We start from the raw sequence: 275,280 nt of genomic DNA, 5'->3' as shown, positions 1-275,280 counted from the left end.
CCAACCACAACAGCTTTCGTCAAAGAAATCGTTTAATTAAAAAATCCAATCAACCCGCCAGTCAATGATCGGTGGCTAGTTGAAGCTGGCTGATGGGTCATCAACCCAGGCTAATCGCGCTGAGTGGGCATGACCCAGGATCCCCCAGGCCTGCAAACCCGACACACTCCTGCATCCCTGGGGCGGGGTGGCCGTCCCCATCGCTTCACCGCTTCACCGGGGAAGGAGACCCAGTTCTGTCCTGAGCTTGCTGGCGAGCGCTCGGCTCTGAAGGTCTAATTGTGCATGAAATCCGATCGAATTACCAGGCCCTGATGATTCCTGAGATTACTTAGCTCAGTGAAGTAAATAATGCCGTCAGCTCTCACGTTCTCCGAAAGCTCATTTTGTCAACAGCCTAGTAGTAGAGTGCCCCCCTCGCCCCGCCCTCAGTCCTGTTTGTGGCCCCTCCTCCGTTCCCCGCTATCCGTCTTCGTTGCCTGGTGCTGCAGAAACAGAAACTGCCATGAGGACATGGTGCTGAAGAACAGAAGGGTGCTTTTTTCCTCCCAGTTTGGGAGGCCGCAAGTCTTGAATTCAGGGCAGAGCTCTTCTAAGACAGTGGTTCTCAGCCTTCCTGATGCCGGACCCTTTCATACAGTTCCCCATGTTATGGTGACCCCCTCCCCCCGAACCATAAAATTATTGTCGTTGCTACTTCATCACTGTCATTTTGCTACTGTGATGAATCGGGCGACCCCGGTGAAAGGGTCGTTCAACCCCCACAGGGGTCACAACCCACAAGTTGAGAACCGCCGCTCTAGGGGAAGGCCCTTCTTTTTTCCAAATCATTTTATTGGGGCTCTTACAACATCCCATACGTCACTTGTATCTAGCATGTTTTTACCTATGTTGCCCTCATCATTTCTAAAACATTTTCTACTTGAGCTGTTGGAATCAGCTCCTCTTTATCCCCCATCCTCCCATCCTCGTGTATCCTTGATCAATTCTATATTGTTGTTTCAGATCTTACACTTCTGTTGTCTCCCTCCACTCACATTTCCGCTATTTGCCCCCTAAGGGGGCTATATATCCAACCTCGTGATGGGTTCCCCCTTTTTCACCTTTCCTCCTCCCTGACCATCCCCTCCTACCCTCATGATGTTACTACTCCCACCACTGTTCCTCAGGGGCTTGTCTATTCTGAATTCCATGTGTCGAGAGCTCTTATCTGTACCAATATGTGTTCTCCGGTTTAGCCGGATTTGTGAGTTAGAATTGGGTCATGGTAGTGTGTGTGGGGGGGAAAGCATTCAGGAGCTGGATCAGTGGTTCTCAACCTTCATGAGGCCACAACCTTTAATACGGTTCCACGTGTGGTGGTGACCCCCCCAACCATAAAATTATTTTCGTTGCTACTTCATCACTGTAATTTTGCTCCTGTGAAAGGGTTGTTCAATCCCCAAAGGGGTCGTGACCCACAGGTTGAGAACCGCTGGGCTAGAGGGATGAGGTGGAAGGTCTTTTCTTGGCTGTTTCAGCTTCTAGAAGCACCCACCATGGGTGTCTGTCTACACATAACATCTCACCCAGCTGTGTGTGTGTTGTGTGTGTGTGTTGTGTGTGTGTGTTGTGTGTGTTATGTGTGTGTTGTGTGTGTTGTGTGTGTTATGTGTGTGTGTTGTGTGTCTGTGTGTTGTGTGTGTGTTGTGTGTGTTGTGTGTGTTGTGTGTTGTGTGTGTTGTGTGTGCTGTGTGTGTGTTGTGTGTGTTGTGTGTGTTGTGTGTGTGTGTTGTGTGTGTTGTGTTGTGTGTGTGTGTGTGTGTGTGTCTATTGGTTCCAGCTGTAACTCAAAAGTGCTTAGGCACAAGGCCAACCCTACTCTGGTCCAACCTCAAAAGCAAAATCTTTTGCTAGGGAAGATCCCATCCACAGGTACAGCGGCCAGGCCTTGGATATATCGATTTGTGGGGGACACAATTTAGTCCACAACCCCCTCTTCTGTCAGTCCTGCAGGGGCAAGGAGGATGATGTCATCTGACACTTTGATCCTGAGTGGCCGGATCAAAGGAGAAGAGCTGGGGGAGGGGCTCACAATCCTTTAGCAGGTTGGGGTGGGCCTTCTGGTGCTATTTCACAGATGGGGAAACTGAGGCCTACAGAAGGGTCTGCCTGAGGTCAGAGAGAGTCTTGGCAATTCTAGAGCCCTTCCCCAGTCCTTCGGGCTTTCCTCCACACCATTCAAGCGGGGACCCACGTGAGCACCCCTGTGTTCTCATCTTCATCCTGGAGGGTGCTGAGACCGGAGTCCAGCCAGGCCGGAGTGATGTGCAGGGGGGAGGGGAACCTGTCCTGGCCATGTAGCGCCTTGTCCCGGTGGGAGGAGGGAAGCACAGGCAGAGAGGATTAATTTTCTAACACGACCAGCGAAGTGTGCATGTTAAAAATGTCGGGACAAAAATAGCAGGAATAATTTCCAAACCAGTAGAGGGAATAAAGAAAATCTGACCAATCCAGCAGAAGGTGAGGGAGAAGGGGGGGAAAAATAGATCTCTGAGACGATGACTCCGTAAAAGAAGGTGATGGAGATGCGTCCAAATAGGTCGGCAAACAAGGAACAAACAGATTAGATTCACCACGAAAAGTATGTAGACACCGTGAGGCTTCCTCACCCCCCACTACCATGACCCCAGTCCTGCCTTTCACTGCGGGCGAGACTGGAGCATGTGCCCAGGTGCAGATAAGAGATAAGAGCTCAGGACACACGGAATCTGGGAACAGGAATGGGAGTATTAATACCAGGAGGACAGGGAGAAGGCGGGGAGAAGAGGGGAGGAAGGGGGAACCGATCACAATGATCGACACATAACCCCACCCCCCACCCCACCCCCAGGGGACGAACAACAGAAACCATGGGGGAAGGGAGACAGCTGGTCAGTGTCCGATATGAAAATAATAATAATTTATCAAGGGGGCCACAAGGGGGGAGGGGAAAAAGAGGAGCTGATACCAAGGGCTCAGATTGAAAGTAAATGTCTAGAAAATGATGATGGCAACCTATGTACATGTATGCTTGATACAATGGATGTATGGATTGTTATAAGAGCTGTAAGAGCCCCAAATAAAATGCTCTCTTAACAAAAATAAAAGGCTTTGATCTAGGAAAAAACATGACATGGACTCTCCAACTGGATGCGCAGAACCAATAACGAACAAACAAAATCCATTTATAGGTTCTCTTGAAGACACATGCCTCAGAATGGATGATGTGTCCAACAAGGTGAGCTGATTGGCACAGTGGCTGCCCCAGGGGCTCGGGCACGGGGGTGATGGTGAGGGTGGCACAGGGTAGGCATGGAGTCATGATGGGCCAGGGCCCGTGCCAGCGCCACGGCCCCCAACAGCAACCCATCTTCAACAAATAAACTGCAAAGAAAACAGAAAAGAGAGAGGGCGGATGGAAGCCCAGAGATGGAAAGTGATTTCAAAAACCCACGAACTCTGTGTGCATGGCAGTGGCATCATCTCCTGTCAACTTGGGCGAAGGGGTGGAGTCTAGTCTGTCAATCAGGCCAAAGCCAATGATGCCTCTGTGCGGACATGGCCTTCTCCTGAGGATTCTGGGAACTCCGGTCTTCCTCCCTGGAGGCGGAACACACACTCCCTCAGCTGTAAAACGTCTCCCTGGGAGACATTTCTGTGGACAATCCACAGGGAGCCACGCTGATGGAGTCAGAGCCCTGGAGCTAGAGGAGCCACGTGGAGACCCACGCCAGCGTGGAGATGCTTCCATCCAAACCTGCACAGTGTGTGTTGTTGTAATGAAGTCCCGTCAAGTCACTTAGGACTCACAGCCGCTCTATGCACGACACAACACAACACAACACAACACAACACAACACAACACAGCCTGGTCCTGCGCCATCCTCACCGTCATGCGTGCCCCCGAGCCCATTGCAGCAGCCACGGTGTCCGGCGTCCACCCTTCTCCTTGACGGCATTCCTCGTTGTCCCTGACCTTCTACGTGACCAAGCATGATGCCCTTCTCCGGGGACTGGCTCCTCCTGGCGACACGTCCCAAGTGCACGGGTCATTGTCCTCCTCTGGTCTAAGGAGCCTTCTGTCCATGCTTCTTCCAAGACAGCATGGCTTGTTCCTCCGGCAGCCCGCGGTGCTTCCCGTATCTCACCAGCACCAGCGATTGGGTTTTCCTGATCCCACCCGTGAGGGGCCCTTATTTGGCTCCTAATGGAGACGAACGGGGGGGGGGGGGGAGGGCACGACTTGTTTACTTAATTGGAAATTTTCAGATCAATGGGCTAGTTGGCAAGATTCAAGAATTACTGCTAAAATCTGAAGCCGGCTCCTCATCTTTTCTAGATCCAAACTGACATATTCATGGATAAATTATAAGACGGCTGGGATTTTCTTCCAAGTCATCTGGAAAGACGGCCAGGGAGGGGGACAGAGGCAAAGCAAAATGGGTGGTGACTTGATACAGACAGATTGACGATGGATTGGGGGGGCGGTTCGTGGCATTATTTCCCTCTACTTTTGCACCAACCACATTGATGAACACGGGGACTGCCGGTGATGCGTTTGAGCTGAGGTAGCAGGAGAACCTTGAACGTGCCACGGACGGCTAACAGGACGACCCGGTCTGTCTCGGAGCAGGACAGCCGGCGTGCTTCTTAGAGACAAGCGCAGAAAGCCTTCGCCTCACGTACTTTGGACGCGTTGTCAGGAGAGGCCAGGCCCTGGAAGGACCTAGTGCTCGGGAAGGCAGAGGGGCAGCGGGAACGAGGATGGACGGACACTTGCGACTGCAGCCATGGGCTCAATGCCACCCCTGTGAGGACGGCGCAGGGCCGGGCGGTGTTTCGGAACTGGCTGCACGGCACCTGACCACATCAGCAGCAATGACATCGACACCTTTTGTGTAGCTGGGATTTCCCAGGGGGACAAAACTGCGGGGGTGCTTTTAGAACGAAGCGGGGAGGTCTGAAAGTCTCAGGACATGAAAAGTGCCACCAGACACAGTCGGAGCTCCCCAAAGAACCCGCTGAGTAAGATGTAAAGAGGGGGGGGGGAGGGGGGGGTCTTCCCTGACGGCTGAAGGAAGCCTGAGCTTAGTGCTTCCCCTGTTAACCAAAGAGGGCTTCTTGATTCAAAGACCAACTTCCACACGCACACACACAGAGTGACACAGCCTCCAAAGGGGTCCCGTCTTGGAAACACCCAGGCCCGTTCTGTGTTCTACGCCGTCCTGGCGGGAGGCTATCAGTGCATGAGGAGCCTACCCATGGGGGGTGGAGGGCGGGGGAGGTGCTGGTGGCCCCAGGACCTGCAGGCCGGCCCCTTGCTGGTTCTCTCAGCATCCAACCCCGGATCTCCAGCAGCAGCAGCTCACCAGCTTGCTCAGGCCCCCTGCCCCCTCTCCCATTAAAGCACGCCTCTTACTTAGGCGAGCGGGCGCTGCCAGCTCTAATTGATTGCCTGGGTCCCAGGAGGGCTCAAGTTCCCGAGGTCGGCAGCTGGACGGTGGCCAGCCCGCAGCAGGTGAGAGGGCTGCCTGGTGCGGAGGAAGGAACAGGGCCCGGAGACGAGGAGGTGCCTGCTGTCCAGCTGCGGCTGCCTGTCCATCTGTGGGCTGGGGGTGCATGCTGACCTGCAGGTTCGGCATCCTGGGCCCCAGCCCCGCCTGAGGGCTCGACGCACAGACCTCAGGCCACTCCAAGACCCCACACAACGCCCACCCTCCCTGGAGGAGCCGTGGTGGTGCAGGGTGACCACGCTCGGCAAACCGGCCCACCCACAGAGCTCCAGACGGACAGGCAGTGCAGGCTAGTGGCTAGACTCGTGGACTTTTATTTTTAAATCATTTTATTGGGGGCTCTTACAGCCCTTATCACAATCCATCCACTCATTGTGTCAGGCACATTGGTACACAGGTTGCCATCATCCTTCTCAAAACATTTGCTTTCTACTTGAGTCCTTGGTATCAGCTCTGAATTTCCCCTCTCCCTCTCCCCACCCTCCCACCTTATGAACCCTTGATAAGTTATAAATTATTATCACTTCTATATCTTACACTGTGCCCTGTCTCCCTCCACCCATGTTTCTGTTGTTTGTCACCCTGGGGATGGGGGGCGGGTTATATGTCGATATGATTGTTTGTTTTGGGTCTTCTGATGCCTGCTACCTGATCCTGTCGACATCCCATGATCACACAGACTGGTGTGCCTCTTCCCATGTAGGCCTTGTTACTTCCCAGCTGGATGGCTGCTTGTTTACCTTCAAACCTTTAAGGCCCCAGATGCTATATCTTTTGATAGCCGGGCACCATCAGCTTTCTTCACCACATTTGCTTATGCACCCGCTTTGACTTCAGCGGTCATGTCGGGAAGGTGCGCATCACAGTTAATAGAACAAAGTGTTCTTGCATTGAGGGAGGACTTGAGTAGAGGCCCAATGTCCATCCGCTACTGTAATACTTAATATATAAATATATGTACACAGATCTCTGTCCCATCCTTGTATATAAATATATTTACATATGCACACGACTGCATTTAGACCTCTATCAATGTCCTTTGCCCCCTAGTTCTTTCCTCTATTTCCTTTTACTTTCCTCCTGTCCCACTGTCGTGTTCGACCTTCATTTGGCTCTCAGCAATTCCTGTCGGCTACCTGGCACTTGATCAAACCCCACCGGGCATTCTAGACATGGGAACTGCTACCCCAGCACCAGGGCAAGATAACCTCTGGGTGCCTCAGTTTCCTCGTCAGTACCACGGAGATACAATAACACCCCGGGCTGCGTGTGCATGTGTGTGTGTGTGCGTGCACGCATGCAAATGGTGGACACACTGGGCTGCTGACCAGAGTACGGAGGCTCACTTCCACCTGGAGGTACCTCAGAAGCAAGGCCTGGAGATCCACGTCCAGACCCTCAGTCATCAAAAGCCTCAGGGAGCTCTGCTCTGCTCGGAGGAAGCGTGAGGGCACCGTGAGGTGGGGTTTTGTTTTTCCTGAGAACACGTCCCTCTTGGAACTTCTGGAGAAGAAAGGAAGCCAACTGGAAACCAAGCAAGCAAGGGTGACCTTGTCCAGCCTTGTCCAGGAAGTCCTGCAAGTTGTGGTTGTGGTTGCTGTCAGGCACCGACCCACAGCGACCTGAAGCACGAAAGAAGGAAACACCGCTGCGTCCTGCATCGTCCTCGCTGTGGTCCCCGGGTCTGAGCCCATGGATGCAGCCACGGTGCCCGTCCATCTCACCCAGGACTTTCTTCTTGTTCACCGCCCTCCACTGGACCAAACACGATGTCCTTCTCCAGGGACTGGTCTCTCCCGACAACATGTCCAATGTAGGGAAGACGGAGTCTGCCCCTCCTTGCCTCTCAGGAGACCTCTGCCCGTCGGTCTTCCAAGGATACAGATTGCGACCACAGGCGGCAGACTGGCAGACCAGGGGTGGGTACTAGTTGTGAAAGAAGAAGAGAAAGTAGCCCTAGTTGAAGGTGGCAAGATCCTACCCAAAGGGAATGCCAGAGATTTTCTTTGGATCCCACTGGAACTCGTGGAGGGATTCGGCGGAGTAGGGGCACCAGGTCCATATACAAAAGCCAGTTGGATCCCTGGGCACCAGGGGTGGGGACCTTCTTTTGCTCCCAAGGAGCATTTGGGTAGTTGTGACATCTTCCTCGGGCCCTGCTAGTCAAACGTGTAATTAACTCATTCCCGATGTGATCCTCCCACCCACCAACCACTGACTCATTCATCATTCATCCATCCTTCACCCACCCACCCATCTATCCTTTCATCTGCCCATCCAACATCCATCTGCCCATCCAACATCCATCCGCCCATCCATCTATCCATCCATCCACTCATTCACATGACGTCCGATTATCCTCCCACCCACTACCCCTCACCCATCCCCCATCCCCCCACAGAACCATCCATTCGTCTATCAATCCACCCACCTCCCTACCCACTCATCCATCCATCCTTCAGGCCAATCGTGCATTTACATCTATCCTCCCTCCCACCATTCACTTACTCTTTCTCCTTCATTCACCCATCCATTCATCATCCATCCACGCATGCACCCTATCTCCATTTATCCTCCCACCTCCTCACCCACCCATTGTTCCATCCATTGGTGCGTTGATCCATCCATCCCTCCACTAATGCACATCGACATCCATTTATCCTCCCACCCACTCACTGATCTAGTCACCCTCCACCCACTCATTGAATGCACACGTACCTTCATTAAGCCACCCACCCACACATCCATCCATCCATCATCCACTCGTGTATCTCCATCTGTCTTCCCTCCCTCACATCCACTCCTCTATCATCCTTCCGTCCACCCACGCATCATCCCTCCATCCTTCCATTCACTTATATACACGGCCATTCACTTATACACCCTGTTGTCATCCATCATCCCGCTTGCCCATTCATCCTTTTGCCCCCCCTAATCACCCATCATCATTCACCCTCCTCGCTCCCTCCTCTCACCGTGAGCCAGTCTCCACCTGCTGTGTAACGGACAATCCAGGCATTGCCTCGAGCCTCCCTTCCATCCTCTCTCCTCGGAGACCAGCCCCGAGCAGGCTCCACGCAGGCCCGCAGACACGCTCATTCCTTGTGACGGGCGATGAGCAGTTCTCGGCTCAGTGCACAGCCCGCAGCTGCCATCTCAACGCTGCCCCTCCCCCACCATGTGACCTGGATGGTGGGAGCCTTCTCTGAGTCTCGGTTTCCCCATCTGCAAATAGGGCTCCCAAGAGTGCTTCTTTGCCCTGCGTGCTGAGCGAATCGGCAGAGAAGCTGGGAGCGGCACCAGGGTGGGAGGAAGGCTTATGACCAACCCACGGGACACGGATGAAACAGCCTCGCCCGCTGAGCGTGGGGAGGACTTGAAACACCAGCCGATGAAGATCAAGGATGGCAGCCTGCAGGGTGGATGACGACTCAAGGTCAGGAAGGCCAGAATCCCCACGACTGGGCCAATGGGTGGCGTCAGGATAAATGCAGAGAAGACTGAAGTTATGCAAGATTCCGTCTTCGCTGGAGCGACAATCGGTGCTCATGGAAGCAGCAGTCAGGAGATGGAACGGCTCACTGCTTGGGTTTATCTTTTGCACAAGACCTCTGTCCGGTGTTGAAAAGCAAGGTGCTCCTTTGAGGGCGAAGGTGAGCCTGACCCAGGCCATGGCACGTTCAGTCTGCTCCCCTGCTTGTGAAAGTTGGACACCAATCAAGGAAAACGGGAGAAAGGATGGACGGATGCATCAGAACGACGCTGCCGGAGGAGAATCTAAGAGTACCACGGACGACCCAAAGAACAGGCGGGTCTGTCCTGGAGGCGGTGCAGCCGGAACGCGCCTGAGAAGCCAGGATGGCGAGACGTCGTCTCACCGGCACTGTGGATCTGTCGTCAGGAGAGACCCGTCCCTGGAGAGAGGTGTCAGGCTGGGGAAAGTGGAGGGAAAGGGGTAAAGAGGGAGGCCGTCCACAAGATGGACAGATGGACAGATGTGTGGCTGCACCAATGGGCTCAAACGTAAGAACCAGGTGAGGAAGGCGCCTGGCCGGGCGGGTTCTGTTACCCTGTGCGTGGTGTTGCCAGGAGTTGCACCCGATGGGACAAATAGACCCTCCCTCCTCAGGGCCTTTGGGGGGGGGGGAAGCTAATGCCATCATACACCTTGGGTTGAGCCACCAGCCGGCCGTCGGGAGAAAGACAAGGCTATTTGCTTCTGGAAAGAGTTACAGCCTCAGAGACCTTATGGGACAGTTCTGTGCTGTCCTATCAGGTCGCTATGAGTCGGCACCGCCCTGCTGGCAGGGAGTGACCAGCCTACAGCCCTGAATATCATATCCGGTAAGCATTCAGGAGGCACTTGCTGTTCTTGGTTTATTGGGACCCAGGAAGCAGGGGGTGGCGGTGGGCTGCCTGCAGGCTGTGCCCCCTTGTCCACCCTGCACCCATCGAAGGCCGCAGCTAGCAGCAGCACCCACCCTGTTATCTGGCGGCAGGTGGAGGGGCAGGGACCCCTGCTGCATGCTGGGGAAGAAGTGTGGGGGGCAGGGGGCTGGCAGCTTTGCTGGGACGGAACTGCAACCTGTAGCCTCCATGACCTGGGGGACAAAGCCGTGCTCAGGGGTGTGTGTGAGTGGGGGGCTTCAGGCAGAGGAGTGTCACCCCCTTCAGGGTCCTGGGATGCTGTAAAATCTGAGCCGAGCGGAGAGTGGGTGAGGAAACCTGTAGGCCATTCCCGGGCCAGACTGACCTCAGAATCCTGCTCACCCTCAAGGCTGGTGTTCAAACTCGCCCTGAGGTGCCACGGGAGAAAGGCCTGGCGATCCCCTCCAACTCTGAAGCAGCCCTCGGCTGCCACGGGGAAACGCCAGAGCCCACCCTGCCCTGGACAAAGGCTGATCCCAAGGACCAGCATTTACAGAGTGCCGGCTGGATGCCAGGCACCGGCGCACACTGGCGAACCCCTAACGTGAGGAAAACCCCCAGTCTGCTGATGGAGAAGCAGAGGCACAGAAAGACAGCACGGGGCCCGCGTGTGCATGGGGAGACCCAGCCTGTGGGACCCCCAGCAGGGGCGCAGGTGGGCATTGCTATTGGCCCCTGGTACCAAGGAAGCACTGAGGCTCCGGGAAACTGGAGTTCCTGCCTCCAGAGTCATGCAGGGAGGAAACAGCAGGGCGTCTGAGAGCCCCGGACTCTGGACAACAACATTCTCACCCAGTGCTGGGGTGGGCTCCGTATCCTCATCTGTAAGGTGGGTTTCAGTGAAGGCTGGTATGCATCCCGCCATCCCCAGGGGCGCATACTTCCGGGGAGCACAGGGGCCTCTTAGCTGCTGTACAGCGACCCCTCTCCAGCCTCAGAAGTTGGAGCCGAGACCACCCCAGCCTCTGGCCTTCGCCCTGTGCCCTCCCGGGAACAGCGCTGCCTCTGTGTCTCCTCTCCGGACACATCGCTGGGGGGCTGCCAGCGTTGCCCAGAGACGGTGGGCAGCAAGCGGCTCCCACACCCCCATGCAGACCCCTGCCCGCCCAGCTAACGGACCCCAGATCCGGGACAATGGGCAGGACAAGGGACAAGGGGAGCAGGCGGGGCTGGGGTCTTGGGGGGCCTGGGAACGAGGTTGGTGTGCCGGAGGGGGCCTGAAACAGAGAAAACTGAAAGAGGGGAGGGGATAGAGAGGGAGGGGCTCAGGGAGGGAGGGGGTCTAGAGAGGGAGGGGCTCAGAGAGGGAGGAAGAGGGTGCTCAGAGAGGAGGGGCTTGGAGGGGGACTCAGGGAGGGAGGGGGTCTAGAGAGGGAGGGGCGCAGAGAAATAGAGGGCTTCAAAGGGAGGCTCAGAGAGGGAGGAGACCAGAGTGGGAGGGGCCTAGGGGCGGCGCGGCTCAGAGTAAGGGGCGGGGCGAGACCTTAGCCCCGCCCCCAGAGCACCCCTGAGCGACACATGCTCCTCCGCGGCCCCTCCCTGCCCTCCTGTCCTGAGGCTGCACGGGAACAGGTGTGGGGGTTCTGGGGACAGGAAAAAGGACACAATCCCTTTCGGAAGTGAAGGACCTAGGCCGCACGCTATAAATACGGACACAGCTGACTTGGGGCGGGTGGGGTGGGGGGGGTGCACGAGGACCGGGGGCCGAGGGACCAGCCTAGGAAGGACCCTGAGGCCAGGGATGCGCTCAGGTTTCTGACAGACACGAAACCGGTGACGTGATACACTCCCCACCCTGACGTTGGGGGCCCAGGGCAGGGGCGACAGAGGCCAGGTGCCCCCAGGGCCCACGGTGCCCGCTGCCTGAGGCCCTCCCCGCCCCTTCCTCTCACCCCTAGGGGAGGGGCCCGTATGGCATCCGGCTGACAGCCCTTCTCAGCCGTCAGGGCGGTTGGACCCTGAAGGACCCTTCCTCTTGGTAGAGGACCTTTGGAGGCCCGGTGGCTGTAACTTCTGGGGAGCCCTGTCTCTAAGTATCTCTAGGAAACCAGGCGTGAAGAGGCCCCACTCACCCCGCCCCTCCCACCCCAGTGTGGACCACGGTGGCTTCCTTTCATGAGAACCTCAGAAACCAAACCCCCTTGCTTCCCAGTGGGTGTGAACAGCCTCATCGTACTCCCTCCAGTGGGCTGGTGGTTTCGAACCGCTGACCTCGTGGTTCCTTGCTTGAAACAAAGAGGGGAGGACATTTGGACTCTTCCCTCACTCGTTTGATCTGGCCAATGTTTCATGAGCGCCAATTGTCTGCAGGTCCTGCTGGGGGGCCCGGGGCAACAGCGGGGACCCAGAGAGAAGCCCAGCTTGCCTTTCAAGGGCTCACAATGCAGTAGGGGAGCCGGTGGAAGAATGAGCTCTGGGATGGGGAGACACCGGCCGCTGGGGGGCCAGAGGGCTGACAGCATCCACGGCATGGGTAGACGCTGGAGAGAGGGACCAGCATAGACAGAGATAATGAGGTTGGAGCCAGAGGCCTTGGCTATTGGCTGGCCATGTGAGCTGGACGAGTGACCTTCCCTTCTAGGGCCTGTTTCCACATCTGTAAAGGGGTCCCCTAACCTATGTCTGGCCTCCCTGTGAGGTGCAGACCGTTAAAAGCTGGTTGGTGGTCCGAGCCCACCCCGGAGTGGCTTGGAAGAAAGTCCTGACAATCCCCTTCGGAAAAGCCAGCCATGAAGAAGCCCCTGGTGCCCTTTCTACTCTGGTGTGCACGGGGCCGCCATCTTGAGTCGTGGTCCACTGCGTGGACGTGAGGCTCGAAACCACGGAAGCAAAACCCCTGCCATCAAGCGGCTGCTGACTCGGGTGACTTCCCGGGCCGAGCAAAACTTCCCCTAGGGCTTCTGCCTCTTCTTTCTCTCGCAGAGCGGGCTCCTGGACAGACGGGCCTTGCTGTGGTGAGAGTCATCAAACTAGTTCCGGACGACAGAACCAAACACCACCCGGGCAGTGCCGTCCTCCTCTCATGTCAGAGCCGCTGGCTGCAGCCACCGGGTCCCTCCACCTCCTGGAGGGCCTTCCCGTCTTCGCTGCCCTCCCCTTGACCAAGCACGATGGCCTTCTCCAGGGACAGGCATCTCCTGACAACATGGCCAAAGGTTGTAAGAAGACGAAGTCTTGCCATCATTGCCGCTAGGGAGCATTCTGGCTGCCCTGACAAGACGTCCCCACGTCTGTGAGACGACCTCTCACCCTCCTCGCCTATAAGGGGCAGGCTGGCTGTGCCTCTTCCAGGACAGGTGTGGCACGTTCCGAAATCTTCCCCCGCACCGTCCCGCAAAAGCATCGGTTCTTCTTCAGGCCAAGTCATTCAGCGTCCTGATTTCAGAGGCATACGATGCGATTGAAAACACCACGGCTGGGGTCGGCGCGCCGGAGTCCTCAACACCTGGAAGAGGTCTTGCTCAGCAGAGGTATCCAATGCCCCGCGTCGTTTGACCTCTACCTGGCTCTTTCTCTGACCGGTGACGATAGAGCCAAGCAGGACGGGCTTTGTGAGGCTGCAGATCTTGGCGGCAGCAGACAGCTTCGTCTTTCTCCCTGGGAGCAGCTGGTGGCTTTGAACTGCCGACCTTGCTGGCTAGTTAGTAGCCCAGGACCTCTGCTGCTCGGCCACGAGGGTGTCACAGAAGACGCGCTCAATAAATGCCTGTCCCATGTGGCTGCAGGGAGTGGTTCTGGAAGATGGTCATGGACTCTGTCCCTCTCCCGCCCCCCCCTGCCCCGGGGTCCCTCCTCCCTGGCCCACCAGTCCCGGCCAGCTGTCCCTGCATGTGTGCACCTCCTGTCAGAAGCAGCCGCCTGTTCCGGTGCAGCTGGTGCCCTGCTTCCCAGGGATTCCGGAGGGATAGATCCGAGGAAGCTCAGCTGCCACCCGGGCTTAACCCAGGAGCCTGGACGCCGGCTCCTCAGAGGCCTGACACCGAGTCTGCTGACCCCAGGGGGTGGGGGGTGGTGAGGAGCTTTGGCTGGGCTCCCAACCTTCCTCGGCAAGCCCTCACCTCCACTCCTGACTTGGGCATGGCCTGACTGCTGTGTGGCCCGGGGGGGAGGCAGTCACCCTCTCTGATCCCCTCCGGCACCGGGAATCACCCAGGACACAGATCTTGTGTTGGAAGCTGGGCCACCGACCCCTCTAAGAACAGACTTCTGATGAACGGGGCAAGCAGATCGGTGTTCTCCAAGACTGCGCTTTACCGGAGCGCACAGTCAATGCCCGGGATGAGCATCCGGGGAATCAAAGGGCGTGTTGCATCGGGCAAATCAGCCAAGCCTCTTTAAAGTTTTGTTAAAGAGCCAAGGGGTGGTTTAGAGGTCTAAGGCTCACCTGCCCCGAGGCTCGAGGCTCGAGGCTCGAGGCACGGTCAATGCAGGGACCTCACAGGCATGTGAAATCCGGACCGAGACAGGCTGAAGGAGAATGGATGAGCTTGGGACACTGCAAGTACCGAGGCGGCCAGAAGAACAGGTCACTCTGTCCTGGAAGAAGTACAACCCTGATGCTCCTTAGCAGCAAGGATGGTGAGACTTGGTCTCGCGGACTTTGGACGTGTTGTCAGGAGACAGCAGTCCCTGGACAAGGACATTGGTCCAGTGGCGGGGCAGCGAAAACAGAGGAAGGCTCTCAAGGAGACAGATGGACGCAGTGGCTGCAACCGTGGGCTCAGACAGAACCGTGGTGAGGACGGTGTGCTGTCTCGGTCTCTTGTGCACGGGTCGCTGTGGGTCGGAACTGACCTGGCGGCACTGAACATCAACCGCATGAACGAATGCTGTCTATTCTCCAAGCAGCTCTGTGGGTTTCCAACCCCCACAAGGCCCCCTTCACAGAGGCGGAAACTGCTGGGCTTCCAGGACTTGGGGAACGGAACAACTGGATCAGCACCAACCATGGTGATGGTGCTCTCGGCCTAAGATGGACTCATGTAAATCTTTCCCAGACAAGAGGGGCCCAGGAGAGCTGAGGAAGGCAGAAAGGACCAGAGAGGGCAGGCGATTTTAACAGACACACAGGACCAGGGTGCAGTGGTTTGTCTGGTGTGGATTTCTGCTCCCAGGCCTGTTAGTGCGGGTAGCAGAAGGCTAGGCGTGGTGGTGGTTTATTACTGTAATTACCAACTGGGCTACAGCTGCTTCACCTATTAGGGGAAATGCTACCTTGTGGACATAGGCCCTCCATGTTCACGACACCACAGCTCACTGGAAACAGCCCAGTTGTCCATCAGTGAAAGAATGGGGGGTGAGTCCAGGTGGACTAGAGAAACAAATTCATAGACACTCGTGTGTGTACAGGAAAAAAAGCACGTTATACAAAAAGAGCAGTTGAATATCGAGAAAACTTCCCAGCCCGGTCCAGATCAAGCCCATAAGTCCCATATTAGCCCACATGTCCGATACTAGTCCCTCAATTTCTCTTCAGACTCACGCAGCACATGCAATGATGCCGACTGCAGGAAGATTGCAGGCTAATGGGTAGACGGTCTTGTGGATCCAGTGGCAGTGGAAGCATCTCAGCACTGGTGTGGGTCTCCACGGGTCTCCTCCAGCTCTGAGTGTCTCACAGCAGGAAAGGGAAGGCCGAGAGAGTGGGTCTGGCCTCCAGCGAGCTATTTATCTCCTTCTAGCCTCCAACTGAGGTCATCTAGCTGCGAGCTGATTGACAGGCTACACTCCACCCCTTCGCTCCAGTTGACAGACGATGTAGTTGCCACAAATGGATACGGAAACTCTGATAGATGCACACGGCAGGATACCACGCACCCACGAAAAACAGCGCTGAACCCATGAAACACTTTGAGCCTGGATGGATCCAGAGAACATGATGTTGAGTCACTCACTCACTCACTCACTCACTCACTCACTCACTCACTCACTCACTCACTCCCTCCCTCACTGCCCTGGAGTCCACCCTGGCCCACAGAGACCCTCTGAGACAAGGGAGAACTGCCCCAGTAGATTTCCGAACCTTTAGATCTTTAAGAGTAAAAAGTCTAGTCTTTCTCACCCAACCAGCTGGTGGCTTCAAACTGCCGACCTTGCAGTGAGCAGCCCCACACGTAACCACGAGGGCCCCAGGGTCCCTTGAGTGAAGTCAATCGATCACAAAGGGGTAAACATTGTGTGAGACCACTGCTATGAGGTACACACCAAGACGAAGACCTGCATCCGGAAGGGGAGGGGGGTTGGAGGGCCCCAAGGGAGGGGTGGGCAAGGGAGGGAAGATGTAGCAGCGGACCAGAAGGTGGACAGGTGTCGATGTGGGTGAGAGGGAGGGTGGAGGTCCCTAAGGGGGAGCACAGCATTCAGGGGAGGGGAGTGGGTTAGAATGGGGGGGGGGACTTGGTGAAGGGCTGACCTGTTGAATCCAGAGTGGATGGTCTGCAATGGCCACCTAACTCATGGTTTAAAAACTCATTCGAAGGAAAGAGAGAGAGGAAAGGACCCCGTTGAAACCCAGGACAGACAGGTGATTCAATGGGACGGCGGTGGGTTCAGTGGCTTGTTGGGGGGTGGGGGTGGCAGTTGAGGTCGGGAAATGGGGAGAAAAGGTTGTAGAACTGCTCGTGGCGCGGATCGTGCAACTCTTCTTGACCAAACTGATTGATGGGCCGGGCAGTGTTTCCTTCTGTTTGGCCCAAGGTCGCTATGGGTCAGAACGGACTCTGGCTCCTGACCACAGGGTGGACGTGGGTGCTCTGTGAATTGTCCATTTATGAAACCAGGTTAAAATAACACTACCGGGGGTTAGAGGGAATGCAGGGGTGGGGTGGGATCAGGGAAGGGAAGGGGCTTTCCACAGTAAATAATGAAGGCAAGAGGAGGGAGACAGTGCTAGAACGGATGATGACTGAGTAACTCATTTAACAAAAAAAATCATTTTATTGGGGGCTCGTACAACTCTTATCACAATCCATCCATCCATTGTGTCGAGCACATTTGTACATCTGTTGCCATCATCATTCTCAAAACATTTGCTTTTTACTTGAGCCCTTGCTATCAGCTCCTCATTTTTCCCCTCCCTCCCTCATGAAGCCTTGATAATTTATAAATTATTATTTTGTCATATCTTACACTGTCCGACTTCTCCCTTTTACCACTCCCTTTCTGTTATCCGTCCCCCCAGGGAGGAGATTATATGTAGATCCTTGTAACCGGTTCCCCATTTCCACCCCACCCTCCCTCTACTCTTCCAGTATTCCCACTCTCACCATTGGTCCTAAGGGATCATCTGTTCTGGGATTCACTGTGTTTCCACTTCCTATCTGTATCCGTGTACATGGTCTGGTCTAGCCAGATTTGTAAAGTAGAATTGGGGTCATGATAGTGGGGGTGGGGGAGGAAGCATTTAGGAACTAGAGGAAAGTTTTATGTTTCATCTTTGTTACACTGCACCCTGACTGGCTCTTCTCCTCGCAACCCTTCCCTAAGGGGATGTGCAGTTGCCTACAGATGGGCTTTGGGTCCCCAATCTGCACTCACCCTCATTTACAATGAAATGATTTTTTGTTCTTTGATGCCCAATACCTGATCCCTTCAACACCTTGTGCTTCTTCCATGTGGGCTTTGTTGCTTCTGAGCTAGATGGCTGCTTGTTTACCTTCAAGCTTTTAAGACCCCAGATGTTATATCTTTTGATAGCCGGGCACCATCAGCTCTCTTCACCAGCATAACTCATCTTAAAGGAAATTTACACATGCAGTGGGGGGAGTGCGCTCAGATAGAGATGGTGGTGATTGTACAACTCCCCTGGATATGAACACACGATCAAACTATTGAATTGTGTGATATGTGAATTAATTGCTGTATTAGTCTGGGTACTTTAGAGAAACAAATCCATGGAAACTTATGTATAAGAGAGAGTTTTATATAAAGGGTAAGTGTGTATCAAGAAAACATCCCAACCCAGTGCTGCCCAAGCCCACAGGTTCAACATTAGCCCATATGTCCAACACCAATCCACAAAGTCCTCCTCCATCTCACAAAACAGATGCAATGATGCCGACTGCAGGAGGAAAGCCAAGTCAGTGAATATGTAAGCATCTCAGCACTGGCAGGGGTCTCCACATGGGTGCTCCAGCACCCAGGGCTGCATGGGGGTAGGTCCATGTGGCTTCTCCTTGGGGATGTCTTGCAGGAAGTCAGCCTTGCCAGCTGAAGCAGGGAACTGCTGAGGCAGCTGCACTCTGGTGCGACCATCACAAAGCAGGAGACCTGAGAACTAGAAAGGCGAGACTCACTGAGCCATTTATCCCTCCGCCCTTCAATTAACTCCACATGTGTTTATTGGCCAGGTTGGCACAATAAACTAACTCAATCCACCCCTTGCGCATGTGTACATAATTCTTTAGACTCACAATTACAATTAAGTAACACCTACACTTTAATCCTATAATCCTGTGAAGATGTTCCCCCACCTATGAAAGTTTGTAAGCCAACCACTTCATGCCTTTATCTCCCCCAATTTTGGGTATCCAATTTATATACTGCCCACTTACATCAACCCAGTTCTCTGAGGAGACAATCATGGTTTTTGACATGAAGAGCTTGATTCCAGTTGCAACCTTGTGATGTCTGTATCCATAAGCAAAGTCAATCCGGACAGGCCATCCATGAAGTCAGCAACAATATGCACCAGGTCACAGGATCAAAAATCTCCAGCTGGTCGGGTTCTGGTCAACTCAATGTGGGCTGCCTCACTCAGCCTCCCCAGGGTGCCCATTGGTCACCTTGCCTTTAAACCATGGGCTCTCACCAATACTCAACAAGCCTAGCCCTCACATGCTAGGTCATGAACCTTAGACCAGTCAACCCGCTCTCATCGTCTCTTTTTCCTGTAGACCAAGTCCACAGGTGTCAGTGGCCAAACTCCACCCGTCTCTTTATTGCTGCATTTCTCCCACTTCCACTCAACAAGTAGATCCAGGTGGGCACCTAGCAAGCATTTCAGCCTGCTCTCAGGCTCCCTTTAACATTCAGTCCCAGAGGGGAGTGTTCTTCACGGTTCCAGGTTTTCTCCAGCTTCTGAAAAAAAAAAAAAGACTACTGGTTCCTGCGTACTCCAAAGCACTGGGTGGGGCATATCTTTTCAAAGCTTTTTACAGACATGGCCCAAACCCATCTAAAGATCAAATGTTAATGGCTGAAGCAAGTGGACTTACAAACTTTCTATTTTCCTACTTCCCATATTTTCCCCAGAAAAGCAACCAAGTAAATAGTGTGGCTTTATCTGACCTCTGGGAGACAGAGAAGAAAAACGTCCACGATGGAGAGGTCAAACAAACATCTGCTCTCCATCTTATGATTTGTTTCTCCAGTACCCCACTCCTGGTACCATCATGTAGTAGTCTGGGTACTTTATAGAAACAAATCCACAGCAACTCATATGTATAAGAGAGTTTTATATAAAAGTTAAGTGCACATCAAGAAAACATCCCAGCCCAGTGCTGCCCAAGCCCACAAGTCCAACATTAACCCATATGTCCAACACCAATCCACAAAGTCCTCCTCCATCTCACAAAGCAAGAGACCCTAGAACTCGAAAAGCGAGGCTCACGGAGCCATTTATCCCTCTGCCCTTCAATTATCCTCACATGTGTTTACTGGCCAGGTTGGCACAATAAACTAACTCATGTGCCAATAAAATTGTTGGGGAATAAGAGAGAGAGAGAAATAAAATGAAATTAAATTAAATCTAACCATCAAATAAAACATACCTCTAACTCGGTCATAAGACCCAAGGTATGTCCTTCTCCTGGGCTTCCTGACCACCCACAGGTGATTTCCTTCTTCACTGGGCTGGGTGAAATGATGTCCATGTCAGTCTTTTCGGGTGAAGCACAGCGGCAAATCTACTCTTTTCCAGGGCTGTGGTCACGTGTTTGGGGCTCGAGGGCCTGCCCTGGGCCGCATGGCTACTCCCAAGACAGTGCAGCTCAGAACAGCGCCTCCATTGTCCCTTGTTCTTCTGGGAAAATAACCAGCAAAGCTGCTGGGGAGAAGGGCGGTGTGTTTGACTTTGGTGTTGCGCTGACTCTTTGCTACTTGTTGGTTTCTCTCCAGTAGCTGTCCTCCTTCACAGCCGAATGGCCTCACAGGCTGGCACGAGACCGGGCTGTGTTGCTCTCTGCTGTGCACAGAGCTGGCTCCGCAGCACTGAACAAGAACAGCAGGATATTGAGAATTGAGGGAGTGGTGGGCCCGTCTTTGGGACCCTTAGGTTTTGTGTCAACTTGGCTGGGCCGGGATTCTCAGCAGGTTGGGAATAATTCCCCACTACAGAATCTAGTATAACAGAATCGACTCCATGATGGGGTCTGTGTTCGTCCGGGTAGACTAGAGAAACAAATCCATAGACACTCATATGTCTAAGAAAGAGCTTTATATCCAAGAGCAATTGTAGATTGAGAAAACACCCAGCCCAGTCCAGATCAAGCCCATAAGTCTGATATCAGCCCATATGTCTGATACCGGTCTATAAAGTCTTCTTCAGACTCACGCAACACATGCAATGATGCAGAATGAAGATCACAGGCCAGTGGTTAGAAAGTCTTGTGGATCCAGTGGCGGTGGAAGCATCTCAGCACTGGCGTGGGTCTCCACGTGGCTCCTCCAGCTCCAGGACTCTGGTTCCATCAGCGTAGCTCCATGTGGTTTGTCCGCAGAAAGACAAGCAGGTATTCCTCCTGGAGGCAGGAGACACACACTCGCTCTCTGTTTAGTCCCTGCAAGACATTCTTGTTGACAAGCCACATGGAGACAGACTGATGGCAGCCAGATTGCAGTAGGATCACAGGCCAGTCAGTGGAAAGTCTTTTGGATCCAATGGTGGTGGAAGCATCTCAGCACTGGCAGGGGTCTCCATTCGGCGTCATTGCATGTGTTTCGTGAGTCTGAAGAGGACTTTATAGTCTGGTATCGAATAGATGGGCTAATATCAGGCTTATGGACTTGATCTGGACTGGGCTGGGACGTTTTCTCAACATTCAACTGCTCTTGTGTATAAAGCTCTTTCTTAGACACAGATGAGTGTCTCTGGATTTGTTTCTCTCGTCAGCCCAGACTCACACACAGACGGGACATGTTGTCAGGAGAGACCAATCCCTGCAGAAGGACATCCTGTTTGGTAACGTGGAAGGGTGGGGAAAAGAGGAAAGCCCTCAGGGAGTTGGATGGACACATGGCTGCGTCAATGGGCTCAGGCAGAGGAACAATAGTGAGGACAGTGCAGGGCTGGACAGCCTTTGGTTCTGTTGTGCCTACGGTCACTATGGGCCAGAACCGACTCAATGACACTTAACCACGACATTCCAGACCGACGTGTGATTCTGACTTGGTTATCTCCTGCGACACTAACAGAGATGCCACAAGAGGATGGCTTTCACAGACAGAGATTTGTTCTTTCACAGTTTAGGAGGTTATAAGACTGAATCCAGTTCGGGCGCTGGGTCCAGGGGAAGGCTTTCTTTCTCTGTTGCCTCTGGAGGGTCCCTGTCTTCTTTGGGCATCTGTGGGCTCGGCATCCCTTGGAGATCTCTGTGTGTCCTGGTGTTACTCTCTTCCCCTGCGTCTAGGACAGTGGTTCTCAACCTTCCTGACGCCGTGACCCTTTCATACAGTTCCTCATGTGGTGGTGACCCCAGCCATGAAATTATTTCCGTTGCTACTTCATCACTGTCATTTTGCTACTGTCATGCATCGGGCGACCCCTGCAAAAGGGTCGTTTGAGCCCCAAAGAGGTCACGACCCACAGGTTGAGAACCACTGGTCTAGGAGGTTCTCAGCACAGGGACCCTGGGTCCAAAAGATGTGCTCCACTCTGGCTCTTCTTTCTTGGTGGTACTTCTCGGATTCTCTGTCCTCCTGTGTCCTTGAAGCTGAAAGGTGATTCAAGCCACACTCCAAGGAAACACCCCTCACATCTGATCAGGGCTGTGACCGAAGTTTGGGTGTTACGTCCCACCCTAGTCCCGCCTCCGTGACACGTTGGGTGGGTGCTGTGGTAGTTAGCGGTTATGTCACCTGGACACTCCTGGGTAGGAATGGAGTCAAACCTGTCAATCAAGCCGCAGCCCGATGACGCCCCCTGATATCATCAGCCTCTTATCTGAGAGCAAGATGAACAGAGCCGACACCCACCCTGTGCCTGCCCCCTAACCCTCCCCCTTCCTCCTGGCTGGGACTCCACTGGGACTTTGTCTGCCTGCGTCAGGGGTGGCCCCATGTGCACCACACAACCCTGACAGCTGTGGGCACCTGCTGGGTTTCCCCTGACGTTGGGTCCACACAACTCTGCACCCACTGGCTTGCGATCTTCGTGCCTCCCAGTGCACCCTCTGTGTCCCCAGCATGTGTCTGCGTGAGTCTGGAAAGGGACTTCTGGACCAGAGTCAGGCGGGGCTGGATGCCTTCTTGCTAATGAGGCAGATGAGCAAAAGAAAGCCCATTTTTGTTAGCAGCTGAGTGACCTGCCTCCTTCCCCCTCCCGTCTGGCAAGTCCCACTCATGCTTGACTGCAGGATGCGCTCTCAGGTTCCCAGGTTCAGGACACCCTCCTTCAATATAGCGTTGGTTTTAGGATTGTTCCTCTTGGTGTTGTCATCTGAATGGCGTGGTTAATCTTGTTCTGGTGACCAGGATGCTACAGTCAGCTTTGGTAGTGTGTCTTTTCTGATAAGGAACACACTTGGTAAGGCATGCTTGTTGTTCTTGGAGTTGCCAGATGTTATCATCAATGCGGTGCCCTGTAACGTTCCCTGACCCTAAAGAATAGCAGCGTTAATTTTGCTTTCTGCTTCTGTCCGCACCCACTTAAGTCTTAAACAAAGGATACGTAAAGTTTTTGCCTTTAAAGGTGAACTTAAATGTGGACTCAGGACTGCAATCAAAGAATCGCTTTCAGATGCTAGCAGTCCGGTGGGAACCGAATAAAGCCTCTTCTAAATCGTCAAGACATGGCAGTGGCTGGCATTTATTGGAACCCACAACACTCCGATGACGTCTCAGTATAAAGTTCTTTCTATACAAAGATGAGTGCCACTGGGCTTGTTTGTCTAGAGCAGAGGCCTCAGACTTTTAAAACAGGGGGCCAGTTCACGGTCCCTCAGACCGTTGGAGGGCCAGACTCTAGTTTTAAAAAAGACTATGAACAAGTTCCTAGGCACACTGGACGAGTCGGCTGCTAAGCAGGACAGGCAGTGGCGGCAAAAATGCCTGGTGGGCTGCATAAATGTCCTCAGAGGGCCTCATGTGGCCCGTGGGCCGTAGTTTGAGAACCCCTGGTCTAGATGACCTAGACTCACACGGGTGCCGCCAAGGTGCCTCCCACCCATAGGGACCCACCCCAACTACCCACCTACCTATGTACCTACCCACCCACCTACCTATGAACCTACCCACCCACCTAGCCACTTACCTACTTACCTACCCACCTACCTATGTACTTACCCACCCACCTACCCACCTACCTACTTACCTACCTATCTCCGCCCTCATCCACCTACCCATCTACCCACCTATCCACCACCCACCCACCTAATTACCCACCCACCTTACTACCTACCTATTTACCTACCTACCTACTTACTGATCAACAGATATGAAACACTGCTTTGTCTTGTGCCATCCCCACCTGTATTGCTATGTTTGAGACCCTGGTTGAAGCCAGCATGTCCGTCCATCATTTGGAGCGCAATTCAACCCGTGACTGTGAGAAGAACAAGGAGGTCACATCTGGTAGGACGAAGGAGACTCCTTGTCCACTCCAGCCCAAGGCTGGCTGCCACAAGTCAGAGGGTGGACGTGCCTCTCCGTGCCGTCCTTCTCTTGCCCTGTTCCAACACTAACTGCTTCTCCCACGATACTCTCCTTTGCTACTGGCTTCGATCCTTCGTGTCCATGGCCACACAAGACTCACAGCCAAGATTCACTAAGACGGGGCTTTACGAGGGGAGTTACATGTTCCGACATTCAGGATCAGGAAACAGTGAGGATATAGTTATTGGTCCCCAGCAGCCCCTCTTTGCAGCCAGCAGCCATCTTTGTCTCTGGTCCTCAGGCTCTCAGGCACGTGCCCCGTGGCTTCTGCCCCTGTGGGCCAGGGAGGACCCTGCCCCCTACCTCCCAGCCCCTGTCTCAGTCTCACTGCTCCGTCTCATGGTCACCACCGTGCAGTGGCCTCTGGTCTTGGACTCCACCACTGCAGGCAGGAGTTTCAAACATGTTCTGTGGTGGCGGCTTGTCTCAGAAGACCCCAGGGAGTCTCTCTGTCCTGCTTCTGAGGTTCTCTCTGACACTCAGGGGAATGGCAATTCCCCAGACCCACCGCCCCATGGGTGCTTGGCCCACCCTATTTGCATAGTCCCTCCCAACCCTTCAATCTGAGGACAGCAGTGTAAAGGGAACCCCAATCCTTCCCACTGGACCAACGGGTGACGTGGTGATCAACAGAGAAGAGACCGCGTTCGACAAGCTCGTCCTCTTGCGTGGCTCCACAGCCAACGCTCATGGAAGCAGCAGTCAAGAGAGCCGATGGTGAATCTGCTGCACAAGAATCCGCTGGCTCAGACCGCCGTCACTTCCGTCACCTCGCAGGCATGTGGAAGTTGGACGTTGAATGAGACACCAGTGAAGACCGATGCCTTTGAATCATGGTGCTGGTAAAGAATACTGAATGTGCCGCAGACGCCCAGAAGGACAAACCAGTCTGTCTTGGAGGAAGTAGGGTGTCTAGAAAGTTCCTTCGAGGCAAGGGAGGCAAGGCTTAGTCTCATGTCCTCTGGCCACGTCATCGAGGGGAAATCGGCCCTTGGAGAAGGACATGATGCTTGGTCAAGTACAGCGGGGGCGACAGAAAGAGAACGGCCCCAGACAAGAAGTGTGGTGGCTACATAATCTGCTCTTCGTTTGAGAGGATTCCGAGGGAAGCGGTGGAATCTGGCCTATCAGGATATAATCAATGAGACCTCTGGGTGGGCATGGCCTTCTCCTGAGGACTCTGGGAACTCCTGGTTTTTCCTCTTTGGAGGCGCAAGACACTTTCCCTCTCTCGGCTCGCTGCCTTCGAGACACTCTACTGACAAGACACATGGCGCTACCACGCTCTGGGAGCTGGAGAAGCCCACATGGACCGTCTCTGGTGCAACCAGATCCCTGGAGCCAGAGAAGCCACGTGGAGACCCCTGCCAGCGCTGAGATGCTTACAACGCCACCGGATCCACAAGACTTCCCACCCACTGGCCATGATCTTCCTGCATTCGGTGTCATTGCATGTGTTGCATGAGTCTGAAGAGGAATTTATAGACTGGTGCTGGACTTCTGGGCTAATATCAGACTTGTGGACTTGGACTGGACTGGGATGGGATGCTTTCGTAATGTACAATTGCTCTTTGAGATAAAGCTCTCTCTTACACGTATGTGAGCGCCTATGGATCTGTTGCTCTAGTCTACCCGCACTCACACAGGTGGGGAATGCTAACCTAACTGCATCTGCACCGATCCACTTTCCAAGGCGCTCTGCATGTCAGCTAGGCTAGTCCCAGCCCTGGGCCATGGTCAGGGGCTTAGTCTGTGTGGATTTCCCCTTCACGTTTTTATTTTCTTTTTTAAACTGAAGCAGTTTTAAAATGGGTCAAAGGGGAGATAAATGATATCATGTTTTGACCTAACGTTGTACAGAGACCCCCTGTGGGTCTCTGAGACTGTAACTGTTTACAGGAGTAGAAAGGCCACTGTCTCCCTCAGAGCCACTAGTGGTTTTGAACTGCCAACCCTGCCATCCACAGCCCAATGCATAACCATTCCACCACCGGGGCTCACCCAGGTACCTCAAAGCCAGACTCACCGCCAGGCCATCAGTTCTGACCCACTGCAACCCCATAGCACAGGGTAGCACCGCCCCGGTGGGTTTCTGAGACTGTAACTGTGGATGGGAGTAGACAGCCTCGTCTGTCTCCCGAGGAGCGGCTGGTGGTTTCGAACTGCTGACCTTGCAGTTAGCAGCCCAACGCATAACCATACACCACCAGCGCCCTTAACCACCACAGTAGTCTTACTGATGCATTCTTTGAAAAAGAAAGAAAGAAAGAGAGAAAGAAAGAAAGCAAGTCCCAATAAATACCAAATGCTTCCCACACGCCTGGGACCCATTTGGCTGACTTTCTGACACGGAAGTGACCGGTCCTCTCCTGGGTCCTCGCTCTCTGGATGCTGGTCAACTCTTTGTCTGTCGGAGGCCTCCATCCTCCCACAGCGCCCCGGCAACACAATGGTAAAGCGCTCAACTGTCAACCTAATGGTTGGCGGTTCGAATCCACCAGCCGCTTCCTGGGAGACTGCCCCGTGACCAGGCCCCATTAGCAATGCCAGCCTAGCAACCCCCATGGGGCAGTTCCTTGCTCGTCCTGTGGGCACTCGACGGCGACATCTATCACTGTTGTTCGGTGGAGTTGGTTCCGACCCAGAGCGCCCCGTGCACAACAGCATGGAGCACCACCCAGTCCCGACCGGCCCTCACGGTGGTTGTCATGGCTGAGCCCGTGGTTGCAGCCACATGATCGTCCACCTGGTCGAGGGTCCTCCTCTTGCTCACTGGCCCCTTCCTTGACCTTCTCCAGCATACACTGTTGCCGTTGGGTGCCTTCGCATCAGTTCCGTCTCCTTGTGGCCGCCAGGTCCTGCCCTGCTCAACCATGGCTGTTACGTGTGTGATACCATGCTGCAGCTGCTGTGTCCAGCTGTGGCAGTTCATCATCTGGTGTCCCCTGGAGACTATTAAGAGCGAAGGGGTGGGGTCTAGCCTCTCAATCAGGTTGCAGCTTGATGACCTCATTTGGAAGCCCAACGGCGATCAGTACCTCCCTGGAGGCCAGATACACACACTTTCTGTGAGACATTTCTGCAGACAAGCTGCATGGGGCTACGCTGATGGAGCCAGAGCTCCGGAGCTGGAGGGGCCACGTGGAGACCCACGCCAGCCCTGAGACGCTTCCACCGCCACTGGATCCACAAGACTTCCCAGCCACTGGCCGTGATCATCCTGCATTCAGCGTCATTGCATGAGTTGCATGAGTCTAAAGAGGAATTTTTAGGTCGATATCAGACTATGTGGGCTAATATCAGACTCATGGACTTGATCTGACTGGGCTGGCATGTTTTCCTCAAGTACAATTGCTCTTTGATATGAAACTCTCTCACACACATAGGCGTCTCCCTGAATTCGTTTCTCTAGCCCACTAGACGAGCTCACCACCCATCTCGTCCATCTTCCTCTTTCTCGCTGCCCTCCACTTGACCAAGCATGATCCTCTTTTCCAGCATATATGTAGCAATGAGGGGAGGGGGGACTGGGGTCAGCTCCCTGACTCCCCAGTCCCAAGCCTCTCTATGTGGAGCCAGGGGACCCCTCCTTGCAGCCCGGGAGCTGCGTGTGCAGCCCCGCCACCCCCCTCACAGCCCTGAGAAGCTGCTCCCAGAAACTGCCTTCCTCAAGCAGAGCAGAACCAGGTCAGCTCCGAGCACTGGGACATCAAAAGGAATCTATAAATGCAGCTACAGGAGGAAGCAGAGAAGCAGAGAAGCTTCCCCGTTCCCTCCCGGCCCTGCTGCCCTCCCACTCCAGATTGGCCTGGCTGGCCTCCCACCCCGGGGCCCCTTGCTGGAGAGCGGCAGGAGGACGCAGCCGGTGCTGCCTCAGTTTCCTCCCTGATCACACCCCAACCAACCAGGCGTCCGAGGACAGGGCACCATTGCTGGCCCGTCCCTGCGAGGGGCAGATAAATTTCGAATCCAGGGGTGAGGGTGAGGAGTTGGTCAACGTCTTTGGATCTTAGAATTCTGGAATCTTCTTTCCTTCTCTAGGCAGACGTGTGGGGCCGAGCACTGCTTGGCGCATGGGAAGGGCTAAGGCAGGCGGCCTATGTTTGGCTAGAGCAGCGGTTCTCAACCTGTGGGTCACCACCCCTTTGGGGGTCAAACGACCCTTTCACAGGGGTCGCCCGATTCATCACAGTAGCAAAATGACAGCGATGAAGCAGCAATGGAAATCATTTTATGGTTGGGGGGGTCACCACCACATGAGGAGCTGTATGAAAGAGTCACGGCATGAGGAAGGTTGAGAACCCCTTGGCTAGAGGGTCAGAGCAGGCTTCCAGGAGGAGGTGGTGAGCACTGGGAAACACAGGGGGCCTTGGAAGAACGCAGCCACAGAGCTTGGGACACAGCCACTGATGGGAGGGTACCTGTGAGCCCCCAGGTTAGGGCTCATCCCTCCTCTGCCTGTAGCAACTCCATGACCCGCCTCCCTCTGGTCAAAGCCACAGCCCTGCACACCCTGCCCAGCAGTCCTCGTCCTCACTGTCCCTCTAATGCTTAAGGCTCAGGCCTGCCCCAGGGCCTTTGCATAGGCTGTGCCCTCTGCAGGGTGCACTCTTCCCTGAAGGTCTGCACCCTCACCTGTGAGGAGATGCCGCCTCCTCAGTGAGGCCTCCCCAGGGGCCCCCTTCCTGCCCCACTCCCTTTGCATCCCTCAAGTCCGATCCTCCCTTTAATTCTCCTCCTTGGCACATCGGGGGCAGAGTGTGTCCAGCCCCTCACATTGTCTCTTAACTACCGGCCCTGCTGCAACGTCAGCTCACAAGGCCAGCCATTGCTGTCGATGTCACCCGCCATTGTGTGCCCAGAACAAGGCAGGCAGACAGTAGGTGCCCAATAAACAGTTTGCCCTGAGCTTTGTGCTGTCCCAGGCCTGGGCCTGGCTCTGTCTGGTTCCACCACACCCCACCCTTGGTGGGGTCCCTGGTTTCACCCAGCAGAGCTGGGCACATGGTTGCTGCCTGGATTTAATCTGTGTCCCACAAAACTATGTGTCAGCGTGGCTGGGTTCTCAGTGGCTTGGCAGTTATGTAAGTATGTGATTTGGCAGTTATGTAAGGATGGAATCATCTCTCACCGTGAGGGCTGATGTAATCAGGCTGTTGTGTAGGGGGGTTAGCCTGGGACCCAGCACCCTTGCTCAGGCCACAGCCCTGACCTGACACCCGGGGAGTTTCCCTGTGTGGCGGCCTGACTCACCAACAGACAAAGAGAGAGAGAGAAGCAGGAAACTTAGTTACAAATAGAAAGAAGAGACGGGGTGGAGCCTGTCTTTGGGACCTGGGGTCCCTATGCTGAGACCCTCCTAGACCCTCCTGGACACATAGAGATCACCCAGGAATGCCAGACGCCCGGATGCTGAAAGGAGACAAGGTTCTTTGTCTCTCGGAGCCGACAGAAAGAGGCATCTAGCCCCCTAAACATCAGGAGCCCTGGCGGCACAGTAACTTATACATTGGTCTGCTGCCACAAGGCCAGCTGTTCAAAACCACCAACCGCGCTACAGGAGAAAGAGGAGGCTCTCTACTGCCATCAAGAGTTAACAGCTTCAGAAATCCACAGGGGCAGTTCTACCCTGCCCTGTCGGGTCGCTGTGAGTCAGAGTCCACTCGATGATTCCGTTTGGCGAGTGAGTTTTGAGCTAAGAGCCTGCTAAGTTGCAAGAGAACAAACTTACGTGTGTTCCAAACACCCCCTGTGGTATTTCTGTTGCAGAAGCTGTAGAGAACTACAAGGCTGCCGGGACGATCCTAACTCATAGTGACCCCATGTGAGAGAGTAGAATTGACCCATGGGGTGTCTGTCCTAGACTGTAAACATAGATGAGACAGTCAGGCCTTTCTTCCACAGCACCAGTGGGTTGGTTCATGCCGCCAGTCTTTCCGTTAACTGCCGAGCCCCTCACCGCCACACCACCAGGGCTCGTTGGACACACAGTCATCCTCAGGAGTCATCGGGCTGGTTCTGACTCATAGTGATCTGATGTCCAATAACCTCGCTCGGTCCTGCACTGTCCCCACAACTGTTGGCGTGACTGAACCCATTGTGCGGTCACTGTGCCCATCTATGGACTCACAGTGGATTCTCAGTGAGGTTAGTTGGATACAGAGACCTCCAGGGCTCGTCCCCGCCACTAGGTGAATCATGAGGTTTTGTGGGGTTTTTTTTCCAGGTGGGGAGCAGAGCGAGCTGGGAAGGGGTGAGCCCAGAGGCGCCAGCCACCACGCTGATGTCAGCGTCACCTGTGCCGCTGGCCCTGGAGGCGATGACGGAGCCGTCTCTGGCTGAGGTCATTCACACACAAGCACAGACACACACGCCCCTCCACCTTCGCAGCCCGGTTTCCATTTCCAGTTGACGCCCTCCCCTCCCCCCACCCCACCAACAGCGAGGCTCTGTCTCACTTTTCTGAGGGAGGGCAGAGGTGGGCGAGGTGCACCTGGAGGACTGCAGGTCTGGGGTTCCAGAACTTAACCAGAGAGGGAGAAGGCAATGCACCCTGTGGAAGCACCTACTCTGTGCCCATGCCATGGCCTGCTTGCTTGCCTCCAAGAACCGGGCAGCTCACCACTTGCTCTGGGAATCAGAAGTGAACACAGAAGATGGCTTTGGAAGAGACAAAACGAGGACTGGATCAGGGCTGTCCCCTGCTCTTTGACCCCCAGGGAACGCTCCCCGGAGAAAGGGTGTTCCCTCAGCCCAGGAGGGTCAGGGGGGGAACTTCCCAAGCAGGACAGTGGGGCCAGTGCAAAGGGCCGAGGTAGGGCTGAGCCGGCCCTGGGAACTAGGAGAATGAGATACCCCAGTGATGCTGCCCTCTGCCTTTTCTGTGCCTGTTTCCCTGTCCATACTCCAAGACAGACCCTCACAAACCTCACAACCAAACTCCTTGCCATCCATTCTTTACCACTCACAGTGACCCTACAGGACAGGGTAGGGCTGCCCCTGTGGGTTTCTAAGACTCGCAAGAGCAGAAAGCCCTGTCTTTCGAAAAAGGCAGGGCCCCCGCCCCAGGGGAGCTCACTGTCCCTAGAGCCCTCTCTTTGCTCCCCTTAGGGTGATCAGGATGCCACCATTTTGCATATGCAGATGATGCCTGGGGTGGTGGTGTCCTGGGAGTGGGGGGCGTGGAGCTGGGGAGCTTCCCTGTTGGGGGTGGGAAGAAGTGGCTGTGCTCTCTTGTTTCCACAAGTGAATCCGGCCCAGGAGCCCACTGCTCAGAGCTGGAATGTAATGGTTGCTGGCTGGAGGGGTGTGTGTGTGAGTGCTGGCGACAGATGACTGCCAGCCTGATCCAGGTTCCGCTACAAGGGCCTGAGAGGGGGCAGCCCCAGGCTACTGCCTCTGCCAAGGACCCACTGTGTACCCAGTTCTCATGCCAACTCTCTCCACAAGGGACGATGTCATAAAAGGAAGGGACAGCTGGCTCGGGATCCACAGGCTCTGGGTTCAAATGCCCTTCCTGCATGTAGGTGCCAGGTCCCTAGCCTCCTCCGGTCTCTTACGACAAACTTGTATGAGGGTTAGCCAGTCTCTCGGGATGATACAGGGAGCCCTGGTGGCATAGTGGTGATGCATTGGGCTGTCATCCGCAAGGTCCACAGTTCAAGACCACCGGCGACTCTGCTGGAGAAAGGGCTTTCTACTTCCCAAAACCAGCTAACGAACGTCTCAGAAACCCACAGGGGTAGCTCTACCCTGTCCTGGAGGGTCTCTACGAGGAGTCAGAATTGACTTGATGGCAGTGCGTTTGGTTTTGGGGTGATGTGTTGGGTTGCTAATGATGGCAGGGTCAGCAGTGTGGAATACCAGCCTCCCCCCAGGAAGAGGACAGGGGTGCTTCCAACTACTGCCATAAGAGTCACAGTCTTGGAAACCCACAGGGGCAGTCCTGCCCTGTCCTATGGGCTTGCTGGGAGCCGGCATGGACTCGATGGCACTGAGTGTGGTTTTCTGATTTGGGGTTGGTGGCGTAGCGTAAAGCGCTTGGCTGCTTACTAAAAGGTTGGGGGTTCGAACCCAGGCAGGAACTCCCGTGTCTCCTGTAAAGAAGAAAACTCTTCCAGTGGACACGTCAGTCCAGACCCCTATAGAGCCGAGTAGAACTGACCCAGGGGGCTTCCAGCACTGTGATCTGTATGCAAGCAGACAGCCGCCCCCTTTCTCCGGGAGAGCAACTGGTGGGGTTTAAACCACCAACCTCTCGGTTCACCGGGCAGGGCTTCATCACTGTGCCAGCAGAGCGCCTCCCAGGAACGGTGGTTGCTGGTGACGTCCCTGCTGTCGTTGGGTGTCAATGGGTCGGTTTCAACTCACAGTGACCCGTGCACCCCAGAAGGAAACGCTGCCCGGTGCTGTGCTGCCCTTCCAACCCTGCTGGACTGAGGCTGAAGCTTAGGAAACCCACCCCGGGGCAGTGCTGCTCAGGCCCCCAACAATAAAGATGCAATGCCTGGGGGCGCCCTGCCACACACACAGGCCACAGAAGTGCTTTACTGGTGTCCCCTCCCCCAGGCTGGAGGGCTGACCTCTGCCATTCTCCGGTACACTGATGAAGCCATCCTGACCTCAGCCCACTGTCCAACAGGGCCTCGGTTTCCCCATCCAAACAATGTGGACAGCACCCTTTCTCTCCCCCACCCCCACCTCCCAGACACTCATTCAACCATTGGTTTGTCCTTTGTGTCATGCCCACTTGCTGAGCACCTAGTGTGTGCCAGGTCCCAGACTCGGCCCTGGGTGACAGTGGAGAGACCAAGATGCAGCGTGGAGGGTGGGGAGGGGCCAACCTGACCGTCTAAGGGAGGGTCCTGAAGAGATTCTAGGAAATGGAGTGGGGAGAGTCGGGCAGAGAGAGAGGGGAGGGGTGGTTAGGGCAGCAATTCTCAACCTGTGGGTAGAGACCCATTTGGGGGTCGAATGACCCTTTCACAGGGGTCACCTGAATCATAACAGTAGCAAAATAACAGTGATGAAGTAGCAATGAAAATAATTACATGGTTGGGGGTCACCACCACAAGAGGAACTGTGTTAAAGGGTAATGGCATTAGGAAGGTTGAGAAACACTGGTTTAGGGGGTTGGGGGGGCTTTGAGCTGAGACTAGAATGTCATGAACTTTCCAGAGACCTGGGAGAGGAGCCGGCCAGGCAGAGAAAGCGGTCGTGCAAAGCCCCTCAGGCAACAGTAAGCCAAGTGCAGCCAGAAAAAGGAGGATACTCGGGGCTGCGGGGATGGAGCCAGGGAGCCAGGAGCTCAAAAACACGGTTTCTCGGTTTCTAATGGTGGTCAGTATTCAGATCTGCACAGTTGGGGTCACTCTCCGGACAGGAAAAATGTCTCTCAGTTCCAGTCTTCCCCAATGTTCACAGCCCCCTACCGCACACCCCCCCACCCAGGGATATTTGTGCTTTGAAGGGGACCACAGCGGGGGCCTGCTTTGAGGGCAGAGTTAAAGGGCAAGGGTGGGAAGGGTCAGGGCTATAGCCCTGGTCCCCTCCCTGCGAACGAGAGGAGAGAGCAAGCGCTAAGCGGCTAGTTGACAGAGGGACCAGCTGGGCGGATTTAGGCGGCGCATCTGCCAGCGAAGCAGCTGCCGCTTTGGGGGGGAGGCTGGAGGGGAACTAGGGGGGGGGATGGTGGTGGAATCTGCCTGAGGAGAATCGCGTCTGCACGGCCCAGCTGCTGGCTCCGGCTGGGGGACACCCCAAATCCACCCGGACCCCGGGCCCCTCCCTCGCCACGGCCGCCCCCACGTGCCTCTGGGGGAGGGGGCGTCAGGGCGTCCCTGACGTCACTCGGGGCTCCGGCCAATCGGAGCTGCCCTTTCGGAGCCCCCAGGGGATTCCCAGGCTAGAGCCAGGGACCTGGGGCATGACAGAGTAGCGAAGACCCTTAGGTGGGCTTAAGGAGGCGCTGCAGCTGGCGGGGGACACTGGGTCTAGGGTGTGTCGGCGGAAGGCGGGAGCGGGGTTCAGGAGGTCGGTCCCCCACCAACCTAGCTTCAGCTCGGCTCAGAGAGGGCAGGGATCGGCGGGTGTCACACAGCCCGCGGCTAGGAGAGCAGTGACAGTGGAGGACAGGGCAGCGGGGCGGGGTCTCCCTTCCCCACCTGTGCCAGGCACCCAGGAGCCAGGCCCAGGCTTCTCCCGCCCCGCCCCACCCCAGGGTCCCCAAATCCCGCGTGGCCTCCCGTGAGCCTAGCCAGTCCCCCTAAAACCCAGGGCCGCAACCCGGGCAGCGCTGGGAAGGTGTCGCTGGCCGCGGGCGCCCGCGAAATCCGCCCTGGATTCTGCCCGCGCCGGAGCTGGACGGAGCGCGGCGCTTCCCAACGCGCCAGCTCGGGGCGGGGAAACTGAGGCCCCGAGGGTGGAACTATTCTCTGAGTCACACGCTAGGAGCCCGGCGCTGGGGCCGCGGGAGCCGGTGACCTTGGGCGATGCCTGACACTCCCCCACCCATCCCTCCCCAGGGAGCCTCGCTAGCTCCCCAGCAACCCCCCACCCCCACCCCAGGGGCCGGCCATGAACTTCCTGCCACCCCTGCTCCAGGTCGAGGCTCAGACAGGCAGGAGCCCCTGGCGGGAGGGAGCGGCCCAGGCTGACCTTGCCCTGGTCCGGGGCCATGAAAGAACCATTCATGGCCACCGAGCTGGGTGGCTGCTGAACTGCCAGCGGGAGTTGGGCCTCCCTCGCAGCCTTTGTCCCTCTGCCCAAGATGCCCTGCTCACCCTCCATACAGCCCACTGCTCTCTCGAATCCAGCTCAGGTGCCTGTATGACCAAAACCTCTCTTCTCTTCATGGAGTGCACCCCCACCCAAGGGCCTTGTTGGTTGGCATGGAGTTGATTGGGACTCCAGGGGACCCCACCTGTGCAGGGCAGAACTGTTTCTTCTTGTTAGGAGTCGGCCCTGACCCAGGGCTACCCCTGTGCACAAAGGAAACACTGCCGGGCCTTGGCCATCCTCACAATGGTCCCCGTTCCCCGGGCCCATTGCTGCAGCCACTGGGTCCGTCCATCTCCTGGAGGTCTTCCTCTTTGTCCCTGCCCCTCTACTTCACCAAGCACAACGCCCTTCTCCGGGGGCTGGTCTTTCCTGACAACACGTCCAAAGTATGTGAGGCGGCAAAGCCTCGCCCACCTGGCCTAGTCTAAGGAGCACCCTGGCCGTACTTCCTCCAGCACAGATCTGTCCATCCTTGAAGCAAGTCCTCAGTGCGGTGCTTTCACCTCCAGCACCACAGGCCCAATGCCGCCGTCTTTCAGAAGCTAATGGCCTGGCCTTTCTTCAGAAGTGCTCTGTCTGGAAGGGTTCAGACCACCAACTTCCAGGTGGGTTGTGGAATGTCTCAAGATCTGTGTTCCCCAGGCAGCTCCTGGGTTTCTTTACACCCGCCCCCTCCCTCCCAACCCACACACCTGAGGCTGAAGACAGATGGCAATACCACCTTGTTCACCTCTCAATGAATGGCCAAAGAGTAGGTGGCTGCAAAGCCCAGCTCGGGCAAGACTCAGGTTCAGGAGGGCATGTAGGGGTGTGTGTATGTGTGTGTGGGGGGGGGGCAACTATAATGGTGTAAAGGTGGGAAAACGGCTGAGGGGTTGGGGCTTGCCCCCCCCTCCTTTGTCAGGCCTGTCTCCCTCCGTGAGCAGGATGCAGGACATGGAGTCCAGCCCCTGAGATCCTGACTGGTTTCCACCATACTGCCTGATTTGCCTGGGATGCTGGGCTCCAGAAAGCCAAGGAGAGGCAGAACCACATGGGCGGGCAGGAAGCCCAGCTGCCCACAGAGGTGTGTGGTCATGGGGCAGCCCTGGGAAGATGTCTGGGTCCTGGAAGACCTGGACTGTCCCCACAGGGGCCAGTGGGGCTGCTGATTGTCCAGGGCCTAACGTGCCCTGCCTAAGGGGTATGGTTCAAGTCCTGAGCCCCCCATATCCCCATTTAAAAGCTGGGGGGAAGTCACACTGCCTGTTGGAAGGCAGGATGGGACAAGGTGGGTTTCTCTCTCTCTCTCTCTCTCTCTCTCTCTCTCTCTCTCTCTCTCTCCCTCTCTCTCTCTCCCTCCCTATTGGTTAGTGACCTCAGCAAGCTTTGGTTCCTTGTACTTCAGTTTCCATGAAAGGGAAGCAGATATCGGCTCTGGGGAGTGACTTAACATGCAACTCTCAGAAATGGGCCCAGTGCACTGTGGGTGTGCCACACTGTTGCTAGGTAAAGATGGGAGCATAAGATGTTTCATTGAGCATCTGTTATGTACAGGAAAGGCCTAGGACATCACCCAGGCCCACATGGGGGGATGTGGGGGAGCAGGACATGGGGTCACACCCTTAGGGAGTGGGTAGGGTCTGCCTGTATTGGACTGGGGCATGAGAACGGTCCACACTATTTTAAAGTGAGTCAAGCAGAGAGGGACAGGGAGGTGACCCCAGAGTCCACCAAGCCACAAGCCTCCATCTTGAGGTCCCCAAAGCAGGGGGCAGGAGTGGAGTTACAGGGTAGTTTAAGAGCATCATCCCTAGAACCAATTTGCTTGAGTTCGAATCCCAAGCCTTCCACTTTCTAATTCGGTGACCTTGCCTAACTAAGATGCCTCCACTGTTGGTTGAGTTTCCCCCAAAGGTCGAGCAAAGGCTTGGTGGCTTGAACGGCCCTTTGTAAAGGGGGAGAGGCAATGGAGTCCTAGTGGCACAGGGCTAAGCGCTCCTTCAACGGCCACCTGAAAGTTTGGTAGGTTGAATCCACTCAGCTCCTTCACCGAGGAGAGAGCAGGTGATGTACTACCTTTCACGGGCAGCCTGGGAAACCTCCAGGGGCGGTCCACTCTGTCTTACAAGTTGAAATCAGCCTTAGGCACCAACGGAGACCCCCACCCACCCCTCTCCATTCTCATGGCTTGGGGGGGGGGCTCTAATTGGTGATGTATGCTGGAGAAGGGGGCATGTGGGGCCAAGGGCAAGAGATGGAGGGGGGCGGTTTCTGTGAGGCTTAACACGTGCAAATCAGGATAGGCCCTTACCCAAGCGCCTGGGGCTGCCCACCAGCTCCGCCTTCCGCTCCGCGCCGCCGGTGTTCCGGCCCGGGTTTTGCGCGACTCCGGCCCGGCTTTTGGGGGGGCTGACTGAGAGAGGGGGGGGGCGGAGGTGGCAGAGCAGCGAGTCGCAGCGGCGGCCGCGGCGGGCGGAGGAGATGCGGCCGCGGCGCGCCCCCGGTCGGGCCGCCGCGCAGCGCCCCCCTCGGAGCGGCCGCCTGCGCGCTGGGGGCCCGGGCTGAGCCCCCACCCAGCGGCGCCCATCGGGCCCCGGGCGGGAGAGCGCGCGCCCCAGCGCTGGGCGCCGGGATGCCCGGCTGAGTGCCCGGCGGGACAGGTGCGCGCACGGCCCCCGCCCGCGCCCTCGCCCTCGCCTCCTCCCGCGCACTCGCGGCGCCCGCGCCTCCGAGGTAAGCGCCCGAGGCGGCTACGGAACTGGGGGCCCCGGCGCAGTCTTGGGGGCGTCCGGCGGCACGTCATCGTCGGGGGGGGGGGTTGTCAATTGTTGGCTGGGGAGGCCAGGTCTGGCGTTCCGCTGGGGTAGGGGGTCGGGAGGGGGCTGTGGGCCCCACCACGGGGAGGAGGTGGCTTTGGGGCTGGGGGTGGTGGGAGCTGGCTCATGGGGCGCTAAAATGGAAAGGTTGGGCAGCCGGGCAAATCTCATCCAGGGGCCTGGATTTTAGGAGGTCGCTATATGGAGAGGTATAATGGGGGTCCGGTGACATCGCGTTAGAGGGGCTGGCTTTTGGCCTGGGGCGCTGGAGGCTCCCTCCTCAGGGCATCTGTGGGCTCCGCACCAGGGTTTGGGGCCTGGGGTCTGAATGAGGAGCTATAATGGGGGTTCTGTGAACACCGCAGCGGGTGGAGATTTTGTCTGGGGGGGGGGCGGAGGAGGCACAATGATAGGGGCGCACGCGGCTGCGCCGCTGGGAGCTGGATTGGGGCCCAGGTGGGGGTTCTGGGCAGGCCTAGGCGGAGGGGGCTTGGGGGCGGGGCCCTGAGAGCTTAGTCGAGGAGGACCCGTGGCTGGAGAGGTGGTCCTGGAAGCGCAGGGAGGCCCCCTTGCCCTTCTCTGGGGTCTGGCTGCTACACCTTGAGCGCCCCTGAACCCTCTCTCCAGCCGCCCGCCTGTCCCCAACCAGTCCGGGCCTCGGGGACAGGGCCGCTGCGGGGGGAGGGGACAGCCAGTCCAGCTTCTGCGCTGGAGGGGGAGCTTGGGGGTTTGGGGCCCCCCAAGAGCTGACAAAGGGACAAAGAAATCATCTCTCCTCTAGAGTGCGCTGGGCGAAGGGGGTGTGCAGAGCGTTCCCCCCCCCCCGTGGGCGCTGATTGGTCCCTGGGGCGGGGGTCACGTGCCCCCCACCCTGTCCCGCTCTCTGCCTCTGAGCGTCCTGCGGGTTTGGGGCACCTCTCAGAGAGGGCATCGTTGAAGGGGCAGGTAGGTGCTGGAACTGGGGTGCTTGCCAAGTCCTAGGCCTGGGGGAGACCCACAGACCCCCACCTCTGATTGCCTATCACTTTGAGTCTCAGGCTGGAGGGGTTCTGGGGCTTGGGATTAGGGGAGGGGTCCTTAATTTGGGGCATCTGGGTTTGAATTTAAAGAGGAAGGCATATGGGCATTGGAGCTCTAAATGGGAACACCCCAAAGCTACTGGCAAAATTGTACTGTGCCTAGTTTACTGGGTACCATCAGCTTCTCGGGGTGCACCATTTCTCCCCAAAAACAAAGTTGAGTCCTCAGAGGGAACCTCACTTCTACACGTCTCCCCACCTCCCCACCCCCACCCCTTCCCACAGTCTGAAAATACTTCTCTTAGGGATGGAATTTCTGTGTGCATTTGGACAATTAACTTAAACTCTACTTGGGAGAAGAGAGGGTATGGAGGGAGACAGACAGGGCTTTCTACTCCTGTAAAGAGTTACAGTCTCTGAAACTCACAGGGGCAGTTCTTCCCTGTCCTAGAGGGTCATCATGAGTCACGATGGCAGTGAGTGTGTGTGAGTGTACGGGAGAGGCCCTCCGTGACTCAAGCAATTAAGCAGTGGAACCTAAAGGTCATCTGTTTGAACACCCAGAGGTGCCTCCGAAGAGAGGCCTGGAGAATCCCTTCTGAAAGGTCGAAGCTTTGAAAACTCTGGAGCATCCACAGGGTCCCCATGTGTCAGAATCGACTGGACATTGATTAACAACCACATATGGTGTGGGGGAGAGGCTGGGCGCTGCAAGGGGGTGGGGGGAGGAGAGGGTGATCTAGGACCTAGTCTGGAGGGGGTTCTAAGCCCTCTGGCAGCCTTGTGACCCACGGTCACAGGAGAGGTGGAGGTGTGGAAGAGGCCTCAAAGAGCTACTGTGTGGCCACCCTCGACCAGCTAGTTCCTTTCTGAGAACTGAGAGGGAAACTGAGTCATGGGGCAGTGTCAGGGAGGCTGAGGAGGGAGGCCAGGTGTCTCCACTCTTGGGGCTGGAGGACAAAGGGAAACACCCCACGCCCCTAATCCACTGAAACCCTGCTGCCTTCCTGGATTCCCACCCCCCAGCCAAAGACTTGTCCTGAGACATCCTCTGGCCTTCTTCAATAGACTAGATGCTTGGGGGGAAAATAGGTGGAGAAGAGGCAAGCACAGCTGTGTGGCCCAGGCCGGTGGCTGGGCCTCCCTGGGTGGTTGATATGTTCGTTGGTTGTTGGACTTGAATAGGAAAGAGCCTTCTTTGGGATGAGCACCCCCAAAGATCCTCAAGGGCTCCTGTGGTCTGCTCTGCTTGGGGAGAGAAGGTGTCTCCAAACCCAAGTCCTGGGTGACCTGGGAAGGACCCTTCCCTCTCTGGGTCTCTATCTCTCTTCCATGGGCCCAAAGGTGCTGCAGACGTGGGCCGTGGCCAGAGTCTCTGGGGTTACCTGGGCTGGGGCCTGGAAGATAGCAATCAAGCTGCCCTTGAAAAGGTGACCCTGACGTCAGCCGGCAGGACAGGTGAGCTAGGTCCCTAGGGGCTGCAGGACATGCCCATCACTGCCATCTCCTGGGAAGGAGGCTGTCCCCAATTGACCCTGGGGTGCAGCCCTGCCCTGTGTGCGGCTGAGCACTGCTGGAGGCCAAGAGAGACGTCAGCCACCGGCTCAGGGGGCCAGCCGTGGGCTAGTGGGTCAGGGCTGGGGCAGTCAGGAAGGCTTCCTGGAGGAGGAGGGATTCTTGGGACTGTGAGCTGCATGGAGGATGAGATTATACCGGGAGAGGGGAGGGAACAGCTAGAATGACCAAAGGGGAGTGTTTTGTGTGTGTGTGTGTGTGTGTGTGTCCTGGGAGGGGGTGGAGGTGGGTGGGAGGCTGTTTAAAGGATGGGAAGCTGTGAGCCCTGGGGCCTAAAACCCAGCAGGAACACTCCTGCCAAGCTTAGGATCTGAGCTTTTCCCCAGGAGGCGGTGGGGGGTGGGGGGGTGCATGGAGGATTTTTGTAGCAGAGGAGGGGCCTGGGCTCTGCCTCAGGCTTCGAGCAGCTGTTTTTAAAGGACTCCACCGGGAGTCCGGCACCTCGAAACCCAAGGGAGTTGCCCAGCGCGGTGGTGGGCTGCCGGTGCCCAGGAGGCAAGCAAGTAGGCTTTTACAGCCATCTTTCCAGAAACCTGGAAAAATAATTCTGCCATGGATTGGCAGGTGAGGTGCAGGTGGCAGCCCTCCAGGCTTCTTCCCCACCTCTAGGTGCTGTGGGGTTCCGTTGCTCCTGGCGTGTGTGAGGGCCTGTGATTCTGAAATCCGAAATCCAGAGCGAGTTAAGGGTTTGCGGATTCTCACCTTCCCATTCCTCCCAGACCTGGAGGCTTCCGCTGCCCTGGGAGTCAGCTTTGGCTTCTCCTTGGCTATTCCGAATGCCCCCTCCCCCTCTCACTTAGCAACTGTCAGGGACACTGAAGCAGCCCAAGACATAGGCCCCAGTTGCCCATTCACATTCCATGTCTGAATCACCGGTACCTCTGTGGACGGTGCCAGACTGGCATATAATTCATTTACTATCTGAAACAGCCACCGTCTCTTTTCTGCGGAATCCAAGGCAAAGAGCCTGTTCAGGAAGTGACTTGGGAGGCCAGGACTTATGTCCCTTGGGACAGGGGCACCGGGGGTCCCCCGCCAGCTGCCCTCCATGCCCCTTCAGCAGACCCCAAGCACTGCTGGGAGGGAGGCCCAATCCAATCAGACTACATTTCCCAGGATGCACCTTGGACCGGGCTGAGCCTTTCTTCCAAGGGCAGACCTAGGAGCGAACTTCCCAACTGCAAAAGTCCAGAGGATTGTGGGATCTAGAGGGGCCCTAAGGGAAACCCTGTCCAGACAGGGGTTAGTGAGTCAGCCATCTTACACTTCCCCTCCCCCAACTACCCCTGTGTGCTGGGCCCCGTGTTGCGTGACACCAGGATCTCAGACAGGAAGTCTTTCCAGCTGGTGCCTGTTCTGCCCTCCAGAAGTGCCCAGGAAGAAAGGGACACAGAGAGAGACACTGGTCTTCTCAGCTACCAGCGGTCAGGACTGGGCCAGAAGGAGCCACTGAGTCTGGGAAAAGTTGATCTCTGCCCAGTAGATCAGCAGAGGTAAATTGAGGAGGGGCATGGCAGTTAGGGCCCTGAGGGATGTATAGGTGTTCACCAGCTCATGGACACATAGTTCCTGGTGTAGCCATGTGTCTGAGCTTTCTTATTATCGTTTGAGTGAAAGTTGACAGGGCAAATCTGCTTTCCTTTCAGCAGTTTACAATGGCTACGTCATCTTTTCTGACAGATTCCAAAGAACAACCCTGTGTCCTGGCCCCACCCCTTCCTTACGGATAAGGGATCAGAGCCTTCCCTCACCCCCCATGAGCAGTTGATACCAAAGGGGAAAAGGCTAAACAAAACCTACTACTATCGAGTCGATTCCAACTCTGTGTAGGAAGCCCAAGACTGCAGATCTTTATGGGAGCAGTCAGCCTTGTCAGTCTCCCAAAGAGCAGCTGGTGGATTCGAACTGCCAACCCTGTGGTTAGCAGTCCGATGCCTAACCCACTGTGCCACCAGGCTCCTGAATGGTCGCCCTGATAGGTCTCTGGGTGGCACCAGCCACCCGTGCTCAATGGCTAGTCTAAAGGTTGGTGCTTGGCACCCCTCCATCTGCTGCCATAGAGACAATGACCAAGGAAACCCCAGGGAGCACACAGCACCCCTGGGTCCCCAGAAGGGAACCCAGCGGACGGCAGCAGCTTACTCAGCTGGCCTTCCACTCGTGTCTCTCCTGTCCCCTCCGAGACTCGGTGTTCCCGTCCGTGGAATGGGAATGCTAACCCAGAGCTGTCATTGTCCGATGATGGATGATGGATGTTGGAAGATGATGAGGCAGGCAACTGCGGTCAAGATAGACAGCCTGAAACCCGGGGCAGTGGGGCGGTGGGGGGAGCTCTAAGGCAGAATGGACTTGATGGCTGGGGGTTGGGTTTGGGGTTCTGATGTCTCTTTCGGGGTTGATCCGGTATGGCCAGAGTGGTCCTTAGAGGCGAGGACGGCGAGACTTTGTCTCACAGACTTTGGGCATGTTTTCCAGAGAGACCCGTGTCTGGAGAGTGGAGGGGGTGGCGAAAAAGAGCAAGGCCCTCAAGGGGATGGATGGATGCCCAATGGGCCTGTAACCATGGGTTGGGCACAGGACCCATGGTGAGGATGGCGCCGGACCGGGCAGGGATTCATTCTGTTGTACAGGGTCGCTATGGGTCAGCACTGACTGGATGGCATTGAATAGCAAGGGCTGATCACTTTATCTGGAAGACACGGGCACTCCTGTGGTTACTAGCTGTCATTAAGTCGAGTCCAACACATGGCCACCCATGGGTGCGGGGTCTAGCAATGCTCCTGGGGTTTTCCTTACTGGAAGCTGATGGCCAAGCCTTCTTCCGAGGTGCCTCGGGGTGGGTTAGAACCACCAACCCTTTCAACAAGAGCAGTCAAGCGCTTAGCTGTTTGTGCCACTAGGCGTCCCCCCACCACACACACTCTTCCCCCCTCCCCCACTCCATGCCAGGCAGGGCCAGACAGGGTTTAACGTGGCAAAGGAACCGGGAACCTCTGGAAGCCAGTGGGCGCCCCTCTCATTTGTTGAGCTGATGGCAAGATATTAAGCTCCCACTGTGTGCCTGAGAAGTGTTGGACTGTTAACCTCAAGGTCGGCGGTTCAGATCCACAAGCGGCTGCCAGGGAGAAAGATGAGGCTGTCTGTTCCTATAAAGACTGACAGCCTCGGGAGCCCGCTACGGAGTCAGTATGACTCAGAATCGACTCGATGGCAGTGAGTCCTGTGTGCCAGGGGCTGGGGACCCAGCACTGGCCATGGCTGACCATTCCATGCCCTTCATGAGGTCAGCGCAGAACACTACCCACGGAGATGGCGCAAGTAAACCTGATAGCCCATTTGGAGGGTGGCGGGGGCAGTAAAACTGGTTGATACCATTGAAAAGAGTGTGGATTTTTTTTTAAAAACCTGTGGTTGTCAGGGAGGGTGCATTGAGGAGGTGACCCGGAAGATGAGGGGAAGCAGGTCCTACAAAGATCTTCAAGGACAGAGCTCCAGGTAGAGGGCACATCTGCAGAGACCCTGGGACAGGAGGGGTGGGGGTGTCTGGTGAACTGGAAGAACAGTGGAGACACTCCTATGGCTGGAAGGGAGTGAAGAGAGGAGGAGGGGAGGGCAAGGAGGGGGCAGACTCAGCATGTGAAGGGCCTTGTGGGGCTCAGAAAACCTCAGACTTGTATCCCCAGGGAAGCAGGAGCCCTGGAGAGCTGTGAGCCCAGAATTGACAGGCCCTGCCTTGGGGGGTTCACAGGTGCCCTCTGGCAGCTGTGCAGGGACTAGACTTCGGGTCTCTGGCTCATCCTGGAGTAGGCAGAGGTGAGGGCACTAGTCTGGGCAAGGTGAGGTATGATGGGGCTCACTTAGGGACAACAGGAAAGCCATTCCGGCAGCAGGCATAGCCTGTGCAAAGACCCTGGGGCAAGACGGGGCTAGGCAGGCGGGGTGGAGAAACTAAGGATGCTGGAGCAGAGTGAGTCAGGGGAACAGAGAAGGACTGGGTTCTGGGGGTTGTGGGGGGACCCCAGAATTTACTGTGAGGCTATATGGGGCATTACTCCCAGTGGGTGAGCCCACAAAGGGAGGACACCTCCACATTGCTGAGCAGCTAGCCCCCCTCCCAACAGAGCCCATCCTCCCGGCCCCTCTCCCCAGCCTGGGCTAAAGCCGAGGCTCCTCACTATCCCTCGGTGGGTTTTCCTGCCCGCCCACCTGAATAAGGTACTACACTGGGTGACCATGATGCTCGTGACACCACCGGCATGTCCCCTGCAGCGCCAGCCCATCCTGGGGTCGTGTGCGTGTTACATCCCCCTCTGACACTATTGGGGTGCTGTCTTTTAGAGAACACAGACTATGACCGAGGGGAAGGTTAAGGACCGTCGGGGCCTCGCTGGGTCGGCCAGCCGGCAGAGGCCAGGGGCCCCCAACTCAAGAAAGATGCCCGTGAGGAGGGGCTAAGGGGACCGGCAGGGGCCCGAACTCACCCGGTTTGGGTTCGAATCCCAGCGTGGCCCTTTGGGGGGCTCTGCAATCTGGGGGAAGGGGGGACACAGGATTTGCTCCCTCTGAGCCTCCGTTTGCTCCCCTGCAACATGGTGAGAACCCCCTCCTGACGACCCCTCTTCCCATCAGACTCTTGCTAAGAGCAGTACCGTACATCTTACCCACCCACCTGACTCCTCGTGACCCCAGGTAGCGTTTCCGAGGTGTCAGTCTTCACTGGGGCGGCGGACCCACCACCAGGGCCACCAGTGCTCCTTACACTGTAGCCACTGCCTGAAGTATTCCCTCTGGTTCCCCTTTGGGACTCTGAGCCCCCAGCCCCGGCCCGTCTGATTTTTCTCCCGGCTTCCCATTCTCACGCCCTCTGTGCTCTGTTCCCCACGTCACTCTTGACTCTGCCCGTCCCTCCGCCATTCCTCAGCCCTGACTCACCCGGAGCCATCTGCTCTGACCCCAGGGCCATCCTCCCCAGGCCCTATTTCCCCCGCCTTTGTCTTCTCAGTATGTCTGTCTTCTGCTCCCAGAAGCACTTAGTGAGGCCCACTCTGCCTCCTGCCCAGCCTCAGCACACCCCCACCCCCAGGTCCCCTGTCCGGCTTGGAGGTCTTGAGGTCCCCGCAGACAGGGGGGGACGGTGACTGAGGAATTCTGCTTAGGAACACAGTCAGCGAGAGGGAGAGAAACTACAAAAGGGTGGGACCCCATCTTCTGCCCCCCGACTGAGGACCCCAAGGGCAGGATGTCTTCCTCTTTGTGCCCCCCCAAGAAAACTGGGCTCTAAGAACAACAGGGGCCAACTTCCCACCCCCAGGATTGCGACCTAACGGAGTGGAGGGCAAGACTTGCCTAGACACCCCCAGTGGAGAAGTGTGGGTGCCAGGCCCCCTTCCAACCAAACTCGGACTCCCTGCAAGCCCCCAGCCTCCTTGGGGGGAACCCCTCCAGCCCGGTAATTACCCACTGGGTATAAATGACACTTTAATTTCCTCTGAATGGGCCCCCACGCGCAGGCAGCAGTGCGCTGAAAGCCAACACCCCTCCCCCACCCCTAATTACAAGTTGCTGCTTCCGATTCGCCTCCTGGCAGCTCAATTTCCAAACAGTGATTAAAATTAATTACCCGGGGAGCCCCCCTCCCCTCCTGGCCCGGAGCCCCGGGGACCTGTCCAGGTCTCCCATTCTAGGTCTCCCCAGGGCATGCCGGCCCAAGTGGCCCACTCCACCACCCACCTGCTTCTCATCCCCAGAGTGTCCCCGACAGCTGGCTGGCTGCAGCGCTGTGTAAGCAAGCGACACCTTGCCTGTCCAGTCAGTGTTCCAGAGAGGCTGTGGCCACTCGGTGTGAATCCCAGCTGCCCTCTGGTGGGCTTTGTGGCCCTGGCCAAGTGGCTGAGCCTCTGAGCGTCAGTGCCGGGGCTGAATAAGCATGCTGATCCTGGTCTCTGCCTGTGGACGAGGCAGGTGACCAACCTGCAAATGCCCGACACCTGTGAGTGAATCCACCCCCAGCCCCTGTGGCTGTAGAAGGCAGCTCAGGGTCTCAGCCACTTTCTCCTTCTCTTCTAAAGGAATTGCCTGGTGAGGATCGGCACGAACGGTGCCCCCGTGTCTGCGCCAAGCTCAAACGCCAAAAGACTCGCTGCCACCGAGTCGGTTCCGACTCAGAGTCACCTGACAGGACAGCGTAGAACTGCCCCCCCCACCGGTGGGTTTCCGAGGTATAAATCATTATGGGAGCCTCGTCTTTGTTCTGCTGATCCAATTGGTGGGCTTGAACCGCCGACCTTGCCATTAAGCAACAAGTAATCCTGTACACCACCAGGACTCCTGTGCCAAGCCCGCTCAGCCTTGACTGAGAGTTTCCTGTGTGCCCAGCCTGTAGCAAGCCCTGTCGAGGCAGAGTCCCCAGATCTCTGCCTCACCCACCGAAAACCAACCAACCAACCGAGCTCACTGCCATCGAGTCAATTCAGACTCACAGCGACCCCACACGACAGGGTAGAACCGCCGCTGCGTGTTTCCGAGTATGTAACTGTTTACAGGACTAGAAGGCCTCGTCTTTCTCCCGAGGGGTGGCTGGTGGGTTTGAACCAACTGCTCACCTCATGCAGGTGCTAAAAAGGCATGGGCCCAGTTCTTGCCGCTAGCTAGCATTTGATTGGGGTGGTGTTTGGGGAGCACCTGGTGTGCCCTGTGGAGCCCAGGTTTGCAGTGAGAGCTACAGGCCCAGAGAAAAAAAGGGACTGACCCACCCAGAGGCAGGACAGGAGACACTAGTTTGTGAGGCACCGAGACACTGCTCATGGGACTTCCTGGGAACCCACTGAGCATGCTTTGTTCATAGGTGGGGAAACAGGCTCAGGGAGGGATATTGAGAATGGGGGAGGGGAGCTCACTGGCCACCTCCCAGGCTGGAGAAGAAGGAGTTAACTGGCATGCAGCAGGCGGTGGGGGCGTGGGGGGCAAAGGGCCCCAGAGCTCAGGGACTCCAGCCTGGCAGCCAAGTTCCTAGACAGCCCTGGAGACCGGCTGGGCGTGATGGGGGACCAGCAGCTGGAGGAGGGCAGCTGTTAGTGGAGCGGTAACTGGACCTGGCGGACACAGGGGCCCGGCTGCCAGGCTGGGTCACTCGATCCCCCTGGGGACTCTGAGCCCCCGGAATCGTGGGGCGCCCGCATGGGCTAGCCTACAGGAGCGCCTTCTATGGAATTGGAGACGGAGCATCACGCCCCTTCGTGCCCTGGCAGATGGAGAAACAGGCTCTGCCACGGGCAGGCCACACTCACTGAGCCCCCGGCCTTGCCAGGATGCCGAGAGGCCCAACTACAGGCCCAAGGTCACCCAGCAAGGTCATTTAGCACCCAGGCACTCTGTTCTAGTGCCTTGATTTATAGATGTGAAGGCCAAATCTCAGGGTCTTGTCTGAAAGGGGCTGGGATGGAGTGGGGGAGGACCCCCGCAGGTCCTCTCTGGGATATAGCAACCCCCCGCTCCCCTCCTTGCAGTTTCCTTGACTGATCCCCCAGCTTTTTAAGGGCTGCTTCCTTCTCAGCCTTCAGCAACCAGGTCCTCTCCTCCGGGCAATCCTCCCTGCTCACACCTGGAAGAAGTGGCCCCTCTGCCATCTTTCCCCCTGCAGCCATGCATTTTCGTCGTCCTCAGAAGCGATCGCATGCGGTCGCTGGGCTTGTGCACACTCTGGTCTCCCCGCTGGCCTGGGAGCCCCAGTAGGGCAGGGCAGGGTGGGGAGTAGCACTCAGCAGGTACTCAGTCAGTGCTCCCGGAGGAAAGGGAGGGGGCACCCAAAGAACATCCAGGGTGCCAGAGATTGACATGATAGCTGTAAGCTTGGGGCCCTGGCTGGCAGAGCCCAGGGACCTGTAAGCTCAGCTTCCCGGGGGAGGGGGCAGAAGTGCATCGCCATGACTGCTGAGCAGGCAGGCGTTGGCTGAACGGGGGATGCCAGAGAAGAGAGGGAGGCGACTGTGTTATGAGGGAAGTCCTACTTTCAATCTACCTTAAATCCCTCCTATTTTTCAGAGGTTAGCAGAGCAAAAGACTGGGAGGCAGGGTAGGGTGCTGCCAGCCTTGTGCCAAGAAGGCAAAGCCACCCTGGCAGCAGGAATCGCCCGAGGAAAGGTCTGGCAGTGGGTAGACAGAGCAGAAGGAAGATTAAAGTCGGTGTCTGGGGTGGAAGCTATCCTTAAGCACTGAGTTATGCAATGTGGTTATTTTTCTCCCTGCAGAGTATTAGGGAGCCGTGGTAGGCACTTGATGAGCCAGGGAGTGGCAGGTCCTGCGCTTGGGACTCTGGGTAAAGGAGTTTGCTTGAGAGGCTTGGACCAGAGAGGAGGAGATGGAGGGGAGGCATTGCCTTACCAGGGCACCTCAATGCCCAAACTGGGAACACCAGCCTCCAGGCCTGAAGCTGCTGGTGGCCCCTGGAAGCAAGAGAGATTTGAGGTCGATTGGAAGTGGGACTTCCCGACGAAGGCAGTGAGTACCGGAATCTTCCCTGATTCCAATGTTATACATGGAAATCCCAAATGTTCACCCTGCAGAGAAGAGCTGTCTTGTTATTTATTTTGACCCAGGTTACCTGCGGGAATAAGATTTTGGACCCTATGGGGTTAAAGGCCACCATTGTCCCTGGGAGGGGGGACAGCACTGGCCTAGGTGAGGTGCTCTGGTCCTCAGAGCAATGCTTCAGGGTTGGCGTTAAAATTCCCAACCAGGCCACCGGACTGACCAGAGGGACCTGGACGTGTTGTTTGTCTATGAATGTGGGCAGGGGGAGGTAGCCAGGCCTTTCTTCCAAGGCACAGACCTTTTGGCGAGTCATCACACACTGAATTGATTGAGCCTCACAGGGATTCCCCATTTGAACCTTGGTCATGTGATTTTCAAACCCAGACCCCTCAGCCAAGGCTTTTCTGCTGGTCTCGGTCTCGGTCCAGCCTGGATTCAGGGCCTCAGTTTCCCCAACCAGCCCCGTGATGACAGGCTTGGTGTTGGCCTACCTGCTGCTTAGGCTTCGCTGGAGTCGTTGTGGGAGGTGGGGGCTGCAGACAGCAGCTTCCTGGGGTGCAGGGTGGGTGGGTGTACACTGGGGTATGCCCTGTGCTGTGGGTGCGTGGGTGTAGACTTGTGAACATGCCAGGTGCAGCCACGCGCCCACGGACACGCGTGGGGGAGGCCCGCGGGTGTGGACCTGCTTGTCTCACAGAGGTGGTGGAGAAAGGTCCGGGTTCCAATCCTGCCGCCGACCCTTAAGGCCACACAGCAAGCAATGACTGAGCACTGGCTGGGTGCCGGGCCCTGAGGGGACACGTCGGGCGGGGGCCGGGACACTGTGAGTCCTGGTGGCCCGGTGGAATCCCCACAGGTCAGCCGTTCAAAGCCTGAGATCCTGTCCCCATGGGTCGGCGTGGACTGCACAGTGGGTGGGTTCTGATGAGAACATTCCGGAAGTGCCAGGATGACCCCCTTGTTTGTGTCGCATTAAACTCACAGCAACCCTGCAGGACAGGGCAGAACTTTTCTCCCAAGAGGGCTTAGAGCTGCCAACCTTGTGTCTGTTTACAACCCAAGGGGTAATCTAGTGTGCCAGCAGGGCTCCCAGGGAGTCCCGGTTGACTAGACAGCAGTGAGTTTGGTTTACTGACCTAAGTAAAGGTTGGGGTTTGCACCCACCTGGCAGAACCGCGAAAGAAAAGCCTGGCAGGCCTCCCTCAGTACTCCTGGAGAACGCGATGGCGCAGTTCTGCTGATGAACACACGGGGCGCCCTGGGTCGGGAGAGACTGGACCCAAGGTGGATTACGTGGTCCTGATGGTCTGCCAGATCCCTCCGCCAGAAACTCGGGTCTCGGGGCAGGGTCTGCATTTCTGTCGACCCGGGAGGGGTGTGGAGGCGAATCCAGGTGGCTGGGGTGAGTCAAGGAGGGCCTATCTGAAGAGGTAGCATCTCACCGGAAACCAGGAGGGAGGAACTGAGTTTCTACGCCCATCAATAGTTAAAGTCTCAAATATATATATATATATTTTAAATAAATAAAAATTTTAATTAAAAATAGAAGAGTTACAGTCTCATAATACGTGGATGCTGCAGCAATAAAACTGTTTATAAATAAGTAAGTAAATAAGATATAACACAAAACCAAGAGTTAGCATTTCAGAAGCTCACAGAGGTGGGATTATACACTACCCTATTGGGTCACTATGAGTCAGCACCAACTCGATCGATAGCGGTGATTGATGGATGGAGGGATTGACTGGAGGGAAAAAGAAGGGGTTTTCTACCGTGTAAAGAGTTGCTGTCTCAGAAACCCCCAGGGTCAGGGCAGGGCAGGTCCGCCTTGCCCTGTTGGTTCGAGAGTAGTTGGAATTGGCTGGATGGCCGTGGGTGTGAGCAGGAGGCTGGAGCGGAGTGAGTGAGGGGCACAGAGATGGGGATGGGACAGGGAATGGACAGGGGGGGGGGGGACAGGGCGTGCAGGACCCTGTGGGCAGCTTGGGGGCACTCTGGCTTCGTCTTGGGAGGTTGTGGGTAGAGGAGGGATGAACCTGACTTGGGTACTCACAGGGGCCCCCTGTGCCCTGTATGAACAGACTGTGGGGAGGCTGGGACCAGGCACACAGGGAAGAAACAGCATGTGGGATGCCGGGAGGTGGGGAGGGGCGCTGCAGAAGGAGCTGGGATTTCATTTTGAGGTCACTGGGGAGACATAGGAGAGCTCTTGAGCAGGGATGACTTGTCCCCAGAGGACACTAGGGATCAGGGAGGATGTGAAGGGGTGGTTCTGCACGGGACAGCCCCCCCCCCCACCTCCATCCAGAGAAGAATCAGGGTCTGCTGTCAGCAATGCCGAGGGGCCGGGAGTCCTGGCTTAGAGCAAGGGAGAGTGAAATTGGGAAGGACCCCTTTGCTGTCGGGGAAGGATGCTGGACAGTGCACTGCCGGGCGGGGGTGGGGGTGGGCAGGTGTGGGATTCTCATAATGCAAAAGAATTGATCCTTCCTCGGTCTTCCTCATTCCGTGTCCAGCTTACCGAGGGAGCACTTACTGAGCACCCCCCCTTCTGTGTGCGGGGCGCAGTGCTAGCCCTGCCTGCTGAAAGCCAACAGGGCACTTCAGTGACCACCCCCATTTTACAGATGAGGGAACGTCCTGTCCACAGCCACACCGCCTGTAAGTGGCAGAGCCGGAATTCGAACCCGGCTCTGGTGTGTCACTCCCCACCCCGATGCCCAGTGTTGTTCTCTCCTTCCCTGAAATTGCCCTTCTGGTCAATCATGGCTTAAAAGGCACAAGGCAGAGAGGCTGGGGGTCAGGCGCAGGCAGAGGAGACAGGCTTGGAGGCTGGGGCCTGGACTCAGGGGTCGCTGGGAGGCAGGGGGGGGGACGTCGGAAACTCTGGAGGAAGCATCTTGCTGCCTGAACACACGTAGGTTCCGGGCAGCCTCCCTGAGTCACAAATCCTGGAAGCTCGGGTCACAAAGAGGAAGCCCGAGAAATTCACACACAAAGCTTTCCTGTTTTCTGGGCCTGAGCACACACGGAGGCGGGCACTTGCAGGGCCAACGGCCGCACACCACCTTCCCCTTCCCCTTCCCCTTCACCTTCGGGACCTGGGAATCCTAGGCCACAAGGCCAGGGCAGGATTCAGCGGCATCCCTGCTACTCAGGCGGGGAAACTAAGGCACGGGGCTTGACACCACCCCCAGGCTGCCCAGAAGGACATGGCTGCGGGGTTTCATATCCGGGGTCTTCAGGACCTGGACGGCACCCTTTCTGGTAGGGGATGCTCTGTGTGTGGGGGGGTGCGGGGGGGTGCGTGGTGGAATTCCATGCCCCTCAGAAGTTCTCCAAAGGTGCCTGGAGCAGATTTCCTGAAGTGCTAGTGAGGGGCCTGTCCCAGAGGGATGGGGAAGGAGGACAGGCAGGCTGGACTTAGAAAGTCGGATTTATAGGGGCCTTAGGAGCTCTGGGCGGTATAGTGCTTACACATTGGACTGTGATCTGCAAGGTCAGCAGTTCGAAACTGCTAGCCGCTCGGAGGGAGAGAGCTAAGACTCCCTTAAAGAGTCACAGTCTTGGACACCCACAGGGGCAGCTCTATACTGTCCTATAGGGTCAGCCAGAGTCAGACCTGACTGTGGGGCAGGGAGTGGCTGAGCTCCAGCCAGCTTGAGGATTGCCTTTCGAAATTTCCAGATTGTAGTTTACAAAGTCTCCAGAGCTTGGGATGTTTTGTGTGTGCCTTTGATTTATAGTTTTCCCTTTCCTTTTGACGTTCATGCTAAGAATTTCAAAATACATGTTTTGAGTTTTGTGTGTCTTTTGCTCTTAATGCCTAAGTTACAAACTCACTGCATTTGTTCCCGAAGCCAATTCCTAGTCATAAAGTTGTTTTGATAATTAACAAAGTGCTGGGTAGCAGAATTGCTGCTTTGTTTTGTTTTTCATTTTAATGTTTTATTTAATCCCAGGTATCCAAAATATTATCATTTAAAGCACGTCATCAACATAAACAGATTAATGAAGTATTTTACATTGTTTTGTGCTTTTTGAAGTCTCTTGTGTAATTTTACATTTATAGCACATCTCGTTTCAGACGATTCACATGTAGTGTTCGGTAGCCACATGGCTCACACACTGGATGGTGTAGCCTTCTTGTAATATTTGATTTTTAATACTGACACACATCATCATAGGCTGCTTATCACAGAAGAAACAACCAGACATTCCATGCTCTCTCACGAAAGACTACGCCACCATTTCGTACAGTCATCTGTCCCCCAAATTTTAAAAAGAATCTAATCTGATCAAGCCTCTAGATTCAACTGCCAATTTACAGAAAACACAGGAAAGGCACAGGTTAAAGGCCACCTCAAGAAGGCAATCAGCAAAATCCTGATTATGGGGAACTCTTCATTGATAAGTAGATCAAGTTCTTAAAAAAAAAAAAGTACAAGGGTATGTAAAAAAATGATAATGAGGGAAAAATCCATGAATTAAAACTATTTCAATGACATAGCAATGAACTGTATTGTGTGACTGAGTGAAATTAACAATGTTTTATTCTATTTATGAAATAATGGAACATTCGCTATTAAGAAATTATTTTCTTTTTAATAATTCTTATAGATGCAATAAAGCTTTTAGAGTTTGTTTGTTTGGGGTAGCACACTGAAAGACTTAAGGATGGAATGATGTCTAGGATTTGCTTTAAAATGATCTGCAAGCAGGGAAAGCTGGCAGCAGGTTAGTTGGAGAGACTGACAGTGAGTTGCTGATGCGGACTGACAGGAACACACGGCGACTCTGCGCCGTTGTAGCGATTCTCTTACAAATTAAAATTTTCCACAATTAGAAGTTGGAGGGGTGGGGGTGGGATCTACCAGGCATTTGTCCTCATTTTAAAAGCATCAAAAATTTTACAAGAATATAGATAAGCTGAAAGGCAAAATTAGCACCAAGTCAATGCGTGTTAACCTGGCCCTTCCGATTAAGCCCAACCTAGTTCCTTCAGACCTGGAGAGAGTTTCTTTTCCCCTTATTTTCCATCCCGCTTCACTTCCCTCACTGCCAGGAATCAGTTCTGACTCACGGCCACTGGCCACCGTGGAGGCTGGAGCAAACTGCCACCCCAATGCTGTCTTCTTTAGAGAAGCACACTGCATCAGCCCCCTGCCGAGTTGCGGGTGGGCTTGAACTGCTGAACGTGTGGTTAATAAGGCGTGTGTCACCACTGCATCACCTGGACTCCTTGACAGGCGACTGAAGGCTCTGATTTAGTATTGCCCAAAGGAAGGGCTCTCAGAAAAAACTTAGGAAGGCCACGAAGGGTAATTCAAGATGCTAGTCAACAGAGCTGGAGAACTTAACTTTGAGTCTTGCCGTTTGATACTAGGAATTCAACATTTAATCATCCATTTTTCACGGCTAATCCTCAGACTGTGCATCAACATCCTGTAACTTATCTCATTTACCACTCACCTTCAAGTCTGAAGAAAATCATTAACTCCTTAAGCTCCACAGACAGCACAGTCCCACCGACATGACACTTAGCCTCAACTCCTACCTCATGTCAGAATGAAGAATAGCCAATTTCAAACTGGCTTGAAACCTGATGGTGTTCTTGGCTCAGGGTATCTATCTATAGCAAACTTGGGAAGTCACACTAAAACAAAAAAAATCAAGTAAGGGGTGTAGGTATTATAAAACATCGTTTTCACAGTACAGTAAAATGTAAAATAAATAGCTTACCAAAGTCCAACCATATGATGGTGTTTTAGCCGATTAAAAATTTTTCAATGCCTGGTTAACTGTGACTCAGTAGCAAATAACTTCATGTAAGATCTGTTTTTGTTTCTTTTAAAGTTTGCCTAGCATCTCAAAATGTTTACAGTATATAACTTTTTTTTTCAGAATACAACTTTTAAAATGTCAAAATATGCTTGTTATACATATTGCACTTTCCTGCTAGACTTGGCTAGAGTCATCCCTGACAGGACACCAAAACTATTGAATAAAATATACTTTTAAATCGATAGGTACTTGATTATTTTCCCTGAAATCATCAACATCAATCAACATCATTACCAAAATCTGCCAGGATTTTGTAAGATTTTATTCCTTAAATACAGCTTTAAAGTTAGCTTAAGGACGGAAAGAAGCCCTCAGATGTTTGACTTTTATGGTCCTTGTTCTGGTCCTTCAATGACCAAACAGAATTTAAAGGCGGTTATTGCCCTTGCTACTATTGTAATCTTGAACTGTTACTTCAAGTCCAAGGGCTTCAGGTCCCGGCCACCGCGGACCGCGCGCCGTCTACCGGCGGCAGGCGGGACTGCAGGGTGCGCCTCTCACCTCCGCCCGCCCGCTCGCTGCAGGAGTCTCCTCTCGCCCTGCCGCCCTCGCCATGCGGACCCCGCGAGCGCCCCCTCCCCGCCCGGCCCTGCTGCTCCTGCTGCTGCTCCTGGAGGGTTTCCATTGCCTCTTCCCAGAGGAGCCGCCGCCGCTGCACGTGGCTCCCCGTGACTGTGAGTGGGGCAGGTGGGGAGGGAGTCTCATGGGAGGGTCTTGGCCCCACTTGGGTCCGCGCTATCCCCCTGGGCAGTCCCCAGTCGAGGCATGATCGAGGGTCACCCACGTGAGGACACTGCTCTTCACCTTGTCCTGGCTCACCCCGTCTCGCAGACCTGAGCCACTACCCCGTGTTCGTGGGCCGCGGGCCCGGGCGCTCAAACCCCGCCGAGAGCCTGGAGGACCTGAACATCCAGCGCATCCTGCGAGTCAACAGGACACTCTTTATTGGGGACAGGTATGGGTGCATCAAGCAGCATGGGCGGGGGCGGTCTTAAGGAATAGCCCCAGACTGCGGGGAAGGGCTGTGTGTGGGGGGGGAGGGGATGCTTTTCACCTTGGGGTGAGGTTGTGTCCCTGGGGTTGGACTTTGTGGGGTGCTCAAAGTCAGGTGTGGTTGGGGGCTGGAGTCTCTCTAAGGTGTCCCGGTGGGTCAAAAGTCTCAGGGTGCTTGTCTACACCCCAGGACCTGCAGAAGGGCAGAGTGTGGTCAGCAATCAACTCTGAACAAACCTGGGGGGAATGCCGAGGATGGTCAGGGAGGGCTTCTCGGAGGAGGTGACAGCTGACACCTGAAAAAGGAGCTAGCAGGCATGAGGGAGGACACTGCAGGCAGCGGGCACAGCCTATGCAAAGGTCCTGGGGCAGGGGCAGGGGCAGGCCACGCAAGGTGGAGGAACAGTGTGGAGGGCCGGGGGCTGAAGCTGCAGTAATCCAGGGGGAGAGAGGAAGGGAGCTGCAGAGAAGGGAGGGCGCAGTTGTGCAGGACTCTGGGGACCGCGGGGAGGACTCTGGCTTTGACCTGAGGGCCATGGGCGGAGGAGGGCTGGGCCCTTCCTCGAGTGCTCGCTGGCGCCCTGCGGTTGCTGCCGGGGAGAACAGACTGAGAGGGAGGGTGGAACCCGGGAGTGGGCGGAGCCTCGTGCGCTGGCCCAGGTGGGCAAGGATGAGACTGATGGAGGCAGAGGTGGGCGGAGGGGATGATAGCTGATTCTGGACAGACTTAGAAGGGGGAAACTTGCCAGCCGGATTAGAGCTGCCCCCACCCCCACCCCCGTGGAGTGCGTCTGCAAAGGTGGCAGACGTCCTGCCTCCCAGTCTCACGAACCACGCTCCTCCCACAGGGACAACCTGTACCGGGTGGAGCTGGAGCCCCCCACGTCCACGGAGCTGCGCTACCAGCGGGTGAGGAGGAGGCACAAGTGGGTGGGGAGGACGGCCGACACTGCGGCCCTGCCCGCGGGGGTCCTAGGGCAATCGGTGACCCTGCACCCCTTACCGGCCCCTCTGCCCTCAGAAGCTGACCTGGCCCTCCAACCCCAGTGACATCAACGTGTGCCGAATGAAGGGCAAGGCGGAGGTGAGTGGCCAGCCAGTCCCAGGCCTTCTCTTCGCAGTGGCTACGCGTGTGACCTGGCCACGCCCCCAAATGGTGGCCTTGCTGTAACTGTCCAGCTGAAAGAAAACGTTTCCAGTCTTGTCTCTGCCCTGATCCAGCCAAGTCTTATTAGTAGCTAGGGGCATAACCACGCCCCCATCGTGCCCACCCTCACCCACACCATGCCCACACCCCTGATCACTTCCCAGAACAGCCCAGTTCTGCTCTGGCACCGCCCTCGGCTCTAGCCACACCGAATCACAGTCCGGGCCACACCCACACGTGTCCCCTCCCTGCCCCTCCCACCCCAGGGCGAGTGTCGAAACTTCGTCAAGGTGCTGCTGCTGCGAGACGAATCCACGCTCTTCATGTGCGGGTCCAACGCCTTCAACCCCGTGTGCGCCAACTACAGCGTGAGTGTCAGCCCTTAGATGCCCAGCCCGCTCCAGGTCCAGCCCCCAGCCCCTGTCACCTCCTACGGAGGCCTTCCGGAATTCACCTGCCTACGACCCTCACCCAGAGCCATAGCCGGGTTAGCAGGGCAGGGGGCAGTAATTGAACTGACCCAAGGTTTCCCCACAGTACCTCGGGTAGCCTCAGCTGTACGGGCCCTGATGGCGCAGCTGTTAAAGTGTTCAACGACGACTCAAATTCTCCAGAAGAGGCAGCATAGGAAGCCCTCCAGGGCCATTCTACTCTCATAGGAGGGGGATTCATGGGCTCAGGCCCATTTTACATATGAGGAAACTGAGGCCCTGGGAGGTTGAGACTAAGCTTCCACAGCAGCCACTGGCAGGGCCAGGACTTCCCCTGGAGTCGGGGGAGTTATGGCTGGTGGGCCTGGTCAAGAGATTGTCACTCAGACCTGGCCCCCTCTGCAGATCGACACGCTACAGCCCCTTGGGGACAACATCAGCGGCATGGCCCGCTGCCCGTATGACCCCAAACATGCCAACATTGCCCTCTTCTCTGGTGAGTGTCCCCCCAGCCCTGACCGACCATCCAGTGGGGCCCCAGGGCCTGGCAGTTTCCACTCCTGGAGGGGGTCATCTAGAGGGTGGCTGGGTGCCCGTCTTGCCAGCTGTGAAATGGGCAGAATTTGAGCCTAGGATGAAAGTCCAGTCAAGGTAGGGCTCAGCCAGGGATGAGGGTCAGGGGTCAGGGCTCAGCCCCCGGTCAGGCTTCTACCTAGAGTTAAGGCTCAGTCCAGGGTCAGGACTCTACCTGGAGCCAGAGGCTCCACCTGGGGTCAAAGCTTAGCCTGGGTACAAAGGGCCGGTCCAGGGTCAGAGATCACCCTAGGGTCAGGTCTCAACCTGGGATTCGGGCTCAGCCCAAGGTCAGGCTTCAACCTAGAGTTAATGCTCAATCCAGGGTTAGAGCCCAACCTGGAGTTAGGGGTCAGCCCAGAATCAGGGCTCAGGGCTCAGCTTGGGGCCAAGAATCTCAGCTCATGCCAGCGCTCAGCCTGGGTAGCTTCCTCTCAAGCCTCCAGCCCTGGACCTCTCTCATTCTCTCCAGATGGGATGCTCTTTACAGCCACCGTCACTGACTTCCTCGCCATCGATGCCGTCATCTACCGCAGCCTAGGGGACCGGCCCACCCTGCGCACCGTGAAACACGACTCCAAGTGGTTCAGAGGTGGGCAGTGAGGGCCAACCTGGCAAGGCTGACACTTGTCAACACCTCCACCCCCCACCAGAATAAGAGTCATACAAGGGAACTCAAGATAAAGCTAGAGGAATGATCTATCTTAGTCCTAAAGGAGTAGCCAAAATGAAGCTTGACGAGGAGTCTGTGGTGCTCAAAGCCTCAACACATGGCAGGGGGGAGGGGGGGTGTAAGGGGACAGATTGTCACTGTCCTCACCCACCTCCTTAGACAAACAACACACGGGGAGTCCATTGTATCTCTCCTCAATACTCAGCCTAGGGAAAAAAATAATAATCAGCCTAGGTCCCCCCTTCACGGTAAGAGTGGCTGTCCAGGCAGATCTATTCTCAGCCTATAATGTTGAGGACTGGACTTTGACCCCTTCCCCTCCTGCAGAGCCCTACTTTGTCCATGCGGTGGAGTGGGGCAACCATGTCTACTTCTTCTTCCGGGAGATCGCCATGGAGTTTAACTACCTAGAGAAGGTAAGAACATCCCTCCCCCCACCCACCCCCACTTACATACCCCCCGGAGGCCCATGACGTGGGGCCCAGGTTCTAATTGGAGGAATGGCATGGCTGTGGGAGGCAGAGGAGGATACCTGGAGATCCACCGGGAGTCAGGGGTGCTGCACTTCATCTCAGGACCCTGCCCTCTGTCCAGAACCTGGCCTCCAAGGTTGGAAGACATTTAGGGAGCCACTTTGGCGTATACAACCCTGGGCGAGGGACATAGATCTGAAGTCAGATGGGCTCCCAGGGCCCATCTGTGACTGTTTACATGTTCACTCACCCATCTGCCTCCAAGCCTTCATGTGCCCGTCCATCCACCATTGAGCCTTGTATGTTTGCTTCAGCCCGCTCTGGTGCCATTGATACATCTACCCACCTTCCCACCCACCAACTTGGCATCCTCCCTCCCTCCGCCCACCCATCCTTTTACCCATTTTCCCATCTCTCACTCCTTCACCCACCTGCCCAGTCTACCTTCTATCCATCAGTCCAATAACCCACCCATCCATCTACCCAACAATCCATCCTCTGTCCAACCACTCATCCATGCACCCCCATAACCAACCATCTGCCTACCTGCTCTCCCACCTAACTATCCATCTATCCTGCTCCTCTGTTCTGCCATACACCCATGCCCTCCACCCATTCACCTACCCGCCCAGTAAACCAACCAACCATTCATCCATCCATCATCCATCCAACCATTAATCCACCATCCACTCGCCCAATCAATGTCTACATACTCTCCCATATCCATCCATCCATCCATCCATCCATCTACCTACTCATCCATCCATCCTCCCATCTGCCCACCACTTAGCCATCTACTATTAATCAATCCCTCCCTCCCTCTATGTATCTGCCTCTCGATCTAGCCCTCCCTCTCCCTCTTTATCTAACCCAAGCAGCTAGACAGGAGACTCTGAGCCCAGACTCTGCCATTTGCACCAGTGTGACCTCAATCCAGCCACTTCCCTTTCTCTGTGCCTCAGTTTACCATCTGTACAAGGGGGCTGTCCCAGGCCCTCCCCAAGAGATTTCAGGCGGGGACTGTAAGAGATGGTGACAGAGACAACCCTGTGGCATAGTTTAGTAGGATCCGTAATGATGGTCCCTGTAGCTGCTGTCACGGTGGCCACCCCCAGTGTTTCAGACAGGAGCAGTGTCAGGCAGGGCGCCTCAGTGAGCTGGGGTCAGACTCCTCCCCACCTCCCTCACTCCCCGTGGGTCTGGTTGTCGGCAGCGAGCCCTGCCTAACTGGCCCTGCCTGTCCACTCTCATGCCAGGTGGTGGTGTCACGTGTGGCCCGGGTGTGCAAGAATGATGTGGGGGGCTCCCCTCGGGTGCTGGAGAAGCAGTGGACATCCTTCCTGAAGGCGCGCCTCAATTGCTCGGTGCCAGGGGACTCCCACTTCTACTTCAACATGCTCCAGGCCGTCACAGGCGTGGTCAGTCTAGGGGGCCGGCCCATGGTCCTCGCCGTCTTCTCCACCCCCAGCAACAGGTGAGCGGGTGTGCTGGGAGCAGCGGGGGGCTGGGCGGGGGGGGGGGAGGATCATGGGGTCGTAAGAGTCCACATTCTCCTCGTCCCTTTTTAAATGTGTGGTTATTGAGAATGTAGACAGCCGAGCGAGCGGGCGCCTCTTCAGCAGCATCTCTGCATGAGATTCTGGGACTCTGATTTCTTTCGGGTCAGGCCCTGCCCTCCCCTGCATGATGCGCCTCCCTGGTGAGCTCACGCCCACTGCCCCGCCTCTCAAGCTTCCGGGCTAACCCTCTGAGGTGCTGTTGTTCATCTGACCTTGTGCACACATGTTCGTTCCTTAGTAGTTAACCATCCCCGGTTCTCACTGTCAAGTCGATTCAGACACAGCCCTTTGAGTTTCCCAGACGGATCACCGCCCAGCGTAACCACGAGGCCACCTTAGACTCATGTTTGGCTGTAAGAATGTAGGGGATCATCCTAGGCTCAGATTCTGGCCCCTTTGTCAGCGCTTCCTCCAGCCTTCTCGACCTCTGCGCTGCAGGGGAGTTTGAGATGTTGTTCCGCAGACATACCACCATCACCACCACCCTCCCCCCATTTTGATTGGGGCTCTTCTGCAGAACCACCGATCAAGGCGTCCGGCCTGGTGGCTGGGCACCATCCAGTTCCTCTGGTCTCGTGGAAAGAAGGCGTCTAAAGCCGTGGTCCTCATCCTCAAACTCGGCCACGACCCTGTAATAGAGTTCCTCATGTGGTGGCGACCCCCCCCCACCATAAAACTATTTTCATGGCCACTTCTTAACTGTAATTTTGCTACTGTTACAAATTGGGTGACCCCTGCAAAAGGGTCATTTAACCCCCAAAGGGGTCGTGACCCACAGGTTGAGAACCGCTGGTCTCTTCTGATTCCCTACTCTCCTCCCGTCTTGACCTATCCTTAGGTCCGAGGCTGGGCAAGGTGGGGCCCTGAGAGGAGGCCCCAGCCCTGGGCAGGGGTGGGATGAAGGCAGACCTTGCTAAGCCTCCAAGGCCCTTTGAGCAGACTGGAGGGGAGGGGGGGATGGAGGACTTCCTGGAGGTGGGGACACCGGGACTAGGCTTCAATGGGTGTGAGATGGAGAGAAGGGGAAAGTGTCCCAAGGTCGGGGGAACCCCATTTGGAGAGGAGCCGTGGCCTGGAGTGAGCTGAGTCACAGAACAGAGTCGGGGTGACTGTGGAGAGGAGTGATGTGGGCAGGGAGTTGATGAACCAGATCAAGCAAGACCTGGGAGGGTCAGGGGGGTGCAGGGGGGCACCTGGACTTTATCCAGAGAGCCCTGGGGAGTCACGGAAGAGCACAGAGCAGGGGCAGACCAAGGGCAGAGGTGTGTTTTGAGCAGGCCTCCTGAGAAACTGGTTGAAATGGGCGAGGTGCTAGCCAGAGGGGTCAGGGGTGGCTGTGGAGGGCCCAAATTTGGCTCCGTGTAGGAAATGTGCTAGGGGGCACGGCTGGATTTGGGAGCGGCTCGACAGGGAGCGAGAACATGGCCGGCCTTCAGGCCAGGGGTCCTGCCTACAACGGCCCTGAGCAGTAACCCCACCCCGTGGCTCACCACAGCCTCTCCTCTGACCCCCCCCTCCCCCCAGCATCCCAGGCTCGGCTGTCTGTGCCTTTGATATGGCTCAGATGGCTGCCGTGTTCGAAGGCCGCTTCCGGGAACAGAAGTCACCTGAGTCCATCTGGACAGCTGTGCCTGAAGATCAAGTGCCGAGGCCCCGGTGAGGACCCCTCAGCCCTCCATAGCACCTAGGCCAGGTCCCCAGAACCCAGGTCTCTGTTCCCAAGCCGGGACGTGCCCATTACATAGACAGGGCAAATGGAACCCTTAGCTAGGATTGCAGCCACCACCCCCTCCTGAAGTGAACTTGAGGAGCGCTGGGCGTGGCTGTGTACTAAGATCCTGAGGCCGCCCTGACGCCCCCTCGTCCCCCAGGCCCGGGTGCTGTGCCACTCCTGGCACCCCGTACAATGCTTCCAGCGCCTTTCCCGACGAGATCCTCAACTTCGTCAAGACGCACCCCCTCATGGATGAGGCCGTGCCCTCACTGGGCCAGGCTCCCTGGATCGTGCGCACGCTGACGCGGTCAGTGCCCGGGCTCGCCTGCTCGGGGCGGGGCCTAGAGGGGTGGGCGGGGCGCCGAGGGATGTGGCACAGGGCGTGGCTGAAGTGCCCCACCAGGCAAGCAAGCAGGCGGGCTTGCGGAGTGGGGCGCACCCAGAGAGATGAAGACAGAGACACGGGGGCGGGGGGGGGGGGCAAATAGCCTCAAGACACAAACATGTCATTGAGCTGAGAAAAGACAGTCATACCAGGAGAAAAAAATAAGGGGGCGGGACACACACACACACACACACACACGGACAGCAAGCAGCGACAGCAATGTTGAAGACCAAGTAGCAATAGCAGCGGAGAGACAGACCCAGGCAGTGAGACATGTGGGAGAGGCCATGAGAGTCAGAGAGACACCCAGAGAAATCAGAGACCCCTATTGGGTCTGGTCTGCTCTAGGCTGTGCGCGAAGGCAGGCCTTGGAGAATCCCCTGCACCTGGTGTGTGATCACATGCATATCTGTTGCTATTGTACATGTCGGCCCACACTGCTGCCTATACAGCCTGGCCTGGGGACCACTGGGGACTCTGAGGCTAGCCTGACCTTGCCCTCACCCTGCGGCCCCCAGGCACCAGCTGACTCGGGTGGCTGTGGATGTGAGTGCCGGCCCCTGGGGCAACCAGACTGTGGTCTTCCTGGGATCGGAGGCAGGCACTGTGTTCAAGTTCCTGGTCCAGCCCAACACCAGCAGCCCGGAGACAACCGGCCCGAGTGTATTCCTGGAAGAGTTTGAGACCTACCGGCCTGACAGGTGGGGCTGGGCAGCAGGAGGCAGCTTGGAAGATGGGGACCCTCCCATCCCCAGACTCACCACCCTGTTACCCCCAGGTGTGAACAGTCGGGCGGAGGCAAGATGGGGAGGCGGCTACTGAGCTTGGAGCTGGACGCAGCCTCGGGCGGCCTGCTGGCTGCCTTCCCACGTTGTGTGGTGAGGGTGCCGGTGGCCCGTTGCCAACAGCACTCAGGCTGCATGAAGTAAGTGTCCCCAGCTCCAGCTGTGGGGTGGGCAGGATGAGTGGTGGGGGCGACAGCACTGTGTCCTGTCAGGCAGCAGTCGGGCGAGCTGGAGGAACAGCAAAGTGGCCCCTGTGGTTGGGAAGTGAATGAGGGTGGTGGGGAGGGAGGAGGGGGGACAGGGAGTACAGGACCTTGTAGACTGCGGGAACACTGCTTTTTTACCCACAGGAGGTGGGCACCCTGGAGGGCTGTGAGCTGAGGGTCAGCCCTGACTTAGGGGCTCACGGTCGCCCTCTGGCTGCTGCTCAGAGAATGGACTCGGGATGCTGCCCGCAATTCTGGGCAGCTGGCCGTGTTTCCTATCTCCAAAACCAGAGGGAAGGGCAGATGCATAAACAGCCTGGGGCCCTCCTGCGTGTAGTCAGTGTGGGCCTGGGCACTGGAACGCTTGTCCCCACTCCCCACCTGTTCTAACTGCAACGATGACCTGCCCCGGGGTCTGCTGGAGGTGTGTGGAATTGCCACACCCGTGTCCTCCCAGCTGCTCCAGTAAACCTTCCTGAGCCTCCGTGTTCTTGTCTGGTAAATGGGCCCGAGGAGCCTGCACCCGGGAGATTTGTCATGAGGACTGAGACCACTGGTATTGAGGAAGGGGCGAGGGACAGGGCCCAGTGCTCCTGGGCGCTCTTAGGGACCCCTATTACCTAACCACGACCCCCTCTCCAGGAACTGCATTGGCAGCCAGGACCCCTACTGCGGGTGGGCCCCGGATGGCTCCTGCTTCTTCCTCAGCCCTGGCACCAGGTACTTGGGAAGCAAGGGATGTGTCTACCCCTAACTTGGACCCCTGCTTTCTCCCAGGACCCCAAAACCTGTGGGGTGGGGTGGAGGGCCTCTCTGCTGACTATGGCCTCACAGGACCCCTAGGTCTGTGAAGGGGTGAAGGGAATCTCTGCTAAGTACGGCCCCTTCCCTTCAATAGAGCCACCTTTGAGCAGGATGTCACAGGGGCCAGCACCTCAGGCTTAGGAGACTGTACAGGTAAGGACCCCACCCCTGCTCTGGTGGGGGGGGAGGCTTGGGGACCCTTGGTGGGATTGGCCTCCATCTGGACTCTATAGTGGGCGGAGTGGTCCTACTTCAGGGTAAGGACATAGGAAGACAGACTGACTGACCTTAGGCCAGCAGACAGACAAGCTTGGTCAGGGGCAGATGACAGACAGACCCCAGGGGTAGGGCGATGCCACAGACAGCCTATGAAGGGGAGACAGGCAAGTGTCAGCGCCTGACTGCCCGCTCCCACCAGGGCTGCTGCGGGCCAGCCTCTCGGAGGAGCGCGCTGGGCTGGTATCAGTGAACCTGCTGGTGACCTCGTCGGTGGCGGCCTTTGTGGTGGGCGCCGTGGTGTCTGGTTTCAGCGTGGGCTGGTTCGTGGGCCTCCGGGAGCGGCGGGAGCTGGCCCGGCGCAAGGACAAGGAGGCCATCCTGGCGCATGGCGGCGGCGAGGCCGTGCTGAGCGTCAGTCGGCTGGGCGAGCGCCGGGGTCCTGGCACGGGAGGCCGCGGCTCGGGAGGCACCGGGGGACCCCCGGAGGCCCTGCTGGCCCCGCTGATGCAGAACGGCTGGGCCAAGGCCACACTGCTGCAGGGCGGGCCCCACGACCTCGACTCGGGGCTGCTGCCCACGCCCGAGCAGACGCCGCTACCGCAGAAGCGCCTGCCCACGCCGCACCCGCACCCGCACGCCCTGGCGCCCCGCGCCTGGGACCACGGCCACGCCCTGCTGTCCGCCTCCACCTCCACCTCCTCCTCGCTGCTGCTGCTGGCGCCGGCACGGGGCGCCCCGGAGCAGCCCCCCGGCGGCGAGCCCGGCCCGGAGCCCCGCCTGTACGCCGTCCGGCCCGGCCGCAGCTCCCACGGCGACTTCCCGCCCACGCCCCACGCCAGCCCGGACCGCCGGCGCGTGGTGTCGGCACCCACGGGCCCCTTGGACCCAGGCTCAGTCGCCGACGGCCTTCCTCGGCCCTGGAGCCCCCCGCCGACGGGCAGCCTCCGGAGGCCGGGCCCCCACGGGCCCCCCGCCGCCGCCCTGCGCCGCACGCACACTTTCAACAGCGGCGAAGGCCGGCCCGGCGACCGTCCCCGCGGCCGCCACCCGCGGCCGAGCACGGACCTGGGGCACCTCCTCCCCTATGGGGGCACAGACAGGACTGCGCCCCCCGTGCCCTAGGGCGCAACCCGGGACGCCTCGGTGGTACCAGCCACAGGACCTAGGCGCCAGACAGCGGAAGGCCAGGCGCGGCCAGCTCCACGTGGGTGCTCGAGACCCCGCCCAGGGCGTGCCCTCTGCCACCCGAAGCACAACGAGCCCCGCCCCTCTCCCGCTCACCCCTGGCCGGAGACGGGGGCGGAGGGGTGGGGGCAGGCGGGGCTGGAGGCATTTGCTCGGACTGAGGTTGACCTGACGCGTAGGTTTTCTTTTCTTTTTACAAGTTTGGTTTCTTTGGCGTTTTCTAACCAATTGCACAACTCCGTTCTCTGGGGCGCGGCTGCGGTGAGAGGTGGGTTCCTGGGGGGAGGGGTCAGAACCGCCCACCCAAGCGGCCTCCCCCACTAAGGTCCCTCCCATGCCCAGGCGACCCCCCTCCCCCCGTGTGTGTGGGTGTGTTTGCGTGTGAGCATGCTGTGCCCGTGTGCAAGGGGCCAGGGAAGGAGGGGAGGCGTGTGTGGACGCGTGCCCAGGAGGCGGCTGCTGGCGTGTGCAAGGGGGCGGGCCCACGTGTGTAGTGCGTGTGTGCGTGTGTGTGTCCGCGTGTGAGCATGGCGGCAGCCCCAGTGGCCTGGGCGTTGGCTGAGCCAACGCAGGGCCTTCCAGAAGGCCAGGGGCCTTCGGGGGACCTCCAGGGTGCCGGTCGGGAGTTTGTACCCCAGCGCTGTGGAAGAAATGGGGGCATATAAAGGGTTCCGGTTGGGGGATGGGCCGGGCCTGCCCAGAATTTAACGTTGGCCCAGTTGTCTAAAGGGCTTGGAGGTCTGGGGGAGGGCATGGAGGCGGGCAGGTGCCCCTGTAAATATGGCCCAAGGGTGGTCAGAGGTCCCGAGCCACCCATCCCTTTGTGACCTCCCCCTCTTGACCTCCAGCTGACCATGCATGCCACGTGGCCAGCAAAGTTCTGGACCCGCTCTGGAGTTTGCGTCCCCCACGCCCCTCCCCATCAATAAAACTCTGTTTACAACCACCGGCCCCCATGCCTCTGGCTGTGCTCTCTGTGCCCTGGGATGAGGACCTGCACATTGGTGTGACCTGGCCATTAGGAAACTCATGGGTAGGTCACAAAAGAATACACTTATCGTCATGGCCAAACACAAGTCTTGGGTGTGGTGGGGGTCAAAGTAGCACATCACACATGAATGTTTTAAATCCAAGAAAGAAAGCACTATAGAGCGAAACTTGTCAGGCATAGCCAACGCAGCTTTCAGAGGAAAATTCATAGCCCCCCAAGTGCATTTTTAGGAATTGAGAAAAATTGAAAATCAGTATCACCCCAACCTCAGATGAAAATGCAGAAGTAGCCCTCAGAGATTGAACTCAACTTCACACACAGGGAAATGAACCAAGAAATTCAGTCCCTTGTGCCAAAAGTCACAGCAAAACGAGTGCATGGTATGGCTGGCATGTGGAACCAGCTTTATTTCCTCCCTAACCCATTTCAGAAACCTTGGAGGCATGACTCATTTTTTAACTCTTCTCTTTTTTTCCCCCATTTAAAATAGCCACACACACCTATAACAACAGACTGTGGACACAGACAAGTTGTTCTTTTTAGTGAGCTTCCCGGTATTTCAAGTTTATTGCAAAGTGTGCCTCTTGCTCACAGGGATGCCCCATCCCCCAGGGATGGCCCCAAGCAAGCCTGACCATTGAATTCTGAGCTGGGAAAAGGGGGACCTCATCTCCAGAGACTCTTGGGTGCCCCCCAACAGCAGGGAAGAAGAGAAAGGGAAGGACTGGATATAAATGGTAGAGACAGAGTGTACAGTCCCCCTTCCTCGTTCTCACCATGCCAGGAAGCAATTTCACAACCGGGGCCCTCCCCTTCCTGTGCCTGGCTCAAGGTCAATGCTGAGCAGGAACTGGATGGGGGTAGGGATTGCCCCATAGCTGCAACCAGGCAGGTAGGTATAAAGCCAACGGAAGCCAGAAGGACAAGAGAAGGGTCACCATGTCCCGGAGCCGAGATCAAGACCAGAGGTAGGTCCCCACCCCACCCAGGTGGCCAGGCCTGGAGATACAGGGGCACTCTGTTGAATCAACGGAAGTCACAGAGGCAGGGGCAGCCCTGCAGGTGCTGCTGGCCCAGGGAAACCATGCCTGGAGAGACCAGGCAGCTCAGGAAAAACAGTAGCTCCTCCAGAGATGGATCCAGACTCAGGCATCCTAACTCTAAGAGGTTAAGGCTAGAGAGAAAGAATATCTCAGAGCCGGGAACTAAGAGCTCTGCTTAGGGAAGGCAGAGAAGCCTCTGTGATGAAGGTTGGGCATGGGAGCTGGGGTTTTGCCAGATGAGTAGGAGTTTGCAGACTCGGCCTTCCAAATAAGGACACAGGAAACCAGTGGGTGCAGAAGAAACTAGCAAGATGGGCTGCAAGTAATGAAGAGTGGGCTGAGTTGGCTAGAGGAAAGGATAGTATGTTGGAATGAGGCTCAGAAACTTGGGTTTTGTAGATGGAGGAGGCACTAAGATGAGGGAAAAGATAAAAGCTGAGAAGAGGGCTGCTCTACTGGTCTCAGAGCTGGTGGTGGAGATGGGAAAGGTAGTGGCAAGAGTCTGGGTATGTCTTCAGTCTGCTCTGCTTGTTGCAAGGAGCCCTGGTAGCATAGTGGGTTAGGTGTTCGGCTTGCTCACCCCAAGGTCAGCAGTTTGAAAGCACTAACTGCCTTTCAAGAAGAGAAAGATGAGGCTTTCTACTCCCATGGAGAGTGACAATCTCAGGAAGCCACAGGAGCAGCTCTGCTCTGTCATGCAGGGTTGCTATGAGTTGGAATCGACACCGTGGCTTGAGTTTGATTTCTTTGGAGTGCTGGTAGTGCCGTGAGTTAAGTGTTGGATGGTGAATGGCCAGGTCGGCTGTTCAAACCCACCTGTCCCTTCAAGGGAGAAAGATGAGGCTGTCTGCTTCCGTAAAAATGTACAGCCTCAGAGGCCCCACGTAGGGTTGCTAATGACTTTGAACCGCCCCAAAGGCAGTGGGTCTTGTGTTCACTGTGGCTTATTAATAATCACTGCCCGCAGCCCAGGGGGCCTTGTCCCCCATCTTTCCAGTGCCCTGTGTCTGCTGTTGCTGCTAGCAGCTGTGACCCCGACTCTCAAGGCCTGCGTGGTGAGACATTCTGTAAACGGCAGCTCTGTCGCCTGCCACCCTCCCGCCCAACCTCCCAGCCACTTCCCTGCAGACACCCTCTTCCTGGCCGTGGAGTTCTTCAACCTGACCCAGCTGCCGGCCGACACCCTCCAGAACATCTCCCGCCTGCAGGAATTGCATCTGTCCAGCAATCGGCTGGAGATGCTGGCGGCCGACTTTCTGCTGCCGGTGCCCCAGCTGCAAGTGCTGGATTTAACTGGGAACGCCCTGGCCGGGCTGCCCCCTGGCCTCTTCCGGGCTTCCTGCGTCCTCCACACCCTGGTGCTCAAGGAGAACCAGCTGAGGGACCTGAAAGCCGAGTGGCTGAGTGGCCTGAAGGCCCTGGCGTATCTGGACTTGTCTGGAAATCGCCTCAGGACGCTGCCCCCGAGGCTGCTGGCCAACTTCACGGCCCTGCTAATCCTGGACCTCAGTCACAACCAGCTGGAGTCCCTGCCTGATGACCTGCTGCAGGGCCCGCTCCGCCTGGAACGGCTGCATTTAGAGGGCAACCGGCTGAAGGCGCTGCACAAGGAGCTGCTTGCGCCCCAGCCAGGCCTGCACTACTTGTTCATGCAAAACAACAGCCTGGCCATGGTGGCCGCCGGCGCCTTTGAGGGCCTGCGGGAGCTGGACATGTTGGATTTGTCTGACAACTTGCTGAGCAGCGTGCCGGCCGGGCTCTGGGCATCCCTGGGGCGGCCGGGCCGGGCCATGAAAGAAGGCTTCGACATCTCCCAGAACCCCTGGGTCTGCGACCAGAACCTGGACGACCTCTACTACTGGCTGGTGGCCAATAATGACACAATGTTTTCCAGGAAGGACACACTCTGTGCTGGGCCAGAAGCCCTAAAGGGGCGCCTGCTTCTGGAAGTGGCTCGGGGACAAGATGGGTAGGACACCCCACTTAGCCAGGAGCCCCATCTTCTAGGTGTTAGATGCATTATTCCTTCCGTTGCCTCAGCCCCTGGGGATGGGCATTTCTCGAAAGACATCTTGAGTTTTCTGGTCCCCTCAGCTCCAGCTGGTTTTATACCCTCTCATATTCTCCCTCTCTGCTTCCTCCAGCTCCTGGTCTTGGCCTCCACCCCCCTCCCCAGCCACCTCCTGGCCCTGCTGTGGGGGTGTCTGTCTTGCTCTGTCTTCTCCAGACTGGGGGGCAGGGTCCCCTGAGTGCAGGTCTTGGGGCTGCGTCCCCTCATCCCCAGCATCGCTCAGCTTGAGGCCAGATTGGAAGAGTCAAATAAAAAAAACATGCAAAAAAATTAATGAAGCCATGATCATTGTGTTTCCAGAATCTTCCATCAGCTCCCCAGGTCTCCAGGGAGGAGGAGGGAACAAGAGAGGAGATCTGAGCCTTGGGGTTCAGGACATGAGCTTCCCCCATTTGATGGCAACTGGGGGTCTGATGGCTCTTGTCTCCTCCTCCCCCTACCCAATCCCCGGGCTGAACTAGAAACAAAACTCCGACCAGTGTCCAGGTGTTCATATACAGAGGGCTCTCTGCCAGAGCCTGTGTCCGTCCCTGAGAAGGGTGAAATCAAACTAGACAGCTTCACAGCTCCCCACAATTCGTCCTCCCACCCAGGACAAGAGGGGACAGGTCGCTGGGGAGGAAGGGCAGGGCAGGGCTGGCCCAAGCCACCTGCCAATTCCACGTTGGGAATGTGTGGAGGCCAAGTCAGAGGTGGGGGATCCTGGGCTATTGGGGAGGATTTCCGGTGGCACAGTGATTGGGTTAACCGCTCCTCGGGAGAAAAATGAGGCAGCGTGTCCCTGTACAGATGTCCAGCCTCAAGCACCCTACAGAGCACTGCTACTCTGTCCTACGGGGTCACTGTGCATGGGAAACGCACTGGGCAGTTTGGAATATCTGGCCCTGGGCAGCAGAGTTGTGGTGGCCACTCTGCAGAGGGCCAGAAGGAGGATGCTGGCCAGGTTGGTGGTCAGTCGGATGTCTCCCTCCTTGTGGGTCCTCAGTCAAGTCATCTAAGCTTTCTGAGCCTCTGTTTGCTAACCTGTATATTGGGGTCCCAGGGGATGGGCTTGCCTGGCTCTCGGTTTAGCTAAATCCAAAGTTCCCCCAACCTGTTGCCCTGAAGTTGAATCAGACTCCCCATTAGCCCTTGGGTGGGGCAAAGAGTTTGCAATGGACCACTAACTTAATCATTGGAGGGTCAAGCCTACCCCGAGCCCCGATTCCACCCGTTAGAAAGGCCTGACCAACGAGGCAGTTCTGCTGGATTATACATGGGGTCGCTGTGTCGGTTTAGCTAAATTCACTGTCATCAGCGGATTCCGACTCACAGAGCGACTCTAGTTCAGTGGTAAACAAACCCAAACTCATTGCCATCAGTTGATGCGGACTCATAGCGACCCTATAGGACACGATAGAACTGCCCCTGTGGGTTTCTGAGCCTGTGGCTCTCCGAGAGTAGAAAGTCTTTCTTTGGGTGTGGGGCTCAAAAAACACACCAAACTCACTGCCATTGGGGAATTGCCCAAGGTCACTTCAAGGAGGTGGCAGAAGCAGAAATCGGCCTCCATTGTCCCCGCAACCACGACAGGGCGGGTGGCAGGTGCCAAACCTGCAGGGAACAGATGCAGCCCGGGCCCCAGGTCTGCAGCCTCCCCACGTGGCGGAGGCGACAGGTGATCCATCTGGCGCGTTCCCAGAGAGCCGGAGCCCCGCCCCGAGCCCAGCTCCGCCCCAGGGCACGCCCCCAAACACTCCTTCCCCATTGGCCAGACCCAAGGAGGGCCCCGCCCCCCGAGCTCATAAGAGGTGGGTGCAAAGCGTGACAGAGGGGAGACTTGCAGCCGCCAGTGGGGTCCCGCGACGCCCCGGAGCGCTGAGACGGCGCGCCCAGGCGAAAGGCTGCGGGGGACCCCAGGCTGGTTCGTGGAGGGACCCTGGGCCTTTCTGAAAGCATCCCGAGGGGCGGGGCGGCGGGTGGCGGCAGCAGGTGTCTGAGACCCTTGGCCCAGTTGGCGGAGGTTCAGGACCTAGTTGGGCGGAGATCAGACCAGGGCTCTCGGAGGACGTGGGGAGGAGGGGGACTGGGCGGGGGCTGTAAGTGGGGGTATCATGAGGGGGCGGGTGGCCTCAGGCAGGGAGTGTGAAGCCTGAGGTCCTGCTCCCCACTCTGACCCTGGCCAGCTGAGTGACCTTGAGTCCAGCCAGGGTTCAGTGGATGACTCGGTTTCCCTGTTTGTCAAATGGACTGTTTCTTAGGATCCTGTAGGAAACTACCAGCCGCCCCCACCCCCATGCCGGGGGTGGGGGGGTGGAGACGGGGGAGACACGGGGGATACGGGGCTTTCTACTTCCTGAAGTTACAGCCTCAGAAACCCACAGGGGCAGTTCTACCCTGTCCTCTAAGGTCGCTGTGAGTCAGTATCAACTCAACAATGGCAGTAGGTTGTTGAGCGGCCTGCGGCTGCTGCTGTCCCAAAGCAGCAACAAAAGATGGCCACCACCTTCCCACCCCATTTTACTGAAAAAGAATACAGCTCAGAGAGGTTAGGGAACTTGGCCAAAGTCACACAGCAGGTATTGCCAAATTCAAACTCAGATGGCTCTGAACTGCTAGAATGCCACAGGGCCCACCTTGCCAGGGGCTCATGGGTAGGATGAGGAAACGGAGGCACAGAGAGAGAGTACAAGACTCACCTGAGCCACAGCGTCCACCCTTCAGACAGAGCTCAAGGTCTCGGCAGGGTCAGGGAGGGCTGGCAGCAGGGACAACCTCTCCCCCCCTGCCCCCACCCTCCCTCTGCCCTGCCCCCCTCCACCCCAGGGTGATCCTGTTTGTAGCAAATATGTCTGAAGAGGATGCGGCTCAGGCCCCGGGGCACGGACTGTCGGAGCAGGAGCAGCAGGTGAGAGGCTGTACCTCCTGTGGGGCAAGGGTCACAGAGTCGGGGACAATCTCTCCCCTGGGGGATGGGGTGTCAGTGCACAATGGGGGGAGGGCTCTCACCAAGAACTCTTATCTGATCTCTGCCCTCTCCCGCCTCTTGAGTCTCTGCCTGGATTTCTGGGCCCACCACTAAGGAAGCCTTAACAACAGCAACGGCAGTAACAGTAACAGCTTATCTCTGGCACGAGTGACCATCCCACACATGCCCCAAATGTCTGCGCTTTGAACCTCCACCACAGTCATGGGAAAGGAGTCCTGGTTAAGAGAGAGGCAGGCAGGCAGGCAGGCAGGCAGGCAGGCAGGGAGAGAGAGAGAGAGAGAGAGAGAGAGAGAGAGAGAGAGAGAGAGAGAGAGAGAGAGAGAGAACAATCTGCTTCTTTAAGATAGGGCCCTTCTTACCCTGTCCTGTAGGGTCACTGCTGCCAGTGCGTGGGGACCATCTTACGGTCATTAGGTCCCATGGAGTTGGTTCCAAGTCCGTGCACAACAGAACAAAACACCGTCCTCTCAGGTTGCTCCTGTGTCTGAGCCCATGGCTGCAGCCACCGTGTCCATCCATCTCCTTGGGGGGACTTCCTCTTTCTCGCCTCCCCTCTACCAAGCATGATGTCCTTCTCCAGGGACTGGCCTCTCCTGACCACACAAAGTACATGAGACAAAGTCTCGCCATCCTGGTCTCTAAGGAGCATTCTGGCTGTACGTCTTCCAAGACAGATGTGTTTGCTCTTTCGGCAGTCCTTGCACTTTCAATATTCTTCACCAGCCCGGCAGACAAGGAGCCCTGGTGGCATTGGTTAGGCATGGAGCTGCTAACTGCAAGGTCAGCAGTATGAATCTCCGAGCATTCCAAGAATCAAAGAAAGCGTCATGGTCTCTGAAACCAACAGGGGTAGAAACCCACCTAATGAGGGTTTAGAATAGACTTGATGGGGATGAGATATTTGAACGGTTAGGGCCAGGCCAGCCTGCACCCAGTTAGACATACCCTATACCCTGGGCCCAGCGGGTCCCCAGGAGCCCACCCCACCAGGAGGGGCAATGGATGCAGGTGTAGCAGAGCCCTCACCTCCCAGGGTCCTCACTGGCGCTGCCCCTTCCTGCAGAACGTGGTGCAGCGCGTAGCAGCCCTGCCCCTGGTCAGGACCACCTGCACGGCTGTCTCAGACATCTACAGCAAGGCCAAGGACAGGCACCCCCTGCTGGGCTCCGCCTGCCGCTTGGCTGAGCACTGCGTCTGTGGTCTGACCACCTGTGCCCTGGACCGTGCTCAGCCACTGCTCCACCATCTGCAGCCCCAGCGTGAGTCCCTCCCCACCCCACCCCCAGCCCCCACTGCCCTGTCCATCCCCATGACAGACACTCGGCTGGTTCTCTGGAGGTGACCCCTCTGTCTGCCTTTCCTACCTGCCTGTCCTTCCACCAGTCTGCCCCCACCCCATCCCAACCCCAGGCTGTATCCCTATCTCCCTAGTCTGTCCTCTGTCTCCAGACTGCCCCTCTATCTTCAGTTTGTCCCCCATCATTCATGAATCTGTCTCTCTGTCCTCACAGTCTGTCCCCAAATCCCCCTGACCTATACTCTGTTACCCCAGATTTTCCTCTGATCCCGTTTGTCTTCTCCTCATTCTGTCCCCTATATACTGTCTGTCCCTCTGTACCTGCAGTCCGTCCTCTGTCCTCCAAGTCTATCCCCTATCCCTCCAGTCTGCCCCTTATCTCCTAATGTGTGTTCTATCCCCCAGTCTTCCCTTTACCCCCCAGTCTACCCCTTATCCCACCAACGTGTACTCTATCGCCCCAGTCTGCCCCTTATCTCCCAGTCTGTCCCCTATCCCCCAATGTGTGCTCTATCCCCCCCAGTCTCTTCCCTACCCCCCAGTCTGCCCCTTATCCCCCCAGTATGTGCTCTATCCCCCCAGTCTGTCCCCTAGCCCCCCAGACTGTCCTCTATCTGCTCAGCCGGGCCCCTGTTCACCATCTGTCCCTCTATACCCTTTCTACTCACCCTGGCCCCTGTTCCTACAGCCTGATTGCCATTGTGTCCCTGTCTGACCACTGGCCGTCCCTCTTCCTTACCTGTTCAAACAGCCTGCTCCCTGCCCTGCTCCACAGACCTGTCCATAGACCCACCTCCCTCACCTGGCTTCCAGTGCAACCCCTAGGTCTCCTGGACCCACTATAGGACTTCAGCCTGGCAGGGTGGGCAGGCAGGCACAGAGACCAGGGGAGGGGTTACCTATGAGGGGCCCCATCCCAGGGCCCCACCCACCCACTTCTGGAGCAACTGCTGGTGACCTGGAGCCTGCCTGCTGGAGCGGCTGTGTTGGGTGGGCGAGGGAGTACCTTGGTGTGAGGAGGAGGGAGGGGAGATGGAGAGGGTGGGGCCCACACCCTCAGGTCCCCAGCCCTCCTGGGGTGCCTCTCACCTGCAGAGAACCCCAGGATCCCTCCTGTCTGTGTCTCTCCCTCCCTTTTGTCCCAGCCCCTCTCTTCCTTCACGGCAACAGGATGGCCGAGTCAGAATCCACTTGAAGGCAGTGAGTTTGGTCTGGTTTGCTCCTCCCTTAGGTCTGTCTGTCTCTTTCTCCCTGTCTCTCTGCCCTTCTGTCTCCTTCTCTGGGTCTCTCTCCACCTCCCTGTCTCATTCTCTCTGTCTCTCCCTTTCCCTGTCCCTTTCTCTCCCTGGGTCCCTGGCCCCCTCACCCTGCCCCTCCCTCTGCAGTGGCCACCGTGAATGACCTTGCCTGCCGGGGACTGGACAAGCTGGAGGAGAAGCTGCCATTTCTTCAGCAGCCCTCAGAGACGGTACCGATGGCAGTCCGGCTGAGGGACCCAGGGCTGGGCCAGTGGGTTAGACCAGGAGGACTAGAGAAACAGATTCATGGCCATTCACATGTGTATAAGAAAGAGCTTTACATACAAGAGCAATTGTACATTGAGAAAACATCCCAGCCCAGTCCATAATCCCAATATTAGCTCAACTGTCCGATACCAGTCTATAAAGTCCTCAAAACACATGCAATGACACCAAATGCAGAAAGATCACAGGCCAGTGGGTGGGAAGTCTTGTGGGTCCAGTGGCGGTGGAAAATATAGGAGTTCCCAGAATCCTCAGGGGAAGGCCATGCCCACACAGAGGCCTCAATGGCTATGACCTGATTGACAGCCGGACTCCGTCCCTTCACTCTGAATCCTCAGATTGACACCAGCTTATGTAACTATCACAGCCAGCAAGGAAGGGGAGGGGGGATGTAGGGGGAGGGGGAAGGGGTAGAGGTGGGGGTGGGGATGGAGGTTAACCATCCACTCTACGACCTTCTTCAATTCCTGACTCTTTTTCTTCAGAAGGGGCTCGTGCCATAGACGGGATACCAAGAGGAAGGGGACCCAGCCCCATAGGGGCACAAGGACAGGGGCAGGGGGTGGGAGACTTGCAGAGCCCAGATTGAAGGACCCTACCTCCAGGTGGTGACCTCAGCCAAGGGTGCGGTGGCCAGCAGCATGACGGGGATGGCGCAGCGGAGCCGCCGCTGGAGCGTGGAGCTGAAGCGCTCCGTGAGCCATGCCATGGACGTGGTACTGGGCAAGTCGGAGGACCTGGTGGATCACTTCCTGCCCATGACAGAGGATGAGCTTGGTGAGGTCCCCTGCCACGGATCCGAGAGGCCCGGGACTCACCCAGGGCCACACAGCACACCAGCAGGAGATAGGGACTAAAGCCCGGGCCCTGCTCCCCATCCACTTCCAGCCCCCCTCACACACACACACACACATGCGCGCACACGCGCCGCCAGGAACCAGACCAGCCTGGCGCCCAGGGCCTTGCACAATTCAGGTCTCAGACTGGTGGTCACCAGACTGCATTATTTGGCCCAAGCAGTGTCTTGCGGGAGCCCTAGTGAGGCGCTTGGCAGCCCCCCTAAAAGGCTGGAGGTCCAAACCCACCCAGCAGCTCCGAGGAAGAAAGGCCTGGTAACCCCCCCACCACCACCACCAAGATGACAATCTGGGAAAAAAAAAACAGAAAATAGAAAATTTTCAAACGACAATTTGGGAATCCCTCTGAGGCAGGTCTCCTGTGTCATGTGAGGTCACCGTGAATCAAAAGTGGATTTGAGGGCATAGCAATGCAGGGGGCCCCGTGGCACAGTGGTTACGCAGGGGGCTGCTAACCACAAGGTCGGTGGTTCGACACCACCTGCCACCCCAAAGGGAAAAAGCTGAGGCTTTCCACTCCCCATAAAGAGATTCTGTCTCAGAAACCCAGTTTGACCCTGTCCTCTGGGGTCACGGGGTCAGCATCCACGGGACGGCAGTGAGTCTGGGTCTTTGCAGTGGGTTCTGCGGCAGGGGGACTACCTGCCAGGTCAGCAGCTGGAACCTACCAGCCACTCCAAAGGAGAAAGAGGAGGCTAGGCTGTCTGTTCCCATAGAGACTGAGCCTCAGAAGCCCACAGGGGCAGTTCCACCCTGTCCTCTGGGGTTGCTGTGAGTCAGAACCACTTGGTGGCAGTGAGGGATAGAGAGCCGGACAGACCAGAACATGCCGGCTTGTTCCCTGGGGGCCCAGCAGAGCAGCAGCGAGGCCTTGATCAACCGTGTGCTTGGCCCAGTTGCCAGGAGGCGACCCCCTGCGTGTCAGAGTTGAGCTGTGTGCTTGTTTGGTGGCTGGTTTCCCAGAAGTGGGTCGGCAGGTCTTTCTTCTGAGGTATCTCTGGGCAGGCCCAAACCTGCAGGCTTTCGGTGAGCTGTGAGCAGGCCGACCGACCACCTGCACCCCCCAGGGGCGCCAGCACGTTGGGCCCTTGCGCTCTCGGCCGCTGGTCCCTCCTCACAGTCATTGCTGTCTTTGAGTCCGTGGGTGCAGCCCCCACGTCAGTCCACCTCCTGGGGGACCTCCTCTTTCTGAAGGTGCAGTCGGCCTCAGACTCAGCATGATTCAACTCTCTCTTTCTGCCTCAGTTTCCCTCATCTCTAAGATGGGTCTCCGACGGGTGCCCATGTCATACAGTGGGGAGGGGCGAGAGAGGAGTTGGTATCTGTGAATGAAAATGGCCAAATTGGGAGCCCACGGGCTGGTCCATCCTGGAGGTAGATGTGCCACGCTGACCACCCCCTCTCTCCCGTCCCCCCGACCCGGCAGCGGCACTGGCAGCCGAGGCCGAGAGCCCAGAAGTGGCCTCCGTAGAGGAACAGAGGCGGCAGCAAGGGTACTTTGTGCGCCTGGGGTCCCTGTCGGCACGAATCCGTCACCTAGCCTACGAGCATTCTCTGGGGAAACTGAGGCAGAACAAACACCGTGCCCAGGACACGCTGGCCGAGCTGCAACATACCCTGGAGCTGGTGAGAGCCCCCTCCCGCCCCACGGTGCAGGCCAAGGAGCCATCAGCCTGCATGGAGCACCAGCTGACCACCTGGTCCCATGTGCACGGTCAGGCCTGTGCCTGGGGCTCATGGCTGGGCTTCCAGGAGGACAGGATGGCCCATCAGCCACTTCCATGGAATCCATTCTGACTCATAGCCACCCCTGAGGACGGGGTAGAACTGGCACTGCGGGTTTCGGAGGCTGTAACTCTTCACCTCACAGTGGGCAGACCAACACCGAACACACAGTGCTCTCAGGACTAGGATTTATTGGTAGTTAAAGGGAATGACAAGGAGAAAGCCCCTCTGCCTTCAAACCTCCCCATCCTCCAAGCCCCAGCCCCCACCTTCTCCATCTGTCCCGCCCACTTGCCCACCTGGAAAGCCCTCGCTCAGGGTTCCCTCCACTTCCTTTCTTCCCCACCCACGTCAGTAATACTGTCCACTCCGCTACCAGATTTTACCCAGAATCCACCTACAACCCCTCTTCCCATTTCAGTCCACCATCTTCACCTAGACCAGTGCCTTCCCACTGCCCTGTTCCTAGGCTCCTGGTCCCCTCCAGCTGTTCTCGTGGCCACTGGAGGGGGCCCGTGAGCACCTGAGGGGGCCTCCTCAGCTCTCAATGTTCAAGGCCCCCACCTTCCTCAGATGGAAACCAAGAGTCCTCCCTTTGACCCACAGGGTCCTGCACACCCTGCCCTGCCCTCTTCCTCCTCATCCTCTCTCCCCCTCTCCCTCTGGTCCAGCCACATGGGCCTCCTCCCTGTTCCTCCACCTTGCCAAGCCTGGTCCTCTGCCTGTAATACATTCTTTCCCTTCTCCATGTCCTCATGCACTGCAGCCCCCACCCAGACTGGTGGGACCCTGCCTCAGTCATTGAACAACATGCATTGAGTCCGGTGGACCAGGCCCTGCGCCCCACCGCACTTCCTGCCACGGCACACAGTACGGGCATTCAGAGATCTGGCTCCTACACCGCCACATGCCACTGAGCCCCAGACCACATCTGTGTGTCCACAGTGCCCGTCTTTCACAGAAGGGGTTCAGACACCTTCCATTCGAACTCATTTCACTGATGGGGGATCAGCCCTGAGCATGGGAGTCAGGACCATGGTGGGGACACCAGATCCTTTGTGGGGCCAAAGGAGGGAAATGAAGAGTCCTTGGAAGAGCAGGCGTGGAGTTGGCTTGGAGTGAGCCGGCAGGGGATGGAGATGGAGTATGTGCCCAGCAGAGAGACACCCCCATCCCCTCAAAGCACAAAGTCCAGTCAGTGAGACTGAGTTTGGGGGAACCACAGGCTGTGAAGGCTGCAGAGAGGAGGCACCCACTGAACGCCAGGCCCAGGGAGGTCTCCGTCACCACCTTCAGTCCTTACAGCTGTCCCTGTCCTGTCCCTCAGATCAACTCCATGCAGGGTGGGGCCACCCCTGCCATCCCTGCCCAGCCCAGAAAAGTGCACCAGCTGTGGGGGGACTGGAACCAGTGTGCCCCGAAGGACGGCTGTTACCAGAGTCAGGTAAATACCCTACCAACACTCCTATCCCGGGTGGACTTGGGGAACCCAGGTGACAGCCTCATTGGGGAAACTGAGTCAGGCCTGGGGTCCTATTGGGTGCATGTCCCCTGGGGATACATGAAGCACACGATGATGTGGTTGGTTGTCTATTTGGGGAAACGGAGGCAGGACTCTGTTTCACCGCCACCCCACCCCGCCCCCCTCCCCAGCAGGCTGAGCTGGAGACGCTGTCCCTGTCACGCCACCTGACCTGGGAGCTCCAGGGGACAGTGGAGGCCCTGCAGACCAGCGTGCGGGGCCTGCCCCCCAGCGCCCAGGAGAAGGTGGCCGAGGTGCGGCGCAGCGTGGACGCCTTACAGGCTGCCTTCGCCGACGCCCGCTGCTTCAGGGACGTGCCCGCGGCCGCGCTGGCAGAGGGCCGGGGCCAAGTGGCGCGGGCTCACGCCTGCGTGGACGAGCTGCTGGAGCTGGTGCTGCAGGCTGTGCCGCTGCCCTGGCTGGTGGGGCCCTTTGCGCCCGTCCTGGTGGAGCGGCCCGAGCCCCTGCCCGACTTGGAGGCCCTGGTCGACGAGGTGGTTGGGGGCGTGGACCCCCGCTGGGCGCATCTGGATTGGCCGGCCCAGCAGAGAGCCTGGCAGGCCCAGCACGCTGACGCTGACGGCGCGGAGCCCCCGGCGGCCGTCCTCGCAGAGAAGCCGGAGCCCTCCAGCCCTGCGGGCCAGCACACGCTCATGCCGGAGCTGGACTTCTGACCTGCCCGTGGGCATGGCTGGAGCCGGAGCCGGCGCGCCCCCCGCCGGGGGCTCTGCTGCCCCGCCTGGCCGCCCGCAGCATTAGCGGCCTGGCCCTCGTCCAGGAGCTGCCACGTGGTGGGCAGAATGGAGACCCCTCCACCAGCTGCACGGGGGCCCTGGTGGCGCGGGGCGTGGCCGTTCACAGAGACAGCGACTGCTTGCAACCCCGCCCCCTTCCCCCGCACCTGGCAACCTCACCTGCTTCCCCTAAAGGGGACAAGCATGGGAAGCCCTATTCACGAATGGTCGGTCCCCTGGGGTTGCTGAGCTGAAAACCAACCGGAGACTCTTGTTAAGAGCAGGCCAGCTTCCCTCACACCTGACCTCTTAGATCGGATCCCTGCCGCAAACCGATGAGGACAGGGAGGTCCAGGGAGAAGGCAGGGCTCGAACCCAAGTCTGGTCCAGCTCCATCTGCCCTGGTCCTGTTCCCCTCACATGGAGGCTGCTCAGAAGGCCCCCTGAGAACACACCTATAGAGCAGGGTGGACAGGTTCTGATGTGAGCTTTGCCAGGAGGAGGCCCCCACTTTGCTCTCCCCGGTTTGTGCATCCTGGGCTCAGGGGTCCCCCAAAGACCCCCAGTGACACTGACTCAGCCTGCCAGACCCCCTTGTTTTGCCGTTTGGGGTTTGTTCTCTGGAATAAAGGTGCTTTAAGTAGTTCAAGGTCTCTGGCCCCTTGCCTGGCCTGGGTATATCGAAGTCCCAGCTCTTGGGGTGATGCCCCTGAAGGGGGGCATGTCAAGCAAGGGTTCCCGATGTGAAAGGGTTCCTACCTCCCTGTCTAGCTTGTGATCCTACCTGGAACTCTACCATCAGTGCCCAGCCTACCTGGCTCAAGCATTGCCCTCTCAAATGCCCTCTCTGGAGCTGGGCAATCATTCTCACTTTAGTATGAGTTTTTGTTTTAAGTGCAGGGAGCAGGGGCAGCATGGGGAGGAAGGCACAACAGGCAGCCCCTCCTTTGCCCACCTCCCTGGACCTGCCATAGTCTGTCTTGCTGGGCTGGGGTGCAGGGAGCAGGGCTGGGCCTGGACCACGCCTGGTCTCCGGGGGCCCTTCTGTCCTGGCTGCTCTCAGCCTCCCCTATGACTGGGCAGGATGTTGGGGAACCACAACTGGGGCAGGGGGTAAGCCAGAGGGTGGCCTCTGACTTGCCGGGACACAGTCCAGAAGGCACCTCTGGGCATCCTGGCCTCCTCTTCCCTGACCCCTGACCTCTATCAGCTTCCTATTCCCCTCAGGCCACACCTCCCAGCACCTCGCCCTGGGAGCCTGGCACTCCCAGCTTCATCCTGGATCCAACCCAGAAGTTGTTCAGCCCCCACAGAACTGTCCACGGCCCCTGTCTGTGGACATCCACCCCTGCTTGATGCCCATCCAAGTGGGGGGGGGTGTATACTTTTTTTAAAAACCATTTTAATTCATAGTATTAAAAACAAATCACACCCCTGGGGGGTGGACAACAGGAAAGTGGGTGAAGGGAGGCATCGGACAGTGTAAGATATGACAAAATAATAATAATTTATAAATTATCAAGGGTTCGTGAATGAGGGGGGAAATGAGGAACCGATGCCAAGGGCTCAAGTAGAAAGCAAATGTTTTGAGAATGATGAGGGCAACAAATGTACAAATGTGCTTGACACACAATGGATGTATGTGTGGATTGTGATAAGTTGTATGAGCCCCTAATAAAATGATTTAAAATGAGGAGGGAGAGGGAGGGGAAAAAGGAAAATGAGGAGCTGATCCCAGAACCCAAGCGGAAAGCAAGTTTGGAGAATGATGAAGGCAACGAATGTTTAGGTGTGCTTTACACAATTGATGTATGTGTGGATTGTGATAAGAGTTGAATGAGCCCCCTTGAAAGAGGTGAGGGACTTAAAGGAGAGGAATTCAAGCAGAGTACATGACCTGGGCAAAGGCCCTGGGGCAGGACCAGACCTGGTCAGTTGGAGGAGCAGTGAAGGGGCAGCAAGGGGAAGGGGACAGGGAGGGGACTGGGTCTTGGGCTTTGGCCCGAGGGAGGTGGGAGCTGTGGAAGGCTGTGGGCAGAGGAAGAACAGGCCTGGTTCTGATGGTTCTGGCTGCCTTCACAGTGTTTTCCCAGCTTCTCCCCCCTGCTGGGCTGCGGCCTCCCTGTGGGGTGTGGAGGGACATACACCTCCCAGCTCTCCCCATGTCTCTTGGGGACACTCTGGCTGGGAGGAGAGAGGTTGGGGACAGCCCCTTCTGTTCCCTGACTATTTGGTAAACAGTGCCGGCTCCAAGGAGATGGCCCCGGGGTCACCAGGCCCCGAGGGTGGACCCTCCCTCCTCCTGGCTCCCTGCTCAAACCCACAGCCCCCTCAGCCTCTCCCAAGGTTTCTGGCTGCCTCGCCTGCCTGGGTTAAGTATTGCCCTCTCAAAGGCAGCTCACTCTCCAGTGCTGCCCTCACTTTAGTGTGAATTGTTCTTTCTGTATTTTGTTTTTAGCAGCAAAGGGAGCAGAGGTAGGATGGGAAAGAAGTATAGGGTGCAGGGGCAGCCCCTCCTCCCACCTCCTCAGACCTGCCGGATTCTGTCTTCCTCCAGGGACCCACCCATCACAGCGACTTGCCATGCAGGCTCTGCCCTGTGGGTGTCCGAGACTGGGACTCTTCCCAGGAGTAGAAAGTCTCATCTTTCTCCAAAGAGCGGTTGGTGGTTTCAAACTGCTAACCTTGCAGGGCAGCCCAATGTGTGACCACTAGGCCACCAGGGCTGCATACACAGGCTGGGGGGGGTGGGGTGTCTAGACTCCAGGCCCTGGCATTTCCAGGGGGGGGGTGTTGTTCTGCACGGTGCTGACTCCAAGCTGCCTCTTCCAGGAAGCCTCCCTGGCTTGGCCCTAATCCACCAAGCTCTGATCTATCTTGCACCAAGCTCTGCTTCTGCTCTGTGGTGGCTCTGGGGGTCTGCATTTCACTCCTTTACCAAGTGGGGGGGGACCCCTGCTGGAGTGTGTTGTGCAACACCCCCCCATCTGCTTAGGACAGCCCCCCTCTCCTCTCAGTTACCCTACTTCTGCCTGGACAAGGCTGGAACACCTGCTGGGGCAGAGCACTGAGGAAACAGGTCACAGGCTGACCCTGTTCCATATCAACAACAACCCAGGAGTGGGCCAACGTGCTGTGCCTGGTCTAGGCATGAGGGACCTGACCCGGAAGAAAACAGATGTCGGGGAGGGCAGGGAAGGAGCCCTAGCACCTGACACCTGGCAGGGAGGGTGTCCTAAGCAGCCCGTGGAAAGGTCCTGGGGTAACACCAGGGAGGAGACAGACCCATGTGGCCGGAGCAGGGATCCAGGGGAGAATTGGGGTTCGTCGGAGGCAGTGGGACCTGGTGGATCATGGGAGAGAGTCTGGCGTGGCAATGGGAACTGGCCCAGGCATCCCAGCCCATCTCAACTGCACCCACTGCTTGGATGGACCCCAGCAGCGGGGCAGGGGAGGGGGCAGCCCGGCTGGCTTTGAGTCACTTTGGCTGGTGGCGGGGGCAGGATGGCTCAGGGCTGAGAGCAGGGGAAAGGTGCTGGTCTCCGGCCGGATGGGCGGGCACACACGTGACAGCCCAGCACACCCCCACCCCCACCATCCGCTGGCTGTTTGCCTGGGCCGAGGACCGGCCGGCACCCGCCCCAGACCCTATAAGGCCTGAGAGACTAGAGCCGAGACAGCTGCCAGCAGGGACAGCCACTCAGAGGGACGGACCCTCCCGCAGCCCAGGTGAGTGGAGCCGATGGCCCAGCCGGGTGGGTCGTAGGGGACTTCGCGGTCACACAGGGGGTACCATGGGGAGCTTGGGAGCCCTCTGTTCACATACCTTCTCTGCCCCCCTTCCAGCGGCTTCTTGTACCAACATGTCTGCTCAAGATAGAGGGGGCCGGGATGGCCAGAAAGCCAAGGGCAAGGTAAAGAATGGCGTGAGCACCCTGGTTCATTCCCCATGCCCTGAAAAGTGACCCCCACAATCCCGGGGGAGGGTGCGCTCTGGAAACCATGATACCAGCTCCTCTCAGCTGCCCCACACTGGGGCTAGTAGGGCCTCACACAGCCTGCCCTCCTCCCCTCAGCCTCTCGCTGGGCCTCAGTGCCCCGTCTGTGAAGTGGGGCCGTGGAAGGCCCAAGGCCGGTCCAGCGCCTCCTCTGCCCACCCATCACTCAGATGATGAAGCATCAGGGGCCAGGGCTGGCATTCAAACCCAGGCCTGTGTGATTCAGGTTCCAACACCCCATCCTCGTCCCTGCTGCTTCTTGGTTGTGTTCATGATGGCCCCCTACTCACTGACACCCCACCCTCTGCCCTGCAGACCCTGAGTAGCTTCCTGGGGTCTCTGCCCGGCTTCAGCTCTGCCCGGAACCTGCTGACCTATGGCTCAACCAGGGAGGCCCAGCCAGCTGCCGACCCAGCAGGTGTCCCCACCCCTGAGGCTGCCCAGCCCCAGGCTCAGGGTGAGTGGACAGCCCTGAGCAGGGGGTGTCTGGGAGTGGGCCTCAGGAAAAGGAAATCTCCCTCCACGGAGGCCAGGACAGGGCTGTAAGGGTCATTTGGGGAGCATTTCCCAGTAGAGACAGCCTGGCTGGCCTTATCACTGAGCAGAAAGGGGAAATTGAGGCATAAGAGTGGGGACAGGTTTCCCAAGGTGGTCTGACCAGCAGGTGGTAGAGGGGAGGCCTGCAGCGAGCTTGGCAATCCCTGGACACCCTTACCTGCCTACTCACAGGATACACCATGGGCCAGGTGCAGGACATGGTCAAATTCATCAAGGACTGATCCCCCATCCCCAAAGGGGACCAATTCCCCTGGGGTCACAGCGGAAGGACATGGTGGGGTAGCATGCCTCTTCCCTGAACTACTCAGCCCTCCCTCCCTCTGGAGTCCTCTGAGGCCTCCCTGTGCCCTGAGCACCTGCCAGGTCAGGGTGCTTCAGAGCTCAGCCTCTGGGGTCCTTCTAGGATGTGCCCCGATCTTCCATAGCCTGGACTGCGCAGTCTGGGCCCAGCGCCCTGGGCAGTTGGCTCTCACTCTACATACCTCCAGTGGACAGGCAGCTGGCAGCTGGGTGGGGGCAGGGCAGGGGCAGGCCCCACGAACTGTGTGCCCTGGGATCTCAGGAGTGGGGATGGCCTAGGGCAGAAACCAGCTCCTCTCCCTGTAGCTGCCCCTGGAACCCAGACCCAGACACCAAGGGGGGTGGGGGCAGTAGGGTCAGGAGGAAGGAGGGCCGCCTAACAGAGAAAACTCCTGGAGGTCCTGCCTCAGAGCATCCTGGCAGCAGGGGTTGGGAGCACCCTGCTCCCCTCTCCCCCTCCCCCCGCCAATGGGCCGCTGGCAAGAGTGGCAGGTTCTGCTGTCCTTGGCAGGGTGACTGGACATTCCTAACCTTTTGGGCTGTGCCCATTGCTTGCACAACCAGTCCAGGGTGGCGATGCCAATACCACCCCTCACCCTCGATACCTTCCCCGTCTCCGCAGTGGTTGCCAACCAGGAGCAGATGGCTGGGGGGACGCAGTCTTCAGAGAAGGTGAGAGGGTCCCTGGGAGCTTCCTTGAGGGCCTCCAATCCCCTTCCCCATGCTCCGCCCCCTAAGAAAGGAGCTCCCCTGGGGAGGGGGGAGTTCTGGTCTAGTCCCAAGAAAGAAACAGACAACCCTGGAGTCCCAGGGGGATCCTACCCCCCACCAGGAGCCTCTGTTTCCACATCTGTGAAATGGGTGCAGCAGTCTTGGGCAGCCCCACCCTGAGGGTCACACAGATAGGATTCCCAAGGCTGCCCTGAAGTCAGTGGTGCCCGGTCCAGCACTGTCCCCATGACCAGATGTGGACCAAACCAAATACCAAACTCACAACGGCCCTGGAGAATAGGGTGGCACTGCCCCACCCTGTGAGTTTCCAAGATGGGAGCTCTGCACGGAGTAGGAAGCATGTCTTTCTCCCACGGAGCGCAGGGGGTTTTGAACTGCTAGGGCTTGCGGTGAGCAGCCCCGAGCATGGCCAGACGCCCCCAGGGCCCTCTGTTGTGGACCAGAACATCGGGGTGCAGTAGGTTTCTAGAATGGATTTCCAGGTCTTTCTTCCGAGTGCTGGGCTGGAAGTTCGGTAGGAACCTCTTAGCAACATGGCAGTGTCCGAGGACAGACAGAGGGCAGTGGCTGTGCCTGAGGCTGGAGGAGGGGTGTGAAGCCAGGTCACCGGCATGGGAGGAAGGGCTCTCTCTGAGTCACTGCCTCCAGATCCCCGAGAGTGGCCGTTGGCCGCTGTCAAGTCTGCCCTGACCTGTCGTGACCGTGTAGGACTGAGGGAGCCACCCAGAGGGTGTCCTCGGTTGCTGTCTTTGTCGTGGGAAGTGCCGTCCCCTGATTCTGACTCTGAGCAACCTGATGGGCAGCAGAGGGAAACACCGCCCGGCCCCGCATGTCTGAGTCCACGGTGGCGGCCACAGTGTTCACCTATCTTGTCCAGAGCCTTCCTCCCCATGGCTGCGCCTCTGCTCAGACCAAACAGGATGTCCTTCTCCAGGGGGGCTGGTCACTCCTGACAAGGTGTCCCAAATCCGTGAGACAGAGCCTCGCCATCCTCGTCTTGAAGGGGTGTTCTTCCCAGACAGATTTGGCCGTTCCTGCAGTTGTGGGACTGGCACAGGGCCACCCGAAACCTTACCTATGGCACGTGGGGCACAGCTTGTGTGAGTTTCATGGTTAATTTCCCAGCCCCCCCCCCTCCCTGCAGGAAAGATGCCCTCGAAGCTCAGGCCCCAGCAGAAGCACTGAGAGGTTGAGAGGTCGACCCCTGCCCAAGGTCACTCAGCAAGAAGATGGTAGCTCCGGGTTTGAGCCTGAAGCTCAGACACAGTCTCTGCCCTTGGTCCTGGGAGAGTGGGGACAGTCAGGGTTGTCCCCTCAGCCCAGGCACAGGGAGAGCCAGGACTGTCCCCTCTCCCAGCTGAGCCGTGGGACTGATGGATGAGCCCACACCAGTGGGATTGAGATTTCCTGGATCCATCCTCACTCTGGACTCCTCCATGACTCCCCTGTGCCCTCAGCTCCTGCCAAGACAAAGGGTCTCAGGGGGCCCAGGTGGTGCAGTGGGTTGAGCAGCAGGCTACGACCCCAAAGGTCAGTGGCTCAAGGCTTCTAGGCGCTCCTTGGGAGGAAGACGAGGCTGTGTGGTTCTGTGATGGTGCACACCGCCTTGCAACCCCCAGAGGATGGAGGGCAGCCGCTCAGGGTCAGGGTCGATGGAGGGCAATGGGGGTTCTGTAGACTCTGGATGTTCCAGGCAGCTACCACTGTCCTCAGCTTCTCTAGAAAGCAGGGAAGTGGAGTTTACCTCCCCAAGACAGCCCTCTGAGTCGCGCAGCTGGTGAAGGGGAAGAGGTGGAATTTGAGGACGTGCGTCCCTCCAGGCCCCAGCCCTAGGGATCGCATGCAGCTGGAGGGAGGATCCCTTCAGGGCCTCTCAGCCTGGCACGAAGGGTATCTGGGGCCAGATCCTTCTTTGGGGCTGAGGGTGCCCTGCGCACAGGACAGAGCTGGGCAGCATCGCCCATCCACACCCAACACTCACACAAGCCAGACATCGCCAAGAGGGAGGCAGGGTCTTACCATGGAGAATAAGAGGCTTGCTCGGTGGGCGGTGCCCTTGAGTTGGCTTTGTGTCTCGGGACCCCGTGTGCGATCGAGAGAAAGGTGGCCTGGTCCTGTACCGATGGGTACACTGTCACGGCCACTGGGGGCAGGAGGCCATCACCCCTCAGCTGCCGAAATGTGTTGTCCCTTGGCTGCCACCCAGAGAGCTGTAGTTGGCAGGGAAGCATCGATCTTGCCCCGGTCACCTCCTGTGGGTGACTGCAATTTAACAACTCAGCATCATCGAGTCAAACCTGACTGGTGGGACCTTACAGGGCAGACTAGCCCCCTTTGGGGGCTTCCCGAGGCCCCCTGTCGGACAGGGTAGAACTGCCTCTGTGGGTTTCTGAGACTGTGAGTTTCTCCCGCAGAGTGGCTGGTGGCATTGAACCTCTGACCTTGTGGTTTTCCACCCGTGTAACCACTACGCCCTCAGGGCTCCTTCAATGCAGGATTTCCCCATGATTACTTATCTAAGCCAGCTGGGAGGGTCGCTGTGGTCAGGACTGACCCGATAGCAACTAACCTCACCACCACCAGTTGAGTTCATTTCAATGAGACCTTTAACTCCTGACGGTGACGGGACAGCCAGCCTGACTCGAGGTTAGACATGTGCTCGTGACGAGCAAAAGGGTGGAATAAACCATTTAGATCAACGATCACCAAGCACTGATGTGTGGCTGGGCCCGAGCCCTTGGTTAAGGGCCACCGAGAGGGGCTAAAGGCCTGGAGACTACCATAGTGGCTCAGGGTCAGAGTTCTCGCCTATCATGCAGGAGACCTGGGTTCCACTCACTGCTTAGGCACAGCCACCTGGCAGCCATCACGGCCCACAGCGTGCGGAGCCCCTTGGGCACGGGGTGGGGTTTCCTAGGGAGAAAGGTCTTGCAACTAGGAAACCAGTCAAGGAGAGCTATGTCCGACACCAGGTCAGTGGTTCAAAGCTTCTAGGCGCTCCTTGGGAGGAAGATGAGGCTGTCTGGTTCTGTGACGGTGCACACCGCCTTGCAACCCCCAGAGGATGGAGGGCAGCCACTCGGGGTCAGGGTCGATGGAGGGCAATGGGGGAGGGGGTTGCCTACCCCTGGCAGCTAGAACCCGGTGGATTTAACTTGCTCAGGAACTAACTTGAGCCCTGGTTCCCTGCTTGGTCCGCAGTGGAACACCCAGTTGAGACACTCTGGGCAGGCAGTCCCCTGTTCCGTTAGGGTTCCTTCGACTCAGAATGGGCTCCTTGGCAGGGAGGTGGATTTCCAGTGGTTTTGTTGGCTTTTTTGGAATGAAGGTTGGAAGTTCCAATTCTCCCAGAAGACCGGACTGGTGCTGCACGCACCTGCGTGCGAGTGTTTGCTGAGCCAGGGTGGTGTGGGGGCTGCTGGCAACTCTGCTTTAGGACTTAGTCTCACTGTCCTGCTCTGTCAGCATCATTTGGAGCTAGGCTGTTTCTTCACTTAGCCTAAAAGGCTGGTGGGTCAGGCCTGCCCTGAGGCACTGCGGGAGAAAGGGCTGGCAGCCGCATCCTTCAAGACCAACCCAAACACCAACCCAAAGTCAGTGCTCTCAAAGTGACTCTGACTCAGACCTCTGGGTTTCTGAGACTGGAATTTTTATGGGAGGACAAACACCTCCTTTTTCTCCTCTGGAGCGGCTGGTGGTTTTGAACTGCTGACCTTGCAGTTAGCAGCCCAATGTGTAACCACTGTGACACCAGGGCCCCCTCCTGAAAGAGCAGTGCTTAGGAAACCCTCTGAGGTGCAGTCTGTCGCATGGTGGGGGGGACGCACACTGGGATCGACCACCCCTTCCCCGACTTTGGCTTTGATACATCAACTTCGACAGTTAGGGGAGTTTCTATTTGTCAAGCCAGCTGTTAGGGGAACTGAAGGGTTAGACCGGAGTCAGTAGGGTGACCTGAGGCCAAGCTTCCGAAGAGGAGGTCCTGGAGCGCACAGTTTGGAAAAAAGAGGGGCCCTGTAGGGGGGCGTTGGGCCAGAAGTAGGGTGGTGGAGTGAGAGAGAGGGGGCCAGGGATGCCCTGCAACTCCTCTTGTGATCAATGTCCTTCCTCATCTGTCCTCTCAGATGACCAAGACCAAGGACACCTTCTCCTCCGGAGTGGCCAGTGTGGTCGAAGGGGGCCTAGGCCTGGGCCAGTCGGCTCTCTCTGGCACCAAGGATGCCTTGTCGAGTGGGGTGACTGGGGCAGTGAATGTGGCCAAGGGGGTCGCCCAGGAGGGACTGAACACCACCAAGAATGTGCTCACGGGCACCAAGGACACTGTGGCCACCGGGGTCACTGGAGCAGTGAACATGGCCAAAGGGGCCGTGCAGACCAGCCTGGACACCACCAAGAATGTTCTCACAGGCACCAAGGACACTGTGTGCACTGGGCTGACCGGGGCAGCGAATGTAGCCAAGGGGGTCGCCCAGGGAGGTCTGGACACCACCAAGAATGTCCTCACAGGCACCAAGGACACGGTGACCACTGGACTGACTGGGGCTGTGAACGTGGCCAAGGGGGCTGTGCAGACCGGCCTGGACACCAGCAAGACTGTGCTGACCGGCACCAAGGACACTGTGGTGACTGGGATGACCGGGGCTGTGAACGTGGCCAAGGGGGCCGTGCAGACTGGACTGAACACCACTCAAAAGGTAGCAACTGGGACAAAGGACACGGTCTGCAGTGGAGTCACCGGAGCAGTGGGCATCGCCAAGGGGGCCATGCAGACTGGACTCGACACCACCAAGAATGTGCTCACGGGCACCAAGGACACTGTGGCCACCGGACTGACCGGGGCTGTGAACGTGGCCAAGGGGACTGTGCAGACCGGACTGAATACGACCCAAAATGTGCTGAGCGGCACCAAGGACACTGTGTGCACTGGGCTGACCGGGGCAGCGAATGTGGCCAAGGGGGTTGCCCAGGGGGGGTTGGACACCACCAAGAATGTCCTCACAGGCACCAAGGACACTGTGGCCACCGGGGTCACTGGAGCAGTGAACATGGCCAAAGGGGCCGTGCATACCAGCCTGGACACCACCAAGAATGTCCTCACAGGCACCAAGGACACGGTGACCACTGGACTGACCGGGGCTGTGAACGTGGCCAAGGGGACCGTGCAGACCGGCCTGGACACCAGCAAGGCTGTGCTGAGCGGCACCAAGAACACTGTGTGCACTGGGCTGACCGGGGCAGCGAATGTGGCCAAGGGGGTCGCCCAGGGAGGGTTGGACACCACCAAGAATGTCCTCACGGGCACCAAGGACACGGTGACCACCGGACTGACTGGGGCTGTGAACGTGGCCAAGGTGACCGTGCAGACCGGCCTGGACACCAGCAAGAATGTCCTCATGGGTACCAAAGATGCTGTGTGCACTGGGCTGAGTGGGTCAGCAAATGTGGCCAAAGGTGTTGTCCAGGGGGGTTTGGACACCACCAAGAATGTCCTCACAGGCACCAAGGACACAGTGACCACTGGACTGACCGGGGCTGTGAAGGTGGCCAAGGGGACTGTGCAGACCGGCCTAGACACCAGCAAGGCTGTGCTGAGCGGCACAAAGGACACTGTGTGCACTGGGCTGACCGGGGCAGCGAATGTGGCCAAGGGGGTTGCCCAGGGAGGTCTGGACACCACCAAGAATGTCCTCACAGGCACCAAGGACACGGTAACCACTGGACTGACCGGGGCAGTGAATGTGGCCAAGGGGGCCGTGCAGACTGGACTGAACACCACTCAAAAGGTAGCAACTGGGACAAAGGACACGGTCTGCAGTGGAGTCACCGGAGCAGTGGGCATTGCCAAGGGGGCTGTGCAGACTGGACTGGACACCACCAAGAATGTGCTCACGGGCACCAAGGACACTGTGGCCTCCGGACTGACCGGGGCTGTGAACGTGGCCAAGGGGACAGTGCAGACCGGACTGAATACGACCCAAAATGTGCTGAGCGGCACCAAGGACACTGTGTGCACTGGGCTGACCGGGGCAGCGAATGTGGCTAAGGGGGTTGCCCAGGGGGGGTTGGACACCACCAAGAATGTCCTCCTGGGAACCAAGGACACAGTGGCCACCGGGGTCACTGGAGCAGTGAACGTGGCCAAGGGGACCATGCAGACCGGCCTGGACACCAGCAAGGCTGTGCTGAGCGGCACCAAGAACACTGTGTGCACTGGGCTGACCGGGGCAGTGAATGTGGCCAAGGGGGTTGCCCAGGGAGGTCTGGACACCACCAAGAATGTCCTCACGGGCACCAAGGACACGGTGACCACTGGACTGACCGGGGCAGTGAACGTGGCCAAGGGGGCTGTGCAGACTGGCCTGGACACCAGCAAGAATGTCCTCACAGGCACCAAGGACACTGTGTGCACCGGACTGACCGGGGCTGTGAACGTGGCCAAGGGGGCCATGCAGACTGGACTGAACACCACTCAAAAGGTAGCAACTGGGACAAAGGACACGGTCTGCAGTGGAGTCACCGGAGCAGTGGGCATCGCCAAGGGGGCCATGCAGACTGGACTCGACACCACCAAGAATGTGCTCACAGGCACCAAGGACACTGTGGCCACCGGTCTCACCGGGGCAGTGAACGTGGCCAAGGGGACTGTGCAGACCGGACTGAATACGACCCAAAATGTGCTGAGTGGCACCAAGGACACTGTGTGCACTGGGCTGACCGGGGCAGCGAATGTGGCCAAGGGGGTTGCCCAGGGGGGGTTGGACACCACCAAGAATGTCCTCACAGGCACCAAGGACACTGTGGCCACCGGGGTCACTGGAGCAGTGAACATGGCCAAAGGGGCCGTGCATACCAGCCTGGACACCACCAAGAATGTCCTCACAGGCACCAAGGACACGGTGACCACTGGACTGACCGGGGCTGTGAACGTGGCCAAGGGGACCGTGCAGACAGGCCTGGACACCAGCAAGGCTGTGCTGAGCGGCACCAAGAACACTGTGTGCACTGGGCTGACCAGGGCAGCGAATGTGGCCAAGGGGGTCGCCCAGGGAGGTCTGGACACCACCAAGAATGTCCTCACGGGCACCAAGGACACTGTGGCCACTGGGATGACAGGAGCCGTCAACGTGGCCATGGGGGCCATGCAGACTGGCCTGGACACCACCAAGAATGTCCTCATGGGTACCAAAGATGCTGTGTGCACTGGGCTGACCGGGTCAGCAAATGTGGCCAAAGGTGTTGTCCAGGGGGGTTTGGACACCACCAAGAATGTCCTCACAGGCACCAAGGACACGGTGACCACTGGACTGACCGGGGCAGTGAACGTGGCCAAGGGGGCTGTGCAGACTGGCCTGGACACCAGCAAGAATGTCCTCACAGGCACCAAGGACACTGTGTGCACCGGACTGACCGGGGCTGTGAACGTGGCCAAGGGGGCCGTGCAGACTGGACTGAACACCACTCAAAAGGTAGCAACTGGGACAAAGGACACGGTCTGCAGTGGAGTCACCGGAGCAGTGGGCATCGCCAAGGGGGCCATGCAGACTGGACTCGACACCACCAAGAATGTGCTCACAGGCACCAAGGACACTGTGGCCACCGGTCTCACCGGGGCAGTGAACGTGGCCAAGGGGACTGTGCAGACCGGACTGAATACGACCCAAAATGTGCTGAGCGGCACCAAGGACACTGTGTGCACTGGGCTGACCGGGGCAGCGAATGTGGCCAAGAGGGTCGCCCAGGCAAGCTTGGACACCTCCAAGAATGTCCTCACAGGCACCAAGGACACGGTGACCACTGGACTGACTGGGGCTGTGAACGTGGCCAAGGGGGCCATGCAGACCGGGCTCAACACAACCCAAAATGTAGTGACAGGGACAAAGGACACCGTGTACAGTGGGATGACCGGAGCAGTGGGCGTGGCCGAGGAGGTTGTGCAGACCGGCCTGGACACCAGCAAGTCTATGGCGTCTGGTGCAGGAGCCATGGTGTCCTCCGTCCTAGCTGGTACAGGGACTGTGGCTTCAGATGCCGTCCACACCCTGCAGGGACTCCTGCCTGGGACCCAGGACAGTGTCTGGTCTGCAGTTACCCAGTCCGGGGACACATCCTCCAGGGGGTCCAGCGTCACTGACACGGTCTGTGCAGGTCTGCAGAGCCCCCTCCTCCCAGGTGCCGCCGGGGATGGGCAAAGTGTGGAGCCTGCAGCTGGTCTGGGCCACGGCGGAGCCTGGGACACTGGTGAGCGGGAGGAGCTGGGTGTCCTCCTGCAGCCCATGAGCGTGGAGGAACAAGGTAAGACCCCGGGTGGGGGGCGGGAATTATCCCAGGGGCTGGGTACCCTGGGGTTTCCCTGAGGGGCTGCACTTTGCTGGGCCCGGACACCCTGGTCTTATGGCTGTGGCTTCCCTCCCAGCTCAGCTGGCAGCCTCCACCCCGGAGCCGAAGGTGCTCGCTGCTGATCCCGGAATCTACTTCGTCCGCCTGGGCGACCTATTGCCCACCTTCCGCCAGCGTGCCTTTGAGCACGCCCTAAGCCACTTGCAGCACAGCCAGTTCCAGGCCAGGGACACAATGGTCCAGCTCCAGGACTCCTTCCGGCTGGTAAGGGGCGCCCTCCCGCCCGAGCACCAGTCTGACGGTGACCAGTAGGACTTGGGGCCCTGTCCTTCTGGGAGCTTACTCCTCCTCGGGAGGGCGACAAGCACACACCACAACCTGCAGATGCAGGGAAGGTGGGGATGTGCAGAGATGGGGAGGAAGCTGGGCCGGGCTTGTCCCTTTGAGCCACATCCTGACGGACAAGGAGCGTAAAGCCTGGGTGAGTGCGGACAGGACAGCCTAAGGTTACAAGATAGCTGTGGACAAGGGACCAACCGGAGGAGACTTGTCCTCCATCTAGGGAAAGCGAGGCTTTTGTTGCCAGGATGCTGAGCAGCCTTCAGCAGAGACTGGGAAGAAAGGCCTGGTGAACCGATCACAAAATCTGCCCACGGCAGCCGCATGGTTTGCAGTCCTGGCCCCGGGTCCCTCACTTGCTGGCTGCTAACAACCCAGGCAGCCAGTTCACCATGATACAGCTGGTCCTTAACTCCTGGCCATGCCCGTATCTCATGGTGAGTCTTAGAAAGGAGGCTGGCGGCGTCCTGGCCTCTCAAGGCTGCCTCCTTTCCAGATAGAGAAGGCCAAGCAGCCAAGGCTGGAACAAGGTGCGACTGCTGGATCAGAGGGACCCAGTGGCCAAGAGGTGTGTATGGTGGGGCGACGGGTCCCCCGCTCCAGGCCCTCCCTGTTCCGCTTACCCGGCCCCTTCCTCCTGCAGGTGGACGACGCCGGGGCGCTGTCCAGGGTGCGAGGGCTCATCCGGAAGCTGCACGTGGCCTACGGTGGCCTGGCCTCGGGCCTGCAGGGCCTGCCCAGCGAGTCCCAGCAGCAGGTGGCCCGGGCCCGGCACAGCCTGTGTGAGCTGTACGGGGTCTTGGCGGCGACCGGCTCCCTGAGGGAGTTGTCCCAGGAGCGTCTGGCGCAGAGCCGCGAGGGCGTCAACCAGGCGTGGCGGGGGCTGGAGGGGCTGCTGGCTCAGGTTCAGCACAGCCCTCCGCTCAGCTGGCTGGTGGGGCCCTTTGCGCTGCCCCAGGGGCCCCAGCAGCAGTAGCGGATGGTGGTTGGGGTGAAGGAGCGCCCCCCCAGCCAGCCTGGAGCCTCCCATGCCTGAGGGCCACACCCAGGGCCACACCCACCCACCCTGCAAGTCCAGCTCCAGGCAAGTGACACTCAGCCAGAGGGATGCACCTGGCAGTTGCGGGCTGGGGGGCAGAGGGGAGAGATGGGGAACACACACCCAGGAAAGGGGGGGGGCTCTCTGAGCTGCCCACCTCCCACCTCCTGGCCTTTCCCCAGAGCTGCTGTCACTGGGAGCTCCCTAGCAGGGAAGCGGAAGGAGCTGTGGGCCCTCCACACACCACCGCAGTAGGTGCCCTCTGCCCGGAGGATGCCCCGCCCTCCTCAATGGCAGACCACTGCCCACTGCTGCACACCTCCCCGTTGCCCGTCGGCTCAACCCCGTGCCACCACCACCTCCAGGAAGCTTCTGTCGGGGTCCGTTGGTTCGCACAGGCTGAGACCTGAGAGTTGACTACCAGGCTTTTCTTCAGTCTGGAAGCGCCACTGAGACTTATCCACCGCGTTTGAAATTCCCACGGCAAACCTCCCGGCCTGATGGCAGTGCGGGTGCCGGCCGAGCGGGGCAGAGGGCTTGACCGCGTGCTAGGAACCCGTGTCCTCTGCCAGCCCACTGGCACCATTCAGCGGCACCCTGCCCCCGCCCTCTTCCGCACCTGCTCCTCTGAGCAGAGCGTGTCCAGTGTCTTGGGGCCAAGATGGCACCCCTGCCTCTGTGGCTCAGGGGACCTCCCAGTCAGTACAAGCCAGCAGCACCTGTCCCCCAACCCCCTCCTGTCTGAAAACATCACACCCACTGTCCCTCAGGAGCCAGGGCCCAGGCTGTGGGCAGCAAGCACAGGGTGTCCTGAAGGCCACGGCCCCATGGGAGGGGCTGGGCTGAGGCCTTACATTCACCACTTACTTGCCCATGTTCTGGGGTCGTGGTCCCCCCACCACTGAGCACCAGGCACTGGATAAGGCAGACCCCAACTCCCGCCCACCGCTGAGCGCCAGGAGCTGAGAGGATGCCAGCTCCCTGACCACGTAGGCCCCGTGGTCTCAGGTGGAAGAATGGAGCCACCAGGCACTTGGGAAGCTGACCTGGACAAGGTAGCAACGGGTAACTCTCTGGGGTCCCAGCTGCCTCCCCACAGCTGAGCACAGAGCTGCTCATGCCATTGGGGGCCGTGGCAGGCCATACCCTTGGTTTTTTGCAGCGTGGCCGCCAGGCATAAGTAGTGCTGATCCTTCCAGCTCCTAGGCTGGCGGGAGAGCTGGGCCCTGGCACCCCAAAAGGGTGGCGAGGACCCAGGCATGTTGTTGGGAGAAGGTGGAGCCCAGTGAGCCCTCATGGAAGCTTCTGGAGCCTTCCTGTTGCACCACTCACGCCACGGGGCTGAGACCTTGTGTGCACACACACACATGCACACGGCCCCTTTCTTAGTTCTGAGGGTGGCCGCGGCTGCAGCTGGGGGCATGAGTCATGTCTGCGGACACACTGGGTCCCAGGAGGCACCCCAGTCTCAAGTCGCACGGCAGAACGGACACCCCACCGGTCAACACAGCGTCTCCTGCAAGGTGGGGAGTCAGCCCACCTCCCTGCAGCCCGGCGTCTGCTCCCGCTGACCTGGCCTGGTCCCCAGCTGGCTTCCCTCCTCCCTGAGCCCACCCAGCCCCAGCCCTGTGCCAGCTCAAGGGGCTGGTGGCCTGTCCCTGATGGGCTGCATCAGCACTGCTAGAAATCCAAGCCAATAAAAGTGATTGTGCTTTCATTAAAAAACCCTTTATATTCATCTCATGTCAGCTCGAAACCACAGCCTCTAGGCAGACAGCCCCGGGGACAGGCCCAGAGGCCTAGTTGGGCCTCCCCACGAGTCCTCTACTGTCCTGGGTGGTGTGGGGGAGACGGGGCGCGGGGTGGTGGGTGGGCTCAGCTCTCCTCGTCCAGGGACTCCGAGTCCGTCTGTGACTGCTCCGGCCGGTTGTTCCCGGGCCTGTTGGGGTCGGGCCCCTCCTGCAAGCTGTGAGGGACAAAAGGCAGGGGAGATGGTGAGGGCCAGCCAGGACGGTCAGACGTCCCTCTCACCAAAGTGAATTCAGCAACAAGATCTAACTCCCCTAGCCCCCGGTAGGGCACAGTGGGCCCCAGGGCCTCGTAGGTGCCCAGCTGCTCCTGGCGGGCGTGGGCGGCACCCGTCCCTCTCCCACCCGGGCCGCACTTACTCGCCGTGCAGGTCTTCGGAGGAGTCACCCCGGGGCCCCCCCTCAGAGTTCAGTGCGTCGTCCTGCTCACGGTCGCCTGTGCTCTCGGCGTTCTGGGACGCGGCCTCGCCATTCACGGGGGTGGGGAGGTCTGGGAGGAGGGAGGGCGCACAGGAGGCTGCGGGCCAGGTTCCCAGCTGGAGACCTTGCCCAGGGGGGTGGGTGGGGGGCCTGCACAACCTCAAGGGTCCCTGGCACTTCTACACTTAGTGAGACCCAGAGCCTGGTCCCCAGTGCCCACCCAGGCAGACACCAGGTCCACCTGGTGCCCCGACCGCCCATGCCCACCCAGTGGACCAAAAGGCTTGTTCAGCTGATAGGTTGAATGCGCGGGGGGGGGGGTGGGGGGGACGGGACCACCTTCATACAACTGTGAGGGGCCCAGGCCCCGGTCCTGCCAGGAAGGAGCCCTGCTCCCAGCGGCCCCATCCCCACCTCTCTGGGGCTTCTGCACCTGGGGCCTAGCGCTCTCACAGCTGACACGATGCCTGAGTTGCCTGGCCAGAGGGGATGGTCTGAGTTGGGCAGCACCTACCTGCCTGGGGCCTCTAATCCCGAGCCCACCCTGGTGCCCAGGACCACCAGTGGGTGCTCTCACCGGCCGCTGGCTCGCCCTCCACCTTGTTCGTGGGCGCATCCTCTGGGGGCCCCTCAGGGTGCTCGGCCTCGGCCTTCTCCGTGCCGGCACGGGTGCCCTTCGGGGTGGCCTCGACTTTAGGGCCCAGCACTCGAGATTTGAGCCGCGTGTAGACCTCGGCCGCCTTCTCCATCACCTCCTTGTTGGCCTTGTAGCGGCGGATCTGTGCAGAGGAGCCAGGCTCAGGGAGGGGGCAGGGCAGCAGCCCCCCCCCCCACAGCCCCCAGGAGAGCAGACCTGCTTCCCACTCACCTTTTTCAGCGTGGCCACCACATCCGTGTTCTTCTGCAAGATCTGGGAGGTCACCTGCAACGTCCCCAGCTCCTCCAGCGCGCTGAGACACCGCTTCACGTCCTGTGTGGAGGGAGTGGGGAAATGGTGTCTGCTGAATGGGCCTCGAACCAGGGCCCCGCCCCTGCCCTGATCAGGCCCCACCCCCGGCTGCCACTGTACCGGGTTGTCCACTTTTAGGGCAAACTTGATCTCGCTGTGCAGTTTCTGTAGCTTCCCCTCCACCGAAGGCTCTGAGGATACAAGCACCAGCGGTGAGAGCTGGGGACCCGCTTGGCTGACACCTGCCCCCCCCAGCAAACAGGCCTGTCTCCCCATCACCCCAAAACTGGGGCTCCCCCTCACCTTTTTTCTTCTCTATCTTCCTGTCGGGTGGGAGCACCTCAGACCTCTTCCGGGTTCGCTCTACCTTCAGGGGCCTGCAGAGGACACCTTTCTTTAGGTGGGTCCCCAGGGACCAGTCCTCTGCCCACCCTCCTGTCCAGAAGGGGGGTGCAGGGGCCAGGCAGACCCCAAGGGGTCAGTGCAAACCTCCTCAGCTATGAGCCAAACAGGGAGATGGTTTACGGTACACGTGGCTAAGGCAATTTCGGGGCCCCAGTGGCTGGGTGATTGGGGGGGCGCCATCACCAACGCCCAGGAGGGGCGCACCGTCCCCATCCCTCCTGGGGCTTGGAGAGCCTCTGGCCGGAGGCAGGGCCTCTCCTGGCACCTCCTTTGGGAGGGCGCCTTGTGCACTGGGAGTACAGAGCAGCAGCCCTGGCCTCTACCTGGCCAGCCCCCACAAACGTCCCCAGTCGAGCCAGTGCTAGCTAGCCCAGTCCTGAGGCTGCCCCCACCCTCCACCCAAAGAATGCAGACCTGAGGGGCGGGGTGGGGTGTGGGGCAGGGGCAGGGGGCTGACTTGGCTCGAGGCCTCTCCTCCGGGCGGCCTCTCTTCTCCTTCTGGCTGGGCTTCCTCGTCAGTTCCAGAGGCGGCGGAGGCTGCTTCTTGGTGGACTTTTTCCCCTGCATCGGGAGTGGTGGGGGGGTCAGGGGACTGTCCAGGGACACCCTCTCCCAGAGACCCTCCCATTCCGGGGCAGCATTCCCTGCCACCAGGGCCGAATAAGCTGCCTTGGAGGGAGAGCGAGACTGAGCCCCAGCCTCCCGGGCAGCAGAGGGCTCCAGAGCACCCAAGTCAGGGCCAGCCCTCCAGGCCACTCACCTCCCTCGGGTCAATGCCTGAGTGCGCCCATGGACCCCAGGTCTTGCAGGCCCTGCCCCAACCCTTCGCCCACCCCCCCTCTTCCTCTCCCCATCTCCCCACACTGCTCCAGCCGCAATGCTGCCATCCCTCCAGCTGGCCAGAACTAATCCTGCCCCAGGGCTCTTTCACGGGGTTCCCTGACTGCACACCTCCTCCCCTGTTCACCCAGATGTAGAACGCTAACCAGCATGTGGTAGTTACGTGACTGCGTATCAACTTGTATATAAAAATGTAGGGGTGGAGTCTGGCCTGTCAATCAGGTCACGATGTGCTGGGGACTCCTTGTGGGCGTGGCTTCCTCATAAGGAGGGTCCTGGGGCACACACACCCCACCTTCACCTTCCTGCTGGCTCGCCCTGGTTGCTACCATACACCCACTCGACTCTGCACCCACCAGCCTGTGGTCTTCCTGCGTTCTGCATCAGTGCATGCAGTTGCATGAGTCCCAGGAGGGACTATGGATTAGTATCAGACTTAGGCACTTCAGTTGGGCTGGGCTGCTTCAGTGATATGTAATTACTCCTTGATAAGAAGCTCTTTCTTACACCTATAGGGGTGTCTCTGTGTGTTTCTCAAGTCAAGCAGGCCTCAGACACAGCACCTTCTCCAGCCAGGCCTCTGGAGTCGATTCTGCCTCCCCCCCGCCTCCTGTGCGCCTCCTCCTCCCCACTATTCTCCTCTGTGCCACCACGGGCCAGCACGCCGTAGCCATCAGGCTTGGGGCTGGGGTTTCACTGGCGGCTGCTCCCATACCCCCCAGGGAAGGGCCTAGCCAACAACAGGTGCTCAATAAAACCCAAACTCGGGGCACTTCCCACGTGTGCAGGGCCGTACTGTACTCTATAAGGCTCCTGTGGAAAGCAGGTGGCCAGGCCTTTCTTCGGAGGCACCACGGGAGGGGGAAGGAACCCTGAGCCATTGTTAGTGGGCCTCCCACCACGGTCCGATGCAGAGCCCCGTCCCTGGGCTCCCGCTGGCCCGTACCTCCCGGTCCAGCCCCGGCTCGGGCTCGGAGTCGGAGGAGGACGGCGGTGGGCGTGCGGGTCGGCCCCGGCCGCGGCCCCGCTTCTTGCTGGGCACGTCCTCGGGGCGGAGCTCGTCGCCGCTGCTGGCGCTGGCCCCGCTGCGGGGGGGCGCGTCCTCGCGCTCGAGCTCGGCGCGCTCCCGCCGCCGCTCCTTCTCCTCCTTCTCCTGCTCGCGCAGCCGCCGCAGCTCCTCCTGCTGCTCGCGCCGCCGCTTCTCCTCCAGCTCGCGCCGCCGCGCCTCGTCGCGGCGCTTCCACTCGCTGATGCGGTCCACCTCGTCGCTGTCGCTGCGGGCGGGCGGGCGGGCGGGCGCCGTGAGTGCGGGCCAGGGGCAGCGCCCCGCCCAGGGGCGCCCGGCCCGCCACCTACCTGTCGCTGCTGGAGCTGGACGGGGGCCGCTCCGGCTTCAGCTTCCGGCCGCGGGGTTTCGGGGGCGGCTTCTCAGCTACGGCGAGAGGGCGGGGAGTGACCACCACGGGGTGGGCGGCAGAGGGGCCCGGGAGAGGCTGCCCCGCGGCACGGCCCTACCTGGCTTCCTGCCCCGCGCGGGCTTCTTCACCGACACGTCCGACTCGGAGGAGGAGGAAGAGGACGAGGACGAGGAGGAAGCCGACCTGGCGGCGGGCGCGGGCTGGTCCTTGGGCCCGTCCGAGTCGGCGTCCGCGTCCGAGTCGGAGGCCGAGGCCACCTTCTGCGGAGAGGCCGTGAGGGCGCGCGTCTGGGGGCCAGAGAAGCAGGTGGGCCGGAGCTGCCTGGCCCCAAACCCCCTTCCCCAGCCCAGCCGGGCGCCGGCCTTTGTCCCGTGTCCCTGCATCTGCCCGGCCGCGAGGGCGGTGCCCGGCCTGCCAGACCTCAACTACCCCAACTACCCCGGCATCTGCATCTTGGGGCTCCCCCGCGCGCGCTCACACGTGCACGCAGGGCTCCTTCCTTGTTACACCGCCCTCCCCCCAATTTCAGCCTCCAGAAGGCTGTGGCCTGCGCCGACCGTGGCCGCCAAATGACGGCCGTCCACACGCTCCCAGACACGGCGTTGAGGGCCGTTCTGCAGGAGGACCTGCGGCCCAAAGCCTCTCGGGGCTTCCCAGAGGTGGGCATGGGTGCGCGCACAGAAAACAAACGAACAATACCTTCTTCTTCCTGCCCACGGCGCCGCGCCTCGGGGGCCGGCCCACCGCCTTCTTCTCTGGCGTGAAGTCCTTGGACGGAGGGGCACGTGAGGTTGGGTCCTGCGGGCTCTCCCCAGGGTCCCGCTCCCCGAGGGTGTGCCCAGCTGCCCCTCCCCCCCCCCCCCCCCCCCCCGCCACCCGCTGAGGGTGCGCCCACCTGCCCACCTGGTCGCTGGTCTTCTCAGACTCGGAAGAGCTTTCTGAATTCTCCTCTTCGGATGGGGACATGCTGGCTTGGTCCAGGTCGCTGGAGGCCTTCCGGGCACGTTTCGACACGGGCATCTGCAAGGGGGCAGTCTGGTCACCTCAGAGGATGAGGCGACAGCGCCTGGCTCAGTTCCGACCCGGCAGGCTCACAGCCCAGATGAAAGTTGGGCTCTCTGGGAGTTTTCTGGAGCTGGGGACCCCGCGGGACAACCTGAGAAAAGCCAGGGATCCCTTCCCAGAAACACACACACAAAGCAGGTGAGAGGTGACGGCTGTCCAGCCAGGTAAAGGCACAGCCAACCATCCCGGTGGTTGCCACAGCAACTCTTGACTCCGGGCGCCCTCTGTGGGCAGCAACACGGAAGTGCACCCCGTGGGGCGTCCCAGGGCTGGGTTGTTTTTTTTTAAACTCCAGGATAGTATTTATAGCCGTTTCAGCTATCTTTTCACACATGAGAATGCATAAGATGGAATTCTTGATGTTCCCATTCTACTACTTCATAAAAGTCCAAACAGTAAGAATAAAACCAGCATCATTTACAAGGGTATGACATTGGATGATCTTTTCTTCCTGGGAATACCTTGAGGACTATATAAAACTGGTTTGGCCTTTGACATCTACTTTTTTTTTTTTTTCAAATCATTTTATATTTTTCAAAATACATCCATCCCTTGTGTCAAGCACATTTGTACATTTTTGCCATCATCATTTTCAAAACATTTGCTTTCTGTTTGAGCCCTTGGTATCAGCTCCTCATTTTTTTCCCCAAGGGCTGGTTTTGAAAGGTCGGTTGCCAGACCTTTCTGCTGAGGCGTTTCTGAGGGTTTCAAGCAGCTGACCCTTTGTTTCACAGTCGAGCAATTCTGTCTGTACCACCAGCGGGGCGGCGCAAGAGACGCCAAATGCAGGTGTGCATTGCTGGTTCTGTCCACGTGCACGCACGCGCCCATGTGGGCACAGCAAGACCACAGAGATTCCCACCCGTCCGTGTGTGGTCAGAACCGTGGCTCGGCCCCTTCGGCGCTGCAGGGTTGTTCTCTCCAGTTCCTGTGTGTGGGCGCTTCGGCACAGGAACTGTGCAACGACACGGTCACACAGGACAAGCATCACCACCTCACTGTGCGTGCGTGCGTGCGGCAGGAATGAAGAACCCACCCTGTCTCCACCCGAAGGACTGGCTGACCGGGCCCCCCTCCGCACCCAGATCTTGCTGACTGACTGCCCTCTGCTTCCTGATTTACCCCCACCCCCGAGCTAGTCGTCCTGGGGGTGCAGTGGCTACACCTTGGGTGGCTGGCCGCATGGACTGGGTGGCAGTGGGTTTTCTCTCTGGGAACTGACCAGCAGTGAATGTTGCTTTTCCTTGCGAAAGCCTTTTCTTTTTTTAAAAGCCTTTTCTTGACTTTCGACCACAGTGGTCTCTCAGACACAGTGGCTGGCTGATGCCACGTGGGGAGGTGCATCCCGGCTGCGTCGGCGCTCTCCAACGTGGTGTGGTCTCCCAGGCCACGCGTGCACGCCCACATGTGCTTAACTCATCTCAGGGGGAGGGGGGCACTGAGGTGGTTTCCATCCTTTGGCTCCTGGACATCATGCTACGAGCCTGGGTGTGCCCATGCCTCCAGGGCATTTCCCCAGGGCGTGCACCATGGACAGGGACTGCTGGACCACGTGCATTTCCACTTCCAGCTCCTGCGGCAGCGCCTTGCTGTTACCCTCGTACAGTCCCGTGGAGGAGGCTTCCGGTCTCCCCGCACCCTCACCCGCATTTGCTGCTTTCTGTCTCTTGAACGTTTGCTGTGAAGGATGGCCCACTCCATATTCAGAAGTCGCCAGAGGCAAAGGAGAGGCCAGAGGACCTGCGTAGTTACAGGAGCACGGTTCCTGAGACCCCCCAAGGGTGGAAACTGCCCACGTGTCCGGGGAAACCGACTCTGGCCTGACCGCAGATGAAGGAAGCCCCGATCCACACTACACGGGAGAGAACCCTGCAAACACCAGTGAAAAAAGGGAACCCACACACATTACCCGAGCCCCTTTCCATACAAGCTCCAGGGCAGACAGACAGATCTGCGGACAGTGCATGATCAGTGGCCGCCTAGGGCTTGGAGGGAGCAGGGCTCGGCAGTGGCTGCTCCGGGTCTTCACTGTCAAACAGCTGGCACGCCTGGTCACAGAGCGAGCTTGGTGATGCCGGGAGGAACTCTCGAGTGTGTTTAAGAGGCGTGTCTTGAAGTTGCCGCCGGATGCGAGCGTGTGGGAAAGCAAGACCAGGCCTCCCCGTCCCCGACCCCCCAGAAGTAAGCCCTGGCCTACCTTCAAGGCCGAGGCCTTGCGCTTGAGGCCGCCGCTGTGGTCGCTGCTCTTGTCCGAGTCCGAGCCGCTCTCCATCCTGTCACTGGCGGCGGAAGTGGCCACGGCGGTCACAGCCATGACCCCCCGACCCTCACCGTCCTCCTCGGCGTCACTCCCACCCACGGCGTCGGCGTCGGGGGCCTCGCTGTCTGAGGAGCTCACGGGCTGTGGAGTGGAAGCCGAGAGTCACCGTGCAGCTCAGGGCTGAGCCAGAGGCCCGCACCCACGGGCTCTGCAGATGTGGGAAACCGAGGCCCGGGGTGAGATGTAAATGGGCAGGGGTGGCAAGCCCATCAGGTCTGGATCTTGGGCAAGTGACTTAGCCACCCCATGCCTCAGTTTCCACAGTGTGAGTGGGGTGTGTGTGCGCGCGGAGGGACAGCCTGGCACCCAGCAGGGCTGTACCAGACGTGCAAGCCGAGCATACTCTTCAATGACGGCTAGCACGAGAGACGGAGGTTCACAACCGTCCAGCACAACTCGGTCAAGCCCAACTCTGCAAGGGGATCGTAAGCCAGCACGGCCGTCCTGGGTCAGAGGGGTTTCGGTGGCTGTTTTTTCAGAAGGTTGGCAGCCAAGTGCCTGAAGCCCGGGCACTGGCATCCCTTTGCCACAGAGGCAGTGGCGCCATGGCATGTGCTTCCATGAACACATGGTCAACCCAAGAAGCCAGACAAGGAAGACACGCAGTGACCGTCTCCAATGATGGGGAGGGTCCACAACAGAGCCCCCCCCCCCAGACACTGACTGTGGACCGGAGTAGCTTAGAGCTGAGGGGCGGGAGGGTGAGGAGTCAAGGGCTAATGAAAATGCTCCGGTCTGCTACAAGCCTGAGACCGGAAGCACTAGACGGTGCCCGGCAAGGGAAACTCAGAGGCAGTTGAGGGGCTGGCAATGGGCCAACTGAACCAGAAAGCAGGGGGTCTCTGAGGGGACTACAGCTCAGAGTGTGTGGAGCCAAGCCCCACTGAAAAACCCTGGAGGAAGGAGCCCACGCTCACAGCCAGACCCACCACACCTTCCCCCAGGTGCTGGGATAGCCTGAAGCCTCTCCTGGGTAGTGGAGAAGGAAGACACCCCCTTTCTCGGGGACAGAGCCATTCAGATAGAGGCACGGAGCAAAGAGCTGCTGCGCAGGTCCTGGCCCATGAGGTCTGGGTCAGCATCACCCTGAAGGGGACGTGCCCCGGCCACCCATGTGCTTCTTGACTGGCCAGTGTTTTCAGAAGGGGTCACCAGGCCTTCCTTCCTTCCCAGTCTGTCTTGTCGGGAAGCTCAGCTAAAGCCCGCTCACCCTGGGTGAGCTCCCAGCATCACAGCCACCCCCACCCTTGACCCCCCCACCCTGCCACCACAACACTGACATTAAGGCCCAGTACCAAGGCAGCAAGAGCCAGATCCCAGAGTCCCCTCTCTGCATTAGCTTGCAGCTGTCCCTGGGGCAGCCCGAACCCAGCGGCCTGTGGACAACTAAGGCGGAGGCTTCTCGGCCGGCCCTGCCGTGATCCAGTTGGCTGTTCACGGGCAGACCCCTGGAAACAGACGGCCAGGCCGCTCTCCCTGGTTCGTCCAGCCTGCCCGATGCTCTGCTGAAACCTACTTGTCACCATGACAACATGCCACCCTCCACAGATGAGCGGTGGCTAACAGCTACGCATGGGAGGCTGGGTGGTCTCCAACCTGGGTCTCTGTCCACTGTGACCTCAGGCGTCAGGGCTGGCGCCATCCCCATGGTGGGCAGAGGTCATGGGACAGGTCTAGACCACAGCAAAGCCGGGGCGGGCACTGTGCGTGGCAGCCACCTGCCGCCCCCCATAAGAGCCTCGTGACTAAACACTGCGCTCCACATCGTCCGGATCTTCTTCCCAGGTTCCCGAGGTTGCAGGCGAACCCCCGACCTTACAGGGACACACGTATGCCCAAGAGCTCGGCACACAGCTTCCAGCTGTGACAAACTCCTCCTGGCTCCCACCCGGCTTTGCTCAGGAAGGCCAGCCGCCTTTCCAAAGCCTGAGTGGTGTCTCTGACAAGGGAAGTGACCAGCCCATCCCACTGCCGGGGATGAAGCCAGGCCTAGAACCCAGGGTCCCCCAAAGGCTCCAGACCAGCGGTTCTCAGCCTGTGGGTCGTGACCCCTTTTGGGGGGTTGAAGGACCCTTTCACAATGATCACCCCATTCATAACAGTAGCAAAATAAGTTACAAAGTAGCAACGAAAATAATGTTATGGTTGGGGTGGGAGTGGGGGAAGTCACCATAACATGAACTGTATTAAAGGGTGTCGGCATGAGGAGCGTTGAGAACCACTGCTCTAGGCAATCTGATCCACACCCAGAGGCTCCGTGCCCATGAGGTGAGCTCCGTGGCCCGAAACGTAGAGAGTTCTTCAAAGACAGTCTCTACTAGTTAAAACTGGAAGGGCGTTTTAGGACTCCTCCTGGTCCTGGCAGGTCTGCAGCAAGGTCGGCAGCTCAAGTCCACCAGCATGCGGCTCCTTGGGAGAATGGAAGTTGCCTGCACCCAGGAAGATGGACGGTCCTGGAGACCCACCCCGGGCAGGGACCCCATGACAGGGCCACTGCCGGACCAAGATGACTTGGTGGCAGCAGGCTCTGCCTGGTGATGTGGTCTGAATTAGACTGGTGGCGGGCGTCATGGAGTCGGTCCCGACCCGCAGCGACCCTGCGCACAACAAAGAAACACTGCTCCCTCACAACTGTCCCTGCACAGGGGCCTGAGCCTCTGGATGCAGCCACGGGCCAGTCCAGCTCGTTGAGGGCTTTCCTCTTTTCTGCTGTCCCTCTACCAGGCGTGATGTCCTTCTCCAGGGACGGGTCTCTCCTGACAACATTTCCTAAGTATGTAAGATGAGGTCTCGCCATGCTTGTCTCTAAGGAGCGCTCTGGGCATACTTCTTCCAACACAGACAGGCCGGGCCTTTTAGCAGTTCACGGTACTCTTGGGGTTGTTGTTTCAGGGGTACATCCAACCTCCACAGTGTCAGAAAGCCTTGAGTCCATGGTCAGTCTGGTCTGTGTCCCCCCCATCCCCACCCCTCTTTGATCAGGATTCTTCCCTAGAATCAATGATCAAGATGCTCAGTGATGGTAGCCGGGCACCATCCAGTTCTTCTGGTCTCATGGGAAAGGAGGCATTTAGTCACCCCTTCCATGCCCTCCTATTACCAACTCCCCTCTGTGTCCACCACTCCTGGCAAAGAGAGACCAGCAGTTATGCTGGGGGGCTACTTGTCAGACCCCAGGCACTAGGGGAAGCATTAGGATGGAGAACCAGGGCCTTGAGTCAGTTCGTTAGGGTTCAACCCCTCACTGAGCATCTACCTCTCCACCCCAGAGTGAGTCTAACGAACATGGGCACATTCTCACGGTAGCCACAGATGCATCACCAAGGGGTCAGGGCCGCTGCCTGGGGGAAGAGTCTGGAGGTGCAGAGGGTTAGCAATTGGCTGCTAACTGAAGGCTGGCGGCTTGACGCCCCCAGCTCCCCGGCAGTAGAAAGATGAGGCTGCCTGCTTCCACGAGGGCTGCCAGCCTGACAAGGCCCAGGGGGCAGCCTTGCCCTGTCCCATCAGGTTGCGTGGGTTGGAATCAACGCGAGCGAGGGCCATGGGGTGGGGTGGGTGTAGATGTGAAGTGGAAAGGCATGCTCTCAAGGGGAAGCTGTACTGGAATGAACCGGTTCAAAGCCCTGGGGACCACCAAAGACCTCATTGAACCGAGCTGACTCTCAAAGACCCTCAAGGACAGGGCAGAAAGGGCCTCTGTCACTCTTTACTGGAGCAGAAAGCCCCATCTTTCTCCCGAGGAGCCACTGGGGGATTGGAAGTGTGGAACAAAGCCCAACAGTAAACAGCAAATAGTAAACAGCAATAGTAAACTCGATGCTGAGCTGCCCCATCAGCCAGGACCGTGCCCTCCACAGCCAGGGGACTAGGCCCCGTGGGCGCTGGGTGGCGTGGAAGCGGTCGGCTGTGTTTGCTCCTGGCTGTCATCTTAAAGCTCCTCTTCTGCGGCATGGAGGGGCTAGAGGCTCAGCACAAACGGCGCGTGCCGGCAGGGCCCTGGGGAGAGCAGAGGGGGAGCCCAGCCCGGGCCCTTACTCCCAAGCCCATCACTACCGCCTGACCTGGGACAACACAGCTGTGAGGGGTGGGGCCAGGCCTTTGACCCAGGGCCGCCTGCCCTCAGGGGGGCTCGTGCACCCAGGTGCCTCCCTTTAGGGATTATTCCCCAGCACTCCCACTGGCCAGATGGAGGGGGGTCTCACACTGGCCATGTGGTCACAGCTTCAGCCACCGCCACTCTGCCCACAGGTTGAGCGCCAGTGGGGTGGGGAGCCCAAACAACCCGAGGAGCCCCATTCTCTCAACGACCGGGGGACAAGGCCACAATGAGTAGATGCCCCCACACAGGGGTCCTCTAACCCGAAGTGGACACTGGGCCACATCTGTGGATGTCATGACTGGGGAAGGGGTGCTACAAGCACCAAGTGGGTAGAGGTCAGGGAAGATGCTCCACGCCCCCTCCAAGGGTTGGGAATTACCACTAATAAGCCCAAGGACTTCAACAAGTTGGGGGGGGGGGGGGGGGGCTCTAAAAAAATCTCCAAACTCACCGACCGTGAGTCGATTCCAACTCACCTGAGCCCACTGGGCAGGGTAGAACTGCCCCTCGCAATTTCCAAGACTGGAACTCTTGGCAGGAACAGACAGCCTCCTCTTTCTCTGAGGAGTGGCTGGTGGCTTCAAACTGCTGACCTTGCGGGGAGCAGCCCAAAGAGAAATCTGACACACGGCCAGTGCCGGGGCTCCTGGGACAAATCACTCCCCCTCCCTCCCTGCCATGGAGCAGGTGCTGACCCACAGCAGGCCCTGGGTTTCTGGGCCGTCACTGTGTATGGGAGTGGAAAGCCGCCTCTTCCTTGGGGGTGCTGGTGGGTTTGAAGGACCGTGGTTCGCTGCCCAACTGGGAAACTTATACTCCCAGGGCTCCCGGAAAACTTCGAGGACCTTCTAATTCTACTTTTCTTTCTTTCCAGTTATATTGGCACATAATCCACATATCATACAATAGTTCAATCAGATAAAAAATTGTACCATCATTACCCCAATTTCAGAAAAATTTTCTTTTCTCATGGTTAAATCGCTTTTAAATTGAGTTGTGTGATCACAATCAGTTCTGGTGCTCCCTCCCTCCTCCCACAGACATTGTTTGCTCCCCGAACCCCATCACCCTCCCTACCTCCCACTCTCCTAATTCCACTTTTCCTTGAGCTTTTGAAGCCCCCTCACAGAACCTAGCATTTCTCTCCCAGAGCTGAGTCTGCTCCCAGGGGTCAAATGGCAATGTGTGTGTGTGTTGGGGGGGGGGGGTGCTTCTGGGGGTTGCTGCTGACAATGAGTGAGTGGGGCCGAGGGAGGCTGTTAGACACTGCAGTTTGCAAGACCCCCTGCCCCAGAGGAAGAGCTGGGTCAGTGGTGCGATGGGACAGGATCTGGTCTAGATCCACCAGTCTCAGATTCCAGCTGGGTCCCTGGCGGCGGTTAGGCCAGCCCTGTGGGTGGTCCTCAGTGGGCTCATCTGTAAAATGGGGGACACGCCACTGCCTGCCTAGCCAACAAGGAATGTTGGTGCTGCCAGCAGGTAAGCTTTGCATCGCTAACTGCAAGGTCGGCAGTTCAAACCCACCAGCTGCTCATCGGGAGAAAGAGGAGGCTGCCTGCTCCTGGGAAGACTGACAGTCTTGGTGGGGCCCCTACATAGGCTGTGAGTGGGAACCGACTTTGCAACACAAGGTGTGACGCTCTGTGTTGTGGCTCCGCCCATGCGCAGGGCCGTTGGGAAGACCAAAGGACATGCGAGGGGTGGGCCTTTTTCTCCCATTGACTGGTCAGGGCTGCGGGGCAGGCCTTCCTAAAGATGGGGGCTGGGCACGCACGGTGGGCCACAAGGCTGGCAGAAAGAGCCAGGCTCCTCTCGGTGTGCTCCCAAGGACTAGGAGCAGAGACAGAGCAACAAAGCAACCGATCTTGCGCTGTTAGAACAGGGAAGCCGGTCGCTGATGCCGGCCTCCATGAGGCCACGGCCCAGCACCAGGTGGCGGCGTTGGGAAAAGGCCCATTCAAGCCCCAGGGAGACACCAGGGCACCTGCCGACAACCACCAAGACGAGCAATGCCAACCACAAGCAAGGACTCGGAGGCCCTGGCCCGCCCCTGCTGCTGAGATGGGGCAGCCGCTGTGGCGAAGGGAGGCGGGTCCTCAGAGCACACACACTTGGGAGAGCCAGCCAGGAGACGGGAGGCAGGGACACCCAGGCACAAGGCCTCCGGGCGGAAGCAGCCTCAGCAGTTGTCTGTGAACGACACACACACCAACGGGCGGAGGACCCTCCAAACCAAAGGAGAGAGGACACCTGCCCCATACAGGCCACAGGCTGACGGACAGACAGACAGACAGACAGCACCCCCCAGTCCGGAAGCCCATGAAGAAGGCCAGAAGCATGCAGGAACCTAGACGAAAGTCCGTGAGCGGTTACCAGGGGCAGGGAGCCACGGTGGCACAGTGGTTACATGCTGGGCTGCTCACTGCAAGGTTGGCAGTTTGAAACCACCTGCCGCTCTGCGGGGAAAAGATGAGGTTTTTCTGCTCCTGTAGAGTCAGTCTCAGAAATTCACAGGGGCAGTTCTACCCTGTCCTGGAAGATCACTGAGTATGACTGAGTGATTGAGCTATTGGATTATACTATGTAAATTACTTGCCAATGAAACTGTTGAAAACCAAAAGTGAAGAGCTGTCTGGAATATCATGAGGGCGGGGGTTGGAAGAGGAAACCGATCCCAGTGATGTAACACTATCACCCCCACCTAGGGTGACGAACAACAGAAACACGGGTGAAGGGAGACGGCGGGCAGCGTAAGATATGGAAATGATGATAATTTATAATTTACCAAGGGTTTATGACGGTGGGAGGCTGGGGATGGAGGGAGGGGAAAATGCAGAACTCATACCAAGGGCTCGAGTAGGAAAGGGATAATGGAAACCCACGTACAAATATGGATTGTCTTAAGAGCTGTAAAAGCCCCCAATAAAATGACTTTAAAGAAATAAATAAAAACAAAGTGGAGGCTGTAGCTAGAGAAAAAAGACTAGAACAGACTCCATGGCAATGAGTTTGGTGTTTGGTTTCGGGGCAGCTAAAGGGTGGGATAGGACCCCACTGCTGAGGTCTTCCTTCCCAGGAAACAAAACACTCAAGACCCAGCCAGAGCTGATCCCAGCTCCCAGCGAGCTCTGGGGCAGCGTGGAATGGCCCGTGGGCTTCAGAGGCTGCCGCTCTTCAGGGAGCAGACAGCCGCATGCCTGCTGTCGGCAGGAGGGAAGCATGGGGAGAGACCGCTGGTGGCCGTGGCCACCATGAGAGGGTGGCAGGGTGCCTTGGGGACTTCGCGCTAGAGGCCTGTCCGCCGCTCACAACGCAGCAGAGAAAGAACCAGTTGCAGGCAGCACAAGAGCAGGGCGGCTCAGGGACCAGGGAGGCTGTGGCACCAGGGCCAAGAGAAGAGGGACCCGGGTCCCCAGGCCTCCGCTTCACAGACGCTCAGGGGGGTGCTCAGGACCTCGTCTGGTCACCAAGTGTGCCCCCCTGTGCAAGAGAGGGAGCCGCCACCCCTCTGACTTATGTGGATGACTTGGAGGAGGCCACCAAGGGGGGCGGAGGGTGGTCGCCTCTTTGTGGGATCCAGCAAGCAGTGGGCGCCCAATAAATAGTCAGTGATGGGCTGATTTGCTGGGAAGGAGCCGGCGGAGGCCGGAGCTAGAGCCACCTTGACTGGTGGCCAGCGTCTCCTGAAACTCACGGTCCAGAGGCCCTGCCCAGCTGCTTCTCCAAGGGTCTGCAGGAGGGAGGGGCCTGGGATCGGCTGTGCCCTGGGGACTCAAAGACCCAGCACTGGCAGAAGTGCCCCTGCGGCAGGAGAAAGACCGGGCTGCCTGTTCCTGAGGAGGGCCGGCCAGGGAACCCTGTGCGGAGCTCTGCTCCAGGAAGATCCTCCCCGGCCCCACCTGGACAGGCAGCCACGGGCCAATGGGGGGTGGGTGCTACCACGCCTCTTCTCTGCCACAATGAAAGACACAGAGGAACCCCCGCGGGGCCGCTCCACACCCTGCTACGGCGCAGAACCAGCACCGTCAAACCAGCCCACTCGCTTGTCTTCCTGCTTCCCAGCCCACCACGACCTGAGACAGGGTAAAGGTCAATGCCCCCCAGCACAGACAGAGGACAGCCCCGCGACGCCAACTTCCCAGGCTCCCAGAACTACACGGTCCCCTGCTCACAGAAAACCACAGGCCAGACGGCACCAGGCCCACCCCAGATGTCACCTGCTCCCGACGGTCCCCTAGAACGTCCACCAGTGTTTCTTCCCCTCCCAGCCAATGCCCCACCCTCACCACCTGACCCAGACTTTCTTTCCCTCCTCCCGCACCAACCTCCACAGTGGGTAAATGGGCAAAGAACAGCCCGCCTGGGACCCCATTCACAGCCCCCCCCCTCAGTGGTGGCCCAGTGCTCCTCCCATCCTGCTTTTCACCCACCTGATGGCCTTACCCAGACCAGGCCTTACCCCTCACACCAGGCCTCCGCCCACCCAGCAGGGCCAGCCAGCCCACCCTCGGGTCTTGGCCGCTGCCGGCACTGGCACTCACCGGAGGCGCAGTGTAGCTGGCATGTGGATTGTTCTGGATCTCCCAGAGCCCCTCATTGAAGCCTTTCCTCTTGTTGGGCTTCCCGTACTTGTCTTTACACTTGTCGTAAGGAAACAGGTCCTTGGGTCCCAAGAAAGCTCTGGGGAGGGGAAGCGTGGGGCCAGACCCCAGTCAGCCAGGGCGCTGGGGTGGTGTGGGGGGGACGTAGGGGTGCAGCATGGAGATCAAGCCCCACCCACCCCGCTCCCTTTGGGCAGTGGGAATACTTACGTCTCGTGTGTACCGAAGAAGAAGATGGGGTATTTGTTGGGTGGGGGCTTCACAGCACCATCAGCAATGTCGTCAATCTGCAGCAAGGGGGTGATTGAGATGGTCAGGGGGCAGCCGGGTACAAGGCAGGTTCACCCCCAGACCCGAGAGATCACCCAGAAAACAGCCAAGGGAGGAAGGGGAAGCGGTGGGGAGGGAGGGGGTCCTCGCAGGCAGGCCCAGTCAGCATCTTCCACTTAAGACTTTGCCTTCCTGTGCTGACCCCACAGCAAACTGCCCCAGCCCCCAGGTGCTTCACCAGAGCAAGGCCAAACGGGGGGCCTCTGAAGCCCCCCAGGGAGTGGGACCAGCCACAGCTCCTCAAACTCCCATAGCCCTCTCTGACTCCCCAACCCCACCCCCCACCGTCTGCCCGCCCACAGAGAGCCGATCCACGGGTGGTCCCCCAAAGGCGGCTGGGGCTCAGGCTGCAGCTGGCAGCTCCAAGGGGGCAGAGGGTGGGGGGTGGGCTGCAGGAGACAGGCCCTCAGCATCCAGGAAGTCCCGCCCTGTCCCTCCAGGCCCACGGGCTCCAGCAGCTGTCAGTCACCTCCCCACAGGAGGCGAGCAGCCCCTTCACTTCCAATCAGGTGCTGGCAGCCGGCTGGGGAAGGGGGAGAGGGAGAAGCAGCGCTCTGGTAAGGAGGGAAACAAGGAGCGCAGAGAAGTGACTTGGACCTGGGAAGTTTCCCGGCTTGGGCAAGCTGATCAGGACAGGGTGGGTTCTGGGGTCCCAATCTCTCCACCTGGCTGGAGGCACCCTGCCCCAGGCACCCCACTCCCCTGGGCTACTTTCCTCAAAGCCCTTGGCCACACACATCCACCCCCATCCGCCGCCCCTAGACACTCCACCCCCAAACTCAGTCACCCTGAGTGCTGCCTCGGCCCCACCCAGGGCATGCCCCTGACACTCTGGGGCTGCAGGGCAGAGGTGCCCAGAGGGCGCCAGCTCCCGGCACCCTGGGGAGACCGTTCCACACCTACAGGCCAGTTAGGTGCCTTAAGGGCACCAAGCAACTCAGAAGCCTCCCAGGGTCCCACAGAGCAGGCCAGGTAGAGACCCCATCCTGCTTATTCCCGCTTAGACCCTGGGCCTCAGCCTTCCACCCTTCTCCTGGCTGACAGGCCCCCAAGCAGCTGTCAACTGCTCCAGTCCTGCCAAACTCAGGAGGCAACAGCAGCCCTGTGACCCGGAGGTGACAAGAACTTCCTGATCCCTCCTTCACTCTGGCTGACCTCTTTTCTTATCTGCAAGGAACAGGACCCCCAGACGCAGGTCACCCCTCAGACTGACTCCCTTAGGCCATCTGACTCCCTCGGGCCCCCACCTCCCTCAAAAGAATGCCCCCTCCCCTAAATCCCCTGGGTTGCTCCTTTTCTCCAGAGCATCGGTGAGGACAAGCCCACCCCATTCATTCTAGTGACTGGTCAGCTCAGCCACGCTCCTCCAGCAGATTTAGGGTGAAAGGGAGGTGGGTCTCCTCAGGGCACCTATTCCCAGGGTCTTGCAAACAAGTCTTATCAGGCCCACTACTCCACTCCTCTCTCTCTGGTGCAGGCCCCCCTAACCCCAGCCATGACCTTGAGGACAGAGTCCACCCGTCCACCCACTTCCATTTCCATCCCTGGCTTCTCGCAGATCCTCAGACACAGACCCCAGACACCCTCGGTCTTGACCTCAAACCCGGTCCATTCATGCATCCTCCTTTCAACTCGCCCTCAGTGAGGGCCCTTCCGATCCCTAGGTTCTGCAGCCTGGGGGTACCGCTCTGCCCTCCGTTTTGATTCCTATCCTCAGATCTCAGCCCATCCCCACCCCCCACCCCACTCACCGGCCAGTACACTTGAACCCTGCTGCCCTGTGGACACTCAGCCTTGACCCTAAGCCTTCTCAGGCTCCAGGTACCCCAAACCTCGTGCCGCTTCGCCCCAGGACACCCAGACCCCAGCGCGCGGGTCACTCAAGAGCGGACCCCAGCGAAAGGGCCCCGGGACACCCCTCCCCACTCGAATGCACGGGACCCTCAGACTCCCCCGGACTCCAGCGCGCGGGGCGCTCGAGCCTCAGCCTCCGCCGGGCGGGACCCTGGGACTCTCGGACCTGCGGTGCGCGGGTCCCCCGGGCCCGGGGGCCCTCCTGCCCCACCCCCCACCCCACCCCACCGGGCCCATCTCGCGCGCGGCCTCACCCGGGCGGGCCAGTGTGGGTAGCCCTTCATCTTGGCGAACACCAAGTCTCCGGGTTTGAAGGCGTGCGGCATGCTGGCGGCTGGGGGCCCGGGCCGCGGGAGGCGGCGGCGGCGGCAGCGGCGGCGGCGGCGGCGGCGGCGGCGGCAGCACAGGCGGCGGCAGCGGGAGGCGAAGCCGGGGGCGGGAACGGGACGCTGAAGGGGCGGGGGCGGCCGCTGGGGGCAGCGGGCCGGCGCGTGCTTATTGGGCTGAGCGCGGCAGGAAGTCCCGCCTTCCGGTCGTCACAGGCAGGCGACGCCGTCACTCAGGACACGTGCGGGGATGGAGAAGCGCGCGGACCAATAGGAAGAGGGGTTGAAGCGGAGCAAGTTAACGGGATTGGATAACGGGCAAAGCCAGGGGGCGTGACCCAGCGGCCTAATGGGAGGAGGGCGGAGGTTATGGGAGGTGAAAGGGGAAGACGGGAGGAGGGAACTCAAGAAGCCAGGCTCCTTCGGGGCGGGGCTTGCAGAAAGGGCGGGCCTTAAAACACCACGGGAGGAGGGGCTTGAAGATAGGGACAAGCCATTGGGTGACCATGGGGAGCGATGCCCAATTAACGTAGGAGCTGGGTGGTGGAGCGCTTCCGGTCAAGCTGTTGTAGTGGCCCTCCAGCCCTCCAGGCTCCCACTCAAAGCCTCCCGGTGCAAGACCGAAGGAATTGCGCTTTCCCCACTGTCCCCACAATCGTGCCTACGTGTGGGCCCATTGTTGCAGCCACTGTGTCAATCCATCTCCATGAGGGTCTTCCTCTTTTCTCCCTGACCCCCTGCTGTTTCCAGAAGCATGGCGTCCTAGTCCCAGGACTGATCCCTGAGGATAGCAAGTTCAAATGAGTACATTTCCAAGAGAAGCACCACTTCCAGGGAGCAATCTGCTTGGGCTCTTTCCAACCCGGGTTTGTTTGTTCTTCCGGAGGGAGCCCTGGTGGTGTAGTTATGCCATGGGTTGCGATCCACACGTCTGGCTGTTCCAAACCACTGTCAGCGTCCCTAGAGAAAGACTGGGCTTTCTACTCCTATAAACAGTCTCAGAAACCCACAGGGGTCCGTTATGAGTCAGCATTGAGTGGCAGCGAGTTTGGTTTGGTTTGGTCCAGAAGTCCAGAGTATATTCAATATTCTTCACACTAGAGTCTGCAGCCCCAGGGACACCCCTGTAAGGGAACTTGCTCCCCGAGATCATTTTCCAGCCAAACAATAGACAAGCCTCTGAGATGAACGATACCTCGTGTGAGGAACACATGCCTCAGAACCATCAACCACAGGAGACCAGAAGGACAGTATTTTCCAAAAGCAAAACTCCGAAGGCAGGAAAAGGCGGGACGGGTGGGGGTGGACATGGGGAACCCAGAGAGGAAGTAGGAAGAAGGTCGTTACGTGGTAGGAGATTGCAGGTAATATCAGCAACAAAGTGTGGACATACTGCCGAAACTGTCACCCAAACCATAACAAAGTGTTCTTAAAAATTAAAGCCCCCACACCCGGAATGAAAATGGCTGCTGCAGTGTTATTAGGTGCTGTCCAGTCAGTACTGACCCATACCCACCTTATGCTCAACAGAATGAAGCACTCCCCGGTCCGGCACCATCCCCACAATTGTTCTTATATTTGAGCCTATGGTTGCAGCCACTGTGTCCATCCATCTGCCGGGGGCCTTCCTCTTTTTTTTTTTTTTGCTGCCCCTCTGCTTTAATCAACCGTGATGCCCATTTCCAGGGACTGGTCTCGCCTGACAACATGTCCAAAGTATGTAAGACCAAAAAAAAAAAAATAGTATGTAAGACGAAGACTCACTGTGGTAGTTACATAATTTCTTAAACAGTTTTTATTAAAAGGTCATTTTATTGGGGGCTCTTAAAACAATCCATACCATCAGTTGTATCAGGCTTATTTGCACATATGTTACCATTATTATTTTCTAGACATGCACTCTCTATTGAGCCCTTGGTATCAGCTTCTCTTCTTTTCCATCCCCCCTCCTTGTGACCCCTTGCTAAATGATAATTTATTATTTTCATAGTTTACACCGACTGCTGTCTCCCTTTCCCCATGCTTTCTATTGTTCATCTCCCCGGAGGGGTGTGTGTGGTTATGTGTTGATCATTGCGATAGGTTCCCCCTTCCTCCCCTCCTCTCCCCACCTTCCCCTACTCTTCTGGTATCGCTATTCCCATTCCTGTTCCTGGATTACATATGTCATGAGCTCTTATCTCTCTTTTAAACCATCTTATTGGGAGTTCATACAGGTAGTTAGATAATTTCATGTCAACTTGAAAATGTATAAAATTGTTGGGGTGGTATTCAACCTGCCAATCAAGCCACAGCCAGATGGTGACTCCTTATGGGCATAGCCTTCTCTTGAAGAGGGTCCTGGGAACCTCCTCCTCTCCCTGGCTGACCCTGGTTGCTGTGAGCCCTGGGATCCTGTCAATGGGTCAAAGCCATTGGATTCCCACGACTGTGCACCCACCAGCCTGTGAGAAACCTCCACCCAAGGGAACGCAGCAGATACTAGAAACTGGGACGAATTTTAAAACTTCCACCTTATTTTGATGGTTGCTCCTATTAGTCAACCTTCGGTCCCTAGAGTCCTTCAACGCTGCAGCTAGAGGCTTGAGTTTGTCCTTCACTTCTTTCAGTGGAGAAGTGTCGTGTGTGTGTGTGTGTGTGTGTGTGTTGCCCCCTTTTCTAATTTTAGGTCTTTGCACATTTTGTTTACAACACTTTACTTGGCCTTCTCAAACTGCCCGTTGACATCTGTTCAGCTCAATAACTTCATGTCTTCCATTCATTTTATTTTAATGACTTTTTTATTGTGCATTTTGGGGGGCAGTTACACTTCAGACCATCAGCTCTGCATTGGACAGCTCAACCCCCTCATCTCCTCCCACCATATTCTATCGCAATCCCTTAATTTCTCTTCTCCCGATAACGATCTTCATCCTCCCTCTGACCCAAGTCCACACCTGTCCACCTTCTAGCCTGCTGCTTCATCTTCCCTCCCTCGGGGACCTCTGACACCTGTCCCTGTCATGTGCTGGGACTTGTCCTGACCTTTATCCTGATCGTGGGCTCTCATATCGTATTTGTCCCGTTACGATGGATTAATTCATTCACCATCATGTTCCCCAGGCCCATCCAGGTCATGAGGTGCTTCATCACTACTTTTTTTTTTTTTTTTTTTAGCAATGTGTGCTATTGAAATGCAGGGTTTAAAATCAGGAAAGGTGTGAGACAGGGGTGTATCCTCTCAACACACTCTTCCATACTACAAGCTGAACAAATAGAGAAGCAGCTCCAGTGGTGAATACTTTTATTTCTTTCTTCCTACTTTTTTTTAATGAAAAATTCCTAACATTACAAAGTTAAACTGAAAGGGATTCCTATTCCACTTGTACGGATCCACAACAAACAGGGGGAAAAAATCATGAGACAACAAAACAAGAAAAACAGGAGAAACTATGATCTACTTATAACCCCCGCTGCAGAGGGACAGACAACAGAAAAGTGGGTGAAGGGAGATAGTGGTCAGTGTAACACATGAAAAAAAATTTTTAATAAATTATGAAGGGTTCAGATGGGAGAGAGAGTGGGTAAGGGAGGGAAATGAGCTGATACCCAGGCAAGTAGAAAGAAAATGTTTTGAAAATGATGATGGCAACCTATGCACAAATGTGCTTGGCAGGATGCATGGATGTATGGATTGTGATGACAGCCGTAAGAACCCCGATAAAATGATCTTTTTAAAAAAATGAACTAAAACAGGAGAAACTTATAACACTAGATATGACTTTCAGCATTAGTTAACCAGAGAAAGGAATTAAAGCACTTTAACCTAAAAAAATCACAAGTGAATGATAAAGTGTAGAAACAGAGCACACCAGCGTGTGTGATCACGAAGTGTCGAAGGGATGAGATATCGGGCATCAAAGAACAAAAAATCAAATCATTGTGAACGAGGGGGAGTGTGGAGTGGGGACCCAAAGCCCATCTGTAGGCAACTGGACATCCCCTTACAGAAGGGTTGAGGGGAGGAGACCAGCCAGTCAGGATGCAAGGCAGCAATGATGAAACATACAACTTTCCTCTAGTTCCTAAATGCTTCCTCCCACCATCATGATCTCAATTCTACCTTAAAAATCTGGCTAGACCAGAGGATGTACACTGGTACAGATAGGAACTGGAAACACAGGGAATGCAGGACAGATGATCCCCTCAGGACCAGTGGTGAGAGTGGTGATACCGGGAGGGTGGAAGGAGGGCAGGTGGAGAGGGAGAACCGATTATAAGGATCTACATATAACCTCTTCCTGGGGGATGGACAACAGAAAAGTGGGTGAAGGGAGACGTCGGACAGGGCAAGATATGACAAAATAATAATTCATAAATTATCAAGGGTTCATAAGGGAGGGGGTAAAATGAGGAGCTGGTGCCAAGGGCTTACGTGGAGAGCAAATGTTTTGAGAATGGTGACGGCAATGAATGTACAAATGTGCTTTATACCATTGATGGATGAATGGTGATGAGTTGTATGAGCCAATAAAATGAAGGGAAAAAAGTGCAGAATCAGTTGGAGCACAAAATCCATCTGCAGGGGATCCCGTCAGATCCGGCATCTGGCAGACCTCCTCTGACCACAGGTGCGGGACTCCAAGAGCCTTACTGTCCCACCGAGATGACTGTACATTTGATGAGGGTGGATCGAACCACGGTATCATGTACTTGGTCAGTGGACATCCCCCCTCTTGGCCCAACCTGAATTTGCTCTAGGCCCAAATATGTCTCGCTTCTTCCAAGACAGATATTTCTTCTCTGGCTTTGTTGGTGGTCTTTTCTTTCCCACTCCTTATTTTTATCTTTATTATGATTCTCCTCGGTTCCATTTTCTTTTCTTGTTTCTGTTCCGTAGGTTCCCAGTTTATGATGCACAGAAATAGTGGATCCATGATAGTAATGGATACAATGGCTTATTGGGAACAAGGGCGGGGGCTTAGGGAGGGAGAGTGGACTTGGGGAGCAAACAAAGAGTATGGGAGGGGGGTGAGCATTAGGACTGATTGTGATGATGTATATTCAGCTCTTTTCAAAGGCAATTTATGGGCGTGTATGAGAGATATGTGAATAGTCTATCAAGCAAACTACTAAGAAAGCAAGAAGCCAAACTTGACTGGTGGTTGCCATGGGAGGAGGAGGGAGAGTTGTTGCCTGGGGGGCATGGAGCTGAGGTCCACGGCCATGGAAGGACTTGGAAAGGGACGTCCATCACGGCGGCACAACACGAAGAGGCTCATCGATGGCCCTGCGCTATACACGGAGCCGCTGTGGAACCAGAGGATGATTCGTGGCCTATCTCGTTGCCACAGTTAAAATCATAGTTACAAGACGAACAATGAGACCAGGAAGAAGAAAATGCAGTCAGATTGATCATGGGAATGACGGCAAACTCTTCCTGATGCAATTGAACTGCTGAATTGGATGATAGGTGGACGAAGTGCCAATAAAACTGTTAAAAGAAAGAAGGAATCGTTACAGGTTGGTATTAAGCATTCCTCCAATCCCAAAGCTGCAATGAAAACCAGTGAATTGAATGCTAAGTAACGTTTGTTTGTTTTTTAAATCACTTTACTGGGGGCTCTGACATGTATTGTAACAAACCATAACAGTATGTAAATCAGATGAATAAAACTATTAAAAAAAAGCTGTGATGTGGTGACGGGCTTCAGTGGTGACTGCCAAGTAAAGCAAAGGTAGGATCTACCCACTCCTGTGGATTCTGTCTCCTAGGGACCCGTTAGAACGGCTCCACGGGATTTCCAAGGCTCCAGATCTTTAGGGAAACTGATGGGCAATGTCTTTCTCCAATAGAGAGGCTGGTGGGTTTGAACCACCTAGCTTCCGGGCTATCAGCTGAGCGATCTGATCACTGTGTCACCAGGGCTGTGTCACTGGTTAAATATTAAATAGCCTGGGCAGTTACCACTGTGGTCTCTGCACTGACGCCTCATCCTGAGGTTGACGGTTCAAACCCACCGGCCACTTGTTGGAAGAAAGACGACGCTGTCTCTCCCTTAAACACTTTGAAAAGCCTTAGGAACCCACAGGGGCAGTTCCACGTTGTCGCCCGAGTTGTTAACCCTCAGATCTGCTCCCTGGCAGTGAGTATAGTTAAGTATCAATTGTTTAGGCAAACAACAAATAATGTGTGTTTGTCATAAGCATTTCCCAAGCGAGGAACTCTGGTGATACAATGGTTAAGCGCTTAGATGTTACCCGAAGGTTGGTAGTTCAAACCCGTGCAGTGCTTCTGCAGGAGAACTTGTCTACCTGGTCCCTTAAAGATGGTAGACCTGGCGCGTGCTGCTGGGAGTTGTTTGGAGGTTGGCGGCGAGGGTCCAAAGTCCCTCAGAACGAGCATGTCGCACAAGCAAATTTACTATTCGGACAAATACGATGACGAGGAATTCGAGTATAGGCACGTCATGTTGCCCAAGGATATAGCCAAGCTGGTCCCGAAAACCCATTTGATGTCTGAATCTGAATGGAGGAATCTTGGCGTCCAGCAGAGTCAGGGATGGGTCCATTATATGATCCATGAACCAGAACCTCACATCTTGCTGTTCCGTCGGCCGCTGCCCAAGAAGCCAAAGAAATGAAGCTAGCCAGCCACTTTGCAGCCTCAAGCTGTTCCAGCCTTCCTTTCTTGCTAACATCGTTCTAATAATGTTGCCTTCTCTGACGTTTCTCACTCTGATATTTAAAGGATGTTCCCTGCACTGTTTGAATGTGCCGGTGCGTGCTTTGCCGCGTGTGCAGAGCCACACCGCCCTGCCAGCTGTGCTCTGTGGGCCCCGGTCTCAGCTGCCCTTGTCCCCAGCAGCCACGGTGAGCTGTGTCCAGCAGAGCACCCCTGGCAGGCAGAGAAAGCACCTGAGAAGAGAAGATCACAGGGCTCAGTTTACAGGCATTGTGTAAACTTGCCGTTGTTGGTGTTTGTGTTTCTATTTTTCATTTTCCCTGTTGAGTACTGTGTGTATGGCGACTGCTGGTGTGTGTTTTGATGTATTGGAAACTTTCCATTTTATTCAAGAAATCTGTTCCGTGTTTTAAAAAAAAAGCCCTTGATTAAAGAAGACATTTTTATAAAAAAAAAAAAAAAAAGATGGTAGACCTATGCGACCCCCACGGGGCAGTGCTACTCAGCACATGGGGTGGCCGTGAGCTGACACAAACTCAAGGGCACCCACTAACATCCCCCCACGTGGAGGCTGGGAGGAAATCATGGGAACCTGAACCAAAACAAATGGAACTGCCACTGAGTCAATGCTGACTCATGGCAACCCTATAGGGCAGGGGAGAACTGCCCCTGGGGGTGGCTGAGACTGCAGCGCTGCTTGGGAGAAGAGAGCCTTATTTTTCCTCTCAATGAGTGGCTGATAGTTTCAAACTGCTAACCTCCAAGTTAGCAGCCCAATGTGTAACCACTACACTACCGGGGCTTGATGATCTGTTCCTAAAAAAAATCAGCTTCAAGAGCAAAGCTCTACCCCGACACACACACACACACACACACACACACACACGTCAATATAAACTGAAACTGACTCAATGTCAACAGATTTTAACTGGCCCTTTCTCAATGAAATACGGGGGCCATACAGTATCTGAGACATCGTCCTTGTTTCCAGGTGCCATTCGGTGGTTCTGACCCACAGCAACCCCAAGCCCCACAGAAGAAAACACTGCACAATCCTATGCCATCCTCACGATACAAATGTTTGAGCCCATTGTGGCAGCCACGGTGTCCATCCATCTGTCCTGGCCCTTCCATCTAGTCCCTGCCCCTCTTCTTCACCGAGCACAAGACCCTTCTCCACGGCCTGGTCTGTCCTGACAACGGGTCCAAAATAGCTAAGACGAGGCCTCACCGCCCTTGCCTGTACGGAGCGCCCTGGGCGTACTTCTTCCAGGACACAGCTGTTTGCTTCTGGCAGTCCGTGGCACTCTCAAACATTCTTCTCCAGCACAATTCAAGCGCATCAGTCCTTCTCCCGTCTTCCTTCTTCAGTGCCCAGCATTCACATGCAGATGAGGCCATGCATGGGGAGACCCTTGCTTGGGCCAGGGGTGCCTCAGTTCTCAAAGTTGGCACTCTTGCTCTTCAACAGTTTAAACATTTGGACCATAGTTGGACTCACACTTTATACACTACTTTTTTTTTAATTTTAACAATTTATTAGGGGCTCATACAATTCTTATCACAGTTCATACATATACATACATCAATTGTATAAAGCACCTCTGTACAGTCTTTGCCCTAATCATTTTTTTCTCCTCTTTTCTTTTTTTACATTTTATTAGGGACTCATACAACTCTTATCACCATCCATACATATACATACATCAATTGTATAAAGCACATCCATACATTCCCTGCCCCAATCATTCTCAAGGCATTTGCTCTCCACTTAAGCCCCTTGCATCAGGTCCTCTTTTTTTTTCCCCTCCCTCCCCTCTCCCCCCTCCCTCATGTGCCCTTGGTAATTTATACCTCGTTATTTTGTCATATCTTGTCCTATCCGGAGTCTCCCTTCCCTCCTTCTCTGCTGTCCCTCTCCCAGGGAAGAGGTCACATGTGGATCCTTGTAATCAGTTCCCCCTTTCCAACCCACTCACCCTCCACTCTCCCAGCATCGTCCCTCACATCCTTGGTCCTGAAGGTATCATCCACCCTGGATTCCATGTACCTCCAGCCCTCATATGTACCAGTATACACTACTTTTTAAAATACAGATTCAACTGGGCATCTTGCTTTTTTTTTTTTTTAGCCATCCAAGTGTATTAATTAATAATAATGAAAGATGCCCTGGTGGGACGTTTGATTCCATCTGTGACCTACTGCAGGAACCTTAGTGGCGCAGTGGATTACACCCTTTGCTGTAACCAAGGCAGTTGGAAACCAGCAGCTGCTCCGTGGGAGAAAGACAAGGCTTTCTACTCCCATAAAGGGTTACAGTCTGGGAAACTCACAGGGGCGGTTCCACCCTGTCCTCTTGGGTTGCCATGAGTTGGGATGGACTTGGCAGTAGACACAGAGAATGTGACAAACGTAGAAGCACCCTGCTCAATGGGAGCTGGTGCGGAGCGGAAGAAGAGGGAGGAAATGAACCGGGATATAAACAAAACAACACTCACTGCCATTCAGTTGATGTGAACTTAGGGCAACCCTACAGGACAGGGTATAACTGCCCCCGTGGGTCTCTGAGACTTAAACTTTTATGGGAGTAAAAAGCCTGTCTTTCTCTAGAGAAGCAGCTGGTGGCTCTCAACTGCTGACCTTGTGGGGAGCAGCCCAACATGTAACCACTACTCCACCGAGGCACAAGGAGGTAGTAGGGCTGGCTGGCCAACTACTCAAGAAACGTGGTGCTACCACCTGCTATCTGAGCAACAGGGCCTGGTACCAGGCTGGAGCGACTCAAAGCCCTGTCCTTGTCCCCAAAACTTGGTGAAAAGCTCGCCTCTGACCGGCAGGTGTCGTGAGCACCAGGGGGTGGGGTGGCGTCCGGCTTCTGTTTTTTTGCTCAGTCACAGCCTGCCATCCTTGTCAGTGCTAATTGCGTTCACTTAAATAGAAGCAACAGCCAAGCGATCAAAGGGTGCATTGCATTGGGTACATCTGCTCCGTGAGGACCTCTTTCAAGTGTTGAGAAATAAGGACGTCACTTTGAGGACTAAGTTGCACCTGCCCCAAGCCATGGTGTTTTCAATCATGAAGAAACCATGGAAGGCTGTGGTAGTTACATAATCTGGTGTCAATTTGAGAGGATTCAGAGTGAAGGGGTGGAGTCTGGCTTATCAATCAGGTCATAGCCAATGAGGACTCTGTGTGGGATGGGCTTCTCCTGAGGATTCTGGGAACTCTAGTATTCCTGCTCTCTCTTCTCTTCTCTCCTCTCCTCCCCTCCCCTTCCCCCCCCCCCCTCTCTCATTGTATGTGCATGTAGGGGGGATTGAAGTACAAGAAAGAAGAAAATATTCTAAAATTGAGTGTGGTAATGATGGTACACCTCTTCTCAGTCTGACTGAACCATCGAATTATATGATGGGTTATATCCGAATAAAGCTGTTTAAGAAAAAAAGGAAAACCGTGAGGATTGTACGGACCAGATGGTGTTTGGTAGCTAGACGTCAGAATGGACTTGGTAACACCAGGGTCAGTTAGACCTTCACTAACCTGAGTTTGAACCCAAGCTGCTCCCCAGGAAAGGAAGTAGCATCCTGCTATCCCTAAAGTGGGCAATTAATTACAGCCTTGGAGACGCCATGGCAATCAACTCCATTGTAATCTGTGCCAAAATCCTTCCAGGGGCCCTGGGGGTACTGTTTGGTAAACGTTGACCTGCTCATCATAACGTCAGCTGTTCAAATCCACCTGGCGCTGCTTGGGAGAAAGAGGAGGCTGTCTGCTTCCCTAGTCTTGCAATTACCCCAGAAACCTGATACGGGGTGGCTAAGAGTTAGAATCTATCTGATGTCAGCGGGCGAGAGAGACGATTCCAAGCGCGATGGGAAACCGTTCATGTTACTGCCCCAGAGGCGGGCAGTTCAAGTCCACACGAGGTTCCTATGACTCACGTTGGTAGCCAACGTGAACGTGGCTAACAACCGGAATAATCTTGCCGCAAGCTGTTTCCTTGCGGGCTGTTCCCCCTTCCTCTCTCCATCTCACGTCTACTTTGCCAACGTTCACTTTAGCTGTTACTTTGCGGGTCTCCTTTGTGTCCATGCCCTTGCCGCCAGGGTGGATCTGCAGGACCTAGCTCGGGGTACTTTCTTCGCTAAGGTCTCCCACACGGTGTTCAGGGGCTGTGACGCCTCGGGCTGGAAACGGAGCCCCAGGGCCTTAGGGATCTGAACTGGAATTTTTACCACTTAATCGCTAGGGAGCCGGGCGAAGGGCAGGGCCAGCGATTGCTCCGAAGGCGTTAGTCCGCCCGCACTCCCCTCTCGGGTCACCTTTGCGGGACGCCGTCACAGGCTCCCAGGCACGGCGTCGAGCAGGGGGCGCGCCCGTCGCCCCGGCAACGGAGGCTGCGGGAACCACAAAGACCCGGCGCCACAGCGCAGAGCGGCCGGCCCGGGCCAGCGAGGCGCCGAGAGCTAGATAGGCGCGCGGGGCCGATTGTCACGTGGGAATCTCGAGAAGGCGGGACTTCCGGCGGAGTGGGCTTTTCTTTCCGGTTGTTGCTTTCTACCGGCCCCTCCCGGATTGGGCTCGCGCGCCGCCCCACCCCCCCGGCGCCCCGCGGCCCCCCGCCGCCGGGCCCCCCGTCATCATGAAGAAGTTCTTCCAGGAGATCAAGGCTGACATCAAGTTCAAGAGCGCCGGGCCCGGGCAGAAGCTCACGGCCTCGGAGTGCGTGATGAGCGCCGGGCTCCGCGGCCCAGGGGACCGGGTGGGTCGGGAGCGGGGCCTGAGCCCTCGGGCGGGGAAGGTGTCCAGGAGTCTGGGGGCGAGACCCCGAGGCGGGGCTAGCGTGAGAGGGGAGGGTGGGCGTAAGGGGGCGTGGAGGGTTCTGAGGGGGCGGGGCGTGAGGGGCCAGCCTTGAGTGGGGCGGCACCCGGGGGCTTGGCGCGGTCGGGTTGGTCAGATTGGGGGTGAACCTGTCCAACTTGTGTTGTAAAGACGTAAAGTCCTTGGAAGTAGCAGTTCCTGGTCCCGGTTCTGAGGGGGCGGATTGGCCGCCCTGGGAGGTGGTCAGTGGTGTGGGTGAATTGGGGGTGTTGGCAGCGGTGGGGAGCTGGGGCTGCCGTGGCGATGGGTGAGACCTGGGCGAGGGGGGCAGGGGGAAGATCGGAGAGGCATGAAGAACTGGGTTTTTCCCTGACTTTCTGGAAACCACTGGAGGAAGAGAGGGGGTGGAGGGTGGGTGTGTTGCTGGAGCCTGTGGGGCATGCATACTGGGGTCACGTGTGCGTGGGGCGTGCGCGGCTGGTGCTGAGGGATTGTGAGGACGGGCCAGGATGAGAACTGAGGACGACCGTTGTGGAGTGGGTGCAATGAGGCGTGCTAGGTAGGGTCTGATGGAGGGAGTCCTCGGGTCTGAGAGGGTGGGTCTAGTGTGCGGAGTGACAGAGGAGCAGTGTCAGGGTGGGGAGGAGTCTGGAATAATGGAGGCGATTGTGAAGAGGTGGAGGCAGGAGAGAGAGGGAGGCTTGGCAGGAAGAGTGGAGGGGGTGAGTGGCAATGGGGGTGGGTGAGGAAGGGTGGGGCCGCAGTGAAGACATCTGCTGCAGGAATTGAGGCTTCTAGAGGCTCTTAGGCGGAGCCCTCGGGAGGGGCCCATGAGAGCCAGGTCCGTGAGGAAGGGAGCCCTGGGTGTGTTGTCCTTGGTTGTCATGGAGTGCACGTGGGGCACCCCCACGTGTGCAGAGCGGTACTATTCTCCTTAGGGTTTTCAGGCCCGTGAGAGAATCAAAGCCAATTGCCAGGCCTTTCTTCCCAGACATGTGGGAGGCGTGTTGGAACCGCTCGCCCTTTTGGACGGCAAATGACATGCTTAGCTGGGCTGGCTTGTGCCACCCATGCCTAAAGTGAGAGTGACTGGGAAGCTTACCAAGGTCTCTCTCATGGGCCTGGGAAGAGGGTTAGTTCATTTCTTTGACCAATAGTGAGTGGACAGTGGGCTGGGGACTTGGTGACAGGAAGGATGTGGAACTGGGCAGGGGTCTGCAGATCCAGGCTGCCATCACTCAAGGTGTGGGGAGGGTGCCTGAGCAGATAGTGTCCAGCTGTGGGCTGTGGTGGAGGGACAGGTTCCACCTGGTTTACCTTTTAGCAGGGCCTGCTGGGCAGATAAGCTGAAGGTGGGGGGTGGGGTGGGAGAGTAAGCAGACTGAGCTTGCCTCCACTATGTGGTTCTCCGCCCCCAGGGAAAATTCTGGGTGCTTCGTGGGTACAGCTGGGCAGGTAGAGAGCACAGCCTGGGGAACCCATGTAGACAGTGAAGGGCCAAGCTGGGAGCTAGCTGGCTGTCAGGCCTCTCCCATCCTAGACTCTCCTGGGGGACCCTATGTGTAGAGGTGACACACTCTGGCCTGGACCCAGTGTGCAGAGTATCTGGGGCTCAGGAGGACCTGAGACGGGCAGCACAGATGGGGTGTTCTGGGAAATGGGGTTTTCACAGAAGAGACTAGAAAGCAGGTAGGGCCCGAGCAGGGACTCCATAACTTGTCTTCTCCATCCCTGCCGGGGGGTGATGTGGGGAAGACAGTGTGAGCATGTGTGTGTGTGTGTGTGTGTGTTTCGGGGGGCAGACGTAACACCTACGGGCTGAGGTGCTGGGAGGAAGCAGGTCTCAAGGCAGGAGGAGATGGAGGCTTCTGTTCAGCCTGGGAGAAGGGCCCTGCTGGGACACTCAGGGCCAGGCCTGATCACGGTCATCACCCCATGGGTCAGAGAGCCATCCCTCCGACACCAAAGACCTCGCTGTTGCTGTCACGTTGGCTCCAGCCCCGGCCACGCCAGGTCAGAGTAGAACTGCCTGCCCCAAAGCCCTAGGGGCACAGTGGGTTAAATGCTAGGCCCCTAGCAGCAGGGTCAGCAGTTAGAAACCACCTTGGCTCCACGGGACTAAGATGAGGCTGGTGTCTTGGAAACGCCCAGGGGCAGTTCTATCGTGTCCTGTGGGGTTGCTGCAGGAGAAAGACAGGCAGCAGGCTTCTGTGACGAAGCCCACGGGGCAGTTCTCAGTCCTATGGGGTCACTGAGTTGGAATCCACCCGACAGCTGTGGGTGGGACTCATTACAGAAACAGATCACCGGGCCTTTTCTCCTTGGTGCCACTGGGTGGATTCCGACTGCCAAGAGTGACCATTGGTGACTTCCCCGCCACCGCCTGGTTGGGTGATGCTTAGCCTGTTCCCAGAGGAAGCAGCTGTGCTTAGCAAGGTTTCTGTCACAGGCGTGACTTGAGGTGGCCAGGCACAAGGGTGCTGTTGGTGGCTGACCTGCCGCTGAGGTGGCATGACATGGACATGTTGCCTGAAGGTCATGAACCTGTCTGTGAGAAGGCGGTCTGGAGACCCCACTTCCCACCCCCGCAAGGCTCGTGAGGCAGCAGGAGTAGAGTCCCAGGCAACACCAGGCCATTAGGTGGATGCCCACTCCTAGGACCCGAAATGGTGGCCTAGGCCTGCCCTCCTGTCAGAAGCGGACTGCCACGTCATCGTCGTCTGCAGCTGTGTGGGGCTCCCACAGCAACGCCAGGGCTCCTTCTGATAACGTGAATGCGGGGCACTGTGGGCTCTGATACTGCACAAGGGGGTGGGTGGCAGGAGAGAAGAGGACACAGATGTCGGTCCCTTTAGGTGTCAGGGTGCTTCTACTCAGGCAGGGTGCCATCCTTGCCCCCACTAGAATTCTCAGCCCTGAGCAGTGGTGGCGTCTTGGAAAAGGGCAGTGGTGGAAGGCTTCTGTGGACCCCCAGCCACCATGCTGGTAGTCTCGAGGGCACTGACTGTCCCTCCTCCCACTTCTGGCCCTAGGGAGAAGGCCCCCAGAGACAAGCCCAGCCAGCCAGCCTTCAGGCAACCCCGCCAGGGCCCCACCAATGAGGCGCAGATGGCAGCGGCAGCAGCCTTGGCCCGGCTGGAGCAGAAGCAACCTCGTAGCCGGGGCCCCACATCGCAGGACTCCATCCGCAGCCAGGGTGAGCAGCTCAAGGGGGGGTGGGGGGCGTGGGTGTGTGTGTTCCCAGAGGAGGAGGAAGAGAGTAGGTTGGTGCAGGCAGGCAGGGAAGGTAGCCCTGGCCAACGGTGGGTCCGGGTCCGGGCCCGGGCAGGGGCCTCCCTACACTGTCCCATCTTCACCCCACTCCTTCCCACACAGTGAAAAAAGAGCTTCAAGCAGAAGCGACCGTCAGTGGGAGCCCGGAGCCCCCAGGACCCAAGGTGGTAAGAGTCTGGGGGACCAGTTTCCTCCTCCCCATCCAAGAGGGACAAGTACCCAGTTCCGGTAGGGTGCGACTCCCATGGAAGTCACCTCTGCCCTTGAAGGTGGGCTGGGGTCACCCTGCCTGGATCAGGCAAGTGCTCTTAGCCCTGTAGCCCAGGGCTGGGGCACTGCCTTCCACTGCTGCCTCCTTGCCAACTCAGTGAGGTGGGGGGGGGGGCTTCCTGGAGGAAGCAGGGGCCATGAATAACTTTGCCAGTGAGGACTTGCCATGTTCAAGACGGGGGACACGGGGGACACTAGGGAGATACTAGGGTTCACCAGGGTGCCCAAGACTGCAGGTGGGCCAAGGTGCTCTCAGTGTCAGAAGCCCATAGCTCCCTGGTATCCAGCCACATTGGGAGCAGGGCAGTCAGGCTGTGAGCGAAGGCCTTACCCGACTCCCCACCACCAGACCCCTGAGCCCAGAGAAGAAGGCCTGGCCCACACGGCCGTGCCAGGCGTGTTCTTCACCTGCCCGCTCACAGGGGCCACCCTGAGAAAGGAGCAGCGGGACGCCCACATCAAGGAAGCCATTCTCTCGGTGAGTGGGGTGGGGGCCCTGCCCACATGCCTGTGGAACATCTGGCCTGTCATTCATTTGCTTTCCAGGGGGTGCTTGGATGAGTGGTAGGAATGAAAAGGTACAAAGGACCCCCACCCAGTTCATTGATTAAAAAAGTACACAAGAAGTAATGGAGAGAAGCTACAACAGCTGACATGGTATCTGCACCCCTGAACCCAGCTCAGCCCCCCTGGAGCTGTTCCACATACATGTGGCCCCAAATTATGAGCTGGTTCTGATGTGAATCAGACACCGTCTTTATTTAAGTCGGAATTTGTCTGGCTGTGCCTGGGAGCAAACCAGAGACCACCCTCACTGCCATCAAGCTGATGCTCATTGAGTGACAGGACAGGGCAGAGCCACCCCTGTGGGTTTCTAGGACTCCAACTCTGAGTAAAAACCTCTGTCTTTCTCCCACGGAGCAGTGGGGGTTCTGAACTGCTGAGCTTGGGGTTAACAGCTCCAAGGCGTACCCACTACACCAGGGCTCCTTGTGTGGTGGACCAGTGCTCGGATCCAGCGCAGGTTGGGGCTGCTTGTAGATACAAACCCCTGATGTGAAGGCTCATGGGAATGGGCCATTCCATCTTCCCACCGCTTTTCGGAAGGCCCTCGTCTCTCCCATTTTTGTTTTATTGTAAAAGGCCACCCACTGTCCACAGGGAGCACCTAGCACTTCTGTAGGATGGCCATGTGACTTTCCCCAGATACGTCCTCGGGAGGCAGTGGTTTCCTTGTTGCAGCTGTGGACGGAGTTTTCACTTGCTACAGGCAGAATTGGCCACAAGCATGTTGTCCTTCCATGCCAGTCAGTTCTGACCCATAGCAATCCCATGCACAACAGGAAACGCTGCCCGGCCCCACACCACCTTCCCATTCCTAGCCTGAGCCTACTGCAGTCACGGTCCATCTCGAGGGCCTTCCTCATGGTGGGTCCTGTGGCCCCTCCCCGGAGTCACTGCTGAGGGATGACTGCTGGGCTTATGGGCATCAAGGGTGCTTTGATAATTTTCTGCCAATTTAAAAAATTGCTGTTGGGAAGGAAGTTCCATGGAGGCAGATGGGGGAGAGGTGGGCTGCAGGCCCTCCCACACCCTCCCTGCCCGGGGCTGGCGTAGACCCAGCGGGGCCAACTTCCATGTTGGGCTGCAGGGTGTCAAGGTCCTGTCCTGGGAAGTTTCTGGATATTGGAAATAAAAACTTTGCTGGTTGCCATGGGTTGTTGGATTTATTCTCTTACAGTGGAGGCGGCTCTAAAGGCCTAAATCCAGGTGGCAGCTCTAAGGGAAGGCTTAGTGGAACCCTCATGACTGAGGAAAAGGTCTATCTCCTTTTAGCATGGAGACTGGTAGGCCTTGGGCATCTCCATGTGCCTCCTGATCACTGAGGCTTGCTACTGGATTGGCCTTCTGGTGCCACTTGGTCCCTGTCCTTAGGGTTTTTGATGGTTGTTTTGTTTTCCGTTGGGGAGTGGTAGACAGGCCTTGCTTCAAGAGGCCTCTGGATGGACCCAAAACTCCCACCTTGAAGGCCTCCTAGGGGTTCTGATTCCTAATGGAGAACCCCCCCTTCATCCCCCAGCACTTCTCCACGGACCCAGTGGCAGCCTCCATCATGAAGATTCACACGTTCAACAAGGACCGGGACCGGGTGAAGCTGGGCGTGGACACCATTGCCAAGTGAGTGGGGCCTGAGCATCTATTAAGGGAGCAAAAGGGTGCAGGCTCCTGGTGAAGTTAGGGGAGGCCCCAATGAGGGATTAAGCAGATCAGGGTGGGATCGGAAGCCCCTGGCTGGTAAGGACCCTCTCAGCCCTAAGGTTTAGCGGTTCTGGCTGTACACCCCACAACCAACCCTCTCCCTGGGTGTCGCACCTGCCACATCTCTCCAAGTGTCGTCCTGGCCCCCCAGGTACCTGGACAACATCCACCTGCACCCTGAGGAGGAAAAGTACCAGAAGATCAAGCTTCAGAACAAGGTGTTTCAGGTGAGGACCTGGGTCGTGGCCGTGCACCATCAACCGCCGGTGTGTCCCATGGCCCGTGCTTCTGGGCAGAAGGCCCTGTAGGTCAGGACATGCGACCCTCACAGCAATGCTGCCTGTTGCCTATACAGCACACGGTGTCAGAGCCACTCCTGGTGACCCACCCCACCATGCTCCTTTGGGTGACCCCACGCAAACACATCGCCAGGCTACTCTTCCGAGGCACCTCCTGGGGGTTCACATGGCTGACCTAGTGGTCTGTTGCCCAGCCTTTAGCTGCATCCGCACCGCCAGGAATGCTTCTGTGCTTTGTCCTTTCCTCAGCTCCAATGTGGGGAACACGCTGACCCTGGGAGCCCAGCTGCTTTCAGAGGTGCCTGGTTCAGGCCTGGGATGAGTGTCAGCACCCCTCAAACCCATGGCCCTTTTTGTGGGGGCCTACCTTCGGGCCCCTATAAGGAACCGTTAAAAGCTCCCTAGTGGTACTGCCTGCCTTGAGCCCCCACCACACCCCCCATTCCTCCTAGGAGCGTATCCACTGTCTGGAAGGGACCCATGAGTTCTTAGAGGCCATCGGTTTCCAGAAGGTGCTGCTGCCGGTTCCTGACCAGGGTGAGGTGCTCATGGGAGTAGGGCTTATCTGCAGGCCAAATCTTGTTTGGTGGGGGCCTTCCTGTGGTAGAACATCCCCCCCTGCCAAGAATGGTGGTCTCCCTGCTTGTGGGGGTATCTCCCTGCAGGTCAGGGTGTCTGAAGCCAGTACCACAGGGGCAGGCTCTTTGGGGGTGGGACTGAGTGGTTGTGGCCCGCCCTGCGCAGAGGAGCCGGAGGAGTTCTACGTGCTGGGTGAGGCAGCGCGGGCACAGCCAGAGAACCTGGAACAGCACAAAGAGCAGCTGCTGGGCGCCGAGCCCGTGCGGGCCCAGCTGGATCGCCAGCGCCGCGTCTTCCAACCATCTGCTCTGGCCGCTCAGTTTGACCTGCCTGGGGACTTCTTCAGCCTCACGGCCGAGGAGATCCGGCGTGAGCAGCGGCTGAGGTGGGCAGGGCAGGTGGGCGGCAGAGGCAACCGGCTGATCCCCTTAGCTAGCGTGGCTGACCAGTTCTGGGTGTTGTCCCTGCAGGACAGATGCAGTGGAGCGGCTGAGCGTGCTGCGGACCAAGGCCATGCGGGAGCGAGAGGAGCAGCGGGAGCTGCGCAAGTACACGTACACACTGCTGCGCGTGCGCATGCCCGATGGCTGCTTGCTCCAGGGTGCGGGGGTTTCTCTGGATGTTTAAAGGGGGGGGGAGGGGCCGCAACCAGCCCGGTGGACAGTGGGCCTTGACGCCCTCTCCCCTCCAGGGACCTTTTATGCACGGGAACGGCTGTCTACACTGTACGGCTTCATTCGGGAGGCCCTGCGAAATGACTGGCTGCCCTTTGAGCTGCGGGCCTCGGGCGGCCAGAAGCTTCCCGAGGACGAGGACTCGGCGTTCACTGAGTGCGGCCTGGTAAGTGGCAGAGGGCTGTGCTGGGGGAAGAATGCGTGGCTAACTTGGGCACCCAGGACTCCCGCTAGCCCCTCTGGTGGGAGACTGGTGGAGGCCAGTGGCTGTGTCCTCAACAGGTGCCCTCAGCCCTGCTGACCTTTGCAGTGGACCCCGCCGTGCTGGAGGACATGGAGGCCGCAGGTGCTGAGCCCGAACCCTGGGCCCTGAAGGCCGAGTTACTGGCGTCCATGGAGATGCTCTCATGAAATAAAGCAGGGTGGGCAGTGCACTGTCTTGTGCTCCTGCGTGACCCCGACTTCCCCAGCGGCCTGTTCCCGGGGTGCAGCAAGGGCCACTAGGAGCCCCCTCCCCAAGAAGGGAGGGGCTGGAAGCTCAGCCCAGAGAGGCATGCCTGTGCTGGTCACCCCTTGGGGAACCCGGGCTCCCCTTTCTTGGTTGCAATGGCCTCGAGTGCCGTGTGGCTGACCAGGGTGCAAGAGAGGTGGGGCCCTTGGGGGCCATGTGTTGGGGAGGGGTTGCACCTGCTCGAGAGAGCTAGATCCAAAGGTGCAGGCCTGGAACTATAACACTACTATGACACAGAATAAACAGGTTATTTAAAGCTTCCGGTGGTTTCTCATTTCTGAGGGTTGAGGGACAAGATGGAGTCAGGCTTAGGCAGGCTGTGCAGATGGGCGAGGGGGGATTGTGGGGTGCGACAAAATGTGTAAATCATGGTGCCCACACAAGAAATGTGAGGGTCAGTCAGAGTTGGGCTCTGAAGGCAGAGGGGCCCAAGCCCAGGATGGTGGTCCACTTCTAGAAGCCAGACTGGTAAAGAAATATACCCCATCCCCAGCTTCACTGCCATCAAATCACTCGGACCCAGGGGCCCACAGGAGACCAGGGTTCGATTCCCAGTCAATACCCCTTATGAGCACCAAGAGGCTGGCATAGTGCTTAAGCTGCTGCCCTGGGTTCATCAGTTTACATTAAGACTAAGGAGAAAGGCCTGGTGATCAACTTCTAAAAAGCAGCCAATGAAAACCCCATGTGGCCACCACAAGGGTCAGATTCGGATGGGGCCTGGCATAGGCTGGGAAGTGGCCATATTCTGCATGGGGCCACCAGGAGCTGGGAGGGAGGCCGATTGTATGGCAACTGGTAACTCCAAGCCCAGGAATCTGCCTCGTCACACACTCAGGTGACCGGGGTGGGACAACCACACTGCCCTGCAGTATCAGGTGGAGGAAGGAGGTGGGTCGTGCAAGCCCAGGACTGGGCAATAGCCGAGCTGCCCACTTCCCTCTTGTCTCCATGCGGTGTACAGAATGGAATCAGCTGAGGTTGGGGCTAGAGAATCCATTTATACACTTCCCCCCCAGTGGCACCAAGGTGCCCATATCACACATGCCTGCTGGGCGGCCGGCCCCCTGCAGATTACCAATTCATTAATAAACACTGGTCCTCGGCCCCTGCCCTGGGCCATGGCCAACTGCAGTAACGTTTCACTAGGGACAGACAGGTTAAAAGGCAGCTTTGGGGGCAATTATTACAGAGCAGAGAATGAGTCCAGCATCCTGTGTGAGCCCGGCTCCCGGAGGGCTGCCAAGCAGACAAAGTGCTCTGTCGTGGGGTCGCCAGTATCTTCAAGTATCCAATGTGCACCTAGGACGCCCTCCCTGCCGAGGCCGCTCAGGACAGGAGCAGCTCGCTCACGGGGTCCACGGGCAGCGAGCCTGCAGCTCCCGAAGGGGCGCCGCACTCACCCTCAATCTCTGCAAAGCAAGTGGGGGTAGTCTGAGCAGGGGGTGCCTGGCTCTGAGAAAGGCTCAGCCATAGACTTCCTCTTCCCTCCTCAGCCCAGAACCTTCCAGTGTCAGTTCACATTCCTATCCCCTGTGGTGGTCCTTCATGGTCTCCCACCCTACTACCTCCTGTCTATGCCCACGGGCACTGGACACTGCTTACCCCCATCTTCCTGGATGTCCACCATCAAACAGTCACCCTCCTCTTCCTCTTCCTCCTCCGTGTCCGCCTGGAAGCCATCCATGTCTCCAGCTCCAACCTGAATAGGCAAGGGTGCGGGGCCTCAGTGGCCGGGGCTATCTTGTCTGCTCAGGGCTCTCATGCTCAGAGTCCAAGCCCTTGCCCCTGATCCCAGCTAAGAGCAGGGTGCCGACCTAGGGGATTAGTGTGAAGTCAATTCAGCCCACCAGCCACCGTCCCAGGCCACCAGCAATGCTCTTGCCACCTCCCTCTGCCCCCATCATAGGACAGTGGCTAGTGGCTGCCCCCCACTGGGAAAGCACAGAGGCCCCGTGAGCCCCACCTGAGCAGAGCACACAGGCCTTTCTGCACTGGAAGCAGTGCACACCTTCCCACGGGTGGGGGGACTGAGCCTCATGTGGCTAGCAAAAGTCCCCCCACCAGCCTTGAAAACCCTGGCCACCTGACCTGCTCCTGTCATGAATCTAGAAGACGCTGCAGATTCTGTCACAGGCTATGAATCAAGTCCATTCCCCCAACCACCCAGCTTAGCAACAAGGTCTTCACTGTGCAGACACACCTGTTGGCCAGCCATCAACCCCACCCTCTGATCCTCTAAAGGTCACCTCCCCCTGCTGGTGTAAGCAGGACACAGGCAAGCCCTATTCAGCACACCCAAGAGCTACCTCCCTCCCCCACTCCCAGCCCCTTTCCCCCCACACAAGCCAGAAGCAGAATTCAGCTTGGGATTCTATGATCACATCCCCAACTCTTACAGCTGGAAGGGGCAACTTCAGAGAATCTGGTGGTAAGTTTTTGTTCAGCCTTCTAGATAGTTCCCCATGCATGGCCCTGCCCTGACCATCTTCACCATGTTACATCACCCCCGTTCCCTGAGAGGCTTCCTCTCTGTCCCCACTTCTAGTTTACTGGGCCAGTATGACACAGGGGGGCCCTGGTTGGGCTCCTGTCCCTGTCCCGCTGCCACCACCTTGCAGCAGAAAGATGATGGCCCCGAGCTCAGGAAAGCAGTCCTAAACAGCTGTGTCAAGTCACTGCGCTACCCACCCCCTACACCACTGAACAGAGAGGCCCAAGGTTGAGGCCATGTGCCTGCTGTCCTGTTACCTGCAGCCCAAGGCAGTCTCAGTGGGACCCAGGGCTGCAGGCAGCATGGCGATGCCCACCCAGGGCTTTCCCACAGATGCTTCACACCCCAGCCCTATGTAGGCTACTGTGTAGGCCCTGTGCATTCAGAGGGAACAGCTGTCCCAGTCATGATCTACGGAGCAGAGTGCCAGACCTTGCTCCTATGAAGTGGCTAAGGGTTTGAACCTCCAGCCCCTCAGTTCTTGGCAGAGCACTGCCACCAGGACTCCTGCCCTCAGGCCCACTCAGTGGAAAACCCCAGCATTTGCCCCGCTCCTGGGAGACATGCCCAGCAGTTGGCAACAAACAAGCGAACAGTGGGCGTGTGGCATTGAAGGCTCCCTCAGCCATGCCCTGGTCCTCCCATCTCTCTGCCCCGGCACCAGCCAGCCGTGGTCATTGCTCACCTGCCCGTCGTGCCTGCGCTTCTTCATGAACTGTGTGATGCACATGCTGCCTGCCGACTTCCTCTTCAGTGGGGGTGGGGGCGGTGGGGCAAGGCTGGGCCCTGCAGCGGCAGGATGGCCCTCATCCTCCCGGGTAGTAGCTGTGGCAGTGGCAGTGGCTGTGGTGGTGGCAGGAGTGGGCCCTGTGGTGACGTAGGTCCACTGGCAGGGTACGGGCAGGTGCTCCTGGGCAAAGCTCCGGAGCACCTGAGGGTGGACGTACCAGCACATGCGGAAGTCGGGCCGCTTCTCATATACCGAGTTCTCAGAGATGAGTCGCTTCAGCTGAGCCTTCGAGGGGATGATGGCTTCCTCGCTAGCCGTGGGGGTCTGTGGGCGGCTGGGGCTCGGGGGGCTGGTGGCCTCTCTGCCCAGCAGGCCCTGGCGACAGTGCTCCTGGAACTCCCGGATGATCACCTTGCTCCCGTTCACGTTCCCATGTAGCAGAGGCAGCAGATGGGCCAGGACTAACAGGAGAGGCACGGGTCAGCTGGGCTGCGCACGGGGCCAGGTCACCCAGCCCCTCTCAAACAGAAAGGCCTGAAAGTCAGCGGACAGTGACTAGCTTCAGGGGACAACGACGACAGGGAGTCTAAGCCAAAGGGCAGGAAACTGCCAAAGGGGACACAAGTAGAATGTCGACCCAACCGATAGATGTCACCAAGGTCCCCAACCAGTCTGGCTAGGAACAATGGCTAGAACAAGCTTTCAAGATTCCCACCATGAACCTGGGGGTGGGTAGAATGCCCGCCTGCTCCCCTAGGACCCTAGAAGGGCAGGGTGGATCAGCACAGGGGCAGTGGAACAGGGATCTTGTAGAGCAGACTCAAGGCCTAGGCTGGGCTGTGGTTCCCAGCATGAAACAGGTAAGGTAAGTCAGGGACCACGATGGAGTCTGGGGAAGGACTGGCTGCCTCCAGACATTTTGGGGTACCAGACATCTTACCTCCACCTAACCTGTGATGTCTCTGGATTCAGGACCCCCCAGTCCCCTAAGGTGTCTGTCTCCATCCCTCCCCTCCTCACAGGCTCAGATTCTCCTGAGCCTTCACTACGACCCAATCTCCCCTCATGCCTTGGCTATGGGACCCCCGATGGGCAGGCATCCCTTGTCCTCACTGGAATGCCAGGCACAGGACACCAGCCTAGTCTGCATGTAGAGTGACCTCCTGCCCACCCCTTGAGGCTCACTCACTCTGCTGGTCTCGCCTCTCCCGTTTGGAGGCTGTGGGTGTCTGTTCCTCCTCGGGGGCCCCGGTGTCCAGCAGGCAGACGGCAAACTGTTGCAGCACCTTGAGGTCAGCAGAGCCTGCCTCGGTGCCCGCCCACACACAGCCAATTTTAACAGGCTGCAGCACGCGGAAGCGCTGCTTCCCCGTGGCCAGGAACTCGTCCCACTCCTTGGCCTTCAGCTTCTGGCGGACCTTGTGGTTCTCAGGGTCGGCGCACTCCTGTAGGGGAAGGCAGAGGCCGCTGGGTGATGCCCACCTCCTGGTAGGTAGGTCTGTTGCCCGAGACGAGGGGGATGACTGAGTTTCCAGACCAAAGTTTGTCCCCAGCTTACTCAGTGGTATACCCCTAAGCAGTCAGACCCCAGTCCGGGCACCCCGGGGACAGACCCACACATGCCATCAGGTCGGCCTATCCCAGCCTGGTCCTCTGTCTTCCACCAGCTAGTGTCCAGCAACAGACCAGGGGGGCCTGCTCAGGACTGACTGGAGGGCAGGTGAAGCAGATAGCGGCCCCGTGGGGCACCTCATTTGGGTGGTGGTTCTGCTGATGTAGACAGTTACTTGGGTTCCCCCACTGGACTCCAGAGCTGCCCAAAGTTGGTCAGACTGAGCTCCTGCTTTCCCTGCCCCATTGTCTCCCAATCTCCCCCAGACACAAATCAGGCAGGCCTCTTCCCTGCCTCCTCACCTCCGTCACGCCCTCATCCTCTGACAGGTACCCGTGGGGCACAAAGAAGCCATCATCATCATCTTCATCCTCTCCTGGCTCATCATCATCATCCTCAAAAGGAAACGCCCATTGGCACCAGGTAGTGACAGGTGATCCCTGGATGCCCGACTGCCAGCCTACAGGCATCTAGGCAGCCACCCCACCCCCACCTCTGCCAATGCGGCCACTGTGGCCGATTCTCTTCTCTGGTGGGTCTGCCAGGAGACCAGCATGCCTGTGTGCCCCCAAAGGCTCCCGGTCTGATAGCCAGAGGTGAACCCCAGCCAGGCATGAAGAGGCCAGTGTCCTGCTCACCCCTTCGCTGTGGGATAGGGACTCTCCAGGCTCCTCCTCCTCCCACTCTTCATCACTATCCACCTCATAGTCCAGAAGCTTCTGAAAAGAGAGTGCAGTCTCAGCACCACAATCACAGGGGAGGCTAAGCTGAGCAGGCTGGCCCTACGGCTCACAGACTCTGGGGGCTGCACGGGGAACAAGGCAGGACAGCCAGGGCGCTCACCCTGTCCTGGGCCCAAGGGTTCCGGGGACGGACGACCACTGTCTTCTTGTTCCATGTGCCCCAGTACGCCGGCCGGTGGTTCTCAGAAAACTGCAGGAGCTTCAGCCGGCCGAACTTCCTGCGCTCGGGGACGCCGCCTGCCTCGCCGCTCTCCACGATCACCACGTCACTGAGGGACAGTCCGCCACCCTCAGCTACCAGTGTACACAGCAGCTGCCCGCCCAAGATGGTCTGACAGCTGGCCAGCCCCAGCCCGCCACCTGCCTGCAAAGGAAGCCTAGGCTACTTCTGGAGCGACACAGCCCGAGGCACGGTGTGGGAAGGGAACAAGGTGGCAGAACAGCCAGCTGTCAAGATGTAGACTGTGGGTGGGCAGGAAGTACAAACGACCCAGAGCCCGATGACAAACTAAAGGCTGTTGCTTCGAATCCCCAGTGGCCCAGCAGAAGGCAGGGTGGTCGGTTGGTAGTCACAGCCCTGAATGCCCCATAGGGTTGTCATGAGTCAAAGGTGACTCAGTAGTAACATATGTGGGAGACAGAGAGGGGGAGCCCTGGGTGGGGCTGGCTCCCAGGCACTTGCCTATTGAAGATACTGGAGTCCCGGCTGCCAATGATGGTGGGCCCAGATCTGAGGGGCCGCCGGCCTTTCAGGTCCTGCAGGAAGGAGGCGCTGTCGCTCTGCTGCTGGAGGACCATGTCGAGCTGCTCACAGAGGCCCTCGGTGAAGACCATGCGGCTCAGTGGGGCGAGGACCATGTGCTCTTTAATCTCAAACGGGGCAAACTTGCCGCAGGAGCCAGCCAGCGTCTGGAATGGGGTGGGGGTTCAGGGCCACCTGCTCAGCACGGAAGGTGGTGAGCAGCCAGCACCCACTGTACTAGGGTCATGCACTGAGTCCTGCACAGCCAGCGCCACAAGCACACCCGTAGAGGAGAAGGCTGCCTGCTGGGGGATGGTGCTGAGGGCCAGAGGAGCACAGGGGTGGGGATCAGAGGGAGGCCCGGGGGCTGCAAACATGAGTGTGCTCAGATGCTAACCAGAGGGTGGAGGCTGGCATTGTCTCAGAAGAAAAGCCTGGCCATCACCTCCCTCCCGAGCCCCTTTAGTTAAACCTGACAGACTGCTCACCAACCTGCTGAGAACACAGCCTGGCCACAGAGCTGGTTGCAAGTGTGTTTAAACCCCAGGAGAACACATAATAGTTTAATCAATACTCTGAAAACCATCAGTTTGATTCCAGAAAGTAATTGTTTTGATCCACAGTGGCTGCCAGTGTAAATAAAAAAGACAGACGGGTCTGTGAAGGATGACAACCTGGCCCCCATAGAGGGGATGGGAAGGACCAGAAGGACAGGCCGCGTCCGTTTTCCTGAGCCTGGGGTCACCAAGGGTCGGGCTAGCTCCATTACACACACAGGTCCATTCAAGCTGAGGGGCAGGTATGCGTGTGGGGAATGCCCATGGGGGTAAGGGGGGCGCGGGGGCAGCTTCACCGAGAAGAGAAATTGTGTTAATTCTGTGCTGCTGTTTGGCAACCTGAGCTGCCTGAGGCCTTCAAAGGGTCGCTGACAAATCCTACCATCTTCTCACTCCACTGCAAGGGTGAGACCTCACCCTTCCCTCCCTCTTCCCCAAAGCGCCAATAAGACTGAATGCTACCAAACTACCCCTTTAGTGCTTCTGGCACATGGTGGGCACAGGTCCGGTACTGCCGGGCTGGGCGGAGGAGATGCCTGCCTCTGCTCCCACTGAGCCTCAGAGAGGAAGGCAGGCACTCACCTTGGGGGCTTGTGGGATCTTTGGTTTCTGGAAGAATCGGGTGATCTCGGCCTTCTCAGCTTTGATTCGCTGCAAAGTCAGAGGGAGGGGTGGGGACATGTGGGCTTCTCAACTCACATGGGGCCCAGTGGCTCAGGCAGGCCTGGGCTCCTAATCTCCAGCCCCTAGGAATGCCAAAAAGCTGGGTACCAACTGGTCCCCAATGACACCCAGGAGAGAGCAACAAGAGCCATCTGTTGTCCCTTGAACACCCACCCCACTAGCTGACCCACCTCCCAGGAGACCCTACCTTTTCTTCTTCTTTTAACCGTTTCTCCTCCTCCTTTTTCCTCTTCTCCTCAAGTTTCGCCCTGAGACATGGAATGCCAGCTGAGACATGCCCAGGGAGCCCCATGCCATGGCTACAACTCAACGAAGGGATGAAAGCTCACAGCTGCCTCTTGCTCCCTGCCTGGCAGCTCTGTGGGGTTAAGCCTGCTCTGTCTCCACCCAGGGAAGGCCCTCACTCACTCAAGCGCCTCCTGCCTCTCCTTGCGCTTCTCCTCTTTGAGCCGCTGCTTCTCCGCCTTCTCTTTCTCCTCCTTCTCCCTCCGCTCCTTCCGCTCCTTCTCCTTGAGCTCTTTCTCCTCCTCCTTCTTCTTTCTGGCCTCTTCCCGGGCCCTCTTGGCCTCCTCTTTCAGCTTCTCCTTCTCCTCCTTCTCTGCTTGTAACCTCAGTTGCTTGCCAAGGCGCTCTTGGTCCTGCGGCCAAAAGACAAGTCACCACCAGGTCCCCCCGTCCATTCCCGGGGTCGGGGGAGGACTAGGGACCAGGGCTTTAGAAGCCGTGGGCACCACTTCCTTTCCTGCTGAGGGCTAGAACCAGCTCCTTGCCCCTTTGTGGATAATTCAAAATGATGCATTTAAAAGAAACCTGGTAGCCTAGCGGTTGCACCATGGGCTGCTAACTGAAAGCTCAGCAGTTTGAAAACATCAGCTACTCCTCAGGGGAAAGATGAGGTTTTCTACTCCCGGAAAGAGCTACAGTCCTGGAAACCCACAGGGCTGTTCTGCCCTGTCCTATAGCGTGGCTGTGAGTCAGCATTGACAGATGTCACTCAACTGATGGGAGCAGTGACTCTGCCGCAGCCCCAACATGGAGACCACCTGGCTGACTGTAGAAGCCGGACACAGAGGAGCAGAGGCTGTGGACTCCAAGGACCAAGAAGGGCAGGAGAGGGAGTGGGTGGAAGGCAAGTCCTTGCTAAGGGTCATGGGACCTTCCTGGAGAGCTCTGGGGTCGCTGGGAAATGATTGTTGTGCTGGCTGTACACACGAGGGATGTCTTCGATGTCACTGTGTTCTCTGCATGTGAATTGTTCAATGGGCCAATAACAAAAATGATAATGACGTGGTCAGTGTTTTGTTACAGGTATTTTTCCCATAATTACAGAAAAGGTAGGTCTGAGTTGGAAGGTAGGGAAGAAGAAAGGGGCAGCTTATGGTCATATCATCAAAACACCCACAGCATTCGCCTCTTCCGACTCAAAAAGCAAACTGTCCTGGCTCACCACCAGCACACCAGCTTCCAGGCCTGACTTTCTCTCTTTGGCAACAGCAGACTGGCTGAGGAAGGGGCAGGGAGCCTACTGGGTAAACCATCAAACTGTGAACAGAAAAGTCAAAAGGGAAACCACCACCACCACTCCCCCCAGCTCCACACACACACACTCACACACACACACACACACACTCTCACACACACACACACACTCACTCACACACACACGTGCATATTTAACCCAGGAGTCCCCGCTTACTACTGGCACAGTGGTCTCAGCACAGGGCTGCGGTGGGAGCCCACCAGGGGCTGGCTCCTCAGTAAAAAAGTGCTGCCTACAGTTTCTGCCCAGACTTCCAGCCTGGGAACCCTCTGGGGCAGCTCTATTCAGTCCTACTGGGCAACCATGTGGACACACAGCCAGGAAAGCAAAGGCAAAGTGAGGGTGGGGGGAGCAGAGGAGGCTGGGCCCAGGAAGCTGGCCGGGTCTTGGGAACTAGGGCTTACTCTTTGCAGTCTGAGCTGGTGCTTCTCTGTCGAGTCTTTGATGCATTTCTTGGCCATCTGCAAGGACAGACAGGGTTTTCCCGTGAGCACCCAGCTGGAGTCCACATGCCTCGGGGAGGCAGGAGAGGGGCCCCGTCATGCGAACCATTACGAACTTTGTTAAACAGGGAAAAAACTTTCCGGGGACCAACTTTCCACCCACAGGGAGGTTACGGAAGTCCAAATCACAAGGAGTGGGTGGGCCAGCAGTCTGGGGCGAAGAGGAGCCCAAGGCAGCAGGAAACAAGGACAAGCTCAGAGACGGGCAGCCCGGGCACCAGAGGCCTCCACCATGCTGCTGGGGACGTGTGGCTGGGAGGCTGGAAGTGGGCACACCTCACCTGGTGCTTCCAGATGAAGATAGGCTGAAAAGAAAGGCCTTGCAATGGGCTTCTTAAAATCAGCCCATGCCAGGCGACCACGGGCCTGGGCAGCCTCTCTTCTGTCAGGAGTGGGCTGGAACTAGTTCAGTAACAAGGTCAGAGAGCATTAGAGAGCACTTGTCCTGCCCGGAAGGGCAGGCCTCCTGCTAGCATGGGCCAGCGGAGACTGGAAACCTGATGCTCTTTTTCAGGCACCGAAATAAGGACCACGATGTGGGTCAGATATACCAGTCTACGGCAGCCTGTCCCAAGGGCCACTCGTCCATCTGCCACACACTCTGCCCCTGGAGAACTCTCAGCAAAAGCTCAGGAAAAGGTGGATTTCCTAAGGGTGGCAATCTGTGCCAGGCTATACAAGGTAGAACAATGCGCCCGACCCACAGGGAGTCACCCACCCAGCCACGTTAGACTCCAACACAGGCTCCATCGCCACTCCAGCTAAGTGGTCCTACTAGGGACAGGAGCTGCGAGCTCCGACATGGGGCACCAGCACTCCCCAGAGCTGGTGATCCTGGAGACTCCAGGGGACTCTCCAGGTCCATTCCTAAGTGCCCCCCGCAAGCCCAGAGGCACCTTGGCAGATGTGCATGGAGAGATCCACCAGCAGGCAGCCACAGCCCCGAAATCCCCTCGGAGCGTGAGGGGACGAGTCAGAACCAACTTACGTGCCTCTATCAGTAGCAGCAGCAGAACCAGGGGTTGGAAGTGCCCAGCAGAACAGCCCAGTGCACTCAGACCCCTGACTGAAGCTACTCAACAAACTAACAGCAGGTTTGGGGAGCACCAGCTACAGGGGAGGCCTCCGGCTGAGTCATCACCGGATACCTGCCAGGAGCTGAACTGGAGAAAAGGCATGCAACAAATTTACAACAAAGCCAAGAAAATACCCCCAAAAGGCGCAGCTGCTGAGGCTGCTTCTGCGCACGCACACGCGCGCGCACACACACACACACACACACACACACACACACACACACACACACACACCTCGCGGGTTTGGCTCCTTGGACTGGAAGGTTAGGGTAACATCCCAGTGACTAGCTTCGGGTGGCCCACCTCCTAGATCACTCACTGGTGAGCACCACAGCACCTAGGGTCTTAAGTGTGCCGATCCAAGTAAGAACAGTATGCCGCCACTAGCCTGGAGTTAAGAAGAACAAGGAAAACAGGAAGGTAGGTAGGGAGGAGGCGAGAGAAGGCGAACTGTCTCCCAGAATAAATGGCCCTTTGAAGGTGCTGGGATACCAGTATTGAATGTTTTGCTCAAAGATGCCATAAACTAATCCCAAACAAAAGGGGGAAAATACAGAACTTCATATTTCAGACTTGCTAAAGCTATAGAGGCTGGATGAATCCCCCAAACAACTGCCCAGAAGTTATCTTTAAACCTTCAACCAAAATGCCCCAAGGTCTTCTTCAAACCAAACAGTCAAGTTTAAGGAGCAGGGTGTTTCCCTAGAGCACCATGCCCCGAGAACGTGGAATAAGATCAGCAAGAGATCAGATCAGAAGCTTAGGGCAGTGAGTTCCTGTGTCCCAGGGAGGAACAACCCAGAGGGGGAAATATCTGTCACTCGATTTGACACTGAAAACTGAACGAGTGCATGTTCTGCTGTGTATATTCTCCACAACAAAAATAAAAGTAATTCTAAAAAATCAAAACTCAGACTCACTGCCATCAAGTCAATTCTGGCTCATAGCAAGTGAACTGCCTCTGTAGCGCGTGAGACTGCAAATCTAAGGAAATTGAAGGCCTCATCTTTCTCACATGGAGTGGCTGGTGGTTTTGAACTGTTGGTCCTGTGGTTTGCAGCCCAACACCTGGACTCTTAAACAGACAAGAGCAGAAGATTAAGGCACTTGAGGGGGCATCTGTTTAGCTGTACTGGGAGCCTGTGGCCACGTTGTCCTGGTCTCTGATGCTCCCTCAGGGTCACTATAGAGAGGAGGCAATATACCCAGCCAACCCCCAAGGCAGGCCTGCTCAATGGCCCAAAGCCTGCCCCATCCTCTGGATGCCTAAACTGTGGCACTGTGCTACAACACCTCTTTGTGTGGTGGCACGCACTGGGCACAACTGCCAGACTCCCAGATGAAAGGACTGGGGACTGAGGGACAATCACTTTGTCTAGTCCAACCTGTTCTTCAACCTGCAGCCTTCTAGGCCCAGACCACCACAACTGCCAGCATGACCAGGAGCCCCATTGGAGGGCTCCAATGGCGCTTGTTGTTGGGTGTCATAGCACACACGAGTGACAGAGCACACCTGCCCACACGGTAGCCTCGGCAGTCACCTTCATGGGAGTACACCGCCAGGCCTTTCTGCTGCTGAGCCCTCTGCGCCCTCAGGGCTCCTTAGATGGCCCAGGAGTCACAATATGGTTACTCTGCAGGGTGTATACTACACAGCCAAATCTGTTGCCCCTGTAGCTTGGCCAAGGGCTAGCCTCCTCCCAGCCAGAAACCCGATGCCTGAGGAGTTAAAAAAAAAACAAAACAGCTATCAAAAAAAAGATCAAGAAAGAAATGTTCTTTAAAAAGTGCTCATGATAAGCAAAACAAAAATAAAACATAAATAAATAAATTTTAAAACAAACCAAAAACATGCTCATGAGATAAAACTCCTGCAGTTTCTGGTGTATTCCCCATCCCCACCCCCCCGAGAGTCACTCAGTTTACTTACTGATTTTACACATCAGGAACCAGTTGCTAGAAAGCCACCCATTTGGAAGGGAAAGGAGAGGGAGAGGGATGGAGTCAGGGAGCGGAATGGGGCAGCGACAATGATGCTCTGAGCAGACAGACAGAGGAGTCGAATGGGAATATGGGTGAGTTAGCCAATGTAAAACAATGATCTGCTCCATAAACCAGAGTCACTGACTTCACAATGAAAAACAAACACATTGGCAAGTTGGTGACTGGTGGCCGGCCAAGAGGCCTCCACAGGAGCGAAGCGGAATCCACAGGTTCTCCCAAGGCTGATGCTGCAGAGACAGACTTCCAGGCCTTTCTGTGCAGGCATGCCTGTAAAAGGCTCACAGGTGTGCCGCCTGGGACTCCCGCTTTATACCTCAGGGTATCTACCTGCTCAGCTTGCAGCAGATAAACCCATGGGACCAAGGAAGGGGCTCTCTGGTCAGGCCCATGGGACAGAGGCAAGAAAGCGTGACAGGGTGGAGAGAGAAAGCCCTCACAGGGCAAAGCACATGACAGGTGAGAGGGCAGGAGGGCTGTGTGTGCTCCCAAGGGCAAGCAATCATGCTCACCAGGCAGCCATGAGGCTGGTCACGGTGGTTGCCTGCAAAGTCCACAGGAGGACCCACCAGCAAGTGACTCCACCTTTCTTTGGAAATGTGGCCTTTCTAGTCCAGGGCCGTCAGTTCTGCTAGAGGATTAGCTGGCCCACAGACACACAAAAGGATCCAACAACTTACTACACAAATAAGGTGCGCAAAACCTTCAGGAAGTATGGTCAGCCCACTATGCCAATGGGCTACGTAAAACCACCCAACAGGGTTGAGTGACTAACTCACCAGCAGCTAACCGGACAAAGCGTGCATGTGCCTGTGCGTGAGCGCATGGGAGAGAAACTGAAGACTGTGGTGGCCAACAGAGCAACAGATGGATGCCGAGGCACAAGGCCAGAGCACAGCAGTCTGTGTGGCTGGCCTGTGGCTGCCCCAGTGAAAGCAAGAGAGAAAGCCAAGTGATGTGCTGGATCCCATCCTGCTCTGTGCTGCGTACTTCCAAGTTAATCCCTACCCCCATTGGAGCCTGAAAAAACCCACATGGAGCGATTCTGACTCACAGCAACCTGGCAGGACAGAGTGGGGCACCCCAAAGGTTTCCAAGGCTGTTCATGTTCCTGAAGGCAGATGGCCACATCCTTAGCAGCTAAGCTCTTGAACAGAAGCCCCAGCACCCTGAGTACTGGCTACTGCACAGCATGAACGATCAGGAGCGCAGAGAGCCGGCTGGGTCAGAACAGGCGGATGCATGTCTGACAACACATCCAGCCCAGATGTTCAAGGACACGGGATACTGCTGGGTCAAGAGGGTTCCCACCCCCAAGAAGCATGGAGCTGCCATTCCTTCCCAACACAGGCAGGGGCTAGAGGTCAGCTGAGAGGCCTGATCCCATAGGCCCTGCCTAAGAAAGTGGCCTCTTCCTGCCCTCCCAGTCATGAGGAGACAGGGCAGAGGGGCTGGAACACAGATTTTAAACACAGAAAACCAAAGACTTGCATCATTTACATTAATGGCCAAAAGACTGACTGTTCATTCACATCCCTCAGTGGCTCCTCAGGAGAAGAATGGACAATCTGCTTCCACAAAGATTAAAAAGAACTCAAATTCACTGCCACAGAGTCATCAATGTCAACTCCCAACAACCCTAGAGGGCAGGGCAGACCTGCCTCTGTGGGTTTCCTTTGTAGAAGCAGATATCCCTGTCTTTCTCCCGCAGAACAGCTGGTGGTTTCTCACTGTTGGAAATCCAAGGCCTGGAAAACCCCATGGGCAGGGCTACTGTCCTGGAGGGTGGCTAAGAGTTGCAGTGGATTGCTGGCACCTATCATTTTAATTATCAGTGTCTTGGTTCAGAGGCAGCTCTTAAGCCCAGCAGCATGGCTGCATCACAAAGAAGGCTCAAAGCATTAGAATCCCTGCTTGTAAGGAAGCTCAAGAACCATTTCAATCCCAAATTCCTACCTACCCCATTTGGGAAGACCCTCCAGCGTTAACCTCTTCAGCGGCTCTAATGGCCCCTCAAAGCAGGTGTTGCCGACTCAGCACTCCTCCCAGCGAAACCATCCCCCGCCCCCCTCCAGCCCAGAATACTTCTCTAAGAAAATGGAATAACGGTCCAGGACATCCCAGAATCCCAGAGGGAGCCCTGCTGAGCTCCCCAACTGCTGCCACCAAGTACAAACGCCAGCACTAGCAGACCTGTGATGACACCCCCAAGCAAGTTTCCCTGCAGTCTGGAAGGGGAGGGTGGGTAATGGCAGAACAAATGCACCCCCAACGTGGCAGAGGTCAGAAGAAACAAGAAATGCCACTGGGGAAACAGCTGCAACCCCGAGTGACAGAGTACAATGAGCTGCCATCTTCACGTAAGCTCTTAGTCAAAAGGCTGAGAAGCAACAGGCTGTCGTATTTCGAGGAGCAAATTGTCAGGTTTTTCTTCCGCGGAGCTGCTGGATCGGTTCTGAGTAGCGGAGCGCTTCATTGCTGTACTCACAGGCTTGAGTGCTAGCTACAGAGCGGGATATCAGCTCTGAGGATTAGTGGCCCACCTAAACTTGGCAGCACCCAGCCTGAGACCAGAAGAACTACCTGGTGCCCTGCTGCCACTCCCAACTGCTCTGGTCTGGGACACAATAGATGGTCCCGGACAGAAAGGGGTAAAGTACGTAGAACAAAGCTCAAATTCCTAAAGAAGCCCAGACTTCCTGAACCTGTAGAGACTGGAGGATCCCCTGAGACTTTCGACCTAAGACAACTCCTTAACCGGGAACTGACCACTCTGAAGTCTCTTTTCAGGCAACTCACAGACTGGCCTAACTGTCAGCATCGTCCCTAAAGCCAAGAAGGATGGAGGATGGGAGAGGGAGGATAGATGCAAAGAAATACCATATCTGTACACACATGTATGCATCATGATATACATAAATCTGTACAATATGTGAGTATAAACTCCTCCCGTTCTGACTCCCCGCTGTTGCTCCAGGTGAATCAAGGCCAATTGTTGTGTCTTGCTTGGGTTAGCACGACTAGTCCCCTATGCCAGCTATGTCTGCTTTATCTGTATGGGTCACGGATATGCAGCATGTGTCTACACACAATACAAATCTGTCATATATGTAACTCGTGCTGTGGGATAATATGTATAAAAAGCGTCCAATGGGAACCTAATCTGCTGTGTAAGCTTGTAGCTACAGTGAGAGACTTTTGTAAAAACGCAAACAGTGAGCTGCTGTTGTCGTTCGGTGCTGTCAAGTCTGTGCACAACAGAAAGAAACACTGCCGCTCCCGTGCCACCCGCACCATTGCTCCTACGCCTGCGCCCATGGTTGCAGTGTCTGTCCGTCCATCTTATCGAAGGCCTTCCTCCTCTTCGCTGCCCCTCCACTTTACTGAGCACGAGGCCCTTCTCCAGGGACTGGCCTCTCCTAACAACACGTCCAAAGTCTGTGAGATGAAGTCTCGACATCCTTGCCTCTAAGGAGCACTCTGGACATTTTTCTTCCAAGACAGACAGTTTGGTCCTTTTAGCAGTCTATGGTACTTTCAATATTCTTCTCCAGCAATCCAATTCAAATGCATCAATTCTTCTTCAGTCTTCTTTATTCAATATCTAACTTTCATATGCACACGAGGTAATGGAACCTACTATGGCTTGGGTCAGGCGCACCTTGGTCCTCAAGATAACATCCTTACTTGTCAATACTCTAAAGGTCTTGTGTAGCAGATTTATCTACTGCAACTAGTCCTTTTGCCAGCTGCTTCCATGAGCACTGATTGCAGAGGTAAGCAAGACAAAAGCCTTGATAACTACCACTGGTCTGTCAGTTTGTTGCACTGTGTGGCTTCTGTTTCTGTCATGTTGGAAGTTATGTCACTGGTATTCCAAATGTCAGCAGTCACCCAAAGTGAACAGGTTTTCAGCAGCGCTTCCAGACTGAGGCCACGAGAAGGTTGTGTTAATGGTTAACAAAGAGCCAAACACACACGGTTTGAATCCACCCAGCAGCAACTGGCAATGCAAGAAAGGCCTGGCAACCTGACTTCTGAGAAACCAGCCATGACAAAGCCCGTGCAAGGGCAGGACTACTCTGTCCCATGCAGGGCTGCCAGGACAGGAGCCACCTTGAAGCAGAGCACCTGGCGATAAACAGGCAAGGGTACAAGCGGGAGAGCTGAGCCTGTGAGTGGTGCTGGCGAAGAGATGGCATCTTGTAGTTGGGCTCTCCAGCAGGGCCAGTCCACCCGGCAGACCAGGGTACAACCGGCCCACTCACCTGGAGCAGCAAGGGAAAGAGGGGAGTCAGGAATAGGATGGTACGTAGGGGACGTGTGGCTAATTGCTTCCACGAACCACAAGATCAGAAAAACTGGATGGTGGCCAGCTACGACAGCTGAAAAGTTTGATTAAAGATACTAAAGAGTCTGGATCAAACGAGGGAAAGTGCGCGGCAGAATTTCAATTTCTCATGCAATTCAGACTGTTGGAGCCATGGAAGGGAGCTGAGCTCCCTCGATGATTGCCCTGAGATGGCTGTTAAAATGCCAAACCAAAGGAGCCCCAAAAGTCTCCTTCAGGCCAAACTAGGCTTAGCTTCATTTGCCAAGCATGTCTGCCCAGAGCACTGACAACTATCTGGGAAGGATCAAAGAGACAAGAGCAACACAAAAGATAAGACAGAGCCCCAGGGGACAGTGAGTTTTTTCCTTGGGAAGAAGCCCAGGAGGGAGAAATGGCTTTGCATGTCAAAGCCCATCACCAGTGTCAGGGAACTGGACATGGAGAAGCTTTGAAGTGGTTTGCATTTCACTTGTCTAATCTCAACGGTGGCTTCTGCAGAAGAAAGGCCTCCGCCTGAGAGGAAAGCAAGCCTCCTGAGGAGATCTGATGGTCAATTTTGAGCAACTGCAAAGTAGAAGGGCGCCCTGGTGGCATAATGGGCTACACATTCAAAACCACCAGCCACTCTGTGGAAGAAAGAGGAGGGTGTCTGCTCTCATAAACACTTAGGCCTCAGAAACCCTCAAGCACAGTTCTGCCTTGTGTTATAGGGTCTCTATTCGTTGGTATTGACTCAAAGGCAGCAAGTTCAGTTTTGCGCTCCTTTTAACCAATACTGGGGAGGGAGGTTGCAAGCCTGCCAGAAAACCCATTGTGAAGAAGCAAGTGTCAGACACAACTGGGGATTCATTCCCAATGGTCTTCTCCACCAAGGTCTGGAGGTGATGTATGCGCTTCTGAAGGCTGCCAGTTTCAACCTGCCCCAGAGCCCTACAGAAGCCAAGGCATGGCGGCCTGCTTCTGAGACTACAACCAAGGACTTTTGTCTGGCGAGATGGCCCACTGGGCCAGCAGACAGCCTACACAGACCCCCTACCACAAAGACACCAGAGACCAGATGAAACAGCCATGGAGGCAAATCCTGGAACCTTGAGCAGGAGCTGAACCCACCTCCCTGACTTCCACCTCAGCTTCAGCTGTAATGATCAAACAAGATCCAAAGGGCCACCTTTGAACCCCCTCTCCCCACAGCTCCATGCACGAGGGCCAGTGGGGCCCACTTCTGGGAAGATTAAAGAGCAGGAAACCCGGCAGGGCAGTTCTACTTTGTCACCTGAGTGGGAATCGATTCTGCAGCAACCAACAGCAACAACTCCCCTCAGACCCTCACCACCTGCTGGTCACCAGGCCACACGTCCACATAGGGAAGTGCTTTCTGGGATCAGAAAGGCATCTATCTACCTCAGAAGTATCAAAACCTTGTTTCTGGTCCCATGAGCCACCTGGCTGGTGTGGGGCCGAGTGTATACACAAAGGGAGGGGAACTGGATAATACTCACTCTGCCGGTAGGTGTAGGGGCAGGGCAGGGGCCACCGCTACAGGGTCTCCCAGAAGCAGGTGGCCCCTCGGGGGAACTGACGGTAGAGGTCGAACTCAGAGATGAGTGGCTGAGGACAGAGTCTTCTTCGGGACAAGAACCCAGCCCCTCGTTCTCCCAGGCCAGGCTCTCGTCCAATGCTGCTGCCTGGGGAGACCCAGCCCGAGGCGCTCTGGTCAGCAGGATATCCTGCAAGACCACCACCGGCACCTTCCCTTGGAACAGGATGCCCCCTGCCTGCCTCCAACCTGGCTGTTGTCCCCTTTGGGGACATGTGCTCTGGCCAGCTGTCAGTTTGGGGCAGCTCTCCTGCCTGTCTGCAGGTCTCTTGGTGTCCCGGGAGTCAGGCTGCTGTGCAGGGAAGGGCAGGTCAGGGAGGGGCCCCTCTGGAGATGCCAACTTGTCCTGGCCTTCACCTTGGCCTTCCTCCTGCAACCCGTTAAGCGCTGCCCGGGGTGGCGAGGCCTTGGGACTGTGCTCAGTGAGTTCCCTGGGGCTGTCTGGCTGTTCACTTGAGTCCTCTGTCAGGTCAATGAGGACCGTGGGCATGCTGGGGTTGCTCCGGCATCTGAGCAAGAAGTTATCTAAAGGGCCCTTGCCGTTGACAAGTTCTGGTCGCAGTTTCATCTCTGCAGCTTCATGGCAGTCGCTCTCCAAGGGGTCCGGAGAGTCATTGGGGTCGGGGGCTTTATTCTGCAACACACTCGGGGGGCTTCTCCCATCATCTGAGCCATCATCTGATCTCTCCTTAGGGACAAGACTCAGGCGCTTGAAAGGCAGGCGAGCTGAAAGAAGCGAGAAGGAAGGAGGCCCGCTGTTAGCAAAGGTGTCAAGACATGAGTCAGGTGCCCTGGTGGTTAAGCTACAGTCTCTGAACAGAGAGGCCAGTGGTTCAAAGCCACCTGATGGCTTCTTTGGAGAAAGATGTGGTGACCTGCTTCCATAGAGGCGGCAGGCCAGGAAGCTGTCCTGGAACCAATACTACTTAGTCGGTAGGAGTCAGAATTGACTCTCGGGTACCCAGTAATAACCTCGCAGTGCCTTCAGATGCCAGACCACAGGCCTGGGGCAGCAACACCCCTCAGGTTTAACAAGCAGCCATTCCTCACCAAGTGCCTGTGTGGCATCCTAATTAAACATGAAGAAATGACATCCCAGAGCCCGACAAGCCTTTAGGGGATGCTGCCAGAACACCAAGAGTCATTTTCTGCTCTATTTCAAGGACTAATTTAGATTTCAAATCTATACCTGCAGGGGTGAAAGTCCTTCTGAAGACAGCTGTCTCACTGGGGTGGCCAGGAGCCAAGTTGGCTCAGCAGTACTGATAGGGACTGCATCTTTCTGTCCTTGGCACCCCAGCCTCAGGTATGGAAGAAGCACAGTAAAAGTAGAGACAGTCTGGCACTGCCAGCCCAACAACTGTGGCCACCCCTCCAGTGACCACGCTGATCAGGATGTCAGAACATGTCCACTAGCTTCCAACAATGCTCCAGGACAACTCAGAGCTATTGGGTCCTAAAACTACCCGGACCTTTAACCTCGGGAGAGGATGGTCCCTAATGGGACTTCCACCAACACTAGCTACCTACGGGGAGGCAAATAGCTCTCAGGGAATGATATACTCGAGCTTTGAAATCACCAAGGACGAGGCTTCTTACTGCAACCCAGCTCCTGTAAATGCAGTGGAGGTTATAATGCCGCCTCTCGGAAACCCCTCGCCATGTCTGGCCACATTTAGGGATGGGGGTGGTGGCAAAGGCTGAGGAGGCTACTGGTGACCGGGGATGTTGCTACACATCCTACAACACAAAGGACGGCTCCTGTAACAAAGAGGACCTGGCCCAAATTGTCACAGTGCCAAAGGAGGGCAACCCCACAGCTGAAGCAGTCACCGCTGGGTGTGTGGCTGGGCACATCGTACTGTGCCGTCGGGCTGCCTCCATCTCAAAGTGTTGCCCTGGAACAGAGCAGCCTTGTCTGCCAGGGTTTTCCTGGCTGTGGTCTTCAGGGAAGCAGCTCACCAGCCCTTTCTCGTGGGTGGGTTGGAATAACCCCTCTCTGGATGTGCAGCCAAGCACTTAACTGTTGTCACCAGGGCACCTGTGAGACCATCCGTGTAAAAAGGCAGCAGGTCTAACATTCTGCTGTAAGTGGCTATTGCTCCCTCCCTGCAGCCCAGATTGCTCCCCACGGTGCCAATAAACGGCCTTTGTGCAAATGTAACTGAGGCGTGCGCCAGGGATAGAAGTTCTCTTCCTGTAAGCAGCCACCCTTTAACCCGTCCCCACAAAGTTACCTTGTATTAATTTCTTGACTGGAAAAGCTGGTCTGTCTTTGCAATCCATGCCTGTGAAGGAAAAGTAACAGAGGCGGTAATGAAACCAGCAGAAGCTATTTTGTATGAAGCTTTTTGGTGTGTGTGGGGGGGGGGGGGCGGGGAACGACACAGTGCTTCTGCCCACCCCTCCACGCTTGGCCATGTCAGGAGATATTTGTGAGTGTCACAAGTTGAGGTGGGAGAGGGGCTCAGAGGGAGCCCAGGGATGTTGCTCAGCAGCCTTCAGTGCCCAGGATGCCCCACTTGAGGTGGTTCCAGACCCCAAATTCACAGTGCCCAGGTGGAGAACCCCCATCCTGGACATCATCACATCTTTTCTTTGCCTGAAACGTTAGCATTTTTTTTGTCTCCCACCCAATAGGATGTCAACTGTATACCTAGCACCAAGACTGGCCCACAGCAGGTGGTTGACGGATGCAGGAACAGAGAAAGAGAATGCGGGCTTGCCATGAGTCGGACTCGAATAGTTGGGTGCAAGCGACCCTAAAATATCCTCTTCCCATCCGCAAACCTCTGTGTACTGGAGGAGTAAGGCCACTCAATTTTAAAATACATCCTGACAGTGATAGAATTTAAAGCACTTTGAGCTTGTCATGAAGGACCTGAATGAAGTGCTACCCCAAATTAATATGGGACATGTTCCTGTACCCTGCCCCCCCACCAAAAAAAATCTCAAAAAAAAAAAAAAAAAAGCAAAGAATACTCTGAAGTGGAGGCAGAAATGCCCCAAAATAGAAGCATGTCTTCAGAGTAACAACTTCAAATAGTTCGGAAAAGTTTAGAAGCTTGCACCTTTTAGAAGACCTGGCTGGGCAGGAATCTAGTTATTTTAGGCAATCTACATATATTTGTGTAAAATATATGTGATTGTGAATATCTTTAAAAGGCTGACTGGGATTTCCTAAAAAATAAGACACTCAAAACAAAGAACACATTGGTGAAACTGCTCCCCACCTCAGCCCGCAGATCCCTGACATGGGCGTATTCCAAGGGAAAGACTATTTCTCCATTAGAGAAAAATTATAAATCCATGAGCTTTCTCACGTCTCTGCTGATGAGCCACTTAAAAACCAACTTTCAGGTCACCCTCACTGCAAAGTCCTGAGTCACTGGCTTCCAGGCAAATGAACACAGCAACTGGGAAAACCACCTCAGGTAACACCCTGGGAGGTAGCGGCTGCTCCCGTACCTTCACAGAAAGCGGCCAGCTGCTCCTTATTCTGTGATGCCACCCAGGTTAAGCTTTGGGCTGCTAGCTGCAGTGTCAGCAGTTTGAAACCACCAGCCTCTCCAAGGGAGAAACATGGGGCTTTGTACTCCCGTAAAGAGTCCCAGTCCCAGAAACTCACAGTTCTACCTTGTCCTACAAGGCCGCTGCAAGTCGGCATTGACTCAATGTCAGTGAGAGAAGTAGCGAAGCATGGTCACAGAAAGTGAGGGTGTTCTTCCTTATTGCTTTTGAACCCCTAGAGGGTCAAAGAAAGACCATCACAGCTCCACGGTGGTCAGTGCCCCCACTTTGTATTCACTTTAAGTCTTCAAGTGTGAAAGGGGGAGGGGGCAACTGGACACAATTTGGAGAGATTGGTCACAACTCGGAGGGCCGGGAATGTGACTTGCACCAGGGGGTGACAGCCAGAGATGCTACTCAGCACCCAAAAGTACACAGGCCAGTCCTTTTCCCCCATGAAAAGTTATCAGACCCCAAATAGGAACACAGGCCTGGTCTAAGGAAATGGGGGCCGGAGGAGTTTCTGTCCCCCAGGGACACTGAGTGACATCACAACGTAAGGTGGGAAACCCTCCTGGAGGTGGCTACGAATTGGGCTGCTCACTGCAAGAGCCACAGGTTCAAAACCACCAGCTGCTCCCAGGGAGAATGAGGCTTTCTATTCCTGTAAAGAATTACTACCATCCAAGTAGAAAGAAAACGTGTTGAAAATGATGGTAACAAATGTACCAAGGTGCTTGACACAATGGATGGATGGATTGTGATGAGTTGTCCAAGCCCCCATTAAAATGATTTTTTTAAAAAGAGAGAGAAAATGATAATTACCATCTTGGAAACACACAGGGGCAGTTCTACTCTATTCTACAGGGGTGGCCTTGAGTTAGAATTGACCCCATGGCAGTAAATTTGCTTTAGTGGCCATCAAGTGGATGTTGCTCAGTATCCTCCATTGCACAGGGCAGCCTCACCCCAGAGAAGAACCAGGCCCAAAGGCCAGTGTCCGGGTCAGCATCTTTTTCCCACCAATCTAGTCCAGGGAGAGTTGCACCAATGTATACTTGGCAAAGCCACAGGACATAGGTGGTTGTCACAATTCGGAGGGGGGTGCTATTGTCAATGAGTGAGTGGGGGGATCAGGGATAGTGCCAGACACCTTACTGTGCCGGGGCCAGCCCGCCCCAGAGAAGGACTGGGCCACCATGTCAGTCAGTGGTGACCTGGGTGGGGGAGATCCTGCCACCCCACTTAGTGGCTGTCCCTTCCAGCCCCGAATTCTTTCAACCAAGCCCAAGTCACAGGGCAGCTACTATGCCTGCATTGTGCCAGGGGCTGGGGACCCAGCGGGGTGTCAGCGCGGGAGCCCAGTCTGGTCTTCCCCGGTCCATACCTTTGGGGGGTGGGTGGGACGCAGCTACTGCTGGAGACCCTTCCCCAACAATGGCGAGAGGGCACGAGCGATACCTCGCACAATTGGCAGGATCCAGACGCCCGGGAGTCACAGCTCCCTGACAGCCCCCGCCATCCCGCCTTCTCACCTGGGCCTGGCCCGACCGGCAGGCGCAACTGTTCTAGCCTCCGAGCCCGAGTAACTTCGGGCCTCAGTTTCCCCATCTGGTCCCAAGGTCCCCGCCAGGCTCAGAGATCCCAGGAGCACCCGGCAACTAGCCAAAGTCGGCCTTTCCGTCCCCCGGTGCCTCAGTTTCCCCTCTTCGATGGGTCACCCTCCAGTGCCCAGGAAGGGCCAACTGACGCAAAGGCGGCGAAAAAAAAAATGGTCGCGGCCCCAACAATAAGGTCCAGAAGGGCGCCCGGCCGGCCCCAGGGCCCTTGCGCGGGCTTGTAACGGCCCCACGTCCGAGCGCGCGCCGCGCAGGGGCAGGCCTGGGCCCCCGGGGCTCGTTCGTCCCCAACCGCCGCCCGGCCTCGGTTCTCACAGGCCGCGCGCCGCGCCCCCCCTTCTCCCGGGCGCGGGCCCAGACTGACCTGCGGCGGCGGCGCCTGCTCTGGAGCCCGACGCCCCGCACTCTGGCTCCTCCAACATCGCTCCGGCGGCGACTCGATCCCTCCTCAGGCGGGGGCGGCGGAGGAGGCGCGAGCTCCCCTCAGGTGGCCGCAACTGCTAGCCCTCCCGCCCGCGCCGCTGCAGCCGGCCGCCGCGCTCGTATTTGGCGGGAACCGTAGCGACCCTCGCAGGACGCGCGCCGATTGGCCGAGGCGGCGTCACGTGACGTCCCGTCTCGGGAAGAGCGGATCCCCAGGAACGTCCTCGCGAGAGCCGTGGCTTCCAGTCCTCCCTAAGCTCCCCTATTGATATTCCCGCGGACCGGGGAAAGCTTCGTCTCGGCGGCCTGTCATTGGTGGGAGGAGGTTGCCTGCGATTGGTGGAGGCACGTGTCAAACTTAAATATAAGCACGATGATTGGCTAAAGTGTGTGTGTGTGCACTTGGTAAGTAGGTAGCAGACGGAGGGGCGGGGGCGAGGTTCTTGCGTCAAGACGCGAACGTATTAAAGTAGGACATTGGGTGACAAGTGAAATACTGCGATTTAGATGACGATCTGAAGTTTTTGAGTTTAAATAATTGAGACACCAGCTGAATATCCAACAGCAATTAATAGTACAAATCGCCAGTTAATGAGAATAAAATAAAAGCCAGGCAGTGCGTCAGAAGGCATTGACGTGCAGTAAGTATATTAAGCAGAATGAACGTAAATGAATGTAATGAAAGGTGCTAGTTACATTCTCCGGACCTGCTGTTTGCGCTGCCTAAAACCCTCTTTCTACAGCTTTTTCTAATTTATACCTGACCCTCAGATCTCAGATGATACAAGACAGAACCTTTCCGTTCTCCACCCCCACGAAGACCAGGTGCCTACAACACTTGAAAGCAATCACAGTTCCTAAAACGGGCTGCGTCCAGCAAGGTCGATTGTTCGAAACTCCATGTGCTCTGCGGGAGAAAGTGACAGTCTGAAACTCACAGGTCCGATAGGGTTGCAATGAGTCAGAATCAAATCAATGGTTTGTAAGCGGAATTCCTAAGCATCTATGAGTATGTTCTTAAATGAGTGATTCTGCGGCCCCCCCCTCCTTCTTTCCTATTCTAGCTTCACAGAGACCTGGTGGTGGAATGGTTATGCATTAGGCTGTGACCAGAAGGTCAGCAGAGAAAGAAGGGGCTTTCTATGCCTGCAGGTAGTTACAGCCTCTCAATTCAAGGGGGCAGTTCTACTCTGGCCTGTAAGGTATCCACGCAACAGCAGTGAGTGAGCTTCATAGGGCTAATCACATTTTTCTTGTCAATCGCTGTATCTCCACATGCCTGGGTACATACATAGTATCCACTCCCATCAAGTGGATTCCAACATATAACAACTTTATAGGACACAATAGAATTGCCCCTGTGGGTTTTCAAGGCTGTCGGTCTTTGCTTTCTTTTTTTCCCCTCCCACCCTGCCCCCTTTTCTTTTTTTAAACTCAGTCTTTATGGAAGCAGACTGTCACATAATCTTCCACCCACCATAGTGGGCCAATAGGACAGGGAAGAACTACCCCCGTGGGTTTCCATGACTCTTCCCACGTGAGTAGAAAGACCAGCCTTTCTCCTATGGAAGGGCTAGTGTGTTCAAACTGCTGACCTTGCAGTTAGCAGCCCAACGTGTGACCACTATGCCCTCACTGTGGTGAGGGTGTACATAAAGGGAAGGACTAAGTCACCCTGCATGTTTTCTCCACCGTGACACACCTGCAGTTGAGGCCTAGCAGCCTTCTCTAGGAGCCCTGATAGCATACTGGTTATGCATGGGGCTGCAATCCTCAAGGTCAGCAGTTCAAAACCACCAGCTGCCCTTCAGGAGAAAGGTGGAGCATTCTATTCCCCTAAACAGCTCTTGGAAAGTCCGGGGTGCGGGCAGTTCTACTCTGTGCTATCGGACCACTCGGAGTTGGCATCGACTTGATGGCAGTGAGTTTTTAACTTTCCAGCAGTCATCTGCCTCTAGGAAGATGGCCACACCACCGAGATTCAACGTAAAAATTCCAATCCCTTTAGTTCTAATCTCCTCCTTGTTCCTCCTCCTGACTCACTGCCATTCATTATTCATGACCAAGTCACTCAACAACATTTTACCAATAATAGCAGTGGGGCTGGGTGAGGGTGGGGTCAGTGACAAACCAGTCGTCAAATCTGGGGAAGCTTCCTGGAGGAAGCATCATTCCAACCTGTGTCTTCTTACTAAAAACCAACTCTCAAGGAGTCAATTCCAACTCACAGGGACACTATACAACAGAGTAGAACTGCTTCTTAGGGTTTTCAAGACTACATCTCTACAGGAGCATGCACCCCCCCTTTCTCCCTCAGATTGTCTGGTGGCTTTGAACTACTGACATTGCAGTTAGCAGCCTCATGTGCATAGGCCCTGTACTACTAGGGCTTAAAGATGGGAGAAAGATTGGGAAAGAAGGTGTACGAGCAAAACAGCCTTAAGAAAAGGAACAGAGATCGCAGATTGTGGAAGAGAAATAGAGTCAGAAAGATTGGTTGGGCCAGAAGATACAGGCTTCATAGGTGGTAAGAAGTGTCAACTCATCTCCTTGTGGGCCTTCCCTATTTAGGCTGCCCCTCTACTTTACCTAGCATGATAGAGTCCTTTTCCAGGGACTGGCCCCTCCTGATAATGTCCAAAGTGCATGAGATAAGTCTTGCCATTCCTACTCCTTTTGTTTTGTTTTCAATCATTTCATTGGGGGTTCATACAGCTCTTGTCACAATCCATCCATCCATCCATTTGTACATTTGTTGCCCTCATCATTTTCAGAACATTTTCTTTCTACTTGAGCTCATTTCCCCCTCCCTCCCCCACCCTCCCTCTCTCAAGAACCTTTGATAATTTATAAATTATTATTAATTTTCCATGTCTTTCACTGACTGATGTCTCCAGCCATTTTTCTGTTGTCCGTCCCCCAGGGAGGGGCTTATATGTCGATCATTGTGATCTGTTCCCCCTATCTCCCCCCACCTCCCCGTTACCCTCCTGGTACTCTCATTGGTCCTGCCATTCCTAGTTCTAAGGAACAATTGGCTGGACTTCTTCTGAGACAGGTGTGTTTGTTCTTCTGGCAGCCCACAGTGCGTTCAACATTCCTCGACAACGCCATGGTTCAGATGCGTCACATTCCTCCCCGGTCTTTCTCATCCATGGCTCAGTGTGCACATGCATATGAGGTGATTGAGAAACACCACAGCTTGGGTCAGGTGCACCTTAGTCCTAGGAGAAGCATCCTTGTCCTTCAACATTTTAAAAGGCTTTGTGCTGCTGACCACGGGGCTGGGTGGAGGAGGGGCTAAACACAGATGAATTGAGAATAGCTAACATCCTAGTCACAGCGTGGCCCAGGTCGGATTCCAGGTCATAGTGACCCCATGTGACAGAGTAGAACTGTCAGTTTACTCTCCCAAGTCTATTGCCAGATATTCCTTCCGCGGACGAGCTGGATATTCCAGATTAGCAGCCTCGCGTCTAACGTTTCATCACCAGGGATTAACAAAGGGATACTTGGGTTTCCCCCACCCCAGTTCCCCAAAGCCCCTAAAGAGGTGTCTCTCCAAGGAACTTAGGGACGCCTCCGGAACGGCAGGCGTCGCTGCAGCTGCGCGAGCTCCTCTAGGCTCGCAACGGCCTACTCTTTGGTGCTGGCGGCCTCTCCCCCGGTGGGCCCAGTGCGCAGGAGCTCCCCGGCCTGCAGGGGGCGCGCGTGCGCAGACGGGGCCGGGGCGCGCGGGGGCCGCCGCCGGAAGTGTGCGGTTGCCATGTAATATCCTGGCCGCGCGGGCGCGCGAGAAGCTGAGGCGGCGCCGCGGCAGGCGCGGGGCTGGACCGAGGGCGGCAGAGGCGGTGCCGAGCGGGCCGCGGAGGCACGCGAGGTTTCGGCGGCGCCCGGCAGCCAGTCGCTTGCGCGGTCGCTCGGTCCACGTCGCTCTGTCCGGGCGAAAGGCCCGGCGGCGGGAGGCAGTATGTCGGTGGCGGGGCTGAAGAAGCAGTTCTACAAGGCGAGCCAGGTGAGCGGAGGCCAAGCGGGGACGGCGGGGGCGGCTTTGGCACGTGTCCCGCTGGGTGGGGCGTCCGGGGGGGGGGAAGCGAGTGTGTGTTGGGGGGGGTGAGGGGGCCGCTGCGAGGGAGCCCAAGCCCTGCCCGCCACGGAGGTCCCAGCCTCCTGAAGAAGGGTCAGAGGGCCCAGCGCTGCCTCCCCGAGTTCTCCAGGGCAGGGACCCCTCTTTTCTGAAAGTAGGAGACGAACAAGGGGAAGCTCTGTACCCGGAGGCTGTCGACACCGGAACCTTCTCTTGCTAGAGACTCGGGGGCCAGGGAAACTACGTCTGGAGGAGTATTTTTTACCTCTTGGAGCCGAATGGAGAGGGTGGGGTGAAGCTGACTTTCCACTTTACCCCTTCTGCAACCATCCGGTCTCTCTGCTCAGAGACAGAGACTGTCAGAGGTCGCTTTTGTCGCCTTCCAAAGATGTGTGTACACGCTTAGTTCCAACGACACACGATGGTTGTGGCCTGCTGGTTGGTGCCACGGGCCCCACCGACTCATAGCAACTGTCTGTGTAGAACTGCCCCATACGGTTGACTGCTGTGAGGTTGTAGGGGCCAACGGCTTGGTTCTGACCCAAATCGACTCTATGCAAAACAGTAGGAAGCACTGCCCGGTCCTGTGCCATCCCAACCATGGGTGTCATATTCAAGCCCATGGTTGCAGCCACGGTGCCCACCCATCTCGTGGAGGGCCTTCATTTTCGCTCTTCCACTATTTTACCAAACATCACGTCCTTCTCCAGGGCCTGGTCTCTCCGGACAACATGTCCAAAGTCTGTCAGAAGAAATCTGGCCGTCCTTGCCTCTAAGGAGCACTCTGGTCATCCTTCTTCCAAACCAGATCACTGTACCCTTTCGGCAGCCCACGGCACTTTCAATATTGTTAGCCAGCCTCACAATCCAAGCGCATCGATTCTTCTTCAGTCTTCCTAAGGGTTTCCTCAAAACAAAAACAACCTCACTGCCAACAAGTCGATTCTGACGTAGCTATCCTATAGGACGATGAGGCAGAACTGCCCTTTGGAGTTTCTGAGACTGTAATCTTTCTGGGAGCAGAAAACCTGGTCTGTCCCCTGCGAGCGGCTAGTGGTTTTGAACTATGGGCCTTGCGGTTCACAGGTCAATGCATAACCAACTTGGACACCAGAGCTCCTAGGATTTCCTTGGCTGTGATTTTTCACGGGGGAGGGGGTGTCCACGTCTTTTTCCCGCCGAGAGGCCGCCTCTCTGTTTAGCAGCCGACGTGCTTCCCTGTTGTGCCGCCTTTCTAGTTGTGGTATACCTTGTGTATTTCCAGTAAACTGGCTTGGGGATCACACTGTTGTTATTAGGTGTTGCCTTGTTGATTCAATTCATTAGAGACCCCATGGACATCAGAAGGAAGCACTGCCCTGTCCTGGGTCCACCTCACTGGTGTTGTTTCAGCCTATTATTGCACACTGTCTCAGTCCAGCTCCTCGAGGGTCAGCCTCCATTTCGCTGACCCTTCTTTACCAAGCCTGATAGCCTCTGAATTTTCCAACATCAGCACTACTGATATTTGGGGACATGACCCTTCGCTGGGCTGGGGCTGTCGTGTGGCTGGGGGGTGTTGAGTAGCACCCCTGGCCTCCACTCACTCAATGCTTCTAGCAAACCTGCCTCCCCCGACCCTGTACCCCAGGTCTAACAACCACAAAAGCACCTCTCCTTTTTCTCTTCTCGTCTCCCAGAATGACTGCCTGAACCTCTTTGGACAGTGTGGAAGCGGGCAGCGTTTCATTCTGTTTGTACCTGAGACTCACAAACCCTTAGGGCAGGGGTTCTCATCCTCCCTAGTGCCGTGACCCTTTCATACAGTTTCTCATGTTGTGGTGGCCCCCAACCATAAAATGATTTTCGTTGCTACTTCGTCACTGTCATTTTGTTACTGCGATGAATCGGGTGACCCTTGTGAAAGGGTCATTAGACACACACACACCCAGGGGTCGTGACCCACAGGTTGAGAACTGCTACTGTGGAGTCTCTTGGACAGTTTAACCGGCCCATGGTGCTCTGTCCCACGGAGCCTGTTGTTGTTGGGTGCATTCGAGTCGAATTTTCTAGCTGTGATGTTGATGCAGCTTTGCACCACTAACTACCTTTGGTTTTGGCAACCAGGTACTTAACCATTGAGTCACCAGAGCCCCTTCATGGCATAGGCCAGCATTTAACTGGTCTTTGACTAAAGGACATTTAGATTGTTGCTAAGATTTTCATGCTCACACGTACCACACTGCCTAGCCCGTAAGCAACTTTGCTTGTGGGTAGGATTGAGTGGTTTAGAGGCTCGGCTCCCAGGCGTGGGAATGCTCAGTCCATTGTGATGTGACACTCGGTGTTCCCGTGAGGCGACGCAGTAGGGTTTTTGGAAAGTCCAGCCCTGCCATTTCCCATGTGTGACTGTAAGCGGGGGGGCCACTTCTAGAAAACGGGGCAAAGCTGAGGTGTGTGCAGTCATTTCAGAGAGACCCCTCCGCACACGCCCTTGGAACTGATTGGTCCGTGCATCCCAGGTTACGTGCCCTCCGTGTGTGGAATGTGGGTGGCTAGGCCTCCCTGGAGGACTGAATAGTGATCCCAGGAATTGTGTGGGCTCCACCCACCGCTTGGGAGGAAGGAGAAGGCACCATGGGGAGAGAAGCCTGTGGCGGGGTGCTGATTCTGACTCACAGCTGCAGTGCTCAGTGGAAGGACGTGCCCTGGGGTTCTGGTCTGGGTGACACTTCATGTATTGTGAGCAGTCTTGTTGGCACTGCACCCACATCTTGCAGTTCCATAGTTCAGTCATAACAAGAAGCGTTGTACAGTCATGGCCACAATTGATGTGAGAACATTTTCTTCTTACACTCATTGTTATCAGTGTACTTTTGAAAATTGCGGCATAAAGATACACAGCAAAACCACCTCCAATTCAGCAGTTTCTACTTGTATAATTCGGTGCCACTGATTAGACTTCATGCTGTGAAGCCATTATTAATACCCTTTTCCAAATTGCCCTGCAGCAAAAACTTCCTCCTCCATCTACGGTAACCGTTGGTCAACTTTGGTTTAATTTTTGTTTGGGTGAAAGTGTACACAGGTGAACGGACACTCACTTCTCCGCTTCTACATGTCTAATCCAGTAATGTGGATCCCATTTGTCGCGGGGTGTGTCCCTTCTCTCTACACCAGCGGTTCTCAACCTGTGCGTCAGGACTCCTATGGGGGTCGCCTGCTTTATAATAGCAGCAAAATGACAGTGATGAAGTATCAACGGAAATAATTTTATGGTTGGGGTCACCACCAGATGAGGACCTATATTAAAGGGTCGCGGCATCAGGAAGGCTGAGAACCGCTGCTCTACACACTCAAACTGTTCATTTCACCCCCGCTGGCTCAGACTCGCTGCCCCCCAAACCTCCCATCTCTGCTCCCAAGCGGCTGCTACCCACGTGAGCTCACGTTCGGTTTTGCAGTGCCGGTGGCGAGCATACGTGACCAATTCAGCACGACTCTTCTTTAATTTAAGGATGACTCTGGGGGCTCCTTCCAGTTCAGGGTTTGAAGATTCTCTGCACGTGATAGATGCAGGGGTCCCTCCCATCTCGGCAGATCCCGGAAGAGAGTCTGGAGTCTGGCTAAGAATTTGGGATTCGGTTCCTCCTTCCTTTGCTTTTCCGTCAGGGTTCATCTACCGATGCTCAGATGGTTGCCGGGCCCCATCCGTCCCTCTGGATCCGAGGCGACTATTATTGCAGCCCAGTTCCTTCTCCTGTTTCCGGGTTACCTTGCTCCACAGGGTTTTCCGTGGCTGTTAGGAGAGTAAAGATCGCCAGGCCTTTCTTCTGAGTCACCTTGGGGCAGACACAGACTGCCTAGAGCAGTAACTGTGGGCACACCTTCCCCACCCCACCCCTTGAGACTGCTTGGAGAAACTGAGGCCCCTGCAGCATCGGCGGCTTGCCTCTTTTGCCCCTTGAGGGAAACGGTAATGACCTTGTTGGGTGGTATGTGGCAAGTGTCTCTGGGCATCCTGGTGAGAGCTAATTCTAGAGAACCGGTGACCAGAGGGATTTTAGGACTGCTGTCAAGCAGGCAAGTCACTGCCACGGAGCCGATGCCGACCCACAGCAACCCTCCCTCCTGCTCCTGTGGGCTCCTGAGAGTGTAACTCAGCCAGTAGACAGCCCGTCTTTCTCCCGCAGAGTGGCTGGTGGTTTCGAATAGCTGGTCTTGCAGTTACCAGCCCACCGTGTAACCACTACACCACCAGGGCCCCTTTACTACCCACTAGTCTTCCCCAAACCCGCACCCCTGCCATCGAGTCCGCACTGACCCTTAGCAACCCTATCTAGGGCTTTTGAGACTGTAAAATTTCAAGAGATCAGACAGCATCATAGTTCCCTCTTAGAGCTGCAGGTAGGTTTGAACTGCTGACCCTGTGGTTAGCCCAGCACCTAACCCACACCACCACCCTGGCTCCTTGGCCTCAGGGGTTTGGAGTTAAAGCCCCAGATTAAACCTCATCCAGGGGTCCTCAGACCCCCCTATGCCTGTGGAGATTGCTGGAATGCTGGCCACTGGATTGAGCCCTCCAGAGTCCTGGTGGCACAGACAGGTAAGCCCTTGGTACTCTCTTCGAGGCCAGTGGCATGAACCCCTCACCTCCCAGCGGCTCCTCAGGAGAAAGGCTAGTGGTCTGTTCATCAAGAGTGAGACCAAACCCCCTGCTGTCAAGTTGATGCCAATTTGGCAGGTGTGGGACTGCCCCTAGGGCTCCAGGCTGTTGTTCTCATGGAGCAGACTGCCACATCTGTCCCCCATGGACGTGGACGGCTTTGAACTCCAGTCTTGTACTCTGGAGCCAGCATCTAACTGTTGTGCCACGGGGGCCCATTCTGCTCTGTCACATGGGCTCGTCATGAGTCGAGCCCCCTCAATGGTGCTTAACAACAAGCTCGGGCCTTGTTGGGTTGCTGATGCAGGAGAACTGCCCCCATGCTCCTTTTCTTACAGAAACAGGTCTCCAGGAGGCCTCCTTCCCGCCCCACTCAAGAAGGAGTACTGGCTGCTCAGTGGGCTGCTTGTTGGGCTGCGAATTACAAGGTCAGCAGTTTGAACCCACCATCCTCTCCAAGGAAGACAGATGATGTTGTCTACTCCTGTAAAGGATGACGGTCTCAGAAACCCAGGGTCCCTATGAGTCGGAACTGGCTCAAGGGAAGTGAGTGAGTTAGTCCCTGGAGACACAGTGGGTGACCGGCTAGGCTGCTAGGCAACATTGGGAGCAGTTGGACCCCACCGTCTGCCCTTCAGGAGAAAGCTGAGACATTTGTTTCCTATAGAGTTTCAGCCCCGCAAACCACAGGGAAAGTCCCACTCTGTCCTATGGATTGACATTGACTCAGAGCAGTGGACTTTTTGGTGGACATCCATGGTGATGACCTGTACTGCCTCAAGCTGTCACCGTGCCAGAAGACTAGCCAGGCCTTCCAGCCCAGTCAGAGAGACTAGTTGGGCCTCCCAGGCCAGCTGTCTTTTCTCAGCAGAAAGCAGGATGGGGTGCTTTGAGGCCTGGACAGTACAGGACAAGCTGGTCCCTCGAGTCTTATTTTCTGTGTGTTCTGAGTCAGAATGGCTGTGTCTGTGTCTAGCACTGGGCCCGTGACCCTGGGCTTGGTTCTGTGTGGAGCTGGCCTCAGGCCTGGGCTTTTCCACAGCACATCCCTGGGGCCCCTGCTGCCGTGTCAGTTTGCTGTTTGTCCCCTGTCCTCCTTGGCACAGACTGCCCGAGAGGAAGGCGGGTCCCCGAGAGAGCCCCTAGATGAGCGAGGGGAACAACAGGCATGCCCTGAGTCCGTGTGCCGTGTGAACGTGCACTATGTTTCATATCAGTGGTTCTCGACGGGGAGTCTGTCCCCAGGGACACGGGGCCATGTCTGGGGACATTTGTGGTTGTTATGACTGAAGTGTTACTGGCAGTGAGTGGGTGGAGACCAGGACTGCTGCTCAGCACCCCACAGCTCACAGGACTCTCCAGCCAACCCCGAGAAGCGAGACGCAGGTCATCAGCACCTCTGGGGAAGGACCTGCAGCAAAGTTTGAGAGAAGAAAAGTTTGAGCAAAGTCAAGATAATTTCACACCTTCAGGGTGGCTTCATAAAGTTCATGAGAATGGAATGTAAAGATAATGGAATTTTCCCGCAAACTGCTTGAAACTCCCTTGTGTGTGTAATCACGTACGTGTGTATGTTTGCTTGTGACTGTGTGTATAAGTATGTGCCGTTACGTGCGTGTATGGAGTTAAGCATACATGTGTAGTCATGCATGCATGTATGCATACATATATTGTTGTTAGGTGCCATCCAGTCCGTCTTGACCCAGGGTGACCCTGTGTACAACAGAACGAAGCACTGCCCAGCCCTGTACCATCCTCACAATTGTTTCCATGCCCGAGCCTGTTGTTAGGGCCATGGTGTCAGTCCACCTCGTTGAGGACCTACCTTTTTGGGTTTGGTTTTTGCATGCATATGTACGTGGGCCTGAGTGCACACCGAGTCAATGCCAACTTATCACAACCCCCCTGTGGGTTTCAGAGATTGTAAACTGCTTATGGGAGTAGAAAGCTCCATCTTTCTCCTGAAGAACAGCTGGTGGTTTTGAACTGCCAACCATTCAGATTGCAGCCCGATGCATAAACACTACGCCACCAGGGCACCTTGTACTCCAGTCTTGTAGTAGCTGCCCAGTTTTCTTAGTTTTCAAAACACAGGTAACCAGCCATTCTGGAAATCCCAGAGTGTCTCTTTGTAGCTGGTGCTTCCTGACCTGCACCTTCCCTTCCTGCCTGGAGGCAACACTGCCCTTCTGTGCACCGCAGCAGGGTCCTGAGACCATGTGGCCTTCACAACTGCAGGGGGTGGGTCAAGGCCACGGCTGGTGGTGGTCAAGGATGCAATAAGGAGCTACCTGGCCTGACGCAGGCAGCATAATGGGTTAGACACTGGACTGCCAACTGCAGGCTCAGGAGTTCAAACCCATCAGCGGCTCTGCAGGAAAAAAGATGTGACTTTCTGCTCCTGTAAAGGCCTGACGTTTTGGAAACCCTGTATAGTGTAGTTGACTCAGAATCAGCTCGATAGCAGTTGCTTGTTTCATTTTTCACCTCTTCTTGGCTCGTTGAGGGAGCCCCGGTGGCACATTAGTTACGTGTTGGGCTGCGAACTGCAAGGTCAGCAGTTTGAAACCACCAGCCTCTCCACGGGAGACAGGAGACTTTCTTCCTCTGTAACCCATAAGGGTTACAGTCTCAAAAAAAAAAAAACCTTTAAAAAGTTACAGTTCTCCCCTGTCCTGGAGGGCTGCTCTGAGTCGGCACTGACTCCAGGGCAGAGTTTCTTTGGGCTCATTGGTCAGCACAAGACAGCGGTCACAGCCCCGAGAGCACCGTGAGCAGTTCCTCTGTGCACACGGGACTTGACGCCTGCCATCAGTCTCAGTGGCAGTGCTGGGAACAGCCTTAGCCAAACCAAAACCCAAGCCACCAAACCCACTGCCATCAAGTCCAATCCAACCAACTCGTAGTGATCCTGTGGGACAGGGTGCAGCTGCCCCTGTGGGTTTCTGAGACTAAATGATGGTGGGAACATACGGCCTATCTTTCTCTCACAGAGCAGGCAGCTGGTGGCTTTGAACTGCCGATCATGTGGTGAGCAGCCCAACACTGCCACCAAGGCCCCTCCTCCTTAGCTCCGTCCACATGGACAGGTCAGTGAAAGCCCTTCTGGGCGGGTTCAGACAGCTTTACTGAGATGGTAGGGACAGTCTTGTCTCTGCTGTAAACTGGTTCCTCCCGGGCTGAGTGCCTGAGACCCCGAGGCCTGGGCCTCCGTGGAAGAATCCTGGGAGAGGAAGGTATCAAAGATAGCACCCTCTGTCCCAGCACCATGGGCCTGACCCCCGATCCTCCTGGCCCTCCTATGCATTGTGCACCCCAGCGGGCTGGTCTGTGGTACATCTTGGATTAGGTGCGGGGAGGAGTGGCATTCCTGCGGAGAATGCAGTTGAACCCACTAAAGAGATGCAGGCTTACAGGTCCTCTGCTCAGTGTGGCGCGCCTGCCTATGAGCGCCCGAGAGCCACGATCACTTCCCGAACCTCAGTTGCAGACTGGTTTCCTGGTAATTCTTGTGGTCTGGCCGGCTCGAGATTTCCGAGATTTGGACAGCTAGCTATGGGCACGGGCTGCAGCTGCCAGGAGCTCCCGCCTGTGATCTTTTTCTGCCTAAGAGGATGGGGAGAGTTCTGAAACTGAAAGACTAGTTAGAGCTGAGCAGAAGGGAAATTCGAGGCCCCGCCCCACCTCCTCCCAGGACCTTTAGCTTTGAAATTGGCAGCCCTCCCTAACTCACAGAGGGTCAGCCCCACCCCTGGAAGACCCTAGGCACGTTCAGTAGAGCACTTCCCCTAGAGTACTCTGGTGGGCGGGGCTTGCGGAAGTAGGGCGCCAAGCTTTACCTCCCAGGCTTCTCTGGCTGGACTTGGGCCTGCAGCCTGTGGGTGAGAAGCCAAGCCTGCTAACACCCCCCCCCCCCCCCCCCGTGCCTCCTGGTGCAGCTGAGGCCCTGGGACTTCACGTAGGACGAGACAGACTTCATGGATGAGGTGGCAGGAGTCCCACTCCACCCTGGGGGACCCAAGATCTCAAGCCCTGCCCCCAGACACTGCTACTTCTGCCTCCGGTTGTGGAGCGAGGAATTTATTAAGCAAGTGCTCAGCTTGCTAACCTGTAAAGGTAGAATGATGGTACAGTAGCAAAATAGGTTAGCTGCTCCCACCTCTCTGTGCCTGAGCGCCTTGCTCTTTGAAGCACCCTCACTCTCTGGGATCAAAGTGAGAACAGGGACAGGAACCCGAGGGTCAGTGAGGTCACATCGGTGAGGGAGGAACCACTCTGGAAAAGGAGGAACCACTCTGGAAAAGAAGGGCGAGAGTAGCTGAGAACTGGAAGGCTGGCCGTGAGCTGACACATGCAGAAAGATACAAAGTGGAAACATTGGCAGAAAGATACAAAGTGGAAACATTGGAGCGCTTCCTCGGGCTTGAATAAAGGGCCGGGCCAGCAGGGCTTGGGGAACAAGAGCTGATTCAGCTTCGCAGGAGAGGGGCCTGGAGCAGGGGCACCGGGTTGGGTCTAGCAGCTGCAGGCTGACCTCCGGAAGCACCCTCTTCCTCTGCGGTCGCTGTACCCCGACCCAGGAAGGGGCTACTCAAGGCCACTTGCCTGGGGAATCCGGGTCAGACTTTCCCTCCAGGAAGCCACGAGGACAGGTCTGATAGCAAGTGGCATTTGCTGACTGTGGCTGAAACTGGCAGCCAGGGGACCCTGTGGAAGTGTCCCCATCCTGTGCACTCAGCCATAGGCAGGGTCCACTCAATGCCACCGGTCATCAGCCTGCTGGTAATGCTGGGTGGCACACCTCAGAGAGCCGTTGTGCCTGGCTCCACTTGGCCAACCCGACGTCCTTTCCAGGACTGGCTTTGTCACCGCTCAGCATCTTGCGTGCCCCTGTTATTCACCAGCTGTGGATGTTGTCAGTTCCTGGTGGCCCCTCACAGCAGCCTACGCATCGGCCCTTACCATCGTCCATCTGTTCTGGCCCATTAGCTTGGCCACTGTCTGTTTTGAGGCCCTCCCAATGTGGGGACTCATCTTTCAGCGTGATGTTGGACAATGACTCGCGCATGATCTGTGTCACTCCTGGCTGTCCAGAGAAACAAAACCAGTGACATGCTACGTATATACCTTTTATCAAGAGGGAGGGTGTCCGACCCCAGTGTTAACACAAGTGCTGCAAGCCAATGGCACAGAAAAGTGACTTGGAAAGCTGGAAGATCACAGGCCGATGGGTGTGGCGTTGCATGGATCCGGGTCGGCGGGAGCATGGCGGGGTGCTGACAGCACCCAGAGGCAGCCACCTACATGAGGACTTCCAAGGCAGCAGACACAAGAGTCCCAGCTCAGAGCAAGGCCGAGGGCAAGAGAGAGACAGGTTGTCATCGTCTCCCTGATAAAAAGATCCCCCCAAGGAGTCATCACCTGATTGACACAGTTACCCTCAAGTTAGTTGTCTTAAACTCTAACCACCACATGGTCTGCAGGGTTTTCCTGATGTCAATTGCCAGGTCTCTCTTCTTAGTCTGGAGACTGCTGAGACCTGCCCACCCCTGGTGACCTTGCCAGCATTTGACATTCTGTGACAGAACTTCCAGCTCAGTGTAGGAGACCGCCTCTCCCCCTGACTCAGGAGCAGCCAGGCACCCAGCTCGGCGGTGTGTCTGTCGGTGTGTCTGTCGTACTGCCCTACTTTCCGTCCTGCAGGCCACCTAATGACAGCCCGTGGGCTGAGGCGTTGCAGTTGAGACGTGGGATGATCACAGTGCTGAGGTGTCATCAGAGAACTGAGAAAACCCGCTTTTCCTCTTCAGTGTCACCACCTTGTGGGCCTGTGTCACAGTATGTGGAAGGGAGGGGGTTGTCTGAGCTGGGAAAAGCTCCCGGGCAGGGGTCTGCCCAGCCCACACACCCCTCAGGCGTGTGCCTCAGACCTTAGGGACCTGGAAAAGAAGGACCCACTTGTCCCCCGAGGCCAACCTGGACACTCAATTCCCCTCCTCTTGGATTGTTGACAATATTTTGAAATTCCATACTGGGGGAAGCTTCATTTCAATGCAGGGCTGCCACCCAACCTCCTCGATAGGGGTTCAGAAGCCACTACCCTGCTTGGAGTGGGAGGAGCATGGGGCAGTGGCCTTCCTCATTCCTGCTGCCTGGGTAGGTGGCGTGTTTCTCAGCTGTGGCCAGCTACCACTGAGGTGAATCCACTCCTGGCTGTCCAGTCCAGCGCTAGCCCAGAGCACATGCAGATTGGATTGCTCTGCTTCATAGGTTTTTCACTGGCTGGTTTTTCAGAAGTGGACCACCAGGCTTCCTAGTCTATCTCAGTCTGGAAGCTCACCTCAAACCTGCATCCCAGCAGCATGCCAGCCTCCACAGACAGACAGGTGTTGGCCGTATATGAGGTGCCCTGACGAGGTATCGAACCCTAGTTGCTAGCACACTGATACTCACACTCACTGCCAATGAGCTGATGCCGGCTCACAGCAACCTGTAGCACAGGGTAGGACTCTCCCCATGGGTTTCCAAGACTCACGTCTTTTTCTGCAGAGTGGCTGTTGGGTGGGAACATATGACCTTGGGATTATCAATCCAATGCATAACCACTACATCATTAGGGCTCCTGGGTCCCCTGCATAAAACAAACAATTCAAGTTCACTGCCATCAAGTCGCTGCCAACTCACAGTCAACTTATAGGACAGAGTAAAGTTGTCCCTGTGAGTTTCCTAGACTCTTAACTGTTTACGGGAGTAGAAAGCCCTGTCTTTCACCCGTGGAGCGGCAGGCAGTTTTGAACTACTGACCTTGTGGATCCCAGTCCAATGCGTAAGCACTATGCTACAAGGGTACATGACCATAGGGGATGCATATTCTACCAATGAGCTGCCACTGCCTCTGGCTGAACCTGCTCCATGTGGGTCTGGGGACAGCTGTGCGCCCCGCAGGGTTTAAGAATTGGATCACCAGACATTTATTCCAAGGTGCTTCTGGGGCTGGCTTGCCCCTCTAGCCTGTAGGTTAGCAACTGAGTAAGTTCTCTGCTTTCAGCCTCCAGGGATTCCTGCTAAGTTTAGAGAGGGCTTTGTGCCAAAGAGAGCTTCCAGCCTCAGGCCTGTCTTTGAGAGGCCTGAGCTCAGCGGGCCTAGGTAGCAGTCTCTCCTGTGCGCGGGGCCAGCTCTCAGGGCTCGTTTTCACGGCTGTCCTGGAAAGCTGGGGTGAAGAATGTGTCCGGCTAGCTGCAGCTGGCGGGGAAGCCTGGTCAGGCTCACATTCTGCTGCCCCACCCCTCACAGGGGAGGCTTTGGCAGCCTCTTCTCCTGCGCCTTGCAGTTTGGTTATGGGTCTGCTCATTTCCTGTTAGCCAGTGAACGGGGCTCGGAGTCTTGGTTCCCAAGGGCTCCCCTAGCTCCCTCCTAGCAAACCCGCTTACTCGGCCACCGGAGTGGGGTCACGAGGAGCCCAACCAACCACAGCGGGAATGTCCACGTGGGAGTTCCTCCAGAGGCCCCGACTCAGCAGCAGCTGTAGGGCAGGGCATGTCCTCCGGCACGAGCAAGGAGTGGACCTGACTCTCTCCTGGTTCCAGCCCTGGACGCCTGCCTGCTGTTGTAGGCTGCCCACTTGTCGCTGATGCCACCTAAGGAAGACTGAAGAAGAATCGATGCATTTGAACTGTGGGGCTGGTGAGGACTATTGGAAGTACGACAGACTGCTGGAAGGACAAACAAATCTGTCTTGGAAGAAGTACAGCCAGAGTGCTCTCAGAGGCAAGGATGCCTCTTCATCTTACAGACTTTGAACATATGATCAGGAGAGACCAGTCCCTAGAGAGGAGGTCACGCTTGGTGAAGTAGAGGGCCAGTGACAAGATGGACGGACACGGTGGCTGCATCGATGGGCTCAGAGCCAAGAAAAGTGACGGTGGCTCAGGACGGGACGAGGTTACGTTCTGTTGTGCAGAGGGCCACGGTGAGTCAAAACTGACTCAGTTTCACGTCAGGACAACTTGCCACTAGCCTGTCTGCTCTTTGTGCCCTCCTGAAAAATGGCCGCTGCATCCCGGCGGCGAGCCGTGAGGCAGAGCGTTCCGCTCCGCGGGCTCTTCGGGGCGGGGTCTGTGGGAGTGAATGGCCAGCCCTGTCTTCCGTGGCACAGCTGGAGTGCCTTGAAGCCACAGCCTTGGGGTTAGCAGCTGAGCACTTGAACCATTTTGACCAGGCCTCCCCCGCCCTCCGCCCCCGGGCTCCTCCCTGTGGGCCCAGACTGTCTTGTGTACAGCAGACCCTGTCCCTGGAACCCCTGTTACACACACAGCAGAGGAACAGTGGCTGTGGGAGTGGCTTGTTGGTTGCAGGAGTTAAGTCCCTCAAGACGCAGAGCTGGGTGCTGTACGTGGTTGAGTAGTGACCCTCCAAAAAAGAATTTCTGCCCACTGAAGACCTGTCAGAGGCCCCACCTGGAAGTGGGGCCTTTTTTCACCTCCTCCTCATGCAGGAGGAACTCCGGTGGGAGACAAGCAGTGCTGCCTGTGAAGGCCAAGGCCGGTGCCTCCATGGCTGGACCAGGATGCCCAGGGGGGTGGCATTTGTGGGAGGGTGGAATTTGGCAGTTCTGTAGGAATATGGCCGCCCTTGGTTTTCACCTAAGGACCGGTCTTTGGAACCGCACTGTGAGGGTAGTACGGGAGTGGGTGTGTTGGATGAGACATACCATCATGATGAGCAGCATGGCAGCATGGGCACACAGGCAGGGGGCCACAAGCCCAGGACCGCCTGGAGCCAGCAAAGGCCCATCCCCTAGGGCCTCCAGAGGGAGCCTAACCCTGCTGACCCCCAGCTCCCAGAGCTCTGGTCTATTGGAGAGCATGGTTTTGACTTAAGCCAAAAATCAAACAAACAATTCAAACTCACTGTCATTGAGTCAAGGTTGGCTCATTGAGACCCTGTAGGAAGTGATAGAACTGCCCCTGAGGGTGTCCTGGATACCCGGCAGCCCCTGTAAAATCAGCCTGGGACTGACCTCGTCACCCAGGGCTGAGGGCTGTGAGCAGAAGTCAGACACACTGTCAGACTGCCACCAGCCAGGTGCCCGCATCCCTCTCTCCACTGCAGTGGTTACCCCAACTCCTGATGATGGGGTGTGTTCAGGAGCAGGAGCCACTCGATGGTCATCACCGCACACCGCCTCTCTCAGGGCCTCGGCCGGCTTCTTCCTTCCTCATGCAGGTGTCACAGAGCCCTGCCACTCTGCCAGGGAGTGCCAGGGACTCGTCACTGTGCTGGCAGCCTCGGTCTGAAGACACCCAGGGTCAGCACACCCACAGGAAGGGCCTTACTCAGTGGGCCGGGAAGCTCACCACACTGCCTCTCACGGGTTCCTGGCTCCACCTCGGCCCCTTCACACCATCCCCCACTGTCTCCAGGGCCCCAGCTCGAGCCTGCATGCCACCCGTCCACCCATCTATCCATCTACTACCCATAGCCTGGATCTAGCAAGTTGTCACCAGAGAGACCCCAGGTCCAAGAAACCCCTTCCACTCCTGCCTTGTCATCTGGTGGTGAGACCCCTCTGCTCCAGGATTGGTTCTTTTTTAAGCCTAGTGGATGGCAGCCCTACCTAACCCAGCCCCGAATTTTATGATCCCGCTTGTGTTTGCATGGCCCTGTCCCCACAAGAATGCAGGCACCTTGCTTGTGATCTTAGCAGTCCACCTCCTCGGCGGGCTACAGGCTCTGAATGTGCTGTCATTTGAGGGGTTATCAGCCCATGTCAGGAAAGGCTGTCTACAAGCCTGGTGGTGCTCCCCAGCTTCCACCCGGCAGCCGCCGCTCTCGCTCTCTCCTTGAACTGACACTTCCCCAGAAAGGCACCCAGAGGGGCTGGCCTGAGTCTGATGGCTCCATGGAGTCCTCAGGTGGGCCTAGAATGGGGTCAGGGACCGGACAAGCTGACCCTGGGGTGGCCCTGGGGCTCATCAGGTTTTTCAGGCCAGCCCAGAACAGGTCTTGCTGGTTTATGGAATGTGAAACTCAGAGACTGTCCCTGTGGTTCCACTGCTTGCCATCCAAGGTACCTGAGAGGGTTCCAAGCAGGCCTCTGTGACCCGGGCCCTGCCTGCCTGCCTAGCCAGCTCACCCTACACTGACCTCAGAAACCTGTTGCCCACACTATCTTCTTTCTGATCCCCTCTGCCCTCTCCCGGCCACCACTTTCCACAGTGGCTGCTTGCTCTCTACTGTCTTGGCTGCTCCTTCCCTGCTGCTCACTGTTGCCCCCAAGCACGCGCACGCGCACACACCACCACCACCACCCACGGCTGGCCTTTCTGTCCCTGTCTGGGGTTTCTCTCCAGCCCCAGCTCCCTCCAGCACCAGTGCCTTCTTTGCTGATGTCACCAGCCTTGATAATCAGTGCCCCCTAACTGCCCCATGGGCACCCCTGATACAATAAGGGTCCATGCCCCTCTGACAGGTCTTGCTCCCTCCCCTCCTACACTGCCTTCCCATGTGCATCCTGGCCCTCCAGAGAGCTCTACCGCCTGACTCAACTGCTACCTCCACCCACAGCAGCACCTAGAACAGAGCTAGGAACACAGTGTGTCCTTGTAAAGACTGAGCAAACCTAGGCTGTGCGGCCTGCTGCCTACACCATCCTGGTGCCTGCGTGCGGGTCCATGCCTTCTGTTGACCAGAAGGGTGGCCCTGTTCATGTCCACAAGAGGCACTGCAGAAGAAAGGCCTGCTTCGGAGAGAGTGGCCACCGCAAACCCTGTGGGGTCCAGCTCTTCTCTTCCAAGTAGTGGCTGCGTGCGCACTTCAACCACTTTGAACTGACTGGCCTTTTAAAACTTAAATTTCTTTGAAAAGTAAGGCCCGTGTTATTTTTGGCTCTAAGTAATCGTCAACAAATATCACTGAAAACAAGATAATAAGCTAAAAAGGTCTCTGGGCATCTGGACCCACAACTGCCCTCTCTCCTTTAAAAACAAATGAAAGCACAGCCATGAAAGTTCCCTGGCTTCCGTTACCAAACAGTTTGTTGGAAGAATTTTGATCAAAGTGGGGTGGTGGTGTGGATCAGGATTTCAAAATCTCATGGAGTCGTTGAGACTGAATGAACCACCTTGAACTCTGAGGTCTTCTTTAAACTTTAAACCTTCACTCCAAAATTGCCCTATAAGTCTTCTAAAAGCCAAATAGTTGTTTTGCTTCTTGGGTAAAGCTCGCCCACTTTGAGCACCGTACCTGTTTAGGGAATTCAACAGAGTAACTCTGAAAGTCAGATGGGAGCCTGGGGGACCAGCGAGGTCACGGGGACAAACCACTGGCAAAAGGAGGGAGGGCACCAGTTAGCCGATGGGTGGTCTCTTCAGAATTAAAGGAAGCTCACAACCCACCAGCCCACCTATAAGGTCTCTTCACCATAAGAAGAAAGTCACCCTGGTGGGGGGGCGGTCCTCTTCCCAGTGCCAGGTCTGGGTGGCTCAGCTCATCCTGGCCTCCCTCAGCCCAGGCCGGCACACAGAGCCTGTGGGCACCCTGTCATATACCAAGTCAGCTGTGGACTCAGGAGGCCCCAGGCCAGGATTGGCTGTGAACCAAGCGTTGAGACCCTCAGGGTTTTCTGTGCTACCACCAGGTCTTCCTAGTCTGTCTTCCTTTGGAGTGCGCCGAAACCTGTTCAGCCACCCGCAGCACACAAGCCTCCCCAGACAGAAGGCTGGCGGCCGTACATATGTGAGGTACCTTGGCTTGGACTTGAACCCAGGTCATCTGCCTGAGAGGCGAGAATCCTGCCACTGAGCCCCTTCTACATGGGGGACAAGTGAAGCCTCCTGAGCTCCTCTCTTGTTTTCCCCACAGGGGTCTTTGTTTCGTTTTTAAACTTGTGAATGAGGTGAAGGGTCACAACATATTAGTTCCTGCACATTTTGTTCCAACCCATCATGGCTGCCCCCTCAGTGCACTGGCACCTGCCCCCCTCCCATTTCCACTTCTGTTCTCACTCTTTGTCCTTGGGGCTGGGAGAACCAACCCCCTTCCCCCACAGTCATCCCACCCCTCCTCAACAGGACTCCAGATGACTGACCCTTTCCAGACCTGTTGGCCACCTGACACATAGGCTGGCCGAAGGGGAGGGGGCGGACTCTGCCCTTTTACAGAGGGCTTGCTGTCTGGGTGAAGCTGCAGAGGGTTCCAGTGGAGGTGGGGCTGGGGGTGTTGGAGCCTAGAAGGAAGCTAAGGTGCTGGGTGCCAGAGGCCTTCTGCTCAGGCTCCCCACATTTGCCCCGAACACTGAGGAGTTGGGCTGGGCTTTGACCTGCTTCCAGAACCAGTTTCCATCCATCGAGGTGGGAACCCTCTCCCCCAGAAGCCCTCCCCTGGCCTGGTAGCCTGCAGTGCCAGGAGGGTGTGGGCGGCCACTGGCCTCGTGCAGGGATCTCGTGAAATGTGAATCAGAGGCATTCTGGTGGTAGAGGGGGCCGGGCACAGGCTGAGGCCGGTCAGGAGCTGGAAGGCACCCAGCTTCTCTGGGGGAGAAAGGCTGGCCCTGTGCCCCGAAAGGGAGGGGCAGCCCTTCTCTCTGCGCTCAGCCAGCCGGGTGGCCCCCAGCCACCCAGGGCAGGGCCTGTACCGCTGTGCCTGGAGGGAGGGTTGCGAGGCTGTGCGACGTGGGATGGCATCACCTGCTTGCTTTTTTCATAACCGGCAGTGTTTTTGCTCAGAATTCTCTGGGTCGCCCCAAGCTGGAACCGACTTGCAGGCCGGGAGTGTGTGTTCCCTGGGAGTTTGGTTCACATGCTGCACATGGCTGTGGGTCACACTCCTGGCGATCTCCTGTGCCCTCCTTGTGTCTACCAGGCCCAACTCGTGCCCCTCGGTGGTGTTGGTGCTGAGTTTTCAGAAGTGGGTTTCCAGGCCTTTCTTCTGAGGTGCCTCTGGGTGAGCTCCACCGTGCACCCCTCACGCACTCCCTGCAGGCGGCTGTAAGGACAGGCCCAGGTGCTGGCTCCTCAGGGCTGCCCTATTATGAACAGTCGTGTTGGGACCCCTGGGGCCCTGGGCGTGACTCCCTCTGGAGCACTGCCTAGCCTGACTTGGTGTAAACATCTGGGTTTTCTGTGGGGCCAGCCTGGAAACAAAACAGTGTATTCCGTTTGCATGATGTGGAACGGAAGGGTACTGTGTGCCCGCACGTGTGGAATGTGGCATTCCAGCTCGGCTCCGTTGCATGGGGGCTGCCCTGCAGCTTAGCCAGGGCTGTGCGTGAGAGGAGGATCCTGGCCCCGGGACAGAGCACACAGGGACCATGAAAGGAGCCAGGGAGCTTGCTGTCGGGACTGAAAGCCCGCCCCGCTTTCTCGCCAGCCTGCCCTTCCACTTCATTCTCCCAGAAGGCACCTCCTGGCAGGTGCCCTGTTGTCCTGCAGGCACTGCACTGTGGTGGTTGGCAGCATCCATGTCCCAGGGGCCTGTGGGACCAGAGGAGCTCTGCAGCTGAGCCACCACGTGGATACACCTTGAGATGGAGGGCCCGGGGAGTAGGGGGTGAGGGCACGTGTGCAGAGAGTCCCAGGGCGGAGTTCCTGGCCTTCCACCGGGTTAGAGCCTCCAGCCTTTGGGCGGACAGCCTTGGCGTCATCTGCACACCTTCCCCTGCTCCTTGCAGACACAGGTCCTGCAGTGGCCGGGGCACTTGTGCTGTCACAGCGATGGAATGAAGCCCACCCACAGTGCCCCTGACACTCCGGAACTTGTATATCACCCTGGACCAAAGGGACAGTCACCGTTTTCTATGGTAAAATATTTACCGCTGGTCTCAGATAAACAATTCTGTGGGGTTCATTACACTTGCTGCTATCCATTTTCACCTTTTCCATCACCCTAAACCGTACACCCAAGGCTGGACTCCTCCGTTCTCTAGGCTCGGCGTCTGTGCACTTGCCTGTTGTAGATCGTGGGTTAGGAGCGCGATCTATCCGTGTGGGCTGCACCGCCATCTCCAGGAAAGCAGAGCCCTCACAGCGGAACCTAGAGGCCACATCGTGACGCATGCAGAAAAGACGCAGTGGTTGGTTGTCTCGTCTGGCTCGGACCACAGCCAACAGCCGTGGAAGCAGCAGGCAAGAAATCAAGCAACTCCGCACTTGGACCCTCTCAAGGGTGTTGGAGAAGCAGGATGTCACCCTGGGGACTAAGGTACCCTTGCCTCAGGCCTCAGCCTTTCCCGCCACCTCAGATTCATGAATCCAGAAGACCACAGAAGAACCGATGCTGTTGGTGAAGACTTGTCAGCTACACCCCGACTGCCAAGAGGACAGACAAACATGTCTTGGAAGGATGTTTCTTAGAAGCAAGGCTGGCAAGACTTCATCTCCTGTGCTCTAGACAGGTGGTCAGGAGGGTCCGGCTCAAAACCACCCTGCCAGGCAGCCCCTTCCGAATGGAGCTGCCCCTGGGCGTTTCCAAGGCGGTCAGTCTTCAGGGGAGTAGAATGCCTATGTCCACCTCGAAGCGGCTCGGCTCTTGGGTTGAACTGACCCTGGGGTTAGCAGCCTTGCTGCTCGAGGAGAGACTAGTCGGAGAGAAAGGACAGTGTGCTTGGTCGGAGGGGCTCTGTGAGGAGAAGACCCTCAAGATGAACTGACAGCCTGGCTGCGGCAGTGGGCTCCAGTGGAACAACGGTGAGGATGGCGGAGGATCAGGCAGTGCTTTCTGTCCTGTTGTTCCTGGGGTCCTTAGAAGCCGAACTGACGCAACGGCACCTGGCCGCCCCCACAGGTTCCCCATGCCAGGCATCTTCCATCCGTGGGGGTCTCGCCTGAGTGTGTGCCCCTAGAGTGGGCATGTTTTGGGGGTCCTCCCAGTCAGCTGCCTTCCTTCTCCTGGTTGGGAACAGCACAATTGGTTTTCCACTGGCCTGGGCCCCACTCGACAGCCCAGAGCTACCTCCCAAGGACCCCCAGGCTGCCCTGTTCACAGGGACAGGGCTTCTCCCTGGGGCCTTGGCGAGCCTTCACTGCCCCTCTTTAAGGTGGGGTAGACTAAAGACCCCAAGGCAGCTGGAGTCTGGTCAAGTTGCAGGGAGGGAGTCAGGACCTCCTGGTCACAGGAGGGGCCCCCCTCCCTCTTCCACTCCCAGCCTGGGAGCCTCGATGGACAACCCCACCCCCAGGAGACCCCTGGGTCTTGCACACCTGTGAATCCAAGGGTGGAGTGCCTGGAGGGGCCTGTTCTCTTAGCTGAATGTCACTATGTCAGGAGCTCCTGGGTGGGGGCAGGTCCGTGCGTGCTGACTTAGCAGTTCCTTCCCTATCAGCAGACACCATAGCTGCTGGCTTGGGGTGGTACCCCACCAGCTTTGGCTCACAGTGACCCACAGAGTCACGGACGGCTATCCGAGGGTGACCAGGGCTGATTTCTCAGGAGCAGTTGTGGGACCTTTCTTCAGAGGGGCCATGGAGTGGACCCAAACCACCAACCTGTTCCCTTGGCAGCCGTGCCCACAAGCCGTTTGCACCAGATGTGAATGTTGGCAACAGAGGACAGCGGGCTGGGGAAGGAGGGAGAGATCAGCTTCTTAGTGGCGCTTGTTTCTCAGAGGAAGATAGGCTTGTGGTGATGGGGTGGCAGGGGAGAGCCTGAGGGGAGGGTCCTACTCCATAGCACCTCATGGGCCTGGGCTCTCCCATGGCTGGGGCAGGGGTTCCCATCAGTCACCTGTGGCCTGCACAGGTGCAAGTAGCAGCTGGACATGTGTCCTCCAAGGGGGCCTGCCAGGCCTGCCTGCCTGGCCCTGTGTGCACCTGGGATTCCACATCTGATGATGAGGACCAGACCTAAGTGCCCACGCTTGCCCTGTGCTGGGCCCTCACGACTGGTCTACCATTTAGGGGAGCCTAACAAACCAGACGGGCCCCAGGCACACCTGTACCTACCCCTTCACCCTACAGTGCGCCCACCCCAACCCATGACCTGTTCCTGGGGCTGTGGGTCACAGTCTCCTGCAGTCTGTCCCCCTCCCCCAAGCAATGTGACAAGTGAGGGAGAGGGCTGGTCTTCCCGTGGAGGCACGATCCTCAGTGTGCTCAGAGCTGCGTGGAGGGCCCCGCCCCAGGGCTGCAGGTCCTCTGTCCACCCGTGACAGCAGGACAGGGCCCAGGGCTTTGGGTCCAGCCGTGCACTGCCTCTGCAGCCACCACGCCTCTGTCAGGGAAGGTCGGACAGACTCGGGAGAAAGGCCTGGTGATGCCAATCGTAAGGGAGGTGCAGGGCCAGACAGCTGTTCCTTTTGTTGTCCTTGGGGTCATCGTGAGTCGCTGACTCAGGGGCAACAAAAGAGGAGCATTCTGGTCAGGGGAATGGAAGGAAGGAGGCTCTGAGGCCAGGCCAAGGTTAGTGCTAGAGGAGCAGGAAGCAGGCCCCCAGGGGATCCAGGAGAGCCTGCAGAGGGAGAATCCAGAGGGGCACGGTCTGTAGGTGGGACACAGAGGCTCAGGAGTACTTCCTGGGAGAAGGAACTTCTGACTTAAAAGAGCAAAACCAAATAAGCCTCCATGGAGTGGGGCTCATCTCAGGGCAGCCCCCATGTGTGTATGTGCTTGTGGGAGCCTGGGGGAGTTGGTGCCATGGGACATCACTGGCCCTTTCCCTCTCTCTGCATGTGTTTGTGTTGGGGGTTCCGGCGCTGAGTTAGGGACAGGAAGTCACAACCGAAGCTGGGAGCTCAGGGGCCTCCATGGAGGGACCACCGGGCAGGGACAGCCCACGGCTGCAGCAGTGGGGCCGAGTTGTAACCTGAGTGAGGAGGCCTGGGGTGCTGCAGAGCCTGGTCTCAGGACAACAGCCCACCAGCCTCGACTCTCAGCCCGGCCCCCTCTCCGAGGATGATGCTGGTGCTCAGGTCTCAGGAGGGAGCAGGCCAAGGCTGCCACATTCCCAGCCTCCTGCCCTTGAGTCAATCCAGAAGTGCCTTTGTGCAGACAGAGGGTGGGAGGGAGGCGTAGACTTGAAGAAGTGTCCCTGAGGGACTGGCCCTGTAGAAGCTAGAGGTGCTGGGGTCCGAGGGTACTGTGGTTTGTCTGACACCCCTGAATGCCAGCAGCCTTGCCTCTGTCATCCCTGCAGGGGGCTAGGCCCTTTGGCCGCAAGCTGGAACAGCAAAGCCAGCACACCATCTGGTTCCTGACTCAGAGCTGGGGCGGCTGCCACAGGTTCCCTTTCTGCCAAGAGGCCTGCTTCTCTGGCCATCCCCTGCAGCTGAACCTGTGGTGGGGGTCTGCCCCTGCACTTGGACTGGTGGCTGGGCTTTCCACTGAAAAACAGTGCCATGAGCCTCCTCCTGACCATCGCTCCCCCTTGGAGACCCCTCTGCAGAGGGGATCCGCGAGGCCTGGGCATGTCGGAGGGCATCCCTCCTCGGGCTCTGACTTGGGATTTCAGGAGCACCCAGGCCCCACCTAACCCGAACTGCTGTTAGGCTAGACGGAGGCTGGCTGCTGCCCGGTTTCTCGCAGCTCTGGGCAGCCAGCCTCTCAATTTGCAGACCCCCAACCCTGCACCCCAATCCTCTTCTTGCCTGGGACCTCTGGAGGCACAAGACCCCAAGACTCCTGGGGGTGGGGGCAGAGAAACATGGTTGGCACGTGCTTCACCATCAAGTGACTCCTAAGGGGGGGTGGTGTCTTGGGGCCACCACAGACTCTGAGCAAGGCCCCATGGCCGGCACAGTGACCCTTGCATACACTGCCCTGCTGGCCTGCCAGCAAGGAACCCTGGAGCACAGAGAGGATCAGGCTGGGCGAGCACCCCAGCTGTGCCCCTCCCAGACTGACTCATCAGGAGGGGCTTGTGGTGGAGACATGGGTGGTTGCCATGGCTGTGCTCGGGAGGGGCGGCCAGAGCTGGAAAGAGGTGCGGAGATGACAGCCACCTCCAATGAGTTACCATCCAGTTCTGGAACCTTCTAGCCCAGGTCATGGGGTCACTTCAGCCCCTTGGGATCCTCACTGTGCCAGGCAGCCCCCCTTCCCTGATTTCTGGCCGGGCCACAAGCCAGAGCGGAGGGCCTACTGAGCCTGGGGGCACCTCAGTCTCCCTGCCTGCAAAAGGGGCTGCTGGGCCCTCCTTCATTGGCATGATGGCCAGTCAGTGCCACACAGCCCTCTACCCCTCTGACTGCCCGCTACAGTGACGTCCTGTCCATGTTGCTCGCCTTGTTCTGCTGAGGGGAGCCTAGCTCCAGGGTGGCTGCCAGGACCAAGGGGAGGGCGCTTGGCTGCATGTATGCCACGTGTGTCATGCCAGAACTGCCCACGGGGTTGGTGACGGCTGGTTTTTCATAAGGGGATTGCCAGGCCTTTCATACAAGGTCCATCTGAGTGGGTTTGGACTGCTAACCTTGGGTCAGCAGCCAAACATGAAGACTGTTTGTGCCAGGACCACCTCCTGGGGGACTAGGGTGGACAGTGTCTTTGTAAGAAGGAGCGAGAGAAGGATGGACAGACGGATGAAGGTGTAACTGGTGGCAGAGGCCAATAATCTGGAGCACAGGAAGGATCCTCCCTGGGGCCAGCAGAGGGCTTGAGGCCAGGGAACCCAGGACTGGGAGCAAAGCCACCCCTGACATGTAAGCCCACTGGGTGCCAGGTGGACCTCTCTGTGGACAGAGACCCTGCCAGATCAGCACATTCCAGCTGAGACCAAGCCCCCTGGCCCTGTGCCTTTCCTGAAGGACTTCCGGGTGGCACTGCCTGGCAGCTGGATCTGGGGCAGTCAGGAACGTGCCTTCTCGGGGCGGGCCGTTTGTTTCCCCGGGGAGAGGAGCTGCTGGCCTCATCACGCCCACGTGGGTGGCACAAGGCGGTCTTTGTGTACTGGGGGGAGGTTGCTGGGTGAGGGGACACCAGTGCTGGCAGCCCTGGGGGCAGGGCTCCAGGGCCCTGTGGCCCATGCAGTAGGTCAGACTCCCACTTGCAACTTAGTCGCTGATGAAGCAAGTTGGCCTCTGGGTGTGGGTCTCAGCCCAGTGTCGTGCCCCAGTTTCCCTGTGGGCACTAGGTTGTGGTGAGCAGCAGAGGAGATGGAGTCGCATCCCAGGCAGTGCTGGGTCCTGCTGTAGCCAACTCTTGTAGCACCTAAAACACCAGCCCAGGGTCTCCTTGCTGAGCTGCTGGGTTCGGGCCACGTGCACCTGGGAAGGGGGCAGCCCAGGCTCACCTTGCCACCACTGGGCTATCCCTGGGGATACCCCAGCTTCTAGAGAAACCTCTGTACCTCCAAGCCCAGAGCCTTGTGGTCACATGCTGGACCACCTGAATCCTGAGATGTGCCTCTGTCCCTTCCTCTTCCCGTGGTTGGCCCTGGCAGACCCCTTGGTCCACCTGCCCAGCAGCACTCTGCCTGGGCAGGTAGGTGGGTGGTGTTAGCTGCCCGTCATCCACTCTGATGACGATGACCCCCAGGACAGGGTTTCTGGGTTGTAGCAGCCGAGGAGACATTGGCTGCTTTTGAACCACTAGCCTTTGAGTCGGGAGCCAGGCACCAACCACGTCACTGCTGTGAGGTCAGCCTGCCCTAGATTCACAAGGTTGTGAATGCAGTCTGGGGCCCGATGGCCTCACGTGGGTCAGCAGGAGGTCTTGGTCAGAGGCTGGGGCACCCTCCTGATAAGGTGTCTTGAGACCAGAAGTGTTCAGTGCTATGGTGCTGTGGGGCAGGACTGAGTCCCAGGGCGCCTCTTTCACTTCCTTCCCCTGAGCCCAGGGGCTGGCTGGGGTGCCCCCCAGAAGGAAGGCGCGGTTCCACGCTCTGCTGCCAACCCCCTCCCCCCAGGCCCTTCCCTGGCCCTGCCCCGCCTGTATTACCACCATCAAAAGAAGTGAAACCGCTCAGGAAATAAAGCAGAACACCCAGAAATCCCAGGGTGAGGCAGGGTCTCCCCATGACCTCTAGCAGTAGATGGGGGAGTGCAGCCCCCACACCCCTCCCAGGCCCTCACAGCCCAGCTTCCATCCTGCTCCTCTGCAGGGGACTCCACCCTCTCCTCACTGGCTCTTCTCCTGGGGTGGGTACAAGGGGCAGCTGGGAGACCACTGGCCTCAAGGCCCCCAGAGCCTGAAGTCTGTCTTCTGCAGATTGAGAGGTGGTTGCCCTCATCCTGTTTTATTGAGGAGACACTGAGGCTGGCGGGGCAGGCTTCCCAGCTGCTGCCAGGAGGAGCCTTCTGCAGGTCCGCGAAGCCATAGGGCACTGGGGCCGTCTGCACAGACCTCTGTAAAGTGTTGAGATGCAAAGACATCATTTTGAGGACTCGGGCGCTCCTGACCCAAGCTGTGGTCTTTCACTCGCGTCATATGCGCGTGCAAGGTGAACACTGAAGAATGGACGCGTTTGAATCATGGCTCTGCTGAAGGACAGTGACAGCACCGAGTGCACATGCCCCAGCAGGTCTGTCCGCCAGAGTGTGCCTTTAAGGCTTCATCTCGCATACTTGGGCATGCTGTCAGGGGAGACCGGTGCCTGGAGAAGGACAGACATCGTGTTTGGTGGAGGGGCGATGAAGAGAGGACGGCCCGTGGCTTGGGAGATGGATGGGCACGTGGCTGCAGCATTGGGCACCAGTACAGTTTTGAGGATGGGCAGGACCCAGCGATGTGTTCCTTCTGTTGTCCGTCAGTCTCTATGAGTCGGAACCTACTCCACACCACCAGGTCACCTAACAGCAGCAACCGGGAAGAGGGGGTGGAGTTACATCCTGCCCGGCCAGCCCAGCCTCCGGTGGGGAACTCCATGAATGTCTCCAACCAGACAGCTCCTCAGGAAGGCTCCTTAGCCTTGGAGTGGGGGGTGGGGGGGACCAGGGCCCCAGGGGGCTGCCCAGTGAGCTGAGGGGAGAGTGGGGCACCTTGCTTAGCAGCCTGGGGACCAGGACATGTGATGTCAGGCATCACCTAAGGGGGGCTCCTCACCCAGCCAGCATACTTGGCCTGAAGGTACAGGTCCTGCCACCAAGGCCACAGCTGAGTCCTGTGCTAGGGGAGGAGGGGCAGCCCCAGCCCTGCCAGAGCCTGGGCCCCATCATCAGTGCCTGGGCCTGGCCATCAGCATGGTGGTCTTTGTTTTGAAAGTTGACCCTAGACCTCAGAAGAATTGGGGTGGACCCCGTCAGCTGCCCAGGATGAGCCCCATCAGCTCCTCACCAGCCCTAATGACAGACCAGCCCCTCCCATCTCCACCTCGGGGTTGACTTCGGGACCCGGCATGTCTGAGCACTTCCTAGGTGTTCACATGCCACTGTGCCCAGGATGAGGTCCTGGCCTGGGACCCCCAACCTGGTGGGTGTGAGGCACACAAAGGCAGCTGGCAGTCCCACTCTGAGAGGGCTACTGATGCCGGTGGTCGGCGGCTGAGCCCGTAGCATCTTCCCCTGTCCCGTGGCCTGCCTGTGTATGGTACACGGCATCCTGAGCGAGTGCAGCATCCTGTACTATCGCCCCTGAGGCTCACCCTCTCCTCCCCTTTGTGCCTCCAGCTGGTCAGCGAGAAGGTCGGAGGAGCCGAGGGGACCAAGCTTGACGATGACTTCAAGGAGATGGAAAAGGTGAAGGGGGTTGTGTGTCCTGAGCACGGGGTGGGACACTGGCTAGAGAGGGTGGGACCTGCCCACATGTGGGCCCAGGGGACCAGGCCCAGGACACACCTCAAGTGGATGTGCTGGTACAAGGTCCTGCACCAGCCCTGGCCCGCAGAGCTGGACGCTCTGTGGTTCTCCCCAGAGGGTCTTGGGGGCTTTCAGTCCAGGGTCCAGAAGTTGGTGCTCTGGGCTCAGGGGCCTCAAAGTGAACCTCACATGCTTCCTCTTATAGAAAGTGGACGTCACCAGCAAGGCTGTGGTGGAGGTGCTGGCCAGAACCATCGAGTACCTTCAGCCTAACCCAGGTAGGTGCCCGCCTGCTGCTGCCTGGGGTCGAACTAGACGAGCTTCAGGCACAGAGGGATCCAGGAGTCTGGGCATGTCCTCTGGTGGGTGACTGCATTTCCTGCTTCAACGGCCAGCGGCTCATTCCCACCTCACTCATTGAGTCTCTCTGAAGTGCCCAGACTGTCGGGCAGGCCTGCAGCTGGGGTCACCAAGGTCAAGGGGGCCAAAACCCTTCCCTGGAGCGAGAGCCCACCCAAAGCTACTGTACCAGGGGTCGAGAAGGGGGTACAGGAGGTGACCCAGGGCCTTGAGCCCTGGGTCTGTGATGGGAGAAGCACTGTGTAGAAGTATTGCTGTTGTTTAGTAGCTGATGGGGTGGGGGTGCCCTGTTGTTGCTGTCCGGTGCCATTGGGTCGGCTCCGACCCACAGCCCCCCTTTGCACCACAGAAGGGAACCCTGCAGGGCCCTGCGCCATACTCCCAACGGTCCCTCTGCCTGAGCCCATTACTGCAGCCACGGTGTCTGTCCATCTCATCGAGGGTCCTCCTCTCTCTCTCTCTGCCCTGCTACTTCACCAACATGAGGCCCTTCCCTAGGGACTGCTCTCTCCTGACGGAACACGTCGGAAGTACGTGGGAAGTACATGAGAAAAGTCTTCCGTTCTTGCCTCTCAGGAGCATGGATTCTTCTGCGGTCTTTGTTCAAGGGCCACCTTTCACATGCAGATGAGGCGATGGAGAGTGTCTTAGTCCTCCAGTGACATAGCTTTCAATGCACTCTAAAGAGGTCTGGTGCATCAGATTTCCCAGTGCAGTCGGTCTTTTGATCTCTTGACTGCTGCTTCCACGAGCATTGATGGTGGACCCGAGTAAAACGAAATCCTTGACTGCGGCAACCTTCTCTCCGTTTCCCATGATGCTGCCTCGGGGTCCAGTGAGGATTTGGGTCTTCCTGACATTGACTTGTAATCCTTACCAAGGCTGCAGTCCTTGATCTTCATCTGCAAGGGCTCACTTCCAGCAAACAAGGTTGTGTCGGCTGCTTACAGCAAGTTGTCAATACGCCTTCCTCCAGTCCTGAGCTACACGCTCTTCTTCATACAATCCCGCTTCTCTGAAGATTTGCTCAGCACAGACTGAACAAGTATGGTGAGCGGATGCAGCCCTGACTTTACACCATGCAGTGTGCCCTTGTCCTGTTCACACAACCGCCTTTTGATCCATGCACAAGTTCCTCATGAGCACAATGAAGTGTTCTGAAATTCCCATTCTTCTCAAGGTCATCCAGTGTTTCATGGTCCACACAGTCGAAACCAAAGTTCACACTTTGTGGTAGTCTCTCTTAGCCAAGATCCACCTGACATCAGCAATGATACGCCTTTTTCCACGTCCTCTTCTGAATCCTGCGTGAACGTCTGGCAGCTCCCTGGCAGTGTGCTGCTGCTGATCCCAGTCGAATGTCACTTGTGCGTCGTCGATGACAGCATTCTCTGGTTGAGCATTCTGTGGGGTCCTCTTTGAAAGGGCCCAAATACGGATCTCTGCCTGTCACGGGGCTAAGTAGCCGTCTCCCAGTGTTGTCGGCATGGACGAGTGAGGGCTCCCACTGCTGCTGGAGCTCTGGAAGCATTCCAGCCGGTGCTCGGTGCACGCCCGGAGCCTTGTTTGGGCTGATGTGTTCAGTGCAGTGTGAACGTCTTCCTTCAGCACCGCTGGTTCTTGCTCCGATGCACCCTCCTGACGTGGTGGGCTGTCGGCCAGCCCTTTCTGGAGCAGCGATTCGGTGTGTGCTTTCCATCTTCTCTGGATGCTTCCTGCCTCATTCGAGATTTTGCCTCTAGAATCTTTCAGAATTCCACCTAGAGGCTTGAATTTTTTCTTGAGTTCTTTCAGGTTCAGATATCCTGAGTCTGTTCTTCCTGTTTGGTTTTCTAATTCAAGGTCTGTGCACATTTTGTATAATTATTTGGCTTTGGCTTTTTCTTTGAAATTTCTTTTTTTTTTTTTTTAAGATCATTCTATCGGGGGCTCTTACAACTCTTGTTACAATCCGTACATCAATTGTATCTGACTAATATATTAGTACATATATTCCATCGTTCTTTTCTAGACATTTGCTTTCTTTCTTTTTTTTTTTGACATTTGCTTTCTATTGAGCCCTTGGGATTGGCTGCCCCCACCATGGCACCTTGATAGATTATTATTTTCATTTTTGAAAGTTTCTACTCACCTCCTTGACTTCATCCTTTCTTCCATTTGCCTTAACTGTTCTATGGTTAAGAGCAAGGTTGAGTGTCTTCTGATGTCTCCGTTCATCTTTTCTCTCCTCTGTGACCTTTGTGCGCTTCGTGAATGATGTCCTTGGTGTCCTCCCGCAGCTCGCTGCCCTTCTGTCATTAGTGCTCAGTGCCTCAGATCTCTCGAGATGAGTTCGAGACTCAAGGTGGGCAATGTTCTGCCTCCTTTGTTCAGGCGTCCGGTGTTTGAAAATGCTTCAAAGCCATGCAGGAGCTTTTCAGCAACTCCCGTCTTGGCAATCTGCTCATCGTAGCTCCCTCGGAACCTGTTCGCTGCGGCTGACCCTGCTGCCGTGCGGGATCCCAGTGACCCAGCTTCCGGCATCACCGCAGTTCAACAAATGGACAGACAAGTGGGGGGGGGGGGCATCCTGGGAGCCCACAGGAGCTGCCAGCCACTGTACCTGACGGGCACTTTCATGATGCTGGGGGGAGTACTGCGCCGTACCCACCTGGCCACAATCCTTGCAGCCTCGCGAGCCAAGCTGACAATGCTCAACACGGTGTCCAAGATCCGGGGCCAGGTGAAGAACCCCGGCTACCCACAGTCCGAGGGCCTGCTGGGCGAGTGCATGACGCGCCACGGCAGGGAGCTGGGCGGCGAGTCCAACTTTGGTGAGCAGGGCCCCCACGCACGGCGGGACCTGAGCCTGTGTCCTGTGAGCAGTGTGTTCCAAAACCTTCTCTGGAAGCCCTGTGGTCTGTGCAGTAGGGTCCACCTCTCACACCATCCCAACTGGTGCCCCCCATAAGCTGGGGGCAGCAGCAGGACAGCAGAGCCCTGTCTATTCTCTGCTGCTACACCCCCAAAGCCCCTTGGGAGAAAGAGGTGGCCATCTCCATCCTTGAGGATAAGGGTTTCGGGCTCCCCAGGAGCAGTGCCGCTCTGCCTTCCAGGGTGGCTAAGTCCGAACTGGCACAGTGGCCTTGGTGTGGCGTGCCCCGAGGGCCCAGGTGACGGCCTCTGCCTGTCCTCAGGTGATGCCCTGCTGGATGCGGGGGAGTCCATGAAGCGGCTGGCTGAGGTGAAGGACTCCCTGGACATCGAGGTCAAGCAGAACTTCATCGACCCCCTGCAGAGCCTGTGTGACAAGGACCTCAAGGAGATCCAGGTGCAGACACAGTGCTCACCCTGCACACTCGTCCCACACGCACACGCCACACCCCACGTGCACGCCACACCAGGCACACGCCCACACACACACACACGCACAGCCGTGCTTACACACGCCCCCTGCCCGGGTGCCCAGTTCTGGCTGAAGGAGCAGTAGGGTGCGTGTAGAGGCAGAGAGGTGACGGCCATCCCTGTGCCCCAGCACCACCTGAAGAAGCTGGAGGGCCGGCGCCTGGACTTTGACTACAAGAAGAAGCGGCAGGGCAAGATCCCTGATGAGGAGCTGCGCCAGGCCCTCGAGAAGTTCGAGGAGTCCAAGGAGGTGGCAGAGACCAGCATGCACAACCTCCTGGAGACCGACGTGCGTACCCACCCCTGCCAGGGCCTTGTGGGTGGAAGCAGGAGGGAAGGGTGGACCCTGGGGGCGGAGACATGGGGTTAGGCAGACCCTGGTTTGGGGGTAGGCCAGGGTGGGCATGGTGTGGTGGAGCCATGCCCACAGCCACACCCGGCCTGGCAGATTGAGCAGGTGAGCCAGCTTTCAGCGCTGGTGGACGCACAGCTGGACTATCACCGGCAGGCCGTGCAAATCCTGGACGAGCTGGCTGACAAGCTCAAGCGGAGGTGAGGGGCCCCACCACCCACCCAACCGAAGTCTGCTTTCCTCCCAGGATTCCCTGGTAGGGGCGGGCTTGCCTTCGGCCAAACCAATTGCAGGGGGCAGGAACTACACCCTACATCAGCCTAAGCCTGGAGCTGTGCCCAGGGTGTGATATGGCCGGGCTGACGCTCCGGGTCAGAGGCCCAGCTTGGCTGTCACACCCTGTCAATCTGGGGGGAGAGGGGGAGCTTGCCTTCCTTGCCACAGTCACCCAGGGGTGGGTGGTCAAGGCCCCCTCCCACCCCCAGCTTTGAGTCCCTAGGTGTGGGCTCCCCGCCTTGACTCCGCTCTGGCTGCTCCCTGCAGGATGCGGGAGGGCTCAGCCCGCCCCAAGCGGGAGTTCAAGCCCAAGCCCCGGGAGTCCTACGACCTGGGTGAAGCGGAACAGTCCAATGGGGGCTTCCCCTGCACCACAGCACCCAAGATCTCAGGTAAAGCACGGGGACGGGGGTGACCCACTGCTGCTGGCCACGTGAGGGCAGGCTGAATGGGCCACAATCTTTCTGGGTTACAGCATCTTCATCCTTCCGGTCTTCTGACAAGCCCATCCGGACCCCCAGTAGAGTTATGCGTGAGTGTTCCAGTGTAGGACCCTCCACTCCCATAGGTGGGCGGGACCCCTACAAACACACTCTGATGGGTGGGAGCTGCAGGCTCCGGGCAGCACCTGCCTGAGCGATGGGGGACATGGTGGAGATGTTGGTGTCCCTTACAGCTTACCTGCATGCCCCACCCCCACCCCGCCCCAGCAGAAAGGGAGCAGGGATGGGTGCCCAGAGGAAAGCTGAAGGCCTGTCTCTTGGCCCCTGTCCCTGTCCCCCTAGCGCCCCTGGACCAGCCGAGCTGCAAGGCCCTGTACGACTTTGAGCCGGAGAATGACGGCGAGCTGGGCTTCCGCGAGGGCGATGTCATCACACTGACCAACCAGATTGATGAGAACTGGTACGAGGGCATGCTCAACGGCCAGTCTGGCTTCTTCCCACTCAGCTACGTGGAGGTGCTGGTGCCGCTGCCGCAGTGATCGCTCCCCGGGCTCCCCTCCCTGCCCTCTCCAGGGCCGGCCCCTCAGGGTCACCCGAGGTACTGCCTGCGGCCTGTGCTGCCTGGCCCAAGCAGGGCAGTTTACCGGCCTCCCCACACCCAACTCCACCTGGCCTGTAGGGTGGGGCCATCTTCCTCCTCCTGCTTACTGGCTCCACCTCCAGCCCAGTCAGACCCCCAGGTGGGGCTGACACAAAGGTGCTCTCTGAAACACTAACTCCCTCCAGCCCCCTGGGGCTTTGGCATGGGGGGCCCTCCTTCCTAGCCTGGGGCCTCCCACCTCAACCCAGGGCTCACACCCTGCCTGCCCAGCGTCCCTAGCCTTAGGGGAAAATGGGTTATACCACACCTTTGGTTGTAATGCCCCCCATGAGGCTCCCTCCCCATCCTGTTACTGAAGGGGGTCTCCTAGGGCCCCATTCTGTGCCCTGCTCCCCAGGCTCCAAACAGCAACCACCTCCCAGGGATGGGGGATTCTTTGTAGCCACCCAGCCAGGATCTCTCCTTATCCCTTGTCCACAGTAAGCTCCCTTGGGCCATGGACCGGTCTGTCCCAGGCCCAGCCTCCCACTGTGTCTCATTAACCATCTGCAGCCCACCCACTGCGATCACCACCATTACCCCCCCAATATGCCCCACTTTTCTACTTGTCCCCTTTCCTCCCCACTGCCCCAGCCAAGCACAAACAAGGGGTGTGTCTGGCTGGAGCCACTACCAGCGACCCACTCTAACCCCCAGCACGGGACCATGGGCCACAGCCCCACTATCCCAAAGTTGGGCAAGCACATAGGTTTCCAGGAGAGGATGCTCCCTGGCTCCTGGGCCACCTCAGGAGCGGGTCACTGCAGACTGCCCCTCCAGACCAAGGAGGCCACTCTTGGGACTCCAGATCCCCAGAGCAGGCCCCGCCCCCTCTGCAGCCCAGGCAGTGCTCAGGGTCCTCGCCACACCCACATTCCCCACCGGCCCCGTGTCCCTTGGCCTTTGTGGGACACAGGCATCTCGCCACCCAGGGCACCTTGAAACGGAACCCTGGTTTTTAAAGAAGTATTAAATGTCTCTTTGTACACACCGTCACCTTGTCACAATGTCTGCTTGGCGACACTTACCCGCAGGGTTCCCCGTCCTGTTTCCATGTGTCCTGGGCCCTCGCGACACCAGGCTGACCCCCTGGGTACTGGGGGGGTGGGGGGGTTACAGTCTGTGGTAGGCCCCACTCTGCCCCAACACGTACTGAGACTCGCAGTCGACGGCTGCTCGGGTCTTTATTACAGGAGCGGCAGGCCAGGCTCAGCTGCCCTGTCTGAGGACGTTGTAAACCTGCTCTAGCACATGGCACAGGCCCGGGTCCTTGGGCATCCGGCTGGCCAGCGAGATCTGCAACGGGGAGGGAGTGCCCTGGCTCAGGCTGAGGCCTGGAGGACTGACGGTTGGATGGGGCGGGTCCAAAGTACTGCGCTCACATCCTGTGTTTCTCCCTCCACGATAGGAAACCCTTGTGCAGCCTCTAATTTTTTGGATTTTTTTTTTTTGGTGTGTGTGTGTGTGTGTGTGTGTGTGTGGCGGAGAGCACCCAGCACTGAAACCCTTCAAGTACTTGAGCGAGCTTGGGCACTATTCAAACCGTGCAAGCCCCCTTATGGGCAGCCATGGTATTGCACAGGGTCCAGAGTAGCCGCCCCTCCCAATTTGAAAATCCACCCCAGTGGGACCCCCCAAAGGCTGCTCCCAGCTAATTCCCCAGCCACATTGTTGTGTAGACAGGAAGGAAAGGAAAGTGACTGACCTCGAACTGCCGTGGGTATACATTGGGGGTGGGGGGGCGTGCACAGTGCTAGGTTGGGGCCTAAGGTGCACCTTCAGCTTGTCCAGGTAGGTGTGCTCCTGGCTCCAGGGCTCCTGGAACCTCACAAGATCAGGGGCGCCCTTGTAGAATTCCAGCAGCAGCATCTAGGGGTCAGACAGGGGAACTCACTGCCCCTTCCCACTGCCCGCTGTGCCAGGCCACAGGACACCCAAATCTGTGCTGGAGACTGCAGAGGAAATGACGGTAGACCAAGCCCAGGAGGGCTCCCAGGGGGTGGCAGATGGTCTCCTAGCCGGGTGTTTCCGCATTAGCCCTTCTCCCCTCCACAACTCCCACTTGCAGTTTGCCCACGTCCACAGGGGCCCAAGGTCACTCCCTGGCATGGCCTCATCCCTAGGCAATGCTGCCAGCTGCTGGCCAGTCGGCCCCCAACTCTCAGTGACCCCAGGCACAAAACAGCCATGCCCAGTCCTGCCCCACCCCATATGTTTCTGATTGGATGATTGGGGAGAACTGCCCCTGGGGTTTTCCAGCGCCATTTTTTTTAACTTTAAAGGGGAGCAGAAAGCCTCATCTTTCTCCCCCATCCATGAAGTATTCCACTCATTGGCGTCAAGGACTGCATTTGACCTGGATCCACCATCCACGCCCACGGAAGCCGCAGTCGAGAGTTAAAGGGGCGTGTTGTCCTGGGCAAGTCTGCGGCCAAAGAGCTCTTCAAGGTGCTACAACCAAAGGACGTCACTGGGCGGAGGTGCTCCTGAGCCAAGCCACGGGTACTTTCAGACAGCTCATGTGCATATTCAAAAGCTGAACCACGAATAAGGAGGACTACAGAAGGACAGATGCCGCCAAAGTACACCCCGAGAACCCTGGACCTGGACCGCCCGCCAGTCGCAGTGACTCGGGATGGACTGGGCGGCACCTGACGTTTCTGATGGGAACAGATTGCCAGGCCTTTCTCCTGTGGAGTGACTGGCCGGGCCACGGCCCCGGGCTTTCATTTAGCCGCTGAGCAGTTCACAGTGGCGCCCCGGGGCTCCAGAGCAGCGGGAAGGTGGTGGCGGTGGGACGGAAGGAGGGACGAGGAGGGAGATGATGCTCACCATCTCCTGCAGGACGTCATTGGTCAGGAAGCCGTCCTGCACGTAGACCATCTCCACGTCCATGGGGATGCCGTAGTCGCCCGGCCGTTGCTGGTGGGGACACAGGTGTGTGTCACAGTGGCCTCATCACCCCCACTCCCCACTCCAGGGACACTAGGGTGCCCCAGAATCAAGACCATTCTTGGCTCAGCCTCATGCTTGGGGAGGATCAGAGCCACATGTGGGGGGAGTGGCAGTGGGAAGAGGGGCTTGCATCCTTCCCACACGTGGGGGCACACGTCCCACACACGCACACCCGGGCTGAAGCCCCTTGGAAGCCCAGCCCTGTCGTAGGACACTGAGGCCACAGACGAGTGCCCACTGCCCGCGAACCTCACCTACCTCAGGGGGTGGCATCACCCAGAAAGGCAAGATCTTGGACTCAGGGCCGGGGTTGCCGGAGTAGTAGGGTGCTGAGGGGGGAGACAGGGAGAGGGGCTGGGCCCTGGGGCTGGGCAGCCAGCAGCTCCAGCCCACCCACCTGCCCTCCATCCCAGCACTCACAGCAGAGCAGGGCCAGGCAGGGCTGGAAGCCGTTGCAGGAGCCCTGCAGCCGCAGCTGGTAGTCCATCTGCGTGTCGATGTCCTGGAGCGAGGGCAGCGCTGGGCTGTGCGGGTGGCTGTGGTACCAGCCCACCAGGGACAGACCCCGAAGGAACAGGCTCTGGCAGACCTGTCAGGGCCACAGTCAGGGAGCATGCATTGCCAGCCAGGTCTGGGGACTGGGCAGCGACCAGGCAGACCCTGTCCCCACCTGCCCAGAGCTCCAGAGGGGACAGTGGCACCTACCCCAAGGACAGAGTTGGGGAGCAGGAATGGGATGAGACATGGCCATCAATGACATGACACCATGTGGGTCAACTGCTGAATGGAAACTGGATCTGCTCAGTCCATGTCCCTTCCCCCACACTTCCCACTCACAATCCCTACACCACACACACACACTTCCCATTCACAATAAACAAAAAACAAACTTGCTGCCTTTGAGTTGATTCTGACTCAGAGCAATCCGATGGGGCATCACAGTTTTTGTTTGTTTTTTTAAGAAAATACGCTGTCACCAAGTTAGGGTAAAAAATGACCCAGAGGATTGAACACCTGGAAAACCCTATGGGGCGGTGTCCTAACTGCCAAGAGGGGGTCGCCGTGGGTGGAAAATCAACAGCCTCACAGGCTCTTAACAGCTACTCAGCTGCTGGGAAGATGGCTTATTGCACCCCTAAACCAAAACCCAACCTCACTGCCAGCGAGTCGATTCTGACACACAGGGACCCTGTCGGACAGGGTAGAACTGTCCCTGTGAGTGCAAGACTAGCTTTACAGGAGCAGAAAGCCCCATCTTTCACCAGAAGAGCTGCTGACGATGCCCGGCCACTAAGCCACCAGGGCCCTAGTGCAGTCGTAACAAGGAACGGCCACGCGGGGGCGGCTGTAGCACAGAAATGGATTCTCCCGCAGTTTTGGAGGCTGGAAGTCACAACTCCAGGGCGCCAGCTTTAGGGAAAGTCGGCTCTCCTCTGCCCCCAGGGCTGCTGAGAGGTTTCTATCTCAAAAGCAATTAACTCAGGACACAGCCCACTTTAACCCGGGCCTATTAGCATAACAAAGCTCCCAAATCGGATTAGAACCAAGGGTGTATGGATTAGCATCGGGAACACTTTTTTTGGGGGGGAGGGGGCGAGGAATATACCATTCAGTCCTTAACAGAAGACTGGCGAGAGGAATGCACAGAGAACCGAAGGCCAGGCTGAAACCATGCTGGAATGTCCCCCCAACCGTGCTTGCACCTCGGTGCAGGGACTCGAGGTCAATGCATCACACACCAGTTGCCGCCCTGCAGAGCGGACACTGTGCCAGGCACCAGGCCCCACAGTGTGCCCTCTTACCCCCTCACCTCCTCCTCAATGGTGGCTGCTGTGTCCACGTCGCCCAGCCGGCTGCGACAGGGGAAGGCTCTCAGCACCGTGAGCACTGTAGGGAGGCAGGAGTGAGACGTCGGGGGCGGCCTGACCCCCACACCCCTCAGCACCCGGCTCCAGATACTCACTCTGGCTGTTGATGTCCCAACGGCCTCCCAGGTACCCCACGACCTCACTCCGAGTCAGGTGGCTGTGGAAGTCCTGGAGGAGGGAGGGGCATAGGAAGAGCTGCTCAGGACCCTCCCCCTTCAGTCAAGCAGTTACTGGGCGTCTAGGAGCCCTGTCGTGGAGTCGCTCATGCATGGTTAGCAGTTCGAAACCACCAACCGCCCTGGGTTAGTTAAATGAGACTTTCTAATCCTGAACAAATTCAGCCTGGGAAATCTCCAGGGGGCAGTTCTACCCTGTCTTATAGGGTCTCTGTGGGACGCTATGGATGCCACTACTGTTTACCAGGGGTAAACAAACACGCCCCAGCCCCTCTCTGCACAGGTCAGGGACCCCTGGGCACACACCAGCAGGAACAGCACGTTGCTGGAAACGGCCACATTGAATGGCTGGAACTTGTTGATGGCTGCGAAGGACGTCACTTCCACCAGGGTGTGGGGGCTCCTGGAGGGGTCAGAGGAGGGTGCACAGCCTCAGGGGCACCCCCCCTCCTCAGGCTCTCCCTCCGCGCCTGAGGTTCTAGGATCTGAGGCCTTATCCCCCTCCCCCCAGGGCTCCAGGTGAGCTGGGGACAGGGAGGCGGGGTCTGACCTGGCTGAATCCCGACTGCCCAACATACAATAGCGAACTGGTACCCGGATCTTGTTTTCCACGCACTTCCCCGAGGGCGTGGCCTCTGAGTGGGGGAGGGTGAAAAAACAGAACATCAGCAGCAATGTTCAAAATCCTGGGGGCGGGGGGGGGGGGGAATCAAGGGGGGATGGGGCGGGCTAAGACGTGGGCCAGAAGAGTTTAGGGAATCAGGGGACCCCTGCAGAAATCAGGGGGCGCGGCTCAGGAAAACTGCCAGGGCTTTGTGCAAACCACCACATCCTGCGGAAAAACCCAAACCCACTGCCCTCGTCCAGTGGATTCCAACGCAGAGCGAGCCTGTCGGGCAGACTACTCCCTGCCTCTGAGGCTGTTGTTTTTACCGGGAGCCGACAGCCTCGTCTTTCTCCCGCAGAGGGGCTGGTGGATTTGAACCACCAGCCTTTAGAGTCCGCAGCGGAACGCTTAACCCTGTGCGCCCGCGAGCCATTTATCGTGCAGCGAATCAAGGAAGTCAGGCGGTGGGAGGGAGAGACATGAGGCAGTGCAGTTAGAAACACAGCCAGGCACCCAGGGGAGAGGGCTGGAAGGAAGTTTGAGCTATTCCCTTACCCCTTTCCCTCCCCAACGTCTCTCACCCTGGAGGGCCGGCTCTGAGGGTCCTCTCCCTGGGGGTCTCCGGCTCTTGTCCTCCGCTGAGACCCCCGCTGGGACGTCCTCTTCCTCCTCCTCCATCAGCAGCTCCTCCTCTTCCCCTTCGCTGGCAGGGCTCTGCCAAGGTACAGGGAAGAGCAGTGGGACCCTCAGCGGGTGCCCCCCACCCAACTACCCCCCACCTTCTCCAGGATGAGCCCCAGACCCTTACAGTTTCCCCCCACATGGCCACTACAGGGAGAGAGTGAGCAGAGGTCCGCTTAGGCTACATTCAAGCCTGAGTTCTTTCCACAGCAGGTTCACAGGCTCGAATCCTGTAAACGCCTCTTAGTGTGACCCTCGGGCATAAACCCTATGGTGGAGGGCTTCCAGCCCACATGGGTGGCGTCAGGGTGCAAGAGCAAAATGTGATGAACCATTTAACAAATGTTTGGGGCCCACTCTAGAAGCAAGCAAGAGCTGCGCATGGATTTTGTTGTTCAATACCCCGATTGCTTTTCCAGACAACCAGAGGGTTGCCCCGAGAATATAAACTGCCTCAGAGGCAGGGAGCAGTCTGCCCAGCAGGGTGGCGCTCAAGGTCCTTCAGCATCTGGTCCCCTACCCCCACCCCCTAACCCCATCAGTCACCCAGGGCACCTGCATCCCTAACCAGGATTCTCTAAGCAACAGGAGCTGCTTTCTACCTATGTGGCTTTGCACAGGCCATTCCCTCGCTCTGGGAAAGTCTCCCTTCGTCTGGCTCTAACAAACCTCCTACTCATCCATCAAAGCCCCAGCTCTAATGCCCCACCCCTCCGGTTCAACCTAGGCCAGTCAGGAAGGGCTGCCTGTGGCAGGTGGCTGCAGCACACACCTCATCAGCGGCAGCTGCAGACATGTGGAGCTGGTGGCGTTGGAGCCAGGTAGCTTTGTACTTGTCCAGTTTCTGGCCCATGTACTTGACGGAGGCCCAGCCACAGCCGGACTTCTTGGCAGGGTTCACCAGCTTCTTGCAGTGGGTGGCCCAGGCACTGGGTGAGTTGAACACCTGCCCAGTCTCCTGCCAGACAATCCTCCCATCTGGTTGCAGGTCCCCCACGAACTTCTTCCCCTGTGGTGACAGCAGCAGGCGAGCTAAGCCCTTCCTTCAGGAAGCCCCCACCCACCCCTAGGCTGTTCTCCAGGATGGGCACTCACTCTCCACCCCAGCGTTACCCCCTCAGAGGAAACCTCCAAGGGGTCTCCAGCCCAGCTGGGGCACCATGGTGCTGCCTGCGTGATCACCCACCAGGATGTCCTGCCTCATCCTAAGGTGGGGACCGAGTCTTAATCATAGCTGTGTTCTTAGTCTACACCCAGCCTGGCGCACAGCAGGTCCTCAGACCCCAAACTGCTCATGTTCACCCTCCCAACAAGAACAAGCATCCCAGGCAGGAGCCATTGACCATCGCATGGCGACATGGCGCCCCCATGTGTCTCAGAGTAAAACTGCGCATGCGTCAGGGCTCTCGGTAGCTGGGTTTGTGGAAGAAGCTCGCCAGGCCTTTCTTCCAAGGCACCACTGGGAGAGAGAACAGGAACCCCCGACCTAGCAGACAAGCTAGGAACAACAGTGCAAAGCCACTGGGAGGTTTCACAAGTGGCTGAATGCAAAAGTGGCGGCTACTGCATGGTTAAAAACGTCTTGAAAAAAGGACAATATAGAAAGAGGGAACTGATTACAAGGCTCTACATATAACCCTCTCTGTGGGGGACGGATAATAGAAAATTGGGTGAAGGGAGACGTCGGACCGTATTAAAGTATAAATTATCAAGGGTTCATGAGGGAGGGTGGAGCAGAGAGGGAGGGGGGAAATGAGCTCATACCAAGGGCTCAAGTAGAAAGCAGATGTTTTGAGAATGATGAGGGCAACAAATGCACAAATGTGCTTGACACACAATGGATGGATTGCGATAAGAGTTGTATGAACCCCCAATAAAATGATTTTTTATAAAAACGAATGGCCAAAGGGAAAGAAAGAACCATAATGTTCTCCCTAGACAATGGCCCCGAGCTTTCAGCCAAACCAGACAGGTGCATACCGTAAAACCCCACAAAACCCAAGCTCCCTGCCACGGAATGCTGGTAGAACTGCCCCTGGGAGCTTCCTGGGACCCCGTAACTGCTTAGGGGAGTAGAAAGCCTGCGTCTCCTGCTTGGAGGGGCTGGTAATTTCGAACTGTGGACCTTGTGGATCGCAGCCCAGCCCAGTACCACTACGCCACCAGGGGCCCTCAGGCCATAAGGTAAACAATAACATCAAGGTGGTGAAGTCCGTAAAGGAAAGCGCAGAGAAAGCAGGAGGAAGGGAAATGGGAGAGATGGCGAGGAGGTGGGCAGAGGGCTGGGCATCCATCGAGGGTCAGCAATCAATGCCACGGAAAGAAATGTGTACGAATTGCGATGGGCAACCAGTACCGCTTTGAAAATGTTCACCCAAATGCAAACAAACCAAAACACAAACGGAAGAGCGCAGTTAGTGTATAAGAAAAATAGCATTTATTTATTTAGCACTCACTGTGGCAGGAATGGAGAAGTTTACTCTGAATCCTCACGCACCCACGGGAGGGGAAACTCAGCCATTGTACTGATGGAGCCCGAGGTGGGACTCCGGGTAGGGCGCGGGGAAGAAGGGGAATTGAGCATGAAGCCCTGTGTAGATGGGCGCACTCCTCTCTGAGCCTCAGTTTCTCCTTTGTGGCAAGAGTGTTTGGTGCCCTGGGCCTGGCTGGGATCTGGACCTGTTTCCCCTTCTGGCCCCAGCCTGGGCGGGCGGACGTTGGGGAGTGCTCACCAGGTAGTAGATGGACAGCACCCCCGCGCCGGGCTCCAGCAGCGAGTCTTTGAGCAGCACCCGCAACGTGACTGCGCGCCGCGTGAACGCGCCTCCCGAGCCGCCGCCCCCGCCGGCCCCCAGCCCGGCCGCGCCGCTGCCGCTGCGCCCTCCGCCCGAGCCCGCCGGCCGCTCGGGGTCCTCGGCCTCCGCCTCGTCCTCGTCCTCCTCGGGGGCCTCCGAGCCCGCGCCGCCCGCGGGGGACAGAGGCTCCGGAGCTGCGGACAGAGACAGGCTGCAGGGGGACCTGCCGCCCCGCGAGGCCAGCCCGGTGCCCTGCGGCTCCCGGCCCCGCTGCACCTGCCCCGGCCGCGCCACCCACCGCCCGGCCTGGCCAGACGCCCTGGGTGCCGCGGTACCTGCCATGGCCGCGCCGCTCCCGCCCCGGGCGCCGCCAGCCCTTTCTTCCCGGCACGTGACGCGGCCCCGCCCCCGGGATGGAAGCACGCCGAGCCATTGGTCGGTGCTTGCTTGGGGGCGGGGCCGGCCGGGAGACTGGTCTGCGGGCTCCCCTTGCAAGGATGGGGGGCTCCCGGGACTCATTCCTTTGCGACCGCCGGGGAAACTGAGCCTTGAGCTCCTCGACCTTAGTGGGGGGAGGCGCGACTGGGAGCCAAGTTCATTGCTACTGCAGAGGAAATCGAGGCGGGGGGCTTCGGATTTCGGCAGGGATAGTGGCCCCTCCCAAGCCAACGTCGGTGGATTGAGGGCTGGGGCTGGGATGTGCGCGAAGCCCTGCCAGTTGGGAGGGACGAGGAACTGTGGAGGCTGCCCCGGCCCTGGAGGATCAGAGGGGGGCAGTTCAAAATGGCCAATCCGGTGCAGTCTCTAAAGGGTTAAGTCCACATCCCGGTCTCCCTTTGCTAACTCCAAGGTTGGGCCTCTCCGGAGCCCGCTGACCAATTACGAGTGGGCCGTTTTAGCTGAGACCAATCGGCGGCAGGACCCGGATCTTCTCAAGCCAATCAATAGTAAATTAGCCCCCGCCCTGCTTGCGCTCAGTCAATAGGGAGCCGGCCATCTCAACCAAGCAGAAAGCACTGGACCTCGCGCGTCGAATCAATTCCTGTGTCTGTCTCTGGGCCATCCAATCAGCTCCTGTTGAGCGCGCGCTGGGCCGGGGGCGGAGGCTCGCGGGAGAGTGAGCTCGTCCTTTGTCCCCTGCTCGGATCCCTGGACTTCCGTCCCGTGGAGCGGACCGAGATGTAACCTGAGTGCCAGCTGCCCGAAGCTACTGGCGTCAAGGGCTGGGCTTAACAGGGCCAAGCCCATCAGCCCCTTCCGGTTAATTCTGGCTCGTGGAGCCCCCGGGTGTTACAAAGCAGAACTGCACGCCATGAAGTTTTCATGGACTGATGGGAGTGGGATGTGCATGCAGATCTGACCTCAAAGCCAGTAGTTCGAATCCACTAGAAGCTCTTCGGGAGAAAGCGAAAGTTGCCTGTTCCCATAAATGTTTGGAGTCCCAGAAACCCAAAGGATCCGTTCCATTCTGTCCCAACAGGGGCATATAGTCAGAGTTTGAGAAGTGTCGATTACTATTATATTTTTGTCCAGTCCCGGGGCCCTGTGGTGCGTCGTGGTTACACATTGGGCTGCTAACCAGAAGGTCAGCCCTTCAGAACCACCAGCTTCTCCCCAGGAGAAAGACAGGGCTTTCTACTCCCCTAAAAAGCTGCAGAAACCCAGAGGGGCAGTTCTACCCTGTCCTAAAAGTTGTAATTGAGTTGAAGGCAGTGAGTTTGGTCTGGGTGCTGTTGTTCAGTCCAGCCAGGCCTCCTCCTAGACCTGCACCTTTACAGTCAGTCCAGGGGTCCTGATGATTCCGTGGTAGGAGACAGGAGGAGCCCTGGTAGTACAATGGTTATGCGTTGCACTGCTAACCACAAGGTCGGCAGTTTGAAACCACCAGCCGCTCTGTGGGAGAGAGATGAGACTTTCTACTCCTGGAAAGGTTTATGGTTTCAGAAACCCACAGGGGGCAGGTCTGGTCTGCCCTTTGGCGTTGCCATGGGTCAGAAGTGACTCGATGGCAGGGAACTTGAGCTCGGGAGAGGCAGGTCCAATTCTTGGCCAGTGCACCTCACCCGCAGCCTCTCCCCGGCTGCATGTCTGTGGAGGATTGCCCGAGGATCGAGGATCGGCTGCTGCACTGGAACATCCAACTCAAGGCGGACGAGGAAGAGAGACCTGGCAATCAACTCCCCCAAATCAGGCACTGAAACCTTGTGGGTCATATCTGCTCCTGGAGATGGTACAAGAGGACTGGGCAGTGCTGGGCTCTCCCTGGTGCCTGGGGTGAACTCACAGGGGTCAACAATGACCCAGGCCAGATGTTGGCAGGTCATTTTCCCAGGGACCCCTCCCCCAATCATCAGAGACCAACCCACCTGTTTCTTCCCTCTCCGTCTTTCCTCTCCATTCACCTTCACCTCCTTCTTTCCAAAGACCCAGGTGCTCCTGCTGGGACCCTGGTCTTCCCCTCCCTGGGCCTGACTTCCACCTCACCCTCCACGCCCGGCCACCTTTCACCCTGGCCCCAGAGGGACCTTTCTGGAATGCAGATGTAGCCACCTCCCTCCCCTGGACTAAAGCCGTCTAGGACTCCCCAGTGCCTGTGGGAAATCACATCTAAATGAACCACCGGGGTGGCCTGGATCGGTTCCCCATCCCCAGAGTTGCTATCTGTTCTTTGCTGAGCGTGTAAAGTCCAGGTGCCGCCCGTCCGTGGCTGGAACACACGATGAGCAGGCTTGGCTGCCACCTGCGAGTGTGGAGGTTCCAGGTTCACCCAGAGGCACCCCGGAAGAAAGGACTGGTGACTCACTTCTGAAAGGTCAGCCACTGAGAACCCCATGGGACCGTTTGTACCCCCACAGGGCATGTACACACATGGCATTGCCAGCAGTCGGAAGTGGCCCCGTGGCGACTGATCTTACAAAGCCTGTTGCGGTGCTGTGGTGGTGACGGATGCCCTGGAGTGAGCTCTGACTCCTAGTGACGAAATCCCCCCTGGTCATCTCGGTGAGATTCTAATTCTTGTGCGCCACCCGTCCACTTGACCAAGCAGGTGTCCTTCTCCAGGGACTGGTCTCTCCTGACAGCATGTCCAAAGCACGTGAGATCAAGTCTCACTGATCTTGGCCTCTAAGGCGCTCTCTGGTCGAACTGCTTCGAAGACAGATGTGTTGGTCCTTGTGGCGGTCCAGGGTACTTTCCACAGCTTCGCCAGCACCGTCATTCAAAGGCAGTGATTCTGAAAAGCCTCACCAGACTCACTGTCATCGAGCTGATTCCAACTCATAGCGACCCTTTGGGACTGGGCAGGCTGCCCTAGTTTCTGAGACTCTCACTCTTGATGTGAGTAAAAAGCCCCAGCTTTCTCCCCAGGGGCAGCCAGTGGTTTTGTTTTTTAATATTTTTATTGGGGGCTCATACAGCTCATCACAATCCATACGTTGCCCTCATCATTCTCAAAACATTTGCTCTCCACTTAAGCCCCTGGCATCAGCTCCTCATTTTTCCCCTCCCTCTCGGCCTCCCTTTCCCTCATGAACCCTTGATAATTTATAAATTATTATTTTGTCATATCTTACACTATCCAACGTCTCCCTTCACCCACTTTTCTGTTGTCTGTCCCCCAGGGAGGAGGTTATTTGTAGATCTCTGTCATCAGTTCCCCCTTTTTACCCCACCCTTCCGGTATTGCCTCTCTCAGCACTGGTCCTGAAGGGATCATCCATCCCGGATTCCCTGTGTTTCCAGTTCTTACCTGTGCCAGTGTACATCCTCTGGTCTAGCCAGATTTGTAAGGTAGACCTGGGATCATGATAGTCAGGGGCCAGGGCTAAGCATTTAGGAACTAGAGGAAAGTTGTATGTTTCATCGTTGCTACACTGTACTATGCCTGGCTGGTCTCTTCCCTGAGACCCCTCTGCCAGGGGATCTCCAGTGGCCTACAAATTGGCTTTGGGTCTCCACTCCACACTCCCCCCTCATTCACTATGGTAAAATTTTTTGTTCTGATGATGCCTGATACCTGATCCCTTCAATACCTCGTGTGCTTCTTCCATGTGGGCTTTGTTGCTTCTGAGCAAGATGACCGCTTGTCGGCCCTCAAGCCTTTAAGACCCCAGATGCTATATCTTTTGGTAGCCGGGCACCATCAGCTTTCTTCACCGCATTTGCTTATGCACCCATTTGTCTTCAGCGATCGTCTTGGGGAGATGAGCACACAATGATATGATTCTTTGTCCTTTCGTGCCTGATAACTGATCCCTTGGGCAAAGCTAGTGGTTTTGAACCACTGGCCTTGGCATTAGCAGCCCACTTCTCCACCAGGGCTCCACAAGAAGCCTGGCACCCATCAAAACCACAGGGAAATGCCCACAGCCTGTGGGCCATCCCCCAGAGGAGAGTAAAAGGCAGCGTTTTCTCAGAGGGTAGTCAGAAAGGGTGAGAGAGGCAGAAGAATGGACTGGTAACCCCAGGTAGGAAGTGGGAAGAGGGCTAGGTCTTCATGGGGGCCGCGACCCCAGTCACCAAACCAAAGGTGTGTGGATGGTCAGATGGAAAATTACTTTGTAAACACTCACAATCAAGAGCCACAAACCAACACAAAGAAGCGAAACAGAAAGCAGCAAAGTCTAGCAAGGGTGTGGCAGGATGGGAAAATGGCAAAAATCCTGGTAGGACACATCCTTAAGACGTGATCCCCACCAATCACAGTGATCGCCATACACCCCACCTCCACCCCACCCCACCCCCGGGAATGAACAACAGAGACGTGGGTGCAAGGAGACAGCGGACGGTGCAACTATGAAAATAAAACTGATTTATAAACCATCAAGGGTTCGTGACAGTGAGAGGTTGGGGGAGGGAGGGGGAAAATGAGGAGCTGATGCCAAGGGCTCAAGTAGAAAGATGTTTGGGAACGGATGATGGCAGCAAATGTACAAATGTGCATGATGCAATGAATGCATGGATTGTTATAAGAACTGTAAGAGATAAGAGCTCACCGCACGGAGACTCCAAAACCTTTCTCCCCCCGCCCTCCTGGGATTGGGCTGTTCACTTCCCGCTGCTACACAATTGAGGGCTTTGATTTTGTTGCTCATTTTGGGGGTTTTTTTCCTCAGCAAAATGAGTGTGGATATAGCTTCTCCCCAAAGCCTTCTTGAAGCTTCCGATTCTAGAAACTCTCCGCCAGTAACTACCAGTTTGGGGGCTAAAGAAGATTACACATCCTTGCAAATGTCATCTGCCGAGGCTTCCTACTCAGAAACAGCCGCGTCTCTGCGTCCGTCCTCCGTGGACCTGCTTCTGCAGGAGAGCCCGGACTCTTCCACCAGTCCGAAAGCCCAGCTGCCCGCCTCTGCGGAGAAGGACCCAGCGAGGCAGGAGGAGGGCCAGGGCCAGGGCAAGAGGCAGAAGGTGCGAACTGTCCTCTCACAGATGCAGCTGTGCATACTTAAGGACCGCTTTCAGAAACAGAAGTACCTCAGCCTCCAGCAGATGCAAGAGCTTTCCAAAGTCCTGAATCTGAGTTACAAACAGGGGAAGACCTGGTTCCAGAACCAGAGGATGAAATGTAAGAGGTGGCAGAAAACCACCAACTGGTCCAAGAATAACCATGGTGTGACTCAGGTCTCTGCACCTACAGAATACCTGGACGTCTGTGCTTCCTACCACCAAGGATGCCTTCCTTCTGGAAGCCTTCCCATGTGGAGCAATCAGAGCTGGAACAGCCAGGCCTGGAACAGCCAGACCTGGGACAACCAGGGTTGGAATAGTCAGGCTTGGAGCAACCAGACCTGGAACAGCAGAAACCAGACTTGGACCAGCAGCCAGATGTGGAATAGCCAGGTGTGGTGTACCCAAGCCTGGAGTAACAGGCCTGGAATAGTCCAGCCTGGAACAACCCATTCCAGAACTGTGGAGAGGACTTCCTACTGCCCCAGGTCCAGCAAGCTTCTCTCTGTGACCTGGAAGCCGTACACATGTTAGATTTCTTTTTAAATGAGTCCATAAGCATACAATCTGAAGATTGTATGAAGACAGACATCTAGCCCATGCCCATCCGGGCAGTGACCGCGTGACTTCCTTTTTTGTAGGACTTCTTGCTTTAGAACGCCCTTGCCTTGACAACCTGGTTTTCCTTGTTCCTACTGTATGGAGGGGCGGGGAGGGGACTTGGGGAACAGGGTGAAGATTGTGGTTTCTATTTAACCAAAGATACAATGATATGATGGTTTACCTTGGTTACTCTGCACAGCATGATAAGCCATGTCCCTGCCTATAAATAACTATATAGAACACTACCTTGAATGTCCTTAGGATCTAGCCTCAATAATAGGACCTAAAAGTAGGACGATGTGTGGTGAAGGGTTATTTGTAGTGTATAGGATGTGGGAGTCTTACTAGACAATTTAGGGGTGGGGGAAGGTTAAGTCATAATGCGCTTCTTTGATTTCCTCGACCCTTCTGCTCTGTTTTAATTATAAACCTTTGTTTGTTTCTTCTTTGTATTTCGCTGCATCATGGTAACAACAGTACCAACATCACTGGCTGACTTACGAATACTGGTGCACACAAATAAAAAGAATATCCACTTTTCCATTAAAAAAAAAAGAGCTCACCGCACACTGAATCCAGGAACAGGAATGGGAACAGAGATAGCAGGAAGGTAGGGGGAAGGTGGGGAGGGGAGGGGAGGAACCGGGAACCAATCATAATGATCGACACATAATCACACCCACCCACACCTCTAGGGGACAAACAACAGAAACATGGGTGGAGGAAGACAGCAGACAGTGTAAGATATGAAAGTGATAATAATTTATAATTTATCAAGGGGTCACGAGGTGGGGGAGGAAAAAAAAGAGGAGCTGATACCAAGGGCTCAAATGGAAAGTAAATGTTTAGAAAATAAAGATGGCAACATATGTACAAACCTGCTTGATACAATTGAGGTATGGATTGTGATAAGCCCTGTAAGAGCCCCCAATAAAATGATCTTAAGAAAACAAACCAACAAGTGAGAGATAACCATGGGATCTGACCGCTGTGCTATGAGGCCAGGACCCTGGGGAAAGAAGGCTCTGTCTCTAGGATATAAATGTAGCTATGTAGCTCCTTGCTCATTGCTTCTGTTGCTGAGGCTTTCCATGTCTAACAATGTTTCCATTCCATCCATAAGGTTTTCAGTGGCTAATCCCTCTGAAGAAGACAGCCAAGTCCCTCTTCCTAGTCTGTTCTCAGTCTGGAAGCTCTGCTGAAACCTATTCCCTTTGAGTGCCCCAGCTGGTGTTTGGAATACCAGGGACCACGGAGTGCCCAGCACCCGAGCACCACCAAGCCCCGCGGGACGTAGGACGAGTGGACAGGCAAGGTCATCGGGCCTCTCATCTGCACAAGACCTCTTTAAAGTGTTGAAAAGCAAGGATGTGACTTTGAAGACTAAGGTGCGCCTGACCCAAGTCAGGGTCATTTCCCTCGCCTCAGGTCCATGTGCAAGTCGGGCAGCGAATAGGGAAGCCAAAGCAGAATCGAGGTACTGAATGATGGTACCGGCCAAGGATGTCGGCAGCACCAGGCGTGCCAAAAGCACCAACACATCTGTCTCAGAAGAAGTGCAGCCAGAGTGCTCCCTGGAGGCAAGGATAGCAGGAGTTGGTCTCGAGTGCTCCAAGGACTAGACTGGCACCACTCTTGCCTCTAAGGAGCATTCTGCCTGTACCTCTCCCAGGACGGAATTGTGTACTCTTGTCAGTCTCCTTGTCAGTATTCTTCATCAGCATCATAAGTCACATGCATCGATTCTGCTACAGTCTTCCTTAGTCCGTGCCCCACTTTCCCGTGCAGAGGAGGGGATCGAACATGCCACGGCTTGGGTCAAGCCCACCTTAGTCCTCAGAGTAGCATCCTTGCTTTTTGACGCTAGAATGAGGCCTTGGGATGCAGAGTTCCTCCGTGCAATGCATCCTGTGATCTTCTTGGTGATGTTCTTCCCCCACCCCCACCGGACAACTATTGGGAATTGATTAAAGGTAAAGTCAAACTTCAAGAGCTACACGCAAACATAGCTTTTATCCTGAATAAAACAAAAGCTTCACCCCAAACAAGCGCTGCTCATGAGCTCTGAGGACGTCCTCTTTCGCAGTGATGTGTGCACGACACTCCAGGTGAGTCCGAGTTGCTGTCTTCAATTTGTCAGGACAGCACCACTTGCTTGGCATTCACTACCTCTCAGTAGGAAGTTGTAAGAACAAACCATCGCCATTGGATTACCACTGGACAGACTCCTAACGTGTGACGAGGTTATGCCCACCGGAGAGCCTCTCCGTGGAAAACACCAAGATAGCTTAGACAAAGAACTCATTCCTGCGCTCAGGCGAGCTTGAACTCTAGGAGGCGCGAATGGAAGAAAGAGACAAGGGCGGAGCTGAAATCCAGGCACTTTTAAAATATATATATATATATATTTTATTGGGGCTCATACAGCTCTTATCACAATCCATACATACATCCATTGTGTCAAGCACACTTGTACATTTGTTGCCATCATTAGTCTCAAAATATTTTCTTTCTACTTGAGCCCTTGATATCAGTTCCTCATTTTCCCCCTCCCTCCCCACTCCTTCACGAACCCTTGATAATTTATAAATTATTATTATTTTGTCATATCTTACACTATCCAACGTCTCCCTTCACTCACTTTTCTGTTGTGCATCCCCCAGGGAGGGGGTTATATGTAAATCCATGTGATCAGTTCCCCTTTTCCACCCCACCCTCCCTCCACCCTTCAGGTATTGTCACTCTCACCACTAGTCCAGAAGGGGTCATCTGTCCTGGATTCCCTGTATTTCCAGATCCTAACTGTATCCTCTGGTCTAGCCAGATTTGTAAGGTAGAATTGGGATCATGCTAGTAGGGGGAGGGAAGAAGCATTTAAGAAGTAGAGGAAAGTTGTATGTTTCATCATTACTACCCTGCAATCTGACTGGCTCGTCTCCTCCCCTCGACCCTTCCATAAGGGGATGTCCAGTTGCCTACAAATGGACTTTAGGTCCCCACTCCGCATCCCTCCCCCATTCACTATGATATGATTTTTTTGTTCTGATGATACCTGATACTTGATCCCTTCAACAGGGCGCTATTTACACAGGCTGGTGTGCTTCTTCCATGTGGGCTTTCTTGCTTCTGAACTAGATGGCCACTTGTTTACCTTCAAGCCTTTAAGATCCCAGACACTATCTCTTTTGATAGCCGGGCACCATCAGTTTTCTTCACCACGTTTGCTTATGCACCCACTTTGTCTTCAGCGATCCTGTCAGGAAGGTGAGCATCATGGAATCAGGCAGACATTTTAATCGAACACCTACCCCACGTTCGACAGACGTTTTTAAGAGTCTCCTAGGACAACCTTCCACTGAATTCTCCACTTCTGCTTCATGTCTTCCCTTCATTTTATCTCGCTTGGCCATCAGCGCTTTGTGCTGCCTCAGTTTCCTCCACCCTGGGGACTGTCCGTGCTGGTCTAGGAGGCTCTTTTCATTCCTCTTAATATCGGTCTCCATTTTCATGTCACCAGCACACGTTTCTGCATTCGCCCCACGCTGCATGTTCCCTTGGCAATGTCCGGGCACCCCTCCAGGTGCTGTCTCCTGATCATCTTCCATTAAAACCTCGCCATACTGTCTGGGATGCTCAGCCTCCCGGCACGATCGCCGAAGACAACATGGATGCATAAGCAAAGGTGGTGAAGAAAGCTCATGGTGCCCGGCTATCAAAAGATAGAGCGCCTGGGGTCTCAAAGGCTCGAAGTTAAACAAGCAATTATTTAGCAGAGAAGCAACAAGCCCACATGGAAGCAGCACATGAGGTGTCAACGGAATCGGGTAACAGGCGCCAGAAGACCCAAAACAAACAAACAACATCCTGTAGAGAACAAGGGGGGTCAGAACAGAAACCCTTCTGTACATAATAGGACATCCCTTCACAGAAAGGTCGATGAGTCAACCAGGACTCAGTAGAGCACTGATGAAACACACAATATGCCTCCGGTTCCTTGAGGCTTCCTCACCCCCGACTATCATGACCCCAGCCCTGCCTCTCAGTTCTGGCTAGACGGGAGCATGTACACTGGCACAGGTAAGAGCTCACGACACACAGAATCCAGGTCAGAAAACCCCTCAGGAACAGAAATGGGAGTAGCCAGACCAGGAGGGTAAAGGAAGGTAGGAGGAAGGGGGAACTGATCACAGTGATCGACATATAACCCACCCACCACCTACCCCTGGGGATAAACAAGAGAAACGTGGGTGAAGGGAGACGGGGGACATGTAAGATATGAAAATAATAATAATTTATCATTTACTAAGGGGTCATGAGGGGGGGAGGAGGGAGCAAGGGATAAAGAGGAGCTGACGCCAAGGGTTCAAATAGAATATAAATGTTTAGAAAATGATGCTGGGAACGCATGTACAAATGTGCCTGATACAATCGATGTATGGATTGTCATAAGAGCTGTAAGAGCCCCCAACAAAAATGATTAAAAAGCCAACCAACCAAACAAAAAAACCCTCGCCATCCACTTTGAGAATATTTTAAAGTCTGTTGCCGTCGGTCTTGCCAGGCATTCTTTTTGCTCTTCCCGGCAGGTGTTCCTTTTCCACCTTCTCCGCAGGCTTTTAGGCACGTCGGACCCGGGCAAGCGTTACAGCCTTATGTGCAGCAAATACATCACCCGAATGACGTTCTTCTTGAAGGAGCTTTGGGGACACAGTGGTTATCCACTGGGCTGCGATCTGAAAGGTCAGCAGTTTGAAACCACCAGTCGCTCCCAGGGGAAAAAGATGGGGCTATTCCCACAAACAGTTGGGGTCTCAGAAACTCAAAGAACAGCTCCTCTCTGTCCTGCAGGGTCGCTATGAGTCGGCACTGACTCGGTGGCAGTGAGTTTTGATGTCCTCCCACAGCTCGTCGGGTTTCTATTATTAAATAGTGTTCAATGTGTCAAGACTGTTCTTGACATAGTCTTCAAATTCAGGTGGAATAGACTCAAGGTTGTGTGTTCGTTCTCAAGGACATGTTTTCATTTCCTTCACCTTCAACCTGAACTTACACAGGAGCAATTGATGGTCTGCTCCACAGGCGGCCCCTGGCCTGCTTTTAACTCCTGATACTGAACTTCTCCGTTGTCTCTTCCATAATCAATTTAATTCCTTTGTCTCCTATCTGGAGAAGTCCAGGTAGCCTCTTAGATTGTTGGGAAAAAGGTATTTGAGATAAAGAAGTCATTAGGCTTTGCAAAATTCCATCATGCGATCTCCAGTTCCATCTCTATCACCAAGACCATATGACCTGGCTACTGTTCTTTCCTGTCTGTTCCAAGTTTTGCATGCCAAGCAGCGATATTCCTCAATGCATGTTGGTTGCATGTTTGACCAATTTCATATTGAAGACATGTTGGTAGAATGCTTCAATTTCTTCCTCGCTGGCTTTAGTGGTAGGCGCTTAAATTTGAATAATAGTGATCATGTTTCTTTGTCTGTGGATAGATATATTAGCCTATCACAGACAGCACTGTGGTAGGTTTTCAAGATCGACCTTGAAATGTCCTGTTTGATGAGGAACGGAGTGCCATTCCCTCATCTGTCGTTTCTGGTGTAGTTAACCATATGGTTTTCTGATTCATCATGGCTGATGCCAGTCCATTTGGGCAAACTGATGCTTAGCACGGCCATAGTTAGGGTCGTGGTTACATAATCTGATGCCAACTTGAAACTATTAAGAGTGAAGAGGTGTTTAGCTTGTCAATCATTTAGCTTGTCATTTGGAGGTTCACTGGAAGCCAGAGACGCTCTCAGCTTGTCTTCCTGTTGACAAGCCACATGGAGACCTCTGATGGAACCAGAGCTCTGGAACTGGGGGAGCCACATGGAGACCCATGCTAGTGCTAAGATGCTTCCACCACCACCGGATCCACAAGACTTTTCCCCCACTGCTTTCAGCATCATTGCCTGGCTGCGTGAGTCTAAAGAGGAATTTATGGACTAGTAGTGACATACGGGGTAATATCAGACTATGGACTTGCTCTGAGCTGGGCTGGGATGTACTCTTAATGTCCAATTGCTCTTTGATAGAAGGTTCTCTCTGACACACACAGGAGTGTCTCTGGATTTGTTTCTCTAGTCCACTCGGACTAACACAGTTAGGTACATTGCATTTATTTGCGATGGCATCCGAATTTCCTAGAGGCCTACTTCATACATTCCACGTTCCAAGTATTGATAGCGGTTAGCAACTGTTTCTTCTCCTTTTCGGTTGTGCCCATCAGCAAAGGAGGGCCCTGCAGGCCTCACTCCTGCAGCCTCTGCTCCACTGCATCCTGATGGTGGACTCTCACAGGAGAAGGCAGCTCTTCCCCACCCGTCTTTTCAGTGTCTTCTGACCAGAGAGACTCGCCTTCTGGCGCGGTCTCGGGCAAGGTTTGCCTCCAATCTTCATGGGATTCTCAGTATCTGCCAATAATGTCTTGCTGTGCTTTACAAGGTTTTTAATGGCCAGTGTTCTCGGCAGTGGACATCCTATTCCTTCTTCATAGTCCCTTGTTAGGCTGCCAGCTCTGCCGAAACCCGCTCTCTCTGGGTGACTGTCTGAAGCAGCAGGGACAGAACTTTTGGCCTCAGGGCACCACACAAGGTGCACAGTAGGACCCACCAACAGACAAGGGGACAGACAAGGGTGGGCCTTAGTGAGTGGTCTAAAGGCAAATTGCTCAAGTTCTTAAAAGTTGGGGAGGGAGCCCATAAGAGGGGGAGTGAAGGGCCGTGAGGCATTCTTAGTCCCCCATGAGCTAAGGTTATGCAGACAGCCTCCAAAAGGTGGAAACAAAAAAAATTTTTTAAACCAAACAACCTCACGGTCATTCAGTCGATGTTGACTACAACGACCTGATAGGACAGGGTAGACCAGGCCCTGTGGGTTTCTGAGACTGTCACTCTTTACGGAAGTAGAAAGCCCCGTCCTTCTCGCGTGGAGCCGCTGGTGGTTTCACACTGCTGACTTTGAGGTCAGCAGCCCCATTGCGTGCGTGATGGCTACCCCAGCGGGGTGCAAGAGGAGGAGCCAGACCCTCACCTCTCTGGAGGAAGGAACCCCTCCGACGCAGCTCCGCCCCTCAGGGACCGGTAGAGGCCTGAGCGCAGGTGCAGGGGGCGGGGTGGGGGTGGGGCAGGGGAGCAGTCCTAGGGACTGAGAGACTGGCTGCCTCCCTGGAAGAATGTCCCAGAGTGGCCCCGGTCAGTCGCTGTACTTGGAGGGACTGTCGACGTTCTGTAGTGTCTAATTTTTGACAAAGGTAAAACATGTATATGTGTATGTGTATATAGTATAGTATAGTATAGTATAGTATAGTATAGTATAGTATAGTATAGTATAGTATAGAATGTTCATTCTGCCCACCGGAAGGTTGGAGGTGCGAGTCTGCTCCAGGAGTCTTGGAAGAAAGGCCTGGCAATTGACCTCGGATTCACCAGTCACCCGAAGCCCCATGGAGCGCACTTCTGCTTGGACGCAGGGTTGTGTTGGTGGTGGCTGGTGCTGCGTCCTTCTTTCTGTCTGTCTGTGCCCCCTCTTGCCACCCCCTCCCATGCCTCAACCTCACCCCCCCCCCCGCCCCCTGGCTCTGGCGCCCCACTCCCTGGTCCTCTCTCTCCCCCAAGCGTTGGACGACTGGGTCCTAACACCTGGTGCACCCTCCCTGCGTCATCGCAGCGGTCCCTTACTCCAAGACTGCAGCAGGGACTTCCCCCACCCTCACCCCCGGAGACCAGACCCGAACCCTGCCCAGCCTAGCCCAGCCCAGCCCCCGCCCAGTGCTGGCAGGGGAGGGCGCAGGAGCCTGGCGGCTGACAGCAGAGGAAATTCCCAGGAACCTGTTCCTCCGCTTCCCGGCCCAGCAGGGGCACCCGCTTTGCTGCGGGGAGAGGCCCGGCCTGAGACCCGGCCGGGTGGCCATGGCCTCGGCCCTGAGCCCGCCCCGCGTCCCTAAGCCCAAGGCCGCTCTGCCTTCACACTACTATGAGAACTTTCTGGAGAAAAAGGGGCCCCGAGACCGGGTAAGAAGGGGCGGAGTCAGCGCTGCTGGGCGCTCGGGCAGGGGTGGTCTCTCATAGACTGGGGCAGGGGCGCAGTGGGCGCAGGAGGGAACGTGTGCTGGGGGGCGCGAGGGACTCGGGGCGCCCAGTCTCTCCCCTCTGGACGGGTCTCCTCCTCAATTGCTACCTCTCTCTCCCCGGTCTCTGTGTTGCTGTGTCCGTGTTTCTGTTTTTCTCTCTGTCCTTCTGTCTGTCTCTGTCTCTCAGTGTCTCTGTCTAATTTGTTAAGATCTCTCTCTCTCTCTCTCTCTCTCTCTCTCTCTCCAACCCCCCACCCCCGTCTCTGTCTCATTTACGTGGGGCGCTGTCGTCTCTCTTTGTCTCCGTCTCTTGGTGCCTCTGTCTACTGTACATCGGGCACTGCCCTAGGTCTCTCGGCGTCTCTGTCTCATCTGTGTGGGGCTCGGTCCCTCCTTGGTCTCCTCTCTGCCTCGATCTTTCTGACTTGGGCTCCCTTTTCTTCTCCCATACAAACAAGACCAGGAACTCCCTCCAGGAAATGGGGAACTCTGAACTCGGCCCCTCCTCCCACACCATCCCAACTCACAGCAACATCCAGGAACCTTGGCCACCGGGGTCAAAGGCAGGACAGGCAGGCGGGTGTGAGGAGAGGGCCACATTGGGGAGGACCAGAGACAGACCTGGGAAGTGTGTGTGTTTCTCCTACAGCCCCACCCTTCCTCTACCCGCCCCCCACTCCGGATACAGCTGGAAAGGACCCCTCCCCGCTTTTTCCTGCCTCTACCCAGAATGCTTTCCCCCTCAGCTTCTACACCCCTTATCCTCCCTAACCATCACAGTACCTAGAGGCAGGTGGCTGGGAAAGGTTACAGGCCCTGGGACCAGAGGCCCAGGTTCAAATCCCCTCTCCGTATCCAAACCATGCTAGCTGTGAGTTTTAGCTAGGTCCCCCTGTGGGGAGAAGAGGAGTGCTCAGTAGGCAGAGGGCCTGACTCAGGGCAGATGCCAGTCTGCCACAGGCATGAGCTTGCCTGATGCTCAGGGCACCTCAGGGTGGTTAGTGATGCACTAATATGCTGATGGCAATGGTGCCATTTCCTTGCTGGGGAAACTGAGGCATGGAGACTGTCAATGTCTTTCCAAAGGCCCATAGCAGCTCTGACTTCATCAGATCAGCATTTAGCCACTGAGAGGTTAACAGTGACAGTTCTGCTCCCAGTGCTGGCCACAGAGCAGGCCTTCAGAACAGGGTTGCTCGATGTGTTTCTGGGTGGTGGGTACATGGAAAAGGGATCGTTGGATAAATGGGCAGGTGAGTGGATAGGTGGGTGGATGGATGGATGGATGGATGAATAGATGGGTGGGCAGATAGATGGATAGAAGAAGGATGGGTGGGTGAATGGGTGTGTGGTGGTTAGATGGATGTGGAGCTAGAAGAATGGATGGTTGGATAGGTGGATGGATGGAGGAGAGTAGATGGATGGATGGGTTGAGGGATAGATGGAGGAGGGATAGGTGGATGAATGTATGGGTTGGTGGGTAGGCAGACTAATAGATAATGGGTAGGTGGAAAAGGGATGAGTGGATGAATGGATTGGGTCATTCGGAAGATGGATGGATGGATGGATGGATGGATGGATGGATGGATGGGTAGATGGATGAATATGTGGATGGATGGGGAGATGCATAGATGGGTGGATAGATGGATGTGTGGATGTATGGATGGATGTGTGGATGGCAGCTTCAACACAACCACCATCTTTGTTTCACTATGGACTCATTTAAGTGCCTTCTCCTTCAGGAAGTCATCCCAGATTCACTCCTTGGTAATCTCTCTCTCTCATCGATAATTTCATGGCACAGAGTTGGTGCCTCTCGAGGGCACCTTGCTTGGATAATGTTAGTCATTACAGTGTATTTAGAATATGATCTGTTTAGAAAACAGGATGTGTCCCACTCATCATTGTACCCACAGCAGAACTGGGTACAGAGTAGGTGCTTAGAGAATATTAGATGAACAGACCCTAGCACCCCATTTGGGACATTTGGATTGTAGAACCTTGGGGGAAATCTTGAATCTGTAGAACTTCTAGAATCCAGAATGTTGTGGAATCCTGAGACTGTAGATTCAGCATCTAGTCCAGAACCTGGCATCTAGGAGGTATGTGTGTGTGTGTATTCATGGGATGGGTGGATGAAGAGATAGGCAAGTGGATATATGTGTGGCTGGGCTGAATGGGTGGGTAGGTAGAGGGATGGAAGAATAGTTGGTTGGGTTGTGAATGAATGAATGAATGGATGGCTGCATGGCTGCATGGAGGGAAAGGCAGGAAGGGAAGGGTGGGTGGATAAAGGAATGATAAGAAAGTGGGAGGAGGGATGGGTGAGTACACAGGTGGCTGGATGGGTGGGTGAATGAATGAATGGAGGGGATAGGGTGAGGAGACAGAGAGGGATGTGTACGTGGATGTGTAGATGGATAAGTGGATGGTAGATGGATGGGTGAATGAGTGCATGGTTGAAAGGACAGATGAGTGAATGGAGGGGTGGGTGGATGAATGAGTGGAGGAAGAGAGGTTTAGGTGAGTAGATGGGTAACTGAATGAGTACATGGATAGATGAATGGGTGAGTGGCTGGATGAAGGAAGGAAGGAAGGAAGGAAGGAAGGAAGGAAGGAAGGAAGGAAGGAAGGATGGATGGATGAATAGATGGATGGATGGATGGATGGATGGATGGATGGGTGGGTGGATGGATGAATAGATGGATGGATAGATGGATGAATAGATGGATGGATAGATGGATGGATGGATGGATAAACAGATGCATGGTTGAGACATCATAAAGCCAGTTAGCTCAACTCATCCTGAACCTCACACACTCCCACAGATTTAGGGGCTGCTTTGGGTTCCTCATCCAATCATGGTTCCTTCCTGGTCTTTCCTTGGAAGATAACAGACCCCCCAGCTTCTGGGTCCTGAGTGGAAGTGAGAGGGCCTGTGTGAATCAGCAACTGACCAAAATCAAACGGACTGGCAGATGGATGGGAGCTGTCAGCATCAGCACCATGCTCCGTCCGGACTCCATCGGGAAGTCACCCAGGTTCCCCGTTGCAATCCCTCTCTCCTGACATAGCAAGTGGTGAAGGCAGCTATGTCCAGAATATTACCCAAAAAAACCCATCCAGGTAGAGAGAACAGCAGTGCAAAGACCCTGAGGCAGGCTCAAGGTTGTTGGAAGGACCCAGCTCACCTGCTTCTTTCTCTACCTCTGGTCCTCAGGATTACCGGAAGTTCTGGACAGGCCTCCAAGGTCTCACCCTTTATTTCTACAATAGCAATCGGGACTTCCAGGTAAGGATGAGTATGTGAGTATGGGCCCTGGAGATGGGACCGAGCAGAGAATGTGGATGGTGCAGTTAAATTAGCAGCTACATCTTCAGAGGAACTGAGGGGACACAGGAATGGGGTTCAGACCTTCTGCCTCTGTCTCCCCCAGCACGTGGAGAAGGTAGATCTGGGAGGATTCGTAGAGCTCAAAGATGACAGCTCCCGGGCGGGTGTTCGTGATGTGGGCATTCACTTCAGCCTGGTCCTTAGAAACCAGGAGATCAAGTTCAAGGTAAGTCCCTGGGGGTGGGGTTGAACAAATTCCCTCCCCAGCATGCTCTGGTGGCCTTGGACAAGTCACTCAGCCTCTCTGGGCCTCAGTTTCCTAGGTTGTAAAATAGGACAATAGGTATAAAGTGTCCATTCAGCAAAAGTTCTGGTCTACAAGGCTCAACGGCCCCAGGCCCCATCATCCATCCTTGCAAAACAATACTATTTATTGAGCACCTACTATGCATCGGGTGCTAGTCGAGATGCAGCAAACAAGACAAGGGAGAAAACCCAATCTAATGTGTGTGTGTAATTATTTAAATATTTACCTTTTGCTGAGCGAAACAAGGGCCAGGTGAAGGGAGACGTGGGGTGGGCTTGCGATTGTGGGTGTCTGTGGAAGAGTTCTTCATCCAGAGAGCAGCTTGTGCAAAGGCCCTGAGGTAGCTTGGAGGGTGGGAGGGAGAGGAGGAAGGGAGAGCAGGGGAGGCACAGGGAGGGGTCCTGGGCCCTGATCCCAGTGCTCACACACGCCCTCTGGCTGTTGTGGGGAGAACAGACGAAAGGTGGGAAAACCCAACAGGGCCTCTTGGCTTGCTGTCCCTCCCGTAGGCGGAAAGCCTGGAGTCCAGGGAGATGTGGAAAGGATTCATCATAACTGTGGTGGAGGTAAGTGGTCCTCCTCCCTCCCTGGGTTCACATAGGCTTCTCAGAAGACCCTTTTTTAACTTCCAACCTGAACAATCCTCTTCGTCAGAGATTCCCACACAGATTTGGTTTACTCACCCCTCTTTTCAAAAAAGAAAGAAAAAGTTGTTTAGTGCCCTCTTGGGGTTAGCCACTTTTGTGCTGTAGCCCATAATCCAGGCTACAGTGTCACTCCGAATGCAATCACGTCAATGTCCAGAAGGAGTCCTATAGGACAGGGTAGAACTGTCCCTGTGAATTTCCTAAACGGTGGCTCTTTAGCAGAGTCAGAAGGACTGGTGGTTTTGAACCACTCACCTCAGAGCTAGCAGCTCAACACAGAACCACTATGCCACCAGGGCTCCGAGGACAAGATGGAGTTGGCTGCTTTGTAGCCTTCCCTGGATTGTTCCAGCACCCCCTGGGGGCTGTCTCTCCCACTTTAGGAACCACAGCCCTATCTAGAGTTTCAAACCGATGGGCCGCAGGCCAAGTAGGGCCACAAACATTTATTTTGGTCTTGCCAACGAAGTGCTAAAACCTTTCAAATGCGCGGACCAGACACTAAAAATGAGCTGGTGGCGTTGAAAAGTCAGGCATTCTGGTTGTTGAGTTTCAGACCCTATATTCTAGCACCTCCTGTGTCCCCACTTTCCCTCACTGTGCCCCCACTTTCACTGCAGTACTGCTGACGTTTTTGGGTTCCTCTCTTCATCATCTGGAGCCCCCAGAACTGGCCTCCCATCTGGGTCCCGCACTCTGGCCTCAGTTTACCCCTCTATGACATGGGCACAGTCACCCATTCTCCGACCACTGGGCCTGCTCCATGCACCATATCCTCTTAGCTTCGAGTTCCGTCCAACCTGACCCTGCTGCCTGGGCACCTGTACCGGATGGCGGAGGCCCGGGACAAAGAGGAGGCGCGCCGCCTGGTCGAGCTGCCCCCGTGAGTGGCCTGCCTGGGCCAAGGGGGTCCGGGGTAGGGGTGGAGGGCCGAACTAGAATGGAAGTTGGGTCTAGCGTTGAAGACCAAATTGCCAGTGGACTGGCTTGGGGTCAGATCCCATGTTGGGGGCAGGGAAAGATCACAGGAGGTGGGATCAGGGACTTAGGGGAGGGGCTAGGTTCTTGGGGCGGCTGGGATTGGGTTCTGAGGAATGCGGCTAGGTTCCTAAATCGGGGACGAGGGATGAGGCATGAAGAGCCTGGGCTTGAGAAGTTGTACTTGTTGGAGTTGGGGGTGGGTGGGGGACAGGTTCTTGGGGTCCTGTCTAGGCTCCTGGGGGCGATCTTAGGCCCCTAACTGGGTATCTAGGTGCAGCACCTGAGCCGGCGGCTGGATTAAAAATTCAGGGGGCGTGCCTAAGCATCTGAGGGCGGGGAAAACATGCCAGGGGCGTGTCTAGGTGCAGGGACGATTCACGCCCCGATAGGGCAGGGCCCGGGGCGGGGCCTGGACCGGAGGGTGTGACGCGGCCTGTCGCAGGTGCTTCCTGAAGGTGAGCCGGCTGGAGGCGCAGCTGCTCCTGGAGCGCTACCCGGAGTGCGGGAACCTGCTGCTGCGGCCCGGCGGAGGCGGTGCGGGCGGCGTGTCAGTCACTACCCGCCAGATGCTCAACGGGTGCGCATGCCTGGAGGGTAGGGGAGGAAACCAGGGAGGGAGGCGTGGCCTGGCTCGGTGCGCATCCAGGTGGGGCGTAGCTGGCCCCCCGTCCTCGCCCATCACAACTGGAACCGGGGTAGGTCTGGGGGCGGTGCCAGAGCTGAACCTAGGGACCCAAACTTGGGCGGTGACCTGGTTTCAAAGCCTGGGGTCAGATTTTACCTGCGGAGGAATCTCCACTGGGGTGGAGCCAATCCTGGGGCGGAGCCAATCTGGTATGGGCGGGGCCAAGTCAGTGGGCAGGGCCTCCATCGGGGCTGGTCCACCAAGGGGGCGGGGTGCAGGCAGGTCCTTCCCAGGGGTCCGCCTGAGAGCTGAAGACCGCGCTCCTCGCCCCCACAGCTCGCCGGTGGTCCGGCACTACAAGGTGAAGCACGTGGGGTCCACCTATGTGATCGACGTGGAGGAACCGGTGAGCGGTGGACAGGGCCGGGACCAGGGCCCACAGCGTCCATCCCCCACTGCCTGACCGCGCCCCCATTCTCCCCCAGTTCTCCTGCCCCTCTCTGGACGCAGTGGTTAACTACTTCGTGTCGTACACCAACAAGGCCCTGGTGCCCTTCCTGCTGGACGAGGACTATGAGAAGGTGCTAGGTGAGTGTGGCCCAGGGAAGCCACTTCCACCCCCACCCCAACACACCCCTGGGTCAGGCTCCAGTTGCCGCGCCCCCTTCCAGGCCGTCCTCTCTGTTCTAGGCTACGTGGAGGCAGACAAAGAGAACGGCGAGAGTGTGTGGGTGGCGTCCTCAGCCCCCGTGGTCCCTGGCCCAGGTGACGCTCCCTCCCCGAGGCCGCTGGGGCAGAGGTGTTAAGGGCTGGGCCCTGCAGTTAGCATGTCCACACACTGCGTGATTGCGCACAAGCTGCAGGCAGGAACCCGGAAATGACCCAGATCCTGTTCCCAGACATCTCCCAGGTTTGGGAGCTCAAGGCTGTAGGGGTCCAGGTTCGGGTCCGAGGCGGGGTCACGGGTGGCCAGAATTGGAAGGGGCAGGGCAGAGGAGTTCAGGAAGGCTTCCTGAAGGAGGTGTGTTTGCTGAAGGTTTCAAGATTTCAGGAGGTGTGATGGTGCGCTGTGCACAGGGGGTGCGCTGCCTGGTGGGCAGTAGCCAAAGGTGGGAAAGGGGGCAGTGGGCTTCCGAAAGGGGTGGGAGCCCAGTCTATGGAGGGAGAGGAAGACACAGAGGGCTGGGGTCAAGAGGGACATGTATGTATACGTTTACATACAATGCACACACACACACATACATGTGAGCTGTATCGACTTCCCTAACCAGAAACTCTTCATACAGTACAGTAGCTGGGTGAACATACACATACCTGTGTTCCTGCACACACCATGTAACATGTCCACCTGTTCCCACCCTCTGCCATCAGTCGGTCCCAACTCCCAGTCACCCTCTGGGACAGGGGAGAACTGCTCTACTGTTTCCAAGGCTGTCAATCTTTACAGAACCGGCTGCCTCAACTTTCTCCCTGGGGCGGGTGGTGGGTTGGACCATTGGCTTTGCACAACCTAACACACTATTGGGCACAGTTGTGTGTACACAACAGTGCAGATATAGCGGTTCACAAGCTGAACTTAAAACACGTGTGCAATTACAGTTTGGCAAATGACAGAGTGGGGTAAGCGGAGACTGCACTTGGCTGCTGATTACAAGGTGGGAGCTTCGAGTCTGCTAAAGGTTCCTTGGAAGAAAGGCCCGCCATCTACTTCTGGGGAAATTATCCGCTATGGTGAACCCTTTGGAGCAGAGTTCTCTGTTTGCACCTAGGGGCAGCATGAGTTGGCGCCCCCTCAACCGACAAGGGTTACTGATGACATGCAACACACTCACGCGAGAGCACCCAAGTGTGTACCTAGACCGTACACATAAACACATAGTGAGTTATGTCTGTACTCATACCCCCAAGGGAGCCACAGCTCATGAGGAAATTGCATGTAGGTAAATTCCATGCCTGGGTACAGAGGCGCACATAGATAGGCTCAGCAGTAGAGACACGCATGTACATCCAATCTCCTTCCTGAAACCACATAGGTGTGCCCCACCCCACCCCCAAGGTATCCGTGCACCACCTGGGGGGCCCTGACAGTACCTCCATTTTCCAACCAGGTCCAGTGCCCCCTGCTGGCGGCCCCAGGCAGCCACCTCCTGTGTCCATCCCTGTGCCTGCTCTGAACCAGCCGCCACCTCTGCCCCCACTGCCCCCACCACTGAGCCAGGACGAGAACTATGTGATCCCCATCGAAGACAGCCCAGCTGCTAACTACGTGAACGAGGAAGGTGGGGATGGGGACAGGTGCTGTGGGCAGGAAGCACGCGCCGCGTTAAGGAAGTTTGGTATGACAAGTCACACTGCCCCTCTGCCCACCCAGTGCTGTCCTCCTGTCGGCAAGCCATCCAGACGCCCAAGAAACTGCTGAAGCCTCAGGCAAAGACCTCAAAGCCACCTCCTGTGCCCAAGCCAGGTAGGGGGGCGGGGCTTTCCCCATCCCCACCCCCCACCATGACCAAACCAAGCAGGAGGGGCCTCTCCCTGGCCCTGCCCACCATGTCCGAGCCAGGGTCTCTTCCCAGCTCCACCCGCCACTTGTGAAGGGCGGGTGCCTTCGGCCCTCACCTGCCTTTGCCCCCACAGAATCCAGAGCCCTCAACGGCGTCCTGCTGGGCCGTACAGCTCAGAGCGGCCTCCCCGTCACAGGTGAGGGAGCCGGACATTGAGGGAGTGGGCCCCCCACACACACCGTTGCCATTGCTCAGGGCCTCACGCTCGGCTTCATGCCAGTTTGGGATTTCCAAGGCATTTTAGGGAGATCTTTGGTGGCCCTGACGGTTAAGCGTTTGGCTGCTAGAAAGGTTAGACCCCATCACCCACCCAGAGGTGCTGCGGGAGCAGACCTGGTGACTCTTTGCGAACGGTCCCAGCCGTAAACACCGGAGTGAAGCTTCACCCTCGCAGACAAGAGCGATTCAACTCACGCCATTGCGCTTCTTGGGCACAGGGTCACTGTCTTTGCTCGGCAAACTCCCAAACCAAAACTCATACCGAGGGCCATCGAGTCGATGCCGACTCATAGCGACCCTACAGGATAAGGTAGAACCGCCCCCCCACCCCCCGTGGGTTTCTGAAGCGCTAACTAGGCACAGGAGTATAAAGGCCTGTCTGTGTCTCAGCGCAGCTGTCGGTTTTCAACCTCCGACCTTGCACTTAACAGCCCCGCCATAACCACCACGCCACCAGGGCTCCTAGTCCCTTGCACTGGGCCCTGCAAATTGTGGCCAGATTGGGGTGATGGGGGTGGAAGGGGGACCACCTGGCCCTGCTGAAGCCTCAGGAGCCCCGCCTCCACAGGGCTGGCTGAAGTCACTGCGGAGCTGGAGGAGAAACTGATGAAGAGGCGGGCCCTGGAGCAGTGAGGTCGGTCGATGCTGAGCACTTCTGCCCCAACCTCCCCTCCCCAGTATTAAAGCCTGTACCCTCACCCCCAGGGCTAACGTGTGTCTGTGTGTGGCTTGGGGAGAGGGTCCCTGTGGTGTCCACTTCCTGCCCCTACTTCCTCCTAATGTTATGCTCAGCAAAACCCTGTAGAAAAAAAGCCTGTGGCAGGCCCCGTGGTGGAGCGCCGCCCAGCCCCAAGAAACCAGCCCCACAGCGGAGCCAGTGTTTGACCTTTATTGGGAGGCAAGGTGGGGGTGCCTGCTCCCTGGTGGGGCCCCCAAATCAGGAGTTAAGGCTCCAAGCAGCAAGTGTGAGGAAGGCCACCCCGGCAGGGGCGGGGCCGCGGTCTAAGTCAGGCTGGTGTTGGAGCTGCTGGTGGCACTGCCCCGCTTCTGCAGGCAGCGCACCGAGCTGGGCACCTGCAGGCCGGACGTCACCTGGAAGCTGCCACACCACACCTGCGGGGCGGGCGGGGTGAGGGCAAGGAGGAGGGAGATTAGCACCACAGCTCCTGGCGCCACCCGCTTCTGTCCCTGGGCTGTGGGCGGGGCCTTACCGTAAAAGCAGGTAACACAGGCTGTGTGAACTTGGCCTTAAAGGTATGAAGCAGCTGTTTGGTCCGGGCGTTGTAGAAGGACAGGAGGCCTAGGGTACAGGGTAGAATGGCGGGGGGCCTCTCAGACGTGAGGGCAGGAAGGGGAGGCACTAGGGGAGAGGACGTGGGTCCACAGATAGGTGCTGGCTGGGGCTCCCTGGGGGCGCAGGGTCACCTTGGTGAAAGTCGCAGTGCACACCCAGGCAGTCGGGCACGGGGGCGTCCAGCGTCTTGGCTTTGTTGGCGTGCTTAGCCGTGAAGGTCACCTGCAGCCAGTTGTTGACGTGCAGGCACCAGGACGCAGCCGTCTTGCCCAGCTGCTCGAAGCGGCCCAGGCTGCGGTAGGCCACGCCCACGCCGAATGCCTTGCTGTCTGGTTCATAGCGCACCTCCCAGTAATGCTCGCCGCTGTCAATCAACGTGTCCCCTGTGGCGGGCAGTGGAAGCTGGGTACACATGCCCAGGGCCTCCTCCCTCCAGGCCCGCAGCCCCCACCCCAGCTCACCTTTCTGAACACTCACTGCCAAGAGTCCATGTGGACCCTATAGGGCAGGGCAGTACCGGCCCCTGGGAGTTTCTGAGACTGTAATTCTTTACAGGAGTAGAAAGCCCCATCTTCCTCCCGCAGAGTGGCTGGTGGTTTCGAACTGCTGACCTTGCCAATTCAAACCACTGTGCCACTGGGCTGCCTCATGCCCAGAGGCTCCTCGCAGACACCCTCTGGCCTTTCAGACACCCTCAAATTCCTCCCCATCTGCCCCAGCTCCTGGCTGACTTGTTACCCTCACAGGTGCAGGTCCTACCTTCCTGCAGGAGCTCCCTAACCCCCACCGGCTCCACTACAGCCACTGCTGTGGCTCCTTCCTCCTGTCCCTGCCCCAGTCCAGGTATGTGTCTGCCTGCAGTCCCTGGTGCAGGCCAGTTTCCCCTGCCCGGCTTCCCCCTGCTACTCCCGAGCCAAGCTACGCGACAGAACTTGGCTCCTCTCTCAGCCTCCCCTGAACTTGGGTTGTAGCTCCGGAGCCTCTCCACACTCCAGATGCTCCCTGAGGCCATGTGCTCCCTAGACCTTTCCCTACCCCACCCCCAAATCCGGATTCTGGCCATCTCAGCTATTCAGTCCAGTGTGGCCCACACTGTGGCCCCACTCAGACCACAGCTCCTCTCTATAGATAGCTCAGCCACCCGGACACAAGATGACCCCCTCTGTCTCAGCCACTACCAAAGTGACAGCTTGTCCACGCTCTCTGCTAAGGATTAGCTATATCCCTCTTACCACCGCCACTTCACACTGTCCCATTGTGCCCTTGCCTCTTCCCTACACCCCACCTTGCCCCCCATTCCAGGAGCTCCCCCAGAAAATCCGATCTTAGCTCCCACTGCGACCCCCATTCCATTGCAGGCTCCAGCGACCCCCAACCTCAGCCCCTAGATCAGCAGTTCTCAATCTATGGGTCGTGACCCCTTTGGGGGGGTGTGGTCAAACGACCCTTTCACAGGGGTCGCTCAATTCATAACAAAAGTACAGTGATGAAGTAGCAATGAAAATAATTTTATGGTGGTGGGAGGGTCACCACCACATGGGGAAAGGTATTAAAGGGTCACAGCATTAGGAAGGTTGAGAACCACTGCCCTAGATATACCCTGTCTTCACCTCTCTCCCCAGCTGAGCGGTAGCAAGTCCCACAAACCCTAGTTCCTCTGCTCACTCCTGACCTCTGCAGTGCTGCTACCACCACCACCTCCAGTTCCAGCCATTGACTGGCTTCTCCTCAGGCACCAGCTGCTCCCTAGGGGCTCTTGCACTTGCTTAACTTAAGCCCCTGCCCCAACCTGATGTGTCAGCTCCCCCACAGAGCCGGCTACTCCTCAAGTCCCAGGTGCTCCACAGGCTAACTCCCCAGACTCTGACTGCCCCCACCTCCCCATCACCCCAGCACCAGGATCTCCCAGGACAGTTTTGTGGATGGCTGCCTTGGTTCCCCCTTTAGCCTGTCCCCACCCCTACTGTCACCAACTCCCCACCCCCCTTCCTTACCCAGTACTGTGTAGGACTCGGCTGTGAAGCGGTCTCGGCCCCCACGACCTGAGGGCATCCTCTTGGGGGATGGAGTGCCTCTGTGGAAGCAGGGGTGGGGAGTGGGGGGTGGCAGAAGTTCAGCTCAGCCCTCACCTCATCAATACAGGGGCTTTCCAGATCCACCCTAACCACTGTGGAGGTTTGGTTAGTCCCTGAAAATAATTTGGCTCTTTTCACATACTGGGTCCAGAATGTCAGAACATGTGTATGCACTGGGACACTTGGAGAACCCCTATTCAACCTTCAGAACCCAGTTCAAAGTGTCCGCACTGTCATTCATTTACTGAGTTCTCCCACCCCAGCTCTGGTCAGAGTGGACTGAGTGTCTCCATGTCTAGCTTGGTGTTGGGAGCAGGGAAAGGTGGGGGTGGGCTACCTGGCTGGGGAGTTGACCGGAGACGCTGTCCGTCCCTTGCTGTCTTTCTCACGAGCCTTGATGTCCTGCACCTTCCCGCCCATGGCGTCCCACTCCACGGAGAGTTCATCCACCCGCAGGTTCTGGTGGGATGTGGACGCATCCAGGCGGAACATGAACGCTGGGGCCGGGCAGACATGGGAGTCACAGAGATGGGGGGTGGGGGACCCAGAGAGACACAGACAAGACAGACCAAGACAGATAAAGACAGGGACGGAGGGACAGGGAGAGACAAAAAGACAGGGACAGTGAGACAAACAGACCAAGGCTCAGAGAGCGAGAGAGCCAGACAGAGAGAAAAGGGAGGTGGGCGGGGGGAGGAAGAGGGAGAAGGGCTAACTGTCTCCCAGGTTTGGAATTCTTTTCGAACCAACGGAGGGGCCATGGTGGCCTAGTGGTTAAGCATTAGGTTGCTAATCGCAAGACCAGCAGTTCAAAACCACCAGCCGCTCTTCAGGAGAAAGGTGGGGCTTTCTACTCCCGTACAGAGTTAGAGTCTCAGAAACCTAAAGGGGCAGTCCTACCCTGTCCTACAGGGTGGCTGTGAGTCTGCATCCACTCGACAGCAGGGAGTTTGGTTTAGTTTTGGTGCTACCCTGAGACTCCACTGGGTTTAAATCCCAGGAAAGCGGCTGGGCAACAGCATGAAGAGGCGAGGCTAGACTGCAGCAGAACTTCCAAAGGAGTTACTGAGTGTTCACTACTGGCACCCCACCAATTACTCAACTTTATAAAGAACATTTTTAGAAGTGTGTGTGTGTGACTATAAACCCCATCCAGGTGTAATGTAATGGATCAACCTCAAAAGCAGAGTTGGACCAGGGATTCAGTTAGAAAAGGTCCCTTGGGTTGAGCTCCGAGCTTCCTAGTAGCAAAACAAGAAGGGCCTCAAGCCCAGTTCTAGGCTTCTTATGACACACCGACCGTCTGGGACCCAGAGAGGGAGGGTGATGGTGTTGGAGCAGGCTGGGGGGGGGGCAGTCACCTGGGGTCTCCAGGGTTACAGGCTCTGAGAACTCGCCGGAGACAGCCTTGTTGCAGGCCTTCACTCGGAAGTTCAGGTACTTCATGTCGAACTTGAGACCTGAGAAGCAAGAAGAGAGAGTCTCGGCCATCCCGTGTGGGTCAGGGTTTTTCAGGAGGCTGAGTGGGACTGGATTGCCAGGCCTTTCTCCTGAGCCACCTTGGGGCGGGCTTGCCCCTCCCACTTTCTGGTTAGCAGCCAAGTGCAGGCACCATCCGCACAGGCTCCTGTAAGCACTACACATCCCCCTGGGGTTCGACCTCCCCTGTCCATTTTTTGTCACTTCCTGGGAATTTCAAATGATCTTGGATGAAAATGATACACTCCCCACCAAGGTAGGGAGGTTTCTGGGATTCTGGAGAAACGGGGCGGGTGTGTTTTGGTTCCCACGCCAAGAGCCCACCAATAGCTTCCCGGGTCCTTTGGCTGCCGCCTGGATGAGCTTCCTCTCCTGCAATTAGCATGCTCATTATTAACCATGTATGCTAATTACAGCTCCTGAGTAAGCTGATTACAGCGTCTGAGCCAGCTGGTGAACAGTGGTCGTTTTCTCGTCAGCTAGCTCCCCGCCCCAGCGGGTTTCCTCTGACTCAGCATGGAGTTTTAAACACACTGGGGGACCCCAAAGTTTCACTGCATCCGGACTTAACCCCCACCAGGGAGGTGGGGTCCCCAGACTTCTGAATTTCTTAAAACTGCTAAGGGGATTTCTAAATACTCAGAATCACCCCCCAGAACAATGGTACACACAAGATGGGGATGTTTTTTTCTGGTGGCATAGCGGGTTATGCTTTAGCTGGCTAACCAAAAAGTCGGCGGTTCAAACCCACCAGCCCTCTGCGGGAGAAAAGATGAGGCTGTCTGCTCCCATCAAGAGTCACAGTTTCCGAAACTCACAGGGGTAGTTCAACCCTGTCCTGCAAGGTCGCTGTGGGTTGGGATCCACTCATCGATGGCGGTGAGTTTGGTTTTGGTGTCAAACGTCATCAATATCATTTTCGTTTTCGGCATGATTACATCCTGAGACCTCACACTCCATGAGCTTTGGGGGGTGGGGGGGCTCTCACAGGCCCCGTGACTAATGGGGCACGCAGCATGGGCGCACACGCATGTGCCAGGGCTGCAAGGGCTTCTCCCACCTGTCAGGGTGTACTCTGTCTGCCGGATGCCCTCGACCACCATCCAGGGCTGGTCCTCCTTGAGGCGGGGCGGGCCCTCGAAGTTGGTCCGCCGGTACTCCAACACGTAGTGGTCAATCTTGCTGTCTTCCTCCGGCATGCGCCATGTCAGCGTCACACAGTTGTCCGCCACGAGGGACTCAGCCAGGTCGATCACGGGCGCGCTGGGCACTGCCCAGGACAGAGGAGGGAAGGGTCAGGGGTCTGGGACTCAGGGCGGGCTTCCTTGAGGGTCTGCTTTTGGGGGCTGACTCCCTTTGAAGGAGGGCAGGGGCGGGGCTGGCCAGGGGACAGAGGAAGGGGCAGGGTCTCTCCAACGTTTTCCCGTAAGGAGCGGCAGGTGTCTCACGTTCCACCAACCAGGGAGTAAACTTTCTCAGAATTCCGCCATCGCAGGACAAAACTGGAGAATTCTCTGCTAGTTGGGGGCATGGCCTTCAAGGTATTCCATCATTGGGGGAGGGGATTTCTTAGGGCACTACCATAGGATCCGCCCTGGAGGCAGGTGGCCTCAGGCTCCACCCAGAGACGGGGCCCTCTTAGACTCCACCCAGAAAAAATGGGGCCCCTCAGGCTCCACCCTTGGGGAGGATGGGGTATTCTTGACTCAACCCAGGAGTGGGGCCTTCTCTGGAACCACCCTTGGGCGTGGCCTTTCCAGGGTCCATCCTTGGGGGCGTGGCATTTGCAGGATCCACCCCTTGGGGCGTGGCCTTTCAGGGTCTACACTCAGGGGCGTGGCCTTCTGCTTCAACCTTGGGAGGGGCCTATCGTACTCTATCACAAGCCCTCCCTTGTTCCCCCGGGCCATATGGCAGACCCCAGCCCTTGTGGGCACCCCGTACCCCCCTCACCCACTCCCACACTCACCCGGAAGGAACTTGAGCGCCTGTAGCATGCGCCGCTCCTGCGCAAAGTCCACCATGAGGTGACTCATATTGTCACTGACCTTGGCTTTCAGGGACAGCCGGAAGGCAGGAGCCATCGTCACACTGCAGGGGAGGGGAGGGGAGGGGAGCCCGCTGGGAGGCCTCTGGGTGCTCCGGACAGAGCAGTCTGTGGGTGCAGCGGGACCCTCTACACCCCAGGGGCAGGGCAGGGTGGGGGCAATCCCAGCATCTTACCCATCTTTGATTTGCTTGGCAGCCTGGAGGGAGGGACAGAGCAAAACTCAGACTCGTTTCTATAGAAGCAGAAAGCCACTGGGCCCACTGGACAGATGGGAAGACTGCGTCCCTGGCTCGCAGGCCTAGGGCAGGAACCCTGTTGCTTCTGCCCCCTCCACACTGGCTCCAGAGTTTGAGGCCGTCAGAGACAGACCCCCACCCACCTCCTGCCCCTTGGCCCTGACCTATGGTGGCCAAATTCAGCGGATCCAACACAGGCGGCCCAGTTCAACTTATCTTTCAGAGAAACACCGAGCATATTTACAATATAAAATATGGTCGGGGCAATATTGAGGAGATACTTAATACTGCATGGGTTTGGGCTACTGTTGCCTAAGTATCGGGAGATCACGTAGCGGCTGGTGGCTTGGAATTGCTGATCTTGGGGTTAGCAACCAACACCACCTAACCACCACCAGGGCATGGGATATACTCGGGCTAAAGATTAATTACTCCATGCTGCCATCGACTGTGGTGAAGACTACACACATCTTAATACGATCCCACCATTCAAGTGTATGTGTGGAGAATGGCTTTTTAAAAGGAATTTTGAATTTCGGAGAGACATTTAAAATTGTTCACCATTTAGCATAAGTATACCCCAAGCTGTCTTTAGGACATACTTATACAGGACACCCCATAGTAGATACAGACGCTAAAAATGATGTGTGGCTACATTTGAATAGCAGATACACAACAAATCATTTTTTCAGTGCGTCTGTCTCCTGTCCCATTGGGGGAATCCATGGAACACACATTGCCTGGCCCATGGTTACACTAAAACCGGCTTGTTGCTAAATGGAATTTCAAATACCCAGGGAAGCATCTTTTAGGGCCATTGTATCCCAGTGACGAGCGATGAAAGTGTGAGGCTGCAGCCAAAAGGTGGGTCCTGTGATCAGTGGCTGCTCAGGCAGGAGAGAGAGGAGGCCGTCTGCGTGCACAACAGCACGGGGGGTGCAGTGGGTTACGAATTGGGCTGGTAATCACAAAGTCAGCAGTTTGAAACCACCAGCCGCTCCGTGGGAGAAAGATGGGGCTTTCTTACTCCTGTATTTAGAGTCTCAGAAACCCACAGGGGCAGTTCTACTCTGCCTCCTTCCTTGGTTGCTATGAATCAGAATTAGCTGCCGGCTCGTTTCTGGCTTGTTTGGTACATACGTAGCCTAAATACCACCGGACTATCCTTAAACTCTAATCTAAAATAACTTTTTTTGTGGTGAAGTGTGAATGTCTGAGAAAGAAATCAAATCATTTTCCATTGCAGAGAAGGAATTCATTTTAGGGTTAAGTATATCTCCCACGACATTCTGCACGTACTTGGACGCAATCTAAAGAGCTTTCTGCTCCTGTAACGATTCACAGCTGGGGGACTCAGGCTGTACCCCGAGCTCTACTCTGTTCTGTAGGGTCGCTATGAGGCAGAATCACCCCCATGGCAGCGAGTTTGAGGTTTCTGGTGGTAGTCAATCTTGCACAGACCATATTTATACCTAAGCAGTGATTTTTGTTATTTGAGCTTCAGGTTTAACAGGGCGTCCGGTATCAGGTGGCACCCCTCCCACCCCCACCCCACCCCCCTCGTGTGTGTCTGAGGTGCCCACCTGGGGGAAGTCCTCCCTGTCAGCAGCCTGCAGCGTCTGGTTGGCCGTTTCCAGAAGCTCCTCGGAGCTCTCCAGGGCCCGGGTGCAGGCAGCCAGCTGATTCTACAGGTTATAGGGTGGCACACATCAGTATGCTCACCTGGGGCACCCAGCCCCCCAGAACACCTCATCACTTTCAGGACAGGGGATGATGGCCAGAAGACTGTAGAATCTGACCACCTGGGACACTGCCCTTGGAGTGAAGGGTGGGGTGTCCCAGAGGCAGGGCTGAGAGTCAGTCCCCCCCCCCCAGTTGCTGGATTGGGATGAATCCCAGGGGGTCTTTGGGGAGGAGAGGGTGACCAAGCAGAGGGGGGCACTGGGGTAGCACTCTCCGAACTCAAAGGGAAGATTCAAAGCAGCCCCATCACTGCTATAGCAAGACTTCTCGGCCCCACACTCTGGATGGATCATGAGGCCTCACCATGTCCCCTCCTGCCTCACCCAGGCCACCTGGTCTCTAACTCAAGGTGGGGGAGAAAGGCTGGAGTCCCTAGCTCCCTAGCACACCAGGCCTCACTCCTGCCAGCCCCCCAGAATCCCCTGGAGGACCCCTTGCCTTAAAAACCCACAGGACCTGGCCACACCTGAGCCCACACCTTCTATAATCTCCGGGGATGAAATGGGGGGTGTGAGGATGTTGCCAGAGAGGCTCAGTTTGGAGCCTGAGGCCCACAGGAGCAGGAGTGATACCATCAGTTCTGAGGACCAGTGGGAGGGGGCTATAAGGAAGGGAAATGATCAAGCCACAGGGAAAGGAGGGGTCTGATGAGAAGGGATTAAGAGGGATCGCAGGTGGAAGTGGGGATAAGGGGCCATGGCCAGTGTTACAGAGGCAATTGTGTCCGCCAAATTACTTGCCTTCAGTCATGATAAACCTGAGGTTATAAGGCCCCTGGGGACTAGGACTTTTTTGTTATGCTAATGAGACAGTATTAGCTGGGGTTTGTTTTGAGTCAATCTCTCCTGGGACATTCAGGAGATCAGATACAGAGAAGCCAGCAGAGATGGGGGGAGAGATGCCACATGGCCAAGAATCAGGACCAGGGAACCCCTCCTCCCTCACAGCCCTCCACCAGTGCAGAGAGCAAGCTTTGCCCTACAGCAGCGGTTCTCAACCTGTGGGTCATGATCCCTTGGGAGTCAAACAACCCTTTCACAGGAGTTACACAATTCATAACAATAGCAAAATTACAGTTATGAAGTAGCAATGAAAATAATTTTATGGCTGGGGGTCACCACACATGAGGAACTGTATTAAAGGGTCACGGCATTAGGAAAGTTGAGAACCACTGCCCTAGAGCCAGTCCCTTGACTTTGGAATCTAGGCATCTAATCCTGGGGATCCTGGTTGTGTAGTGGTCACTTGTTGGGCTGCTAACTGCAAGGTCCATGGTTTGAAACCACCAGCCTGGCCGAGGGAGTAAGATGGGGCTTTCTACTCCCAGAAAGAATTGCAGTCTTGGACACTCACAGGGGCAGTTCTACCCTGCCCTACAGGGTCACTCTGAGGCGGCACTGGCTCCACGGCAAAGAGTTTTGGTAATCACGGGACTGGCAAGCAAGACAGAGTCCGCCGTGGACCAACGGCCAGAAGCCCAAACAACCCCGTCTCGGAAGATACACAGCCAGAGTGCTCCTTAGAAGCGAGGGTGGTGGCGCTTTGTCCCAAGTACACAGACATGTGATCAGGAGGGACAGGGCATCGGGCTTGGTAGAGGGGCAGGGGGAGAGGGGAAGACCCTCTAGGAGATGGATGGGCACAGTGGCTGTAACCATGGCCTCAAACAACCAACTGTGAGGTTGGCACTGGACCGGGCGGTGTTTCCTTCTGCTGTGCTCGGTCCTTCGAAGTGGGAACCGAACCACAAGGTGAGCTAGAATGGACTCCAGCTCCTACAGGGCTCTAGTGGTGCAGAGGTTAAAGCAGCAGGCTCCTTGGCAACAGTTGGAACCTATCCAGATGCGGTGATTCGCTCCCATAAAGGTGAGCACCTACGATACCCCCTGGGGTCACTCTACTGGGCCACAGGAGGTCACTATGAGTTGGAACTGGCTGGATGGCGCCCACCACCCACGGACCTAACAAGCGCCTCCTAAACAGGGGGAAAATCCATTTCCATCCATTAGAGCCTCTCATCGTGGGTGCTTCTGTTGACCGCAGTGGCTAGGTCGCTAAGACAGCCGGGGGAGCGGGCAGGGAAAGGACAGGGGAGACCAACACCTGGGCTCAGGCTCTGGGCACGGGAGGGACCCAGGGGCACCTCTGAGGGCAGGCATGGCAAAAGGAGCAGGCTTGGAGGGACACAGAAGGCCAGCTGGGCTCTGGGCAGCCCGCCCTCCCCACCTGCCCTCACCTGCAGCTCATAGGTCCGGCTGGCTCGGTCCTGCTTGATCTTCATCAGCATGCCCTCTTTCAGTTCCTCCAGGGGGACGAAGAGGGACTGGAACTCGGCCTCCAGGTCCTCCTGCACCTTGACCGAGTTCGCCTGCACGACAGACCGGGGCGGGTGGGAGTGGAGGTCAGGGTGGCAGGCATGGGACTAACCCCCTCCTCGTCCAGATGGGAAGCCCGAGGTGGATGCTCTGCACCCTCTCCCCTCCCTCACTCCCTGGCTGGGACCCTGCCTTCCCCTTCCTCACCTCCACATTCAGCAGCATCTGCTTGAGAGAGTAAATGAAATTCTGGATTTCTTCATTCTTCACAGCCAGCGTGGTGATGATCTTCTGCAGAGCTTCCTGTCTCCCCAGGAGAGAAACAGACACACACACGCCCATGTCCCCCTCGGCCTCCCCTGGCTCCCCCACCCAGACGCTCCCGCCCCAGCTCTGCCCTCCAGGGGGGCCACGGTGCCTCACAGATGGGTACCAGGATCAGATCTACTTTACAGAAGGGCAAAGGGATGCTCAGAGCGGGCTTCTTGGAGGACCAGTTAAGGTACAGCTACTAGACCCACAGGCCTGGCCCTGTGCCAACTCAGTGGGGCTGCACAGGCATCAAGCAGGTACCTAGATTTGGAGGGAGAGGTCTGAGCTGGGGGGAAGGGGCTCACCCGGAGCAAGAAAACCCCAGAGGAAAGTAAGACCTCCGGAGAAATGGGCTAACCTGGCACCAGGGGCTACATGGGCAGACACACCCTAGGGGAGTGGGCTGGCTTGGGATAAAGGCTTGGAGGGAGGGATCCTGGCTTGGAATTTACCTGGGGGAAAGGGGCGACCTGGGCAAAGGGATTAGCCGGGAGAAGGCACATGTCCTGGAGACGGGAATTGGAGAGAGAGGAGTCCAGGTAAGGGAAACTTGGGAGGGAAGGCTGGCCAGCGAGGGTCTCTGGCACTGAGCCCCTTTCCCTGGGTTAGGGGTGCGGGGGCTGAGGCAGGGAGGCGTCCTCCCGGGGACACCTGATCAGAGGCCCGGATGAAAGGTATGGGGGATGGGGTCAAAGCTGGGGCTGGGATGCAGGGTGGGGGTGGGCGGGGTATGGGTATGGAAGGGGTGCGCCTGGAACCCAGCCAAGATGTTAAGGAGGCCTTGGGTGGGGTGCGGGGGGAGTCTGCGTCCGGGATTTGGTCCGGGTGGAGCTGGGCGGGGGCGGGGCCTTGGCCGCAAAGTGGGGTGGGGGGGGTGCTGCGGCATCACCTGGTCTCCTCCCTGGTCCACCCTCGCGCAGGCCCCGCCCCGCCCGGCCTGGATCCTACCCTCTGGTCCTCCATGGCGGCACCCCGGACACCCCCAGTGCAGCCCGGCCCCGGCCCGGCCCGCGGGCCCCCGCACGCTCCTCCTGGTCTCGCAGCTGCCCGTGCCGCTGCCGGGAGCCAATGGCCCGCCGAGCCCTCGCCGCCGCCGCCGCGCCCCCCGTCAGCGCTCCATCACTGCGCGCAGTGCGCAGGCGCGCGCATTCTGGGACGTGTAGTTCAGGGAGGGCGAGGGATGCTGGAGCAGGGGTGCCGGGCAGGCGAGGTTATCGGGAATGCCCGGGCCCGGAGGCCGGATGTCCGGGTTCGAGCCCTGACGCTGCTGTGTGACTTGGGGGCCCTCCCTAGCTCACTTGGTATCCTCGTCTCCCCACTTGTTCGCCACCCCTGAACCTCACAATCTGGGTCTTCCAAGATCCTGCCTCACCTCCCCCTAAACAAAGCAAAACAAAAAGAGCCTGCCTTGCCCTTTCACATCATTTACCCCATTAAAAGCCACGGCCTTTGCCTGAAGATGCCCACCGCCCCCAGTCCTTGTACTCCACCTCACCTCCGGACTCCTTTACATCCCACAAAGCCCCAGCCCCTCACAGCTTGATGTCCCTTCAGCACTCACATTAGACGTGAGTCCCTCTCCTCTATCCGATCTGGGGCCCACGGGGTGTATGATGGTCCAGATGTGGTGACCTGACGGGAGGGGGGCGAGCGTGGGAAGGACGGCTGTGGCTCACAGAGCCCACCTCCCGTCCTCATGGGGCCTGGGGGAGTTAGACCCATTTCACACACGCGGCTTCTAAGGAGGCTCGACTTCCATTAGACTGGAGTCCAGTCTCTCGGGGTCTCTCCAGGGCCCCCCAGCATTGCCCCTCAACAGAGGGTGGGGGAGGGGCTGATAACCTTCATAAAGGCCTGTGGTCTGGGGCTGGGGGAGGCTGGACCCTGTTCTTGTAGATGTGGGGAGCAGCGAGCTTCTGCAGGGTGCCTCCCAGAGGTTGCTGGGAACAGTTTTTTGAGGCCTGCCTGTGTCTCGGTTCTGGGTGAAAAAGGAGGTCAGAATGTGGTTGGGGTTAATACGCTGAGGCCACTGGTCTGTAGCCTTCTCCCAGGGGGCTCTTCCGGCTGGGGGTGGGGGTCAGGGCTACAGGGCTGGGCCCAACACTGCTTTGCAGGCGATGAGACAGACCCCCTTCTTCCCCCTCCCCCCAAAACCATCGTGAGACCCAAAGCCATGAGCTGGAACCTAGTGCAGCAGTTTTCAGCCTGTGGGTCGCGACCCCTTTGGGGGTTGAATGACCTTTTTACACAGGAGTCGCCTGATTCATAACAGGAGCCAAATGACAGTGATGATGTAGCAATGAAGATAATGTTATGTTTGGGGGGTCACCACAACATAAGGAACTGTATTAAAGGGTCGAGGCATTAGGAAGGTTGAGAACAACTGGCCTACTGGGTCCCAAAGGAAGGCATTTGGGGGGACATGAAAGGCTAGGATACTGCCATTCTCCCCCCAGGCTGTCTCTCCGTCTGCCCTGTGTCACCTGCCTTGCCCGGATTTCCCCTCGGCCCGGATGTGTGCGTACCACGGTGAGTTTTGAAGTCTGGCTACCAAACCCCAAATCATCTTAATGGGAGGCACCTGTTTCCCACATCGCCTCCCCCCAGGTCCAGCCACTTCTGAAGCCTGTGTTTGTATCTCTCTCGCCTTTCCTGGAAGAACAATCCGGTGGTGCGGTGGCGAACGGCAAGGTCACCAGTTCAAAGCTACCAGCCTCGGCCCCACGGGAGACTTTCCAGTCCCATCAGGAGTACAGACTTGGAGACCCACAGGGGCAGTTCTACCCTGTCCCAAAGGGACGCTAGGAGCCAGCATCCACTCGGTTGGCTGTGGGATTGAGTAAGTCAGCCTTCCCTGAAGAATTCTACAGTTTGCAATCAATGCGGCAATGGGCAGTTGCAATCAATGCGGCAGAAGGCTGGATCAGGGCTGGAGTGGAGGAAACAGGGTTCCCCAAGGAGGGGCTCCCAAGACAGCCTGGCTCCCCTCCAACAATGAGTGGTGTAAAACACGCCCCAAGGCAGTTTCCCATCTCCTGCAACCATCTTCCTTAAAGCCCCCAGGATCGTCCTTCGAGGAAATCCATGAAGATGACTGTTCCACCACTTGGGAATAAAAAATTTTTTTTTAATTTATTTTAAAGTCACTGTAGCCTTCTGAACTGACCCCTTACACCAAATGTAATTGACCCAGCAGATCCCCCTGGGAAACCGCTGTTTTAATTGAAACTTGTTGTTGGAGACAGCCTAAGGAGAGTAAGGAGCCCAGGGGGCATAATGATGACATGACGGGCTGCTAACTGCAAGGTCAGTAGTTCAAACCCGCCAGCCGCTCTTCCTTGGGCGAAAGACTGGGCTTTCTACTCGCATAAAGATTTGCAGTCGGTTGGAAGGGTGCGGAAGGGAGGGGAATAAAGAGGAGCTTATACCAAGGGCTCAAGTAGAAATGTTTTGGAAATGATGATGGCGGCCTATGTACAAATATGCTTGATACAATGGCTGTCTGGAAATGTTATAAGAACCCCCAGTAAAAAAGAGTTACAGTCTCGGAAACCCACAGAATTCTGGGGCTCTGTGAGCAGGCACTGAGTCCTGGGTAGTGGGGCAGAGATTTAGACAAGGGCACGATCGAATGAATTTGTCTGCAGTCGTCCACGGATGGCAGACACACCCTTGTACACCTGGATCTGGAATAAATCCCCCACACTTGCCGACACGGGACCGTACATATTGACATGCTCTTGTGTGTGTGATCTTCGACGGAGACTGACACGCACTGTAAGGTGCGCTTCCAAGCACACACACACATGCTGCCTGTGGGGCCAGAAGTAAATCGATAAAGGCTTGGGGGAAACTGAGGCACAGGAAAGCAGGAAGGAGAGCCCCGGAGTAGCTTCTGCCACCGGACGCCTGGCCCCTGGTCTAGGGCCATATCAGCCTCCGCAGCAGGGGCGGGGACTGTAACAGGAAGTCTGTGGGGTGGGAGGGAGAGAGGGTACAACTGGGTCTAGTGGGAGACTGGAGCTCTGCTCCATAGGTCACGGATGGGGCCCCTGAGCGCATGGCTGGTGTTCCTGGCGCAGTGCTGGGGTGAGTACCTGGTCCTCCACCTCTTGCCACCCCTGCTGTTCTCCATCACCCAACCTGTCTGCCTCCCCCTTCCCCAGGGCCCCCCAAACCTTAGCCGCCCTGTACTCCTGAGAGGTTTGATTCTGATGCTGGTGCTCAGAGCCTCACAAGGAGTGGGGGATCCCGTGATGAGCCCCCAGTAAGGGGGCCCTGGGACAGAATCCAGATTCCACTAGAACACACACCACCCCCACCTCAGCAGCCAGCTCCATGTGAGTGTGAGCTGCGTGCTATCTCTGCTCCCCTTGCCCCCCACCCGTGTCCTCCTCTGACCCATGCTTGCTGATCCAATCCATACATCCCAGGCTGGGAAAGGACCTCAGGGCCTTTGCACGTGCTGTTCCCTCTACCTGGAACACTCTTCTCCCCAGGATAGTCTCCTCCCTGCCTCCGCTCCGTCTCAGAAGCCAGAGACTGGAAACTGTCCTCTCCTAGGGGGTGGAAGTGGGGGTAAGAGGCCTTATAGTGGTCCCCCAAAACACATCTCAAGGCAAACCCTGCCCCACCGTCCCTTTCATGCCTGTCTCCCCCTCTCTCAGTTCAAACCCACCAGCATGGAGGGCTTGGAGGGGAACAACCATCAAAGCCCATTGCATGCAGGCGAGGTAATTTTTCTCAAACTGAAACGGAACCCTGCTTCCGTCCCACCCTGGGTCCTGGGGTTTCTTGCCGTATTTGGATTAAATGCAAACAGTTTCTCCACCCCTCATCCCCTCCATCACCAGACCCTGATGTCAACAGACAAGGCTTTGTCTGAACCACCCCTGCCAACTTCCTCTTCTCCCCCTCGCTCACTCCTTTCCAGCCAGACGGGCCTCCTCACTGGCCCTGCCACTCGCCAGGCCCCGTCCTGCCCCAGGGCCTTTGCATGAGCTATATCCTCTGGCTGGATGCTGTCCCCCCAGACACCCGTATGGCTGGTGCCCTGCCCAACCCTCTTCTCTCTCTGATGAGGCGACAGGGGTCTCCTTACTGTTCTCCCAGCCCACCAGGTACAGATGCGCCTCAGGGCGTTTGTACGGGCTGATTCCTCCCTACCTCTCAGATCCCCGGCCCCACACGCTTCTACCCTTCCTCTAGTCTCTGTGTGTCCAGGAGCAGAGCGTGTCAGAGAGCCGGGGGTGGGGGGCAGCTCACGAGTGCCCAGCAAGTTAGACCCATTCCACAGACGCAGCCACTGAGTTTCCAAGGAGTCCTGTTGGTGTTTGTTTACAGACATGCCGATTGATCGATTGATCGGCTGGAAACAGCCACCAGGGGTGGGTGGAGGGGGGGTGTCCATCTGCAGACTCAGGGCCCCGCCCCTGGCGTTCCAACTGTCTCTCCCCCACCTGTAAACCTGGTCTTTTTTTTTTGCCCCCATGATTGTGAGTTTGTGGCCACGTAGGTCTCCTCTTCCATCGAGGACCTGCTCATGAGAGCCCGCTCAGAGCAGTTGGTGGTGGCAGCCGGGCTCCATCCAGTGCTGCTGGTCTCACAGTGCTGGAGGCCCATGTCCCCCTGCACTCACTCACTGCTTCCTTCTCTCTCCATTCCCCTGCATGTGGAGAGCCCACGGGGCGGGGGGCTCCTTCCATGTCCCCCCACAGCCTTGAAGCCCCCCACTTGCCACACGCATCAAAGTCGGAGGGAGGGCACCGTCTTTGTGGACTCTGCGGCTGAGGGAAGGACTTTTGTCCTCCCGGTCACTGCTGCGTCCATGGTGCCTGCCATGCGGCTGGATGCACGCTGAGGTCAAGAATTGCCGGGGCCCATCTCGAAATCTTACCAGAACTCAGCAGGTTTTACCCATCTCACAGAGGGGACCGTTAAACCTCAGGAAGGAAAAGTGACCCTCGCAAGATGACCCAGCCACGAAGGTGGCAAACCCTTAATGCTTCACCCCTGTGACTCGCTAAGACACACACACACACACACCGACCACCCCCAACCTCTCCTGTCCCCCAGCCCTACAAGGAACCACAAGCCTGAGGGTGAAGCAGGTACCCCCATCACTGTGTGCGAAGCAGGGCAGCCAGGTGACCCTGACCTGCCAGGTGACCCATGCCCAGGCCTGGGAGCGGCTTCGAGTCTCCTGGCTCAAGGATGGCCAACTCTTGTGTCACTCGGTGGTCACCAACGACAACCCCAGAAATGAGACCTGTGAGCTGGGACGGCTCTTCTGGTGGCCTCCGGGCACCCTAGCCCTGCAGCTGAACCCAGCGAGCTCTAACGACAGCGGGCAGTACGTGTGCTGGTTGGCTGTGGAGATCCCCGAGCTGGTGGAGGACAAGGGTGAAGGCGTGCAGCTGTTGGTGGAGACAGGTATGTGGGCATGTGTGTGTGCGTGTGTGTGTGCGCGCGCACGTGCAGGGAGGTGTCTGGTGCTGCTGAGGAGCTTAGAGGGGACTTGGATGACTCCTACAGACCCCGTGTGTGCATATTCCAAGGGCTCCAGACTGTTTTCTTGCCTGTCATATTTTGGCGGGGACCCCTGGGGCGTGGAGTGGTTATGTGTTGGGCTGTGAGCCACACAGTCAGCAGTTCACAGCCAGCAGCCGCTCTGAGGAGAGACGGGGCTTTCTGCTCCCGTGCACAGTGGCCGTCTCACCAACCCACAGGGCCGGTCGCACCGAGTCAGCATGGGCTCTTTGGAATCTCAGGAAGCAGGTGGCTAGGCTTCCCCTCCCACAATGCCTTTGGGTGGGTTTGACCTGCCAGCCTTTTTGGATGGGAGCCGAGAAGCTTGGGGCTCAAGCCCCAAAGGAGGAGAGACCCCCTGTACCTCCAGGCCCAGAGACGGAACAACTAGCCTGCAGCCAATCTGAGAAACATCAGCTTCTTTCACTGGGGGAGCTGACGGGCCTGGGACAGCAGCTGATCAGGAAAGGCTCAGCTAGGGGGTGGTCCTTTGACACCAGGTACTAACCCACTTGGCCTCATGTGGGCTACTGAAAAGATCAGCCCCAGGACTTGGTGTGAAGGTACTGGCTGTCCTGAGTGCACCTTGACAATGGCAAGGAGGAGCCCGTCTGGTCGTGGTCTGTAGGTGGGGAGATATGTCCGGACACACTGGGAAGGCCTACTGAGCTGATGTGTGGCTATTTGGGAGGGTCAGTGTCCCTACAAGCACTTAGCCATTTGGGCCTCGCAGGGGTTCCCCCAGAAGGGTATGCTCCTGGGATGGTTGTCGTGGATGCCCATTGACCTGGCCCTGGACTCAGGGCACAATGGTGCACAGTGGGACTGGACGCTGCCTTGTCCTTCGCGGGCCTCGTGAGACCATGGTGATCCAGGGGCTGGCTTTTGGCAGCAGTCCATCGCCAGCCCTTTCTTCCGAGTCTGCCCCAGTCTGGAAGCTGGCAGCACGCCAGGCCCCGTGGGTGGCAGGCGGTGGTTGCACGTGATAGTGGGGGAGAGGGAACATTCAAGAACTAGAGGGGAAAATAAAAGAGGTGAACAAATGTCATAGTGCGGTAGGAGGGGATAAAGAGAAAAGACAGAAAAAGAACCAGAGGAAAGCTGTATGTTTCATCAGTGCTGTGCTGCACCCTGACCGCCTCGTGTCTTCCTTGTGACCCTTCAAGCTCTTACAGCTCTGATCGCCACCCATCCACCCATCCTTCCTTCCTTCCTTCCTTCCATCCACCCACCCATCCATCCATCCTTCCATCCACCCATCCATCCATCCACCCACCCATCCATCCATCCACCCACCCATCCTTCCTTCCATCCACCCACCCATCCTTCTTTCCTTCCATCCACCCACCCATCCATCCTTCCTTCCTTCCATCCATCCATCCTTCCTTCCATCCATCCTTTCATCCATCCATCCTTCCTTCCTTCCATCCATCCATCCTTCCTTCCATCCATCCTTTCATCCATCCTTCCTTCCATCCATCCATCCATCCTTCCTTCCATCCATCCTTCCATCCTTCCTTCCATCCATCCTTTCATCCATCCATCCTTCCATCCTTCCTTCCATCCATCCTTCCTTCCATCCATCCTTCCTTCCTTCCATCCATCCTTTCATCCATCCTTCCTTCCATCCTTCCTTCCTTCCTTCCTTCCTTCCTTCCATCCATCCATCCTTCCTTCCATCCTTCCTTCCTTTCATCCATCCTTCCATCCATCCTTCCTTCCATCCATCCATCCATCCATCCATCCATCCATCCACCCATCCATCCATCCATCCATCCACCCATCCATCCATCCTTCCTTCCTTCCATCCATCCATCCTTCCATTCATCCTTCCATCCATCCATCCATCCATCCATCCATCCATCCATCCATCCATCCATCCATTACATCAAGCACATTTGTACACATGTTGCCATCATCGTTTTCAAAATATTCCCTTTCTTCATGAGCCCTGGGTATCAGCTGCTCATTTTCACCCCCTCCCCCACCTCATGCACCTCTGATCAATTGTCAATTATTAGTATTGTTTTCCTATCTTACATCGTCCCTGTCTTCCTTCACCCACGTTTCTGTTGTTCCTCCCCCGGTCTTCTTCTGTCCCACTTTCCCTCTTTGTTCTCTTTGGGGACGTCTACTGACCCTTGGTCAGTGGCCAGTAGTGGTAGCTGGACGCCACCCAACCGTCTACTGACCCTTGGTCTACTGACCTTGGGCGCCACCTCATGCTCTGGCCTCAGGTTCCCAGGAACCATCAGCCGTTTGGATTCATGGCTTCCCTGAGTCTTCAGTGTGCTCCCTGCTCTGGGCAGGTAGGGACTGGCAGAAACTGCTTGGGCAGCCGCTCATAAGGTGCCGCTCATCAGACTAGGTCATCGAACATTATCTTCATGAACTGGGTTTTGCTAATTGACCTTGATGGGCCCCGAGGCTGTGGTCCTTGGCCTTCAGGCCCTGTGGCCCAGTCCAGAGGGTCTCAGTAGCTTCTGAACCTGTGCCCCTATGTGCTGTCTCCTACAGGAATGTATGGGCAGCATTTACACATAAACAGAAATTCCAAACGTATTGCTATGGAGTCGATGCTGACTCACAGCGACCCTGCAGGGCAGTGTAGACCTGCCCCTGGGTTTCTGCAACTGTCACTCTTGATGGGAGCCGAGAGCCTCGTTGTTCTTCCACAGAGCGGCTGCTGGGATCGAACAGCTGGCCTGGGGGTGAGAGCCCAGCATGTAGCCCGCTGCACCTCCAGGGCTCCTTTGCATTTACAGGCATGGATGTGGAAATACCCACCCCACACCTAGGTGTGCATTGAGGTATGCTCCCGTATGACTGCCTTCGCCTGGTTAGCATACCTAGGAAGGGGCTTTTAAAAACACACACGTGTGTTGGAAACAGCCCAACACTCCGGTTATAGAGGACTAGGCACCCGCACTCCAGTACATGCACACAATGTAGTATTACACACCAATGAAAATAATACAACTCTCTTAATGCTGTGAGGCCTGGACAGAAGTAGAGAACATCATGCTTAACAAACCCAGTCAATCTTATAAAGATAGAGATTTAATAACAGCATTATTTTTAGGGCGGGGGGGGGGGACCAAAGAAGAAGAAATGTGTTTTTTACTCTGAAAATTTAGAGGAGGGGGGCAGGGAGGGTGGGGGGCAGAACAGCAGGAGGGGAGGGGTAGGAAATTAGAGAGGGAGGGAGGGAGCAAGGGGGCAAAAAAAGAAAGAAGAAAGAAAGATAGCAACATGTGTGTGGGGATTTTCAGGGATCTGATTGCTGATTTCATTTGCTGAGAGGGGCTGTGTTACTATGCACGATATGCTTCTTTGAGAGCCGACAGAATCACAGTAAAGTGAAAGAGAATGCTCACAGGTTCACAGGCCTGGTCCTGAAAAAAAAAATGGAGAAAAAGCAAAACCGAAACAGACTCGGTCTTCAAGTTCATTTCAAATGTCTGAGAGAACAAAAGAAAAAGACAATAAAAACTCACAGGCATACAACCCCATTGTGGTAAGGGATACGGTTTGACCTCAGATGGCCAGGAATAGACAGGCACTCCACCCACACGCACCAGACACCCCTCTGCCGGGTGTACCCCTCCAGGAGTGAGAGCCGCAGCACAGACAGACCCGTGCTCTCTCGCGTTCAATGCGGCGCATTCACACAGCAAGGAGAGGGAAGCATCCCCAGTGCATGTCCATCGGAGAACAGACAGCACCCATGCACACCACACGGTGGAATACTACACACCCCTGAAAATGACGGTGGCGCCAGGAAGCCCCTCACGGCATGGATGCACCTGGAGGACATCCCACTGAGTGAAGTCAGTCAATCACAAACGGACAGACATTGAGTTTCTTCTCTTTTTGATTCTCCACCCACCCACCTTCTGTCCTTCCTTCTCCCCCACCTCAGGCCCTCCACTTCCCTTAGCTTTCAGTGTTTTCCTTGGATGGAAAAAAAACACAGTTTTCCTAAATTTTTCCCCTTTACACTAACGGTGCCGTGAAGTGTTTATGAGAGCGACTGATTTTGTGTTCTGGTTTCGCTCATGTCCTGAAGTGTCTGACAGGGGCACCATTGCTTTTTGGGGTGTGTGTAATATTCCGTCGTGTGCATGGACCAGAGTTTACTTACCCATTCCTCCAAAGACAGGGCTTCTGGTTGTTCTCATCTTTTCGCTGTGACAACAACTGCTGAGAGAGAGAGAGACACCTGGTGTGCGTAGGTCTGTCCATGTTTTGTGCTTGATTTCTCTGGGTGGAAAGTGCAGGGTCCTGTGGTTGTTCCCTTTGCATTTGTTTAAGGAGGTGCCATACGGTCTTCCATCGTGGCTGTCGAACTCTGCAATCCCACTAGTGGGGCGGGAAGGTTCCAGTCTCTCCACAGCCTCTCCCCTGTGTGCCACTTTCTGTTGTTGTTGTTTGTAATAATTGTGCTAAGAGTGTGGTGTGAGGTGGTGTCTCCTCGCCATTTTCATCTGGATTGCTCCAACAGCTAACAACCGGATTTCTTCCTTCACATGGTCTTTGCTGCCTGGTGTTGTCTTTCATAAATTGCCCGCTCAGGTCTTCTGTTCATTTTGGGATTGGATTATTTGTACTTGGCTGAGTAAGATGTTGTCGTTTTCGGCAGGTTTTTGAAAGTGGCCTTTTATCTGATATATCATTACCAACTATCTCCCCCACCCCAATCTGTGGGTTATCTTTTCACTCTTTTGATATACATAAGTGTCGTATTTTTTGTTGTTGAGATTTTTAGATCCTTTTTTATTATTACTATCATGCAATTTAATACTAAGCAGGAAAAGATCCAGTAACATCACCAGTAGAAATTAAGTCAATGAGCTTTGTTTCTGGGGAAGGTTCTTTTGTTCAACAGCCCAGCCTTCAAATGGTGATCTTTCCAGAGTTTTATTTTTCTATGTTGCAAAGGGGTCTTTAGAATCCCATGAAGAAAATTCCTCAGCCTGTAACGGTGTCAGAAGGATGGATTTCCAAAACCAACCATCTCTTGTACCTCGTGGATCTCTGCAAGCAGAGCTTCATCTTTCAGTTTGAGCTTGACTGTGTATTTGTAGGCCTGTATTTTTAAAAGAGGTCCTGGCCTTCTATTGTGACTTCTCTGATGTGGGAGTTTTGCATTATGTTTGGTCATGTGTGGATGCCTTGTATTAGGGTCCAAAGGGTGTGTGTGTGTGTGTGTGTGTAGACCCAAAGCTTATCTGTAGGCAATTGGACATCCCCTTACAGAAGGGTCGCAAGGAAGACATGTGTGCAGTATAGCACCGATGAAACACACAACTTTCCTCTAGTTCTTGAATGCTTCCTTTCCCCCCCAGAATCATGATCCCAATTCTATCTTACAAATCTGGCTAGACCCGAACATGCACACTGCTACAGATAAGAGCCCACAACACAGGGAACCCAGGATAGATAAACCCCTCAGGACCAACCGTGAGAACAGAGATACCAGAAGGGAAAGGGGAAGGTAGGGGGATTGTGAACAACAGAAAAGTGGGTGAAGGGAGACAGTGGATGAGGTAAGATATGAAGGTAATAACAATTTATCGATTATCAAGGGTTCCTGAGGGAGGGAGAGTGGGGGAGGGAGGGGGAAATGAGCTGGAAAGAAAATGCTTTGACAAGGATGATGGCGACATATGTACAACTGTGCTTGACACAGTGGATGTATGTCTGGATTGTGATGAGTTGTAAGAGCCCCCAGTAAAATGATTTATTAATTTTCAAAAAGGACCCTGAAGTTTCCCCCTATTTTTTCCCTGATGATCTTTGTGGTCTGGGCTGTGTCTTCAGATCTGTAATCCAGTTGAGTTCGGTTTTGTGCACATGGTGTGAGGTATGGGTCCTGTTTTGTTCGCTTGCAGCCAGAGATGCGATGCTTTCCAGTGCCAGGTGGTCTGTATTGAAAAGTCCGGCTCTTCCGCACCGAATGTGATTTAGTCGTCTGTCAAAGATCAGGTGTCCGTAGGGGCTTGGTTGTGTTTCTGGCTTCTCTGTTCTAACCCGCGGGCTGTCGTGTCTCTGGTGGTGCCGGTACCGTGCTGTTGGCGTGATCGTGGTTGTCCAGCAGTGTGGTAGTTACATAATCATTGGTCAATTTGAGGATTAGGAGTGTAGGGGTGGAGTCCAGCCTGTCAATCAGATCACAGCCAATGAGGCCTCTGTGTGGGCATGGCCTTCTCCTGAGGATTCTGGGAATTCCTCCTTGGCGTGGGAAAGACTCTCCTTCACTCCCTGGGAGACATTGCAGCTGACAAGACGCATGGAACTACCCTAGTGCCCTGAGCCGGACAAGCCACATGGACGCAACCAGACCCCTGAATCTGGAGAAGCCACAGGGAGACCCCTGCCAACACTGAGATGCTTACAATGCCACTGGACCCCAAGACTTCCTACCCACTGGCTTGTGATCGTCCTGCACTTGGCTTTATTGCGTGGGTTTCGTGAGTCTGAAGAGGACTTTATAGATTGGTATCAGACATATGGGCTAATATCAGACTTATGGCCTTGGACTGGACTGGGCTGGGATGTTTTCTCAATGTTCAATTGCTCTCGTATATAAGCCTCTTTCTTATGCACCTATGTGTGTCCGTGGATTTGTTTCTCTAGTCTACCCGGACTAACACAAACGGTTTCCAATCGGGAAGGGGAGCCCCCGCTCCTTGGTTAGCTGGTGGTGGTGGTAGGTGTCACCACGTCAGTTCTGCCTCACAGTGACTCTGTGCAACAGAGCAAGACACTGCCTGGTCCACACCATGCTCACGTGTCCTTCTGCGTGGGCTCCTCGTTGCAGCTGCGTGTCCGTCCATCTCACCGGAGGCCGCCCTCCCTTCTCTGCCCCTGCACGGCACCGAGCAGGTGTCCCTCTCCAGCGCCCGCTCTCTGCTGACAACACATCCAAAGCAGGCGCGACGAAGTCTCCCCAGCCTCTAAGGAGCGCTCTGGCCGTCCTGTTGGTGCTTCTGGCGGCCCGTGGTACCGTCTGCATTCTGCCCCAGCACCGTCCGTCAGTCAAGCACCGATTCTTCCTCGGACTTCCTTACTCAGCGTCCAACGCTCACGTTCACAGGAAGCCACTGGACATGCCATGGCTCGGGTCAGGCGCAGCCAGTCCTCAAAAGAACACACGCGCTCCCCAATGCTTGAAAGAGGGCTGGCGCCACAGAGCAACCCAACGCAGGTGCCCTTTGACCTCTCGGTGGCTGCATCCACCAGCCTTGATGGTGGCTTCCAGCAAGGCGAGGTCCTTGACAGCTTCAACCTCTCCTCCGTCTGTTGTGAGGCTCCCTGTCAGTCCAGGTGTGAGGATTTGGGTCTTCTTCACCTTGAACCTTTGCTTTTCAGGAGTGTCCGGTTAACTCTGGGTTTCTCCCCGTTCCGTGTGACCTTGGTGATTGGTTTCTCCAGTCCTTCGAAGAACTGCACTGGGGCTGGGATCCGCAAAAAGGAGAGATCGTGTACAAGAGGCCACCGTGGCGAACCTTAAGACAAAAACAAGACAAGGAAGAAAAACAAGACAAGGAGCTGCAAGCTGAAGGGAAGAGAGACTTTGGAGATTCACAAGGAGGGAGGGAAGATGCAGCAAGGGGGAAGCAGGTTGACTGCAGGGTGGACTTGGGTCTGAGGGAGGTGCAGGTGCACCAGCAGGGCCAGGCAGGTGAGAGCAGGGCCGGAGGGGACAGTATGCATGGGGGGAGGGGAGGGGCTTGGTAAGTAGTCTGAGCTGTTGAGTGCAGAGTTGGTGCTTTGGACTGTGGACCACATCCCCCTCACCTACTTCACAAACAATAATTTTTGGAAAAAGAAAAAAAATAATACTTTTTGGAAAATAATAATCATTTATCAAGGGGTCACGAGGGTGGGAAGGGGGAGGGTATAAAGAGGACGAAATGATCTTTTAAAAAAATACTAGTAGTAATTTCTAGGACACTCGTGGAAGAATTCCGTTATCTTTTCATGCCATTTTCCCATGAACCTTTCGAAGCCCCTCCTCCTTCCCTGCGGATGCACCGATGGGAGATGGCGCATGGTCACCGCTGTTGCAGGAGCGTGCGAGGCTGACGGACCTCCCAGCTGGGTCCTCTGTGTCCTGGTGACGCGTCTGTTCTCGAATGCGGAGCCCACTGCCTGGAACGGACTCGGACTCCTAGAGGACAGGGCAGGCCCACCCCAGGGAGAGGCCCATACGGTGTTCTGTCCGGGCGCAGACGGCACAGCCGGCGCAGCCGCGGGCCCTCGGGGGCCCCTCTCTAATCGTGCTGCGGTTGTGGGTGACGTCAGGTCCATCCTGCCGGACAGAAGACCGCCCTGGGCGCAGCCGAGGGAAACTCTGCCGTGTCCTGCGCTCTCCGCCCAAGCGCCCTGCTGATGGAGCCCCGCACTGCGTCCGTCCACCCATCTCATCCAGGGCCTTCCTTCTGACTGTCCCTGGGCTTGAGCAAGCACGACGCCCTTCTCCAGCGCTGGCCTCTCCCTGGACCACATGTCCAGAGGAAGGAGGAAGTCTTGCCATCCGTGTATCTAAGGAGCGCTCTTGTCCTCAGGCCGTTCGCGGTCCTGTCCAGGGTCTCCCCAGCATCAAAGTTCAAGGGCATCCACACTTCAGCGGTCAGTCGTCCTGATTCATTGTCCGACTTTCACCTGCACAGGAGGCGATGGCCCGTCCCAGGCCTGGGTGAGGCACACCGAGTCCTCAGAGTAAGTAGCCTCATGGCTCTCAGACACTCAGAGAGGTGCTGTGGGGAGCAGCTCCCAGGATCTCAGCCGCGAAGCACACAGGATCTCTGCCGACCACACGCAGCCAGGCCAAAGTCGGAGGGAAGTCCATTCTGGCGCTCAGAGTCCAAAGGTGCCTTGTTTGAGGACCACTCTTGGTCCTTGTGGGACCCACCGCAGCTCAGTCTGTGTGTGGACACACCCAGCCCAGAAACAGAGACTGGAGCTGCATGGGGCAGGTGGAGGGGGGGATCCACCCATCCAGAGGAGAGACGCAAAAAGCGGCCTTGAGGGAGTGCATGGTTTCCTGCGGTCGCCCGAAAAGGGGACCGCGAGTGGCGTAGTTTAAAAATAACAGACATGGGTCTTCTCACAGTTCGGGTTTGGCTTCTTCTTCTTCTTTTTTATTTTTGCAGGGGAGTGTTACAAGTTCAAACTCAGGGCCCCCGCCCGCAGCGGGGCTCTCTTGCAGCCCTGGGGGAGCCCCCTCCTGACTGTCATCACTCCTGGTACCTCCAGCAGGCCTTGGCTTCTGGCCCCACCATACCCCCCCCATACCTCCTCCTCTCGCCCCAAGTCTCTTCCCCTCTTCTTTCAACACCTCGGCCTCTTGGATCCAGGCCCGCCCACGGCAGTGGGACTGCCATGAACCGGACACGTGCCATCGGCAAAGACCGTTTCCAATACGATGGTGTTTGCGGCTTTGGGGGACGGCAGGACAGCTATGTTTTTATTTATTTGGGGGGGGGGTGGAGGGGAGTTGAGGAACACTGAGTGAAAGGACCAGCCTTTTCTAGAACTGTAGTCTGTTATGAGCTTAAACTCGCGAAGTGGCCCGAGGAGTTTGCAAGGGCAGAGAGTTCTGTGGTCATTGTTGCTGGGGCCCACAAGCCCATGCACCCCACAGCGACTGTGTGCACAGCAGAAGGAGACCCACCCGGGCCTGCGCTGCCCTCACCATGGATCCTATGCCCATGCCCGTTGCTGCGGCCACTGTGTCCATCCACCTCCAGGAGGACCGTCCTCTTTGTCACCCCTTCACTTGACCAAGCACGATGTCTTTCCCTAGGGACTGGTCGCTCCTGACAACATGTCCAAGGTATCTGAGATGAAGTCTCGTCATCTGTGTTAGTCTGGGTACTTTAGAGAAACAAATCCACAGAAACTCATGTATAAAAGAGTTTTATATAAAGGTTAAGTGTGCATCAAGAAAACATCCCAATCCAGTGCTGCCCAAGCCCACAAGTCCAACATTACCCCATTAACCCATATGTCCCATGCCAATCCACAGTCCTGCTCCATCTCACAAAACACACACTATGACGCCAGCTGCAGGAGGAAAGCCGAGTCAGTGAACGTGTAAGCATCTCAGCGCTGGCAGGGGTCTCCACACGGCTGCTTCAACACCCAGGGCTGCATCAGGAGGAGGTCCATGTGACTTCTCCTTGAGGTTGTCTTGCAGAAAATCAGCCTTGCCAACTGAAGCAGGGAACTGCTAAGGCAGCTGTAGCCTGGTGCGACCATCAGAAAGCAAGAGACCTGAGAACTAGAAAGGCGAGGCTCACTGAGCCATTTATCCCTCTGCCTTTCAATTAACCCCACATGTGTTTATCGGCCAGGTTGGCTCAATAAACTATCTCACCCTCCTCACCTTGAAGGAGCACTCTGGCCTAACTTCTTCCAAGACAGAGGCAGTCCATGCCAATATCCTTCCAACTTAACGCACAGATTTTTCTTTGGTCTCCCTCATTCCAACTTCCCCATGCACAGGAGGTAACTGAAAATACTCTGAGTCAGGCACCCCTTAGTCCTCACAGTAGCTCCCCGACTTTTCAATACCTAAAGAGGTCTCCGGCAGCAGGTTTACCTTCTGCAATGCGTCTTTTGATCTCTTGGCGGCTGCTTCCAGAAGCGTTGATCCTGATCCCGCCAAGGCAACATGGGAGAAGTGGATTCTCCGGGCCAGAAGGGACTTTGCAGACGAGTGAACCAGCCGTTTCATTTTACAGAAGAGAAAACCCAGATTCAGAGCAGACCACAACGGGCCCCAGCATCGTGGACAAGCCTGGCTCACAGACTGCTCAGGAAATGGGCCAAAGGCTGAGTGGGGGCTGGGGCCGAGGCTGACTACACCGGGCTTCTGCCCAGCCTCAGCACCTGCTTTGGGCACATGCCCAGAATGGGGCACCTCCCCCCAGCTCCAGCTGGCAAGACCCCACCCTGTGCTTGCCACCAGAGTAACTGCTAAGGCTGTCTTGCCCCCCTCCTCCCTTTGAGAACCGAGAGGGCTAATTACCAATTAGCGGAGGTGGGGCAGAGAGGCAGCACACTGGGGAGCAGGTGCTGGCCCAGCTCTGGGAGCAGCTGGTTTACCACCCACCCAAGCCTCCTGGAGAAGCAGGAAGCTCCCCACCAACTTCAGAGTCTGCAAGATGGAGCTGGGACAGAGGGCTCAGTCGGTGGATCCCACCATACAGACCTGCCTTTGATGTTCTCTGCGGCCTTAGACAAGTGGCTTGGTCTCTCTGGGCCTGTTTCCTTGGCTCTCAAAGCACAGTGACAGCGCTTCCCCCACCCAGTTTGGGGAGTATCAGTGATTCTATCTCAAGTGCAGGGAGCCTGGGACATTGTGTCCAAAATAAGCCTCCAACCACTGGCAAGCAGGACTGCCCAGGGGCTCCAGGACGGTCATCCCTATTGACGCTGACTGCCATGTCTTTCTCCAGAGGAGCAGCTGGCGGGTTGGAACCAGGCACCTTCCTGTTAACAGCAGAGCACTTCAACCACTGTGCAACCTGGTCTCCTTGGGGCTTAGTCGGCACTCAGTCAGCAGGATTACTGTTACACCCACTTGTCAACAGGGCTAGGTTCTCAAGACCAGATCCTGTGAAACTTGGCATGATGTGAAAATGGAGGATGACCACCTCATTCCCTAACTGCCAAATGACATCACCCCCTAACTGCCAAATGACATCATCCCCTAACTGCCAAATGACATCACCCCCTAACTGCCAAATGACATCACCCCCTAACTGCCAACCCCCTGAGAATCATGGCCCTGCCGAGTCATCACAGCATCACTCTTGTTTGCACCTCAAGTTTTGTGCTTGCCAAAGCACAAAATAGTTTGCTAGCAGACTTTCTACTCCTGACAGCAGTGCACATTGTCCAGTAATAAGCTTGTTGATGAGTGAGGAGTAGGCGTTTCCAGGGTAAGAATTGCTCAGCAACAACTCAATTGTCCAAGCTGATAGAGGCCTGTTTTCAGAAAGCGGGGAGGCCCTGTCTTTCTCCCTGCTGAGTCAGGGAAGGCAGGGGTGGCTGAGGTGAGCAAGGCTTTGGTTTGAAGTTGGACCCTGCTACCATCAGGATATAGGACCCCACAGAAGTGATGTAGGCTTTCTGGGCCTCAGTTTCTCTGGCTGTAATATGAGCTTGGCATAGACTGGAGCCCAGGGTGGGGATGATGGGGTTGATGATGAAGATGTTGGGGTTCGTGGTGGGGATGATGGGGTTGATGAAGGTGATGGGGTTCATGGTGGGGATGATGGGGTTGATGATGAAGGTGATTGGGTTTGTGGTCGGGGTGATGATAAAGGTGATGGGGTTCATGGTGGGGATGATGGCGTTGATGATGAAGATGTTGGGGTTCATGGTGGGGATGATGGGGTTGATGATGAAGATGATGGGGTTCATGGTGGGGATGATGGGGTTGATGATGAAGATGATGGGGTTTATGGTGGGGATGATGGGGTTGATGAAGGTGATGGGGTTCATGGTGGGGATGATGGGGTTGATGAAGGTGATGGGGTTCATGGGATGATGGGGTTGATGAAGGTGATGAGATTCGTGGTGGGATGATGGGATTGATGGGGTTGATGAAGGTGATGGGGTTCATGGGATGATGGGGTTGATGATGAAGATGATGGGGTTCATGGTGGGGATGATGGGGTTGATGAAGGTGATGGGGTTTGTGGTGGGGATGCTGGGGTTGATGATGAAGATGATGAAGTTTATAGTAGGGTTGATGGGAATGGTGGAACTTACAGGGATGCTGGAACTCAAGAGAAAAATGATGGAGCTTGTGGTGGGAATTGGTTGTGAAGATCCTGGTGGGGCTGGTAGAACCCATGAAGGTGGTGGAGGTACAGTGAGGCCGATGGAGTTTGAGATGGGGATGGTGGGACTCCTCAAGGTGGTAGAACTGGCAATGAGGATGAGGGAGCTCATGATGGAGATTGTGGAGTCATGGTGGGGTGCTGGGGGTCAGGGTGTGTTGGTGGAGGTTAGGGTGGGGGGTGGGGGTCATGGCGTGATGGTGGAGGTTAGGGTGGGTGGTGGGGGTCATGGTGGGTTGGTGGGGGTCAGGGTGGGTGGTGGAGGTCATTGCGTGATGGTGGAGGTCAGGGTGTGATGGTGGAGGTTAGGTGGGTGGGGGGTGAAGGTCAGGGTGTGATGGTGGAGGTCAGGGTGTGGATGGTGAGTCATGGTAGAGGTGGTGGGACTCAGGAAGGTGGTGGAGCTGACAGCGAGGGAGGTGGAGCTCACGATGGATATAGGAATTGAAATGAGCTGGGTGTGTTGTAAGTCCTAACCCCGGCATCTGTGGTTAGAATTCCATTTGAGGCTGGGTTCACTTTGTAAGGATAATGATACAAGATTAGTTGAGGTTGGGTCTTAAGTCAGTTGCTGAATTGGCATGCCTCACCCCCTCAGTGGGAGGAAATGTCTGTCTGTGAAAGTCTCCCCCTTTCCGCTATTTCGGGTATAGCATCATTAAAGGATGCAGACAATGGGGGTGACGGAGTTCGCCATGAGGCTGGTGTAGCTCTCCATATGGGTGTTGGGACTCACGAGTCAAGTCATGTCTGCATTCCACAATCGCCCAGCAAGGAATGCAAGATTATCCCCATTCCTCAGGAGAAGGAGCAGGCTGTCGCCCAAAGTGGCTGGGGCAGGGTCCTGAGGCTGAAGGGTGCAGGGGGCTGAACTCCCTGGTGGACACCCCCCCAAGATCAACATTTCTTCTGTGCAGATTGCCATGAAAGGACCCCTTCCCGAAACTTCCCAGGTGAGCACCCCCCTACCCTGTTCCCGCCTCTCCCCCAGCCCCGTCCCCACACCCAGGGCCCTATTGAGACCGCCCTCTCCCCCGCCTGCGCCCCTCCAGCACACCTCTACGCTGTGCCCGTGGTGGGGTTCCTGATCGTGGCTGCTATCGCGCTGGCTGTTGGGGTCTGGGGCTACCGTCGCTGCCGCCTCAAGGACTCAGGTAAAGACCCAGGTAACTGCGGACGCTCCCGTCCTCCGGCGCCCTCGCCTCCTCGTGGCGGAGGCAGGAACTGCAGCCTACGGATAGAGGGTCTGGGTACCCGTGGAAGCCGGTGGGTTGCAGGGCAGGTGGAACGGAAGACGGATGGAGTAGGACAACACCTTTTGACTGTTGCCACTCCCCTTCTTTTCCCTGCCCTCCCCCCAGGGAACCCTTTCTATAGCAACGTCCTATACCGACACCGGGGGTCCCCAAAGGAGACAGGAGGGGCAGAAAAGGGGCTGGATCCCAAACACGGCAGCCTGTATTCGGCCACTCGATGCCACCAGTCACGTCTGTCCCCCAAGCCTGGCTCCAGCCCGAAATCCAGCCACCTCATCTCTACCATCCAGGTCTGTGCCAGCCCAGGTGCCTTTAAGAAGCCACAGCCAGAAGGGTCCCCCAGAGTGGGAAGGGGGGGCTTGACCCCCAGGAACCAAGAGAGACCCTGTCAGGGGCTCAGTCTATGTGAAAATGTGACCTACGAGGAGCCTCCCACGGCCCCCAGACCACGCAATAAAGTCTGTTGAAAATCCTGCCAAAGTTTGTTGCTCTGGGCTTAGAATTCTTGCCCCACTCCACCCCCATGCAACCCACAGCCTTCCAGCCAACCCTTCTCTCTGGAGTTGCTGTGACAGCAGGTTTCAGAGAGCATCCAGACTCAGGTGAGACGAGAAAGAAACACCTGGCAAAACACGTTTGAAAATCAGCCCCTGGATCTCAGGAGGTGGAGCCTCAGACCATTGTGGGGATTGGTTCTGATGTGTATGGGCTCTGGGTTCTTAGAGGAACAGCCTGGCTCAGCAGCTGCTGCGGGCATAATTTAGGGGTAAGGCTAAGCCACGGAGGGACCTGAGCTCCTGTGTAGACGGAATGGCTTTGGGATGGACTGCAGTTTGCAAGGTGAGGAGTTCAAACCACCAACCTCTCTGATGGAGAAAGACACTTCAGAAATTCACAGGGGCAGCGCTCCCCTGTCCCCAGTCCTCCTCGACTCAATGGCAGTGAGTTGGCAGTGAGTTTACTTTGGGGATGTATGGCCCAGTGGGGTTTTCAGAGCAGCTGGGTCGGTTCCAACCACCCACCTTCAGCTTGGCAGGGGAGCGGTTGCGCTGCGGATCCATTAGGGGTCCAGTTCGCAGCCCGATTGCTATCGCAGGAGCCCTGACAACTAGCAGGCAGAAACACGAAGGGCGGTGTTGGGCGGGGGGGAGTCGGGGGGACCCAGAGACGCTGGAGAGACATTCTGTGACAGCTCCACAGTCCTTGCCGGGGCATATCAGGGGCCAGGGAGGCAGTGTGCCCAGCCGCCCAGAGGTGCTCTGAGCTGGAAGCCCCCTCCCCTACAGGCCGCCCCTAGGGAGGTGGGGGGAAGAGGGGCGGGAGAGGAGAGGTCAAGGGCTTCTCCGTGTTTATCAGCCCCCAGGGAGGGTCGGCTGCTTGACGATCACCTTCAAGTGACACCAGCTGCGCCTGCTCCCCTCCCCCACGGCTGCTGTTTCCATGGGGACAGATGTCCTTTTGGCAGCTTCCGCCAGGCTGCCCGGCTGGGGGATGGGAGGCGGAGGCAGGGCGCCCCACAGCCTGCCCCAGCCGGGGCTCTCTCCGGCATTGCTTCTGCCTCTGCCCCCTGGGAAGCCCTCAGAGCACCTGGTGGCGCAGTGCTTAAGCACTTGGCTGTTAACCGAGAGGCCGTCCTCTTGAGCCCACCCGCCGCTCTGCGGGAGCGAGATGAGGCCGTGGGCTCCCACCAAGAGTTAGTCTGGGAAACACACAGGGTCAGCCCTATTCTGTCCCAGTGGGTCTCGATGAATTGGTTTCATTTTTCTTTTTTAGGGGAAGTCAATGCCCCATCCAAACGTCATGGTCTGGTGCTTCTGGACAGCCCCCCCCCTCCCCCATCCTAACCAAGCACCACACTGGCTGCTCCCCCAAAGGCCAGGCCACAGAGGACACCCAGGGCTGCAGGCTCACGTGGGCATCTGAGGTCCACACATCCCTCCCAGCTACCCAGCAAAAACACAAAAGACACAATAACTTATTTATTTTCCAGGCCCAGGAGGGTTCTGAGGGGCAGTGCTGGGCCCTAGAACCCAGCAGCAGGCTGGGATGGCATTCCCAACTCAGCCCCTGGCATGGGGCATCTGTCCACTAGGCTGTGTGTCCCAGGCCCTCCTTCCAGACGGCAGCCAGCCGACGGTGGGCCCGGTCAGGGGGGCTGTGTAGTGACCGGGTAGAGCAGGGCCAGGTGCTCGGCGCCCTGCACGGGCAGCGGGCGGGCGCTGTAGTGGAGCAGCAGCTCAGGCACGCTGGGGAAGAGGCCGCTGTGCTGGCCCAGCACCACCTGGTTCTCCCGGCTCCGAGCAAATTTCAGGTGCAGAAAACCTTGGCTACTCCTGGGGGAGGAGAGGACACAGGTCAGCAGGAGGGGCTGGGGCACCCCAGGGAGCTCCGTCAGGTTCCAGGGGTCAGGCCCTGGCCTCCCCAAGTCCCTCTGAAACTCACTCACTGCAACCTAGAGGACAGGGTAGAGAAGCCCCTGTGGGTTTCTGAGACTGTGACTCTACAGGAGTAGAAAGCCCCGTTTTTCTCCCTTTGAGATGCTGGTGGTTTTGAACTGCTGACCCTGCAGTTGACAACCCAGCAGGTAACGGCTATGCCCAAAGCATTCTTGTTACTATTGAGAGCTGTTAATTCTGACTCAGAGCGACCAATGAGGGAGGGGAGAAGAATCGCCCATAGCGTTTCCTCGGCTGCTGTCTTTACGGAGTGGGTGGTACAGTGGGTTAGGCATTGGGGTGCTAACTCCCCTCGGGAGAAAGAGGAGACTGTGAGTCGGAATCAACTGTCCATGGCGCCCCAAACTCACTGCCATCCAGCCGATTCTGACCCCCAGCATCCCTAGAGGGCAGGGTGGAACTGCCCCTGTGAGTTTCTGATGTAAGGGTTTACTGGAGCAGACAGCCTCCTCTTTCGCCTGTGGAGCAACTGGTGGTCTCGAACTGCTGACCTCCGAGTTAGCAGCCCAACCTGTGGAAGGAATCCTTGGGTGACAGAAATGATCGAATACTCAATTACCAGCCAAAAGGTGGGCAGTTCAAACCCACCCAGGGGCACCTTGGAGGAAAGGCCTGGCCATCGATTGCCAAAAAGTCACAACCTCGCAAACGCTTTGGAGCCGCTCGCCCGTGTCACATGGGGTCACCAGACTTCAGAGTCTTAGCTAGGGCACCTAACCACAACCACATCCAAACAAGGTGTCACCTCATTGGGGGGAGAGTGGTTCTCTGTTCTGTGAATGAGATCCTATTTGCCCAAAAAACCCCACAAACAAATCCGTCTTGGAGGAAGTAGAAGCAGAGCTTTCCTTAGAAGCAAGGCTGGAGAGACGTCCTCCTCTTGTGTACTTGGACAGGTGGTCAGGAGAGACCAGTCCCTGGAGAAGGACATCATGCTTGGTAACGTAGAGGGGCAGCAAAATCCAGGAGGCCCTCAAGGAGATGGTTGACACAGTGGCTGCAACAATGGGCTCAAACCTAAGAACAATTGTAAGCATGGCGCAGGGCCGGCAAGTGTTTTGCTGTGTTATACATTTGATCACTCTGAGTTAGAGGGGACCAGGCAACACCTAGCAACAGCAGCAGTGAACTAGAAAGGCACAGGTAAGGAAGAGTCGCAAGCCAGGGGTAGGTGGGTGGTGGCACAGGATGGAAGAAAGGGACCAGGAAGGAGGCACTTGGATGTCATCAAGGAACTAGAAACAAGATCAGGACCTCTGGCCTCTAAATGTGAAGAAATCAATCTCTGTACACCCAGGCATCCCCCTGCGGTCTTTATGTTACAGCAGCACCAGAGAACCGAGACAGGGCCCAGGCTGTTGGCTGACTTTCCTTTCCACTGGCAGGGACATGGTCCAGACCTTAGTCAGTTACTTGTGTGGAGAGGCCACGGCAGCAGTGACCATGAGAGAGAGCAGGCCACAAAAGTGAATAAAGCAGAGTGCCTTCAGGCAGGGGGCTGGCTTTGTAATATTTGTCCCTGGAGGGCAGAAGCTAAGAGGTGGCCTGGTGGAGAGGCCCAGGACCAGGGAGAGACATGCCTACCAGCATGACCGAGAAGAGATGCTGCTTTGGACCCAAAACCATATCCTTCATGTTTTCTGAGCTTGAACTTGCTTCCTCATGTCGCCTGTTAGCTTCCTAATATTGTTGACAGGTGCCGCGTTGTGAGTTTATACAACAGAATGAAACGCTGCCTGGTCCTGCGCCAACCGCACAATCATTGTCATGTCTGAGCCTGGGGTTGTCACCACTGTGTCCATCCATCTGGTCTAGGGGCCTCCCTCTCCTTTGCTGCCCCTCCACTTTCCCGAGCATGATGTCCTTCTCCAGGGACTGGTCTCTCCTGACGACATGTCCAAAGTCCGCGAGAGGAAGCAGAGTGCCCTCGGAGGGACGACTGGTGTCAGAACAGGGTGAAGATGGATGCAGGTGGCAGTGTATCTGACCCCCGCTTCTTAGGGAACATCCTCGGACCGATGTGGAACTGGACTCTCCTCCTTCCTGTAGCCAGAGAAGCTCAGATCCTTCCCCTGCCTTTCCTCCGGGCCCCACCATTCAGTCCTGGGTCCCCTTCATTTCTCTCCCTCCTTGCAGATGGGATGACCCAGATGCAGGGAATCAGTACTGTCGTCCTCACTTGGTATGCTGCTGGGCGCCATCTAGTCTGTTCAACCCACAGCGACCCCGTGCACACTGGAAGGAAACCCTGCCCAGTCCTGCACTGTCCTCACCATCACTCCTGTGCCTGAGCCTGTGGCTGCAGCCATGGTCTCCGTCCATCTCGTCAAGGGCCTTCCTCTTTGTCGCTGCCCCTCTACTTTAACAAAAGCATGATGTCCTTCTCCAGGGACGGGTCTCCCCTGACGATGTGCCCAAAGTACATGAGACCAAGTCTCGCCCTCCTTGCCTCTACGGAGCATCTGGCGGTACTTCGTCCAAGAGAGATGTGCTTGTCCTTTGGGCAGTTCTCGCTAATGTTAACTAAAGACTCGCTGCCCCCCAGGAGTCATTCCCAACCCTTCATCTTGTTCTCCAAACGCCACCGTGAAGGCGCGACATTTCTGATCCCCACTTGAGCCCTGAGGGACGCGAGGCCCAGAGAGGCTGAATCGCTTCGCTGAGAGGCCCGCAGCACAAACGGTCCCATAGCCCCCTTCCCACCTCCTCCTCTTAGGACTCGCTGCAGTTTTAGAATTAGATGGGCGTAGCATCGCAGAAGCACAAGCATTCGAAACTGCAGCCTTCCAGTTCTAAGGCCCATAGGATCCACCCTGCAATTCTAGTCTCAGGTGGAGACGCAGGAGTGTATTTCAGTATTTGGACTGGGAGGATCTAAAGAAAACATGGACAGCTCTTTTCTTCCGGTCTCATCCCAGGCCGAAGTCTCTTGAAAGCCTTCCACGCCACCTTCTTGAATACTTCCAGTGACCAATCGGTACCAAGACAGTTCGTCCTGGAAGCTCCGCCCACTAGTCTGAAAGCCCTACCCACAGGCTTCAAACTCTACTCTCATTGGTCCCAGAAAGCTCCGCCCACGGGTACCAACCGCACCACCTGTTGGCCCTGGAGGGAGAAAGATGAGACTTTCTACTCCCATGAAGTGGGTCTTGGAAACCAATACAGGCCGTTCTACCCTGTCCCAGAGGGTTATCATGAATCAGAATCGGCTTAAGGCACTGACCTATTAACCCTGGAAGCTCTGTCCACTGGTCTCAGAAACTCCACCCCCTATTCCGGAAAAGCCCCGCCCACAGAGTACTTAGCCCCGCCCAGTGCTCTGAAATCCCGCCCACTACTCCAAATTCACCCCCAAAAGCTGCCTTGGGCTGTCCAGTGACTGGACGCTCTGCCAGAGGCGGGCTCACCTGAGGGACAAGGAGCAGTCCTGGGGACTGGTCTCGCTCAGACGCACCAGGTAGCTGCCTTCCCTACAGAGCGACAGCAGATTCTCCGCATCCGCCCGGCTCAGCGGGCCATGGAACCACCTGGGAAGGGGCGAGGAGGAGATGGCTCCTGAAAGATGACACCCACCTTCAAACGGGCCTCAAACCCCTGGGCGCCGCCACCAGGGCGCGAACGTGACACCTGCGCACACCAGTGAAGAAAGCCCCCACCCACCCCCGAAGTTCTGGGAGGAGTGGGCTTCCCAGGAGATGGAACGCCCTCCAGTTCCTGGTCCACCTGACCTTCATCTTCACAACTGCCCTTGGCTGAGCCCCCAAGGGCCCCCCTCCCCGCCTCTTTTCCTCCCCCTCCCCCATCTATCGTTTGCATATTACTTTCATCGCCTTGGCTGGATTCACACGCCACCCCGTCATATTGTTCTTGCATATGGTGGTGTAAAGGGGCCCAGGTGACATAGCCAGTACGTGTTGGGCTACTAACCACCAGCCAGTGCGGTGGAGACAGTGCATGAAGAGTTACGTCTCGGAAACCCACAGGGGCGGGTCTACCACGTCCTGTAGGGTCGTTATGAGTCAGCATTGATTGGATGGCAGTGCGTTTCCTTTTGATGCGTCCATCTCAAGAGTCCTAGGGAGCAAACAAGCCTCCCCGGGTATGGACTGAAGTCACATTCCCCTACAAATATGCTGGGATCTTAGAGGCCCTGGTGTCAAAACAGTTAAGCTCTGGGCTGCTGACTGACAGGTGGGCAGATTGAGCGCACCAGCAGCTCCTAGGAATAAAGACCTGGCAAACTTCCTGCAAAGATGAGCCCAGAAAGTTCTCAGGGTGCTTCTGCTGTGCCCCATGAGGTCGCTGTGAGTTGAAATCCAGTGGCTGGCTTCTCAAACAGGCCTGGGGCTGTCACTCAGCTGTTAATGAGGACAGGCCAGCTGGAGCTGGGTTCTAAACCTCATTACTTCTGAGTCTGATTAACAGTCAATTAGACACAGGTTCAGGGGCACGTGAGGAAAACGGAGGCCAAGGAGACTTGCCAAGACATCTTGATTACCCACACAGGAAGGGGCGGGGGCCAAGCTAATGGGGGCGCAGGAACATTCAGCCTCCATAGCTGTGAGGTTCATCACCCATACACCTCAGCCACTTTGGTTGTATCAGTGCTCAGAGAGGAAGGCACCACTCATGTGGAGGTGGGAAATCCCCTTTTACTTTCTTTGAGCTTATGGCTCAGAGAGGTGAAGTCACCTGCCCAAGGCCGCACATCAAGCAGCCTGAGCTGGAGATATCAGGGATTTTAACTCGGAGCCTGATCATCACTGAGAGATTCTTGTCTTTGGGTACCTGGCACAAAATAGGCATTGAACCCGATGAAGAGGCGCTGAAGAAATGAATGAAGCAAACTTCTTAGGGAGAGGGGGAACCCCAAACCTTTTGCCAGAGTGGGAGAAGTCTACAGCTGGAATGGGGCTGGGGGTGGGGAGGGGTCTCCACTCACGGTTGTTTCTCCAGGGGCAGAGAAGGGTCCACACGTTCAGCAGGCTGGGGGCTCCTGGGTGGGGGTCTCAGTAACTCCTTGGCCAGGCCTGGCGTCCTTTCCCACTCAGGGCTGTCAAACTGCACTGGAGGGGAAAATAGCAAGGAAAAGGTTAAGTTCAGCCTCGCCCCCCCTGCCCCTCCTGGGGGTGGAGGTAGAACAAGCCAATAGAATTTCAGTTAGTAGATGGTGCCAGTTTGGGGTAGCCTATCAGAGTCCAGGGAAAAGGGCACTGCACACATCAGCCAGTGGGATCAAAGGATTATTAATAATAAAAATCGATGATCAAAGGGTGGATTGTATTAGAGCTTCAACCTGAACACCTCGTTGGAGAAGACTGTGGATGGCAGTGAAAACCCTACATCTCTTGCTGAACCCCCATGCGGATTAAGCCTCCATTGACTCCCCTGGGTCCATTGACCAGGGATGTGAATCCCTGGGCGCAAACAAGAGCGCAGGAAAGTAATGTCAGATACAGTTAGGTTAGCATTTAACAGCTCACCATTTGCTTTCCTTTCGGGCTCATCTTTTAACTTATTTTTACTGTTTGTAACTTTCTTTTGGATTGTTCTTCCTTTCTGTGTTTATTTGGTGGAGGTGGCTGTTTATGGTATGGTTAAGGATATATATTTCATATATATGTGAAATCCTGGATAGGTAAACCTACAGAGACAGTAACTAGATAAATAATTTCTTGAGGTTATGGTTGGGGCGGATGGGAGGAAATAAGGAGCTAATAATCATGGATACAAGAATTAAAATGCTGTGGGGGAAGGGAAAAAAAGAGGCTGGAGGGTGGTGTAGGAGAGCAAGATTGGCACAAGCAGCAACCAATTGACCTTCAGAATAAAGAGGTGTGCCTGTCCACAAATCACGTGGCATGGGAGTGGTGGGACCATGTTCTTGAGCTACAAATCAGACACCAGGGGGCAAGGCTAGCTGGAGAGTGTCCTTCTGCCTCTGCTCTGGCCAAATAACAGAGCTAGAAATCCGCCCCTGCTACAGACAGACAGACTGAGGCCCTGAGGCCCTGGGACAAAGGCAGGCTTGCACAAATCTTCCGGGATTCAGGCATTTTGTTTCTTAGAGCTCACTGTAGTGTCGCTTCTATTCACGGAAGAGGAAACAGAGGGCCCTAGATTTACCCAAGTCCATCTCCCTGAGCTGGGAACTACCGTGAATTCGACAAAGACACAGTTCTGGGATAAATGAGCACTTGCTAGCACTCCATTTGGCCGGCACCCTGCTCGGGCGGATCCTAACAACCCCCACTTTACAGATATGAACACTGACAGTGGGAGATCAAGTGGCTTGGGCCAGGGGTGGTGGTGGTGGTGTGTGTTCCATTCCACCCTAAAAGGCAGTTCACAAAACTCAAACCCTGCAAGAGATCAGGCTTCCTGGTCAGATAGAGACCAGTGGGCCCCTCAAGCCAACAGCCTCGATCACCCTTCAGACCTGTAAACCCGTGGCTCAATTCACAGCCGAGCCACATACAGGCCTCTAAGGGGGGCCATCACACTGGGGAGGTACGTGCTCCCCAGAATCTTCCCTCTTCCGAGGTCGAAAGGGCGACATTGGCTCTGGACCAGGTCGAGAAGGGTTGTTAGGAAAGCCTGGGGAATGGACCCAGGAAGCCCAGGGAGGAAGTGGGATGAGGGATGGTGGCGAGAGCAGCCGAGGAGATGAAGCATAACGTGTCTGAAACTGCTGACGGAAAAGGAATACGCTCTGTCAACCGTGCCCCCACCCCCACTGCACCCCTCACCATAAAACACCCTTAAAAAGGAGAAAGAAAGGAAATGTTCAGAAACCGAAATTAAAGAACTAAAAGGCGTCTTGGTCCCCAGCGTGGCTTCTCTTGGGAAGGGGAAGGTAGGACCAGGAGTCAGCCAGTCACACGCTAGTGAGAATTAGACAACCACCCAGTACCTGCAAAAGCCCTGGAGATGTGCTCCTTTTTCCACTCCCAGGGCTGGTCATACTCCTCGGCCGGCCGCTCGTCCTCCTGGGGCAGGCGGCTCTGCCGAGGCTTCTGTCCCCCGGAAAGGGGCTCCTCCCCTGCCTCGTGGTCCTGCTCCTCATAGGGGGTGTCGTATAGCTGCACTACCCTGCCGGGCAGCTCTGTGGAGCCCAGGACACCGGTCAGCTCCCACGTCACCCATCACCTCCCTCTAGCCCAGCGGTTCTCCCCCTTCCTCACGCCGTGACCCTTGCATGCAGTTCCCCATGTGGTGGGGACCTCCCCCCTCCCCCCCCCCGGCCATAAAATTATTCTCATTGCTACTTCATCATTGCCATTTTGCTACTGTGATGGATCGGGTGAGCCTTGTGAAAGGGTCGTTTACCCTCCAGAGGGGTCGTGACCCCCAGGTGGCTAGCCGCTGCTCTAGCCCTCCTCATTTCCTCACCACTGACAATCCGCTGCGCATCGTACGGTTCCATGTAGCCGTCGTCTGGGGGTGGCGGATGAGGCTGGGCATCAAAGGGGTCTGAATATTCAGTATCCGCCTCCGGCTGGAGACAAAAGGGCCAAGGGGGGGGTGTGGCAGAGAAGACGGGGCAAAGGCTCAGAGCCTTGGCCTAGCACTGGACCCCTGGACCCTCCATGCTGGGCAAAGCTCTCTCACTTGTCCAACCTCTCTGGGCCATCTGACAGGTCTCCTCCCAACAGTTTTTAGTGGGGATGGGTGTTTCTTTGGTGGTTCAGTGGTCCGGCTGCTGACCAAAAGGCTGGTGGTTCAAACCCGCCCAGAAGCGCCGAGGTGGAAAGACCTGGCAACTGGCTTCTGTGCCAAGGAAAGTGGCCTGGCAGTTCTTCTCTGTCACATGGAGTGGCTCTGAGCTGACAACATGTCCAGGGGGCCCAACCACATCAGGGGGCTCTCTCTCCCACTCCCCGCCAGGAGCCCACAAGCGTTAACCGCCAGCTGCCAGGGTCTCTGGGCTCGCTCTCTCCTCCTACCAGACAACTCTCCCAGACACAGACACAGATCTCTGCCTCCTCCTCCTCCCTCCACAACGAGCCCGTGGTCACTGAGTGCAGGGCCCCACCATGCTCCGTACATCACAAGCATCTGCTGCTGGCAGTGTCCATCAGTAAGTGCATTACGGCGGCATGTGTTGGAGGGGAGAGAAGGTTGGCCCAGAGAGGTGCGGCATCTTGCCCACAGTCACACAGCTGGTGAGGGTTGTGTTGGATACCAGACTACCGGGTTCTTGGAGCCTCTGTGCCCAGAGCTCCCGCCCAGCACACCTCTCCTTATCTCCTTGTCGCATCAAGCTGCGGTCAGGCCTGTCCCCAGTTTGGGGCAGCACTATGTACAACGACCCAGCCATGCACCATCCCCACCCTCACTTATGGACCAAACCGGTGTGTTTCCTTGACCGATTCTGGGAAGAAGATGGTCAGGTTTCCTGGCGCAGCTTAGTCTGGACACAGTAGAAACCTGCTCAGCATCCTAGCAACATGCAAACCTCCTCAGGCAGATGGGTGGGGGCTGCACGGGATGTGGCACCACCCCCCAGCCTCTTGCCAAACCCTTCTCTGGTCCCCGCCTGCCTCTGTGGAGGGCTTGGAGTGAGCTCCTTGACCTTCTAGCATGACTTTGGGTCAGTGGCTTCACTTCGGCCGGCCTCAGTTTCCACCTCTGTCAAATGGGAATGCTGGCAGTGGGGAACACGGGGGGGGGGGTGGGGAGGCGGGAAGAAAGGCCAGGTTGTCTGCACCTGTCAAGGTAGCAGCTGGGTGGGCAATCCTGACTCCTGGCCACCATGTGTGTGCAGAATGGGACTGCCCCACAGGTGGTTCAAGGCTGTCATCTCTGGGGAGCAGACAGTTGCCAGACCTTTCTTCCGCTGAGCGTCAGGGTTGGTTCCAACTGCCCACAACCTTTTGGCACTTCACTGTGCCACCCAGGAAGCCAGAGAGAAGTGGGGGAGGGGGAGTCAGCCCTATTCTGGGAGACACTGGCATCTGCTAAGAGGAGGGCAAGTTGGGGAAGGGGATAGGGAGCCGGGGACAGTACTAAGGGTCAAATCAGGGACAGTCCCAGAGGCCTGAGGACATGCAGGGCCAGGGACGAAAGGGGAGAGAATATAAAATCCCCATGTCTGGCAGGTGCCCCGGGGCCCCACACAAAACAAGCTCCCCAAATTCTGGAGGTCCAGCCCGACCCTCACCAGCCCAGCTCCCCCCGCCCTCCCCAGTCACCACCTCAGCCACGCACCTCCTCCTCGGGGCTGTCCAGGAAGGCCTTGGCCTTGGCCATGTCTGCTGCCTCCACCTTGATGAGCCGGTGCTTTGGAGAATCGTACTTGGCAGCGTCTGCGGGCCCCTTGGGGTCTCCAGGGCCCGTAGGGTCGGAGTCCTGGCGGCTGTCAGCTTCCTCATAGGGGTCCTCGAAGTCCAGGTCCTTCTGCTCACGGTAGGCTCTCAGGATGTCACTCTCAGAGTAGTCCGGGGTGGGCGGCTGCGGAGGGGGCCGCCGGCCGCCGAAGCTCAGGTAGTCCCTCAGCCACTTGGCCATTGGGGCGCGTGTCCTTCCTAAACCTGGTCACTGTCCGAGGGGGACCCGCATCCCGGCTTCCTGGGCCCCTTCCCAGGCCAAAGGCCCCCAGTGGAGGAGGTGGAAAAAGAAGAGGGAGGGAAGAGGGGGGAGATCAGGTGCGCTGGGCTGAGCTAGGATCAGGGAAAAGAGGGGCGAGAAGGGGGGCGGGCGGAGGAGAGGGAGGCAGAGGAGAAGGAGGAAGGACAGGGAGGCGGGGCAAAAGCCACCTTAGCTGGGGACCGGTGGGGAGGGGGGGCGCCCCGCAGGGCTCCAGAGCCGACGGAGCGCGGGGTCGTCTCGCCAGGGCACTGGGCACCGCGGAGGTGCTCAGAGTTGGCGCTCGCTGCTCAGCCTCCCGGCGTCTGCGTGCGGCTTCGTGATCCCTTCCAGGGGTCCCCCTGGCCCCTCTGTTCAGGCGGGACGCCTAGGTCCTCCGCGCGGAGGGAAGATTTCCCCCGGGGCGCCGGGCGCTGTGCAAAGTTGGGTGGCGGGGAGCGCGGCCCCCCGGGGCCCAGCCTCTGTAGCGCTCCTCTGCGCTGCGGGTGGCGGGGAGCCCCCAGCCCGCCGCCCCCGGCCCGCCGCCGTGAGCCGGCACAAAGGGAAATAAAACCCTCCGCCAGCACCCCCTCACGTTTGTTTTCAGAGACACTTTCGCTGTCGCTGCCGGCGCGCGCGCGCGCGGCCAGGAGGGGGCACTTTGGGGAGGGGGCACGCAGGCGGATGCCCCAGTCCCAGTGGGCAGCGTCCGGTCCCGGGCGGCAACGTCAAAGCTCTCCCGCCTCCCCCTCCCTCCGCGATGTCTCCCCCGCCCTCCCCGTGATAGAGACCTTCAGCTGCGCTGTGGGGTGGTGGGGGTGGGGGGCTGCGGCTCGCCCAGGGAAGCGGGGTGGGGGCCGGAGGCCGCGGCAGCTGGACGCTGACCCGGAGGAGCTAGGGTGAGGGAAGGGAGCGCAGAGTGCGGGCGGAGGGCAAGGTCGTGGGTTGACATTGAGGAGGAGGGCTGGGGGCTGCTGGGTGGGGGCAGAAGGAGGAGCAGAGGAAAATGAGGGGGTAGTGGGGCGGGAGATCCGAGGTTGGACTGGACACAGAGGATGGGGCTGGAATTGACCGCTATTGAGATGAGAGTTGACGTTGAACCAGGATCTGGCGTCTGAAGTGCTCCGAGACTGGGGGTGGGGGTGTGCTTTGGAGACTGGTTCCAAGTGACATTGACAGAATTGACATGGACGCCACTGGGGGAGAGGAGGGAGGGGCAGGTGGATGGATCTGATTTCCTCTCCTGCAAGATGTCTGTCTCTGCCCACCCACCACCCCAGGGGACGAATTGCAGGATCAGGGGCGGCAGCTGGTCAGGGGAAGAAGAGATGGTATCTGATGGCTTGTGGCCTCAGCATCTGTCCCTTTATGACTTCTGGAGGCAGGAGGGGGGCTGGGGTGGGGGGAGAGGACAGGAGGGAGGGGGGGCTGGCTGGTCCCTGGCCCTATCGCAGCTGCATCAGTGTGTGTGTATGTGTGGGGGGAATGGATAGGGGGGTGAGATAGCAAAAAAGGCAGCTGACCAATTCCAGAGCGAAAATCTCTTCTTTCACTGTAAGAGACTTGTTCTGCGCCCCTCCACCCCCACCTCCCCACCCCTGCACACAGGGTTGGAGTTAAGAGAGGGTGATTAGGAAGAACAGGATCCCCCAAATGTCTTCTTCCATCTGGTAGGGAGGGGGACAGGTCTGGAAAACAACACCACTTATAAATCATGGTGCTTCTGTCCCCCCAGGGTTCGGGGGCTGGGCCTGTTGTGGTGCCTGACATCTCAGGTTTCTGCATGTGAGAAAGGGGAAGCTATGCATTGGGCTATGATCTGCAAGGTCGGCAGTTCAAAGCCACCAGCAGCTCTGGTGGAGAAAGACTGGGTTTTCTGTTCCTGTGAACAGTGAGAGAGGATCCAGGAGTGACTCCAAGGCTGTGAGACTGGAGAAGCAGCTGCCCTGGAGGGAGGCACAGCGGTTAAACCCTGGACAGCTAACCACAGGGGTTGTTATTGGAAACCACCTGCCACTCCCGGAGCAGAAGGTGAAGCTGTGTTCTTCCATGAAGATCTACAATCTGGGCCAGTTCTACCCTGTCCTATAGGGGCGTTATGAGTGGGCACTGACTGGGTGGCAGTGAGAGCGTTTGTGTTTGCTTACTGCGCCAGTGAGGAGCTCTGGGGGGGCGGGGGGGGGGAGGTTGCAAACGCAAGGGCTCTGGAGGAGACAGCGATCAGCCAGGGAAGAACCCCTATGGGAGCTGTTGCACCCTGCCACGCGGGTTCGCTTTGAATGGGAACCGACTCCGTGCCATCACCAGCCCCCCGTGGCGACCAGTGGACGCAAGGGCTCAAGGAAGGATCAGGCGCCTTTGTGCAGATGGGGAAACTGAGGCCCAGAGCGGGGGCGGGGCTTGCAGAGCTCCTTACTGACCCGTGCACTGTCCTGCGCCTGTAGCTGGGCTGGGGGCGGCGTCCAAGGCCCCACAAACCTTTTTTTTTTTTTGTGGATCATATGGGTGGGTCTCTCCGTCCCTCCATTAGTAGGCCCATTTTCCAGATGGAGAAATCGAGGCAAGGCTCTGGGCAACTGCAGGGGTGTCCGGACGCCCCTCCTCCCACTTCCCGGGCTTGGGCAGCGCAGTCCTGGTCGGACACGAACCTGTTGGATTCGCTTCTCACTCCACCCAGTGCCTCCCCTGCCAACCCCGCCCGACAGGGATGCGTCCCGCCCCCGGGGCCGCCAGGGAGCACACGCGTAATTGTCCTGTTTTCTGTCAGCCGCCAGGCAATTCCCGGGCTCAGCGATGAGCTGTTGACAGATCTCATCAAGCCCGGGTCCCGTCCCCAGTCGGATAAATACTCGCTGGCGCGCGCGGCTGCGGTATAAATATTTGAAAGATCCTTCTAATTACAGGCTGTGGTCGGAATAGCAAGTGAGGCCCCGAGGCGGAATCAAACGGGCGTTTGACTTCCCGGTGCTTTTGAGCTGCCTTCTGCTGGGGTTGGGCCCCCTCCAGGGGGAGCGGCGCAGAGGGGCTGCGGAACGGCTCCGGAAGCCAGGCTGGGCCGAGGTGACCTTGAGCCAGATTTATCACCCCTTGGGCCTCGCCTTTCGCGTGCGTGGGGGCTGGCGGGGACTTTACTGTGCAGACAAAGGCTGGCTGGGTGTCCTTCCCGCTGAGCCTGAGGGTCAGGGTACTGGGGGTTCTCCCAGGGGGTGGTCCCTTGTAAGTTGGTTGACTTTTTCTAGACATTAGGTCTTGGAAGGACTTGTCATCAGGACCCAGCCGCCCTCTGCAGGGGCCTAGCAGCCAAGAGTTGTTCTGTCTCTCCTTTTTCTTCCAACACTGGCCCTCACTTTAAATTTTTTTAAAAATTATTTATTAATTTAAAAATATTTCTAAGCTTTATTGGTTTTAGACCATTTTATTGGGGGCTCTTTCAACATATTTGTACATACGTTGCCATAATTCTTCCCTAGACATTTACTTCCCATTGAGCCCTTGGGATCAGCTCCCCTCCCCCCCCACACTTTTTGTTTATTCCCTTCTTTCGTCTTTAAGGAGCCCAGGTGTTGCCATGGTTAAGCCTTGAGCACTCACCACAAATTCGGTGTTTCAAACCTCCCCCACCCCGGTTTTGGGAGAAAGGTGAGGCTGTCTGTTCCTGTATTGGGTTCTACTCTGTCCTCAAGGTCCCTGTGCCAGAGTTTGGGGTTCCTTCTTTCTTAAATGGATATCTAATTTCCCTAACCATAAAGAATAATAATTATGTGTTTGGATTATGGAGCTGGTGAATACTGACTGTACCACAGACTGTCACTGTGGGGCAGCCAAGAAGAGCAAGGCTC

General features: G+C 56.7%; 14 protein-coding genes across 22 annotated transcripts; 9 read left to right on the top strand and 5 right to left on the bottom strand.

The window, feature by feature from the left end:
• Positions 1-54,911: 54,911 nt before the first annotated feature.
• Positions 54,912-66,438, top strand: SEMA6B (semaphorin 6B). Its single transcript, XM_075535615.1, has 16 exons — positions 54,912-55,049; positions 55,207-55,330; positions 56,217-56,277; positions 56,390-56,452; positions 56,782-56,883; positions 57,352-57,442; positions 57,992-58,111; positions 58,520-58,608; positions 59,922-60,139; positions 61,749-61,880; positions 62,096-62,245; positions 62,842-63,024; positions 63,102-63,248; positions 63,957-64,034; positions 64,213-64,271; positions 64,537-66,438. Exons 1-16 carry the CDS (start codon positions 54,929-54,931, stop codon positions 65,457-65,459), a joined length of 2,661 nt encoding a protein of 886 aa, XP_075391730.1. The 5' UTR covers positions 54,912-54,928; the 3' UTR covers positions 65,460-66,438.
• A 1,014-nt stretch (positions 66,439-67,452) lies between these two features.
• LRG1 (leucine rich alpha-2-glycoprotein 1) lies at positions 67,453-69,529 on the top strand. The gene is made up of 2 exons (XM_075539857.1): positions 67,453-67,481; positions 68,524-69,529. The coding sequence occupies exons 1-2, from the start codon at positions 67,453-67,455 to the stop codon at positions 69,527-69,529; spliced, it is 1,035 nt and encodes a 344-aa protein (XP_075395972.1).
• A 2,925-nt stretch (positions 69,530-72,454) lies between these two features.
• PLIN5 (perilipin 5) lies at positions 72,455-80,193 on the top strand. The gene is made up of 7 exons (XM_075535604.1): positions 72,455-72,514; positions 73,659-73,854; positions 75,278-75,360; positions 76,021-76,192; positions 77,699-77,898; positions 79,325-79,441; positions 79,651-80,193. Exons 1-7 carry the CDS (start codon positions 72,455-72,457, stop codon positions 80,191-80,193), a joined length of 1,371 nt encoding a protein of 456 aa, XP_075391719.1.
• A 3,688-nt stretch (positions 80,194-83,881) lies between these two features.
• On the top strand, positions 83,882-97,276 carry PLIN4 (perilipin 4). Its single transcript, XM_075545100.1, has 8 exons — positions 83,882-83,982; positions 84,100-84,167; positions 84,567-84,708; positions 85,732-85,781; positions 89,966-94,133; positions 94,255-94,442; positions 95,014-95,085; positions 95,161-97,276. The coding sequence occupies exons 2-8, from the start codon at positions 84,117-84,119 to the stop codon at positions 95,491-95,493; spliced, it is 5,004 nt and encodes a 1,667-aa protein (XP_075401215.1). The 5' UTR covers positions 83,882-83,982; positions 84,100-84,116; the 3' UTR covers positions 95,494-97,276.
• HDGFL2 (HDGF like 2) lies at positions 97,269-116,101 on the bottom strand. The gene is made up of 16 exons (XM_075545102.1): positions 115,920-116,101; positions 113,692-113,768; positions 113,422-113,560; positions 104,659-104,862; positions 102,300-102,416; positions 102,096-102,164; positions 101,494-101,683; positions 101,335-101,410; positions 100,925-101,252; positions 99,596-99,699; positions 99,037-99,110; positions 98,854-98,924; positions 98,653-98,754; positions 98,362-98,563; positions 97,725-97,854; positions 97,269-97,522 (listed from the first exon to the last, which is right to left on the bottom strand). The coding sequence occupies exons 1-16, from the start codon at positions 115,989-115,991 to the stop codon at positions 97,432-97,434; spliced, it is 2,046 nt and encodes a 681-aa protein (XP_075401217.1). The 5' UTR covers positions 115,992-116,101; the 3' UTR covers positions 97,269-97,431.
• A 6,273-nt stretch (positions 116,102-122,374) lies between these two features.
• Positions 122,375-122,629, top strand: LOC142430582 (cyclin-dependent kinases regulatory subunit 1). The gene has a single exon (XM_075535596.1). The coding sequence runs from the start codon at positions 122,375-122,377 to the stop codon at positions 122,612-122,614; it is 240 nt and encodes a 79-aa protein (XP_075391711.1). The 3' UTR covers positions 122,615-122,629.
• A 4,562-nt stretch (positions 122,630-127,191) lies between these two features.
• UBXN6 (UBX domain protein 6) lies at positions 127,192-135,600 on the top strand. 5 transcript variants are annotated; one of them, XM_075545093.1, is made up of 11 exons: positions 127,192-127,377; positions 130,509-130,672; positions 130,852-130,913; positions 131,369-131,497; positions 133,100-133,197; positions 133,430-133,505; positions 134,030-134,114; positions 134,322-134,541; positions 134,627-134,757; positions 134,848-134,996; positions 135,113-135,600. In XM_075545093.1, the coding sequence occupies exons 1-11, from the start codon at positions 127,298-127,300 to the stop codon at positions 135,239-135,241; spliced, it is 1,323 nt and encodes a 440-aa protein (XP_075401208.1). In that variant the 5' UTR covers positions 127,192-127,297; the 3' UTR covers positions 135,242-135,600. The 5 variants fall into 5 exon arrangements, with proteins under 5 accessions (XP_075401208.1, XP_075401207.1, XP_075401213.1 ...); XM_075545092.1 differs by having other exon boundaries at positions 127,194-127,377; positions 130,852-130,916; XM_075545098.1 differs by having other exon boundaries at positions 127,278-127,417; positions 130,852-130,916.
• CHAF1A (chromatin assembly factor 1 subunit A) lies at positions 134,730-159,671 on the bottom strand. Of its 2 annotated transcripts, none has more exons than XM_075545091.1 (15): positions 159,447-159,671; positions 156,191-156,241; positions 153,856-154,679; positions 144,848-144,904; positions 143,312-143,541; positions 143,091-143,151; positions 142,802-142,870; positions 141,603-141,829; positions 141,021-141,189; positions 140,816-140,893; positions 140,480-140,572; positions 139,755-140,010; positions 138,521-139,026; positions 136,947-137,043; positions 134,730-136,753 (listed from the first exon to the last, which is right to left on the bottom strand). In XM_075545091.1, exons 1-15 carry the CDS (start codon positions 159,502-159,504, stop codon positions 136,671-136,673), a joined length of 2,859 nt encoding a protein of 952 aa, XP_075401206.1. In that variant the 5' UTR covers positions 159,505-159,671; the 3' UTR covers positions 134,730-136,670. The 2 variants fall into 2 exon arrangements, with proteins under 2 accessions (XP_075401206.1, XP_075401205.1); XM_075545090.1 differs by having other exon boundaries at positions 134,733-136,753; positions 140,816-140,896; positions 159,447-159,670.
• Positions 159,672-163,255: 3,584 nt separating this feature from the next.
• Positions 163,256-196,344, top strand: SH3GL1 (SH3 domain containing GRB2 like 1, endophilin A2). The gene is made up of 10 exons (XM_075545089.1): positions 163,256-163,520; positions 189,770-189,838; positions 190,104-190,176; positions 192,928-193,071; positions 193,435-193,568; positions 193,773-193,931; positions 194,091-194,194; positions 194,538-194,662; positions 194,746-194,802; positions 195,056-196,344. Exons 1-10 carry the CDS (start codon positions 163,476-163,478, stop codon positions 195,250-195,252), a joined length of 1,107 nt encoding a protein of 368 aa, XP_075401204.1. The 5' UTR covers positions 163,256-163,475; the 3' UTR covers positions 195,253-196,344.
• Positions 196,345-196,520: 176 nt separating this feature from the next.
• MPND (MPN domain containing) lies at positions 196,521-204,868 on the bottom strand. Of its 2 annotated transcripts, none has more exons than XM_075545087.1 (13): positions 204,771-204,868; positions 204,373-204,629; positions 202,413-202,649; positions 201,541-201,673; positions 200,903-200,987; positions 200,659-200,755; positions 200,272-200,344; positions 200,119-200,195; positions 198,729-198,897; positions 198,567-198,637; positions 198,186-198,275; positions 197,059-197,222; positions 196,521-196,649 (listed from the first exon to the last, which is right to left on the bottom strand). In XM_075545087.1, exons 1-13 carry the CDS (start codon positions 204,775-204,777, stop codon positions 196,598-196,600), a joined length of 1,512 nt encoding a protein of 503 aa, XP_075401202.1. In that variant the 5' UTR covers positions 204,778-204,868; the 3' UTR covers positions 196,521-196,597. The 2 variants fall into 2 exon arrangements, with proteins under 2 accessions (XP_075401202.1, XP_075401203.1); XM_075545088.1 differs by having other exon boundaries at positions 197,130-197,222.
• A 4,685-nt stretch (positions 204,869-209,553) lies between these two features.
• On the top strand, positions 209,554-210,539 carry LOC142435594 (homeobox protein NANOG-like). Its single transcript, XM_075539825.1, has 3 exons — positions 209,554-210,234; positions 210,303-210,404; positions 210,525-210,539. The coding sequence occupies exons 1-3, from the start codon at positions 209,554-209,556 to the stop codon at positions 210,537-210,539; spliced, it is 798 nt and encodes a 265-aa protein (XP_075395940.1).
• Positions 210,540-218,299: 7,760 nt separating this feature from the next.
• Positions 218,300-227,967, top strand: STAP2 (signal transducing adaptor family member 2). Of its 3 annotated transcripts, XM_075535591.1 has the most exons (13): positions 218,301-218,534; positions 221,814-221,885; positions 222,031-222,153; positions 222,744-222,800; positions 223,664-223,764; positions 224,305-224,439; positions 224,824-224,893; positions 224,973-225,075; positions 225,178-225,252; positions 226,596-226,766; positions 226,859-226,951; positions 227,122-227,184; positions 227,836-227,967. In XM_075535591.1, the coding sequence occupies exons 1-13, from the start codon at positions 218,433-218,435 to the stop codon at positions 227,898-227,900; spliced, it is 1,230 nt and encodes a 409-aa protein (XP_075391706.1). In that variant the 5' UTR covers positions 218,301-218,432; the 3' UTR covers positions 227,901-227,967. The 3 variants fall into 3 exon arrangements, with proteins under 3 accessions (XP_075391709.1, XP_075391706.1, XP_075391710.1); XM_075535594.1 differs by lacking the exon at positions 227,122-227,184 and having other exon boundaries at positions 218,300-218,534; XM_075535595.1 differs by lacking the exon at positions 225,178-225,252 and having other exon boundaries at positions 218,302-218,534.
• A 181-nt stretch (positions 227,968-228,148) lies between these two features.
• Positions 228,149-239,835, bottom strand: FSD1 (fibronectin type III and SPRY domain containing 1). The gene is made up of 13 exons (XM_075535589.1): positions 239,720-239,835; positions 238,667-238,762; positions 238,381-238,512; positions 235,985-236,086; positions 234,339-234,361; positions 234,085-234,206; positions 233,176-233,385; positions 231,998-232,096; positions 230,974-231,133; positions 230,556-230,635; positions 228,693-228,944; positions 228,479-228,567; positions 228,149-228,380 (listed from the first exon to the last, which is right to left on the bottom strand). The coding sequence occupies exons 1-13, from the start codon at positions 239,732-239,734 to the stop codon at positions 228,270-228,272; spliced, it is 1,491 nt and encodes a 496-aa protein (XP_075391704.1). The 5' UTR covers positions 239,735-239,835; the 3' UTR covers positions 228,149-228,269.
• Positions 239,836-261,564: 21,729 nt separating this feature from the next.
• On the bottom strand, positions 261,565-271,384 carry SHD (Src homology 2 domain containing transforming protein D). Its single transcript, XM_075535587.1, has 6 exons — positions 271,085-271,384; positions 269,267-269,372; positions 268,788-268,979; positions 266,817-266,940; positions 265,282-265,401; positions 261,565-261,751 (listed from the first exon to the last, which is right to left on the bottom strand). The coding sequence occupies exons 1-6, from the start codon at positions 271,382-271,384 to the stop codon at positions 261,565-261,567; spliced, it is 1,029 nt and encodes a 342-aa protein (XP_075391702.1).
• Between the last annotated feature and the right edge of the window lie 3,896 nt (positions 271,385-275,280).

The sequence above is a fragment of the Tenrec ecaudatus genome, chromosome 1 (genome assembly GCF_050624435.1).
Source record: "Tenrec ecaudatus isolate mTenEca1 chromosome 1, mTenEca1.hap1, whole genome shotgun sequence".
NCBI classification, from domain to species: domain Eukaryota; kingdom Metazoa; phylum Chordata; class Mammalia; order Afrosoricida; family Tenrecidae; genus Tenrec; species Tenrec ecaudatus.
This window is presented reverse-complemented; position numbering and strand designations above follow the sequence as displayed.

Coding starts and splice junctions, on each gene's coding strand:
- FSD1 (XM_075535589.1), bottom strand. Junction 238,513..238,666: donor AGATGCTGCTGAATGTGGAG/GTGAGGAAGGGG, acceptor TCTGTCGTGCAG/GCGAACTCGGTCAAGGTGCA. Junction 232,097..233,175: donor GACAGAGTACACCCTGACAG/GTGGGAGAAGCC, acceptor CTTGCTTCTCAG/GTCTCAAGTTCGACATGAAG.
- STAP2 (XM_075535591.1), top strand. CDS start 218,433: ATGGCCTCGGCCCTGAGCCCGCCCCGCGTCCCTAAGCCCAAGGCCGCT. Junction 222,154..222,743: donor ACCAGGAGATCAAGTTCAAG/GTAAGTCCCTGG, acceptor TCCCTCCCGTAG/GCGGAAAGCCTGGAGTCCAG. Junction 222,801..223,663: donor TCATCATAACTGTGGTGGAG/GTAAGTGGTCCT, acceptor ATATCCTCTTAG/CTTCGAGTTCCGTCCAACCT.
- PLIN5 (XM_075535604.1), top strand. CDS start 72,455: ATGTCTGAAGAGGATGCGGCTCAGGCCCCGGGGCACGGACTGTCGGAG. Junction 77,899..79,324: donor TGCAACATACCCTGGAGCTG/GTGAGAGCCCCC, acceptor CCTGTCCCTCAG/ATCAACTCCATGCAGGGTGG. Junction 79,442..79,650: donor ACGGCTGTTACCAGAGTCAG/GTAAATACCCTA, acceptor CCCCCTCCCCAG/CAGGCTGAGCTGGAGACGCT.
- UBXN6 (XM_075545092.1), top strand. CDS start 127,298: ATGAAGAAGTTCTTCCAGGAGATCAAGGCTGACATCAAGTTCAAGAGC. Junction 127,378..130,508: donor CAGAAGCTCACGGCCTCGGA/GTGCGTGATGAG, acceptor TTCTGGCCCTAG/GGAGAAGGCCCCCAGAGACA. Junction 131,498..133,099: donor TCAAGGAAGCCATTCTCTCG/GTGAGTGGGGTG, acceptor TTCATCCCCCAG/CACTTCTCCACGGACCCAGT.
- LRG1 (XM_075539857.1), top strand. CDS start 67,453: ATGTCCCGGAGCCGAGATCAAGACCAGAG. Junction 67,482..68,523: donor AGCCGAGATCAAGACCAGAG/GTAGGTCCCCAC, acceptor CACTGCCCGCAG/CCCAGGGGGCCTTGTCCCCC.
- CHAF1A (XM_075545090.1), bottom strand. CDS start 159,504: ATGTTGGAGGAGCCAGAGTGCGGGGCGTCGGGCTCCAGAGCAGGCGCC. Junction 156,242..159,446: donor AGCAGGCGCCGCCGCCGCAG/GTCAGTCTGGGC, acceptor TTTCCTTCACAG/GCATGGATTGCAAAGACAGA. Junction 136,754..136,946: donor GGACATCCAGGAAGATGGGG/GTAAGCAGTGTC, acceptor CTTGCTTTGCAG/AGATTGAGGGTGAGTGCGGC.
- LOC142430582 (XM_075535596.1), top strand. CDS start 122,375: ATGTCGCACAAGCAAATTTACTATTCGGACAAATACGATGACGAGGAA.
- HDGFL2 (XM_075545102.1), bottom strand. CDS start 115,991: ATGCCGCACGCCTTCAAACCCGGAGACTTGGTGTTCGCCAAGATGAAG. Junction 113,769..115,919: donor ACCCACACTGGCCCGCCCGG/GTGAGGCCGCGC, acceptor CCCTTGCTGCAG/ATTGACGACATTGCTGATGG. Junction 102,165..102,299: donor CTGAGAAGACCAGCGACCAG/GTGGGCAGGTGG, acceptor CCTCCGTCCAAG/GACTTCACGCCAGAGAAGAA.
- SH3GL1 (XM_075545089.1), top strand. CDS start 163,476: ATGTCGGTGGCGGGGCTGAAGAAGCAGTTCTACAAGGCGAGCCAG. Junction 193,072..193,434: donor GGGCGGCGAGTCCAACTTTG/GTGAGCAGGGCC, acceptor GCCTGTCCTCAG/GTGATGCCCTGCTGGATGCG. Junction 193,932..194,090: donor ACAACCTCCTGGAGACCGAC/GTGCGTACCCAC, acceptor CCGGCCTGGCAG/ATTGAGCAGGTGAGCCAGCT.
- SEMA6B (XM_075535615.1), top strand. CDS start 54,929: ATGCGGACCCCGCGAGCGCCCCCTCCCCGCCCGGCCCTGCTGCTCCTG. Junction 57,443..57,991: donor CAACATTGCCCTCTTCTCTG/GTGAGTGTCCCC, acceptor CATTCTCTCCAG/ATGGGATGCTCTTTACAGCC. Junction 63,249..63,956: donor CAGCACTCAGGCTGCATGAA/GTAAGTGTCCCC, acceptor CCCCCTCTCCAG/GAACTGCATTGGCAGCCAGG.
- MPND (XM_075545087.1), bottom strand. Junction 198,898..200,118: donor CAGCCACCATTGAGGAGGAG/GTGAGGGGGTAA, acceptor TGGCCCTGACAG/GTCTGCCAGAGCCTGTTCCT. Junction 196,650..197,058: donor TATACCCACGGCAGTTCGAG/GTCAGTCACTTT, acceptor TCCCCGTTGCAG/ATCTCGCTGGCCAGCCGGAT.
- PLIN4 (XM_075545100.1), top strand. CDS start 84,117: ATGTCTGCTCAAGATAGAGGGGGCCGGGATGGCCAGAAAGCCAAGGGC. Junction 85,782..89,965: donor GGACGCAGTCTTCAGAGAAG/GTGAGAGGGTCC, acceptor CTGTCCTCTCAG/ATGACCAAGACCAAGGACAC. Junction 95,086..95,160: donor AGGGACCCAGTGGCCAAGAG/GTGTGTATGGTG, acceptor TTCCTCCTGCAG/GTGGACGACGCCGGGGCGCT.
- LOC142435594 (XM_075539825.1), top strand. CDS start 209,554: ATGAGTGTGGATATAGCTTCTCCCCAAAGCCTTCTTGAAGCTTCCGAT. Junction 210,235..210,302: donor GCAACCAGACCTGGAACAGC/AGAAACCAGACT, acceptor AGCCTGGAGTAA/CAGGCCTGGAATAGTCCAGC.
- SHD (XM_075535587.1), bottom strand. CDS start 271,384: ATGGCCAAGTGGCTGAGGGACTACCTGAGCTTCGGCGGCCGGCGGCCC. Junction 268,980..269,266: donor TGCGCAGCGGATTGTCAGTG/GTGAGGAAATGA, acceptor TGGGCTCCACAG/AGCTGCCCGGCAGGGTAGTG. Junction 266,941..268,787: donor CATCTCCAGGGCTTTTGCAG/GTACTGGGTGGT, acceptor TTTCCCCTCCAG/TGCAGTTTGACAGCCCTGAG.